The following is a 269,865-nucleotide window of genomic DNA, read 5'->3' on the forward strand; positions in this document are numbered from 1 at the left end:
CTTGTACACTGAAGCTGATTTCAGTTTGTGTCCAATGGGAGGCCATCACATTGAAGTGTGGTCAGTTTAAGAAGGCGGTACCCTGAATCTCCTGCTAGTTTTGTGGGTTTTACAATCACATATTCCTCTGTTTTACAATCACGTTCTCTCTTTCTGCCTTGTTGCTGAGTGAAAAGGCCCATACAAAGCAGGAGTTCCCCTAGGAATCAGCGAGGTTGGAAGCAGGAACTACCCAGACAAACAGTAACTAACTACCCAAGAAAGCAGTGGGACTGATTAGATATAAAGTGCTATAAAATGCATGAAGCAAATGGACTGGGGAGAGAGAGAGAGAGAGAGAGAGATTTTTCCTTTATAATTCCTCTCCATTTTTAGGGCTCCTCAGTGATACCTGTTACAGAAGTGGGTTAAGCAATGCTCAGGCAGCAGGGTGGTTCTTAAGTCAACAGCATCCCTTTAAATATCTCCTAGGATCATTAACCACCTGCTCTCATTGGTCCACACTCTGCCCTAGGCTGCAGTCCCATGTGCAGTATCCCGGGTATGTGAAGCCAGCAGATCTCCACCAGGGGCAACCCCTAGCCAAAGCATTATGCCACCTTCGACTCGCAGTCCCCATGGAGGGGCTGGGGAGCAGCTGAGGGAGAGAAGAGTTTGGCTAGAGAACACTGATCTCCAGTCATGCTATCTGCTGGATGGTCTCCTTTGCTCAAAGCCCCAGGACTGTGCCAAGCTCAGTTCAGTCACAGCCCAGAACTGGGGGAATTATTTCCCCTTGTTTCTCCCAGTGTCTAGCCCCATCTCTTAGCTTGTGCCATGCCCTCCCTCACCTGAACGTGTACTTGGCCACACTGTTGTTCAGCTCCACGGTGCGGTCCTCCAGGTCCCCGGGCTGGTGGATGGAGATGCGCACCTTGCTGATGGAGGAGTGTTGGAGCTTGTGGAGAGCCCACTGCACCGTGATGGTGCTGGCCGTCACATTGGCGATATCAAATCCCTCCACTGGGCGAGGTTCTATGGGGAGGAGGAAGCAAAGGCAGGGGGTGGTGAACAATAGCCTCGAGAGCCACTCAGAAGTCAGACATGGTGCTACCTCTCATCCCTATGGGGCCTGTGCCCATGTGTGCATCCCCATGACTGTTCTCCTGCCCCTTTGAGATCTTCCTGTCAGAGCATCGCATCTCAGCCCAGCTGCTTCACCTGGCCTCCCTGGGCCGCCTAGCGCTTGCAGTGCTTCTGACAGACAGAGCGGGAGGCCCGCTCCCACTGGGTGCCAGGGAGCACCAGTGCCACAGCCAAAGGCTGGGGCCTGACCCTTGCCAGGCCAGCACATAGCGACACTGCTGGTAGGCTCCCCACTGTTTTGGCCCTTAGTGCCCGCAAGGCAGCAGAACCCATCCCCCAAGCACCAGGCTGGGACCTGCCAGCTTGGCACTTAACGGCACCAATGAGAGGGAACCCAGAAGCTGCTGTTTCTGATGTTTCCCGAGGACTTTCAGGACCAAGTTCAGATCTCCAGGCTACAGCGAGAAAGAGCAGCTGAACCGGCAGCTCAGGGAACAGGCCTGTGTGTTTGTGGGGGGGTTCTCTGCACTCCAGCAGGGGAGCTGGGTAGAGTTTAGCTGTGGGCACATGGCTATGTTAATCAGGTAGGCATCACCGTCACTGAGTCCCAGCAGGCTGCTCTGGTTTGTGGTGCATGGGCCAGACAGTGGCTGTAGGATAGGAAAGCTTATTCCCAGTCTTTGAAATACTTGTCTTTCAAAAGGCCAGGCGTTTCCTAGAACAGGGCAATGGAGATGGTGTGGTCCAGTGGGTAGAGCACTGGACTAGAACTTGAAACACCTGGGTCTTGTTCCTGGCTGAGGGAGTACATCCCTCCCCGTGCCTCAGTTTCAAACCCGCCACACACACACCTTTTGGCCATCTCAGCTGTTTCAGTAAGCTCTTTGCTGTCTGTCTCTCACCAGGGGACCCCCACCTCAGCTGGGACCTCTAGCTGCTACTGTAAAATACATAGCAGGAGTTGAGGGAGCACAGGCCTGACCCAGGGCAAAACCGACTTTGTATTAATGGGAGACACAGCAGCTGGAAGGAGCTGTGAGTTGTGAGCCTGCCAGGGAGTGAGAACACAGCAATCAGCTGGGAGGGCCAGCTACTCTGTCCCCAGAGGAGACCCAGGCTCTACCCTGCTAATGTTCACATGCAGCTCAGGACTGTACTTGCACTGCTGTGCAATGGCCTAACACACAGCTGGGAGAGTCCTGCAGCTTGCTGCGGGACCAGACCAACTGGGAGCCTTTCCCAGCCAATGCGGACATGGTACTCAGTACATGCTGCTTTCTACTGACTTAGTGGCTGCGTGGAGGACCCAGGCCTCACCCCTGCTAAACATGTGCCAAGGGGGGCTTCCATCTGACTCTGAATGAATCAGTCTGCTGAAAGCAGGAGGGTGCTGTGCAATGTTTATTTGCCTTTTCCTATCATCCTCGGGTGCCCCTGCTCTACCAGCTGGGAGGGCTGCCCTTCCCTCTAGGGCCTGCTCAAAGCTGGCTATGCTGTTTCTCTCTCCAGACAGCATGCCAGGGAGTGAAAGCTCAAGGTGGGAGCCATTCTCTGTGCCCCAGCTCAGCTGGATGGTTGAACTCTGGGCAACACAGGAATTGCCAGACTGGATCAGCCCTGTGGTCCATTTACTCTGTCTCTGATAGTGGCCAGCACCAGCTGCTTCAGAGGAGGACAGAAAACCCCAGAATGGACAACCATGGCATCAGCTGCCCTGAGGGAAGTGTTTTCCTACCTTTGTCACTTGGTGATTGGCTTATGCCCTGATGGAGGAGGATTTTGATCCCTTCTACATTAGTCTGTTATGCTTTGTAATGTAACTCTGATCCCCTCACTCTCCATAAGAGGTCCCGGCCTGTTTCAAACCCTAGGAAAGCCTTGGTCTCAATGAGATCCTGTAGCAGGGAATCCACAGTCAGTTACGTGGTGGGTAAAAGTATTTCCTCTAGTAGGGTGACCAGATGTCTCAATTTTAAAGGGACAGTCCCGATTTTTGGGTCTTTTTCTTGTATAGGCTCCTATTACTCCCCATCCCCATTTTTCACATTTGCTGTCTGGTCACCCTATCTTCTAGTCACTTTTAAAGTTCTTGCCTTTCAGTTTCTTTGAATGTTCTCTTGTTCTAGTGCTAGGTGATAAGGTAACCAGAAGTTCCTGGAGATACCCTGTCTAGACCACTCATTATGCACCTTTACCATGCCCGCTCTGATTTGTCTCCTCCATCTTTGCACCCTTTCTTTATAGGAAATTCTTTCCAGGGCTCTAATTGTTTTCAGTGCCCAGCTTTGAACTCCCCTCTAGTCCTACAATACCCTTTTGTAGAGAGGATGACCAATCCTGGAGACAGTACCCAGGTGAGGCCGCACCACTGAGTTGTCTAAAGGCATGAAACTATTTTACAGATTCACCATCCCACTTCTTATGCACCCCAACATTTTATTGCTCTTTCAACCTCTGCTGCACACTGAGCAGAGAGGTCTTCATTGACCTGTCTACAGTGATCCGAGGTCATTTTCCTGAGTTGGTACACTAAGCTTACAACCCTGCGCAGTGTAGGAGTAACTCAAATGACTCCTTCCAATTGGCATTACATTGCCTTTATCAACACTGAATTTCCTCTGCTGGCGTGGTGCCCATTCCCCTGGCTTGCTCAGGTCTCTGGTGTTCCTCTCAGTCCTCTCTGGTCCTGGCTGACCGAAATAAACTGTGCCACCTCACTGCCCTCCTTCCCAATCATTAATAAATAATATTAACTGCAGATCCCAGCAAGGAGCCCACACCTAACCTTATGCCATATGAAAATTGACCGGTTAGTCCCCCTTTGCTTCTGGTCTCTTAGCCAGTTCCTGATCCATTTCAAGGTCACCTCTCACCCTGTGGCTACTTAGTTTCCTTAATAGACACTTTGAAAGCCCAACTAAATCATCTCAATAAGTTCTCCTTGAGACACTAGTCTATTGACACAGTCAGTGACTGAGGAGATTTTCCTTGCCAGATGCTTGCCACGGGGCCATTAGGTTGGTGGGAGGGCCTTTTTCATTAAGAGGTTGCTATGTATACATAAGGATGCTGGTTTTAGATCTAAATGGATATTTCCCAAATAAAGTTTATAGATGCAAGAAAATATCTGTATGCAAAACAATATTTTTCATACAGCTTCTGGTCCTTGGAGGCCATTCCCAGCCCTGAGCTCCCATGTTGCCTAACACACTCCAAAGTGTGTTGTGGTGCAGGATGGATTGTCCTGTGGGCTGAGGGGGCTTTTAGACCAGTGCACAACTAGCTGAAAATTTTGCTGTAGCGTTAGGTGGTCGAAAGCAAGCTGAGATAGCCGGGAAGCAGGTCCTGCCATCCGTTAGGAGGTAGCATTGGCTGGTGGGTCTCCATGAGCTGTCTGTGCAGTAGCAGCTCCCAGCTGGCATTGGAGCATTAACCTAGGTGTTGGACAGAGGCGTGCATGCTCACGTTTCTATTCCCCTTCCGACGCTACTCACTAGTGCGTGTGATGAGCATGACAGGCCTGCTGATGTCGTTCTTGTTGTTCACGTTGCGTTTGACTGAAAAGACAGAAATATTGTAGGCTCTGCCAGAGGCTAGTGCCCGCAATTGGTGGGCAGAATGACTTCGGTCCACAAAATCTGTCCTGCGGTAAGAGCCGTCGAAGGATACGTACGTCACGGCGTAGCCGTCAATCATCTGCCTGGCGACTGGGTCTTCGGGGGGGTACCAAGAAATCGACACCCCTGTGTCCTCCACCCTGACCACCTTTAATGATGTTGGTGGCAGCAGTTCTTCAGGGTATCAATCAAAGCAAAGGGAAGAAGTAACATGGTAAATCTTTAGGCACCAGACCCCTGGGACTGACCCTCCAGCACACAAACACTGGCTGACAGGACTGTGTCAAGGTAGCTGTGAGGGCAGCCCTGATATACAGCACAACAGTCATGCACAGTGCAGGGAGTGTGTGCTGCTGGGGCATGAGCCTGCATGGTGCTGAGCGCTCTCCACTCCCAGAGGGTTCACACAGGCCCCAAAGCTGGTGCCTGCTGCTCCTTATCATCCTGTTTGAGTCCTGAAGAAGGACCCTGGGGCATGAGCTGGGTAAGGGCCCCATTGTGCTAAGGCCTGCCCACCCAGTCTGAGATGAGCATTGTCCTGAAGAGCTGGCAGTTTAAAAGCAGACGAGCCAGACAGAGGTTATCAATCCCCATTTTACAGACGGAGACCTGAGGGCCAGACACAGAGTGTCTGCAGGGAGTGTGCAGCAGAGCTGGGAACTGAATCCAGGCTTCACGAGTGCCAGTCCAGTGCCATCCTTCCTCTCTCAGACTGACTTCAGCACCTCCAGGGGTTGCTCAGCACCCAGCAAGATCAAGCCCCTCTGGCACCTTCTGTCTGCAGGTATCACCACACTCTAAGACGAGGTGGTGATTTGCCCTGATGCCTGAGCCCAGCAGTGCCAGCCTGTTGCGAATGGGTCTCGCTCAGGCATAGGTTACCCCCGCCACACAGTGGGCTCACACGGCTGCGTCCTAGCAGTGCACACGGCAGCTTATGCTGTCTGTGGTGACAGACAGGACTCACTTGAATCGCCATCCAGCCCCTTTACCTTTTTCGCAGCTCTTGCCTGTGTAGCCCACCTTGCAGGTGCAGCTGTGGGATCCATTGCTAGGCAGGCAGTAGCCTCGGCTCCCACATGGGCTGTAGAAACAAGGATCGCTGGCTGGGGGAGAGGAGCAAGACCAAGGGTTATGGCTCACGCTGCCCAAGAAGCCCGAATAAAAAATGTTAATTACTGTTCAAGGCTGGCAAACAAGCCAGGTTCAGTGCATGCAGCCACATTGAATTAACCAGCCATGCTAAAGTACTGGGGGCTCTGGGGGTCATTAGCTAAATCTCTTATACCTAGCCAAGGCTTACCTGTCTCGCAGTGGTAGCCGAAGAAACCCTCTGGGCAGACACACAGGTAGGAACCACCATAGTTTTCACAGTCCCCTCCATTACGGCAGGGAGCTGATTTGCAGGCATCCACTTCTAGAGGGCACAGATACACTCAGTCAAACATCTGCCAGAGACAGCATGGACATTAGAGGAAACTCTGGATCCCTTGCGGGGACTCTTGCTGCAGATGCAGCATGTGAAGTGTATGTGCGAACCATGGGCCATGAACAGAACATGCATCTGTTTCGAGGGAAAGTGAAATTGCTGACTCACTCAAGATAGTCCAGAGGCACATACTGTGCAGTCCATGGGCTAAATGCAAGACACATATTCATCCTTTAACCCCTTACATTCAGCATATCCAAGCTCTGAAGCAGTGTCCCAAACTATTGGGTTACTGCTCCCAGAATTCATTGCCCAAAGTCCAGCAGACTGACACAGGAGGGTCATTGTCTAGTGGCTGCTAGTGATGCGTGATCTCACTGCAGAACTCACATGTTACTCCAACGTGAAAGCCCAACTCGTGTCATTGTGCTAATTTAAGGGTTTATCTATATGGGGAGTGATTCCTGATAGCTATTCCTGATTTAACTTAATGTGTGGACAGTCTTATTCCATTCACACCCTACCTTATTCCAGATTCACTTTTACATGCAGACAAGCTGTTTAGTGCATGGATTTTTCTATAACAGTCTTTTGTGGTGGCAGGGAGAAGGATATGTGTTGGAACCAACATCAAATTATCCAGCTAATTGAGCCTGTGTCCTGTAGATCACTAGTTAAATCTATTTCTTAGCTGATTGTAATTGTTGCTTTGTTTACAATCTGTGGCCCAGAGCCTCAAGTCCCTACTCAGCACAGGATCCAAAGTCCAAAGACTCTCTCCATTGACTTCAGAAGTCTCTGGCTCAAGCTCTGGATCATTTCTTGGAAAAAACCCCACTGACATTAGTGATGGTAAGGACTTGGTGATGTGAGGCTCTGAGGTTGGCACAGCACACCTGCTCTCAGCACAGCACAGCAGCGTGTTCACTGGAATCATTTTCATGAAAGTAGGGCAAAATTATCACCCAGTGCAGGCTGGTCTCCACGAACAGTCAGTGTGCAGCGAGCTGGGGTGTGAATCTACCTTACACCAACCTGCTGCACTCCGACTCTCTGCATGCAGGCTGCTGACACACGTTAACAGTTCATTAATGCACTTTGATTAGTCCCATTTCAAACCCACTCAGTCAAAGGTCACTACAGAACTGGTAATGCGCTTCAGCAGGTCACACTGAATATAGCACCTGCCTCTTTCTGCTAACCAGGATAGGCTAGTGAGCATGTACTGATGCCATCAGACCCCCTGGTTAAGTGCTCATTGATATGAATGAGAGTCCCAAGGAGGCCCCTGCCTTCCAAACAGGGGTGATAGTTAAAGTCATTGCATATGTTTGATTGCCATCAAAAAGCCAAGCAGAAGGCAGCTTAAGAGGTGTCCAGGTGTTTTTCAATACAGACATGATGCACTGATACATGGAGCTTATTATGCACAGTGACAGCCACTGAAAGGTCACGGTCAGCAACTCACGCTTATCACCACAGCTGGTAAAAAATTAATCAACACAAATCAGCAAATAGATTTTAGAAATTTTTCCTCCTCTTTTTTTTGGTCAAAATTTGAAATTTCAAAATTAACAAATAAATGCTGGCCAGCTCTAGGGTTTGTTGAAAAATAAGGGGGAGAAGAATCACAAAAATGTCACCAAATTTCCTACCTCTCCATTGGTGACAAAATGTGAAAAAAGTGTCAGGTCTGGGGACTGTCCAGCACTAGCCAAGACAGTGCCATGCCGGAGGGAGGAAGGCTTGTTCAGTGGTTAGGGCACCAGCCAAGGACATTGCAGATCTGGCTTTGAGTCAGGGAAGATGCAGGGGCATCTCTTGGGGCAGAATCAGAGTCTGCTGGTGGAGCTCAAGAGCATGGAAACCGAATCTCATGATCCAGCAGGACAGCACAGGGCTGTTGAATTCCCATCCGAGCCCTGACAAGATAGTCTTCCTACAAGCAAGCATGCCTGGGAACTCCAGGGCATACCTGTCAAGGTTCGTGAGAATGGACCAGGCTGGGCAGGCCAGTACTGCCTCCATGGCTCTCTCTCAGTCCAGGGGGATCAGACTGGAAATCCCAGCACTGCCTTTGAGGGATTTGGGTTGAGCTTTACCCTGTGAAATTTCTACCTGTTTCACACTGGATTCCCACGAAGCCACTGGGACAATGACAAGCAAAGGATCCTGGGAGATCCTTGCAAGTTCCTCCATTCTTACAGGGATCGGACTGACATTCATCAATCTCTGTGTAGAAGCAAAAGGAAACAGTCATATACAGACCAGAACTCCATCCTCAGCACAGCATGCACTGACAACACAGAGCTAGACCAGGCGGCCCTTATTCACTGCCCTGGGTGCTTACACATGCAAGTAGCCTCACTGGCTTGGGGCTACTTGTTTAAGTGCTCACCAACATGAGTAAGAACTGCACAACTAGGTCAATCCTGAAAGGCCAGGCTGCTGTGCTGGAACCCCTGGCATGTGCGTTACTCCAGTTCTGATTTCAGGCTTGAGCAGTTTGAATAACAAGAGCCTCACAGAGGGAAGGAGTGATCCGAAACACAATCAAATGCCTTGTTATTCAGGGGAGTCACTGGGAATATTGGTGCGTATTTTTGCTGGTATATGCTGTGGGTTTGACAGTGGGTTGTGTGCATCATGCTGCACCTAGAGAACACAGCCACTTTTCTTCCTTTTCATAGCTTCCCTTCAGCTGTGTGTGTAATTCATGCCAGTAAAACATACACATGCCCCGTTCAAAAGGCATTGACAAAGCTCCTGCCACACGGAAAGCATTTGCTCCCTTAGGCTGGTACCCATTAAAGAGAGCTAGTGCTGTTCATGAGTGCATTGGGCACAGGCATATGCCCGGCAGGTACAGGGAACTGAGTTGAGGGAAAGCTTTGGGTTCTTCACCCCCCCTCCCCAACACCCATGGGAAGTGTCCAATTTCAACCACATTTTTCAGACTTTTATTGAAAAACCAAAACCTTTTGGACAACTGGGCAAAAAATTATTGGTTTTACTGAACAGTTTTCTCCTGACCTGCTGAATTTTTTCAGTTTTTGGTTGCCAAAAGCCATTCTTTTAAAAGGAATCTCAAAAATATTACAATTATTAAAATGAAACATTTCTAAAAAATAAAAGTCCCAATCAGATCCAGTAAAGAGAATAAGAGGGTGCAGGGTGCACGTGGCTGTTTATATCCCCAACACATACAGACCTAAAGCTGACTAGGGGATATAGACACACAATTCCCATTTGTTTGAAAGGGGACTGTGAATCTAAATCCATGAGGCTGAATTGAAAAACTCAGCCACATTCTCCTCTATAGGTCTAGAAGACTGACCACACACATGCGCGATGGCATGGATGTTCATCCCCCCGTAAGGCACAGATCCATGATAATAAGCACCTCGGAACTCTTTCTGGCCCAGCTGCTAGCAGGGCCATATGCTGGATGAGAGCTGTAGCTTTCGCATGACTCTAAGGAGCAGCACCAGTGGTATGGATCTTGGAGCTGCCTCACTGGCCTTTGGCTGCCCTGGCTGTGATGCTTTCCAGATGGGCTGCTGGGCGAGGCCATCCCCGGGTAACACCTCCCTCCCAGGCCATTTCTGAAGCAGCTTTGAGGGCCAATCCAGGCAGAGGTATCTTCCTGCCTTGCTTACCATTGGATGGGGTCCCCATAAGTGTATTTTTCACATTCTCTTACCCAACTCACAGTGGGGGCCTGTGTATCCTGCTTCACACAGGCACAGGAACTCAGCGATACGATCCTTGCACAAGCCCCTGTTGAAACAGGGCTGAGAAAGGCACTCGTTAATTTCTGGGAAGGGAAGCATGGAGGGGGGGAGAGAAGGGATTATAGTCAGTGAAATATCCAAGCCACACAGGATCATCTCCCATGGCCATGACTGTCCGATCCCACACAGAGGTGCATTCAGTGAAGCAGGCTGCACTTCTAACCATGCCTAAAGGAGCAAGCACAGCCCTTGTTGATGGCCTCCCAGAGAGCTGCCTGGGCCTACAGTGGGGAGTGGGTGAGTGGAGTCTCCCTACCTGTGCACCATTATTATTTATTAAGTGTATTATGGTAGTGAGTAGGAGTCCCAGTCATGGCTCAAGACCTTGTTGTGCCAGGTGCTGCACATTATTTAGTAGGTGTATTACCATAGTAGCTAGGAGTCCTAGTTTTGGCCTAGACCTAAGATCCCTGTAAGCTGCATGGCCATGCAGCAGCCTATTAAGAGCCGCACAGGTGCTCAGGGAACCCACCCAGGAACTTGCTGCGGATGGGGGAGGGGTGTTCCTCCTCCGACCCCAACCTAGACTGGCCCCCAACCTGCCGCGGCCAGGGGAGGGACAGTCCAGCCCACACCTGCCATAGCTGAGGCACCCTCCCTTGGCCCCAGTTCTGCCATGGCCCAGACCTGCTGTGGCTGGGGCACCCCTTCCCCACCTCAATTCTGCCGCAGTCCAGGGCACCCCTCTCCAAGCCCCATCTCTGCCACGGCCTGGACCTGCTGCGGCTGGGGCGCCCCTCCCTTGGCCCGAACCCTGACCTGAGCTGGACCTGTTGCAGTGCCTTTCCCCCAGCCCAAACCCAGCCCCAGCCCAGACCTGTTGGGGATGGGGGAGGAGCACCTATCCTGCAGCCCCAGCCCCACCCCAGCCCTGCAGAGGCTGGGTCGCCTTTCCCCCAGCCCCAATTCTGCTGTGGCCAGAGCAGCCGGAAGCCAGCTGCGGCTGGGGTGCCCCTCCCCTGGTCCGAACCCAGCCCAGGCCTGGATCTGCGACAGCCTGGGGAGAGGCGCCTATCCTGTGGCCCCCAGCCCCGGATCTGCTGTGGTGGGGAGAGGTGCCCCAGCCACAGCAGGTCTGTGAGCCCCAGTGCACCAAGTACTGCACATTATTTATTAGATGTATTACAGTAGCATGTAGGAGCCCTAGTCATGGTCCAGGACCCATTGCACCAGGTGCTGTACATTATTTATTAGGTGTATTACGGTAGTCCCTAATCGCCCCAGTCATGGCTCAGGACCCCATTGCACCAGGTGCTCTACAAGAAGAGAACAATAAGATGGCCCCTGGTCCAAAGAGCTAGAAACTAAGACAGGACCCAGCAGATGTAGACACACAATGAAGGAGCACAAAGGAGCTATGAGTCAGTGCTGTGGGCAGCCGTGGCCTAGCCACCAGCAAGTGTTTTGTTGGCTTCACCGCAGATGAGTGTTTGAGGAGGACTCTGAAGGGGACGAAGATGGAATGCGTTGCACGTTTATAAGGCGCTTGTCCCACGCGCGAGGGCCTGGGGCAGCCTGGGAGGGAGACAGCCCCATGAGACTAGTTTAAAAACATAACCGGTGGCAGTGAAGATTGGCTTTGTGGACCCATTGATGGTGGGAGTCGACCACTTGGTAGTGAATGAGGGATGATGCACAGGCTGGTGATAGGCTGTGAAGGGCCTTGGAAATGAAGAGAAGTAGCTCATGTTTGATGCATTAGAGAAGCAGGAGCCAAGGGAGGGATGCAAAGAGTGGCATGACATGGAGAAAGGCTGGGCTAGGAGAACAATCTTTGCAGCAACAGTCTGAATAGGCAGGACTCCACTCGTGAAAGGATGTTGCAGTAACTCAGGAGTGAGTCGATGAGAGCTTTAGTTGTGTGGAGGAGTAGGAAGGGCTGTTCCTTAGGGGTTATGCAGAGAGAATCAGGAAGATTTAGACTTCTTCCTAGGTCCTCACTGTGACACTGCACACCATACTCTTTGTAGTGACATTGTTATGATATGGTTATAGTGTAATTATGATGCATTTTATGCAAGATGGGTTATGTGAGATGTCATTGGAAATGTTATGATTTGCTGAATATGATTATCCTATTTATATGCATGTATCATTTTTGTATCTGAAGTTATAAATACTCACTATGTATCTATACTTCAAATGTAGTTACACCTGGGTAACAGCCCCTAGACAAGATGCTTTCAGCCTAAATAGCTGGTTGTAAAGGATCTATTCATAGTAATGGCCCATTAGAAAAAACAACAGCCTTAGGAGAAGCTTATCTCCCACCTGGTGAGCCTTCCTGAGAACACTACAGACAGCCTGTGAGTGATGGCTGCCATGACTATGCAAGGACATGTGACCAGGCCACATGATGCTGGACTCTATCTTGAGGTGTCAGTATTTGTCCACAGCTTTGGAACAAAGGGTTCTCGCCCTATACAAAAGTTATATAAGGCAGGGAGTGACATCGTCTAAGGTTCTTTACTCCCCACACAAGAAGACTCCTGGAAACACTTGAGGAACAAAGACTGAAACCTGGGAATTCCAAGCTGCAAAGCAAGTGTAGTTTGTACCTTAAGAATCTGCAGCCTGTTTGTATAATTTCTCAAGGTGAGAATCTGCTAATTCTTATCCACTCTATTTAGTATATTAAGCTTAGTTTTCATTTGTTGTTTATTTGCTAGGTAATCTGCTTTGATCTGTTTGCTATCATTTATAATCACTTAAAATCTATTTTTTGTAGTTAAACTTGTTTTTGTTTTAATCTAAACCAGTGGGCTTTGACTGAAGTGCTCAGGGACAATCTCTGCTTGTTTACTGTGACGGTACCTCCCATAAGGCTTTATGGAAATATGCTTAGAATGTGTTTTATGCTACATACGCCATGTAACATATCTCAAAGGTTATGATCTACTGAATGTATTAATCCTATTTGTATGCATGTATCATTTTTGTATTCGAAGTTATGAATGTTGGCTGTGTACTGGTTTGATTTCTAAATAACCTTAGTAGGGCATTTGGTCAGCTCCTGGAGAAAGGAATGCTGAAATTAAGTACCTAATCAAGAAACACTTAAAGGACAATGGATCTTGGAATGCTCCAATCTACATAAGAAGTCTACTTGAGGACATTCAAGGTAGCATGTGAACAATGGATGCTACCTGTCAAAACTGAGAGTCATGCATGGACATGTGACTTGCCCAGATGACTCCTAAACTCCATTTTGTAGTTGGACTTTGCATAGGAGTAAGGAGGGGGTCTCCACCCACAAGAGAAAGTCTATTTAAACCCCTGGGAGACCCCTCCATTTTGTCTTCAGCTGGCTAAAGAAGGAGCCTCTCCACGGCCCCCCAGGATACCTGAAAGAAATTGGAACAAAGGACAGTGACTGCAAGGGGTGTGAGTGATTGCTGGACCCAAGCTAAAAGGAGATTAGTCTGTAAAAGAGAGCATTCTGGAACTGGTGAGGATCTTATTTGTATTCAGTTTGATTAGACATAGATTTGCACATTTTATTTTATTTTGCTTGGTGACTTACTTTGTTCTGTCTGTTACTACTTGGAACCACTTAAATCATACTTTCTGTATTTAATAAAATCACTTTTTATTTATTAATTAACTCAGAGTATGTATTAATACCCGAGGGAGCAAACAACTGTGCATCTCCCTCTATCAGCGTTATAGAGGGCGAACAATTTATGAGTTTACCCTGCATAAGCTTTGTACAGGGTAAAATGGATTTATTTGGGTTTAGACCCCATTGGGAGTTGGGCATCTGAGTGTTAAAGACAGGAACACTTCTGTTTGCTGCTTTCAGGTAAATCTGCAGCTTTGGGGCAAGTAATTCAGACCCCGGATCTTTGTTGGAGCAGATGGGAGTGTCTGGCTCAGCAAGACAGGATGCTGGGGTCCTGAACTGGCAGGGAAAGCAGGGCTAGAAGTAGTCTGGGCACATCAGGTGGCAGCTCCCAAGAGGGTTTCTGTGATTCAATCCATCACAGTTACCACAAGTGTGCATGGTGCTTTTCACATTGAGGGAGAAGCAGACTGGGCATTAAACCCATACACTGGCCAGATTTGACCAGGGCAGAACGGTATTGCTCTGTGGTCCTAGGCTGGGAGGCCGGCGGTCAGGAAGCCTGCGTGTAACTGCAGCTGGGTGTGTCTCTGCCTGTGTGAATGCTGGTAAAAGTGCAGGCTGGAGGCTTTGCAGCTTGTCACAGCAGCTAAGTGTGAGAGGAAGCCCAGGCAGGTGGGTCAGAGGGCTCAGTGGTACCCCAGTTCCAGGTGGCACCCCAGGGAGAACCCATCACACTCACATCCAAGCTGAGTTGAAGAGGATGCCCAGGTTACAGGCCTGAAGGACAGGCAGGATGATGGTGTTACCCACAGTGACTGAGCAAGGAGGTGATGGGGAGGACTTGGGAGGGGAAAAAATTAAGAACTCTGTCTTAGCCATGTTGAGTTTGAGCTGATGACTGGACACCCATGATGAGATGTCAGAGACACAGGCTGAGATTTTAGCTTGGACAGATGGAGACAGGCCTGAAGTAGAGTTCTAGATGGAATTGGAGAGGAGGAACTCCAGACAGCCATTGTAGTCAGCACATTCAATGAGCTTAGAGGTGGAAAAGATAAGGGAGATGGGAAGGTAACTTTGGGAGAGGCTAAAGCATGTTTGTTTTGTGAGTGGAAGAGCCAGGTGGGGAGAGGTTCCAGAACATAGTGAGAGCAGGGATAAGAGTGGGCACAGGGAGATCAGGAGATGGGATGGAGTCACTGGGCCAAGGGAAGGAGAGAAGGAGGAGAGAGTTGTGGGATGGGCAGAGGGAAGGCGCTGCCGTATTTGGTCTATTGTCTCTTGGATGAAGTACAGAAATTGGGAGGACAACTCACAAATGGAGCAGGACACTTGGCTGAGGACCTCACCAGGATCACTAAGGGATTGTAGTAACAGTAATTATGGACGTGGATGGCAGCTTGGATAGGGCCAAGTCAGAGCCAAAGCTCAGAGACCGAGCAGAGGGTAAAGCGCAGTGCTGCCTAGCACGCATGCCAGCTGCAGAGATGCCAGCTAGCCAGCCCAGGAGTAGGCCAGGGAGGTGGTTCCCAGGGGAGTGCGGCTAGTGACAGTGAACCAGCCATTGGTCTGGAGTGACATTCCATCCCCCAGTGCTGCGCTCCTGCCAGAAGGCCCGTCCTCTCCCTCCTCTGGAAGCTCTGATTGATGGCATGTCAGCACTATCCTCTGTCTCCCATGCTGCAGGCACTTGCTCTCTGGTGATCCCAATCTGCCCCCCAATGTTGCTCCTCTCTCGCTCCCTGGTACCACACAGAATAGTGGCTTGATCTCTCCTTTCCCAGTGGCTGCATGTCCTTTGCAGGTGCAGCACGTCCCAGAAGTGTGGCTACCAGGGAGAGATGTGAATTGAGCAGAGGGCTTGAGGACAGCATGAAGTCCGCATCCAGACCCTATGTCCCCCCAGAAGTTGTGTGCCTCCAAGGTCGTATGGAGCCCTGGGTATCTTAGCACAGACTGAAAAGAGTCTGGTCTACTCAGAGAGGGGTATTCCCAAGCATCCCCAGGGGCACCACACAGGCTGTGCCACTAGAGAAATGGCCACATCTTATGGCTGCTAAGGGGGCTCCAGGCCCAGCTAGGCCCCAGGAAGCAGCCACTCTGGCAGGATAGCTCAGGCTGTGTAGGCCCCTTTCCTCATTGCACCATCTTACCGTCACACTCTGGGGGGTCGCTCCAGACGCCCTGTGCGCTGCAGATGCGGGGGTTGTTCTGAGGGCGCAAGATGTAGCCTCGCTCACACTGGTATTCAGCCAGAGAGCCCATGCGGGTGGAGTTAAATAGCACCCGGGCATGCTTCACCTCGTTGGGAATGCCGCAGTCCACCTCTGGGGAAAGAAGAGAGGCGTGAATGACAAGACATGTGAACAGCAGGTGTCCCTGAGCCAGCGCTGTAACCTGGGCATCCAAGAAGCAGTTGCTCCCTGTCTCTTCGAGATGCGGCAAGCTGGGCCAAGTCCAGAGAGCATGATGGCTCTGCCATCCAGGGCTGCGCTTGTGAGCTCCAGAGAGCTCTCCAGCTCCTGCCCACAGAACCTTGGCTCTGCCTGGGGAGGCAAACCCTGCCATGTCCGAGAACTGGCCTCAGAGAGCAGCTTGAGCCTGGAGACAACCCTGCAGACCCCAAGGCTGGGGCTGCAACGCAGGGCATTTTTACAGCATCCCCTTACAGGAGTCGACTATGACGTTGCACCCCATAATGCTTTATAGAAATATGCTTACGAGTGTAAATATACATAACTGGAATATGTTTTATGCTAGATATCCCATGTAACATATCTCTGCAAAGGTTATGATCTACTGAATATATTCATCCTATTTGTATGCATGTATCATTTTTGTATTCAAAGTTATGTATATTGACTATGCACTTGTTTGATTTTAAGTAGCCTCAGTGAAGCATTTGGTCAGCTTCTTGAAAAAAGACTGTTCTCAGGAAGCACCCAATCAAGAAACACTAAAGTTGTCAATGGGCTTTGATAGACGCAAATCCACAAATGAGCTTTGCTGGGAATGTTTGGGCTAACAAGTGAACAATGACATCGGCCTGTAAGTACTGAATCATGCATAGACATGCGACTTGCCCACATGACTCCAAAAATCCATTTTGTAGCTGGATTCTACAGAGCGGGAGAGAGGGGTTTCCACCCACAAGAGAGAGACTATATATGCCCCTGGGAAAACCCCTCCATTTTGTCTTCAGCTGGCTCAAGAGAGCCTCTCCACCCCAAAGGATGCCCGAAAGAAACTGCAACAAAGGACAGTAACTACAGGGGTGTGAGTGATTGCTGGACCCAGACTAGAAGGAGGCTCATCTGTAAAAAAGTTGATTGGAACATCTTTGAGGGTGAGACTTGCCTGCATTTAGCTTCCTACTGTATTAGGCTTAGACTTGTGTGTTCTATTTTATTTTGTTTGGTAATTTACTTTGTTCTGTCTGTTATTACTTGGAACCACTTAAATCCTACTTTCTATATTTAATAAAATCACTTTTTACTTATTAATTAACCCAGACCAAGTAGTAATACCTGGGGAGGGAGAGGTGTAAACAGCTGTGCATATCTCTCTGTCAGCGTTAAAGAGGGCAACAGTGTATGAGTTTACCCTGTATAAGTGTTATACAGGGTAAAACACATTTATTTGGGGTTTGGACCCCATTGGGAGCTGGGTATCTGAGTGTTGAAGACAGGAGCACTTCTTAAGCTGTTTTCAGTTAAGACTGCAGCTTGTGGGAGACGTGGTTCAGACTTGGATCTGTGTTTGCAGCAGGCTACCATGTCTGGCTCAAATAAGGCAAGGTATGAAGTCCCAAGCTGGCAGGGAAAATGGGCTTAGAGGTAGTCCTGACAAATTAGGTGGCAGTTCCCAAGGGGGTTTCTGTGATCCAACCTGTCACATAGACATTGGCACCATGCCTATGCCCTGAAATATGCCAAGGCAAGCAGGGGCGGTGGGTAAGAGGCATGGGAAAGCCAAGCAGCAGGCATTAGGAACTCACATGCCTTCACTAGTGCTCCTAATCACCTACCGCTGTTGGTAGGGCTGTAGGGATCCAGGAACAGCGCCAGTGGCCTCGGTTCCGACCCTCTCCCAGCACCTCCGATGGGTGTCCAAGACATTACTTGCAGGGAGGAAACTATTCAGTACATGATGCCATTGCACCAGGCCATCAATAATCTGGGAGAGGGGGAGCCGTGCCACAGTGAAGGACCTATATATTGGGGATACACAGAACAGCCTTTCTAGGGCTGAAGTTACAGTGTCAACAGGGCTGAGACCAACATGAGATCTTCCTGAGATGCATCTTCGCAGAGCCTTTCGCTTCCATGATCCCTTTGTTTTAAGAACTTTTCTTCTTTAAGAAGATGGGACCTTTAGTATGAAGTCTGAGCCAAATTGCTGCTTGTTATGCAGGTATCGGTTCGGAGGAACTCCACTGCCAAGTTAAAGAACTGCCCGAGATTGCCTGGGGATTTGTGCAGAACTGCAAAGAGAAGCTGTGTCTTCGAACTTCCATTCTTTCTCCAGCAAAGCACCCCCCGCCCTGCCCTCTTCATTCAGCCAGGATGATGGAACCATGCTGGGCGGTCTAACACCAGAAGGCTGATGTTCAGGACTCTCCCCTTGTCAAGGGGCAGGCTTGGGAAGTGCTCTAAGCTGGCCTTGCTCAAGAGCAGGGTTAGTTCTCTGGGCTGCTCCTGGTGCTGAGGCTTCTTGGCTATTACCTGACTGGCAGAGCTTTCCCACGTAACCCGCAGGGCATGTACAGGTGTAGTTGCTGCCATGATCCTCACAGGTGGCTCCGTTTTCACACGGACTCAGGAAGCAAGGAGAAGGGGCTGGAAAAGAGTATCACAAATGGCCATGGACACGCTGCCTGGAGCCCTTCCTCCCTCTCTGTGCCACATCTACAGTGCTACCTGGATACACCGCCAAACCATGGGGATGTCGGGATGAGCTTCTAGGAGCATTAAATCAATAGCCCTCCAACCCCACTAACAAACGAGTACCAGCCTGCTCAGCTCTCAGAGGATTTTCTAGGGCACCCGACCAGGCCCATGGAGGAGTTGGGTTACGACTGGACGGGTGCTGGATTCACTGGGCAGTGATTACACTAGCCATCCATTGAACTCAGTCTCTGTGGATACTACAGACTGAGCACAGATCTCTGCTTGCTGTGCTCCAGTAATCAGGGATTGAACGCACGCCCTCTGATAAATGGGCAGAGACACCATTGACTGGGCAATGGCACCTAGTACCCCAAACTGCCTGACTGTGGCTTCCCCAGCTGAGGATGCTCCCCTGGTTAATGTGTAGAGCCTGTGAACGACTCCAAGTCCACTGATCGCCGGCCTAGTAGCCAAGCACTGAACGGCAGACCTTGGGTCTCTGGCCGGTGGCTCTGAACTGAGCATTGGCACCAGACCCCTAGTTTTTCCTCCTTGCCAGTCTGCTACGTTCTTACCTATCTCACAGTGCCGGCCTGTGTAGCCTGGGGAACAGTCACACTTGTACTTGCCGATGTAGTGGAAACATGTGCCCCCGTTCTGACATGGGCCAGAGGCACAGGAGTCTGGTTTACCTGTGGGCACAAAGAGAGCCATGTTAAGCAGCAGCCAATGCCTTCCCAGCTCTCCCCTCACTAGTGCTCAGCATTGTGGGTACCTATCTCGCAGTGCTTCCCGGTGAATCGGTAGGGGCAGGCACAGTGGTATTCTCCGTCTGCCTCCTTACAAGTCCCCCCATTCCGACACGGCCCGGAGCTGCACAGCCTTGGCCTGACTGAGGAAAGAGAATACAGGCAGAGGAGCCACGTGTGGAAAGCATCACCCCTTGTGCTTTCATCAACAGGAGTGGGGATGGCTTGATGGCTTCGATTCATCCCCTCTCATGGGCTGGCTGCTTCTCTCACACCCTAGCCACCTCCTCCGAGGGCTCCATTCTCCAGCTGCTCAGAAACAGCCACAATCTCCTTCCTGGGGGCTCAAGGTCAGGTTTAAAGAAATCCAGTCAGGCACCTGACTAGCCTGATTGTCAATGAGCAGTGCAGGCACAGCCCCACCAAAGCCAATGGCACTGCAGGTAGGAGCTCAGCACCGTGGAAACACAGGCCACTTAAACACAGGAGCCTAAATATAGATTTAAAAGCCTGACTTTAAGCCCCACCTAAGTTTGAAAGTGTTGGCAAATCAGCACATCCACTCTTGGCCTAAGCTGTTCCATAGCGTCACTGTGTGCCTTGACACAGCTAGTGCCCTATGCCAGAAGCAGCTGCAGCGACTCCCATGTATCTGCCCTGCACAGCAATGTTACCACCAGGGCTGCCCAGACTGGGGGGGCAAGTGGGGCAATTTGCCCCAGGCCCTGCAGGGGCCCTGCGAGCCCTGGCCGAGAATCTCTTCCCTGGCTACTCACCTGGTGGCGGACCGGGTCTTTGGCGGCACTTTGGTGGCGGGCCCTTCACTCGCTCTGGGTCTTCAGCGGCACTTCGGTGGCGGGTCCTTCAGTGTTGCCGAAGACTCGGAGCGAGTGAAGGACCCACTGCCACCGCAGACTCGGAGTGAGTGAAGGACCCGCCGCTGCCGCAGACTTGGAGCGCCACCCAGTGAGTACAAGTGCCCCCACTTTGCCCCAGGCCCCCTGAATCCTCTGGGCGGCCCTGGCTACCACCTGTCTATTGCATGAACTGGGCAAATCACCCACTGCTCCCCAGTGAGGCAAAGGCTGCTTGGCTGGATTGCATAGCACATGAGCCATGTACAGCTTCAGACATCAGAGCTGATTAACCCCATTCTGAAATGAGCTACAGAATCTGCTCAGCGCTGGGGGAGCCAGACAGTCCCAAGAGATGTCCTGAAGGGAAGAGAACTGAACAGGCTGAAGCACCATTCTGATTTCACTGCCCCAATTAGCATCTCTGTTCCTCAGGGGTTTTCTAGAGCCCAAGGCTGTTAGTTCTGCCCCGATCTCTCACCTTCCCCTGCCCCCATAGCCAGGAGTGGAATTTCCCCACTGTGAAGTGCAGGTAGATATTGCACTGGCTCTTACAGCTGAAGGATCTCTAGGCTGCTCATCTGCCTTACGGGCCTTGGATTTTGCTCCAATCTCTTGGCTGTAGCCGGAACTCTTTCCAGGTGACCATTCCTCGGCTTGACCGAGCTACCCAACATAGTGACAGGAAGGGGAACTGGAAGGCTGGATGCAGCTGTTTCCTGAACCTGTGCTGCTACTCTGCATGGGGCTGGAGTATCCTGAACACAGACTAACCAGAGTACATGGCAGGTGGGACATGCCAAGGGCACCTCCCTGCCCCGTCTCTCCAGCCCATGCCTCAGGAGTACCTTTCTCACAGTGTCTGCCGTTGAAGCTCCGGGGACATTCGCAGGTGTATGAGTCATCGTGGGCTTCGCAAGACCCCCCGTTCAGGCAGGGCTCTGAGTCGCAGGGAGATGGCACAGCTGAAAAACCACGGATGAGACCACACAGTTAAGATGGCCAATACAAGTCCTACCAGAAACAGCAGGTCTGAGTGGCAAAACCCCACAGGTGCATCTAGTCTGCTCCTTCCTAGTGGCAGGGCTGGCTGGCTCCCTGGCATTCCTCCCTGGCTGTATCGTTGTAAGGCTTGTGGTGGCCTGCACCCTGCTGTGGGCCACTAGTGTTTGCACTCTAGCCATTCACAGGGCTGCTAGGATTAGGGCGAGCTTCCAGCGTTCCTGCAGTGGCGTGACTGGGTGCCACACAGCAAATCACCCAAAGCCCATGAGACTCTCCCCATTGAGCTGTGGGTTAGGCCCTCTCTGCAGGACTCAGCACCTTGCTCTGCCCAGCTGTGCAATGGGGACAAAGAGCTGACCCAGCGTGTCCAGATAGGAATTAGGCGTTGTCACCACCACCACTTCGGGGACACCACCCGGGGGACATGAGGGAGGAAGAGGGTCTCTGACATCCCTGAACGAGTGGGGCAGGGGGATCTACTCCCTAAAGGAACTGCTAGGAGTCTGGCTCCCTGGTATCCCGTGCCGTTCTACTGGCATGGCTCATCCCCTTGAGGTGCTCCCTGCTCATGCCTTGTGCTGTAGCAGCTCATCAAGCCATGTCACATGCCTGACCTCCTCCATTGACACCTCCCCACCCCTCCCCTCCTCCGCTGCTCCTCTGTCATTGTAGGCACTGCTGACAACCCCCACCCCCCAGCACTGCAGCTCAGATCCCCTCAGCCACACTACGAGTGCCTGCCCCGCACTCTTTCCATCGACCCCAGCCCCTCCCTGTGCCCAGACCCGGCCAGACTCACAGTGGTTGGTGCCATAGTCCGTATGACACACGCACAGATAGCTCCCACCGTACTCCATGCAGTAGCCCCCGTCTGGACACTGTGTGTTCATATTGCACGGTGTAGTGGTCACTTCTGTGAGAAGAATGACAATAGCCAGTGTCCTGTGAGTGATCCCCCAGTGTGCCAGCCAGAAGCCAATGTCTGGTCAGTGACCCAGAGTGTGCCAGCCAGAAGCCAGCGTCCAGTGAGTGACCCCCCCGTGGTGTGCTAGCCACAGGTCGGCGTCCGGTGAGTGACCCCCACTCCTTGTGGTAGCCATAAGCCAGTATCCAGCCATCTGCTCAGACAGCTCAGGGCCTGGAAAGGGCATTCTACAGAGATTTTTTACTCTTTTTTCGCTAAGGAGGAGCTGGAGGGGGAAGTGACCCTGTCTGAATCCCTTCGTCCCTCCTGCCAAGGAGGGGCTATTGCAGCTTTATTTGGGTCGGTATGGAGAGCTCAGGAGCAAATGTGTATGAAACCCCAAACCTCCCTCTCCTCCAGAAGACAGCAGCCAAGTTAGTGAGGGTCCACGGGCTGCAGGGTGTGGAGCTAAGGACTGAACAAATGGAAATAGTCCATTCTCCTTTTCTCCAGAGCAGGTGACTCTCTGATGCTGAGTAGGGAGCTCTGGTGGAGAAGAGTAGGAAGAGGAGGACCTGGGCATGTAGCTTCCCTTTGGCTCTAGAGCAGAGCAGAGGCTGATTGATGGAACAGTAGATGCTGTGATAGAGAATAGTCTCTGAGGGCTAGCACTCCATCAATGGCTGTGGGACCAGCAGGACTCCTAGCTTCTCTCTCTATTTTCAATTATAAAAGAAAGGGGAAAGGAAGGAAATGTGGGAGTCTGATAAACAGGGAGATCTTTGCTCTTACCAAATTCACAGAGAAGTCCAAAATATCCAGGCGGACACTGGCAAATGGTGAAGTTTCCATCCAGACACTTTCCCCCGTTCCGACATTCGCAGTCATCAGAGAGCTCTGTGACAGACAGAGATGGCAAATGGAGGCTCTTTTGGGACAGTTGAGTCCATGCTCTAGCTAGCTAGTTAGGTGTTTATCAGGTTGCCCATCACTGTGGCAACCAAATGACTCTGACAAGGAGTAAACACGAGGCTTGCACAGATTCCTTTGTGCAAGGAGCCTAGATTCCATTCAGCTACAAGAACCTCCCAGCAGAACCTCCCCTTTCTTCATTTAGGACATCAGAACTTTAACTTAATTAACCTCTAGGAGATGGCAAATCCCCAGCCAGCTGCACCTCCCTGTTGGAGAGGAGAGCCACTGCTTATCTGATGATAGAATATCAGGGTTGGAAGGTACCTCAGGAGGTCATCTACTCCAACTCCCTGCTCAAAGCAGGCCCAAACCCCAATTAAATCATATCAGCCAGGGCTTTGTCAAGCCTGACCTTAAAAACCTCTAAGGAAGGAGATTCCACTACCAACCTAGGTAACCCATTCCAGTGCTTCACCACCCTCCTAGTGAAAAAGTTTTTCCTAATATCCAACCTAAACCTTCCCCACTGCAACCAAGGCCGGCTCCAGGCACCAGTACAGGAAGCAGGCGCTTGGGGCGGCCAATGGGAAGGGGCGGCACGTCCGGGTCTTTGGCGGCAATTTGGCCATGGGTCCCCCTGTCCTTCTCAGAGGGAAAGACTGGCCGCCGAATTGCCACTGAAGAATGGAGTGGTGCGATAGAGCTGCCGCCGAAGTGCTGCCAATTGTGACTTTTTTTTTTCTTCACCGCCTGAGGCGGCAAAAAAGCTGGAGCCAGCCCTGACTGCAACTTGAGACCATTACTCCTTGTTCTGTCATCTGGTACCACTGAGAACAGTCTAGATCCATCTTCTTTGGAACCCCCTTTCAGGTAGTTGAAAGCAGCTATCAAATCCCCCCACATCCTTCTGTTCTGCAGACTAAACAATCCCAGTTCCCTCAGCCTCTCCTCATAAGTCATGTGCTCCAGCCCCCTAATCATTTTTGTTGCCCTCTGTTGGACCTCTTTCAATTTTTTCACATCCTTCTTGTAGTGTGGGCCCAAAACTGGAGACAGTACTCCAGATGAGCTCTTCCACGCGAATGGGGGAATGATCATGTCCCTTGATCTGCTGGCAATGTTCCTACTTATACAGCCAAAATGCCATCTAGCCTTTTTGCAACAAGGGCCACACTGTCAACTCATATCCGCTTCTCGTCATGTAACCCCTAGTCTTTTTCTGCAGAACTGGTGCCTAGCCACTCGGTCTCTAGTCTGTGGCAGTGCATGGGATCTTCCATCCTAAGTGAAGGACCCGCACTTGTCCTTGTTGAACCTCATCAGATTTCTTTGGCCCAACTCTCTAATTTGTTCTAGGTCCCTCTGTATCTATCCCTACCTCCAGCGTGTTGACCATCCTCCAGTTAGTGTCATCTACAGACTTGCTCAGGGTCAGTCCATGCCATCCTCTATCGTTAATGAGACATTGAACAAACCGGCCTCCGGACCAACCCTCGGGCACGCTTGATACTGGCTGCCAACTAGATTATGAGCCATTGATCAATACCATTGAGCCAATGATCTAGCCAGTTTCTATCAACCTTACATCATTCATCAGCCCATATTTCTTATTGCTGGCAAGAATACTGTGGGAGACATATCAAAAGCGTTACTAAAGTCAAGGAATAAACGCCCACTGCTTTCACCTCATCCACGAGCCAGTTATCTCCTCATAGAAGGCGATTAGGTTAGTCAGGCATGACTTGCCCTTGGTGAATCCATGCTGACTGTTCCTGATCACTTTCCTCTCCTCTAAGTGCTTCAGAATTGATTCCTTGAGGACCTGCTCCATGATTTTTCCAGGGACTGAGGTGAGGCTGACTGGCGTGTAGTTCCCTGGATCCTCCTCCTTCCCTTTTTTAAAGATGGGCACTACATTAGCCTTTTTCCAGTCATCTGGGACCTTCCCCAATTGCCATGAGTTTTCAAAGATAATGGCAAATGGCTCTGCAATCACATCCGCCAACTCCTTTAGTACCCTCGGATGCAGTGCATCTGGCCCCATGGATTTGTGCTCGTCCAGCTTTTCCAAATAGTCCTGAACCACTTCTTTCTCCACAGAGGGCTAGTTACCTCCTCCCCATACTGTGCTGCCCAGTGCAGTAGTCTGGGAGCTGACCTTGTTTGTGAAAACAGAGGCAAAAAAAGCAGTGAGTACATTAGCTTTTTCTACATCCTCTGTCACTAGGTTGCCTCCCTCATTCAGTAAGTGGCCCACACTTTCCCTGACCACCTTCTTATTGCTAACATACACCTCTAGTCCGATATAACGCTGTCCTCGGGAGCCAAAAAATCTTACCACGTTATAGGTGAAACGGCTTTATATCGAACTTGCTTTGATCTGCCGGAGTGCTCAGCCCCGCACCCCCAAAGCACTGCTTTACTGCGTTATATCCGAATTTTTGTTATATTGGGTCACGTTATATCGTGGTAGAGGTGTACCTATAAAAACCCTTCTTGTTACTCTTAACATCCCTTGCTAGCTGCAACTTCAAGTGTGATTTGGCCTTCCTGATTTCACTCCTGATTTCATACCTGAGCAATATTTTATACTCCTCTGTGGTCATTTGTCCAGTCTTCCACTTCTTGTAAACTTCTTTTTTGTGTTTAAGATCAGCAAGGATTTCACTGTTAAGCCAAGCTGGTTGCCTGCCATATTTACTATTCTTTCTACACATTGGGATGGTTTGTTCTTTCAACCTCAATAAGGATTTTTTAAAATACAGCTAGCTGTCCTGGAATCCTTTCCCACTCAAGTTATTTTCCCAGGGGATCCTGCCCATCAGTTCCCTGAGGGAGTCAAAGTCTGCTTTTCTGAAGTCCAGGGTCTGTATTCTGATGCTCTCTTTTCTTCCTTGTGTCAGGATCCTGAACTCAACCATCTTATGGTCACTGCCTCCCAGGTTCCCATCAATTTTTGTTTCCCCTACTAATTCTTCTCTGTTTGTGAGCAGGAGGTCAAGAAGAGCTCTGCCTCTAGTTGGTTCCTCCAGCACTTGCCCCAGGAAATTGTCCCCTACAATTTCCACACTTGTCTGTGCACATCCTGAACTCTGATCAACCCTTGATCTAATTGACCTGCTCTCAAACGTAACAGTAAAACTGTCCAAGACAAACTCTATCCAGAGATCAATCTCTGGCTCAAGAAATCCCCACCTCTGCTACTTACTGTCTCTGCAGTCAGTGCCCGTATATCCCTCTGGGCATTCACAGACATAGCCTTGTTCAGTTTCCAAACAGTTCCCCCCATGCTGGCATGGACTAGAGAGACAAGCACTTGGCATTCTGGGCCCACCTGCAAAGAGTGAATATCGGTGAAAGACTGGGCAGGAAAAGTCAAGTCATTTAAGCTAAGGAGGGGCCAAAACAGCCCCCAGTATCCCTCCAGGATATTAATGGGAATAACTCCAGAGATGAATCTGGTCAGATGGCCAGCAGCCAGCTCCAATAGCCAGGCAGGTTCTGCCGGAAAACACTGGTTGCATGCCACGGATCGGATCAGCCCCCAGCTGACTTCCAACATTTTGTACTGGTGCTCCCTTTCACATAGCAAGCCTCTGAGTGTGATCCCCCCTTATAAATTAAAAACACTTGTTAATATATTTAACACCATTATAAATGCTGGAGGAAAAGCAAGGTTTGGGATGGAAGCTCACAGCTCATGACCCCCACGAAATAACCTCGTGACCCCCTGAGGGGTTTGAGAACCCCGGCTATAGTCCTTTTTCGATCACTTCCCACAAGTGTCTTGGCAGGAGCCTTGGTGAAATGGCTCATTTCAGATGAGTCCCTCTGGCCCTGCACCTTCAGCTCCTGCCACGGTTCAGGGGGAGTTCTACAGAATCTGCTGCTCGCTCCCCTGAGTGGTGGTTGGGGTAGGACTTGGGGAGGATCCCTTCTGTGCTGCCCTGAGGTCAGCTGGGGGCTGATCCAATCCATGGCATACAGCCTGCTGCCAAGAGCACCTCAAGGGCTGGGGACTGCCCGGGCAGTCTCCTTCTCCCTGGCCAGGCCTGATTTTGAGTGCTGGGAGGTGGTGTGACATAGAGCTCTGTCCTGTCTGGGGACTTCCCGCCCAGAGTAAATCCCAAGGGAGTTTCCAGCAGGAGCAGCACAAAGCTGCTCAGAGTCGAGCCCCATGTCCTTGGCTGACGGGGAAGGAACAAGGCCGAGCTCACCATACTGGCAGTTGTTGCCGTAGTAGCCCGGCGAACACGTGCAGATGTAGCGTCCTGGGCGGATGTAGTTACAGGTCTGCCGGTTCCTGCAGTTCCTCTCCTCACACAGCGAGGGGTCTGGAGTGGGAGAGAGGGAGCCTCAGCTCAGCCCCGCTGACTCAGGAGTGCTAAGAGCATGGCTGGATGGAGCCTGGGTAGGGACAACCACACATGGGCAGGTAGGAACGGCAAAGGGTCAGCCACGGACCGATCCCAGCCCTACCCAGAGACTGTTGCCGTGGGCAGATAAGAGAAGGGCACCTGTCTCACAGCGCTGTCCCACGAAGGGCTCCACACACACACACGTGTAGTTATCCACCAGGTCAATGCAGCGCCCTCCATGCAAGCAGGGGCTGGATTCACACTCATTTATTTCTGTAGGGGAAGAACAGGAAGGGGCTCAGGGCTAACCTTGGCTCCAGGACCAGCTAAAACCCAACACACACATCTATGGATGTGGTTAAGGCCCCCTGTTTGTTAGCTCTGTCTCTTACCACCGGAAATAGAGAGGCAAGCCCTCTCCTAGAGTTCTATCCCTATTCTGACTCCAACTCCAGGTGAGTGCATCTCCTTAGGGCTAGATCTCTTCTCCAGCTCCTCCTCCAGATGAATGTATCTGCTAGGTTCTAGATTACTGACTTGTCTCTGACCTCTGCACTCTCTCCTAGGGGAAACCTAGCTTTCTGCCCTCCTCCAACTCCCAGGTGCTTCCTTCATGTGTCATAGAATCATAGAATATCTGGGTTGGAAGGGACCTCAGGAGGTCATCTAGTCCAATCCCCTGCTCAAAGCAGGACCAATCCCCAGACAGATTTTTGCCCCAGATGCCTAAATGGCCCCGTTAAAGATTGAACTCAGAACCCTGGGTTTAGCGGGCCCATGCTCACACCACTGAGCTAGCCCTCCCCAATAAGTGCACTTCTAGTGCACTTCTTTATCTCTGCCCTCATAGCCACGTTTTGGTCTAGCTCAGGGATCGGCAACCTCTGGCACACAGCTCGCTGGGGTAAGCACCCTTGCGGGCTGGGCCTATTTGTTACCTGCCGCGTCCGCACGTTTGGCCGATTGCGGCTCCCGCTGGCCGTGGTTCACTCTTCCAGGCCAATGGGGGCTGCGGGAAGCGGCGTGGGCTGAGGGATGTGCTGGCCACCACTTCCTGCTGCCTCCATTGCCCTGGAGCGGTGAACCGTGGCCAGTGGGAGCTGCAATCAACTGAACCTGCAGACGCATCAGGTAAACAAACTGGCCCAGCCTGCCAGGGTGCTTACTCTGGTGAGTCACGTGCCAAAGGTTGCCGATCCCTGGTCTAGCTCACTCCACTTTCACCACTGACCCTCCCCACCCCACCCCGCCATGTGGACCTGTCTGGTATTAGGTGTGGTCTCATCTGTGACCTACACATACGTCTTTACTTCATCTAAGATCCTTGTGAATGTTTTCAGAGGAGAGTAATAATATATATGGATCCAGGTGCGCAGGGATGGAGTTGAAAATCAACTAAATGTACAACAATACAGAACCTCGCCCTCCAAAAACTGATAATTTGAGGAATTAGGGAGGTAGGAAAAGCAAACTCAAACATGCAGGGCTACCTCTGTGGGTACAAGCCAACATCTGCTAGGAGGCCCATAAAGCCACTTCAGTTCAAGTGGAACATATGAGATATCACCCTAAAACTTCACCTCTCGCTTGAGGCCATTCCAACACATGGTCATCCAATTGGCTTCTTACCTATCTCACAGGAGTCTCCTGTATATCCTGACTGACACGCACACACCGCTGTCTTGTTTGTCACTTGGCACTGCCCACCATTCTGGCACTCTTTCATTTCACAGGGCGACTCCACTGCAATGTTCAAAATAAACACATGAGAGATTGAATCTGGTGCTGGGGAATGACACGCAAAGCTCAGAACATTCTCCTCCCAACCTGGAGCCATCACACCTTCCAAGCCCATCCCCATGGTTGCTGTAAGGAAACATTTCCTAGGCACTGCCTCCCCATCAGATCCTTTGGCTGGAAAGGGAACTGGACTGCTGGTGTTTTTCCTCCCATTCAAGTCCTGCTGCTGGAGAAAGGGAGGAGGACAGCTTGTGAATCCCAGGGCCTTTATGGAATGACAGGTCCTCAAAATGCAGGGTCGTGGCTCATCTTTATAGCAGCCACTAGCCCTACCATCAAAAATCATACCATCCCAGGGAGCCAAACACCATCACACCAGCAGGGGGCAGCACTAATTAATTAGCTCCAATTCTTGCACATTAGGGTTTTTTTAAGTAAATCACATACCTTTTCATTACATTTCCCTCCCCTTTAGCACTTGCTCCCCTGAAGTCTGGTTCAACAGTGACATGCAAGGAGGAAGGAGTTATACAGAGACGTATACCATGTAGGATGCTATTGTTACACTGGGGCAAATCAGATAATATTCCCTGGCTTGGACAGTTCAGGTGGTTCATTTACCTTCCTCCTTTTGGTGCTGGTGCCATGTTTGCTCTTGGATGTGTTTTCCTTTAGTAAACATCCACTTTCTTATTTGCTCCCTAGGACAAGTTTTCTTATTGGAGGCCAAGACACTGCAGCTATTTAGGGCAAGTTGCTGAGGCCCGTGGTAGTACCATGGGCCTGTGCTCGGACTGAGGTGGCTCATCCAGAGGAGTCCATTGAGCTGGGCAGGTGCAGCTATCTGTCATTCTGAGAACAGCCTCCAGTGGAAGCTCTGGTCAGCGTCTGTTTGCAATTCCTTCTGCTCAGCATTTCTGGAAGGAAGCCCTCGTGTTTGGCTCTCTCTGACCCTAAGTGACAGCTGCCTGCCACGCGGGTGTAGCTTTTTGTCCAGCTTCTGCCTGCTGGCTCTCAGTAAGGACCTGAGCCAAAGCACACTGGAGTCAATGTAAAGACCCCTTGGATTTCAGTCAGCTCCAGATGAGGCCCCAATACCAGAATCATCATCTGCCACGGCAGCATGCTTTGTATATAACCGATCCCAATCCTACAGCTCTTGTGCACCCCAACCCCTCCAGCCTGGATTCATAGAATGACTATGGGCCCCACCACACCATTGTGCATCCTGAGCAGCACTTTACCTTGTTAGACAGCTGACCTGGGATGGGTGCTCAGTACACACTGTCAGCTGTTCAGTTGTATGGACTCTGGATCATCCTGGATGTCCTGGTCTTTTATATCCTGGATGTGGGAACCCTACTCATTTGGGGCACGGTGCCAAACATGGGCTTGACACAGCCCCTCTAGAGCCCCAGGTGGCCAAAGCTGAAGCAAGTGCTGTGGGGCTCTATGGGACAGATATGCACACCCCAGCTAGGGGGACCAGCCATCCTTATTTTAAGGGACTGTCCCTTAAATCATTGATTTGTCCCTTAGGGTGACAATCCATCTCTTATTTGAAGGGATTGTCCCTTTACCATTTGAAATATTAAATTGAAGTTTATGACAACTGCATTGTATTCTTGAGGGCAGCAGAAGTGTATACTTGAGAGACAAATGCATGCTATGCTAAGAGAAATGGTGTTTCCCTGCAATGTCCCTTAAAATAAAGTGTTGTCCCTTATTTTTCATGTGGTTCTCCCTTATTTCAAGCCAACAAATGTGGTCACCCTATCCCCATTTGCCACATTCCTCCCAGGGCCCTAGGCACCTGGCCTCTGTGAACCCTCCTCCAATTGCCCCCGAATTGCCCCTGCTGGCTGGCTCTCACTCTCCCCAGCGGGAAGGCAAGAAACATATACACCTTGCAGATTCACCCCATTGCCCTCTGCTGTCCCATCACCGCTCAGCTGATCTATCACAAGAGCCTCTCCCTTCCAAAATTAGGCCTCTGAACACCCTCATCTGCAGCCATGCAAATTTGGCAGGAAGTGGCATATTGCAATCATGATCAGAGACTGTGTCTCTGAGTACTGATGCCTTCAGCTTTCTGCAGGGAGTAATGTCCTGAATCAATGCTAAGGTGTAAGACGCCTGTGTCATCTGCCCTGAAGGGGAGAAGCATCAGCACCGCTGAAGGCTGGCATACTGAAATGCATGGATCATAGGAGCAACAAGAGGGAAATCAGTGGGGAAATCTGCTTGGTAACTTAAGATGTCTATACTCAAATGCAAGGCATATGGGGAATAAACAGGAAAAACTGGAAATGTTACTACATAAGGTAAATTGTGACTTTATTGGCATCACAGAGCCTAGGCGGGACTGACTGAAATATTGGCATAGAGAAGTATGGTTCCCTATGGAAGGAAGGACCGACAGGGTAAAAAGGGAGGTGGTGTTGCATTATACATCAAAACTATACACACTTGTTCTGATGTCCAGAAGGAGGGGAGAGGCAGACCAGTTGAGAGCCTCTGGGTAAAAATAAAAGGGGAAAAAATAGGGATGACATTGTGGCAGGGGCTGGGGAAAAGGAGGGGGATGAGGCATTTCTAGAACAAACAACAGAAATATCTAAAACACAAGGCCTGGCAGTAATGGGGGACTTTAACTACACAGAAGTTGGTTGGAAAAGTAACGGGTATGAGAACATCTTGCCGGAATTCCTTCAGCACCTTGGATCAAAGGTGACACTGTGGCTCACTAATTTCTGTATATGGGTCATTAATGAGAAGATGCTCCCATGCATTTGGCGTCAACCAAAGATTATAGCCATTCTCAAGTCGGGCAAGGACCCCTACAATATGGTGAGTTACTACCCAATATCCTTGCTGTCAGTGCATTTCAAGGTGTTTGAGCATTTGATCCTTCAACAAATTGCTCCAGATTTGGACGATGTCTTGCAGGTTGAGCAGGCAGGTTCAGAAAAGGACGTAGCATCTGTGATCAAGTTCTAGCCTTGATCACCTTTATCAAAAATGGTTTTCAACAAAATCTAAAGACAACTGCTGTTTTCCTGGATTTGATTGTTGCTTATGACACAGTCTGGCACAGCGGCCATCTGTATAAACGCTCTTGAGTTGCCCCGTATTGAGTGGTTGAAGTAGTAGAGCTCTTACTTCAAAATAGGCAGTTCAGAGTACTCATGGGTGACTGTTTCAGTTCCCGGAAGTGTCATGTTAACGGTGTTCCTCAAGGTTCAATTCTATTCTCAGTACTGTTCAGTGTACATCAAAGTTTATCTGAAGAAGTGAGGTTTTTTACCCAGGAAAGCTTAGGCCCAAATAGATCTGTTAGTCTTTAAGGTGCCATCGGACTCCTTGTTGTTTTTGTGGATACAGATTAACACGGCTACTCCCTGATACTCTTACCCAAGTTTATCTATGCTGATGACATCTGCTGCAGCTACCAAGCTCAGTGCTTCTCAAAAATTGACAAGGTTCTGAATGATGCTGTGGAGCTCATGGCAGACTACTGTAGTTGATGGCGCCTGCAGCCAAGCTTTTCCAAGATGGTTTCTCGTGTATTTCATCTGCATAATGCAAGCACAAGCCACATGCTAAATATTTTCTTAAATGGTCAATGCCTTCAGCACGACCCAGACCTGGTTTACCCCGGCGTGATATTGGATAGGTCATTGACACACCACTTGACGAAGACAGTAGCCAAAGTTAGCACTCAGAACAATTTGCTCAGAAAACTGGCTGGCTCAAGCTGGGGTGTGAGTGCCTGGATGCTGAGAACATCAGCCCTTTCTCTCTGCTGTTCAACAGCAGAGTACTGTGTTCCTGTCTGGGGTCACTCGTCTCACACGAGGCTGATCAATGTAGAGCTAACAAAGCTATATGCATTGCTACTGGGACTTTACATGCAACTCTGTTGCATGGCTGCCCATACTTAGTAACATAGCACTGCCCCATATTCACCGTGAGGGGGCTTCCATCATACTCCTGGCCAAGATCTGTGAGAACAGCAACTTGCCTCTGTACTCAGACCTGTTCAACCACCTGCTAGTTCACCCGTCTTCTAGACACCCTTTCTGGTCACTTATCTCACCACAGGGCACGGCGGTGAAATCTGCTCAGCATAACAAGTGGTCAGCAATGACAGTTATTAATCACTCTCTTGTCACTGACCCAACAATCTGCCCACCAAGTTTTGACCTGCCAAGGTACCAGTGGTCATCCCTGACCTGGATTCATATAGGACAGGGTAATCGTGTGGCCAATCTTTTCAAATGGGGTTTATCTAACAATCTGTCACGTAGATGTGGTCAATGTCAGACTGTCGCATATCCTTGACAAGTGCTTGCTGACTTACTTTGACAGCGAGCTACTGGCTCTTCACCTAGCTGATGATGAAACTATTAAATGGTGGGTGAGTGGGGGCCTTGGGGGAGGAGGTGGAGAGGAGAGGGCAGGCAGGGATGTGATGTTGCAGTCTATATGACTGTATGAAAATATGCATATATGTGTGAATATAATGTAACTGGAATAGGCTTTATGCAAAAGGTCTCTTGTAAGGTATCATTACAAATCTTCTAATCTACTGAGTGTGATCATCCTGTTTGTATCAATGTATCATTTTTGTATCTGAAACTAGAAATATGAAATATAACTCTGAGGGCCTATTGTAATTATGCAAAGTGTGGGCCATTAATGGTGGTTTGGAATCTTGATGGCTCCCATCACCCAGGACAATTGACTGTAGATGGCTCTGTTTTACTTGTAAGTCTTCCTGTATACATGTGTGCTGGCAAGTGGGTAATGAAGTCTTACAGTGACATCTTTAACCTGGTGCTTTTCCATTTAGAAGTGGGGGAGAGGAGAGAGACAAAAGATTCCCACCTTGTACCAAAGCCATATAAGTGGGTGGAACAGAAAGGGGGCTGCAATCATGAGAAACCCCTAGCTACCACCTGAGCTGGACCAAGAGCAGTACCAGGGGAAAGGATTGTACCCAGACTAGGAAGGCGTCCAGTCTGTGACAGAAGCTTATTGAAACATCTCTGAGGGTGAGATTTTATCTGTACTCAGTTTTCTTACTGGATTAGGCATAGGCTTGCTGGTTTTATTTTATTTTGCCTGGTAATTCACTTTGTTCTGTCTGTCACTACTTGGAACCACTTAAATACTACTTTCTGTATTTAATAAAATCACTTTTTACATATTAATTAACCCAAAGTATGTATTAATACTGGGGGGGCGGGAGACAGCTGTGCATATCTCTCTATCAGTGTTACAGAGGGCAAAGAATTTATGAGTTTACCCTGTATAAGCTTTATACAGGGTAAAATGGATTTATTTGAGTTTTAGACCACACTGGGAGTTGGACATCTGAGTGTTAAAGACAGGAACACTTCTTAAGCTGCTTTCAATTAAGCCTGCAGATGTTAGGGGACGTGGCTCAGAACTGGGTCTGGGTTTGCAGCAGGTCAGCGGATCTGGCTCAAACCAGGCAGGGCACTGAAGTCCCAAGCTGCCAGGGCAGGAAAGCAGTGGCAGAAGTAGTCTTGGCACATCAGTTAGCAGTTCTAAGGGGGTTTCTGTGATCCAACCTGTCACAGGGGGGACCTCGGGGAAGGAGGCAGAGAGGAGTGAGAGGCAGGCTGGGAGGGCCCTCAGGGGAGGGGGCCAAGAAACATAAGAGACGGGCGGGATGTGGCAGGTGTGAAGTGTGGACAGGGCCTAGGGGCAGAGCAGGGGTGAAGTGTGGGCGAGGTCTTGGGATGGAGCAGGGGGTGGGGCCCTCCCACCTCTTGGGAGCTTCCAGTTGTGCCCAGCCTGCCCAAATGCAGGAGTCATGCACTGCCCATGTAGTAACGACTGACATCAAGAAGGCTGAGGTGTTTAATGCCTACTTTGCTTCACTCTTTACTGAAAACATTAATGGTGACCAGATACTCACACAATTAATATTAACAACAAGAAGGAAGGAACAGAAGCCAAAATAAGGATAGAACAGTTTAAAAAATACTTAGATAAATTAGATATAGTCAAGTCATCAGGGTCTGTTGAAATTCAACCTAAGATAGTTAAAGAACTAGCTGAAGTAATCTTGGTTCTGTTATTAATTATCTTTGAGAACTCCTGGAGGACAGGTGAGGTCACAAGGACTGCAGAAGGGCGAACAGTCCCTATCGTTAAAAAGAGGACCAAAGATAACCCAGGAAATTATAGAGCAGGAGTGTGGTATGTAAGACACGGGAGGTAACTATCCTGCTCTACGCAGCACTTCTGAGGCCTCAGTGGGAGCAGAGTGTCCAGTTCTGATAAAAGGTTCTAAAAACCTGACCTAAAAAACGTAGGCATGTTTAGTCTTGAGAAAAGACAACTGAGGGAGATCTGACAATCAAATATGTTAAGGGCTGTTATAAAAAGGACTGTGATTATCTGCTCTCAATGTCTACTGAAGATAGGACAAGAAGTAAGGGGTTTAATCTGCTGCAAGGGAGACTTAGGTTACATATTAGGAAAAACTATGGGGAGGATATGCTTAGGTTTTGGGGAGACTTATGGAGCAGTACTGGCCTTGGAGTTTAGGCAGCTGGACCATGGGATCTGACCTCCTGAGAAAGGGAACTAGACATCGGGGGACTGTACCTTGGAAGGGTTCCGGAGAAGCCAGAATTAGAGACAGAGTCTGGACACTGCTCAGACTCAGGAGGCTTGGACGTACATGAGATCCAAAGGTTGGATCCAATACAGCAGCCTGGTGTCAAACTGCAAGGGAGAACTCAGCCAGGACTGTAATATCTTCTTGTCTCTCTAGAGAATGCCAACCACTTCCCGTTCCAAGGGATCAGGAAATCAGACAGGATGGCAAGGACACAGACACTGATGTGTCCAGACTTGAATAGTTCACAGCTAAGCTTCTGTTCTTTGTTTTAAGATCTCTGAGAACTAAGCAAATTGGTCTCCCCTTTAAATACAGCTCTGTAGAGGCTTACACAGGCTTATTTATAAGATGGCTGATTTTTCAGTAGGTTTGTTCACAATTTTCCTCACTGTTTATTGGCTTAGTTGTCCAGGGCACATAAGATACCTTCACCAGCATGGAGGCTGGAGTGTCTTGATGGGGTTCCATGACAAAGGATGCAGACTCAGGGCCACGCTGGGTGCTGAGCACTCTTGAAACTCTGCCTCTTATTTAGGTCTCTAAAGGGAAGCTGAGCTCTTCTGAAAACCTGGCTCCAGTTGTGGGTGCTGAGAACTTGAACATCTGCCTCTGAGCTCATGAAATATGGCTCTTGCTGCCATCCTCATGCCCAGAGGAGTCTACATGTGTCACATGACTGGGTGGATATGCTAGCTCCTGATTATATTGCTGCTTGGATTAGCATTGACTCAGTACAACAAGGGTTGTACCCAAAGCTCACTGAACTCAGGGGAAAGGTTCCCATTGACTTCAAAGGGCTCTGGACCAAACCCGAACTGGTGAAAGTCTTGCAGAGAGCAAGGCCACTTGCATTCTAATTAAACAGCACCTAGCTTGTTTCACTAAGCAGGACCTACTGACAGAGGAGGGGGCTTGAAAATGACTTGCTGACGTGCACTATGCTAACACCCAGACTGTTCAGAAATGCGCCATTGGTGTCAGATAAGAGGCACTTGCAGCCATACCAGTTTCATTTGGATTTGCAAGGTCCAAATCCAGGATGCATGTAGCTCTCTACAAGGAGCTCAGAACTGCTTCTGGACCATGCCATTGAGCTTGGTGGGTATTTCTTTAAGACAGTGAAGGGTCCCTGCTGGATAAAAACTACAGAGCACTGACAGGCCTCAAGAGCCAGATCCTGCCCCTTCGTGCAGCCGCATTTTGTTCCACAAGAAGCCCATTGATTCAGTGGGGTTATTTGCAGAGGTAGGTATTACTCAATGGACAGTGGGGCATGGGGACGATCTGATCCTAACCCTTCAGGGGAGCCAAAGGGAGTTGCCCAGCCCCAGCCTTGTCCCTCACACTCATAAGAACGGCCATACTGGGTCAGACCAATGGTCTGTCTAGCCCAGTATCCTCTCCCTGACTGTGGCTGGTGCCAGATGCTTCACAGGGAATGACCAGAACAAAGCAATTATTTAGTGACCCATCCCCAGTAATCCACTCCCAGCATTTTGCAGCCAAAGCTTAGGGACACCCATAGCATGGGGTTGCATCCCTGTCCATCTTGGTTAATAGCCATGGATGGACCTATCCTCCATGAATGCATCCAGTTCTTTTTTGAATTCAGTTATGCTTTTGGTCTTAACAACATCCCAGGGCAGTGAGTTCCACTGGCTGCCTGTCCGCTCTGTACCGTACATCCTGTTATCCCCCTCTGTTAGAGGGAGGACTGACAGTGGGAGGTTAAAGGCCCATTCCAATCACTCTTACCCATGCTGACTGGTGCCTTCCTCCAGGAGTGTTCCTATTTATGTCACAGAGAGTTAGGATGGGAGAACGTAGTGCTAGGCGATTTGTCTGAGGCCCCAGCAGGAGTCAATGTCAGAGCTGGGATCAGAACTCAGGAGTTCCTATCTCCCCATCCCATTATCCTGCCTCTAGACTAGAACTGGAAGTCGAGGTTCAGAATACAATCAACGCAGCCTTTGAAGCTTTCCTTCGTGTGTGTTTCCACTCCACCAGTTTGTATACAGAGGACTTCACTGGAACAGCATTTCCATGTTCCCACGGAAAAGGCCTGACCCAAAGCCCAGTGCAGCCAAAGGAAGTCTTTCCATTGGCCAGAATAGCTGTTGAATCCAGCTGTATGTGCAGAAAGCGAGCCAGTACCCAGAGTCCGTCCCAGGTGGGCAGACCCTGGTGGAGGTCTCTCACCCCAAGTTCCCATGTGTGAACAGAATGAAGGATCCTCTCCTAGAGTGCACTGAGTTTGCACTCTCTCAGCCAAGCTGTATTTGGTTTTTAGCCCATTTGCAATGCATTGTGGGCCACATGTCTAGCTGGACAGCTCAACGCACCTGTCTCACACATGGCTCCTTTGAACCCTGGTGGGCACTGACAGCTGAAGCTGTTGATGCCGTTGATGCAGGTGGCACTGTTCTGACATGGGTGGGAAAGACACTCATCCACATCTGAAAGAGAATAGAGGTGGAGCTGAGAGTTAGGGGCATGTGATACTCCCCTTGCGGCGAGGGGAAAAGCAGCAAAGAAACATGGAACACTAGAGCAGCCCCATGGCCAGGAGGGCTCACCGACATAGGTGGTGGGTATAACAGGCTAGAGGAGGCTAAGTCTCCCCTGGCACAGCCGCTGCCGACCCACCACTAGTCGCCTGGGCCTTGGTTGCCTTGCCTGCACTCCACCTCTTTCCCTCCCTTCTCTGCCCCTTCCTTGAGGCCTCCACCGCCTGCCACTGCCGGCTGAGTGCCTCCTCTCCTCCACTCCACGCCCACTCTCTGGAGGTCCCCACTGCTCGCTGTGTCCCTGCAGGCAGGGGTGGGGACCTCGCGGTGGAGTGGGATAGAGGAGAGGAGGGAAATGGAGAGTGCACGGGGTGGGGACCTTGGGGGAAAAGGGGATGTAGAGGAGAGGAGGAACATGGCAAGTGGCAGTTGTGGGGGCGGGCAAGTGGCAAGAGGCCATGGGCAGAAGAGGCAGGACAGGGAGCTAGTCTCCCACAGGGGAAGTCTGCCACCCATGCTCACCAACACTGGGAGAGAGTGCCCCATAGCCTGGGGCAGAACAGAGCCACAGACAGACTCTGCTTCACCCCCACAATTGTCCCCATTTTTGTCATACATCAGCCACAGACTACAGAGGCCATAAGGGTGAGCAGGGCATGGCTGGCATGTTCTCTTCTCGGTCTGTGGCTGGCTGACCAGAAAGCATAATTCCATCCCAGGCATCTCTTCCTGTTCTCAGACTCTATGGTACATATACAGCCCCCATCCTCATGATACCCAAGCACCTCCCAATCATTCATTATTTATCCTTGCAACTCTCCCCCCCCCCGCCCAAGAGGCAGTGCAGTGCCATTATCCCCATTGTACAGATCGGGAACTGAGGCACAAAGAGACTAAGTGACTTGTCCAAGATTCTACAGGCAGTCTGAGGCAGAGCACAAAAACTGAACCCAGGTCTCCTGAGTCCTAGGCTAACACCCTAGACACTAGATCATCCTTCCTATGGAACAGAAGTGCCCTTTTGTTGGATAATTGTTCCTGGGACTGGGAGAATTTTCTTCTTCCTGGAGGGAGCAAAGCAGCACAGGGTAATGGCAGCTAGTTTGAGGCAGGTCTCCAGAAGGGAAAACGCTAACATGGAGGTGCAAGCTTCAGAGGGAGGAGAAATGTTTGTACTCCATCAACTTGCCCATGCAGGATGGCACAGAGAGCACTTACCAAGATGACATCTCTTGCCCGTGAAGCCTGCGAGGCAGGAGCAGGAGTAGGAGGGATTTCCCGTGATGCAGTCCTCAATACACTTCCCCCCATTCAAACAGGGGCGTAACGTCAAACACACGGAGGCTGCAAACCAAGGTAGCACACCTTTTAATGGAAGAGAATGCACGCCACAGGACTCCTACCATATGTCTTAGCAAAAATAGCATTGGACTGAACCAACTTCCTCCTGCATTCCCAGGGACTTCCAGCCCCAGCCATGGCATACCAATGCCACTGGCTCTTAAATGTAGCTGTTTGGTTTGTTTCAGTGCATTTATTTGGGAACACATTCTGGCTATAATACTCATATGGCCCCTGTTACCATGGTGTCTGGGCACCTCACAGTCTTTAATGTAGCTATCCTCACAGCACCTCTGGGAGACATGGCAGAGCTGTTATCCCCATTGTACAGATGGGGAACTGAGGCACAGACAGGCTAGGGGCCTCTCTATATTGGACATATACCAGTATAAATCTCAGGGGGCTGTTGGCCTCTCACTGAAACTTAGTGGGGTTTTTGGTCAGCCCTCTCCCAATACCAAAAGAAAGGACAAGGGATGAAGAGAAATCAAGATCCTGAGATTGATGGTCTCCAGGGCCAATGGAGAGAGGCCAACACTCCAGGTCAGCCTGACTGACATGGCAGGCAGGTCAATTAGGGAGTCAGGAGTCCAGGGCCCATCCTATGTGTGAGCGGGAGCTGCCTGAGCCAGAGTAGGGCAGAGGTAAGGGGAGATCAGCAGCAGCCCGGACTGAGTTGAGGGCAGAGCAGCAACACTGAGCCAGAGGAGGAAGGGCTGGGGAGCTGGCGTTGAACAGACCAGCCATGCCAATGGGGAGCCAGGGCTGAGCTATAGCAGGAGCTGTGGGCCCAGAGCTGGGGAGCAGGTGCCAGCTGTGCCACAAGTAACACCAGAACTGAGTATGGCTAGCAGCTGTGGAGAGTGAGGGGAGCCTTGGGCAGAGGGCCCAGTGCAGAGAGACATCGCTGGACAAGAGGCCTTGCAGGCCCGACTCAAAGGTGGGACATGATCCCAATAGGAGGGGCGCTGCTGGGGAGAGGGGTCCCTGCCACCTAGCACCTGAGGGTTTGTGGCCACTGCCAGAGCAGGGTCTGACATGGTGTCACCGCAGAACAGCCAAGGCCTGTGGGGAGGCCTGGGACGGGTGAGGAACAGATTGTGACCTTCCCTTACATCCCAGAGAGGGCTGGTTGTGGTATCCTCATGCCCACAGGGCAGGGTCCTTGTTTGCTTTAACTTTTCCCATTTCTTTCCTTATTTTTATTACTGTTTCTGTTTGCTGACTTGTATTTGGTTTGAACTTAATGTAGTGCTCACCAGGCCAGGGACATGGCTGGTGTGAAGTGAGCCCTCCGGAGTGGGGATACCCTAGCCCCTATCCTCAGTGACCATGATAAGACTGGGGGTTCAGCCTCCCAGGAATCCTGGGCCCAGCCTTGTAGGGGTTATGAGGACTCTGCTACATGGAAGGGAGGAAGGGGAATCCTTGCAGTCAGGCAGGCCTCTGGGTAAAGGAAGTGGGAGCGAGGACTCAGATCCATTCGCTAGCTAATTCCACCGGGGTAGTGCGGAAGCTAGGAAAGTTCCCCACGATAGCAGGACCATCCCCCTGCTTACATAAGGTATGGTGCAACTCTGAAGTGCAGTAGTTATTGTGATGAATTGGGGGTTTTGTCTGTACCACTTCTGAATTAAGGATGATTTTGTGAAATTGTCTCATGAAATGACCATGTCATGTATGTACCTGAATCCCTCATGAGCTGTCCGTGTAGTGTCATAGCTCTGCCAGGTGAGAGACAATGGTGAATGATCAGCATCCATTACTCTCTATTCAAAGTACATCTTGGGAAAATGCATTTGCTCTGCCTGGGAGAAGGCAATTCCTCCTTTTGTCTCATGCGTGTGTGTGTGGGGGGGGACTGGGAGTAACAAATGTCACCAAATGGCAAAGAAAAAGAAGCAGGTGACCTCAGCAGTAGTCTATAAGGGGACTCACAGGGAGGAGGCTGAGCTGGGGGTGAGACCCATTTTGTACCACATGACACAGAGGGAGGCTGCTGCAGGGGCAGGGCAGGCAATGGGATGGAGGACTCTGCCTGCCTGAATAGAGATGATCCTCCAAGGGAAGAGTGAGCTAGTGAGGGATATTGCGTTTAGAGTGCTTTATTATTTTGGGTGCTCTGTGCTTTACCAGATTAAATATAAAGAGTATAAAGATGTTAGATTGTGGTACCAAGCGTGTGTGCGTGCACCTACTTCACAACTTCTCCGTGCTCCAGAGAGAGTGACACTCCTTTGGGGAGCAGTTCTGTGGGAGGGGTGTGTTTGAGCATGGGGCAGTCAAAGGGTCAGGGCTAGGCGCTGGACAGCAGGTTCCACCCCTCAGAAGAGGGGTGCTGGATAGAAGGTCTGCGCCCTCACTGTGTGTCTAGGGACCCCGAGACTGGGGCAATGGCTGAACTCCAATCAGGCTCCAGGAGCCTGAAACGCCCCAGGGATCCAGAGGACAGAGGCTTGGATTCCCCTCACAGCAATCCTAATTGGCGGGTGCTTGCTATGACCTGTGAGCGTTATACCCTGTCACTCCCCATGCAGATGCTCTCATTCCAGTATAAGTGGCTGAGTGGCCTTTTTACAGTTTAGCTTATGTCGCTTTTGGAGCCACACAACTATACCCATATAATTTCTCATGTAAACAAACCTTAAGTGACTTGTCCGAGGTAGCAGAATAGGGAATTGAACCTGGCTCTCCCAGGTCCTTCCTCTTATATTTCTTCCTTATTCCACCTTGCTTATTACATTTTACAGTTGTCCTGCTGGAATTCCCCATTTCCCATTAGTTTTCCCATTGTTTTCCCTTTGTTTTCCTATTTTTAAGAGACATTGAGCCCAAATTTCAATCCCAGGCACTCAAGAGAGAGACCCTCATTCCAGCACCCACAGTGGTTATGCACATCTCTGAATCTCATCAGCAAGAGACATTTATCACCTCCCCCCTTATCAAACACATTCATAATCGTGAATACTTCACTCCCGACACCACACAGTTGTCTCTTCCCCAATGCAGGGAGGGCCAATGGGGCAAATGCAGCCCGAGGAGAAGCAGGCACAACTCCATTCATTGCAACAGAGCCCTGCCTTGCTTAAGGGAGCTGAATTTGGCCAGACTTCATTAGCCCTTTTCTCATTAAAGATGTAGCCTTATTGTTCTATGGTGCACCCCTTCAAGGGCGAGAGCAGCCTTCCCATGAGCAAACACAGTGAGCCACCCAGCCATGGTACAGGAGGACAACTCCCATTGACCTCAGCAAGAGGTGTATGGCCTTGAACTTGGCTCAGCCAGTGCGTGGTACAGTAACCACCTCACTTTGGTTTGCTTGGTACTCTGGCCTTATGTCAATGCATCCAGTATTCTGTTGCCATTTATTTTACTGCAGCCATTCATTGGGCTGGTGGTTTCTAGGATTTCCTCCCACAATACGCTTAGCTCTTTTTCCTGATAAGTCCTACTGCATGGCTGCTCTCTTCCCACTTTTCATGGGCACTGTCATTACCCAGGGAAAGAAAGAGAACCCAGTGAAGGGAGTGAAGAATTGTTTGTTTAAACAAACCTAACTGCTGTCCTCTTACTTGTGTTGTTGCAGCCCCCCACTTGCACCTGGGCATCATCGATTCTGAACACCCAGCGCCCGGGGATACCCACATTTGTAGTCATCTCCACGTCGACGATGTCATCAGTGCGGGATCCGGGGATGTTGAAATAGCGCTTTCCATCACCGGCATTGAAACCTGCCTAGGAAGACAAGGGTGGAAAGTGAAAACTCTAGTGGTGGTGGGGGAGGGAAAGAGACTGGGATGCCTAGTTTCCACTATGGTCCAGCACCGTGAGAAGAAGAAATCCACAAGGAAATAAAAAAGGGAAGAAGTTGGTTTCTTTGACTGCTGTTTATTTCACTATCATCTCACTATTAGCTTATGCTCTGGGGTGCTGGCCACACGTATACAGAGCACAGAACAACAAGGCCCTGGAAGTAGTGTGGTCTAGTGGTTAAGGCAGGGCTGGCGCTATCATTTAGGCAGCCTAGGCAATTGCCTAGGGTACCAGGATTATTGAGGGGTGGCTGTACACAGAATGGTTATGAATAAAAAGCAGGAAACAGGGTCAGTCTACCGGCTTTAAAAGAAAAGGAATTCGAAGGCCTGCCCATTGAAACACTCCTCCTGCATGGCTCAGCATAGCAGCCTCAGCAAACGGAAGCATTCGTTGCCTTAGCAATCTCCTCATGTTGATGACTCACTCCTTGGAAAAAGCATGTGACGTCTATTCTATTTTCATTCTCCTCTGCACCTGGCATTGTGTGTGCAGGTTGAGCCCAGACAAATTTTGGACGGAAAGAAGTCCAGGGGAACAGCTCGGCTAGCACAGGCCAAGCAGGCTCCTTTGCCATGTGGAGTCCTGCTGTTCCTACACAGAGCCCAGTCACTGTGTCTCACTCTAAGTGTCTGCAGCTCACTCTTGCAAACTCACTAACAAACTGCCACTGGGTGAGACTTTTCTGAGACTTCCCTTCTCTTTGGCCAGTGTTAGGGTGGGGTGTTCCTGGAGCACTGTCTGCCTTCCAAGGCATGTGGTTATTGCTCTGTTTACAGACATAAAATCTGCACTTTTGAATTCTGGGATTTGAAATGTGTCCGTTTCCTTTACACCTGCGATTTCCTGCTTTCTGGAGACTCTCAAACAAGAGCAGGCAATGGGCCAAGGACAGAGCAACTGGTGGGAAATTCACACATCCGAGCGGGCACTGATTTAAAAAAAACACCACTACCCCACCACACAGGGCTGGAATAAAAATACAATGGAAAGCTATGCTTGCTGCAGCAGCTGCTCTTGAAGTCTGAGGTTAGGAAGGAAAGGAATTAAGAGGCATTGGCCAATATAAAGAACTGTGGTTTTGCTATAACAAAGCCTCCTATATGGACTTAGCATCAAGGAGGGAGAGAACACATGGATATTTAAGAACTTAAAAAAAAAAAAACAACCACCATCAACATTTCCTCATTTGCTTCATGATCCTGGCAAGAAATTAACAATATAGTAAAAGAAATAGCACCAAGAGGCTCTGAAGACTTACGGTGCCAGACATTAGAAAGGAAGCAGCGTCTGCAATGGGCAGAGCTTACCTGTGCTGCGATTCCTCCCAGGCCAGCAAAATCTCCCCCGCTACTGGCATGCATGCCTGTGGTCCAAGTGATAGACTCATAGTTGAAGATGGTAAAGGAGAGTTTACTGTCAGTGATGAGGACAATCTGGAAGGTGTTCACCTACAAGAGCAGGAGAAACATCCAGGTTAAGGGAGGAGGTGCTAGAGCAGAGGAGGGAGACTGGCAGATAAAGAAACGGCTGGGAATGGAGAGAAAATAGACTGACCCGTTTGGATCAGACTGTTTAATTTGGAAGAACTCATTGGAGAAAGACACTTTGCCTTTAGAAAGGACTAAAGCTAGTGGAATCTGTTCAGGTGGAACATTTTGCCATTAGAAAATGGGGTTTTGTTGACACTGATTTTTTTCCTTGAGAAAAGATAGATTTCCACAGAATGTTCCATCAAGAAAATCAATGAGATGTTATGTTTCATTTTGCATTGACCTTAAGCATTGAGTCTTCTTGCATTTCTGCTGCAGTGCCTTATGGGAATTGTCTTTCCGGGTCCTTTGTGCCTGCATTCTAACCTATGGACCCTGCTCCCTGGTTGGACTACATCTCCCATGATGCACTGCAGTCTCTGCCTGTGGAATGTCAAAACATTCATTTCAGTTGACAAGTTTTAACATTCCTGAAATGAAACTCTTTGGAGCTTTCAATTGTGTAAAAATCTTTGATATTTTGACTTTTTTGACCTGATTTGGGATGAAAACAAATGTTGATTTATCAACACTCTCCACGGGATGGCAATTCCATTTGTCAATCAGCTCTCAGGAATTCAGTGTAAAAAAAACTAAAGCGGTATCCTGGAATGGAGTGTTTTGCATGGAAAGGAAAATTAACGATGGGATTATTTAGTCTTGGGAGGAGACTATTAAAAGGGGACATGATCAAAGCATATGAATTAGGGCTTGAGAGGAAAGATAAGGGCACCCTTAGGTTCTCTAGGATTTGTGAGTACTCAGCCACTCTGAGAATAAAGCCACTTCCTTAGGTATTTAAATTTGGGTTTGGATGCTTAGATCTTGGAACCAAAACCTAAATATGCTGGCCAAGGGTTATTATTAAGTGATGGCTATAAGATAAGGATTACTACCAACAAAAGTATCTGAGGTCATTGGGAAGATCAGAATAAGATGGCACAGATCTAAGTTAAGATGGAAGAATTTAGGATCAGCTTTGTAAAAGCCAACATTAATCCTCTGATTAACGTGCGCAACTCCCAGTGCACGCACTCCTTGTGTCCTTGTGCAAGTCGAGGGTTTAGAAAGACAAACCTCAGTTGGCACACCCACTGGAAGCTGAGAACACTGGGATTTTAACGCCAGTTTGGGGCACACAAAAGGTAGATTTTGACAGTTTGGTATTATGTCACAGGGAGGGTATTGAATAGGTGGAACAGACTTGCAGCTGAAGTAAAGAATTATCACTGCATCTAAGGCTATGGCTACACTATGGACCTTACAGTGGCATAGCTGTGCTGCTGCAGCTGTGCCAGTGTAAGGTTTCCTGTGTAGCTTCTCTATGCCGGCAGGAGAGAGCTCTCTCGCTGGCATAATTAAACAGCCCCTACAACTGGCGTCCCACTGACATAGCGCTGTCCATGCTGGTGCTTCTATCAGTGACACTTATGTTGGTCAGGGGTGTGTTTTTTCACAGCCCTGCCCACTAAAAGTTATGCCAACAAACATACTAGTGTAGACATAGCCTAAGAGTGAAAACTGGATGACGACATCAAGTTGAGTTAAAAAAGATGGTGTTTGGAAGTAACCAATCACTCTCTGGGGGGCAGGGGCATGGAGGAATTTTTAATTGGTCAGGATTTTGCTTTTCAATTAGATGCGGAGGTTTTTCTGTAAACCTTCATTGTCACAATAAGGGTACAGTAAAATAAAAAACTAATCTAAAGAGATAGAACCCAGCTGGCTCAGTTGTTACCCTAGTGTTTCAGGGATCACAGGACTATGGCTTGGTTCTGACTCTCTACATGTCACTGTTGTTTGTGAGACAGAAACAATGAAAGAGACAGGCAGACAGGTTCAGAGATGACACTTGCTTCTTGGGCCAGTGGAGACTTAGGCTAGGTCCACACTAGGGTGGGGGTGGGGTCGACCTAAGATGCGCAACTTCAGCTATGCGAATAGCGTAGCTGAAGTCAGCATATCTTAGGTCGATTTACCTGGCTGTGAGGATGGCAGCGAGTCGACCGCTGCCGCTGCCCTGTCGACTCCGCTTCCACCTCTCGCCATGGTGGAGTTCCGGAGTCGACAGCAGAACGATCGGGGATCGATTTTATCACATCTACGCTAGACGCAGGGCCGGCGCTACCATTTAGGCAACCTAGGCAATGGCCTAGGGCGCCAGAATTTTTGGGGGGGCGCTATTTTGCGGGGGGGGGTGCAGCACGTGGCTCCGGGGGACCTACTGCAGTCATGCCGGCGGACGGTCCGCTGCTGTGGTGGCTCCGGTGGGGCTGCCACAGTCGTGCCGGCCGACAGAGCGCTGGTCTAAAGGCTCCGGCGGACCTACCGCAGTCATGCCTGCAGCAGGTCCACCAGAGCCTTTAGACCAGTGGACCGCCCACCGGCACGACTACGGCAGCTCCACCGGAGCCGCGGGGGGCGGCGAAATGGCCCTTCGCCTAGGGTGTCAGAAACTCTGGCGCCACTCCTGGCTAGACACGATAAAATTGATCCCCGATAGATCGATCGCAACCCGCCAATCCGGCGGGTAGTGTAGGCGTACCCAAGAGCATGATGGCATCATTGCAGATAGCTCTGTAGAGTGGCTGGCTAAGGAAGGGGACACACTAAGCCGCAGCAGCACTGAGAAACTATGGAGAAAGCTGAGTGCAGTCCTTCTGGCTTTGCTTGTGATTTGTTGGGGCCTGCTTTTTTCCTTGTTAGGCCTGTCCTGTAGTAGGTGGCTTCTTAAAACTACAATAGCAACCTGTGGAAGTGAGGAAACAGATTGACAGAGCGAGGCGGGGACCCAGTAGTCACCTACTACAGGACAGGCCCAACAAGGAAAATAACAGAACACCACTGGCCATTACATATAGCCCCAGGTAAAACCTCTACAGCACATCATCAATGATCTACAACCTATCCTGGAAAACGATCCCTCACTCTCACAGACCTTGGGAGGCAGGCCAGTCCTTGCTTACAGACAGTCCCCCAACCTGAAGCAAATACTCACCAGCAACTACACGCACCACAGAAACACTAACCCAGGAACAAACCCCGTTGCCTACTCTGTCCTCATCTCTACTCTAGCGACACCATCAGAGGACCCAACCACATGAGCCACACCATCAGGGGCTCATTCACCTGCACATCTACTAATGTGATATATGCCATCCTGTGCCAGCAATGCCCCTCTGCCATGTACATTGGCCAAACCAGACAGTCTCTACGTAAAAGAATAAATGGACACAAATCAGACATCAAGAATGGTAACATACAAAAGCTAGTAGGAGAACACTTCAATCTCCCTGGACATGTTTAAAACCATGGACTGAACAGAGAGACTGGATTTATGGCTCATTACAACAATCTGTAACCCATTAACAACTCCTCCCACCTGCCTTCCCTCTTTCCTTTCCCCTCTCTGAATGGTGGAGCATTAACAGGCCACTGCACCTTCAATGGCCCGTTGAAATATGTGTTAAGTACTTATGCTAAGCAATCTGTTCCACCTTGTATTTAGCTGTGACACTCTGAGGACCTTTCCCAGACCTGAAGAGCAGCTCTGTGTGAGCTCGAAAGCTTGTCTCTTTCACTAACAGAAGCTAGTCCAACAAAACATATTAACTCACTCATCTTGTCTGTCTCAAAGAGGTCTAACCATATTATGTCAACATTTTTACCTTTATCAATCAAACTTGTAATCTCATCAAAAAAAGATATCAAGCTAGTTTAACGGGCTCTGTTTTCCATACATCTATGTTGATTTGCATTAATTACATTACCCTCTTTAATTCCTTATTAATCGAGTCCCGTATCAGATGCTCCATTATTTTGCCCGGGATCGATGTCTGGCTGACAGACCTATAATTACCCTGGTCACCTTGTTTATCCTTTTTAAAAATTGACACATTGTTAGTTTTCTTCCAGAACTTCCCCAGTACTCCAAGACTTACTGAAAATCAGCATTAATGGGCCAGCAAGCTCCTCAGCCAACTTTTAAAATTTTTTTGGATGCAAGTTATCTGTATCTGCTAGTTTAAAAATGTCTAACTTTAGTAGCTTCTGTTTAATATCCTCCAGAGATACTAGAGGAATAGAAAGAGATCACCATATGCTGAGACTATATCATCTGTTTTTTCGCCACATACAGACAGAAATATTTTTGGATCACTTCTACCTTTTCTGCATTATTATCAATAATTCTACCATTTCTATCTAGTAATGGACCAATACCTTTGTCAGCATTCTTTTTGTTCCTAATATATTTTTAAAAATGGCTTCTCATTGTCCTTAACTCTGCTGGCCATACATTCTCCTTATGTCCTTTTGGTTCCCTTATACATTTTCTACAATTCCTAACTTCTGATTTATATTTGTTACTATTAACTTCTCTATTCTTCCATTTATTTTATATATATATATATATATATATATATATATATATATATATATATATAAAATTGCTGTCTTCACTTCTGCTCTAAATCAGGTTGATTTTTTAACCAATAGGTCATCTTCCTCAGTTGTGGGATTGTGACTTTTTAGGCATGTAGTAAGGTGTTCTTAAATTATTCCAAATTATCACTCACATTTTTCCGATGAAATTACTGATATAAACTCCCTCATTAATATCCGCAGTTCCTTAGTCCCTAAATGCAGCTGTGCAGGTGAGATGGGTCTGCCTTTGAGTTAGAGACTCTGGGGGGTCTTAGCTAGGTCAAATTTAATTACTTTGGGCAACTCAGAGAGCATAATCTAGGACTCCATACCTTGACCCTTTCCCATCCCATCCTCCACCCAGCATTGAATGCCAATGACTCACTGGAGAAAAGGAACTTCCTCCAAAGAAAGTCACCCGGTACCAGGTGGCCACAAAAACCCATACAGCAGAGAACTCCAGGAATTCAGGGAAATACTGTCCGATATCCTTGGTGGCTCTCTCCAAGATGGTCTGGTCCTTACTTTCCCGGTAATACACTTCGCCTGCCCGTCGGTTATCCACATCAGCCCAGAAAGCTGCTACCACACGCCGGTCTTTGGAGATTGGGAAAGCGACCGGTGTAAATTGGGAAACCTCCTTCAAGAAAGAGATGATTCCATTGTTGTTTACCTATTAGGGAAAGAAGAACAATTAGACTTGGCAGAAAGAGACAGCCAGTGTGAGAGAGGAAGCATTGCTCAGTGGGTAGGGCATTAGCCTAGGAATTGGGAGACCTGAGTGCAGTTCCCTGCTTTCCAACAGACTTCCTGTGTGATCTTGGGCAAGTCACTTAGACCAGTGGTTCTCAAACTAGGGCCGCCGACTGTTCAGGGAAAGTGCCTGGTGGGCCGGGCTGGTTTGTTTACCTACCGTGTCCACAGGTTTGGTGATTGCAGCTCCCAGTGGCAGCGGTTCGCCACTCCAGGCCAATAGAAGCGGCAGGAAGAGGTGTGGGCTGAGGGACGTACTGGCCACTGCTTCCCGCTGCCCCCATTGGCCTAGAGTGGCAGACCGCGGCCACTGGGAGCTGCGATTGACCGAACCTGCGGACACAGTAGGTAAACAAACTGGCCCAGCCCGCCAGAGGCTTTCACTGAACAAATGGCAGCCCTAGATTGAGAACCACCGACTTAGACTATCTGTGCCTCAGTTCTCTGTCTGTACAATGGGGTGATAGCACTCCCCTGCCTCCTAGGAATGTTGTAAAGATTGTGAGGTGCTCATTACTATGGTAATAGGGGTCATATACATATCTTAGATACACAGATCAGGGCCAAAGAGCCTGACATAAATCATTCCCTACAAGCCGTTAAGTGACTCTTTCATGCTTTGACCTTCTGGAGTAGACAGCTGCCTTCCCCTGCTGTGGCTGACTGAATGGTCTGATGGCTGCAGGGCATGGGCTGGATTCTTATTTTAGAGAGTTTTTTCCATAAACATTTGAGCTTTTCCTCTTCCTGCCCTTTGAAGCACAGACTGTCCCTCACTTAGGTGCTGATGGGCTGCAGATGAAAAATGGCGTGCTGAGGCCCTGCCAGGGAATGGCTGCCCCTCCCTGTCACCCCCTCTCTCTGCTGCCTGCCTTGCCCCTCGCTGGCTGTGACTGACGGGCGGGTTGCAAAGCCATAGCCTGGGGGTCTGGGAAGGAGGATAGAACAAACAGGGCTCTGTTCTCCTGCCGGAGATGGGCCAGAGGAAGGAGCAACAGCTGAGAAAACTGCAGCAGCCACAGCAGTTTAAACAAACAGTGCCCAGTTCACTTGGGTCATTTGCGCGTTGCCGGGAGGGAAGGCGTTGGTGTCAGCGGAACTGGTTTTCACTTCCTTGCTTTAAATAGGCTGGGATTTATCTTGAAGTGTGAGGGGGAGGTTTTCTTTCTCTCCCTGTTCAAGGCTGGCTGCTGGGATGGGGATCTGCCCAGCAGCCGCCTCAGCACAGCAGAGAGCTGCTCAGCCCTTGCATACTCAGATCCCCACAGATGTCTCAGTGTTGACCTGCTGCACTCGACCTCGCTCTCCAGACCCAGGCTCCCTGGCTGCACACCTGAACCTCAGACATCTCTGCCATGCCAGAGCTGGGCCTTCTGCTGCCCTGCTGATCCCTGGCAGTCCTGATCCACACCCATTAGTCTAGTACTGAGTCCCACAGAGTGCTGCATCACAGCACAGCTCTGTCAACACCCTCAATTGACAGGAGCAAAACCAATCTCATCTCACCTTTGCTGTGAGACCAATCAAATCCTGAGGCTACTAATAGGAGAGAGCAATGCATTCCCTTATATCATCAGCCCATCGCTCGACAGAGTTCTGTGCACGACCCAGTAGCAGTGCCAGCTGCTACCAGTTCCATCTAGGTTGCTCCAAGGCTACACTCAGCTTTCAGCAGTGCCTGCTAGAAAGTCGGATTTGGGTTCGCTGCCACAGGGTGGAGAGGCTGGTGCATTTGCCTCACCTCCTTTCCATCTCTGAATTTCTGGAGCAGACCCATGGCCTCCTCCAAGTCCAAACAGATTCTTCCTGGCAGCCACAGGGCAAGGAGCAGAGGTATTACAAAGGAGCCCCTCATTCTCCATCAGTGGGCATTGCTTGTACGTCTTAGCTCTTTTGGCATCTGCTTCTCCTTTAGTGACAACAGGAGTGTCTGTTACTGAGCCCTGCACCCTCCACGACCCAACAGGAACCAAAGAACACTTAACGAAGCCAAAGAGTCACAGGAGGGCAGCGTCCATGGACTCCAGTGGCAATTTCATCAGGGTGTAACCAATGGGAGAACTGGGCTGTATGTGTTCTCAGCACACAGAAGAGTTCCGTTCCTGCATGGGAAACCCTCATTATGGCCAAAAGGGAGTTTTGCCTGCACAGGATCAGACCCTGAAACGCAAACACACTGGTGTCCCAAGACATCAGTCAGGAGCCGGAACTCCTGGGGGCTCAAACAACACACAATAGTAATCAATCAAATAACCATAATCCCCCCCACTCTTAGCTAGCACTTTCCAGGAGTAGACCCCAACAGTGCCTTACAAGGTGGTCAATATTACTATCCTTGTTTTACAGGTGGGGAAACTGAGGCACACATGGTGAAGGGACTTGCCCAAGCAGGCAAGAGCTAGCAACAGAGCCCAGGGCTTATTAGTCCTAGTCAGTGTCCTAGCCACTAGGCAGAGCTACCTTCCAAAGAGGCAGTACATTTTCCCAGCGTATTCCCTCCACCTCATCAAAACCAACCAGCAACCATGACTTCCAGGATGGTCAGGCATGGCCCATGGCTTGATCTTGGCAGCCCACTGTATTCCAGGGTCACTTGCTTTTTTAAGTTGGCTTCCAAAGAATTAATTAGTGATGGCTAGAGACCAACTCCTGGCCAACATCAAGCTAGCAGAATGGAGCACAGCACTGCTTTAATGCCGCAAGAGGGGAGAACGTGGCCAATGATGCGATGCCTCAAGAGCAGAGACCCACTCCCACATCACGTTAATAGGCTTTCCTCCTTCTGGAGTTTAACCCCGGGTAGGTAGGGAGGGGCCAAGAATGGGGGTTGGGGTCTTGATCATCCCTGGCTGGGGGTGGGGGAAGTGTAGCTGCTGGGGGCTCTCTGCTGCACCCCTCCCCAAATGTCCTAGAAGAGAAGGGTGAAGCTTTTGGCTACACTGCATGTCTCCAGGCCATGGGGTGGCAGCTCCTGTTCAGGAGAGATGGTCAGGCATCCTGCCCTGCCCCTGTCTCACTGCTTTCCCCAGGGTTATCACCACTGCCCTGATGGGCAGCTGCCACAGAGCTGTCAGACGGGAGAGTGGAGTTACACGTCACTGCAAAATGGGTGCCTTCCCCTCAGCATAGGGGCAAGCAGCCATGGTGCCCTGCTGGGCCCCAAAGGACCTGAGGGTCCTGCTGGTGCCTTGGCTTAGAATCTGGCCCTGACAGATTGAAATAACAAGGCTTTGTTTAAAATATGGTCTAGTCCTCTTACATCCCAGGAGGAGATCGGTGTCACATGCCCCAAAGTGCTTTACTGTCCAGAACCCCTCCAGAACAAATCCCCGCAGAACTGGAAACACCATAAAAAACTGATCGAGGGGCAAGAATGGGTGCTAGGGTCTTGATCACTCCCAGCTGGGTGGCAGAACGGCTGCTGTGGGTGTCTTGATGCTAGCCCTGAAAACAGAATCTTCTGGCCCAAATTAGGAAAAAGAATTCCAGCCTGGGACTCAAACTCACAAGAGGATGCCGCCAAAATGCTCCTTCTCCCCCAGCTCATAATAAGCCACATGGGCCAGGTCCCTATGTTGCAAAGGGTGGGGAGCTGGGGAAAGCTCTTCCTTTGTTTTCCCATTCCAACACACACACTTTCTCAGGACTATCTGCAAGAAGGGGAGGCAGCCCCACTGGGAAAGCAGCCCACAGCAAGCCCCACTTTGCTGGAAGAGTTGATGCTGTGTTCCTGAAAACTCCACTGCCTCTCTTGATGGGAAAGCACAGTGCTCAGCTGGTGTCAGAAGAGGGGAGAGCTTGGAGGGGACTCTGTTCACAACCTGCACAGGGAGGGCCTTGGGAAAAGTCTTGTCACATGGTGCAGTCTGGGCCGCTTCAACTGGCAAGAACGGTGCTCTTCATACATTTTTTCATTAGCCCTGGGCTAAGAGTCTTGTGTGGAAGAGACCATCTCCAATATCCAACCAGGGAGAAACTCTGCCAGAGCCTGGCAAACTGCCCAAATTGTCCCTTCAGCTGGGTGGCTCCCACGAGGCCCTCCAAGAGCCTGCCTGGGTCTGAGCACCCCAGGTGGCATAGGAGGAGTCAGTAAGGCACATAGCACCCCACCCAGAGCTGCAGTGTCAACCAAACTCTTCTGGGCAGTGACCTTTCCATGGACAACCTGGTAGTGAAACTGAGCTGAATAAAAACTGAGGTGCATGTATAACCCACACACCTTCTGGGCATGGTGCTCTGTCCCATCTAGTAGCACCGAGACCACCTAGAGTTAAATGAGTCTGCTCTACAGCCTTAGCTAACACCCAGTTGGCTTTTAGCTCATGCAGTAGAAGCTCATGCACTAAGCTCCAGAGGTCCCCGGTTTATCTGCCAGTTCAAAAAGCAGCAAGTTACCATAGTCCAACCTAGATGTTACCAACATACACTTCTGGAGCTCAGCTGTGTTCCCCTCATTTCCATTCTTCTAGCCCTGGACAATGTGGCCAGGTCCCAGGTAGTAACCTAGGCTAGCCGAGCCCCTCAGCTTCTCTCTTTCACTAAATTTCCAACTCATTAAGACTCTTGTAATTGCTGAGAAGTTGCAGCACCCTGCTGGTCTCAGTTGGCTGAAGGGGCCAGCACAAACCCCTCCCCTTCATTATTTCAGCAATGACCAGATGCACAAGGATTATAAATGACCCCTGGAAGCACTTCAACAACAGTACTCTGCCACAGCAAAGCTCCGTGCTGGTGCATGGCCATTCTCTGGGAGAAAAAGTGATGAATTAGTTTCACCAATGAGAATGCCAGAGTGTGCTGAGTTCAGGGAGCGCACTGTGAGGGCTGCAGATCACACAGCCCCTGCTTTTGAGTGCAGCTTTTCTCCAAGCAGGCCTAAGTTACAAAAGGAGCCAACCCAGCACTGAATGTGCTGCCATGCCATGCGTGACAATATTTTGGCAAGACAGGTTTCACTTTCCACCCCAGAGAGAGTTTGATCAGATGTAACCATGTTGGGAAGTGCAGCCAGGGCCAGGAGAAAAGCAACCACTTGTCATCCTAGGAAGTCCCTCTTGCACTGCTAGTCCCTTGTGTGCCATGTCCACACAAAGATCACTCACGGCTCCGGAATGGTAAAAGAAGGGGAAAGAAGCTTAAGCCTTGTTTGTAGATGGAATGCCACTTTACATGCAGGTGTTACATTTGGGGGTTTGTTTAGCCCTTTTGAGCAAACTTGGGAGTCAAGTAAATTTTTGTGTGTGAGTGGTTGGCCATGTCCTAGGAATCACAAGAGCATTGTGCAGATAAGTGCATAGCGAGAGCAAAAAGAAGGCTGGGGTCAGATCCTCAGTTGGCACAAATCGACATAGCCCTGATGACTTAAATGATTTAGAATATCAGGGTTGGAACGAACCTCAGGAGGTCATCTAGTCCAACCCCCTGCTCAAAGCAGGGCCAATCCCTAGGTAAATCCCCAAATGGCCCCCCTCAAGGATTAAACTCACAACCCTGGGTTTAGCAGGCCAATGCTCAAATCACCAAGCTATCCCTCCCTGACTTAAGAACTCGCCCTGAAGTGTTTGAAATGCAAGAGGATTTGACTTTATTTCTTGACCCTTTGATTAGCACTTTGGTGATTAGTCCAGAGGCCAGTGGCGTAGCCAGGTTTTAACAGCAGGGGGAGCAAGCAAACATAAAAAAGGCGCCCACCCTTGGCTCCTCCTCCGGCCATGGCCCCCGGCTCCTCCGGCCATGCCGTGCCCCCTCCCCTCCTTGGCTGTATCCTCTGGCCGCACTGCAGCCATCCCCGCCCCATGGCTGTACAGGGAGGCTGGCAGAGGACGGAGGTATGAGAGGAGGTGAAGGAGAGGGAAAGGCAGGGGCACGGGGTACATGGGAGGGGTTCACGGGGTATGGAGCTTGGGGAGGGGTTACTGGGGATGGGAGTGGGCTGGAGTCCCCAGGGCTCTCTGTGCAGAGGGGCTAGAGCTGCCCCCAGGACCGGGAGAGCTTGGGAGGGGCTCATCGCGTGCAGCACGAGCCCAGCTCAGCGCTGGCCTTACCTCTTGGGGGGAAGAAGGCAGCGAGCCCCGCCAGGCGAGCTTCTTCCGCACCGGCCTGCTACAGCTGCCCGCCCCACAGCTCCTTCGGATGTGTTGCTGGCAGTGCTGGCCAGCAGGCACTGCCTCCGCCCCACGATCAGCTATCTCCCTCCTGCTGGGAGACACAGCTAATCGGCAGGGGCGGGGTGGAAGCTGGGCAGGCTGTTCAGAGCAATGCCTGTGAGGCGCCGCTTTTTTAAAAATGTGGGGAGAAGAAGCAGCTGCTTCTGATGCATCCCACTTGCTACGCTACTGCCAGAGGCAGAGTCTGAGAGTGATGGAAAGTTCTCTTAATTCTCCTTCCTGCCTGAGCCTCTAACACCTGCCCACATAGTAGAACTCCTTCCTGACAGTGGCTTCTATTTCTTGAGCAACTTAAAGCCTATCAAGTTCCCACTCTTGGTAAAATGGCAACAAGAGAGAGACATCAAAGAAGGGATGGCTGTCTCAGCTTGGTCCTTTGGACCAAACTGGGATCTTTAAGATTTCAAAGAGGTCAGAAAATTTTCTCTGGACTAGACTTTGACTTTTGATGGCATGAAAGTTACAGGCCTGGGATGGTCTGTGAGAGTGAAACTGTGGGGCGGCCAAAGTATCCCACTATGATGCAGAGCTGGGGTTCAATACATTCACTAGGAGGCAAGATCTAGCTGAAGGAAACTGAATTTGCCTTCAGGGCACATGGCTAGACTGTCTTTTCAGGGACTTGGGACTCATCCAGAGAGCATGTTGGGAAGGAGGAGTGGGGTCCTCAGCCAGTGCTCTTACAACACAGAGCTTGGGACAGTCTCCTAAATAGAAGAGCAGGAGTCAAGGTTTGTAGAAAGGAACATCAGCTTTGAGAACACACGGAAGCACTTTCCTGTACGTTTGCTTTGTTCTGCAACTAACCTTACTGGCAATTTAGTGACACATTTGTCTTGCATACCCTAACCCGATGACTTGCCGCGTTTAGGAGGCGGCTCTATACAAGGGCAACAAGAAACCTAACTCTGATCTGCCCAGCCTATCACACTAGGTGTAATACACGCTGTTGGGGAGTTCGCAATGTGCACCGAAAAGCCACAAAACTACCAGGTGCTAGTCTAATTGTCCTTTTAAGACCCGCCTTCTCGCATATAGGCCATGGTGTAGGAGACACATGCCCATACTTCCTGGAGCTGGCTGGTGCACGAAGCTAAAGTGCTTCAAGAAGGGTACTGAGGGAGTCAGGATAGCATGGAGCTGTGCATGGTGCTGTACAAGAAGACAGAGCTCCATGGGGCCTGATCCAGCTCCACTACGATGAATGGAAACTGGATCAAGTCATGGCCCTTGCCTTGTTTACAAGCTAATAGCCCAATCCTGGGAAGTGCTGGACACCAGTGGGGCAATGGGTATGAAGGCACTGAGCACACTGTGCCTGGGCTCGGTCAGGTGGCTATAACGCAGCGGGGAAAAGGGGAAGTGAACCTTGTGAAGTGTGTGCAGCTGGAAGGGGGAGAATTATTTCACAGGGAAAGGCAATCTTCTGGCTCCTAGCATCTTTGCACTCTGTGCTTAGGAGAGAGAGCCCATCTCCTCCCGAGATGCCCTGCTGAAGTTTAAGAAATGGATTCAATGCTATGGCCTTTCCTAGCGGATGCAGCAAGAGGGCAAAAGAGGACTACAGTGCCATGCCCCTCCTCCATGAGCACTAGATCAGTCACAAGATATTTGCCTTCCTGACAAAAGGAAGAAAGGAATGCAGCAGAATACAGACCCTGGACTTTAGAAAAGCAGGCTTTGACTCCCTCAGGGAACTGATGGGCAGGATCCTCTGGGAGGCTAGCATGAGGGAGAAAGGAGTCCAGGAGAGCTGGCTGTATTTTAAAGAAGCCTTATTGAGGATGCAGGAACAAACCATCTCAACAGGCAGAAACAATAGCAAATATGGCAGGTGACCAGCTTGGCTTAACAGAACTTAAACACAAAAAGGAAGCTTACAAGAAGTGGAAACTTGGACAGATGACTAGGGAGGTGTATAAAAAAATTGCTTAAGCATGCAGGGGTGTAATCTGGAAAGCCATAGCACGAGTGGAGTTGCAGCTAACGAGGAATGTGAAGGGTAAGAAGAAGGGTTTCTACAGGTATGTTAGCAACAAGAAGAAGGTCAGGGAAAGTGTGGGACCCTTACTGAATGGGGGAGGCAACCTAGTGACAGATGATGTGGAAAAAGCCAAAGTACTCCATGCTTTTTTTGCCTAGGTCTTCACAGACAAGGTCAACACCCAAACTGCTGTACTGGGCAGCACAGTATGGGGAGGAGGTGAGCAGCCCTCAGTGCTGAAAGAACTATTTAGAAAAGCTGGATGTGCACAAGTCCATGGGTCCAGATCTAATGCATCCAAGGGTGCCAAGGGAGTTGGCTGATGTGATTGCAGAGCCATTGGCCTTTATCTTTGAAAACTTCTGGTGATTGGGGGAGGTCCTGCACAATTGGAAAAAGGCAAATATAGTGGCCATCTTTAAAAAAAAAAAGGAGAATCTGGGGAAACTATAGACTGGTCAGCCTCATCTCAGTCCCTGGCAAAATCATGGAGCAGGTCCTCAAGGAATCCATTTTGAAGCACTTGGAGGAGAGGAAGGTGATCAGGAACAGTCAATATGTATTCACCAAGGGCAAGTCATGCCTGACTAACCTGATTGCCTTTTTTGTGAGATAACTGGCTTTGTGGACATGGGGAAAGCGGTGGATGTGCTATACCTTGACTTTAGCAAAGCTTTTGATATGGTCTTCAACAGTATTCTTGCCAGCAAGTGAAAAAAGTATGGATTGGATGAAAGGACTATAAGGTGGATGGAAAGCTGGCTAGATCGTTGGGGTCAATGGGTAGTGATCAATGGCTTGAGGTCTAGTTGGCAGCCGTTATCAAGCAGAGTGCCCCAGAGGTCTGTCCTGGGGCCGGTTTTGTTCAACATCTTCATTAATGATCTGGATGATGGGATGGATTGCATCTTTAGCAAGTTCACAGATGACACTAAGCTGGGGGGAGAGGTAGATATGCTGGAGGGCAGAGATAGGGTCCAGAGTGACCTAGACAAATTGGAGGACTGGGACAAAAGAAATCCGATGAGGTTCAGCAAGGACAAGTGCAGAGTCCTACACTTAGGATGGAAGAATCCCATGAACCGCTACAGGCTGGAGACCGACTGACTAAGTAGCAGTTCTGCAGAAAAGGACCTGGGGATTATAGAGGACGAGAAGCTGGATATATGTCAACAGTGTGCCCTTGTTGCCAAGAAGACTAACGGCATTGCCAGTATATCGAGGGAAGTGATTATTCCCCTATATTTGGCACTGTTGAGGCCACATCTGTAATACTGTGTCCAGTTTTGGGCCCCACACTACAGAAAGGATGTGGACAAATTGGAGAGAGTCCAGCAGAGGGCAACAAAAATGATTGGGGGCAGGGGCACATGACTTAACGAGGAGAGGCTGAGGGAACTGGGCTTATTTAGTCTGCAGAAGAGAAGAGTGAGGGGGGATTTGTTAGCAGACTTCAGCTACCTGAAGGTGGGTTCCAGAGAGGATGGAGCTAGGCTGTTCTCAGTAGTGGCAGATGGCAGAACAAGGAGCAATGGTCTCAAGTTGCAGTGGGAGAAGTCTAGGTTGGATATTAGGAAAAACTATTTTACTAGGAGAGTGATGAAGCCCTGCAATGGATTACCTAGGGAGGTGGTGGAATCTCCATCCTTAGAGGTTTTTAAGGCCTGGCTTTGTTATACTTAAACAAAGCACACAAGATCTTTTATAGGGGAGGAGGCAATATGCTGCATTTATTGAGAATACAGCAGTTAGCTTATGCTTTTTAGTTATACACACACATTATGCACACAGTTTTGCCAGTTGATGTTTATAATTACTAGTTTAGAGTTTGGATTAATTTAGTGGCCAGCCGGATTGGTTGCAGAGGGGAGCCGGGCTTTGCTGGTTGCGATTTGATGCTTTTAAAGTAGTGGCAAGATGAACCCAAAGTTCCATGGCAAAGCACTCTGTTCTTACAGTTTTTTGTTGTTGTTGAAGTTTATGGATTTTGCTGTGTCAGTTTACGACAGGTTACTTTTTAATTGTTTTTTTTTTTAATGTAAACATTTTAAAACATCTCTGAGAGGGTCATTTTGTCCTGGATTTGATTTAATTAATTGTTTTTAGGGGTGCCAGCCTCCACCTTAGGGTCATTAATTTGCCCTTTCTTAATCATGGATGCGTGTTAATGGTTTTTTGGTGTCAATAAATTTGTATAAGTGTCTTCGCTCCTTCTTTCTTGACCATTTGGTTAACAGTGGCCTTTACACCTTATCTTTTCCTGATGCATGCATTCCTCATTCACACAAACAGTCTTTTACAGAGCAGTATTTTATATTGAGCAAAAAGACATAAATTAAACGTTGCTAAGTTTTATAACCAAAACAACTCACATTAAGGCCCAGGCCTTCAACATTCCTGTAATCTAGTTAACATAGACACAATATACGATCCTGTCTCTTACTAACTAAACCTTAAAACAAAGAACTAAAAAGGGCCCAATTTTTAATGCATATGGGAAACAAAATCCCATAGTCCCAGAGGGTCATTCCTTTCTGCTATTCAAAAAGGGTGTCTGGCAGGATGAAATCAAATCAGACATTAATTCTTATGGGACATTATAAAATCCTGCTCCTACATATCCCCCTTTTGACCCTTTAAGAACAATTTTTGAGTAGGTTATATTTTATATAATTGTTTTATACCTATATATTGAGAGGCAATTTGAGCTTGTGGTTGCAATTTAATATTTTTTTTATTTAGTAACACATACATAACATTTTAATTAGGCAAATGCAGGATAATACCAATATAATTAGCAATGGATGAAGCATGATTGACAGCATGCTTTTAGAGGTGGGAGACCAGCCTGTGAAAACATTATACCAGTGATATGCAGTGAGTTTTCTTTTTTAGAGTTAGCAATTTTAATTATATTTTTTATTTGTATGTGTTATTTGGAGAACTTGCTTTGCATGTTAATGGTTCTTTAGCGTCAACAAGTTTCAGTAAATGTCTTTACTCCTTTCTTAACCATTTGGTTAACAATGGCCTTTACACGTTACCTTTTCCTAATGCATGCATTCCTCATTCACACAAACAGTCTTTTACAAAAACCTTTAAAAATACAAACATCAGTATTTTATATTAAGGAAAAAAATCACTGTAAATTAAACCTTGCTAAGTTTTATAACCAAAATAATTCACATTAAGGCCCAGGCCTTCAACATTCCTCTAATCTACTTAACATAGGGCTGGTCTACACTACGGGGGAAAATTGATCTTAGATACGCAACTTCAGCTACGTGAATAACGTAGCTGAAGTCGAAGTATCTAAGATCGAATTACTCACCTTCCTCACGGCGTGGGATCGATGTCCGCGGCTCCCCCTGTTGATTCCGCAACTCTGTTCAGGTTGGTGGAGTTCCGGAATCGATATAAGCGCGTTCAGGGATCGCTATATTGCGTCTAGATGAGACATGATATACCGATCCCCGAGCAATCGATTGCTACCCGCCGATACAGCGGGTAGTGAAGACGTAGCCTTAGACACAATACAAAATCCTCTCTCTTACTAACTAAATCTTAAAACCAAAAACTAAAACGGGCCCAATTTGTAATGCATATAAAAAATAAAACCCCATAATCCCAAAGGGTCATTCCTTTCTGCTATTCAAAAAGGGTGGCTAGCAAAATCAAATCAAATCATATATTAATTCTCATACTACAATTATAAAATCCTGCTCCTACTGCCTGACAAAACTGGTTGGGATGATTTAGTTGGTGTTGGTCTTGCTTTGAGCAGGGGTTTGGACTAGATTACCTCCTGACAGGGCCGGCTCCAGGTTTTCTGTTGCCTCAAGTGGAAAAAAAAGGCGTGGCAGCGTGATCGCACGGCTCCACTCTTCGGCGGCAATTCGGAGGCAGGTCCTTCGCTCCGAGAGGGATTGAGGGACCCGCTGCCGAACTGCCACAAAAGACCCTGACGTGCTGCCCCAGTACCGGACGGAGTGCCGCTCCTTGGTATTGGCCACTCCAAGCACTTGCTTCTTTAGCTGGTGCCTGGAGCCGGCCCTGCCTCCTGAGATCTCTTCCAACTCTAATCTTCTATGATTCTGTGATTCTATGAAGATATTCCAGCCATTTGCCCTGAGGGCAGATGTCCAGAGAACCAGGCAGGCCTACACTCCGTCCCAGGGAGCTACCAAGGGGCTGACAGAACTCAGAGAAAGGGCCAAGGGCCTCATCCTGGCCTGTTTCCATTCTAGGACTGAGTTGGGGGGGAGAGGTGGCTAACAGAAAGGAAGGGAATTCTTCCCTGAGTGACACAGCACTCTGGGTAAGATCAAATACGGGCAGGGAAATGTTTGCTTCCCTGAGTGAAGGGGCTACAAGTCTGGGAAAGTAGGGAAGGTAGGATGTTTCTGAACTGCTCCCCCAAAAGCAAGCTGTAAGTAGACAGAGCCATGGATTGGCTCCCACCTCTCCAGTGCCTCAGGAGGGTGGGGAGTGGGGGAGAGTACGCTCCACCCTGCAAAAGGGCTATTACTGCAAGTGACTCCCCTTGCCCTCAGAACTCTGGGCTCCTCATGGCCCCAACACAGACTGTGTCTGCTAGGTCCAACCCAGCCTCAGTCAGCAGGCTTGGTGGGGCCCCATGAGAGCAGCAGGGGAATCACAGAATCATAAAATATCAGGGTTGGAAGGGACCTTAGGAGATCATCTAGTCCACCTCCTGCTCAAAGCAGGACCAATCCCTAACTAAATCATCCCAGTCAGGGCTTCGTCAAATTTGACCTTGAAAACCTCTAAGGAAGGAGATTCCACCACCTCCGTAGGTAACCCATTCCAGGGCTTCACCACCCTCCTAGTGAAAAAGTTTTTCCTAATATCCAACCTAAATCTCCCCCACTGCAACTTGAGACCATTACTCCTTCTTCTGTCATCTGGTACCACTGAACAGTCTAGATCCATCCTCTTTGGAACCCTTCTGGGTATTGAGTCTGCTATAAAATTATCCTCTTTCTCTTCTGCAGACTAGATAATTCCCCACTCTCAGCTTCTTCATACGTCATGTGTTCCCCCCTATCATTTTTGGTGTCTTGCTGGACTTCTTCAAGTTACACATCCTTTTGTAGTGTGGGCAAAACTGGGACTCCAGATGAGCTTCACCAGGATGTAGAGTGGATGACACGTCCCAGGCTGTGCTATCTCCCTACTTATCAGCCCAACATGTTCATTGGCTTTTGGCAAAAAGGGCACACTGTTGACTCATATACGCTTCTCGTACTATCTGTAACCCTAGGTCTTTATGGAAACTGGTTGCCTACACTCGGTCCCTGTCTGTAGCAGTACAGGGGATTCTCGGTCTAGTGAGGACTCTAACTTGTCTTGCGAACTATCAAGTTCTTGCCCAATCTCTAATTTTGTCTAGGCGTCTGTATCCTATCCCTACCTCCAGCGTATCTACCTCCTCGTTTAGTGTAACTGCAAACTTGCTGAGGGTGCAGTCCATGCCATCCTCCAGATAATTAATGAAGATACTGAACAAAACTGGCCCCAGAACTGACCCTTGGGGCACTCCGCTTGATACCAGCTGCCAACAAGACATGCAGCCATTGATCACTACATGTTGAGTTTGATGATCTAGCCAGCTTTCTATCCACCTTATAGTCCATGAGATCAGGGCTGCTGCTCTTTGCCTACATGCTGCACAGAGGGGCTACAAAGAAAAGCTGAGCAGCTGGTGCATTGCCAGCACTCTGTCCAACTTGCCGGTGGAGTTCTGGGGAAAGCACAATATCTGGTTAATGCCTGGGGGCAGATCCAGGTGGGACAGCTTCCCCAAGTATGGGAGAATCCCTGGTAGTGTAGGGCTGACATACCTGCATACCACCCCTTCCAATCCTCTCTGCCCTAGGAGGTGTGGTGGAAAGGATCCCCAGCTAGCATAACAGTCGGTAGAGAGCCATTAATAGCTAGTGTGAATTAGAGCAACTCTGAGGTTGCTCTACGTTACACTAATGCAAAGGCAGGATATAGCCAGATTTGTCCTCTCAGCACCTGGGTTCTGCATGAGCACATCTCAGCCATACCCAAAGACTGGGCCTTCTCTCCTAGCATACACATGTAAGGGGGCAGAGTTAAGGTGGTCCAGGCAATTTCAATGCTGGTATTTCCTGCTACACTTTGCAAATATAGGGCTCTTTCTACACAGATTTTTAAATTGACTATTTTATATTTTTCCACACAGGGGTAACTGAGTGGGGTTTAATGGCCTGTGCAGAGGTCAGACTAAATGGTGGCTCCCTAATGTGGAGTCTTGGAAGCTACGGTTCAACATAGATCTCAGCCCCCATTTTCTAAAGCAGTTAGTGATTTGAGTGCCTAACAAGAGACACCTAGGAGCCTGATTTTAGAGGAATGCTGCTCTAAGGCATCTCTAGTTGGGCACCCAAAAATTGCTCACTGTTGTGACAAACTCTGCCATTCTATATAATGGGACTGCACGTGGCCCTTTCCAGTAGCTAGCACAGGCCAGGCAAAGAACAGAATCCCTGCCTTCTTCAGAGACATAAGGAGAAAATACAGAAACGCAGAATACCCAGAAGATAAAGACAAGGGGCGGAGGTTAAAAACAGACAAAAGGAGTTAGGAACATGAGTCCAACTGAAAAATCAATGTGATGTATGCTCCTAACTCCCTTGGGCACACCCAGAGTGCCTCATAGTGTTAGAGCTGGATCCATGGTTGTTTCCTCAGACAAGAAGTTTAAGCACTGGAAATGGTTAATTCCCTCTAGTTTGGTTTTCCAGCCTGCTCATTACAGCTCCTTGTGAAAGGGCTACAGTCAAGCAGAGCACATGGCAGTGCTGGGGGTTGGTGTGGAGAGCTCTCCAGTCAGTATGCTGGCTGAGGTAGCCCCTCCTGTGTAAACACACGGTGAATTATTGCCATAACTAAGGGGAATAAGATTACTGCTCCATAAATTCTTAGTAACCTTTCAATGTCCACAGAGCAACATTCTTCTGATTATTGTAGCAAGGTGGGAAGGTTTTTAAAGGACGGGTGGGTGCCTAATGTCAGGTCCCTACAGTGAAAATTTCAGATCAGTCTAGGGGATTGAGATGCTTCCCTGGCATTCTTTTTAAGGGAAGAGGTGTCTAAATCCCCCCAGCTTCTGTGACAAATCTCAACCCATGCTCAATATTTACAGCATCTAAGTAAATGGCTTGATTTTCAAGAGTGCTGAACATCCAGCAGTTCCCACCCCTTTAGAAAAGCAGGCCACTGATTTGAGTGGCCATGTTTGGGGTAAAAGCCTAACTTTTGGCAGTCACTTAAAAAAAAATCTTGCCCTAACCATACAGGTTGTTACATGAGGTTCCGCGATGCCTACAGTGCTCCTGGGCTAACAGGGGCACTACAGTGAAGAATTTGTCAGTATTGTCATCCTGGACTCTGACTTCTAGAGTCCGCTCCTGCCTGGGGCTGATCTTGCTTTGTCTGTGGTGTAGGCCCCAATCCCCAGGACTGCATTTGTGTGCCAAGGTAGGCAGACATATGGGCAGAACTGGGGCCTATCTGTGGCTGATGCTATAAAACTGTGACAGCTAGCCAGCCCAGGGCACAACCTCAAAGTGATGTTAATTCACTGGGTGTGGATAACAAAGAGATATTAAATAGGATAGCAAGCACAAGCCCATTCACTTGTGTTGATAAAAGTCAAGAACAGATGTTAATTTTATTTCCCGACATCCTGTTAGATGTATATCAGCAGTAACCAAATTAACCTGGAGTTGCTAAATCCTTTTCACGTCTTATAACTCTATATTACCTTTACATTATATATGCAACTATACTCAATTATTGTTAGATCAAAAGGTACCTAATTTAACATTTCAGTGTGAATTTACTTACTGAAGAAACGTTCGGCAATTGTGTTTACAAGACAAAAGCCTGAAGGCTGAAGCATTTACTCTTCAAACAGCAGAGGCTCCAGGCACCAGCGCTCCAAGCAAGTGCCTGGGGCAGAAAGCCGTGGGGGGCACCTGCCAGTTCCTGTGAGGGCAGCAGTCAGGCAGCCTTTGGCGGCTTGCCTGCAGGAGGTCCACCGGTCCCCCAGATTCGGTGGCAATTCGGCGGCAGGTATGCCAAAGCCGTGGGACCGACGGACCTCCTGCAGGCAAGCCACCAAATCTGTGGGACCAGGGCCCTCCTGCAGGTAAGCTGCCGAAGGCAGCCTGCCTGCCATGCTTAGGGTGGCAAAAAAACTAGAGCCACCTCTGTCTTCAAAGCTAGTGCCACTGGAACTTTTCACAGACTCAAGTATCTATTCTTCACCAGAGGAACAAACATGCTGTGATGGGCTTTCTGGGAGAACAGCGGTCGGCTTGCTCCCTGTACCAGACAGTGATAAATTCAGGTTCATGGGACCGATCCAACATCTCTGACCTGCTGAACTCTAACAGGGGGAGTTTGAGCCATTGGACTGAGATCCCAAAAAGCCATTTTGGGACACCCTGACAGGTTCATGGAAGGACTCTGATAGACATATGGAGAATTAGCAGACATTCCATCTCTGCTAACAACTGGACTCATATCTGATTCACTATAACGTATTTCATCCGCTTTGACCTTTTAATGACTCATTTCTTTTTCTTAGTTAATGAATCTTTAGTTAGTTTACTAAGGATTGGCTACAGTGTTATTTCTGGTGTGTGATCTGAAGAATCCATTGACCCGGTTAGTGACTAGCCCTCTGGGTCTGGAGGAATCTAATGTGTGGTGAATTTGGTTTTATCATAAAGTCCAGTTTGGCTGGGTGGAACAAAGGGGTGGGGATGCCTAAGGGGATTGCCTGTACTCCACGGTAAAACTAGTATAGTGGTCCAGGAGTGAACTTTTGTTACTGGCTTGGTGAAATCTAATGATTGAATACACCACCAGTTTGAAGTGTCTGCTCTATTTTCTGACAGCCTGTTCTGAGTTTGGCATTCTCAGCTGTGAGTCATTCCAGGCACCGGGACAAACAGTTTATGAGATCTGTGCTGTTGAGCTCCCTTAGAGCCAACCACAGCAGGCTGCTGGGCCCTCTTGCTGAGAGATATCCAGCATTCACCACTCCCACTGCAATCAGCAGGAGATGCAGGCACTTAGCATTGGAAGAGGACAATGATCCACACAGAGGCAGAATGGTTTGGTCTATGGGGCACTGGACTGGGAATCAGGAGATTTGGGTTCCAATTCTGACTCTGCCACTGAGCTGCCATGTGACCTGGGGCAAATCCCTGCATTGCTCAGTGCCCCAGTTTCCCCTCCCACTCATTGTCTTGTCTATTTTGATTGGAAGTACTCTGGGGGAGGGACTGCCTCAGGCTGTGTTTATGTACAGCACCTAGTGCAGTGGAATACTAATCTCCATAATACAAAGAATGTAGCTGTCTAGGATCAATCTGAAGTTTTAAAAAATAAAGCACTACAACCAAGACGTTAAACTCTGAAAAATGTCTGCCTGTCACTAACAGCAGCTGCTTCTCAAAAACTTTGCACCCAAATTCCTTTTTAATGCACATTCACTGTGCAGGCAGAGCAGAGTAAGAAACCCAAGGGCCACCTTTTCCCAAATACACCCTATGTGGCCATTTCTGAAAGGGTCTTCCAACCTTTTGTGGGTAAAATGTCACATTTCTAATTGCTGTCATATGTCTGAACTCCAAAGAGCCACCCGGTGATTACGTGCGGCATGGATGACGCATTCATTCAGAAACTGGTTTCATAAACTATAAAAACAAACAGAGGGAAAGGGATAAAAACAACAGACAAAACTGAAACAATGATGAAAAAAATTCCCAATGAAACCCAGGAACAATTAACCCACCTCCTTCCAAAAAACCTCCAAAACCAAAAAACAAACCACAAACAAAAAAACATCCAGGAAAAATGATCAAACAAGAACCATTCAGACAAACACACTTCAGACATCAATTGCTCAGGCAATACAAACTATCCATTCAAGCTAAGTATGCCATGGCAAGCAGTGTGATTAGGAATCAGAGGAACTCTCCCACTACAATTAGAACTAGGGCTGTCGATTAATCGCAGTTAACTCACGCAATTAACTCAAAAAATTAACTGCAATTAAAAAAATTAATTGCGATTAATCACACTGTTAAACAATAGAATATCAATTGAAATTGATTAAATATTTTTGGATTTTTTTTACATTTTCAAATATATTGATTTCTATTGGAATACAGAATACAAAGTGTATAGTACTTACTTTATATTATTTTTATACAAATATTTACACTGCAAAAATGATAAACAAAATAAATAGTATTCTTCAATTCACCTCATACAAGTACTGTAGTGCAATCTCTTTATCATGAAGGTATAACTTACAAATGCAGATTTTTTGTGTGACATAACTGCACTTAAAAACAAAACAATTAAAAACTTTAGAGCCTACAAGTTCACTCAGTCCTACTTCTTGTTCAGTCAGTTGCTAAGACAAACAAGTTTGTTTACTTTTATAGGAGATACTGCCGACTGCATATTATTTACAATGTCACCTGAAAGTGAGAACAGACATTTGCATGGCACTTTTGCAACTGGTGTTGCAAGGTGTTTACATGCCAGATATGCTAAACATTCATATGTCCCTTCATGCTTGCCACTATTCCAGAGGATATGCTTCCATGCTCATGATGCCAATTAAAAAAAAATGTGTTAATTAAATTTGTGACTGAACTCCTTGGGGGAGAATCTCCTGTTCTGTTTTACCTGCATTCTGCCATATATTTCACGTTATAGCAGTCTTGGATTATGACCCAGCACATGTTCATTTTAAGAACACTTTCACACCAGATTTGACAAAACGCAAAGAAGGTACCAATGTGAGATTTCTAAGGATGGATACAGCACTCAACCCCAGGTTTAAGAATCTGAAGTGACTTCCAAAATCTAAGAGGGATGAGGTGTGAAGAATGCTTTCAGAAATCTTAAAAGAGCAACACTCTGATGTGGAAACTACAGAACCTGAACCACCAAAAAAGAAAATCAACCTTCTGCTGGTGGCATCTGACTCAGATGATGAAAATGAATATGCGTCAGTCTGCTCTGCTTTGGCTCATTATCGAGCAGAACCCATCATCAGCATGGCCGCATGTCTTCTGGAATGGTGGTTGAAGCATGAAGGGACATATGAATCTTCAGCGCATCTGGCACGTAAATATCTTGCCAGGCCGGATACAACAATGCCATGCGAACACCTGTTCTCACTTTCAGGTGACACTGTAAACAGACACGAGCAGCATTATCTCCTGCAAATTGTAACCAAACTTGTTTGTCCAAGCGATTGGCTGAAGTAGGACTGAGGGGACTTCTAGGTTCTAAAGTTTTACATTGTTTTATTTTTGAGCACAGTTATTTTTACATAATTCTACATTTGTAAGTTCAGTTTTCATTATACAAGAGATTGCACTCCAGTACTTGTATTAGGTGACTTGAAATATACTATTTCTTTTGTTTTTTACAGTGCAAATATTTATAATAAAAAATAAAGTGAGCACTGTACACTTTGTATTCTGTGCTGTAATTGAAATTAATATATTTGAAAATGCAGAAAACAGTCAAAATATTTAAATAAATGGTGTTCTATTATTGTTTAACAATGCGATTAATTGCATGATTAATTATGATTAATTTTTTTTAATCGCTTGACAGCCCTAATTAGAACCACCATCTTTATCTGGAAAAAATCACATTGCTACAAATGCATGGGTGCCAATAAACTCCTTTACTGGTTCCAGATGATCCCTTGGAGTGTCCTGGCCAACAGCTTTAAAGCTATAAATAGGATGGTCCCAAGCTCCATCTGGGAGCGCAAACAAACAACTCAACCCAGTCTTCTGGGGGAGCATTGTAGATTATCCCCCAGCACCGGGAGCTGAGGAAAGGGGGATAAAAGGGAGTATCATTTCCAGACCCACGGAGCTACCAAGTTTCAGCAAAACCAGGGCCAGGTTTTACACGGCCTAATGGATAGAGCATTGAACTGCAACTCAGGAGACCTGTGTTTTCCCCCCACCTCTGCCACTGACCTGCGGGTGAGCATGGGCAAGTCATCTTACCTGTCTATGCCTCAGTTTTCCCATACGTAAAATGGGGCTAGTGATGCTATCCTCCTTTATACAGTGCTTTGAGAACTATGGCTGTCAGAGCTAGGTATTACTGGCATCCTACTGCCACTGTTCTTCCCACTGACTAGTAATGCCCTCCACTGAGCACAACGGGGAAGGGTGGCAGAATAGAGTCCTTCATTAGCCTTCAGTCGGCAGGGAATCCAGAGCTAAGCTGTGCATCAGGCCATCTCCTGTGAAATACAGACCCAGCCTACTGAGAGATAGGAATGCTAGTCAACTTTACTGAGAAGGGTCCATTAACAGCAATGGTACCATTTCAGATATTTCTTGGGGGTAGGGGGAGGAATTTGGTCTCTGCCCCCTGGCAGGGACTCTGTTCTGTCTCCCCCCACCCCTGCACCTCACAGGGACTTGGGTCTCCCTGAGCCAGGGAGTCTCCCCACTCTCTTACCCACACAGTGCATGAGCCAGTTCTGCCAGATATTGAGTTCTGGGCAGCCTCCCCTATACTCCACTGCACAGGAACAGACTCCCAATGCACCAGGTCACAATGCCATTTGGCCCAGCCTCACCTCTGTCTGGAAGAAGGGACAGCCAGGTCAAATCTGAGTGGCACTGCACCCACACAGCCAAAGCAATGCTCTGGACTTAGTACGGGACCACTGCTTACAAGTGGTTGGGCCATGGCCACCCCCATCTCCGTGGCCTGTGGAAGTATGAGCAAGTGAATCACCTCCCCCAGTTGGTGCCACTGATTAATGGGAACTGAGTCTCCAAATGCCTACTGAAATCTCCCCTTAATGGCACAGTCAATATCATACCAAGCAAAATGACAGCTACACATGGTCAGTACCTGTGACAAGGGACAGAGACAGGACAGGTTGGATTTGTAGTGCTAAGGCCCTGATCCGGCAGTCTGATCTCTGTGGGCAGACCTGTCATTCTAGAGGACTCCGCACAGGCCTATCAGAATGCAGGGTCCAGCCTAATTTTGGGGTGTCCACTTGAGACATCTCAGGTGAAATCCCAGCCCCAATTTGAGGGCAATGGCAAAAACCCCCATTGACTTCAGTGGAGCCCTTGTGCCTAATTTTAAGAGGGGAGGATCCACAGCTCTGACTTAAGTCAACAGGAATGTCAGGTCCTTGGCACCTCTGCCATTAAGGCAGCAGGTGTCCCAGTCTGGCACACTGCAGGTGAAAAGTTGTTGGCAGCTTGTCTACGCAAGCATTACTGCTCCTTACTGCTGGGACCAACGGCAGGCTGGGCTTTGGCCGTATGCTCTGAGAGCTGTCCTTCAGGGACTCTCACCTAAGCACCACACGAATATACAAAACAAAGTCTCTAGTGCATGAGCGAGGCTGGACTGTGCCTACATAGCTGACCAAATACTCCATGTTTGAAGGAGCACAGCTCACCAAATGCTCCTCCGTGCAGCACACAGAGACAGAATGCAATTGCACAGTTCCAGCAGATGGCTACTCGTGCCACACCCAAAGCTGGCAGGCAGAGGTCTTTATGCTAATGAAAGGCTTAGCTTTCCTTTCAAGTTACACCCAGTCAGAGGGCCCCTTCAACACACTCCTTTCTTCCTTTTAGTGTACTCTAGCTCTTTTAAGCTGTCCTGGTTTGCTTGCTGCCAAGCCAAACACCACTGAAGCGTGAATTTTTTAATGTAGGATTTAGCCCTCGATTCACGCATTAATAGAAATCAAGGACCACACCTTTGCTTACCTTGCTTGAAATTCAGACCTAGGTTCATGTACCATCAGAATATAAATTAGTACTGCACACATTATTCTCAGAAGCCCTGATTTCTATAGCAGAGTGTTGAATTCCTTATTTCCAGAATAAGAATTCTAGAAATAATATCAACTGGAGAGCTGGGCATGGGGACTGGTAGGGACAAACATCCACATGAAATAAATGGAAGTCCAGAGTTTCTCAATGTGTCACTATGTGCAAGATGCAATTTACATCTCTTCACTATTGCTTCCTCCCACCCCCTCTCTTGGCTGAATCATGCTGACAAAACAATGCCATAAGGCTCTGGTGTGCTTCTCATGTTTTGGCTAGCCAGTATGTTACCTCTATTCTTAGTAACATCACTATTTTGTCCCCTACAGAATACCACTAACAGTATGTCCCATGACATCCAGTAGTAATGGCAGCTAGGAGCAACCATCCTCAAGACAGATCCAAGGGTTTTTCACTTCAGAGTGGCAGCGTGGATAGGACACTGTGTATCAGGAGACTTTGGTTCTATTTCCAGCTCTACTGGTGATTGGCTGTGGGACTGTGGGCAAGTCACCTTCTCCCTCTACGCCTCAGTTTCCCCTCCTTAGGTTTCTACTTAGATTTCTAGATGTCTACTTAGATTTCTAGATGTCTTTTTAGAAGCTCTTTGGGGTAGGGAATGTCTATTACTAGGTACAGCACCAAGCACCTAGAGCCCTGATCTCAGTCACGGTCTCTGGTGCTATCATTATACAGAGAGTTAATCATTCATTTATATATTTGTTCAAATTTATAAGGAGTATCTACACCCCCACCACACTATCCTCTGGGCACCTCTTCTGTGCATGAAACACCCAACATACAGAGACCATTAGTAAACACCCACTACACTCCTCCGGCTGTTGAAGCTAGCTATTCTCTTTACTATGTAGTTCATTTATATATTCAGTCATACCAAACCAAAAAACCCAGACCTTTACTTCAACTCAAAGAATCCACTACCCCCCAAAACGTCTTATGTACAGATTGAAGTGGAGATTTCACACAGGTAAAGAGGGGTATTTAACATGAGTCTCAGGACTAGTCACCACTTTGTAGTGCAATTCTCTTCAACGCCCCAAGTGAATTGGTATCTGAATTTACACTGAATTGTCTGTTAGCTCCTCAGAACACTGAGCTATCATTAAAACACACATGCCTAGTAAGTAGCTTCTCCACAATCACTCCTTTTATTAAATGCAGTCACCAAATGTACAAGGTGACAGATTCTAGGCTTGCAGCACAGGAGACCATAGCCTGCCCCGGCCATCTCTCCTCCTATGTATGGATCACAACAAATGGGAATAAGTCCAGTATTACCAACTCCAAGTGCTCAAAAATTCTATATGAGGGTCCAAAGTAGTAATGAAATTGTCTTACAAATCATGAAATTTAAAAGAAAGAAAATCAATAAAATTTGCCTTTTGAGGTTCTTACTTTCACACTTTTCTCTGCTAGCATGGAGGGCAAGAGGGGTACATAGAAAAGAGCAGTACGCTGGGATTCTCACAGATTCACATGACTCTTGGAGCTGGGGCTGTAAGAAAAATGCTAAGTCCCAGGAGTTCGACAAAAGGGGGAAAGGACAAGCCTTTGCTCAGACACTTATCTCGCTCCACTCTCCTCCATTGATCTATGGGATGTGAACACTGGGGACTCCCTAGCTCTGACTCACTGCTGCCCAGCACCTTGTGTTGCGATTTACACCAGGCACAGTCTGAACACTCCACTCACTTCCCCTGGCAGGAGCATTTTACACCCACTGTGCATAGGGGTCGGGGGCTGCACATGGCAGTTGGGAAGCAGGCCCCAAGGGGCTAAACTCGCACAGATGCCAGTTCCCTAACAGAAAAGCTGACCCCTGCATTCTTTCCTGCTGCAATGCTGGGTTAGTGAACCAAATACACCTGTCCAGGATTCACATGCACACAGTGTGTTTGCATTTTTCCTCTCCTGTGCTTTGGCTCGCTGAAGCGGGATGGAAACTGCCTGACAGCCCCCTGCCCTGGGGTCCCCACACTGCCAGTGGCACAAAACAAGGGACTTTTTGGCAGGCTGACGGCCACCAGCTGCACCACTGGCAATGTAACTGGCAACTGTGCATAGAGCTTCGGCTGCTCTAACTCCACGGAGCTCCACTGACTTCAAGGGACCAGCAGCTGTGGATCTAGCCCAGTCCATGCTGAGCGCTCTCCACCATGGGAATGCTGAGCTCGCTTCACTGAGCAGGGCAGGCAGAGGCAGCTTTCTGCTAACCAACCAGGAGTCTGGGTTTGCAGCTGCACTTGAAAGGCAGCATCTCTAGGACTGGTATCAGTGCACACTTCTCAGGCAACTTGCCTTTCGCCAGAGCTCTGGAAAACAACCCATCCTTTCAGATTAGATGGGGGGGTCTCAGCTGTCACTTGCCCTCACTGCTTCTTTCAAATAGCAGAGAACGGATAATGGATTCAGCCCCCCAGCAGGAGATGCTGCTGTGCTGCAAGTGGAAATGTCGGCACCCCCTACAAGCCAGGACTGCTGCTAATTGGTGGGGGGCAATAACAGAGAGCCATGAGGGAAGCTCATCAAAGCCAAGGAGTTAGATGTGCCTAGGTAGTGGTGGAGAGCGAGATGTGCAAAACTCATACATATGCAAAAAATTGACCAGCAACTAATATATATAATCCATTCCTTACCGTGTTATAGACCTGTTTTCCTTGCTAAGCCTGAACTTCCCTCGCTCATGCTTATCGCAAGAGAATCATTGGATTATTAGAGCTGCTCAGGATTTTCCCCCCACATGACATATTGACAAAAATAACAAAATGATCAATTTTGGCAAGTTTCCTACAGAGGCTTTTGGAGGATTTGGTTTCAGTGAAAAGTTTGGCCCAACCTGCTGAAATTCCAGCTTTAGGTGGCGAAAAACCAAAAAGTTTTTTCAAAACATTTTCGGTCACCAAAAACGAAACATTTTTCAGCAATACCCGGGTGGGTTGGTATGGGTGGGTGGGCGGGTAGAATGACTTGAAAACAGCCATTTCCTGTGGAACTGTCGCTTGGGATGAAAGAGCCTTTTTTCACTGAAAAAAACATTTAAAAGAGCCCCTTCCCACCAGTACTAGTGATTACATAGCAGTGACTCATTTAGCCGGGCAAGCAGTCTGCTCCCAGGCTACCACCAATACCTTTTAGTCACCTGGGGCTACATTTTGGAAATTGCTGTAATGCCTGCCCGACTGCAGACAGTTTTTCAACCCATTAAACGTGCAATTATACCAGTGTATATTTAACTTTTCCATCCCTCAGGATGAGTGTTTGTGACTCCAAGTTTCTTTAGGGAGGGATGGGAGTGGAATATATGTTGCTGAGTCTGGTCCAGCCTCTGTGCTCCATCAGCAAAAGCACCTCTCTCTTCCCCAGCCTGCCCCATCCCTTCATTGAGGGTCAAAGTCCCTGCCCCCACCCCTAGTACACGCCTGACATCTCCATGATATGCTGGGTTCCATGCCAACTCCTCGGTTCCATGCCAGCTGCCACAGGCATCAGCTCCTGATCTTCCCTTCCAGCTCCTTCTCAGGCCAACGGAGTGCTCAGGGCCCAACAGCAAAGGAAGGCAGGTCATGAGAGAGGGCAGGCCAAGGAAAGAGGCTTCTCATCAAGATGGAGGCAGGTCAGGCCAAGGCTCACTGGTCCTAGGAGTCCCAAATTGTCCACTTCCCTGAAGACAGCATCGCTCCCTCTTCCCTAAGTCAGCGCCTCTCCAAATGCACCTGGCCGACTATTGTGATGGGGCAAGGCCAGATGGCTACCGTAAAGTACTGAGGAATCCCTAGTACCGTGGTAACCAAATGGCAGTTGCTCCAGGTTAATCAAGGCACCTGGGGCCAATTAAGATCTTTCTAGAAGGCAGTGGAGATAGCTACATTGATTAGAACACCTGCAGCCAATCAAGGCAGGCTAATCAGAGCACCTGGGTTTAAAAAGGAGCTCACTTCAGTCAGGCAAGGAGGAGCCAGAGGAGAGGAAGCGTGTGTGAGGAGCTGGGAGCAAGAGGCGCAAGGAGCTGAGGATAAAGAAGGTGTTTGGAGGAGGCCATGGGGAAGTAGCCCAGGGAGTTGTAGCTGTCATGTAGCTGTTACAGGAGGCACTATAGACAGCTGCAATCCACAGGGCCCTGGGCTGGAACTCGGAGTAGAGGGCGGGCTCGGGTCCCCCCCAAACTTCCCAACTCCTGATCAGACACAGGAGGAGTTGACCCAGACTGTGGGTTCCACCAGAGGGGAAGATCACTGAGGTGAGCAAATCGGCCAATAAGTGCAGGACCCACCAAGGTAAAGGAGGAACTTTGTCACACTATGCAACACTGTGTGTGGGCAAAAATTTCTTCCTGATCCCTGCAGCAACCAGCTTGCCCTGCAGCGGTCGATTTGATTGTCCTTATTGTAGCACGCTTAGCCATATAACATTTCCAGCAAGTAACTCTTCACAGTATGAAAGCTACTAACCGACGCTAGGGGAGCACCAAAACACTGCCTGGGCCAGCTCATCAGCAAGTATAACTCCACAGAAAGCAAGGGCCTAAACAAGAAGTTAAAAATCAGACAAATCAGGTGTGTGTCATGGATGATTAGAAGAATATGGTGCTCATGCACAACATTTAATCGGAGTTCATTCACAAGGAACAATGGCAACTGGTTCCATAGGTCTTCCCAGCCTTCTAGCTGCCAATGACTTCTAACATAGGACAGCTCTGCTAGTGGCCCATATTCACAGGGAAAGGAATCAGGGGAAGAGGATGAGGAGTCATAGCCCAGATTCTCAAAGATGTTTTGGCACTTAACTCCCATTGATTTCAACTCAGCTTCCATCTACAACACAGAGGCCTCAAGACAAGTAAATTCCTCCTTAAGCTTCCCAGGGTTAAGCACTCACACACATACAGAGCATCCAAATTCAGCAACTACCTGGTACTTCCAATTTATTTTGTTTTAAAGTTTTAAAAAGTTAAAACCATAACCACAAAACCCCTGACTGGGACAAAGCAGAGGCAGCAACCCAACTAGAGAGCCAAATACCCAGTTCTGGCTGGCTTTTTAGCATGCCTGTATAATTAACCCACTCAGGACAGCAGCAGGACCTCTTCCTGGAACCTCTAGAACTAACAGCATGAGCATCTGCTGCTTCAGCTACAGAGCTTGCTGTGGTAGATAGTAGCGGTGGCAGACTCAGAAATCTCCTACGTGCACCAGCCAGTAGACTGGGATAAAGACCCATCCACTACACCTATATTTGCAAGAACACTAATGGCACACTCAAAGTGCGCATATCACCCCCATCTTGGTCACCCAACCATATGTAAAGATGTGGCAGGGTAACCAGCAGTGTTTTCGCCAGGAATTGAAATGGGGGGAGATGTGGGAATATTTGGGAGGGGCGAGGGACGACGAAGGTTGAGACTCTCGAGGGCAAAGGTGGGCTGTATGGCACCACTGTAAATGAAAAATGTTTTGTGACCATTTTATTAGATTTAACTCATGTTTTAAAATCATCACAAAAATTAAAGGTGGCTACTCAACCCTGCTACAAAGCACGACATCTACATCTGTCTTGGTTTCTTGTAGTAACTTTGCACTCTTTAGTGTCTTCTTGTGTGTCCGTTACTTCCAGGCCTTCAAGATATGCTCAGAATCAGGCAGAAGGTGACTTCTTTCAGAACACAAAATTCTATACAATGAGGAAAAAGTATGCTAAACTGTAGATGTTGTAAGAGATGGGAGTAGCAAGAGATGAATTCCTACTTCTTTCTTCCCAGGAAACAAAGCACAAAGATTGGGTTGAACCACCAGTGATAAGAAAGAAGTTGAAGTTAAATCTTCATTTGTTCGTCATATGATATTCCACTCTGTGTTCAAAATTCTCTACTCTGTCCTGATCAAATAGCAGCCCTATTGCTGGTAGTGCCTCACTCCACTGAACTGTAGGTGTTTTATAAGACAGGCATCTGTAAAAGCTACATGAAGGTTGAGCAGAATCCAGAAATCCCTATTGTATTGTATGTAAGAATCAGGTCTGGGTACTTTTTCAGCTGGCTTAACAAGCACTTCTTGTCCTCTTTACTTAAGGAGTCAATATAAGTACCTTCATTAGTCAACTTCTGGACAGAAGTCTTTGGCTCTTCTAGTACATTTTCAGTGGATATCTCTGAGTGATCCAAGGGCAATTTCTATTGCTGGACAAAGCTCTACTACTGTTGAAGCAGATGCCTGGGATGAGGATGTTTAATGACCCAAGTGGTTTCAACAGTAGAATTACAAGAGAGAGAATTGCGATAGTCTTCTCTGAACTTCGTAACAAAAGTAATTCACCAGCCTCACTGCTTAGATCTGTCCTATCTTGGTGGATACGTTCCAAAGCCAGTAATAACAGTTGCAGTAATTTTAAGACAACAGCCAAGAAACGCTCATGAGAAAGCGCATGTTTTCCCAGGTTGGACTAATTTGAGCTTCAATCCCAGTATACCTTCTATTTGTTTCCGAGATGTTCAGTCCTTTTGGAATCTTGCTGAAAAAAAGAGTATAAAAAAGCCATTAAATTTGTGGCTTTTTAATGTCTTTTTAAGATTCTGCAGCTTGTACTAGCAGTAGCTGGAGTACATGGCCTCTGCAGTGTGTATAGGAGAGATTAGGGTTACACTTTTCTCTGCACAAAGCTTGTACTTCACTATGTCTTCCAGAGAAGTTTGTAATTCCATCAAATGCACAAGCAGCCTTCTGTTTGGGGTTCAATTTACAAGCATTTAACTCTTCTAAGATGTCACAGATACAGCTGATGTTTTGTCTAGAACCTGAACATCTAGAATGCATCTACTGGCCTACAAGGGACATCAAGAGAACATATGCAATGACTTAATACTTGATGCCTGTTTGCACTGGTGCTTCATCAGCTATGTATGCACATATTTTGAATATTGTGAGAGAGTTCTTCACTTTTTCAACTGCTGAGTCTTTTCATTGTCGCACCGCATGCTTCTAGAGCAGGGGTCAGCAATCTTTCAGAAGTGGTGTGCCGAGTCTTCATTTATTTACTCTAATTTTAGGTTTTGCGTGCCAATGATACGTTTTAATGTTTTTAGAAGGTCTCTTTCTATAAGTCTATAATATATAACTAAACTATTGTTGTATGTAAAGTAAATAAGGTTTTAAAAATGTCTAAGAAGCTTCATTTAAAGTTAAATTAAAATGCAGAGCCCCTCGGACCAGTAGCCAGGACCCAGGCAGTGTGAGTGCCACTGAAAATCAGCTCATGTGCCACCTTTGGCACCCGTGTCATAGGTTGCCTACCCCTGTTCTTGGGTGACCCAGAGAGCAAATGTGAAAAATCAGGACAGGGGGTGGGGGGTAATAGGAGCCTATATAAGAAAAGACCAAAAATCGGGACTGTCCCTATAAAATGGGGACATCTGGTCACCCTACCCTGTTCTAGACAGTCAGCTGAGTTTTTTCAGAAAGATAGCTAGCATTTGTCAGTCTTGTTTGAAACCAGTGTCCAACTTCAGGATTAACAAGAGACAATGCACTTAATATTGGCCTCCAGTTTGTAGTGTGTGGTATCTCTTACTTAAATAGAAAGGATGGTGCAACAGCCATGTTGGTTCACATAAGAATGCTGGAGACAACTCAGTTTAACAGCCTCATTAAGTTGTTATAAAATTGGCTTTGACAGTGACTGGCTTATAAGGCTTTCTGCATGTTGATGCAGTCCAGAGGCATGGTGTTTTGCAGCCTTTTCATATAGGTTGTCAGTATTGGCTTAGTGGATCAGTCTGGCAAACCAAGCTCCTCCACTTTTACTATATACATCCATGATATGCCCACATCTTGAATACTGTGTGCAGTTCTAGTCATCCCATCTCAAAAAAGATATATTGGAATTGAAAAAGGTACAGAGAAAGGCAACAAAAATGATTTTCAGCTTGGAAAAGAGACAGCTAAGACGGGATATGATAGAGGCTTATAAAATCTTGACTGGTGTGGAGAAAATGAATAAGGAAGTGTCATTTATCCCTTCACTTAACACAAGAACCAGGAGTCACCCAATGAAGTTAATAGGCAGTAAGTTTAAAACAAAAGGAAGCATTTCATCACACAACGCACAGTCACCTGCGGAACTTTTTGCCAGGGATGTTGTAAAGGCCCAAGTTATAACAGAGTTCAAAAAAGAACTACATAACTTCATAGAGGTTAGGTCCATCACTTGCTTTTTGCCAGGATGGGCAGGGTTGCAACACCATGCTCTGAGTGTCCCTAGCCTCTGTTTGCCAGAAGCTGGGAGTGGATGACAGGGGATGGATCACTCGATGATTCCCTGTTCTGTTCACTCCCTCTGAAGCACCTGGATTAGTCACTGTCGGAAGACAGGATACTGGGATAGAGGACCACTAGTCTGACCCAATGTGGCTGTTCCTACATAAAAATAATTATAATAAAAAAGTTTAGTACAGAAACTCCCCAAGATAATGACCTCTTGAGATAGCAATGATGTAAGATAATGACCCTGGCAAATAATGCATTTTAAAAATCCTGGCCTACTAGGAAACTTATTTATATATGTTTCCCAGTCACAAATCTAACATTCTGTAGTGAAGTCACTAAAGCATAGTCCAATGCTCTGGCTGCTGTTTTTTGTCCTGCCACCGTTCACGCTACCGATCTGTCCCCAATGGCCCTGCACTGTCACCTTCTTCTGCTACCTGCCACTGTAGGGTGACCAGATGTCTCCATTTTGGGGTCTTTTTCTTATATAGGCTTCTATTACTCCCCACCCCCTGTCCTGATTTTTCACACTTGCTGTCTGGTCACCCTATGCCACTGTAACCTCTGCAAGTCAGTCTCTCGCGGTACCACCCAGCTGCCTGTGATTTCAGTTCTCAGGGTGGGGGGAACCTCACTGCTAGTGCAGTCTGGGCTATCTCTTCCACAGAAACACTGTCCCACAGTAGGTCTAAGCACTTAGACCTGATTATCAGTGATTTCAGCTCTAGTGATCACTTATGAAGTCTAATCAGCTCTCGCTCTAAACAGGAGAGAGGGGCAGGTCAAATAATGCCCGTGACTCTTAGGCAGAGCCCACACCACCAAGCAAAACACCTGTGCCCCACCCTCTCTCGCTTCACTTGGGTATAGCATCCAAACCTCCTGCTTAGGGAGTGCAGTTCAGTTGGGGGTGACCAGTGCTTAATTTGTAATGAAAGAGGTGACAGGGCTCAAGCAAGTTTGTTACTTTCATAACTGAAGTGACAAACCCAGAGGTCCCAGTGCTATGAATCGCTGAGCTTAGGGATGCTGGGGCTCAGCCCTGGCACAAATTAAGCACTGAGGGAGACCCCCTTTTTCAGTCAGGCTAAGTACAGTTCTGCTGCCCTTTACTCATACAGTAAGTATGAGTTTCATAACCCCCACATTTAATACTTAAGTGATTTGTAACCAAACACCAGCCAAAACTGATCACTTGGGCAGCACAGCTCTGTCTGCTGGATACCTAGGCAGAGTAGGTGAGTTCATGTAAAGACAGTCTGGTCCTGAAGCCTTTCCACCCACCACTGGCTCATCACTAGCTGTCAGGGGAGAGCTCATTCAGACCTTGTTTATAAATAATCATTTGAAATTATTAGGTAGGCCAATATAGCCAAAACAAATGTGCTGACCTTGTCATAAATAACAGCTGTATGAAGAAGCTGGTCTTTGTTCATAACTTTTCAAACCCATTATGCTTTCTCAGGTACAAGTATTTTCTCATATACTGTATATGCTTTTAAAGTGTGTATAACTGTTTCTATTTCAATTAAAATTTCCAACCAACGATTACATTGGCAACACTGCAAATAATGGGAGGGTGTTGGGGAAATTCATGAGGCTGTACACCCCCTCTACGGGCGGTGTAGGAAAATCCCAGCATCTGATTTACATGGACAACTCCAGGAAGGGTTGTGCACACAACCCAACACGTGTTCACACGTCAGGGTGCAGTGGCATGTGAAGAAAAGTGGACCTGCACAATCTAGGCTGAAGATCTGCCCTATCTGACAAACACACCGTAGAGCTGTGCCTGATCCATAACAAAGACTTATTCAGATAGCAGTGACGCAACAGTCATTTTTAGAGAGACCAAATTCAAATCTCTCCCAATCCAAGGAAACACGGAAAGGCTGCCAGATCTGCCTATGTCAGTCTTAATCTCAGATTTCCTTGCAGTGTGTATTGGAAACTATGAGTGACAGGGCATTTTGTAACCTGCTAGCAGGGCAGCAGGCAAAGGGTTGGGGTTTCTTTTAACTCGTTCAACTGAACAAGCATTTCAGAGAACTAGGGGCCTGAGGTAGCAAATTCATCCATGCAAGAGTGGACATGGCTGGAGCCAATAACTAACAGGTTCTTGCCTGAATAAGAACTGTGAAATGGAGCCTTAGTTTTGCCAAATGAGCGTGTCTGTAAAGAGTTAAAAGGAATATGGAGAAAAACCACTGAATGTTGTAAGGTCATTACTTGGACTCAATATAGATACAAACAGTCTACTGCTGATTTTCTTTCTGGCTCGCTGATCGGAAGGAAGAGTTCGCTTTTTTTTTAACATGATGCAAATGAGGCCATAGACAGGTGGGGAAATGTGCTGTGCGTCATCAGCCAACTGAGATCCTTGTGCCAGCACGAGTCCAATGTTTCTTAGATGGTTTCAGTCCAAGACGATATTTTGCATGCACAGTGAGGGCACTAAGACTAGTTATGCAATGGGGTGCCAAGCTTCGGGAGAGAGAGAGAGAGAGAGAGTGTGTGTGTGTCAGAGCGATCTGAAGGAATAAACCCTGGGTTGGGGGGTTCTAATCTAGGTTCTACCACTTAATTTACTGAATGGCCTTGAGTAAGTCAAGTCAGATCTCTGCCGGGCTGGATCTCATGGATGTGGTGAGGGCTGAATGATGGTAAAGTGCTCTATAAATGCTAAGCACTGTTGGTATTCCTGTGTGAGCAGAGAAGAGAAAGGCTAGGCAGCTTCTTACTGACAGCACTTTTGTCCCACTACACAGAAATCCCCTGCTTCCTAGACTGAGCTCATCTCTGCCCTTTCTGTCACCCTGAGCTCCCTCAGAGGACTGCACTGCACCTAGCAGTTTTTCTCTAGTGAGGAATTTTTGTCCCTGATATGATTAGGGGTGCTGTGCACCTGCAGGAATCTCCTAATCTCCAAGCACACAGCATTCATTGTGTGTGCCCAGGGTTGGGTTCTTGCTAAATTGCCAGGCTCCCCGGGGGGAGAATCCCTCCCCACACTAATGGCATCTTGTAGCAATCTGCCAAGACAGTTCAGCTCTCCCAGGCTGCCCACATGAGTCAGGGGACAGAGTCATGCCAGCGGGGCTGGATCAACCTTTTGAGTGCCAAGGTCCTACAAATTAGCACCCCTTCCTTCCCATGTCCTGACCCTCTTATTCCTGACAGGCCTCTTTAGAATCCCTAATGCAACAGATTAATCCAGTTCCCCTTTGGGCAGGGCAATGCCAACAGGGACCAGATGCCCCTGTCACTGGCCTGAAATGGGGCAGAGCCCCGTGAACAAACAGGCCAGTACTGACAATGTGGCAATGCACATCCACTGGCCCTGCTCCCCCAGCCCCAAAAGCACCTGCACATTTCCAGAAACACATGGCTTTCCCACGTGTTTCTGCTCCAGGGGCTATTTTGTATCTCCCCTAAAAGAAAAGGGGGCAAAGGAATCTAAAAGGCAGGAATCCAGGGAAATCTCCATGCAATAATAAAATCCCCAACCTTACCCAGAGAGTTAAAGGAACCAGCTTCCATGTATTTTAAAATATTAACTAATTTCCAGGCTCTTCTGGGAGAGTGACCTTTAAACTGGATTTTTAAAATTCCCTTTCAACTTTGTATAAGGGGTTTCCTGCCCCCTCCCTGTTGATGTTTAAAAGGGACTTTTGCTAACCAGTTGACAGAGAAACCATGAAACTGGCTAGACACAAAGGACCAGATCCTTATAGGTTTTCAGGCTTCTAACTTCCAGGGATTTCAGTGGGAATTAGGAGCCTATATACCTTTGAGGATCTGGGCCAAAGGGCTGTCAAACACACCAAGTAAACAAACTCGAAAATCCAGAGACCATTTCTTTTTTCCTAACGCCTTTTAGCATCTTAGGCCCTGATCCTGCCAAAATTTACAGGCATGCGTAACACCCACCCACCCACTCACGCACACTGGCTGCAATGGGATTTGTATATATCAGTTGTATTACTGTAGCACCCAGGGGCCCTAATCACTGAGTCTATTGTGCTAGCCATTGCACAGCACAGAGCAAACTCACAGGTGAAGCATGGGCATTAGGTGTTATTTGTACATGTACTAGTAGGTAGAACAGATTGGGATTTTCAAATGGACAGTGTCCCTTCAAGGGTCTCATCGTAGCTAGCCAAAGTTTTCTGCCTTTACTCTATAAAGGCAGGGAATGTACTGATGCAAATGTGCATTGGGATGTCCCTGAAGATGGCCTGTCCATGCTGTTTGGACCAGAATGAGCCAGTTTGGGAAATATTTTTCTGGAGAAATTGGGATTAAGATGGATCCCAATTGAATCACAGCCTTACCTTCCCCTTGAAGAATTCAGGGTGGAAAGCTTACCCCTGAGAGGAGAGGCCAGCCTGTGAAAAGCATCCCCTTTCTTCTCAAGGGAGAAACCTCTCTCTGGTATGGAGAAATTAAGAAGTTTCCTTTCTGTGCTGAAGCAAGAGACCGTTTGGTGAAAACAGCCCCTGAACAAAGCACTCTTAACTGAAGGTGGATGAGAAAACCCGATGCTGCGTGGGAATGGCTGGTTTGAAGGTTTTTAATCCTTTATATTCTGCAGGGGGAGATCTGGGTAAGGAAACAAGGTCTCACACAGAACTGGGAAAATCCCTTTCTTGGGGAATGTGTATTGAAAGCATAATCCAGTGTATTCCTCAGGGGGCACAGAACATCCTCCTCCTCAGGAATGTATTTCCCCCTAAGCAGGGAGACTTTATCTTCTCTAATGCAGGTTTTCCTTTTTTGTCTTTTTGAGAGTCCTGAGAAAGCCACCAGCTTCCCTCTGAAGAACTGACACATTCTCACCATCCCCAAAGGCTGGCCTCTGCCACTGGCACACTGGGCCCCCGCACAGCTCAGACCCTCTTCGCCCTTTGCCTCTCCAAATACAAAGAGAGAAGAAAACTAGAATGGAAGTGTAGCTGAGTGGAGGTTCCTTTGCTATCCCAGCATCCTCTGTTGCCCCTGCCCAGAGCAGCAAGGGGTTCCTTATAAGGAAGCAAGAGGCATGAAGTGGACAGCAGCACGGCCCTGGTGCTGCAGTGGGAAGGGCTAAGGCAGAGACTTGGGGAGGGACAATTCAGGGTGCTGGGGAGGGGAGAATGAGATGGGTGCGAGGAGACAAAGGAAACAAAGGCAAAAGGAAGAAGAGAGAGAAAGCTACTTTCAGCCTATGTTTCCAGAGCCAATGGCACTGCAACCACTTACACTCAGATTTTGGCCCAAAGTAAGATAACAGGAAGAGAGAACAAGAGCCAGCAAGACAGGTAGGAAGAGTGAGGAGGAGCTGCTCCTTCACCAATGGCCTTTGCCTTTAGAAAGTGGTAGCGAGGGGGATATTGAGACCTCAGTAAGTGCTGTCCTAAGAGTGCCATGGCTGCAAATGGTGCTCTAAGAGTTTGGGCTGGTCTACACAGGCAAACCCAAAGTGTGTGAGAACATAGGCTAGGTGCAACTGGGCTGTGATTGGTTTTCCCATGAGGGAGGTAACTGTAAAGCCAGATCTCCAGCTGGTATAAATCAGCCTTGACTTCAGTGGAGTGACCCTGATTTACACCAGCTGAGGATCTGGCCTCACTGACTACAATGGAGTGACACCGCTTTATACCAGTGGGGACTCTGTCCCACAGTGTAAAAAGGCCATAGCGAAGCAAGTGATTTTAAGACCTCCCAATCAGTGATTAAAGTAAATTTCAGGGCAAACCAACCCCCTGGGAACAGCACCTTCACTTCTCAGCCTGAGTAATCAGCTGGAAACTGGGATCATTCCCTGTTGTGCCAACTTTGGCTAGCAATGACCTGAAAGGTAAATCCACCTGCTCTCTGCCGAAGTGCTGGCTGACTTTCATAAAGCAGGTGCCTCAGCCTTGTTCAAGCCCCTGGCATTGGGGTCTAACCCTTACAGTCACGAAAGCCTGAAATAACATTGCAGAACCTTGCCCTGGCTCTTCGGGGGAGAGGGATGCAGGTTTCAATCACAGAGACTTGTTGGCTCTTTAGAAATATTCCCTTAGTGCTGCCACCTCAGCACATCACCACAGGGATGAGCGACCTCTGGTTCCAGTAACAGAAGAATTGTTCATGGGAAGGAGGTGGTGCTCGGAAGCAGGATAGGTTTCTTCCCATTGCTAAATGACTGGTCAAATTCAGACCTGGTGTAAGCAAGTAACATGCCACTGAAGTCAGTGGCATTGTGACTGCTGGATTTGACCCAGTGAATTGAGTCTCTAAAACTCAGTTCTGACGCTGACCGATCTGCAAGCACAGAAGCCCTGGTAGGTTCTGGGTCACCAGCATACCTGAGCCATCACGGAGCTGGATTTTCATAGGCACAGACTGATGGCTGAATAATACTGAGAAGCAGGGAATGATTCAGGGTGCGTGTAAGGCATGTGCTCAAATCACTAGCCTCTAGGAGTTGTGTGGCTCTGGGACCTCCCAGGCACTTCTATGGATACTGAACTCTAAGACCCAAGAGAAGAGGAGCATTCCAACCCTGATATTCTATGACTTGAGAATGGCTACTCTCTGTCAACTCATCACCCGGCAACTTGGTCCCCAAGATTGCAAGCCTGGCCATTCCTGTGGGCCCCCTCCATTTGCCAGCACTCTCACTCTCTTCTGCTAGCCACATGCCCTGATGGCTTCAGTGTTCTACATAACCTAAGAGCTCAGTGAAAACTCTCTCACCCCCACCCCGCCTGTGGTACCTCTGGGAGCTCTTTAAAGGGGCCTGGTTTTATAAGCCCCAGCTGGCAAAGCACAGGATCAGGGCAGGTAGAAAAACCTAAGAGGGCACTGGCAGGCATGATGCGGTGCTGTGTCTGCTCATAGGCTCCTCTGCACAGAAGGGTTGTCCCTACTTATCTGGGCTGTGTCAGCATTCACTGGGGAACTGCCCAGCCTATCTCCGCCGCTGAGGCTCCCTGCCGCTTTGCAGCTGCTTTGCAATGTTTTGGCTCAGGTTTCAGTTAATCACTGGTTTTCCAAACACATTGATTTCCCCAGCTCCGCCAGAGCACCGGCTTGAAACAGTCAGAGGTTTAACCCCAGAAGTTAAAAAAGAAAGAAATCCCCTGCCTGAACTTGGTTGCTGGCTGACTCAGGCTGCCCACTGTGGGGTACAGGGCCAGTAATGCAAGGCACCCAACAAGAGCCGAAATCAAGGAAGGGAGGGAAGCAGGGAGCAGACAGCTGGAGCCCAGCTGATGAGCATGACCACTCCCAATGGGGTCAGTATCTGACACACTCTCTGCAAATCATGTCACCCACTTCCCTTTTGCGCACTTGTCTCTTTCCCTGTGCTGTTCCTCCTTGCCGAGTCCCCAGGTTTGTGCTCCTGCGATCCAGTGTAAGCCCTGATTATGTTGCTCAGTGACACAAGTTTCCTAAATCCTGTAGGCTGGGTCTGAGATGAAATGGGGAGGGGAATCTGGCTTGCCACATCATATCTGCTAATTCTGAGCAGTTCAGTGACAAGCTGTTACCTGACATGAATAACTGCCCTAGCAATTAGCAACAACCACATAGTGTGTTGTCCAACAGCAGGGTGGCTCCTTGCATCAGGGTGAGTCAGTGTTGCCTAATGCATGAGAAGCCTCAACAGTTTGGAAAGGAGAAGCCCTAGGACCCCTGCAGAGGCCAGCACAACAAGCAGGCACTGCCCATGCCACTGAACCATGACCAGCACTGACCTGGGGCCTGATCCTGTACATTAATTCAATGGATTTTAGCCCGTGGCTTTAATGGGAGCAGGATCAAGCTGAAATTCATCACACTTTTACTCAGGGCCCTCAGGGACAGAATTTTCAGACAGGTTCAGCACTCACAACTGGGGGCAATTTTCAAGAGCTTAGCACCCATCCGCCCCCACTGAGACAAATGGAGAATCCTCCATTGTGACAAACGGAGAATCCCCCACTGAGACAAACAGAGACTTCCCCTACTGAGACAAATGGCAGCCGAGCTATTGAAAAGCTGACCCCCATGCTGGATAATGAGCACCCAAAAGTCTGCCCCCACTTGTCTTCCCTCCCCACATTTCCCTCCAGTGCCCTGCCATCATCTCCATAGGCCAAGTCTTGATGTCCGGACTCCATCTGGATTTAGTCCTTAGTCAGGCAAAGTCTCACTGGACCAAATTCTGGTCCCATCACAGTCAAGGGACTTTTGTCACTGGCATCAGTGGAACCAGGGCTGGGAATGCTAATTTTCATGCTTGTTTCCTTGAGTATTAAGGACTGGATGATGCCAACATTTGTCCTTGTGTATTTTAACACCCCTGCCTAGTATCTCTCCTAAATGGCAAGGTGAAAGCAGCAGAACATACAAATCTGTACTCTGGAAGCAGTTAACTCTTCTGCTGCTTGGTTTTGAAGGGCCAGATTCTGAGACCTATACTCATGCTAGGTAGCATCTTACTCCATAGGTGCTCTCATGAGTTGAAATCAATGGCAAAACTCCCATTGACTTCAGCAGGGCCAGGATGTCACACAGGCATTATTCCACATGAGTAAGGGTAGCTGGATCCAGCCCAGAGCTATCTGAATAATTACATGTCTCCTACTGCCCTGGAAAGTCAGTGTAAAGATGGTGCTTGTGGTGCTAGTCACCGTACAAAAAGAACAATCTTTGTGGAGCGTGGCAGGACTTTGCAGGAGATTGGAGGGGTTCTACAGAGCAGTGTGGATGCTACACAGGGGTAGGAGGGAGCACTCCTACACGTAATAAAAATAACATCAGGCATTTTCATTGCTTCTTCCACTGAAGGCTCTTAAAGCACTTCAGAAACAACAGCCCAAACCCTGTTAGATAGGGCAGCCTGAGCCCCATTTTACCCCATGGGACACAAAGGTACAGAGACTGGCGGGGTGACATATCCAAAGTCCCACAACACGTTGGCGGCAGGGGGGCGCATCAAACCTTTGAAGGTCCTAATTTCCAGGCAAATGCTTTGTCCTAAGTACAAACTTCTGGCAACCCTCTCCTGGGCTTCAGCACAGCAAGGTGTGCCAGTATGTGCTTCGGGTTACACAAACAGACCTGATTTAGGAAAGCAGCTCTGCGCAGGACTGCATGTATGCACATGCACATGCTTAAGGCAAGTGCTTTCCTGAATCAGAGTCTTGTTGAATTGGTGCCTTAGACCTAAACATCAAGCCAGTGGAGCTCCACACAGGCACGAGAGTGGATCCCTCTGCTGGTTCAGGGCCTACAATTGTGCTGTACAATTTGATGGAAGAAGTAGATTGGAGGTGGCAGACTGATTTCATGGAAGGGTATCTACAGTGCTGATGGCACATGTGCACCTTGTGAGGGACCAGACATTGTCTTTGGACAGAGGCTGTAGGAGAAGTGGGTGTGACTGAGGGGTGACCCAGGCACAGGAAGGAACGGCTTGCATGTCAGTTTTCAAAACTGCCAAAGCCTTACGACATCTGCTCAAACGCTGACATTCCCACAGCTACACAGAAACACTGAGCTCTCACATGAGACTAAGCACCAGCTGGGGTTTCAAGCGATCACAGAGATACGTGCATTTAAACACCCAGGTCATCAGCCCTTTCTGTTGCTGCCACCATCTTGGATTTAGGTGAGGGGCCGGAGACAGAAGAGGAGGGACAGTTAAAGGACATGTTTTCATAAGGGCTCTGCTAACAATAGTGGAGTAGAGATAAATACAGAAAGTTGCTTCTATGTAAGGAGACTGGTCTATAAATGGAATGCTCTCCAGAAAGTGATCTGAGCATTCCCAGGCACTGTCTTACAGTTCAACCCAGAGATGTTTATTCTACATCACACCCAAGGCCCTACGGTGTCCACCCCATAGCCACATATTACAGCCAGAGTTTACAGAGCATGAGCTCTGAGCTCACATCCATGAATCATGACATCACCACCACCCAACAACGCACGTTCTCAGGTCACCTCTGGGATATGTCTAACCACTAGCCAATACCATACACTCTTGACTGGTGGAGGGGATGTAATTCCTGAGGTTACCTCCATGATGATCTTCACCAATTCAAGAAATGAGTCCTCAGGACAGCTCCACCATTCAACTGGTTTCTGTGGCCCAAGTTCTGGTGGAACTGAGCCCAGGTGAGACAGCTGAATTTCACTGGCAGAAAGTGACATGTAAGAGATGCCTCTGGTGTCTGTCTGTCCAAGGCCTGCAGGCCTCAGGAGCTCCACTACAAGTTACCTAAACTCCACCAGCCTGGACAATGCCACTCTGGAGGTCACTACTGGGACAGCTGATCTGAAGAGCAGGGGGAAGCTAAGTGAGTTGTGAGATTTGCCTGAACCCAGATCTCCAGCCCAACAGGACTTTTCACATGGCTCCTGCCTGTGTTTTCCTTAAATACCAAAGGCATTCTGATTCTCAACATCCTGTTATAGCTTTGATGCTTAAAATTCAATTAGAACTGTTCAACTGTCCCCAAGTCAATCCAGATGCATTTGGAACAATTTAAACTGAATTAAAAAGGTGGGAGAAGATGGAGAAAAATGAAGCTGGAAGGCAGCTGGGTCTTAGCCTTCCCGTTTCAATCCTGGGTGCAGGGAAGGGAGTTCCTGGTGGGTCTGGACAGCCTGTGAGTGGTGCTGCTCAGCTCCCAGGGGGTGGCAGGAAAACATGCCTCAACATGGGAAATGGCAAGAAGAACAGTCACCTTCAGCATGATGATGAGGAAATGGCTGCTGGGGATGTCAGCCTTGGTGTTTTCATTATGGAAGCCCCTGGCAGGGACTCTGTGGTTGGGCTGCCTTCTACACTGGGCGGGCCCCACAGGGGGTGAGGATGCCTGGTGTTCTCTGAAAATAGTAGATGGCCAGTGGGTGTGTGCAGAAGAGGGAGCTCTCAGGGCAGGGGCAGAGTGCAGGCTGTGGTGCGTGATGTGCCGGAGTTGTGGCAATGGAAGGCGATATTTGGTGGGAGGGGCAGAGAGGGCATGTACCATTAGGTCACTCCTTGCTTTTGTGTCAGATGTGGTGTATGCGCAGCAAGCCAAACCGGTGTTCATGATACAGCCTCTCACATGCTGGCACCTCTTCCTCTTTAACATCACTCAGCTCCTGCCCTCTCAGTGCCCCCACTGCTTACCCCCGCTTGCCTTCACTATTGTAATAGTGCCCGTTGGCCTCCCCTCTTCTCCTTCTTCAGAGCCTGCCCTTGGTAACATCCTCAAGGCTCTGAGCCACCATCATCAGCTTCCTCCTGCTGCTACCCCCACTTCACGGCACCTACTTCCCCTGCCTTCAAGGTCCTAAATCCTCTTGTTCCACCTATGCCTCTGAGCTCACTTCCTTCTCCTCAGTTGCATCCTTGATGGATAAGTCTGACAGGAAATAATAGGGAACCCACGAGGGTGCTATGGAAAGGAAGAGGGGTCTTGAGACATTACTCCCCAAACCTTCAGGTTTTCGCAGAGAACAGGCTAGTGTGGGGTGGTTTGAGCCATACAGAGACGTTACCATTCTCTGTCCAATGCCACAAAACTGTCCCCCCAACCCTCTCCTTAACCTTTGGCCACTATCAGCTTGGTTCTTTCTAGTCTGGTCACTCTACCCTGGGAGCACACACCCTCTCTTCTCCTTCCCATTCCTTCTCAATTCCCACCACTGTCAGGAGTCCTAGCTAGCCGTCGCTTCTCACCGATGCTTCCCTCCCTTTCCTGACTACCTGCACCTGCCCAGAGAGCTGAAGTAGGGATCCTTAGCCCTAGGCAGAGTCCTACGGGACACCCCAAGGTCCTTGCTCATGAAACCCTGTCCAAGAATGGGGCCTCCTCTGTGAGCCCTTCATGGCAGGGAATGTAGCTCATGCCACGGGCCCAGTTCAGCAGGCTCCCAGGCGCGTGGCTCATGCTGACATCAATGGGAGAGGAGCAGGCCCTAGCTTGTCAAGCACTGCACAGACTGATTGTAAGGAGGCAGTGTGGTGAGTGCATTGCTTTTCACACTGTGGGATGCGACAAGGCATCAGGGGGATGGAAGTTGGGACACAGGACCACAACTGGCTGGGTGCTGCACCAGGGAAGGCACGCAGGGAGTCATCAGGGTTGGCGAGAGCGTAGCCCCACCCTGCCCAGCCATGCCCTGACAGCAGCCTGCTGCTCCCCCTCCTCCCTGCCCAGATGGCTGGGCACTCCCTACACCCTCTCCCTGCTGTCCTGGCCTGACTGCAGCCTTGCGTATTTCAAACCCTCCACAGCCTGCGGGAATGAGAGGCTCTGGGCAGGGGGAGGGAATGTGAGGAGCCCCAGCCTGCCCAACACCACGCTGACATGGGCTCCTCCAGAGATGGAGCCAGCTGGGTCCTGCTGCCAGCCTGTGAGCTGCCCATTCCCCTCAGTGAGTCCTTTTCTGCTCAAGATGGGCAGGAGTTGGGGGGAGGGGAGACTGTGATGCGACTCCCACAGAGAAGGGGGGCAAAGAAAAAAGGGTTTAGGAACCTCTGGCCTAGTGCTGCAGTGGGACACAGGGGACTCGGGTTCCATTCCTGGCTCTGCCACCAACTTGTAGTCTGACCATGGGCAAGTCCCTCTGCCTCTCTGGGCCTCTGCTTCTCCTCCCACTCTTAGTCTCTTTAATAGCAAGTTCTCTGGCGCAGGGACTGTCTCTCACTGAGAGTTTGTACCTAGCACAAGGGGGCCCTGGTCTAGTGATAGTAACGACTATGGTCACAGGACTGCCTTAGCCGATGTTCCGCAGGGGCTACTCAGCCAAGATGGCCAGGGACACAACCAGGAGCTCTGGGTGTCCTGCCAGATGCTGGGACTGGAGAACAAGAGATGGATCACTTAGTGATTGCCTGTTCTGTTCATTCACTCTGAAGCACCTGGCATTAGCCACTGTCAGAAGACAGGATACAGGCTTGGATGGACCATTGGTCTGACCTAGTCTGGCCATTCTTATGCTCCAGTCCATGGTGCAAACTGCCAGAGAGACTTTGTGGGGGTTCTCTGGTGTACCTGCCCACCAATTCTGTACTGATGTAAAGGTTAAAGGTCACTTTTGGAACACAGGGATTGGGGGATATTCACCTTCTGTCTGTTTGTACAAGAAGATGGAAATGAGATGAGCGATTGAATTGCTCCTTCCACTCGCTGCACTCCTTATTGGCCCCCTCTGCCTGCCCGTCCTAAGGGAACAGATGGAGGGGAGCTGCCCCAAGTGAAACAAGCGCCTCCCTGATCAGTGATTTCCATGCCAATTGGTCACCGGGGAACCAAGTGGGCAACCCGAAGTCACTCTCAACATGTGGCGATTGGGAGCATTTGGGTGGGGCCAGGCACCTCCACCCCAGGTCAGCAGGGAATGAACAGGTTTTTTTAATGAAGACCCAGACACGAGACTTTAATGGGAAGCAGACAAACATATACAAGTGATAAGAGCTTTTCTAATGGCCCTATATCAGCAGACTGATAAAAACCCTCCCGTAGCAATACAGTGAGCAGATATGCCTGTTCCTAGATTATCCAAGGACCTGCTGAGTTACCATCCATGCATGGCATTTGGGTCAGGGCCACCTTTCAGTCCAAATGAGCACTCAGAGGCAGGTGAGATGAAGAGAGAGCACCAGGGTTTGCAGGTGCAGGTTCTACCCGCATTGCAGATTGCCACCCCATCTGCACCCCCACCCCAGCCTTTTGGTGAGAGATTGGGCTTTGCTAAGAGAGAGCCTAGCCTATAGACCCTTTGGCACCCATTTCCATCCTCTTGTCCCGCAGCTGCTCACTGAATGGGGACAAGTGAAAAATAAGGCACCAGTTCCCATCAACCTTTGTGAATTACATTTGCAAAAAATAATTCAAAAAAATGTACGTGAACATTTTTTCTTGTGAATTCAAACTTTCCAACTTGGGAACAACTCAGAACCACCAGTTCAGCGTGGAACCAGCACCCCAAAAGCTTTGTTCACAGGGCTTGTCTCTTAATACGACCCCACTTGCTCAGATCTGATACACTCCCTGCTGCACGTTTATTTATTGCCCACCTCCTCCTGAGCTGGACTTGTAATGGGCCAGATCCTGAGCTGGTGTAAATCAGTGTCACACCAATGGTTTCAGCAGAGCAAAGCCCATTTACATCTGCAGCAGAACTGGCCCACTGCATCTTATTCCTTGCCAGTGTTAATCATGCTTCATGATAGTTTTTGACTAGTAGGCGAGGACAAAGCCAGGCAGTGTCTGAGGCATGCTGGACAGGTGCCCTTCAGAAACATAGGGCCTTGGTCAGAGGTTGTGACACTGTCCATACTCTGGCAAAACCCACACTGACGCCCCTGGAATGTTGTCTGAACAGAGACGCTGGACCTGACCGCCCCCCAAATCACTACCAATCATTCATAATGCTAGACTTCCTCCCCCCGCCCCCAATGCTGTCAGACACACTAAGGCCGGGTCTACATTCAAAACATTCATTGGCGCAGCCCTGCTGATTGGATGTGATTTTGAAAGGACATTTCTATACCAGCACAAGCCCCAGTGTCCATGCAGTTACACTGGCCTAAAAGGCCTTTTGCCAGCATAGCTTGTTTCGCTTGCCAAACCAGTATAAACTATCCTGACTAAAGGCCTTTTTAGCCACTGTAAGCAGAATCCACACTAAGAGGGTTTGCTGGTATAGCTATTTAGCTCTCCTGGCAAACCCTTCCTTGTCTAGACTGGGCTTCAGCCACAGAGCCTTTGTATCGTCAGTAGCCTGTTTGGAATAAGGTGGCAGTTTCAGTCTGGTTCCCACTGGACAGGTGTCCACGTCCAGCGCCTGTGTAGGCATGCTGGAGAGATGCTAAGGGCCGAATGGCCAACTGCGGGGAAGGGTGGCACTGCAGCAGGCTGTACTGGACCCAGACTCTGCACAACTTCAGTTTCTCCCCTTGAATCTCATTCCCTCTCACAGGCACTAGGCTCTGACTTACGGAAAGAAAAAGTCAGAGTAGAGTCTGGGAAAAAAATGTAGGCTCCCCAGTGCCACCCTGCCCAGCCCCAGCCCTTCGCCTGCCTTGGGAGCCGTTTCCACGCCAAAAGCAACTTGTCACTCACTCTATGTCACTTTTTCCCTCCTGGCTCTTTCTCTCTAATCAGCTTGGGATGCAAGAGAACTAAAACTCTGCCCGGAGTCTCTCTCTCCCTCTGGGTGAGCTCCGGAGAGGACTCACCGTGGGGGCATAAGCATCCCAAAATGGGCAGTGGGCTGGCCACACTCTTGTGCCAGGAACTGGCAGCTTGCAGAGCACAATGTGATGCCCCAGCAAAGCCCCTTTGCCATGAAGCCACTCAGAGCCTTCAGCCTCCCCCAGAACCCAAGTAAAGAAACCACTACTTACATACAGTCCTGTGTGTCCCACTCCAAAGAAAGGGAATTTCACTGAGATTGGCTGAAGACCGGAGCCTCCATCATCCTGTTTCAAAGTGACAGCGTCCCCCTGCTCCAAGCCAAAGGGGTAAAAGTCAGCCAGAGGCACAACACACTCGACCCAAACCCATTTCCCCAGGGCTAGGATCACCATCCATCCAGCCAGGCCCTGCATCTCCACAACACACCGGCTGCCGCTTAGTTCAACTCAGAGTTACACCGGGTTTTTTTTTTTTTTTGGCTTTCATCAAGCAGAACTTTGCAAAACCCTGCTATCTGTCCTTGCATGGGCTGGTTGGGTTTTTAATGCTGGTATGATTTGGTTTTGTTTGGAGGGGATGGAGTGGGGAGGGGAATGCGATAAAAAAACAGGCTGAGCTGCAAACTCCCTAGCAGGAATAAAAAGGCACAGATCTCAATGGTGCAAAAGCCAGAGTCCCCCCGCTCCCCCCCTCCTAGGCAGTGTAGCGTGGGGAGAGTTAGGCACCACTGAAGAGAGCTAGAATCTCTGTATAAACAGAAAGGTCCCAGAGTCGCAGGCCAGTCGCTGTGGGTCTCTCTCCACTGATTCTTCTCTCTCAGCTACACTAATGTCTCTGTTTAGCTGGCTGTAGGATGGGGGGGGGGTCTCATTCACAGAGCAAACTCCACCCTTGCTGGCCATCCTTTAATACTCAGGACATGGCCAGCCAATCATGGATCTTAGAGGTGGGACTATGTAAACGAAAGGCTGTTCTTAAAGAGCAAGGGCCAGGGCCAGCAGCTGGGGAGGAAGGAAGGGCTGGGTTCACTTTTGGGTGCCCCCCCTGTGTGGCTTGCTCCTGCAGTGGGATGAGGGCAGGGTGCCCCAAGGAGACATGCCACCTCCTCTCCCAAGGGCCTGTAGCACGTACCAGGGGTCGGGGTGGTCATGCTTGGGGAACAGGGCATAGAGGGAGGGTGCAATGGGTAACCCTGGAGTGGGGATGAAATACTCTGGAGGCTTTGCTGACAGGGAGTGCGGGGACACAGCCTCAGGGTTTCTGGGGATCTCAAACAGGCAGGAGCCATAGGGAGCTAGCAGAAGCATGGGTCTGCTTCCCACCAGAGCCACGCCCGTCCTGACCCCCCAGGAACTCTGGTGGTGTCCCCTTCCTTTGGAGGGTGGGAGGGCAAAATTATGTGTCCTGGGGCTCAAAGCAGAGCATACTGGGGTTAGAAACTTAGCCAGCTACTCACCCACATTACTGATGAGCGCCATTCATTCTGACTGGCTGTGCCAGCAGCATCTAGAGGCCCCTGAGAATGGAGAGCGTAGAGAGCAAAAGGCTCCTGCAGCTGCTTCTCAGCAGCTGGTCCAGACTATGGAGCATATAGACACAGTCTGGGGCCAACCTTGAGGTCTGGGAAGTTCAGGAAGGGAGATCAGGGCCTACATTGTCATTGCTTCTGGTACTGCTGCTGGGGGAAGGGGCTGGCAAGGAGCCATTTGCTCCCAGTGAGAGAGTGATGCGGAGCTGGCCCAGGCTTGGCAGAGCTTGCAGCACCCCTGAAGTGGCCATTTGCTTTGATTATGCTTAAGGCCACCCCTGAGTACAGCACCTCAAAAGTGACCCTGTCTGAGTCATATCGTCCTGTTCATGAGTCAAGGTTAGGAATTTGAGCACCCCATGCTTCACAACTGTACTGGAGTCCCACGGTTTGGGGAAGTTAGAGGGGAAGGACCTCATGGGGTAGGAGCCGCAGGAGGGATGTAGTTCAAATTCCAAGGCCAGAAGTCTCATTGCTGTGCCACTGGCAGGATTATAGCTTCAGAGCTTCTAAGGCCAGAAGGGACAATTGGGATCATTGGCTTCTAGGAACAGCATCCTGCAAGGGAGAAGCCAAGATGGGGCGGGAATGTCCTGTTCAGACCAGCCCCACGGGGATAGAGACATGATGGCACAGACCATGTGGGGAGGACAGGGCCAGTGGTGCTGGAACAATTTGTATGGTGGGGGTGCTGACATCCATTGAACCAAACTGCAAACCCTGAATATGATAGAAACCAGGGGGTGCAGCAGCCCCCCCGCAGACCCCTTAGTTCCAGCACCTATGGTCAAAGCTGATGTCAGCATCCCCTTGGCAGCAGCACCTTGTAGTCACTGTGGCTAACACAGAAACACGGATGAGAAACCAGCTTGCTTTTAGTCCGATTTGGGAGTGAAGAGGTTAAATAGGCAAAATCTAATTTTAGAGGCTGAGCTGGGGACAGATTCTCACAACTTAACACAAACTCCCTGCAGGAAGCAATTTTTTTTTTTATAAAGGCTACACACTGAACCCTCCGAAGGCTTTTATATTAACTCTTTGAGGGCCAAACCTGTGAACACCCCAGAATGTAACACTGATAGTGAGCAACCAAGAGGCTGTGCAAAGCAAATGAACATTTCAAGTGGCTTTTGGAGCTTGATGTCAATATTCTCCTGCTTTTTAATGAAATTTTCCTGGTTTAATGACTGGGCATACCTAAGAAACATCCCATGCAAAACTGCTCTCTGGTAAATGTGTGTGTGTGAACATGGTGCACAGCAATATGTTTGTATGTGTGTGCTGTGTACGTGCATTTATATGGATGCCTGTGTGTGTGTGTACTTGTATGTCTGTGTGTGTTGCTTGTGTGCATTTATATGCATGCGTGTAAGTGTGCGTGTGCATGGATGTTACCCATCCTCCAACAACAAGCTTCTCATCAGAATGCCAGCCTTATAAGAGAGATGTATTCTGGTGGCTGCTGTTTTCTCTCTTTTTCCCCATTGCCTGAATTCCTGCTGTCCAGGTGTTAAACCTCACCATGTGGCAACACAGAAATGAATGAACCACAAAGGGGTTTGGTCTCTCAGGCCCCTGGCCCCATCTTACTGGCTGTGTCCAGGAGAGTCTCTCCATGATGCAAGCAGTAGGAAAGAGGCAGCCGAATGGCACAGCCCAGCATTCCCTGGGGCACTGGCGCTGGAATGGTCTCATTGAGCTTTTATCATTCTGTATTATTGCTGCTTATTGTCTGTTATGGTGTCACCCTGGTGCCCATTCAGGATTGGGCCCCCCATTGTGGGAGATGCTATACAAAGTGGTGGGCACGCGCCCTTCCCGTAACAACTTACGGTCCAAAACAAGGGGCTGTGCTTCTGGGCACACTGCCGCGCTTCTGGGCTATAGTAAGGGGATCATAAAGGAACAGATGTTGATGAGGCAGCAAATGCCCCCCGCCCCGCCTGTGTGCAGGCTGAAATGTGGAGAGATGTGCTGGGGCTGATGCCAGGCTTGCCTGGGCAGCAGCTAAGCCCAGCCAGGTCAGAACCAAGAGGAATGCAAACACACTGGGGGAATGGTGCCCCGAGTGCCATGATGACACAATGGCAGGATAGAGCTGATGCTGTGCAAAGTAAGGCAGCCCTAGGCTCCTCTGTCTAAAGCCCCGCAGCTCTACTCACCCAGGAATGCCTGTCCTGTCCTAGGGAGATAGGCCGTGAGGCATAATGCAGGAGGGATAACAGGAAGGCTGCAGCAGCAATTGCCCAGAACACCCCACTCTGGTGTTAGTGTTCGTGTGACGGGCCGGCCGCGCAGGGCAGGTGCTGCACACATACATGTGGGGCAGGCCCTGCCCCAAAGAGGGTCCCACATAAAGAGACAGGACAGACCTCAGTGGAAGGAAGGATTGTTAGCTCCATTGGACACCTGGTGGCACTAGGCCCAGAGTGGTGAAGGGCCAGAGTCTCAAAGGTGCTCTGCTCTTATTTAGATACACAAATGGTGGGGGTGGCTCTATGCAAGCACTCAGCCCCAAGCAATGTTCACCCTTCACCAGAACCACGGAGCTCTCTGCACACCCTCACTATGACCAGCCCAGAGATTGCCCCCCCAGGTCAGCCCTGCAGGTGTAGCTATGGCCTGTCTTCTAAGGCTGAACTGTACTGCCCCTCCATGCAGGGCAGCAATCAGCACTGCCCCCTTCCCATACACACTGGGTGAGGGGAGACTGGCCACCTGCAGCAGCTCTCACCCCACAGCTGCCCAGCAAGGAGCCCTGCCCCCCAGCTCAGCCCCCCCAGCCTCCCCTCTGCTGCTCCTGAGGCTCTTCACCCCCCTCTCCCAGGCCTAGGGGGCAGCTGGAGCAGGGCCCCTCCCCTTATTCCAGGCTGGATGCTTGCAGGGAAAGGGGAGGAGGCAGAGCTGCCCTGAGCTGTGGGTCTCCTTAGCTCCCCCATCCCACCTGTGAGAACAGCATGGGCTCCTGAAGGCAGGGACCAAAGCTCCACCTGCTTGCTGCAGCAGATCCAAGTGGCTGTTTACACACTAGATGGCAGATGATTGGGAACACCAACCAATCTGGGAGGGTCCCCCAGGCAGAGCTGACATGGGGCCCCTTGCTGGGTACTGAGATAGGGCTGTAGCTGTATCATTGCCAGGTCTGTCCCCTGGTGACCAGGGGCACATTAAGCCATGCAGAGCCTCAGCCACAGGCCTGGACTGCCCGCTGATTCAGCATTTGTTGTGCCGAGCACGAACAGGGGTTGCTTTGTCTGGAGTGAGTAGCCTGGCCAGCTTTGGCGGGGGTGAATCAGATTGGCCCCTCTGGCTCTCCAGCCCCCTCTCACAGGCTGAGCGGCTCAGCAGCCGCAGATCTGGGGAGCACGGTGCTGGGGCGGGGTCTCTGTTCTGTGAGCGTGAGGACCACGCTGGCTGTACAGCAATGATCTGATGTTTGGCAAGGCTCCCTTCCTCTGGCACCAGTGCTTGGACAGGTGCAGTCTGGACCCTGAGCCACTGGGGCTGCAGTGGCAGGAGAAAATGTCCACTCAGATAACATCATGGACAGGAAAACACCCAGCCGGTTCATTCAGGAGGTGGGACCTAGGCTTGAGCAGTTGGCTACTCTTCCCCTAGGATACAGCTGGGTGCCAACATAAATGGGTGTGCAATAAGATGGCCACCTGTCTAAGATGGTAACCACATACCTGGCACCCAGGTTAGCTGCCATCACAGCTGATGCCTATAGCACCAGCCCCAGCCTGAAATGCTGTTACAACAGCACCATCAGCTTGTCCTTACTGTGCTGTGTGCCTCCAGGAGCTATGCTTCCTGAGCCCCCTGGAGGCCTGGCCTTACAGGGTATTACAGCAGGGCCTAGAGGGCCTTTCCAGTATAAGGGCCCCTCTGTGCTAGGAGCAGTACACACACCTAGGGAGAGACAGTTCCGGCCCTGAAAAGCTTCCACTCTAAACAGACAAGCCAGACAGGGAAAGAGAGGGATCCGGAGGTGCCTATGGTCACAGAGTGTCAGAAGCAAAGCCAGCTCTCTCGAGTCCCAGGCCAGGGCTCTTCCTATGAGGCTACATAACCAGCCAGTCTGTTGCAACAGCAATTGACATCAGGGGGAAGCTGCACGTGTGCAACTGAAAGCAGGACCCAGGCTGTGGTGCCATCTGCCTGTTTCCAGGGGTGGCCTGATGCACATCGATCCATAAGCAGCAGTTTTCTGCACATGCCCTGCCCTCTTGCCTGCACAAGCCCCACAGAAGGTGAGAAGCACCAAGGGGTTTCTATTAGACTCCTAAGCTTGGAATTCTTGAAAATTACTCTCATTATTGGTCCAGAAGGGGAGTGACAGTTTGGGATGAAAGAGGCTGAACAGAAGCCACTTGTCAGGTCCTTTGGCTCCCCTCTGTCACTGACTCTCTGTACAATTAGAAAAGACCAGTCAGAGTTTCAAAGTTCTGGTGCGGAAAAAAATGCAACCGCCCAAGAAACTTTGCCTCAGCCCAGAGTCCCTTTCAAACACTGCCGAATTCTCCCAGGATCTTCAAGTGCCAGGAAACCAAGCAGAGGACCTTTCCCCTCCCGTGAGGTAAGGGAAGGGGGAAGCTTCTGGGTTTCATTCTGTAGGAGTGGATTTCAGTCCTGCTTGTTCCCTGGATTCTTTAGTGCCTGTGTTTTGTTGTTGCTGCTAGATCCTGGCACCCAACAGGTTAATCCCCAGACCTCACCCTGGGCATTACATTTCTTCTTCTCTTTTAAAATCCCCCACAAGCAAAGAAGGAAAAAAGCAGTGTGGGTTTTTTTTTTTTTTTTTAAAAAGGTGCTAAAAATATTATCAGGAAATTCTTTTCAGCAATGTTACGTTTTAGGTTACATTTTAGACTCAAGGGCCTCTTTGTCTCCACAGAGAAAATCCACAGTTATCATGAGCAAATCATTTTATCAAGAAAGCTCAAGTTATCCCAGCAAAGCAGCATAAAGCTCCCTGACAGAGCTAGAAAAACCCTCTGATGCTGGCAATTAAGATGCCTAAATATGCATTCAATTTAGATGGCTATTTCATGCTGAATGCCCCACTACTTGATTATTAAATATGAACTATGTAAAACAAGACAGATAATCATAACATAGGTACAGATTTACAAATCTATTACATGAGCATACACATTTAAAGGCCCCAATCCTGCAGTCACATCCACGCAGGATCAAGGATACTTAGTTAGGCGGGACAGTTTCTCTTTCTTAATAAATAATAATGTCTAGCTCTTATTAATGCAGAACAGTTACCATCCATCCCCCTGTTCCTCTAAAGTACTATGGCCCCAGTCTGGCAGAGGTGTATGCATGAGGTTAATTTTATGTGCATAGCTGCAATGAAGACTACTAACATGCACAGAGGTAAGCATATGTGTCATTCTTGGCAGAACAGGACCCTATCCTAGAGCAACATTTCTACAGAGCTCAAAGGTGTGTCTCCATTTTACTCCTTGATTGTATGTCCTTGCTCACAGCTGTCAAATATTGCCATGTACTGGTTACTTAGTATATAGTAACTCTCTCAATACATCAGCTGCTCAGGCCCACCTCAGTATTGCCAGTGACACAAGTTCCAGACTCATATACCAGGCCCGGAGAAATCCTGTGATTGGTTTAACAATCACAGGATTGGACCCAGAATTTATTATTTCTTTCATTTTATTTGCCTCTGGTTTTTGAGCTGTTCGGGTTCCTGTTTTGAAGTTTTCTCCACAACTATGAGGGCTAGAAAGTTACTTTTTTCTTTTTAAATGAAAACTGAGATTCTCATATAATCACCTGACTCCAGGAACTGGGGATTTGAGAAAAACAGCAAATACTGCAAGCTTTGGGATAAAATCAGGGGAACTGGCAACACAGGCATCTAAAGTCATTGCAAGAGTACTCCTCTTCCCTTCGTTGAGAATACATTTTGACTGGTCTCTCAGTTTAAGGTCTTCAACTCTGGCGGAAGGAAAATGGAAACTCAGAGAACTTCCTTTTCAGAGCCCAACAAAACTGCATCAACACCCCTGCAAAAACAGAAGCTGAAGAAAGATTTAGGGCATGGGGGAGAGAAGAATCAGAGTTTAAACAAACAATCCAAGGTGAAGAAGCTGAAGCTAGGGTGTACTAGGACCTAAACTCTATGTAAGACTTTATTCTATAGGTAGGTTCTGATGCAGCAAGGCACTTAAGCACATTTAACTTTAAGTATAGAATTAGTGTAAAGTTAGGCACGTGCTTAAATGCTTTGCTGAGTTTGGGGCTAGCTACCCATTCTCTACAAATGCCTTGCTGTGTAGATGAGAAGGGTGGAAGACATGGATTATAATCTAACATCTCACTGGGCAATCTGAGAGAAGGAGCAATACAGTATGGCTGGAAAAGAGGAAATGCTGCTGTCCTAAGGTAGAGGCATATTTGCTCTCTGTCAGTAAGCAATCAGGCCTAACATGGTGGGTTCTGCTATCTGTCTGCTAATATAGGACTGAGGCTCTTATTACTTGTACATATCTGTTTGCTTCCCATTCAAGTCTCATCTGAGCCTCCACTGAAAACCCCATTCCTGACTGACCTGTTCTGGAGGTGCCTGGGCCCAACCGAATGGTCACAATCTCTAGGTGTTGAGCGTGGCTTTGGTTTTCCAGCTGGCTCCCCAGTGACCAACTGGCATGGAGATTGCTGACTGGGGAGGCAAAACTTGTTCAGTGCCTATGCCATCTCCATATTAAGACCAGTCAATGGGCCAGTTCTCCAGCTGGTGTAAATCACTGTAGCTCCACTGAAGTCAGTGGGTCAGATCCACAGCTGGTATAGATCAGGATAGCTGCACTGAAGTCAATGGACTAGATCCCCAGCTGGTGTCTATCAGGGTAGCACCATTAAATCCAATGGCACTCCTCTGATTTACACCCGTTGGAGAATTACCACCCAGAATAACTCCCTCTCAAGCCCAAAGAGGAGGGGGTGGGCCATGGCAAATGCAGCCAATAATCTATTCTGATCCCTTCAGATCAGGCCTGGGCACTGCTCGTCACTTGACCAATACAGAGTAATAGCCATCAGTCCCTGCTCTGATGCATTCAGTATTTATGACAAAACTTCAAGCCCCAGCAATTTGTAAGAGGTGCCAAAAAGCATCCAGCTCTCAGTGCTTTGAAAATATAAAAATCAGAATCATGGTTCAAAATAATGTATGTTTTTATTCATAGAAATGCAATATAAATATTTCCCACTGCAATGATTGCAAGGTACATTTTAATACTGAACACAGGCCAAGGAACATGTTATGTAAGGACTGAAATGGAGCCGAAAACAACAGCAGGACTCAGTTAGAATCAACAGCAAAGGGATTATGTGAAAACCAACATGGCACATTTCCCTCAGTGAGACCCAGCTGTGCCATCAATGTGAGGGTATTCTCTGGGCTGCCCAGATCCACGCCCACACAATCTTCCCAATCCAGAGGGTCCAGTCCTGAAATGCACTGGCACTGAAATGTGGGTGTGATGATTCCCACCCTCCCAATGGAGATGGTGGTTTATTCTCGCATGGTCTTTCCTGCTGCCACATCCAACTCCATGTAAACAACCTATTGGAGAGGGGGCAGAAATGCCAGCTACAGAGTGAGATATCCGCTCACTCATCCCAGGGGCACTGCATTGGCTGCAGGGACCTACACCTGATTTACAGCAGGGTGAGAAGAGAATCAGCCCCAGTGGGCCAGAGCCTTGGCTGGTGTAAATCAGTGTAGCTCCATTGAAGTCAACTGGCCAGATCCCCACCTGGTGTAAATCAGCTTAGCTCTGTGGAGATCAACAGATCACCTCCCCCGCTGGCATAAATCAGCACAGACCCATGGGAATCAATGGGTGAGGTCTCGAGCTGGTGTAAATCAGCATAGCTCCATTGAAGTCAATGGGCCAACTCCTTGAATGCATGAACCAATCTCACTCCAGTGAAATCAATGATGCCACATTAATTTACACCGGCTGAGGATCTGGCCCAGTGTTTCTGATGGCCCAGTCCTATGAGGACCTGAGCACCTCCTGCCTGCTGTGGGGTCACCCTCAAGGGTGCTCAGAAGCTGACAGAACTGGGTCCCTGTGTAGGTCTGGTCCCACTTTCACTGACACTGGTGTAAGGCCAGAGTGACACCACAGAAGTCACTGGAGTTAGGCCAGTGTGCGAGCAGAATTGCTCTACATGCCTGTATGCTGCACTGAGCCAGGCAGCATGGGGTGCAGGTGGGCGTGGGGAAGATTTACCTGTATCATGGGAAGGAACAGAATCAGATGTCGCTTATCAAATATTGTTAAAAGATGAAATGCAGGAAGATCCATCCAAAGCCTTGAAAATGCCACTGTTGATTTCCTTAGCAAACACTCTCAGCATTTAAAATCAGTGCTTAAAAAACCACAATGTTGGGACAAATTACTCCCCCCCCCCCAGCCAGTCATGGGAAAACATGTAAAATGCTAACAGGTGAAGGCCAAAGCAGTCCCAAGATGATTGCCTCTGTTGCCATGGAAACCACAGTTTGATTCCTTCAGGGATTTGCTTAGAGCCTGTGGCTGGCAGAGTGGGTGGAACGTTGAATTTTACACTTTGACGCCTCTCAGGGCCAGTGAGTCACAAGATGACTTGGCTTTGAGCTAATCCCAGCCACCTGCCACCATTAAAAAAGGCCTGTGTTTCCTGAAAGGATGAAGGGCTTGACCAGTCTCCAGGCGTGGTGGAGATGTGCTCTCTCCCTGCATCTCGTTAACGTACACTAGGTTTTTGATTAATGTCGGTGGATACAGTCCCCTGCAGGTTCTGTGCACTCAAGGACCAGTTCCTCAAGCTGCACAGATCTGTCTGATGGCGACAGACCCTGTCTAGCATAATGAGAAGATGCTGCTGAGATTGGGAGGGTCTGTCACTCCACCAGCTAGACAGGAGGCCCCTGACAGTACTGGATGAGGCCCAAATGGCACTGCTCCTGAGGGAGAGAAGAGTGGCCCCGATTGCTGGGAGAGCAGAGCTATTTAAACAATAGGGGTGAGATAACATAGGAAGCCAGGACCCATTAGTATGGTTACAACAAACACACAAATCCCCAGCCAGACCCCTCAGCCCCTGGATGAGAAACACCCTGGTGGCCCTAATGACAGAGAAGTCCCCCATTGCCAAATGGCCTACATTAATTGGCTATGCAGCAGTGGCATGGGAATCGGCCATCACCAAGGGAACAGCTGTCCTCACCGCAGGGTTTCCTTTTGGCTGTGTAAGGTCTACAGTCCCCATTGCTCCAGCCACTGGTGTGGTGCAGGCTCTTCCCAGAAACCTCTCCCCACAGCAATGCTGGCCATGAGTCAGTCAAGTGTCCTGGCGCAGGAGGAGATGTCAGAGTCCGGCTTGCAGGCTGCAGAGTCACTGTTGAAAGCTGGTCCTGAGTGTTGTCTTTGACTAGGTCTTACCAGGCTGGAACACAAGGGCTATTTCAGGATCATTTCCCTGTCCGGAGCACCTGAGTGAGGTAGGACTGTCTCTTCTGCACCTCCTGGCCCAACTGCTCTTTCAGCGAGTTCACCTGGGGAGCATGGGGCCATTACGACTACGGAGAGGCAAGGTAATACTTCCCCATGGGGCTGTACAGGGATCTTCCTTATGAGGCCTGGGCATCTCCCCAAGGGAATACTGAGGCAGAAAATAATATCCTCCCCAGACCTGCCCTGTGAGTCTGATTCCTGTGGCCCTGCCCTCTGGCACTGCATGGCAGGGGTGAGAGGCTCTGAGATCAGAATTGTGCCACCCAAATGTACAGCTCCCCTTGGCAGTAGACACTTCACCAGCCATAGCACCCCACTCTGCCCCACCAGCCCCAGTGTTGCCTGATGAGGCCTCTGCATGAGCTCACTCAAACCTGGTGCCCAATGGTGCCTGCACCAGCAGCCAGGGCATGGCCTCCCCAGTGGCTCCTTTTAAGGATGTTGTGTGCCTATCCCCTCTACCTGATCCTCTAAGACCCTGACACGCTGCTTGTGGGATCTCTCCCGGGACTCCAGGGACCATTCAGCCTGGAGCTGGGTGCTACGCAGCCTCTCCGTCTCCAGCTCCATCAGGCGCTGGGCATGTGCCCGTTCCATCTCTGTGATCGGGGCCTATCACAGAAACATAGGGCAAAGCATCAGCCAAATCCCGCTGGAATCGTGTACTGGGCCATTGGGCAGTGCAGGACAAAGGCCTGGACCCAGACGCTCCTTGTCTTTAGCCTTCCCTCAGGTCATTTCCACAGTGCTGAGCTACCACCATCCATTTCCAACAGCCACGCGGGGCTCTGGTACCCGTGTGTGGGCTCACAAAGAGCCATTTCCCCCTTTAATGACTCTGCACCATTCACATGGTGCCGGACCCTTAGCTCCCCTGTGCTAGCTGCAGACAGGTCCCTGCCCTCTCTCGAAGGACCCCTTCCAGGGTGTGGGCCAGCATGTGGACACCTGCTCCCCAGGCTCCTTCACAGCTGCCTGGACCCTGTCGAAGAGCTGAGTGTCTAGGCTGCAGTGCACCGTGTCCTGCCTTCCTGTCCCTGGATCCCCTCACTTCTCAGAGATACTGTGTCCAAACAGCACCGTGTTCCGCCAGATCTGCTCTCTGGGGAACTCCACATGGAGGGCAGCAGGCTGGGGGGTGAGGAGAACTGGCCTTTGTCAGCGCCTCTGCCTGCACCCAGGCCACAGGACCCCATGCACGCCATCTCCTAGCCAGGGGAGCCAGGACATAGATTAGAGCCCCCTGCAGGGACAGAGAGACTTTCCCTGCCCTAACAGGAACCAGAAGATCTCCTCACTCCACTAGGCCTGGAAACGGGGAGACCCCTTTCCTGGGCACCTGGCCTTCTCCTCCCCAGGCATGGAACTGGGGAGGAAGAAGTTTCCTGGGCAGAGCCTCCTCCCAGCAGGCACCTTCCAAGACCCTGGCCACAGATGATGCCATGGGTTACGGCTTCCTTTGGCTGGGACTCCAAGCATCCTTTGGACTCTGCTGAGCTCCTGTTTGCTCTACTTACCCCCTGCCTGGCCTGCTTCCCTCTTCCTGTGCCCCCTGTGCTCCTCTCTCTCCCTTTTCCTACTCCCATGAGCCTTCATCTCATCTCCTCACCCCAGGGCAGAGTAACCCTCTAAAGGGCCACCATTTCCTGTGACAAACCACTGTTACCAGTGGACTGACCTGCAGTGGCTGATTCTGTCTCAGGGTGTCCTCCACCTCCTGGCGCAGACAGCTCAGTGACAGGTCCAGCTGCTTCTTCTCTGCACTGAACCACATGGCATTGTCTTCTTTCCTGAACATCTCCCGTTCTGCCTGCAAGGACAAGTCGCATGGCAGGGACCTTCACCTCCTTTCTGGCACGCACATTGCTCAACAGCTCCCAGTGGGCTGGGATTTTCAAAGTCTTGGGCTGATTTTCAAAACAGTTCCACTGCACCCCTGAAAACCTGGCCCTACCAGCTGGCACACATAGCTGGCACACATAGCTGGCTTTGGCTGCCTGGAGCTGGCATGCTCACTGAAGCCAGGGTACCTTCTAGAGTGTCTGCTTGCTGAGTTCATCATTACAGCAACAGCTAGCGACCCATCCCAATCTAAACAGACAACTCAGAGAAAAGGTGCAGAATAGAAACTGACGGACAGAGAGGGAAAGTGACTCATCCAAGGTTACTAGCAGATGCAGGGCTAGGACCCAGATCCCCTGCCTCCCAGTCCAGTACTCTTCCCACTGGACCATCCCAATACCTATGAGAACAGCTGCATCAAGATGTGGAACTGAGGCAGAGGACTTCTCTGTCTCCCAGGATTCTGTGCTGTGGGTGAGGGTAGTGTGGGGCAGACCTCCTTCATCAGAGGGCAGAGTGACAGCAGAGGAATCTTGGGAGGGAAACAAGGGAGTCACTGGAGGCAATGCTGAGGGAGCAGTCTGAGGGGGAGGGTGGTTCCAGAAGCAAGGGAGCAGCCATGTCAAAGGGCATATGTAGATTGAGAAGGAAAGGAGGGTAGCGAAGCACTGGAATGGGTTATCTAGGGAGGTGGTGGAATCTCCATCCTTAGAGGTTTTTAAGGCCCAGCTTGACAAAGCCCTGGCTGGGATGATTTAGTTGGGGATTGGTCCTGCTTTGAGCAGGGGGTTGGACTAGATGACCCCCAGAGGTCTCTTCCAACCCTGATATTCTATGATTCTATGACAGAGATGGAGAGGAGACCTTGAGACCTGGCTAAGAAGAAGCCGGGGATACCCTGGGGAGGGAAAAGCCAGTGGAGTAGAAAGGGCAGAGCCCAGGCCGTGGGAAGAGACAGCACATCTGAGGTGTTTGGAGGAAAAGGCAGGTGGGATCAGGAGAGAGGCAGAGTGGGGGAAAGACCCCAGGAGGCAGAGAAGGACTCAGCATGATGGGATGGGGGGAAGCAGTGGGATGAGGTGGATTGTGAGGAAGGCTGAGGGTTTGCAGCTGAAATGGGGACACCACGCAGGTCATTTTTCAGTGGAAGAAAGAGCTGTCAGGGACTGGCCTCACAGCCCAGAGCTCTAGACACAAATCAACTTCTTGGCAGTTTGTTGAGGTCTGAGGGGCCCTTGGGCAGGCGAGACCAGCAGTGGAGCAGAGCCGCATGAGCCAGGACAGTGCAGTGAATACCTCTCCTCCAGCAGCACTTTCAGTATCTGTGCACACAATGCACAAAGGTGGGCCAGGAAGGACCGCGCTGCAGCGCTGAGCTCCCGAAGGGCACAACCATCTCCAGGGCAGCATCTGGAGGCTGGGCATGGCATGGTGGTACAAGAAGGGCTGTGTCTAGAACCCCCAGCTGTGAGAAAGTCCCATAAGGCCCAGCGCTTGGGCAATGCTCTGTGTGGAGCCTGCTGGCTGGTCTGAGGCCTTTGTTACCAGCAGTCCCTGCCCTGCATGAACAGATAAAAGCCTCCAAATAACCAAAGCAGGCCTGTCTCTTTAAAAAACAATGAGCGTCTCCTGGAAGAAAATGTTAAAAGGAGAAGAGAAGAAAGCAAAATCCAAAATAAATAAACGGCCACATCCGGATTTCCCCTCCTGAGACGCTACTCAAAGCTACTCAGGGGTTTTATGAGTTCGATATGAATTACCCTCCCTGGCCATTTACAGCTGATCTTCTGGAACTCATTAGCTATCCTCTCCCGCCCCCCAGCCCAGGGGAAGAGGTTGAGCACAGGGAATAAAGGGGCACCATGTAAAAGCTATTTCATGCTTGCTGAGACTCTCATACAGCCTGTAATGTTGCTTTTCCACAACAGAAAAATATCACATTTCCCTTCATCCTAGTTTCTGCAGCTAGAAAATTCATTAAGATGCCTGATGGACAATCCCTATTCAGTGCCAAGCTCAACCAGCAAAGGCATACCTGGCTTTCCTGCCTCTCTGGCAGATCCAGAGCAGAACATTTCCTAGCCTCTCCCTCTGGGAGCACATGTTTTCAAGGATCCCAGTTCATGCATTCTCTGCTAGCTAACACTAAGACATTAGACAACAAAACATACTTTTATATAGAATTCTTTACAGAGAGCCCCACCAAACCCTCTGCAGGGGGAACTGGATAGCTCAAAGGGTGAGTAATGGCCTCTAGTGTCTTGTACTTCTAGAATGATGGTTTGAACTCAACCAGGATCAGCTGTGATCTAGAGAGAGATGAGAGAGTCCAGCCTCAACAAAGTAACTTATCTGCATAATTCTCACCCTGGAACACAAAGCTCTACTAATGTTGCAGGTCAAGATGGCCCCAAATCCAGGTGTTCTCTACCCCAACAGCTGTCTAGTGACAGTGGTCCTTCCTTCTCCAAGGGTGCAACCCAGCTGCATTGAAGAGGGCTGCTCTTGGAGTGGCTTCCACAGCAAGAAATATTATTGCTTGATTGGATTGTTTTTCCTTTCCTTGCTGATATTTCTTGGGATTTCGAATGCAAACCCCAGGGGGTTTGATCATTATAACAACTTCTTTAACACCGAAAGGGCCCAACTAGGACATGCTGGGAACAGCTACAGCAGTGAAAAGGAGCAAGCAAAGACAGCGAAGCTGACATGTTGAAGTCATGCATGCTGCCCACTAACACATCTGCACATACCTTTTCCCCTTCTCCATCCAAAGGTTGCTTGGCTCCACCTCTGGAGTGAGAACCAGGATTGACAATTCAACAGAATGCTATGCAAATGTTCAAAAGGAGCCTGCTGCTGGATTGCAACATTAGGATAGTCTTGCAGAGTTACTGGACTGTATTGATGATTCCTTCTTCCCTAGGAATCTTACTGCTTGGAATTTGATCATTCATGACAAATGAAGTTCAATTTAAAATGTCTGAAATGATCTTTGAGGAGGATTTCAGTTCTCCCATATTTTCATTTCTTGTGTAGTGTTTGTATAATCATCCTGCAACAGAGAGCAAATCTTCCTTGGAGATCAACAGGCAGCCCCAGGGAAGCACTGCACTCTGATGCAGGCACTCACTGGCATTAAACAAGAAAAGTAAAATGCACCAGCTTTCACCATCTTGCTTTTCTTCCTCGACAGCCTAATTTATGCTCCTTCTATGCGCCACTCCCAGGAGTGTGCTGTTGTCACTCAAACAGATCCTAGCCAATTCACTATGGAAGGGGCATAGCTCAGGGGGGGCAGAAGGATTTTTGTGGTTAACACACTGACTTTAGCCTCAGGAACACTGGGTTTGAATCCCAGCTCTGCTATGTGAGATCTAGAGCAAGTCACTTAATCTGTTTTGGTGCCTCAGTTCTCATGGGGATAATGTACCTTCCTTTCTCCCACTCTTTAATTTGTACACTCTTCAGTGAAGCAATTGTCCTTTACAATGGATGAGTACAGCACCCAGCACGATGGAATGCCAGTCTCCTTTGGGACAGAAGGGCACTACTGCAATAATGAGCCATGAACAGTGGACTAATAGTCTTTTAGCCAGCCTTGGAGCTTGTATTATGGAGTGTTGTGTATCTTTTTGACTTTCCTGCACCTTATCTCTGAGGTTGCATAATGGAAACTGGAATGTACTCATGACCAAGAGTGGAAGATACAGTATTCATCACATTCTCCTCTTCTCCCTCCTAGTGCTAATGCAGAACAACTTGATTAGTTCAGTATGGACCTCTGAAATAGATCTCTATCCGACAGTATCACCAGAATTGTACTGGACATTCCCTGGAGCTGGGAAATGCCTTGTGACTTTTGACTCAGAGGAGGATGTTTAAACGACTGTTCGGGAGCTTTGTTTTCACACTGTCCCTTAGAATCCCGATGATGTACCAATGCAATGCAATGTATGCCAACAGGAATTCATCAGATTCAGCAGCTCACTCCCATCCCACAATCGACAACTGATTTTGCAAAAGGAAACCAAACTGATGGCTCTATCCTCTGCAATGCAGCACACCTAAAATCACAACTGCACACACACATGCCCATTTGTGAAGAAAACCAGGACAATGGTCTGACTACCTTGTGTGAATTAAACTCCTTACTACAGTAAATGGAAAGCAGTGACATAGTTAAGGAAACAGCTGTTGGACACGGCCAGAAGTGACTTCCTTTGGGGCAAATTCTGGACCTGATGTAAAGCTCAAGGAGCTGGACTGTATGTTGGGTGTATCTATTGGGTTTCTGGGAACTGGGCGGGTAGAAGCCCGCCTATTGCTAATGGATCCCCCCTCCCCAGCCTAAGGGAGGATCTACAGGTATGTTGGGTGTATCTATTGGGTTTCTGGGAACTGGGCGGGTGGAAGCCTGCCTATTGCTAACGGATCCCCCCCCCAGCCTAAGGGAGGCTCTACAGGTATGTTGGGTGTAGCGTGGTGGTTACCTGCTCCTGCCCTGAGGGGTTTAAAAACAGCCCAGGAGAGGGCTGTGGCTGGGGCAAGAAGCCTGGGCTGATTGGGGAAAGTAGGCTCAGCTGGGGCCATGCCCCAATCAGGCCCAGCTGGCCCCTATAAGAGGCAATGAGCCAGGACAAAGTCAGTCTTTCTCTGCCTATAGAGGGAGATGGGCCTGGCTGCAGGGAGCTAGAGACAGGGTATCTGAGTGCAGCAGGGCTGGGGAGGCTAGACAATGACTGGTAGTAGCCTGATACTGAGGTGAGGTGGGGATAGTGGGTGGGGGTTCCCCTGGGAGGGGAGACCCTGAGAGAAAGGGGTTACTGTAAGAGGGCAGCACACCAGGTAAAGGGGGCAGTGGGTCCAGGGAGGGACATGGGGCCCAACAGCAAGTGATAAAGTGGATAACCGGCCTGCAGGGGGTCCTCTGGGCTGGAAATTGAGCTAATTCCCAGAAGTCAGCAGTAGGAGGCGCCGCAGGGGTGAGTCTGCATGTCTACATTGGGAAGGTCTGGCAGGAAGGAATCCTTCCCCACATCATGGAGATGAACCATGGTAGTTATCTCTGGCCTCCCCTTCTTCAGGAGGAAGAGCCTAGCAGATCTGCACCACTCTTTCCTTGGCTTCCTCCACATACACTGAGAGCTCCCATGGAGCTGTTCTCAGGGGTCCTGGGCCCCCATTCAGGCTCTCCATGTCGACCCCACCCTACACAGTCACCTGATCTGTGACATGGGAGGGGGTTGGAGAGCAGAGGGCGTGTGAATTGCTGACTCTTTCCACTTAATGCTCCTAGCAAAACCTTAATCCACACCCTATAGGACATGCTTGTGTCCAATGCATCAGGTACAGAGTTTATCTGCTAGAGCCGACCTGACCTTTCTCTTATTAGTGACTTTTTCTCTTAAGAGAACTCCAACATCTCCCTACATGTACTGGGCCAACTTGGCTCTAAGTCACACTAGCCTCAGTCAGAGGTAACTCCATGGACTTCAGTGAAGTGACACCAGAGCGCCACAAGTGCGACTGGGAATGCTGAGTATAGACCTGTTCCATCTTTATTACCAGATCTCCACTACTAAGTAACCAAACCCTTAAGCAGTTGCTTCAAACAGGTTCTTTATTGCCTGCTCTGGTCCTATATAGCTCTATAGACACCCTCAATAGAGAAAATGTTAAAAGAAACAGTTCCCCTTTTCTCACCAAGTCCCAGGCTCTGGTACACCTTGTTGGCTAATATCAAGGTATTAATAAAGGGAAATTTTCCTCATCTGTTCATCTTTTTTCTTTGAGATCGTCTAAACTAGTGGTTATTGTTCCTTCCAACCAAATGTTTGGACTGATATAGCAGATCAGAGAGAATTTCCCCCTCCTAATAAAGCCCCAGATCAGAACAGATCTGGGGCATGATTTTTACTCACATTATCCATGCAGTTGCAAGCAAAACACGTGCTCCCTTGTGTATGTAGGCTGTGTGTGCACTTAACACAACTGCATGCATTGGAGAGGTAGTAATGCCTATTTTGCACATGTAGTTACCAACTCTGCATACACTTTTTGGGGTGATGAAACATGCAAATCAAGCACAATTGAATACATTTTTATGATTCCAACTGTGCATTGAATATTGGCTCCTATGCTTCCCTTACACAGTGTTAATGCTACAGCTTGTTGATTTGTAAGGTGCTCTAAATGAGGCACTGGCTGCCACATTAAACAAAGCTATGGATGTCCCCGATGGAGAGGCTATCAGGGCAGTCACCCCTTTCAGGCGGTCACTAACATCTGAACAAGAGCGCCCACTGCTTCCTCTGGCATCTGTGGGGTCAGTTGCATCATTCTACCAGGCAGCTCTCAGCTTCTGTTAAGGTCCAGTTTATTTGAACATACCCTGGAATCACAGGGCCACAGGGCAAGGGCAGCAATGCCAAAGAAACATTCACTTCCAGAGCAGGACAATCTGTTCTGCCAGGGAGAGCAGCTTTAAGCTCTGTCTTCATGGGGACACCCACAGGGGAACCCATGGGGCCATGCTGGCTGCATTGTCCACGTAGAATGAAGCAGGAAGCAAGGCTGCCCTGGGGTTTAGTTTGGCCAATGCCCGATTTGTGAGGCCCTCATGGATTCCTTGAGGGTTCTTGATGCTGGAAAAGGGGAGACGGCTTCTCTGGAGGGACGTGGATGTTCAGCACCAGGATCCCTCAGTCCTGAGCTTCCCTACTTTGCCTCACCAACAAGAGCATGAACCTGCTCCTGGAAAATCACTGGTCGCTGAGCTGGATGGGGTGAAGTCAGACTTGTGGCCAGATTTTTGATCTGCTGAAGGGTCTTTGCAACATTAGGGGAAACATATTCTTAGGGGTCCTGGGGTGACATAGGGGCTGATGGAGCACTTTTAAGCCACCTCCTTGCATGAGGGGCACGGCTCCTGCTGATCCCTGGACAGCACAGTGCCCCCTACTGGCTGCTATTAGCCAGTGTGGTTCACAGAAGCCCAGGCTGGAATAATTTTGAACCGCCTCTGATCTCTTTTGTTTGGAGCTGTCAATATATCAGCAGCACCCAGACTCTGCCCAGTTCTGGCAAATCACAGTGAGCTCATGGGCTTCTCTGAATTTACGTCAAATAGAGCCCTTTGCAGCCACGCTCACCTTTCATACCTTGACTGTGCAGATCAAGGCAGAGTGTTGCATTCTGAGACCTGCAGTGCCAGATCCCCAGCTGATGTAAATGGGTGTAGCTCCACTGGGGTCAATGGGCCAGATTCCTAGCTGACATAAATGGGTGTAGTTCTGTTGATGATAATGAGACAGATCCAGGAGTGGCTCCAGGCACCAGCACGCCAAGCGCGTGCCTGGGGCGGCAAGCCACGAGGGGCACTCTGCCGGTTGCCACGAGAGCGGCAGGCAGATTGTCTTCGGCGGCACGCCTGCGGAGGGTCCGCTGGTCCCACGGCTTCAGCGGACCTCCCGCAGGCCTGCCGCCGAATCCGCGGGACTGGGGACCTCCCTCAGGCAAGCCACCGAAGACAGTCTGCCTGACATACATGGGGCGGCAAAATACCTAGAGCCGCCCCTGGACAGATCCCCGGTGGGTGTCAATCAGCATAGCTTCACTGAAGTCAGTGAAAATTGACACCCACTAAGGATCTGGCTGGATGTCTCTGTGGGCTGCCTTGGTGTATCTGAGAGGAGAGTAGCTGCAGGACCCAGGCTGTGTTTGCTCTGCAGCAGCTCATCTCAATCACTTGACAATGGCAGGTTTCTCCACCCCATGCCCTGCCCATCCTTCCTTCTCCTGTGAGGGAAGGTGTCTCCCTTTGCAAGGCATAGTGCCTTCCTTCTCCAAGGCTTCCAGTCAGAGGCCAGTGCTTCACACTCCCTGGCCCAGCTTCTCCTGGTGGAGCACTGCAAACAGCTGGCCTGATGGAGGATCGTCCCAGGGAGGGCATCCTCAGGGGGTGCAGAGTTGACAGAATTGCTCCTATGCCAGCCTACCTCCCTGTGGCCAGGACTGGACATGGTGCCAGGGCATCCTTGCACCCCAGTGATCCACAGCTGTTGCCTAGGCCCCTTCAGACTATTGGCAGCTGGTGCAGGTTAGAGCAGCATGGGATTTATAGTGGGGACCATCCCAAAGCACAGCCAGCCCAGGGTCAGGGGATGTGCAAAAGTGATGCAGTCGACTCAAGTTATGCCATGTGAATCTCATCCGCAGCTGAGGAACTGGGCTGTATGGATATGAATATCAATGGCATGTAGCCATTTCTGGGGTGGAGGAGATGGCCAATCAGCAGACAAGCATGCTGTGTAGCACTGGATGAAAGGGAAAATTTGGCCCTCTGGCAAACCCATTCTCTTATGGAAAGAGCCATGAGATGAAGTCTCACAGCACAGCTGATGCTCACAGCACACAGTAAGGACCTATGATTGCCTCCATCTTTCAGACAGGCAAATGGAGACACAACCCAAGGAGCTGATGTCACTCCCCCACCGTCACCTAGCAAGTCAGTGGCAGAGGAAGGGACAGCACTAAGGAGATCCTGGCTCCCAATCCTGCACTCAGTGCAGACTATGCTAAGGGGACAAACACATCCCATCATCCTCCATCCTCTCTGCAGTGGGTAGCTCAGTCTCTGAGGACATTCAGTCCCTGATATTTTACTCTGGGTCAGTTCCCATGGTATTGCTTCTGCACACAGCTCTATGTGCCATGGTCAAGTTCAGAAACCATCAAACTGGTTGGAAATGAAACAGTAAAAACTGTGAAACCATCAAAAAAGAGAGTTCTGAATAAAAGAATGTGTGTGTGTGTTTGGGGCAGCAGGGAAAAGGAATACCAGCTGATTAAAGAGACAAAAACTTTTAGACACCAATCTTTTTGGGTAGAGGGGTCAAAAGTCAATCTGAAACTACTTGTATTAAATTTAGAAGATGGCTTTAGCACATGGTTTGGATTTTGCTTCCCCCATCACTAGAGCTAATTAGGCCAATCCCAGAGTGCCCTTGCTGATACCTAACACATGCGTGACACAAATTATTCCTTCGAACTGGAATCAGTGCCTCAGAGCTGAACATTAGCCCCCTCTTTAAGCAGGAGAAGAAATCAGGTAGCCAAGAGGCAGGCACATGTATGTGTGTGCATGCGTGTATGCTTGTGCATTTGTGTTTGTGGGAGTTCTGGAGGACAGTACATTTGAACGAAGAGTTTTGAACTCATTATCTGGACTACATTCAAAGAATGTGAGAGCAATAATCATGTACATAAATGCATGTGGTGGGAAGTGACTGGATGAGGGCCAAGAAAACAAAGGTTACTGGAACACACAGCCAGCGCTCTCTCTCTCTCCCACTCACAGGATTTTGCTTGGGCTTTTGTGTTCGCATGGTTGTGTCTATTCCATGTTATGTGACTGTGGGAATGCATAGAGCTTGACTCTCCTCTCTCTCACAGAAGTCTGTCTCCACTCACTTCAACTGGCAGAGAGGGAAGGGAAAGCTCACATCTATACTACACTATGACTCTGGTTCAGGAAAGTGCTTAAGCATGTGCTTGACTTCAGTGGGATTTGAGCACATGCTTAATGTTAAGCAGTGCTTTGCTGAATTGAGATGCTTTCCAGATGCGGGGTCTATATGCATGAATATACATTGTCAGAGGCAAATGTGTGTGTATATCTGTCTAGCTAGAGGCATGACTGTGCGCACACATAGACACGACATGATCCAAGGCAAGTGTGTCTATGTACATGATCAGTGGGGTAAATTGGCACAGCTCTCTTGAGTAACAAAGCCAGACTGATTTACACCAGCTGGGGATCTGCTCCCATGTCTGTATGTTGGTGAACATGCACATCTGCACACAAATCAGAATGAAGAAGACAACCCTTTCCCCTCGCACTTCACCTTGTATTCTCACTTAGACTCTTTCTAGATCAGCAGGGTTGCATTTTGCCCTCCCTTTGCACTGGTGAACATGATGATGCAAAGGGCAGGAGAATGCAGAATCAAGCCTGCTCTCTGGATGTATATGCCAGTAAATGCACCACTGGCAGGTTCTCATCACTGGTTTTACTTACTATTTATAGTACAGTAGTGCCCAGAGGTCCTGGCCAAACTCAGGGCCCCGTGTGCTGTGTACACACACAATGAGGAATATCCCCAGGGGACAGGAGTGAATGATGCAGATGATGGGGAGAGCCAGGGTCTGGGGCTGGAGGAAGCGACTTTGCAGATGGAGAGACAGGCCCAGGAGTCCAGACTGGAGGGGAGGGAATCAACAAATGAGTCAGAAAAAGGAAGGGGGTCTGGAGCAGGCGACTGAGAGCAGAAGAGAGGTCATGGACATGGATTGAATGCAGCTCATAACAATGCTGGGCAAAGGGGTGGGTGCTGGGGGCACCAGAGCAATCAGGCAGTGGTCGAATAGAGGGGCCACGGAAGGTGCGAAGTCAGAGAAGGTGCAATACTATGGGGTGAGCAAGGTGGAGCAAGTGTCCCGTTAGCTGAGCAAGGGGTCGAGGAGGTGGGGGACTTGCGAGTGGGAGGGGACACCAGAGTGGAAGCTGGAGTCACTGAGGACAAGGTCAGGGATGGAGAAGAGAGCCAGGACTTCAGGTCTGAGAGGAAGGTACTTTGGGAGGGTCCGGTGCATGGTAGCAGCAGCGACAGATGGGGGATGAGAGACGAACTGAACAGTGTTGTATTGTGGGGGAGGAGGAAGGTGGGGAGCAGCAGCAACAGGGGGAGGGGAGGAGCTTTTGACCCACCTGCCTCCTACAGATCTTCACTGACTTTGCTGCTTGTATTTCTGTCATAAATACCCGTGAATGGGCCAGATCCCCAACTGAGGTCAATGAGCAGAGCTCCACTGACCTCTTTGGGGTCTCAATGATTTTTCTGCTGAGGATCCAACCCTGGACATTGCTAGTATTATGCAGACTGTGAACTAGTGTCTGCAGATGGAATACACAGCTCCAGGCTTGAGACAGGTTGTGCCTGTTTGCATACTTGTGCATCATTGCATGTGTTCAATTTAACATCCACTGGTGTCTTCACAACTCCCCCTACTGTACCTTGCTGAGGGTCTTCTTCAGGGCAGAATTGTCCTGCTTCAGCTCGAAGGCCGATCGCTCCAGCTCCTTGTTCTCCCCTTCTAGGTGGGCTACAGCTCGCTGCAGTGTCATCAGTCTCTCCTGAAGAATGCTGTTCTCATCCTGCACATTCTGCAGCAATGCTGCAGCCTCCTGCTCACTCTGCTGCTGATGACAGACTATCTGTGACATACCCAAGACATGGACTGTAAGGTTTTGGGGCCAGATCCCCAACTGGTGTAAATCAGTGTAGTTCCACTGCTGCACCAGGTTACACCACCAGATGTCTGGCCCATGACTGTCAGGGGGGAAGAGACTTTAAGGAATTCTTATGCCTAGGGAGTGTTCAAATCCAGGCACCAGCTGAGCAGAGCAGTTGCATTTCAGTGTTAATAACAGTGTGATGCCTTTACCTTTGTGCTCTACTCTTACAGGAAGCAACTACAAGAACCAGTCTCCTTAGAAGAGTAACATGTAGACCTGTGATTTACAGCCAACATTTTCAATGTCATGTACCTAAAGCTAGGCACCAAAATCCATAGGTAGGCACCTAAATAAATGGTACGATTGCTAAGGGAGCTAGGCCCACGGAAAATGGGCTGGGTGCCTAGGTCTGAAAAATGCTGGCCTACTCTTTCTTGGAGCAGATATTTTCTATCTGTAAAATTGTCTTTGGCACCTGCCAATACTGGAACCCAACATTCACGAGGCCAGCCTCTTGGTAAAGATAGCATCTATGCTCCAAGTGATGAGTGTTTCATCACGTCAGGCCTAGTGAATATAGGCTTATGGGGACATTCAAAATGTAATTAAGGTTAAAATAGGGTGACCAGATGTCCCAATTTTATAGGGACAGCCCCAATTTTTGGGTCTTTTTCTTATGTAGGCTCCTATTACACCCCTCCGCCCCTCGATTTTTCACATTTGCTGTCTGGTCACCCTAGGTTAAAGATACAGGGCCAGCTCCCGGCTAGTGCAGAGCAGTGTGGCTCCATTGAGTTGTGCAGCACACACAATGGTATTTCACTGTTCCATGTAGCATGGCAAAATGGCTATTGCTATGCTACAAACTGCACAGATCATGCGGCATGAGAGAACAAGATGCAGCCCAGCCTGTCACCAGGCTCATTTTGTCAACAGGTGGTCGCTGCTGGGCAGCCCAAGCCTACCAGAAGCCCATAAAGAGAAGTGGGTACGAGATGGTGTATAGGTACAATAGCTAGCACAATGGGGCCTTGTTCTCTGTCGGGGCCCCCAAGGTCACTTGTCTTCAGGGGCTAAAGCTCTTTCTGCTGGTTTTCTGCGGAGTCGTGGGTAGCAGTGGAAAAAACAATCCCTCCTTGCACAGCTGCAGTTTGGGAGGTGACACATTTTCACAAAATATTAGGCTGTGGAGGCCAACTCTGCTTTGGGATTGGTGCTGTGCAGATTGAGGCTGGTGTGAAGAGGTGCAGCCACAGGAGTTAAAAACGGATACTCACCTCTCGTAACTGTTGTTCTTCAAGATGTGTTGCTCATATCCATTCCAGTTAGGTGTGTGTGTACCGCATGCACAGTTGTCAGAAAGCTTTTCCCCCAGCAGCACCTGTTGAGTCAGCTGTTGAGCCCTCTGGAGTGGCACCTTCATGGTGCTCAATATATGATGACCCCACCAACCCGGTGCCTCCTCAGTTCCTTCTTGCTGGCTGCTCCACCAGAGGGGAAGGCCGGCGGGTTTGGAATGGACGTGAGCAACACATCCCAAAGAACAACAGTTACGAGAGGTGAGTAACTGTTTTTTCTTCTTTGAATGATTGCTCATATCGATTCCAATCAGGTGACTCCCAAGCAGGGCCAGCTCTAGCGTTTTTGCCACCCCAAGCAGCAAAAAAAAAAAAATTATGTCCGTGATGGCTCAGAATCGGGACTCTGGTAGAAGGTCCATGCCTGGATCAAGCCTAACACTGCCCCAATTAATTCTATTCTCTGGGTCAGTTCCAGGGTCAACTTCCCCAAGCTGAGGAGGAGACCCAGTCACTTGAATGTGTACCTGACCAAATGGATTTGGGACTGCACCTGTGCCCTGGTACAGCCCCTGAGCAGCCAGTCGTCGAGGTAGGGGTATACCTGCACCTGCTGGCGATGGAAGAAAGCAGCCATGACCGACATCCACTTGGTGAACAGTCGCGGGGCTGTTGAGAGGCTGAATGGTAGGACAATGAATTGATAATGTTCATGTTTAACCATGAAGTGCAGGAAGTGTTTGTGTGCTGGATGGATTGCTATGTGAAAGTATGCGTCCTTTATCCTGAGGGCAGCAAACCAGTCTCCTGGATCCAGGGAGAGGATAATAGTGCCCAGTGAGACCATGCGGAGCTTCAACTTTACCATGAATTTGTTGAGCCCACGTAAATCTAGGATGGGTCTGAGGCCCGCTTTGGCCTTGGGGATTAGGAAGTATCGGGAGTAGAAACCCTTGCCCCTTAGCTCCTGAGGAACCTCCTCCATCACTCCCATGGTGAAGAGGGCTGGCACCTCCTGGATAAGGAGTTGCTTGTTAGAGGGGTCCTTGAAGAGGGATGGGGAAGGGGGATAGGAGGGAGGGTAGGAGCAGAACTGGAGAGAGTATCCTGTTTCCACTGTGCGGAGGACCCAGTGGTCCAAGGTTATTTGGGACCAGGCACGGTAGAAGTGGGACAAACGATTCAAAAAGGGTAAGGAAGGATCTGGGAATGAGTCTGGTATGCCGTCTTCAGGCGTCTCTTTAAAAGGCCTGCTTGGAACCCAAGGAAGGTTTGGTCGGGCCCTGGCCTTGTCTGGAAGAGGGGTTTGAAGGCTTCCTTTTGCTGTTCCTGCCCCTTCATCTGTAAAAGTCCAGCCTTGGCTGAAGAGGGTAGAAACGCTGCTGCGGCTATTGGGGCTTGAAATGCTTCTCTTGGGTTGCTGGGGTGCGTATACCCAAGGATTTAATAGTAGCCCTTGAGTCTTTTAGTCTATGCAGCTGAGAGTCAGTCTTCTCCACTAACAAACCTGCCCCATCAAAAGGCAGGTCCTGCATTATCTGCTGAACCTCAGGTGGTAGGACCGAGGCTTACAACTGTGAGGTGCACTTTATGGCAATGCCTGAGGACAAGGTGCACGAAGCCAAGTCTGCAGCGTCCAGTGAGGCCTGTAAAGAGGTCCGTGCCATCGCCTTGCCCTCCTCTACTATGGCTCCAAACTCCTCCCTGGATTCAGTTGGCACAAGCTCTTGAACTTGAGCATCGAGTTCCAGAAGCTGAAGTTATATCGGCTCAGAATTGCCTGCTGGTTGGCAATTCTGAGCTGGAGTCCCCCTGTAGAGTACACTTTATGCCCAAACAAGTCCAGACACTTGGACTTGGGCACTGGGGCCTGCTGCCCCTGCCTTTCTTTCTCATTTACAGCCGCAACCACCAATGAACAGGGCTGTGGGTGTGTAAAGAGTTATTCGTACCCCTTTCAGGGTACAAAGTACTTTCTCTCGACGCCCTTGGCTGTGGGAGGGAAGGAGGCCGGAGTCTGCCAGATAGTCTTGGCATTGGCCTGTATAGTTTTGATGAGGGGCAGAGTCACCCTCGGAGGACCTTCTGGGGCCAAAATGTTGACCACCGGGTCCTCTGACTCCACCATCTCCTCGGCCTGCAGGCCCATGTTGCGTGCCACCCTGCACAGGAGGTCCTGGTGGGTGCGGCTGTCTACAGGAGGCGGTCCAGAGATGGAAGTGCCTGCGATGGCCTCATCTGGGGAAGAGAACGAAGAGGATAATGGGGGAGCAGGATCCTCCCTCCCCTCCTGCTCATCAGGAGCCTGACTACTTGCTTTGCTGGTAGCCCCAGGCTCAGGAACTGGAGTTGGAGTTGGTTCCGAGGGGGACAGGGGCAGGGTGCCTCCCCAGCATCCCTAGGGGTGGGGTCACTGGCTGAGGCCTCCAGCACCCTTAGTTCAGAGGTGGCTGATTGGGAGCCTTTAGACTGGGAGCCCTGGGCCTAGTGGTTCACCCACGGGATCTAAAATGGCCACTGCACTGGTCTCTGCCACTGCACAGGCCACGGTCTTGCCCCCACCTCAGAGTGTCCATGGCTGGACCAGTGCTGGTCCCACTCCAAGTACCTAGAGTCCACCTCCAAGTACGAGGACCAGGATTGGGACTGCAAGGGCCAGGGTTGAGCCAAGCAGATGTGAGACGGCGAGTGGTGCTGTGAGGGTGGGGAGCGGTGCCATGACCTGGAGCTACACAGGATCGTCGAGTGGCATTGGGACCGTTGCCAGGTCCAGGACCTGCTTCATGAAGGGGACCAATGTGCAGATTGGTGTCGCAATCAGGAGTGCTGACGCAATCTGGAGCAGTGCCATGAGACCAAGCGGTGTCGTGAGTCCGACTGGTGCTGCGATTGCAAGTGGCGCCGGGACTCCAAGCATTGCCAGGACTCAATCAGCGGTGCCAACAGCTGGATCATCACTGGTTTGCCTTGAGACGGTGCCGTATGATGTGGTACTGGAGGCTTGGTACGAATCGTAGGTGACCTCAGCGCTGTCAAGGTGATGAGGTCCCTCACTGCCGCAAAGGTGTCCGGAGTGGATGGCAGCTTCAAATCTTTGATGATGTGGGCCAGGGAGTCCAACGGCACCAGACGCAACGGTCCCCCTTGCAGGGCCAAAGTCAATGGTGCTGTCTCCACAGGCTTTGGCACTGGGTGCTCCTCCCAAGGATGCGCCCCATTGGCTGGCTCCAGAGGGGTGGGCCTCTGGGATGGAGAGCCACTCCTCCCTTGGTTCTAGTGCTGCTTCTGCACCAGGGAGTGGGAGCGGTGCTAGGTCGATCCTGCTGGTTTCGGGGCTGGGGAGTGGCGGTTCTCAGTTCTCAGGCTACAGTCTGTCAGTGGTGTCACTTCCACCACTGCTGCCAGGGCGCTATGCACCATAGAACTTGGTGCCGGGTCCTGCAGCACCGAAGGAGGCTGAGGTCTAAGTGCCGCCACCATAACGAGCTGCTTACAGTGAAAGTCTTGCTCCTTTTTGTTTCTGGGGTGAAACCCCTTACAAATCCTGCACTGATCGGTTTTGTGAGGGTTTCGTGAGCCTTCCCGAGACACTTCAGACAAGCATCATGGGAGTCACTCATTGGCAGGGGCTTGGAGCAGGACTTGCAGGGCTTGAACCCCTGGGACTTGGGCATGAAAGCCCTCCCAAGAAAAAGTGGTCAGGATAGACAGTAAGCCCCCCCGCAGCCCAACTGCTACAAACTACTACTAAAATAAACTAAGTAAAAAGATATAAGAAACAACAAGAAAAACAAGAGCTAGGGAAACACGGAGAACTTGCTAAGCAAGACGCCATAGTTTCAATGACTGTCACTGACAATAAGAAGGAACCGAGGAGGCACCGGGTTGGCAAAGTCATATATTGAGCGCTGTGGCGGGGCGATGACTCACCAGCATGGCACCTCCTGCTGGTCGTCCTGGGAATTAGCTCTTCCGGCCTGGAGTGCCCTCTGCAGGCTGGTGTCTCACCTGCCGCTGGCCCCCGTGTCCCTCCCGGACCCTGGTGCCCCTCTGTGGCTGCTTTCCCCAATCAGCCCAGCTCTTCCCCTACCACAGCCTTTTCCCAGGGCTGTTTTAAGCTCTTCAGGGCAGGAGCGGGGTGACCACCCCGCTACAAGTGCCATGGAAGTGCCACTCCTGGGGGCTCCACAGCTGACACGACGGGTGCTGCTAGGGGAAAAACTTTCCAAAGACTGTGCACGCAGCGTGTGCACACCTAATTGGAATGGATATGAGCAATCACTTGAAGAAGAACTGTGCTGATTTACACCACCAGAAAATGGGTCCCAACAGTTTCAGAGAGGACTGCTTTGTGGCTCCCTCAGTATTTCTATATCTGGTTTCTCTTCTTGACTTTTTCTTTCTGGGCCCAGTTCTGCTCTCAGTCCAGCAATGTAAATCTGGAATAATTCTACTAGATTTACACCACACAGCTGAAACCACAGTCCCTACCAGTCTACATTTGTGTCTCTATCTTGCTTCCTCTTGCTGTTTTTAATATTCCATCTTTTGCTGTCTTCTTTCCCATAATAAATAAATACATAATAACCAACATGTTATTAAATAATACCCTACATGTATATAGCGCCTTTCATCCCACAGGGTTTTACTAACCATTGTATAAACAGCTGTTACTTCTCTTGTGTCCTGGAAGCTGTGATGGGGCAGACAGGCCCCACACTGGCAATGACAGGGTTAAGGAGAGCCTGTGGACCCAGTTGACCTCATCCTGCTATACCTGCAACCAATGGCAGATGTGGAGAGAAGAGCCGAAAGGTGGAAGAGACTTAGCCCCGGGAAGAAGAGTAGAGATCTGCTGTTTCCTTGGGGAGGGCACCAGCTACAGATGAGAGCCTAAGGCAGCTTGTGGCATGGAGGAGCCATGTGGTAGACAGGATGACCAGGGCCAGGAAGACTGACAAAAAGGGACCAGCCTCAGGGAGACAAGCCCAGACCAGAGGGGTGGAGCCCTGGTTTTGAAGTGCACTGTTTTCTTTTTTGTTTTGGACTCTCACAACCAGAAAGGGTAAGACTTCAGTGTGCCATAGGAGGGGGTTGAAGGCACCATGACATCAATTCCAGGAGGGGCAACACCTGACCACTGGAGACCCGCGCTGGAGTGAGTTGTGTCTTGATGCGCCACAAAAGTGGGTGCTGCCTAGACAACCTGGTAAAAGGGTCAGGCACATCTGGGGCAGAACACAACAGCTGGTTAACAGCCTAGAGCTACACTACACAACAGGCTTGTGGGAAGTGTAGACTACTATATGCAGCTGAAATGGCACTAGCCAACATCTACTTCCCCCAGCTGCAATTAGGCCCCTCCACTGAAGCTGACTCCCCTCCTCTTGTAAAAGGGATGTAGGGTCATTAATGCACACAAGTACTTGGGGCCACAGTTTTGTGTCTCAGTGAGAACCCAGTCTCTTCAGTGGCACAGGGCCCTCTGCCCCATGGGAGGACATTTGCTTAACTAACTGAGAGGAAGGCATGCTATCTCCTGGGTCACCAGTCTCATTTCCCACAGTAGGGTTACTTGGAGGGCTCCCATCCAGATGCTGAGCCTACTTAGCTGGATGGGAGGGTCTGAGCTCTTTCCCCTCCTCCCATCTTCTTTCCCCTCCTTGTTGGCACTCCCCCCTTGCTATGGTTCAGCTTCTCCTTGGGAATTATGTACACTGCCCGGTGCCTTGACTGGGATCAGAGCCCCTCATAGGAGGTGCTGTACACATGCCCCATATCTAAACAGGCAAAGGAAGCAGTATTATGAGGGGGAACTGAGGCCTAGAGAGGTTAAGTGACTCACCCAAGGGCAGAGCAGGGACTTAAAATCAGATCTCCCGAGGCTGCGTCTAGGGCCTTTAGCTCAAGGCCATCCTTCCTTTCTCCCCTACTCACCTCTTGTAGGTGCTCGACCTGAGCCTCCAGTTCCCTGCACCTCAACTCCAGCTCTCCCAGCTGGTCCTGCAGCATGCGCATGGTGTCCGTCAGGCTGTGGTTCTGCCTCTTGCTGTCTGACAGCGCCTGCCGCACGGAGTCCATGCGCTCCTGAGAAAGGAAAGCATCACTCAGAGGAAGCATTCAGAACCCAGGAACTGATTGCTACCTCAGCTCTGCCAGGTCTGCCTGTTCTTAATGCTCTGCACGCGTTAGCTGGCATGTGCAACAAGATATCTGTATTATACATCCCAGTGGGAATGGGCGACAGGGGATGGATCGCTTGATGATTCGCTGTTCTGTTCATTCCTTCTGGGGTACCTGGCATTGGCCACTGTCAGAAGACAGGCTACTGGGCTAGACTGACCTTTGGTCTGACCCAGTATGGCCGTTCTTATGCTGTTATTTTTCTTGATGAGGCAGTGCCATAGGTGTGCATGGCATTGCACATATTCAGGAGAAAGCAGGTTGCTGAAGGGTCAAATGTGTAGATAACAATGGTGAGGTTCAGCCCCAAGAGGAATGACTACAGCCTTCATCAGCTGGGAATCCAGGGTCCAGAAGAGCCTGTGGAATGTACAGCTCTGTAGCTAAGTGTGGATGCACACAGACCTGCTGAATCCTCCCAGCTCACGTCCATCGTCATGGGCCTCACCCAGCTCACATCAGGGATGGAGATCACCTCTTTTAGCCATTCACCTTGCTCTGAAAAGTGTCAGCTGAAGATTTGAGTTACTGCCAGCCAAGAGCCTGTGTTCCCAGAGGGATCAGAAGGGACTGGGGGAAGGCCAGGGAATTACTCTCTTTCTAGCTAACCTCTGCATGCCAGTCACACCAGTGACCATAGGCTCTGAGCCCCTAGCGACAGCCCCGACCTCTCAGCCATCTGTCCCTATATCCTGAGCCTGAGTCTGCGCTCACGCTGCCAAAACACCACAGTAACTCCCTCCATGTCAGTTGTGTGGATGGACTCTGCAGGGATTCCAAAGCTGTGGATGGCACATTGTGGCGCTGGAGGGGAATGTACCGTCTGGAATTGATCTGGAGCCACAGCTCCCTTTTTCTTTGCAATGGATTGCTGATGGCAGCTCCAGCTTGACAACACATCACCCCACAGAAGAGGAACAGCACAGACAGCATTACCATCATACTGGGGCCTGGATTATGCCGTGCAGCAACTCAAACCTCAGGCCAAGCTGGCTGAAAGGATTACTAATGTTTGTAGCCATGGAGGAGAGCCAGGGCCCAGCCCCAAGCAGGCTAGGCTGATTACAGGGCTGCGCTGACATCACGCTAAATTCACAGGTTTGTGGATTTCCAGGCTGAAAGGGCCCATTCTGCCCATCTAGCCTGACCTCCCAACTCAGGCCTGCAAACTTCCTCCTGGGAGGTCCTACAGCCAGCTGGCTTCCCTGTGATCTCTGAACAGGGCAGCTTCCCCTTGGGCCATGCTTCACCTAAACACTAGTTTGTTCCAAAATGTTGCGATATTTACGCTGGGCAAACCCCAGTGCATTGGAACCAAAGGGAGTGTTTACAAGCCCCTGTTCAAGCTGAGTTCCACCTGGTGCTGGTCCCAGTGCTCTGCTCTCTGGTGGGACATGGTGCATCCTGCAACACGGGGTGTTTGTGAGGTGGACTGGACCCCACTGGGATGTACACTGGTGGGCTCAGCAGGTGGAACGGCCTTTCCGACTGTGTCCAAAGGGCCAGAGACTGCCCTGACCCCTTTCCCCCTGCTTAGTCCCACCCCTACATTGTCTGCTTGCTCAATGCTAAGGAGAAGGGGTGGGACCATTACCTGGAGCACCCGGCGATCTTGCTCCGCTGCTGTCAGAGCCTTCTGCAACTGGAAGATGTTCTCCTGAAGGGTGGAGGACCCCGTGGAGGCATCAGTCAGTGCCTGGGAAAGGCTCTGCACCTTGTCCTTCAGGTGGCTCTCCTTGTCCTCTGTCTGGGCCAGTGAGTGACCCAGGCGGCCCAGCTCCTGCTGCAGCATGGCTGATTTGCTCTCGCTGTCCCCCAGCTGGCAGCGCAGGGCCTGGACCTGCTCCTGCAGGGCCTGGATCTCAGTATCTCGGTCCACCAGGCTGAGCCGGACATGCTGAAGCTCCCCTTCCATGGAGCGATGGCTCAGCTCCAGCTTGGTGGCCCTGCTCTCGGCTGCCTCCAGGACTTCTTTCAGCCTCCGCTTGTCCGTCTCCAGTTTGGTATCCTTGGCTTTCAGCCTAGTGACCTTCACCTGAAAAACAAAGGTGACCTACTTCAGCAACGTGTATCATCCTTTCCACCACTGCCTGCAGCGTGCGACCCCCTCGTGTGCCGGCCCGTCACTCCACGCTTCCCCTGACATGCTGGCCAACCCCTCCTCGCTTGTGCACACACAGGCTTGCCCCTCCACACTCCCCTTGTGTGCCAGGCTGGGCTGCCCCTCCACGCTCCCGCCTCTTGTGCCGGCCTGGCCCGGCCCGATCCAGCCCTCCCCGCTTGCACGCTGGCCAGCCCCTCCACGCTCCCTCCTTGCGTGCCGGCCTGGCCTGGCCTGCCCCTCCACGCTCCCTGCTTGCGCGCCTGCTCCCCCTTCATGCACCACCCCACCCAGCCCTGCCACGCTCCTTGCTCACACACTGCCCCTCCCCACCCTCCTTGCGTGCCAGCCCAACCCTCCACACTCCTGCGCCTGCTCCCTCCTCATGGGCCCCTCCACACTCACGCCTGCTCCTCCGTCTCATGCCGGCCTGCTCCTCCACGCTCACATGCCTGCTCCCCCCTCACTTGCCAGCCCACCCCTCCACACTTCCCGCTCACGCGCCGGCCCGCCCCTCCACACTCCCCATGCCTGCTCCTCCCTCGCATGTCTTGCCACGCTCCCCATGCCTTCTCCCCCCTCATTTGCTGGCCCACCTGTCCCCGCTCCCCGCTCACATACCTGCTCCCCCCTCAAACGTCGGCCAGCCCCTCCACGCTCCTGGGCCTGCTCCCCCCTCACACACCTGTCCACACTCCCCGCACCTGCTCCCCCCTCACACGCGCCAGCCAGCCCATCCCTCCATGCTCCCTTGCACACCTCCCACCCCATACTCCCTGCTCGCAGGCCAACACATCCCTCCAAGCTCCCTGCTCGCATGCTTACTCCCCACTCACATGCCGGCCCACCCCTCCACGCTCCCTGCTCACGCGGCTGCTCCCCCCTCATGCGCCAGCCCATCATACTCCCCCCCTCGCATGCCTGCTCCCCTTCATACACGCGCCAGCCCATCACACTTCCCCCTCATGCGTCTGCTTCCGCCTCATGAACTGGCTCACCCCTCCACACTCCCTGCTCAGGGACCGACCACCTGACCTGAATGGTGATAGTGACTGTGAAATGCTCAGGGAGATTAGAGAGGCTATTAAAATAAAAAACTCAATAATAATGGGGGATTTCAACTATCCCCATATTGACTAGGGATGCAGAGATGAAGTTTTTTGACACCTTAAATAACTGCTTCTTGGAGCAGCTGGTCCTGGAACCCACCAGAGGAGAGGTAATTCCTGATTTAGTCCTAAGTGGAGCTCAGGAGCTGGTCCAATAGGTGACTATAGCTGGACTGCTTCGTAATAGTGACCATAATATAATTAAATGTAACATCCCTGTGGTGGGGAAAACACCACAGCGGCCCAAAACAATAGCGTTTAATTTCAGAAAAGAAATGTGACATTGCACTCCATATGCTTTATGAAAATATGCTTGTGAATGTGAATATGATAAATTGATAAATTAACAGTAATAAGTCACCAGGACCAGATGGTATTTACCCAAGAGTTTTGAAGGAACTCAAATGTGAAATTGTAGAACTACTAACTGTCATCTGTAAACTATCATTTAAATCAGCTTCTGTGCCAAATGACTGGAGGATAGCTAATGTGATGCCAATTTTTAAAAAGGGCTCCAGAGGTGACCCCAGTAATTACACGTTGGTAAACTTGACTTCAGTATTGTGCAAACTGGTTGAAACTACAGTAAAGAACGAAACTGTCAGACACATCAATGAACATAATTTGTTGGGGAAGAGTCAACATGTTTTTTGTAAAGGGAAATCATGTCTCACCAATCTACTAGAATTCTTTGAGAGGGTCAACAAGCATGTGGACAAGGGAGATCCAGTGGATATAGTGTATTTAGATTTTCAGAAAGCCTTTGACAAGGTCCCTCACCAAAAGCTCTTAGGCGAAGTAAGCAGTCATAGGATAAGAGAGAAGCTTCTCTCATGGATCAGTAACTGGTTAAAAGATAGGAAACAAAGGGTAGGAATAAAAGGTTAGTCTTCAGAATGGACAGAGGTAAATAGTGGTGTCCCCCAGGGGTCTGTACTGGGACCAGTCCAATTTAACATATTCATAAATGATCTGGAAAAAGGGGTAAACAGCGAGGTGGCAAAATTTGCAGATGATACAAAGCTACTCAAGATAGTTAAGCCCCAGGCAGACTGTGAAGAGCTACAAAAGGATCTCTCAAAACTGAGTGACTGGGCAACAAAATGGCAGATGAAATTCAATGTTGATAAATACAAAGTAATGCACATTGGAAAACATAATCCCAACTATACATATAAAATGATGGGATCCAAATTAGCTGTTACCACTCAAGAAAGAGATCTTGGAGTCATTGTGGATAGTTCTCTGAAAACATCCACTCAATGTGCAGCGGCAGTTAAAAAAGCAAACAGAATGTTGGGCATCATTAAGAAAGGGATGGATAATAAGACAGAAAATACCACATTGCCTCTATATAAATCCATGGTACACCCACATCTTGAATATTGCGTGCAGATTTTGTTGCCCCATCTCATAAAACATATATTGGATTTGGAAAAGGTTCAGAAAAGGGTAACAAAAATGATTAGGGGTATGGAACAGTTGTCGTATGAGGAGAGATTAATAAGACTGGGACTTTTCAGCGGAGAAAAGAGATGACTAAAGGGGGATATGATAAGAGGTCTATAATCATGACTGGTCTGGAGAAAGTGCATAAGGAAGTGTTATTTATTCTGTCACATAACACAAGAACTAGGGGCCAGCAAATGAAATGAATAGGCAGCCAATTTAAAACAAACAAAAGGAAGTATTTTTTCACAAAACACACAGTCAATCTGTGGAACTTTTTGCCAGAGGATGTTGTGAAGGCCAAGACTATAGTAGGCTTCAAAAGAACTAGATAAATTCATGGATGATAGGTCCATCAATGGCTATTAGCCAGGATGGGCAGGGCTGGTGTCCCTAGCCTCTGTTTGCTAGAAGCTGGGAATGGGCAACAGGGGATGGATCACTTGATGATTCCCTGTTCTGTTCATTCCCTCTGGGGCACCTGGCATTGGCCACTGTCCAAAGACAAGTTCCTGGGCTAGATGAACATTTGGTCTGACACAGTATGGCCGTTTTTATATTCTTATGACTCTCCCTTTCCACTGGTGACTTTTACAGAGCTCCCCCTCCCTGTTTCCTAATGGGTGGCTGCCCCATAACATGCACTTCCTACTCTTACTCCTTGCAGGCTCAGACCCACCTGTAGCTCCCTGTTCTTCTCCTCCCTGGCATGCATGCTGCACTCCAGGGTAGCGATCTGCTCTGCCAAGGCATGGCGCTCCCTCTCCACTCTCCGAATGGTCTCCTCCTGCAGCGCCAGGGCCATCTGTGCACTGCTCAGGCGCCCGTCCATGCCTCGCTTGCCTGGGTATGGGAAAGGAGAGACAGAGGTTTGAGGAACGGGCTCTGATCTGTGGGAGGGAGAAGAGCACTGCTTCCCCAGTGGATCTCTGCAATGGTTGGGGGAGCAATCCAGCCACTGGATCTAAGGGTTGCTGCATCAGTGCATGGGGATATCACCCAAAGAAGGCATGTGCCAGAAACCCAGCCCTGGACTCCATGCGGCAAGGCAGGGCTGAACACATCAGGAAGCCAAAGAGAGACTGGCCTTGCACCAAGGTCGGGAGCTTGCAATCCCTATGGATAAAGGCTGGCAGGGCAAAAAGAGGCACTGAGAGCAGAAGTGACTTGCTTATGGTCACATGACTCTTGGGCTCTGGTCACAGGAGCTGTTTTTGGCAAGCCTGTGTAGCTTTATACCTGTATCTAACTTTCTAGTCACACACACCCTCCATCCCTCGGGTTGGGATGGCTGCATCCTGGCCATGAGGTCAGGGCTTGCCTGGCATCACTGTTCAATCGCAAACTAGAACTTCTGCAGTTCTGCCTGACCAGCTAGCCCCTTCTGACACAAGAGGAGAGCTGATCCTGTGTGCTCCTGCTGTCCTAGCGACAGAGTGCTCCAGCTGCATCAGCTGGACCTTATGGAATCTAGAGGGAGAAGAGGAGAATGACTGGCCTTCCTCAGAGTCTGCCAGCAACTTCTGCAACTGCACGATACGATTGTTGGTCTGGTCCCGGTCACTCGCCATTTCATTCAGCCGACGGTTCAGGTTCATCACCTGTGTCCTTAAATCATCCTGGGAGAAGGAAAAATAGTGTCAGATTTTAAGTGGAGGCCGGAGAGAAAGAGGAATATGCCGAGACACAAGGGGCAGGTGGCGGGGAGGGTGGGGGGAGGTGGAGAAAGAGAAAGGAGAAAAGCAAGTACATGAAACACTAAGTTTAACAATGGGAACTTCCTGACGCTAATCAGAACATCCCTGGAGCCAGATCTCTAATGGGGTCCTGTAAATATTGGTGTCATGTCAGTTTGTGAGTGTGATGTCTGACACACACATACACAAACATGTCTACACGATGGTCCCAACAAAGGACCATTTTAATCTCAGTGTCCTCTTCCTCAAAGTCTTCTGAGCATTTTTAAACATCACTAAACTGCAAGCTCAGCAAATGAAAGCAACGTGTGCTAACAGATCCTTAGCTGCATAACTGACTGTGCTGTGGATCTATCCTGATTTACACCCCAGAGTCCAGTGTGGGAAATGGGAAAGGAGGACTCAGCAGCAATCCTATACCCAGCGCCTAAACCACACCAAACCTCCACCTCACACTGCATGCCAGGAAGGCGGATGAGGTTGTTCTTAAAGTACAGGGATTACGAACGGCCCCATCCTTCTTCCTGGTGTGTGGAGGGGCGACTTGCCCAGAGCAGCAAAGTAGAAGCTGACTCTCCTGTATCCTACTCTCAGGTCTGGGCAACTCACCCACCCACTCAGTGTTTCCGTTTCCTCATCTGGGTGATGGGGGTATCACCACTTGCCAGGGGCCTGTGACGAGGCTACAGACAGCACTATTTGTAAAGGCTTTATATCCTCAGATGGAAGCTGCTGCCAAAGTGCATGACATAAACCATCATTAAAACACCAACAAAACAGGATCCGGCTTCAGGTCAGCACGGCAGCAGGAGTGTAATGGGAGGCAGAGTCTGGCTGCTGGTTTGTGAATCACAATCCAGTTACCTTCAAAAGAACATTATCAAACCCAGCCTGTACTCTTGGCCACAAACAGCCCTGAATGTCTGTAGTCTCCTGGCCAAAGACAGCTCCCCATTTCCTGCTAGTTTCCATTATGTTCTTTGCCATCCATGCCGCAGGTGCCCAAACTTTGCCAAGCTAGGCTTCACGGACACCCTGCCAGGAGCCCAAAGGGGGAACCTACTTTGCACAAAATGGCACAGATTGCAGCCATCCTCTTCAGTATGGAGCTAAGCCCTGCAGAGACCCCTGGTTCCAGCATGCAATGCTACATCTTGATTGTTGGGGCCACAATGGAGTAAGGCAGGCAGGCATCTGTAGCCTTCATATTAAAGACAAGGGATAACATTTTCCACAGCATCTAAGTGACCTACATCCCAATTTCAAAAGTCACTTAGCCCTTGTCTACACTATGAGTTTAGGGTCGAATTTAGCAGCTTTAGGTTGATTTAACCCTGCACCTGTCCACATGAACAAGTCTCATTTGTTGATGTAAAGGGCTCTTAGAATCGATTTCCGTACTCCTCCCCGGCGAGGGGTTTAGCCCTAAAATCGACGTTGTGAGTTGAATTTGGGGTAGTGTGGATGCAATTCAATGGTATTGGCCTCTGGGAGCTATCCCAGAGTGCTCCATTGTCATCGCTCTGGACAGCACTCTCAACTCAGATGCACTGGCCAGGTAGACAGGAAAAGCCTCGGGAACTTTTGAATTTCATTTCCTGTTTGGCCAGTGTGGTGAGCTGATCAGCACAGGTGACCATGCAGAACTCATCAGCACAGGTGACCATGGAGTCCCAGAATCGCAAAAGAGCACCAGCATGGACCGAACGGGAGGTACCAGATCTGATCGCTGTACGGGGAGAAGAATCTGTGTAGGCAGAACTCCGTTCTAAAAGACGAAACGCCAGACTATTTGAAAAAATCTCCAAAGGCATGATGGACAGAGGCTATAACGGGGCACACAGCAGTGCTATGTGAAAGTTAAGGACCTGAGGCAAGCCTACCAAAAAACAAAGGATGCAACCGCTCGCTCCGGATCCGAGTCCCATACATGCCAATTCTATGAGCTGCATGCAGTTCTAGGTGTGGCCCCTGCCACTACCCCACCACTGTCCATGGACACCCACAAGGGGAGAGTCTCACACAACAGGGATGAGGAGTTTGAAGATGAGGAAGATAATGATGAGGAGGGGTTGAGGATAGCGCACAGCAGGCAAGCGGAGAGTCCCTTCTCCCCGGCAGCCAGAAACTGTTCATCACCCTGGAGCCAATACCCTCCCACCCTCCCAAGGCGGGCTCCTGGACCATGAAGCCGGAGAAGGCACCTCTGGTGAGTGTACCTTTGTAAATATAATACAGGGTTTAAAAGCAAACATGTTTAATGATTAATTTACCACACCAAGCCAGTAGCAAGTAGTCTGGAAACACTGCAGAACAAAACCTTGCAGCAAATGAGCCCAGACTTTGGCTGTTTGCCTTTGGCTGAAAATAAATCATTCCCGCTGTTAGCCACGTGGTGCGGGGAGGCCCGTTCATGCTGAGCTGTTCGCGTTTGGCTGACAGGGATCTTCCCTGATACTAGCCACGCGGTGGGGCGGAGGGAGAGGGAGAAGCGATCATCCCAGAGAATTGGGTGTGAGGGGGTTGGACATTTACCCTAAAACTGCATCCCCTCCTTTTAAATGGCCAACCCAACAGGCTTTGGTTGGTATGGGAAAGGAGGATGCACGCTGCTGTTTGAAACCGTTTCCACATGTTACGAAGGTTGAAGAAGCCGAAACCCTTTGTCTGCAAGCCGAATTCTGTTGACCAGCCGACGTGTGTGATGTCTCACACCAAACTGGGAGGCACTCAATATAAGAGGCAAAATGCGACCTTGTAGCAAAAGCACATGTGCTATGTAATGTGAATTGCTTGATTCAGCGTGAAATAGTCTTCCCTTAGTTCTTTAAAATGTATCATTTTAAATACTACTCTCCCTTTTTTTCCTCCCACAGCTGCAAATGTTTCTATGCTCCCCCTATTGTCTCTGTCCCAGAGGCTAGCACAGATTAGAAGACGAAAAAAACAGACTCTCGACGAGATGGTCTCAGAGCTCATGCAGTCCTCCTGCAGTGAAAGAGCTCAGCTGAATGCATGGAGGCAAACAATGGCAGAGTCCAGGACAGCGTTAAATGAATGCAATGAGAGGAGGAAGGAGCACACTGAGAGGAGGCAGGATGCAATGTTGAGGCTAATGGGGGAGTAAACTTACATGCCCAGGCATCTGATGGAGCTGCAGGAAAGGCAGCAGGAGCACAGATCACCATTGCAGCCCCTGTATAATCACCTGCCCACCTCCTCAAGTTCCATATCCTCCTCACCCAGATACCCAAGAATGCGGGGTGGGGAGAAAGAGGCTATGGGCACCCAGCCACTGCACCCTGGAGGATTGCCCAAGCAACAGAAGGCTGGCATTCAATAAGTTTTGAACTGTAGTGTGGCCTTGTCCTTCCCTTCTCCCCTCATCCACCACCCCACCCAGTCCTTTCCTCCTCACCCACCCCTCCTGGGCTACCTTGTGAGTTTTCCCCCATTTGTGTGATGAATTAATAAAGAAAGCATGATTTGGAAACAACAATGACTTTATTGCCTCTGCAAGCAGTGATCAAAGGGGGTAAGGGAGGGCGGTTGGCTTACAGGGAAGTAGAGTCAGCCAAGGGGGCAGGTTTTCATCAAGGAGAAACAAAGAAAACTGTCACACGGTAGCCTGGCCAATCATGAAACTGGTTTTCAAATCTTCTCTGATGCGCAGGGCACCCAGCTGTGCAATTCTAATTGCCCTGGTGTCTGGCTGTCTGTAACTGGCCCCCAGGCAATTTGCCTCAACCTCTCACTCCACCATAAACATCTCCTCCTTACTCTCACAGATATTGTGGAGCACACAGCAAGCAGTAATAACAATAGGAATATTGGTTTCGCTGAGGTCTAACCTAGTTAGTAAACTGTGCCAGCAAGCTTTTAAACGTCCAAATGCGTCTATCACCATTATGCACTTGCTCAGCCTACAGTTGAACTGCTCCTTACTACTGTCCAGGGTGCCTGTGTACGACTTCATGAGCCATGGCATTAAGGGGAGGCTGGGTCCCCAAGGATAACTATAGGCATTTTGACATCCACAATGGTAATTTTCTGGTCTGGGAAGTAAGTTCCTTACTGCAGCTGTTCAAACAGACCAGAGTTTCTGAAGATGCGAGCTTCATGCACCTTTCCTGGCCATCCCATGTTGATGTCAGTGAAATGTCCCTTGTGATCCACCAGTGCCCACCAGTGCTTGCAGCACCACTGAAAAGTACCCCTTGTGGTTTACGTACTGGCTGCCAAGGTGGTCCGGTCCCAAGATAGGGATATGGGTTCTGTCTATCACCCCAGCACAGTTAGGGAACGCCATTGCAGCAAAGCCATCCACTATGAACTGCACAGTTCCCAGAGTCACTACCCTTGATAGCAGCAGCTCAGTGATTGTGTTGGTTACTTGGATTACAATAGCCCCCACATTAGAATTACTGACTCCAAATTGATTCCTGTAGCTGTCTGGCATTGCAAGCTTCCAGAGGGCTATCGCCACTTGCCTGTGAACTGTGAGGGCTGCACTCATCTTGATATTCTTGTGCTTCAGGGCAGGGGAAAGCAAGTAACAAAATTCCATGAAAGTGCTCTTATGCATGGGAAAGTTTTGCAGCCACTGGGAATCATCCCAGACTTGCAACACTATGCGGTCCCACCAGTCTGTTTCCCGGGCCCAGAATCGGCGTTCCACAGCACGAACCTGCCCTATTACCACCATGATGTCCAGATTGCCAGGGCCCGTACCTTGAGAGCAGTCTGTGTCCATGTCCTCATCACGATTGTGATCACACTGTCATCACCTCCTACCCTGCTTTTGCAGGTTCTGCACACTTTGCAGGATAATGCGTGAGGTATTTACAATGCTCACAGCAGCAGTGATGATCTGAGCGGGCTCCATGCTTGCCATGGTATGGTGTCTGCAGAAGAGTAGAGTTGCAGCGGAAGTGGTGAAGGACGACGGTTAGCAGCGCACACATTTCCTGAGGAAGAACACATACACCTGGGAGCCCATGACAGACAACATGGAGAAATTTGCTATTGAGCCAATAGCAGCAGAACAGAGTTGCAGCGGAAGCGGTGTATGACGATGGTTTGCAGACCTACTGCACCGTCTGCTGCCAGCAGCACCCAGGACACAACAATGGTGGTGTTGGTGAGCTGAGCTGAGCAGGCTGCATGCTTACCATGGTATGGCGTCTGCGCAGAAAAAAGGCGCAGAACGATTGTCTGCCGTTGCTTTCATGGAGGGAGGGGAGACTGACGACATGTACCCAAAACCATGCGCGACAATGTTTTTGCCCCATCAGGCATTGGGAGCTTAAGCCAGAATTCCAATGGGCAGCGGAGACTGCGGGAACTGTGGGATGGCTACCCACAGTGCTCCGCTCTGTAAGTCGATGCTAGCCATGGTAGTGAGGACGCACTCCACCGACTTAATGTGCTTAGTGTGGATATACGCAATCGACTGTATAAAATCGATTTTTAAATATCGACTTCTATAAAATTGACCTAATTTCGTAGTGTAGACATACCCTTAGGTGCTGTGGAAAATGTTACTCCTTGTCTTTAATAGGGAGGTGGGCTGCTGCTGACCACCCGGTAGAACTTGAGGAACTTGAAGCCTACTGAAATCAATGGGAATCCTTCAATTGATGTCAGTGAGCACTGGTGCAGGCCGATAGTTTGGGCAGTCAGTGGGAGTCTTAAGGAAGGGCTGTACACAGTAATCATATGAAAATGACACACAGAATGTTAATCAAACCATCAAACCTCCTTCAGCTGTAAGGGAATACACCTTCCCTTGTGTTCACTGAAAGACACAACTGGACACAGCTGCTCACCTCGACGCCAGCAAACTCCAGCAGCCTGACGGGATGGGGAAGGCAGGAGCGCCTCAAACTTGATAGCTTAGACCCATAAAGTATTAACTGATTTCTCAATCCTAGAGAAAGCCCTTTGGCTGCGCCGTGGCTTTGATTATTATGACAGTCAATGTTTTTTACATTATGCTTGTATAAATATTTATGCATCTTTATAAGAATCATGTTTTGAGCAATAGGACACAACAGAGGAAGACCAAAGGGGAGAGGCTGAAGGAACAGAGAACGTTGCTATATAAATGCTGTTAAGGTCAACTTAGGGTCAAGCTCAGCTGGTGGAGTCGTGATGCTGAGCATGTCCTTGAGGTGGCCTGGTGGTTTGCCAGGGGTGTCTCGCTCCGCGGAGTGCTGGAGAGGGGTGTTAGGCTCCCGTTGCTATTGAGTAGCTGTCTGCCCAGGGCCTGCAGGGGCACAGACAGGCTCACTGATGGAGCAGCATGCAGCCCTGCTAAGACAGAGGGTGGGAACCACCCTGACAAGGTCAGCTCCACTGGAGTCACTGGGGTCAGGTCCCCAGCTGGTGTAAATCAGCCGTAGCTCCACTGGAGTCACTGGGGTCAGGTCCCCAGCTGGTGTAAATCAGCCCTAGCTCCACTGGAGTCACTGGGGTCAGGTCCCCAGCCGGTGTAAATCAGCCCTAGCTCCACTGGAGTCACTGGCGTCAGGTCTCCAGCTGGTGTAAATCAGCCCTAGCTCCACTGGAGTCACTGGAGTCAGGTCCCCAGCTGGTGTAAATCAGCCCTAGTTCCACTGGAGTCACTGGGGTCAGGTCCCCAGCTGGTGCAAATCAGCCCTAGCTCCACTGGAGTCAGCAGGCCAAATATTCAGCGGGTCACCAGCCTTGCTCTGCTGGAGGTGAGTCAAGTTACAGCAGCTGCAGATCAGGCCTGGACTCTGCAAGGGTGGCCGAGAGGGCAGCTGGCAATATCCTCTAAGGAAATGCAGCTCTCCATGTGCTCCTGCCCCTCCATGTCCTCTTTCCTTGACTCTCCTTGCCCAGCGACAGAGCTTGACAAATCACAGGACTGCATGGGCACTCGGCTCCCTGGCAATGGAGTGTGTGGGGAGGGCAGTGTCTGGAGGCATAGTTTAACTCTTCCATGGCCTGATGTGGCCTGGCATACCATGTCTGGCCCACTTTCCTGCTCAGGTTGTGCACACATCCCACACGGCTGCACTGAGCTAACTACAGCAGTGAGCAATGCCTGACTTGCTTTTCAAGCATGTGGCATCTCATGTGCCATTCCCTGGAAACATTCTTCTGCTCCCCCAGCAGCTAACAGGGAAGGACACACTGTGAATTGACCATATTCCTCCCTGAGTCAGCCCAAGGGTGGGAATGCAGCTTCCACACCTCCTATGGCTGTTCTGCTCCCTACGCCAGCCTGTCGTACAGGCAGAGCTGAAGAGAAAGAGCAGTGGACCAGGTGCTGTGACTCGGGAGCAGAGTCCTCTCTCTCCGGGGATAAGAACTGACAAGAGGGATAGGGAGACACTTGGGGAAGGAGTAACACAAAGGGTCGGGGAAGGAAGGCCAAGGCATGGAATACAGGGAGAGCAGAGAAGAATGAGAAATAATATCCCACCATGCCCATGCCCTACAACCAGACCACAGCATCAGAACAAGGGGGCGTTCAGCGACACTCAGCAAGCAGTGGCGGCCAAGTAAATATTTTTCCATGCAATGAGCCTGTGGAACCTATTGCCTCAAGCTATCACTGAGGCCAAGAGCTCAGCTGGATTCAGCAAAAGGTTAGACAGTTCTGTGGAGAACAAGAATCTCCAGTGTTATAACAAGGAATAAAAAAATAACCAAGTGTTTTGGAAGGATCTAAACCTTCCAGCTACAGGGCTTGAATTGGCCTGTAACTGACAGGGGGAGGGAAGGAGACTGAAGGCCTCTTACACCTTCTACCGAAACTGGTGCTGGACACTGTCAGAGCCATGACACCAGGCTGGCTGGAGCCCTGCTCTGGTCCACTGTGTCAGTCCCATGTCCCTTTGTGCAGCGCCTCATGTTCCGAGGGCTGTGTCCCACAATGTAGCACTGGGAGTGACTGTGCTGGTTAGAGGTTGGTGGACAAGGTGTAGATTGGAAGCTACATAGGGAGATTAAATGAATGAGGGTAAAGCTTGCATGCAGTCCTGGGCAGTACCAAGGCCTCATTTCTGGGCTCATTCTACCTGAAAGGGACAGGAGTTTAATGTCCTTGTACATTTGTTTCAGTTAATGCAGAAATCCGATGTGGGGGCAAATCTGTGCCAGCATTGCCAGTGACCATGACACTGAGCACGGCCTGGGCGTGAGCAGAGAGTGGGGAGTTTGTGGAGGGGCAGGGGGACACTATGGGAGCAGAAAGGCAATGCTCTTACCCTTTCTCTCTGAGTGTCTCGCAGCTCCTGCAGGAAGTCTCTCAAAGCATCTCGAACTCTCTCCGGGTCAGGCTCACTGGAACTGTGCTCCCCTTGGAAAGGGGAAACCCAACCAAAGGGGGAGCGGGAATGGCTCCTCTCTGGAGAGACAGTGCGGGAGGCCGGAGTCTGTCGCCCGTCAGTTCCTGTGGTGGCAGAGATGCTCTCAAAGCCTGAAGGCCAGGTGGGTGTGTTGGGAGAGGGACCATCAGGCAGGCCTAGAGCATCCCCATGTGATAACGGCAGGAGGCAATATGGATTAGCTGCTGCAAGGCAAGTGTATCGCTACAGTCCAAGAACTGTGTTTCTCTCCTCAGCCCAGCCTGGGGATAATCCATGCAGGGATTCAGAGCCATCCTCTCCTGAGATTGCTGCTAGGTTGGATTTCCAGGCAGACCCCTGCCCCATCCATGGCTTTCCCATTTCAGGGCAGGGATAGCTGCCTGACACTCTGCTCCTTCAAGCACCATCCTCTTCCCCTTCAAATTGACTGCTGCCATGGCAACACCTTTCCCTCTGTGCTGTATCTGCCCCCACCCTGTAAGGTTACAGGCCCGCCAGAGCAGCCCTCACCCTGGAGCACTGGGGAAATGTCACACAGCTCTTGGGACGTGCAATCAGTGCTCCAGTGCAGTCACACACACGGCACTCTGTGATCTGGCCCAGTCAGTCTGTCTCCCAAACCCAGCCGAGCCCTCTAAGGCTGCTGACCTTTGCTAGGGGAGCAGGGTCTCTGGGGCGAGGGGCTCTGCCCACTCAGCCCTAGTGTCCGGCGCAGGGCAGAATGCAGCATCCCAAGCTTCGACTCCACCTCCCTCTTGGCAGCCTCCGCCTTGGCCAGCTCTGTCTCTAGGCCTTGGAGGTGCCCCTCGGTGGTGCTGAGGCGCAGTTGGAGGCCTTCGCTGACCCCGCCAGCCTGCTGCAGCTTCAGCTCCATGTTATGGAGCTCATCCCGGAGCTTCTTCTCCTTGCTGTGACTCTCGCCCAGGCTGTTGGTCAGCCCCTTCTCTCTGGCTCTGGCTTCCCACTCCACCTCCACCAGCTTCCTCTGCAGGCTTAGTACCTGGAAGGGAGGGCACTGCAGAATAACCGCAGGACCGGCGCCAGGGTTTCTGGCGCTCTAGGCGCCAGGCCATTTCGCTGCCCCGCGCGCGGGTCTCGCGGCTCTGGTGGAGCTGCCGCAGGCATGCCTGCAGCAGGTCCACCAGAGCCGCGGGACCAGCGGACCGTCCATAGAAATGCCTGCGGCAGGTCCACCGGAGCCGCGGGACCAGTAGACCCTCCGCAGGTACGACTGCGGCAGCTACACTGGAGCCACCTGCCGCCCCCCCGGCAAAATGCCGCCCCCCCCATAATGCTGGCGCCCTAGGCGACTGCCTAAGTCGCCTAAATGAAAGCGCCGTGCCTGAGTAACCGCCAGGCCCTGTCTGCATACAGTCCACCAGAGAGCATGCAGAAGGGGCCAGGAGAAGCGCTCCACATCGACACACACACAGTGCCCAGGAGCTTCCCAGCACAGACCCAAAGAGAGCCCTCTCTGCAGGGCGGGAGCACCCACAGTTCAGTGCACAGGCTCCCAGGCTGAGCTGCAGCGTTCCACCCCACTGGCAGAGAGAGCCCTGGGTCGCTCTCTGGAGACCTCAGGGCAGTGTTTACAGGCAGGTGCCAGGGAGCGGACTGCCCTCCCCTCTGCTTCAGGGCTGCACCCTCAGGGTGATGGGAAGGAACAGGAAGGGAGGGAGACAGTCCTTGAGGTCTCCCACAGGGGCCTGGTGGACTTAGCTGGGTTAATCTACAGATGGCCTTGTACCCTTCCCTCCACACCATCCTTTCTCTCTGCCCCCCTCCCTCACTACCCACTTCTGCCTGCCAGCTCCAGTGCCTACTCAGCTCACCTCTTTGCGAACACATTCCTGGCTGCCCTCCATCTCCGCGATCCTCTGCTTCAGCTCCAGGGACTGCCTGCGGCACAGCTGCTCACGCTGCTCCTGCTGCAGAAGACGGGCCTGCAACTCGCTCACCTCTTTTCCCTTTTTGCTGTTCTCGTCCCCCAGCATCTTCACCTGCAAAGGGCGGTTCTTTGGGTTGATCCTGGGCTTGGCCTGAGGTGGACGGGCCACGCTGGCAGGCCCGTCTCAGCCACAGCAAGCCACTGCTGCTGCCCTGACTGGGGGCAGGGCTGCCTCCCCCCAGCAATGACTGCTTGAGGATGGACAAAATGATCCTTTCTTAGTTGGGTTCCTCCGCCTCTCTGGAAGAGCTGGCCAAGTGCCACAGGGTGGAAAGTACCAATGTGGGACCCACTGATTCACTCTAGGTCATTAGCAGGCTCCTCCGTCCGCCTTTCCCCAGCCTGCCAGGCCTGGGCTGGTGCTGGCACAGCCCATGGGGAGCAGGCCTGTGTAGCACGCTCCCCTCTGCAGTCAGTCACTCCTCTGGCCAATGCAATGGGGAATGAGACCAGGCCATTCTGCCTCTTGCACTGGGGGATTGAGGCTGGGGAGCTTTGAAGCCTCCAGTTTCTATCCAAGGGGATTTTCAGGACATGGTCTCCATTTGGGAGGGAGATGCCCCTCACCTCCCTAGGAGCCAGGGCTGCCTCTAGTGTTTTTCAGCCCCAAGCAGCGCGCCAAATTGCTGCCGTGGCCGGCGGGGGCAGTCCATGTGCGGTTAGAGCGGCACACGTGTTTCCACGACGGCGACAATTTAGTGGCAGCTTCTGTCTTCAGCCGGAAGACAGATGCTGCACTGCTGCGGACAGCTGAACATAGAAGCTGCTGCCGAACTGCCGCTGCCGCGGAAACGTGTGTGCCGCTTTAACGGTACACGGACTGCCCCCGCCGTCTGTGGCAGCAATTCGGCGTGCTGTTTGGGGGCAAAAACACATGGACTGCCGCCCCTTGCAGATTGTCGCTTCAAGCACCTGCTTGGAATGTTGGCGCTTGGAGCTGGCCCTGCTGAGAGCTGCACTTCTGGGCATGCCCCAGGCGGCTTTGGCTGCTACCAGCTCTTCCTCTCAGCCTGGCGCTGAAATCCAGGTTGCCACAGGGGAATGAGACCCATTCAGTGGCCCAAATGGGCAGCCTATGAGGAGGCACTGCAGTCAGGAAGTTCCCAGAAGGAGAGGTGTGGGGCAGAATGTGTCTGCGGAGGTTGATGGAGCTGGGACAGCAAAGGGACCTGGCTGGCAAGTGTCTGGGAGCCATCTGCACTCGCCTGTCTGTGCAGCTCCTGCAGCTCCCGGCGGGCCTCCATCTGAGACTTCTCCACCTTCCGCAGGTTTGCCCTCAGCTCTCCTGCCTCCTTCTGAGCTGCAGCCTTGGTTTCCTCCAGCATGGTGATTTTCTGCTCCTTCTCCTCTAGGCCTCTCTTCAAGCTGAAGCAGACATGCATGGTCACTCCTGGCTGGGGAATGCTGAAGGGTTGTGAGTGGACATCTATGTAGGGAGCACTGCCTGCCTAGTCACCCAGGTGTCGTCACAGTGTGAGTGGGAGCTCTGGGCTGTCTGGGGACAAGTCTGGAAGGGAAAGAACCCACAGGGAAGTTCTGCACTGGCTGGAAGTGGATGAGGCAGAGAAGAGGTCAGATCATGCTACTGTGCCCATTCCAATGCACCCAGATCTGGGGGTGGGAAAGAGACATGGACTGGATGGAATGGCTCTGGGTTGAGCTATGGGAGAAGCAGCTGCCTTGAGCCTGCCTGGAATGGCTGCAGAGTCCAGCCCTACTTGTACACCCCAGCCCTGAATAGTGCCCAGTTCTTAGCTGGAATGGCTTTGGGTGGACATGCTGGTAGGTCTTTGCTACTATTCTGCACCTTCTGGTTTGGATCTGGGGCCCAGCTAACAGTCCCTGGCCATGCCTGTACCTTGGCAGGCTATCACAGTGCCAAGTAATGTCTGCTTCAGGGTGCAGCCCCCCTGGCACAGCCCTGAGCCTACCTGATCCTTTTGCTCTCCATCTTCTTGATGGCATCTCGCAGCTCAGTATTGGATTTCTGCATTATTTCCTTCTCCCTGGTCTCATCTCCCAAAACCCTGCAGGTTTCCAACATCTCCTTGCGCTGGAGCTCTCGGGCTTCCTCACCCTCCTGCAACCTGTCGTGCAACTCGATCAGGTCCTTGTGCACCCCATCGCGGGCATCCTCTGCAAGCCGCAACTGCGTCCTTAACTGTTCTGCCTTTTGGAGAGAGACACAGACATGCACGCCCTGCACTATCTCACCCAGGATCTCAGCCCTACTAGAGGAGCAGAGCTGGGCTCTGCTGCTTGTCATCTAGGATGGGTGAATGCCAGTCCATCTTGACAGGAGAAGGTGGCAGCTTCTAAGCCAGCATGATGCCCTTTGCAAATGGGGCTCTGCTCTCCATTACAGTCACGGGGATACTGGGCACTCCATCCTAGCAGGAGGCACTTGGCACCTTGAGAAGCTGGCTTGTTTCACAGTCCAGTATGTGAAGGAGTAATATGAAGTCCTTGTACAGTGCAGCATGCTGCCAGCCCGGGCTGCGAGCGCTGCAGTCATAGAATCATAGAAGATTAGGGTTGGAAGAGACCTCAGGGGGTCATCTAGTCCAGTCCCCTGCTCAAAGCAGGATCAACCTCAACTAATTCATCCCAGCCAGGGCTTTGTCAAGCTGTGCCTTAAAACCCTCTAAGGATGGAGATTCCACCACCTCCCCAGGTAACCCATTCCAATGCTTCACCACTCTCCTAGTGAAATAGTTTTTTCCTAATATCCAACCTAGACCTCCTCCACTGCAACTTGAGACCATTGCTTCTTGTTCTGTCATCTGCCACCACTGAGAACAGCCTAGCTCCATCCTCTGTGGGAACCCCCCTTTAGGTAGTTGAAGGCTGCTATCAAATCCCCCCTCACTCTTCTCTTCTGCACACTAAATAAGCCCAGTTCCCTCATCCTTTCCTCATAAAAAACAGTTACTCACCTTTTCGTAACTGTTGTTCTTTGAGATGTGTTTTTCATGTCTATTCCAATCAGGTGTGTGCGTGCGCATGTTCATGGTAGCTGGAAGATTTTTCCCCTATCAGCAACCGTCGGGTCAACCTGGGTGCCCCCTGGAGTAGCGCCTTCATGGCGCTCAATATAGAGCCCTGAAGAACAACAGTTATGAGAAGGTGAGTAACCATCTTTTCTTCTTTGAGTACTTGTTCATGTCGATTCCAGTCAAGTGACTCACAAGCCCAAGTTTAGGTGGTAGGGTCGGAGTCTTTCACTGATTGGAGTGCTGCTTGTCCGAAGGCCACATTGTCTCTGGCCTGCTGGGTAATTGCATAGTGCATGGCGGAAGTATGGATGGAGGACCATGTCACTGCTCTGCAGATTTCCTGAGTGGGAACCTGAGCCAGGAACACTGTTGATGAAGCCTGCACCTGGTGGAGTGTGCAGTGACTGGAGGTGCAGGAACCCCCTCCAGGTTGTAGCAATCACGAACACAGGACGCTATCCATGACGAGACGCGTTGTGACTATACCAGCTGACTTTTCATTCTGTCTGCCACTGCCATGAATAAATAACTGGACTGATTTTCTGAATGGCTTTGTTCTCTCCATGTAGAAGGCTAGAGCCCTGCAGACATCCAGAGAGTGCAGTCTCTGTTTCCTGCTACTGGAATGAGGCTTAGGGTAGAATACTGGCAGAAAGATGTCCTGGTTAATATGAAACTGAGATACAACCTTTGGGAGGAAAGCAGGACGAGGCCTCAGCTGAACCTTGTCCTTATAGAACTAGGTGTAGGGAGGCTCTGACGTTAGGGCCCTGAGCTCAGACACCCTCCTGGCTGAGGTTATTGCTACCAGGAATGTCACCTTGTAAGAGAGGTAGAGCATGGAACATGTTGCCAATGGTTCAAATGGTGGTCCCATGAGCCTAGAGAGGACCAGGTTGAGGTCCCAGGTGGTGACAGGCTGATGGATGTGAGGATACAGTCTGCCATCCTTTTAAAAATTGGCTGACCATAGGGTTAGCAGACACCAAGCGGCCCCCCACGCCCAGATGGAAGGCCGACATAGCATCTAAGTTTAGCCTTATTGAAGACAACAAAAGCCCCTGCTGCTTTTGATGGAGGAAGTAGTCCAGAATGAGCTACACTGAGGCTAACGTCGGGGGACAAATGGCACTGCACAGACCTGATTGAAAATCTCTTCCACTTGGCAAGGCAGGTGGCTCTCATAGAGGGTTTCCTGCTACCAAGGAGGACTTGTCTAACCTAGTCTGAACAGGAAAGCTACATCAGGTTCAACCATGGAGCTTCCACGCCATGAGGTGAAGTGACTTGAGGTTCGGATGTTGAAGATGACCATGATCTTGTGTCAGAAGGTCTGGGAAGAGTAGAACGGTGACTTAGGCTTCCACGGACATGTCTAGGAGAGATGTGTACTACTGCTGATGGGGCCAGGCTAGTGCTATCAATATGACCTGAGCTCATTCCCTCCGGATCTTGAAGAGTACCTTGTGAACTAGCGGTATGGGCGTAAAGGAGATGGCCTCTCCATGGAAGGAGGAATGCGTCTGCTTTGGAGCCCAGGTTGTGATTCTGGAAGGAGCAGAACTGCTGGCATTTCCTGTTCTGATGTGTGGCGAATAGGTCTATCTGGGGAAAGGCCCACCTCTGGAAGATTGAGAACGTGATGTCCCAGTAAAGGGACGACCTGCTGAGATGATCCACCAGCTCGTTCTGTACCCTGGGGAGGTACGACGCTTGCAGGTGTATTGAATGTTTCGCAGAGAAGTCCCACAGCATGGCTTCCTGGCACAGGGGAGAGGAGCGTGCACCCCCATTTGTTGATATAGAAGATTGTTGTTGTCTTGTCCATCATAACTGATACACAATGTCCCATTAAGCATCCACGGAAGGTCTGGCATGCACCATTCTCAGCTCTCTGACGTTGATGTGGAGAGCCAGATCCACCTGAGACCAGAGACCCTGAGTCCTGCGGTCTCCCAGATGACCTCCCCAGCCCAAGTCTGATGCATCCATCACTAGCGAAAGAGACGGCTGTGGACTGGTGAAGGGGACTCTCTGAGAACACTTCCTGAGGGTCGAGCCATCAGATCAGGGAGTCGATGACCTGGCGAGGCAGGGTCACGATCCTATCCAAGCTGTTCCGGGCTGGGTGTTACATTGAAGCCACGATTGAAGAGGTCGAAGCCAGAGTCTGGCATGCTGCACCACCTAGGTACAGGCAGCCATGTGTCCGAGAAGCTTCATGCAGTTTCTTGCTGTGGTGGTAGAAAACTGTCTGATGCCTCAAATTATATCTGTTGGGGCCTGAAACCTTGCTTCTTGCAGGTATGCCCTGGCTTGGGTCGAGCCCAGTACTGCCCCTATAAACTCTATCCTCTGGACAGGGGACAGAGTTGATTTTGTTTTGTTTAGAAGGAAACCCAGGTTGTCGACGGTGGCTCTGATGAATCTGACCTGAGCTTCCATTTGGGTCCTGGAGTGGCCCTTCATCAGCCAGTCGTCAAGGTACGGAAACACCTGTACCTGGTGACTGTGCAAAAACACATCAACTGCCATGCACTTGGTGAAGAGTCGAGGTGCTCCTGACAGGCCAAATGGAAGGACTGTAAACTGGTAGTGGGCACCACTCACCACAAACCTTAGGTACTTCCTGTGGGGCGGAGTAATTGCGATATGGAAATATGCATCCCTCAAGTTGAGGGCAGCATACCAGTCTGCTGGATCCAGTGATGGGATGATTGAGGCCAAAGAGACCATGCGGAACTTGAGTTTCTTCACAAACTTGTTGAGTTTTTGCAGGTCCAGGATGGGCCTGAGGCCACCTTTGGCTTTTGGTATAAGGAAATACCGAGAGTAAAAGCCCTCACCCCTGTACTCCTGAGGAACCTCCTCTACTGCCCCTAAAGACAGCAGTGACTGCACCTCCTGGATAAGAAGCTGCTTGTGAGAAGAGTCCCTGAAGAGGGATGGGGAAGGGGGATGGAAGGGTGGGTGGGCACAGAACTGGATGGAGTATCTCCTCTCTACCGTGTGGAGCATCAAAAGGTCCGAGGTGAGACAGGACCATGCATGGTACAAAGAGGATAGTCGGGACGAGAAGGTAAGGTGGGCTGGATCAAGTTGGGGATCTGGTGCGCTGCCCTTGACTGCACCTTCAAAAGGCCTGTTTGAGCCCAGAGGGTGGCTTAGATTGGCCAGAGCCCTGGCCTGAGGATGGGTGCGGTTGCCTTCTGCCATTCCTATTCCTCCTCTGTGAGCCGTCCTGACAGTTTTGTGGCTGATAGAACTGTGGAGGAGGTTGCAGCCTAAAATGTTTATGCCGTGTAGCAGGAAGTATGGAGGTCCAACGATTTGAGAGTGGCTACTGAATCTTTCAGGCTATGCAGCCTTTTATCCATCTTTTCAGAAAATAGAGCCAAATCCTCGAAGGGGAGATTCTGAATAGTTTGTTGGACCTCATATGGCAAGCCCGAGATTTGGAGCCAGGAGCCCCTCCTCATAGCTATGCCTGTGGCCATGACACAAGTAGCCGCATCCACTGCATCCAGTGCGGCTTGTAGCGAAGCCCTAGAAATGAGCTTCCTTTCCTCCACAAGAGCCGAAAACTCGGTGCGGGAGTCCTGCGGCAACAGCTCTGCAAATTTAGCCATTGCCAATGGCCTGCTGATTTGAAATGCGGAGCTGTAAGCCTCCAGTGAAGTAGAACTTTCTCTCATAAAGGTCAAGCCTTTTCGCCTCCCAATTCTTTGGGGAGGGTCCCTGGAAGCCCTGATGCTTGTGTTGGTTGGCAGCATTGACCACGAGAGAGTCAGGTGTAGGATGTGTGTATAAATGCTCGTAACCCTTGGACGGCACAAAGTAACATCTTTTGTTGCACTTAACTGTAGGGGGCAATGAGGCTGGGGTCTGCCACAGAGTTTTTGTGGTGTCAGAGATGGTCTTTATGAGGGGCAGGACAATCTATGCAGGTCCAGAGGGGGCGAGGAGGTCCACCATTGGATCTGCATCCTCCACTACCTCCTCCGCCTGAATGCCTAGGCCCTGGGAAACCCTCCACAAAATTGCTGCAGAACCCTGTTGTCCTCCAAGGCTGGATGGATAAAAGGCCCTCCAATGCCTCCTCTGACGAGGATGAGGAAGAGACCCCCGTGAGAGGTGGCTGCTCCCTTCCTTCTGTACCCAAGGGATCCCACGGCACCTGAGTTTCTTGGGCTGATGCCAACCCATATGGTGTTGTGCCCACCAGGGTAGGGGCTGCATACACTGACGCAAGCAACGCCAGTGCCCAAAGTGCCATCGGCGCCATTGTCATCCTCGACGTCGGAATTGCTGCCAGTGCCAGAATCGTCATTGGTGCTGGAGTCCCCGCCAGTGCTGGGGCTGCCAGGACCCCTGGGCCCAGTGCTGGCTGCGCTGGAGGCATTGAGATGGTAGCGAAGGGTGGTAATGGGCCTACCCCCAATCCTGCTGGTGCTCGCAGTGCTGGTGGGGATACAAATAAGGCCGAGGCTACCAATGTCGCCCTGGAATGAGATCCTTGGCTGCAACCTTGGCTTTCCTTTGAAATGCCCAGGGAGTCCAAAATGGCCATGGTCCCAGGGGCTGCCATTGGGCAGGCCATGGTGCCGGGTACGGATGCGGTGCCAAGCTGACATGGACCGTCTGCTCCTACTCGTCCGGGAATGATAGCAGCCCGACTCCGAGGTATCTGAAAACGATGACCACAGGGGAGCAGTACTTCTTGGCACCAAGCTTTTGTGCCAAGGGCTCAAGGATTGGAGTGGCTGCTGGATGTGCTCCGGTGTCGGGGAGTGGCACGCCTGGGTCAGAGATCAGCAGGCTATCATAGTGGGCTTTCCCCTTAAAGGAGCCTGGGGAATATCCAGTGATGGCAACCCTGTCCCCTCTGGGAGGAAAGAACGGTGCCACGGGGTGAAGCAGTTCTTGGGCTGCCTCAAACGCCTCCAGTGTCGAAGGGAGGTGCAGCTCCCGGCTCGGCCTTGGTGAGCAAGGAGGGTCTGGACTCAATAGCCCTTCCACGTGGGCAGGAGTTGGTGTGACCATCACCAGTGGTGCAGCACCAGTGTGGCCTGACTCAGGTTTCACAGTGGAAGGCTCCTTAGGCCTAGCTAGGGGAGAGTGACCCCCCTCTGGCCTCTTCTTTTGCGGCACTGGCAATTGTGAATGGTGCCTGCGTGTGGCATGTGAGCCATGAGTGGAGCCGGGACGGTGCCATCAGTCGTTATCCTTACCCAGCACCAGTGCTCGCGCTGATGGTGCCAGAGCACTCTGCACCGAGGAGGAGGTATTTGGCACAGGGTCCATCGACAAAGGGTCAGACTGGGGGATAGAGTGATGCCTCCACCAACAGGACCTTCAGGAACTGCTCACTATCTTTTAAAGTCCTGGGCTGAAAAGTCTTACAAATGGCACAACGATCCTTCTGATGGCCCTCTCCTAAACACTTTAGACATGAGGTGTGAGGATTGCTTCTGGGTATACACTTGCTGCAGGCTTTTCAGCCCGGAGACCCTGTCGGGATAGGGTAGGAGGGGATTCCCCCACCCCCCAAGGAAACTTATATAACATTAATGAACTACTAACTATTAACAAACAATAGAGAACAATGTAAGAAACTGCTAAATGCACTTGTCAAGACGAGAGCACAGGGAAGTTCTAGCTAACCATCACTGGCGGTAAGAAGGACCTGAAAGGGTCATGGGTCAACAGGGCTCTATATTGAGCGCCATGAAGATGCAGCTCCAGGGGGTACCCAGACCGACCCAATAGATGTTGCTAGGGGAAAAATCTTCCGGCTACCATGCATGTGCACGCGCACACACCTGATTGGAATCAACATGAACAAGCACTCAAAGAAGAAGTCATGTGCCCTAGTCACCTAATCATTTTTTGTTGCTGTCTGCTGGACTCTCTCCAATTTGTCCACATCCTTTCTGTAGTGGGGGGCCCAAAACTGGATGGAGTACTCAAGATATGGCCTCACCAGTGCCCAGTGGGCACTCACCAGTGTGGGGGAGGGATAGCTCAGTGGTTTGAGCATTAGCCTGCTAAACCCAGGGTTGTGAGTTCGGTCTTTGAGGGGACAATTTGGGGCAAAAATCTGTCTGGAGATTGGTCTTGCTCTGAGCAGGGGGTTGGACTAGATGACCTCCTGAAGTCCCTTCCAACCCTGATATTCAATAGAGGGGAAAAATCACTTCCCTCAGTCTGCTGGCAATGCTCCTACTAATGCAGCTCAGTATGCCTTTAGCATTCTGGCACAGCGAGGTTCCTGTAGGGGATCACAGCTGGGAAATCCCTGAGAAAACAGGGCCCAGAAAAAGATTTGCTCTCAGACAGTATGAAGGCTTGCTCTGCTTCAGCTGCACCTCTCTGGTCACACCAGGATCAGCAACAGTGGGGCTGATCCCACACCCCCCTTCACATGCCAGCACAGCTACCACTGAGGCATGGAGGGCACTCAAGGGAGGAGGAGCGTACACAGGGGCTTACAGATTCAAAGCAAATGATGCCAATAAATGAATGCTATAATTTATGGCTGTTTACAACACAGTAGCCCCTGGAGGTGCCAGTGGAGATTAGATCTGGGTGCTGCACCTACACACAGGGAGACACTGGCCTTACTCCAGAGACCTGTGCAGCTAAATGGGCACAGGGCTGGAGGGGAAATGGAGGCCAGGGATGTGATGTGATTTGCCCAAGGTCAGTGTCTGAGGTGGGATGGACCCCAGTCTCCTGACTCCCAGGTCAGTGTCTTATTCACTAGCCCAGGCATGGCCTAATCACATCCCCTCTCTCATTGTCAAAAGGAGGGGAGTGAAGGTTGTGTAGCATCCCTGGGAATAAGTCAGCTGTTTCCCTCCTTAGCACAGGGTTGCTGGTGTGGGACGGGGTGGGGCCAGCTGGGAAATCTCCCAGTGCTGAGCCCTTTGATTCTGCCCCTTTAGTAAAAAGCTGTCTTGAGTTTATCCTGTTGCTCCAGTTCTGCCCTGGTGACCTTTGAGGTGGGGGCTGGGGTGTGGGGATGGAATAGAAATTTCCGCAGAAACTTAAAAGTCACCAGTTTCTTTCGTTCCTTCTTCCTCCTTCAATCTGTAAAACCCTAACACTGTCCAGATCCTCCCTGTTGGCCTGGATCACTCCGTCCCACTCCATGTTGTTATTGTTCTGTTTCTGAGGAGGATTAGGGTGAGCTCCCCCTCCCATCCCCCCACCCACATATGGGATCCACAAATGCGCCTAGCATTTTCCATTGAGCTCAGCAGAAATTCACCCAGAAGGTCAATGACCAAAGAAAGGGACGATCCATCATAAAACAAACTGTTTTCATTTCCCAGGATAAAGAGGAGGGGGCTGGGATTGAGAAAAAGAACAAAACTATGGAAAGAAAACACCCCCCAGCTCCTTCTCTGCAAAGACAACCTTCCCTATTAGAAGGAATGTGACAGCCAAAGCTCTTAATATGATTATCATAATTATTTCTTTACTAGAAATTTTTATAAACAGCCTCTTTTGAAATCCACGCTCAGAGAGCCAAATCTCCAGCTGAGTCCTGGGCGGAAGGACAAAGCAGAGGGAGGCACGGGGAAGAGAGAGAGCGAGTGTGTGCATGCGTGTGTGTGTGCGTGTGCACGCCTGCGTTGGGAAGGCATGGCTGCAGAACCGGCCTGAGACACTTTCTCAAGTTAAAAGGCTGTGAAAATGTTATGGTTCCCATGGCGATAAGTCGGCCCTAGCAGGCGTCTGCTAGGATTTCTCTGTTTCTCTGCCCTCAGCTTGTTCTATAAGCCCTTTAATTGTCTTTTTCCCACTCCCTGCCAATTTCTCCCTCTCCCTTAGCCCTCCACCATCCGTCTTTATCTCTGAGTTTTGCACCCCCTCCTTTATTGAGACTGGCTCCTGGATCCCTCCTTCTGTGCCACAGTTCCTCAGCCCTTATCGTATACCAGTGCGGTCCCCTCCTCTCTCAGCTCCCTCTGCCTCCCCAGGCTCTGAATCCCCTTCTCTTTGCTTGCCTGTGTGGTCCCTCCCAGGGTCGGACTTTGAAATCTGTTGAAAGGAGCCCATTGTTGCCAAAATAAACAGCCTGTCATGTTCAATTACTCTTTCTCCTCTTTCATGTTTTTTAATTTTCTGTCCCCCCACTCTCCAGTCCTTTTGTGGTGGGGGCCATTCTCTTGCTCTGATGCTGACTCATCAGAGCTGTTAGCCAGGGAGCAGAGCCCAGATCGCAGACAGCACTGGTTTAGGGCTCGCATCTGGCCCTTAATCCCCCAGTGTTTGAGCCAGCTTGTGCCATCTGCAGTGGCTGGTGTAGAAGTGATGGCTGTGGGAAGCTCCCCGTATAGTGTACCCAGCAGGAAGGCTCTGGGGCACTTGCACGGGACCAGAGCGCACAGCTACAATGTGTTTTGGGTCTGTTACCAATGCTGTGCTAGTGTTATGTGACAGCTGTCACGAGGGACTGACCCAGGACCCCCAGAGCTAAAAGCACAAGTTGCTACAGACTGAGCTAAAGAGCCAGAACTCCATGGCTACAGCTGCTGCTGTGAGGACTCCTCTCCTCTCTTGTGGGCATGGCATGGGGCCTGTAACACACTCCCCTGTGGGCGACAGTTGCATTGGCGGCTGGACTCAGGGCAAAACCCCAGTGCAGGTGAAGCCGAACTTGTCTCCTCTGTCAGACTGGCTTGCTCAGACTCTTGGCAAGCAGAGCGTTAACCTACAGTCCACAGATGACCCAAAACAGCCATACATACCTCCCTCACCGCAGAGTCCCTCTCTCTTGCCAGCTCCTTTATGTGCTCGTTCAAGCTCTTGACCTCTCTCTGATGGGCAGCCACTGCATCTTCAAACTTAGCTTGGAAGGTGTGCAGCTCTCCAGTGATACTGGTGACTGTGTTCTGGGGGGGGACCAGGAGGGGACAATGCTGTCAGTGATGCTCAGTCTGTGTGCCCATGTGTGCCAGGCTGGCTGCATGCTGTGCTGTTTTACCTTTTGCACTCATGCTCCAACCAGCAAACCCCCATGTGTAACACACTCACTGTTGGCTGGCCCCACGGAGCCTAGAGCATAAGGCCTGTGGGGAGGAGTGTGCTGGTTTGCAGGACAAGGCTCTTTAAGCCAGTGGGTGATGGCAAAGGGCCACTGCCCCATCCCTAAGCCGGGTCATCACTGGTGGCAGACAGTGCCCATGCTGCTTAAGGGCCCAGTGCTTTGCTTTACAGCTAGGTTGCACTGCAGAAGGCCCAGGTGATAGACACCACCTTGGCCAAAGCCTGAACCAGAGACCTCCAGAGCTAAACATGACGGCTGCTCCAGCTTGAGCTAAAGCTCCAGAACTGGGACTGTGACGGACTGGCATCCTCCGTGCATCAGACACAGGGGGCATGGAACACATGCAGGCCATCCCTGTCTTCCTCTGCCCAGCTCCTGCACTCCCACGCCGCGCAACTCCCCTCTTCACCTTCCTGACATGTTTCCATGCTCCTTGCAACACAGTCACAGCAAGGTCTGGCTCCCATCCGACCCTCAGTGCTGTGCACTGGGAGGGACTGTGTGGTGCTTCAGTGGAGTGAATGCAGTGGGAGTTCACAGTGCGGGCCATTTGCTTCCATGGGCCAATTCCCCATCCATGTAGATGTAAGTCAGAGGAGAATCAGGACCACAGGGGGATTCACCCCTGTGCCTGTACTGAGCCCAATGTGTGCCCTTGATCCTTGGACTACTGGGGCTGGTTAGCCTCCAGCCTGTCCAAGCAGCCTCACAGGCCAGCCTCTCCTGGCTATAGTGTCGCCCCAGCAGCTGGGAATGGCTGGGTTTAGCATTGTCTCAGCCATGTCCCCAGCACACCTCCTCCTGCAGGGGGGCCTGACACTTGTGCTTGCACAAAGGGGTGAATTCCCACCCCCGAATAGGACCAGACAACAGCCTGGCCTTGCGCATGCAGTTGAGCAGGGGCATGGCCTCCCCACATACCCACTGCAGGAGCAGGCAGAGGGGTAGGGACTGAGCTGAGCTCCACTGCCAACATGCCTGCAAGCACAGCAATGCTGGCACATGGGGGTATCAATCTGGTCTGGGCCAGCCCCCTTCTAGAAGCCAGGGGGAAGGGGGCTGGAATTGTTCCTCTTAACCGGGGCTCCTAGCAAAGGGATGGCAGCCCATAGCGTTTAGCCAGGAAGGGTTTAAAGGGCATTGTCAGCTGTTTCCATATGTTCTCGTTTTCCCTTTCCATTGTGCTGGATGCCCGTTTTGATTCTTTACTGTGTCCCATGATCTGCCCAGGATTTTTTCTCTCCTGCATTTCTAATGGAGCTAAAATTCATAGAATCATAAAATGCAGAGATGCAAGGCGACCTATTAGATCATCCACCCCAGTCCCCTGCCAATGCAGAACTGCTCCCTGCAGAACGTTCCTGAGCGACTTGTCTAGACCAAGTATGAGCAGCTCCAGTGAAGGGGCTTCCAGCACTTCCCTGAGAAAATTATTCCATGGTTTAATTGCCCTTATTGTTAGGAAATTTTTCCCAATGTCTAGCCTAAATTTTTATTTGCGAAGTTTGATTCCATTATTCTGTCACTCCTCCCTGAACTACTTTGTACAATCATCCCTCTCTGTCATGTTCCCATCCTTTAATACTGCACAGTTCTCCTTGCACCCCTTCAGGGTCTTGCACTGTACTATATAAAGATTTCATTCTTGTCGCCTTTTCCCAGACATAGGTCAGTCTCTCCGAACCTGCAATCACTTTTATTGCTTCTCTCTGAATTGATTCCCATTTGCCTCTATCTTCCTTGAAATGGGGCATCCAAAACTGCTACACGCAGAATTCCAAAGGTGCTTGAACTAACCCGTTACCCCTCTGGGTTGAGACATTACAGACTAGATTCCCAGCTGGTGTAAATTAATGTAGCACCACTGACGTCCATGGAGTTATGCTGATTTGCACTAGCTGAAGATATAGTCAGTGGAGATACAGCCTATGGGCCCCAGGAAGTGACTGTCAAAACTCTAATCAACTCCAGCAGGAGGAGGATCAGACTTTCACCCACCGTGGTCAGTTTCTGTCCCCAGAACATGCTGTAAGGGGATAAAAAGGCTGCTATCCACTGTCACGCCTCAGCATCTCCTCCCTGCTTTGTAGATTTATGCTTTCCCCTGACCCCCAAAAGGTCCTAGACCCTGATCCTGGAAAACTCAAGTGCTTAACTTTTTTCATATGAGCAATGCTACTGAACTGAGCAGGGTTCCTCAGCTGTGTGAGCACATGGGAGCTTGGGGCCCACTTAGATTTTTTTCCAAATTAAAGCTGGTTAATCCTTGCCCGTTTCTCTCCTCTCTCTGTGTCCATATATATTTTCTCTGCAGCCTCCTGGATGTTTGCATTGGTTTTATATTATCCAGGCTGCAGTGGGGATTCCTGGGATATCTGCATGAAAACACCTTCATTTGTGTGGTATCTCACCAGCAGCATTTATACGGTGTGACAGACCCAGACCAGTGGGGTACAGGAGTCTGGTAGAGGGCAAATATAGTGGTCACTGGATGAGTAGTTTTCTGTTCTCTGAGTGACCAGAGCAGGGGCTGCAGTAGAGTAATCAGGAACCTGCTAGAACTAATCAGCCTGTCTGCCTTAATTGGAACACCTGCAGCCAATCAAGGCAGGCTAATCAGGGCACCTGGGTTTAAAAAGGAGCTCACCCCAGTCAGGTGAGGAGGAGCTGAGAGTGTGCTGCTGGAGGCCTAAGGAGTACAAGTGTTATCAGACACCAGGAGGAAGGTCCTGTGGTGAGGATAAAGAAGGTGTTTGGAGGAGGCCATAGGGAAGTAGCCCAGGGAGTTGTAGCTGTCATGCAGCTGTTACAAGAGGCACTATAGACAGCTGCATTCCACAGGGCCCTGGGCTGGAACCTGGAGTAGAGGGCGGGCCCTGGTTCCCTCCAAACCTCCCAACTCCTGATCAGACACAGGAGGAGTTGATCCAAACTGTGGGGAAGATCACTGAGGTGAGCAAATCTGCCAATAAGCACAGGACCCACCAAGGTAGAGGAGGAACTTTGTCACAACGATTACAGCAGATTTACTCATAAAGCATACACAGAGCATCCTCTAGCATTACCTAGGGCTTCTCACAAACTAGGGCTTTCTGTTCTGGATGCAAGAAATAGCCTGTGTTGAGATACTCCAACTTAGGAGGGGGTTTAAAGGGATGTGCTCACCCTACTCATTTCTGTCTATATTACTGTATACCTAGTATTGCAACAAGCAGCCCCAAAGATGCCCAAAGCCAAGAGCATTTGACCACTCACTCACTGCACTGTTTCTCCTGTGTACTAAAGGGAGGCCCCAATTTTACCAGCTAGTCCTCCCAAATGGCCTCTTGTCCACAGGGCACCACACTGACATGAGGTCTGTGTGGAACTGTACTCTAGTCAGCATGGCTTTGGGCGGCCATGCACTTGGCAGGATCAGGGCTAGTGTCAGTGATTTCCCTGAGATCTGTGTGGTGCTTTCACACAGCAACAGGGGAGACAAAACCGCACTCTAGTCAAGGACAGCACAAACCTGTCAGGGGGTTTCATGGGTAGGGGCAACACCTGAAACTACACTGAACTCAATTTTTGGAAGCTGACTAGATTATAAACTGTCTCTTTAAAACCCAGCATGTTATTGCAATCCTCTGACATGGGGCTCGGGTGGGGGGAAGGACATACAACTCATCAGCTCTCTATAGACCTGATTCTGATTGCAGTTTTCCAGGTGTAAATCAGGAACAGTTCCAGCAAAGTCAATGGAGTTCAGTCAAGTGAGTGAGCAGAGCTAGGCCCGACATCTGCCAGTCTGGGGCATTCCACCAACAATAATGGTGACAAGTAAGCAAGGATGAAAGATCTGGGGGGCTACCAAGAAAGGGACGAATCCTCAGCTGGTGTAAATGGTACAGACCAGTGGACGTCAATGAAGCTTTGCTGATTCACACCAGCTGAGTGCCTGGCCCATTGACTTCCACAGAACTCTGCCAATTTACATCATCTGGGGCTCTGGCTCATTAACTTCATGGTGCTATGCCAATTTATACCAGCTGAGGATCTGGCCTCATGTTTTACTGAGGGACTCTTAAGTGCTCCCAATGGGCCCATTATTCCACTCCCTGCTCTGCCGTTCTACCACATGCAGCCTGGCCAGCAAAATTCTTTATAACTCTGAGAGATGGGTGGAGAAAAAGCAAACCAAAGCCTCAAGCTGCAGGCAAAGATGTAGATGGGGCACATAGCATCTGGGACTGAACAGGATTCCACTTCCCTTCTGTGTTTTGAAGGGCTTGTCTGCGAACTAGAGGGGCATAAACTGTAGGGCACTCTAACTGCCCCCTGGAGACCCTGCTAGTGTGCTCTAAGTAGTACCTAGTGTGCGTACCATAGCTCTGTTTGAAGCAGGACTGCACTGGCATAAACTAGCTGCCTTTTTTAAAACTTGTCAGCAGAGTCTACGCAGGGCAGCTGGAGCACTACACGCTAGAGGATGCTACAGTTCACACCCATCTAGTTCACACTGCGGTGCTGGGTAGATAAGTCCTTAGGACTACACTGGCCCATGAGTTGCCATCTGAGCAGAGAACTCATTTGGGCTGGAGGGGTGGGAAAGCTCCAGGAAATGAGACTCTTAGGCAAGGTCTTTTTTTCTGGTGCCAGAAGCTTTTTTTACTGGGTTGCAGGCTACATATGATTTCTCCAAGGAATGTCAATTTCAGAGCCATGCATACAGCAGGATGAAGAAATACAAGGCAGCTTCCAGCACTTCATTGCAACACAGGGGCTCCCTGGAGATGCCTCTGTGGCTTAGACTCACTCTCTGCCCTGCCCATTCTCTCTTTGGTAGAGCCCCCTCCTCACAGGACCGTGAGGCACTGTCCACAGCACACAAACAGGAGAGAACTTATATAATCAAACCATCTTTGCCTTAACCCCTTGGCTGCTGAGTCCAGCAGCAACAAGAGCACACCAATTAATGAATTACGTGTAGTACATCCTCAGCAGTGTATTCTCAGTGTAAATCCATGGCAATGCCAGGGAAGTCATTTTGGAGGGAGCCAATGACAGAGCACTGTGGGCATCAGAAGAGGACCCTGAAGGTGACCCTGAAGGACTGTTTGGTAGGTGAGCAGGGCCTTTCTAGCCAGAGGAGAGCATGATTAGCTGTGTCTAGAGGAGCACACAGCTAGGCTAAAAGGCTGTGCAGCTTGGCCAAGGAGAGGCTGTTGGTGACCTGGCTGAGGGCAGCTTGAGAAGAAGAGGGGCAGGCAGCGAAACTGCAGGAAGTGTAAATGGGGGAAGTTGAGGCACTGGGAGTATAGCATGTGCTTGGGAAGTATGGAGGAGGGCTGGCAGCTAAAGAGGAAGGTAGGGTCAAGGAAATATCTCAGAGGACAGGGAGACAGCAGATTGGTTGGAGGCAAAGTGCAGGAACCAGGTAACCGGCAATATCTGAGGACAAGGAACAGGGATGGAGTAAGGTGTATTCAAGGGAGGTCAAGAGTGCAGCAGGATTTGGGCTGAGATATGGGCTAGAGCAGTGGTTCTCAACCAGGGGTACATGTACCCCTGGGAGTACACAGAGGTCTTCCTGGGGGTACATTAACTGATCTAGATGTTTGCCTAGTTTTACAACAGGCTACATAAAAAGCATTAGCGAAGTCAGTACAAACTAAAATTTCATACAATGACTTGTTTATACTGATCTATATACTATACATTGAAATGTAAGTACAAGATTTATATTCTAGCTGATTTATTTGATAATTATATGGTAAAAATGAGGCAGTAGCAATGTTTCAGTACTTGTGTGCTGTGACACTTTTGTATGTTTATGTCTGATTTTTGTAAGCAAGTAATTTTTAAGTGAGGTGACACATGGGGAAACACAAGACAAACTGGTCTCCAGAAAGGGGACAGTAGTCTGGAAAGGTTGAGAGCCACTGGGCTAAAGGATACCACATGGGACTGGGCTCAAAAGATCTGGTTTCTGATCCTACCTCTGCCACTGACTTGCTGTGTGACCTAAGGAGTGTCACTTCCCCTCTCTGTCTAATGTGACTCTCAGAGAGGGAGAACGCTGTGGGAGAGCAGACATGATGGGGGAGCGATAATTGTCCTTAGCACATCCATGGCACTTGATGTTTTCTAACCATAATCAAAGCCAATCAAGTCATTAAAGACCTAATTAAATCCTGCTTTGTGGCCTGATCACAAATCTTCAAAATGCCTGATGTTCCTGTGGATGAAGTTCCACAGCAGGCTTTGACAGCCTTGATTTGTGCCCCAAGCCCAGTATAAATCTCTGTATTTGAGAATGTGGGGTGCTGAGGAAAGATGGCTGTACCGTGTATGGCATTACCATGGGTGTTACACACAGAGAAAGCTCTGCACATGCCTTTCCTTTCTTCCTGAGGATTTTCTCTCTTTCCCCACCTCATTTCCCTCTTTTGTGCTCTCTCAATTTTGTCCTTTGCTTCTTTTCCTTCTCTCCCTCCATGTTGCCTCCTCCCCTACCTGCTCATCCATGGTTTCATCCCCATTCCTTGCCCTCCACCTCTGGCCCCTCTCTATTCTTTCCCTTCACTGCTCTGCCTGGATTATCCTCAGTCTCCACTCTGCTTCCCTCTATGAGCCAGCAATAAAGCAAAGCTAACCAGCTCTGTCAGTTTCATCTTGTTTCTGGGCTAATCTTGAGAAGAGCTCAGGAAGGTGAAACTGACTAGATCCTGTTTTGCTACTTCTCTCACAGGTGATGGAAGGGAAGGCAGTAATGAGAGGTGTTTTGTGCCACCCTCCTTGGCATGTCAATCCCTATGCTAGAGAAATCCACTGCTGGAATCATAGAATATCAGGGTTGGAAGGGGCCTCAGGAGGTCATCTAGTCCAACCCCCTGCTCAAAGCAGGGCCAATCCTCAGACAGATTTTTGCCCCAAATGGCCCCCTCAAGGATTGAGCTCACAACTGTGGGTTTAGCAGGCTAATGCTCAAACCACTGAGCTATTCTCCTATTTCCCTGACTGGGAATCAAACCCAGCCTGATCATACCCATCTTTCTAATGTCCATGCTTTGCAGATGAGTTCTGGTTGGAGTTTTATATCCTTCTTGTACTGTTTGTTTGGTGTTAAGGGACTATTCTTTAACATGCATGTTCTCCTTTGGAATGATCTATCTGGTGGCTGAGCCCCCGCTGATGTCATGCATACATTTCTGATTGTAAAACCAAATCAAACCAAACCACCCAACATTATGCTAGCTCACTGAAACCTGACAATGGATTGCTGCAAGCAAATTGCAGGAACCAACAGCATAAGCAACAGTCAAGCACACAGCGGTGCCTATGTGCCTTAATTTTGGCCAGTAACGGGACTCTATGCAGAGCGATGTCTCTGATAACAACAAAGTAGATTTAGACTGGCCAAGTCACCTGACTTGTAAGATCAGTCACATTTTCAGTGCATGTAGGAGGCTGTGATAAATGAAGGCGGAGGGTAGCTCCCTTTTATGGACACCCAGCCAGCCAGTAGCTATAAAATCCCTCTTAGTAGCTGTTCTCTAATTGCTCTACCTGAAAAGGGTTAAAAAGTCTCACTGTGATGCATAGGTAAAAGGAATTGAGTGGGCACCTGGCCAAACAAGCCAATGGGAAGGCTGGAACTTTTTAAAATTGAACCAAGACTCCCCTTTTGTCTATCTGTCTTGTTGTTCTCCCGGGGACAGGTGGACAGGACAGCAGTTATGCTGTAAGAAGCTTGGGCCGGATATGAAAAAATTATCAGTATCATACCAAGAAACTACTAATTTTAAACCCCAAATATATAAGTAGATCAGGAAATGTCTAGGAAGACGTGATTAGGTTTATCCCTTTTATTTAATTATGGCTTGTGGATTTCTCAGTGCTAACCCCAGGTGCTTTTGTTTTGCTTGTAACCTTTAAGCTGGACCTCAAAAAAGCTACTCTTGATGCTTAATCCTTGTAGTTGCTCTTTTAAAATTTAGCATTAGCCTGAGTTCCCAAATGTATTTTCTTTATTTTTTTATTAATAAAATTTATCTTTTTTAGAACAAAATTGGATTTTTGTGTCTTAAGAGGCTTGTGCACATGTTGTTTAACTGGTGGCAACAGCTAATTTCCTTCCCCTCGCCCCCTTTCTCAGCTCTTCCCTGGGGAGAGGGGGGTGAAAGGGCTGGAGGGTACCCCACAGGAAGGAATTCCCAACTGCACCTTCCTGGGTTTTCAAAGGGGTTCTGCACTTGGATGGTGGCAGCATCTACCAATCTGAGGTCAGAGAGAAGCTGTAACCTTGGGAGTTTAATACAAGCCTGGAGTGGCCAGTATTAATTTTTAGAATTCTTGCGGGCCCCCACCTTCTGCACTCGAAGTGCTAGAGTGGGGAATTAGCCTTAACAGAGGCAGTGAAAGACTTCTCCACCCAAGAGGGTTTTTATTCTCATAGCAAGGCTCTGTCTAAATGCAGAAGTTGTGGCAGTCTAGTGTGTATCGATGTAAATGGACCAATGTAGCTGCACTGACTGTGTCCATGCTGCACATGCCTCATGTTAAAGCTACTTCCCCTTTGAAGCTTCACATCCACATTTTACAGTGCTGTACTGTTAGAAGCATGTTGCACTGCAGGTAGGTATCCCAGGCACCAACTGCTGTTTCTAGGCACTGTGCATTCTGGGTACTTTTCACAGCAGATTAGGGGATACCAGTCAGTGTGCAGAGGAACTGTCCGACTATGGATTCAACTCCTATCATCCCTCCTCCTGTATCCTAGAATTCATCTGGAGCTTGCTGGCCCAGGCCATTTTCAAACAATTGGCTAGCAACATGGAGGATAAACAGGCAATCCTGTCCATTACTGATACTCATCAGCTTCAACGGGATCACTCACATGCCTGGAATTCAACATATGCTTAAGCACCTTCCTGCTGCAGGGCTGGCCACAGCAGAACTCCAGCCTGCAGAGTCCTGCATGGCACATTCCTGTTTGGGCCACACAGTGTCTAGAGAAGGATCTGAGCTCACCTTATCCTGCTCTTGGCGGTTCAGAGCCTCCAGCTTCACCCGGTCGATCTCCATCCTGGTGTTCATAAGCTCCCGCTGGGCCTCGCTGAGCTTCTCTGACAGTAGACTCTTCTCTGTTTCCTTCAGGGACAGTGCCTGGTGGGGTGCAACAGACAGGACCCAACATTCAAGAATGGCACACGTGGAAGGACAGGTGCAGGAGCTCAGCATGTTAGGACAGAAGAACATTCTCCACAGGTGCCCTCTGCTAGGACTGCAGTGGCTGCACGCTTCCTTGCAGCTAGCTCTGTTATGCCTCTTGCTGGTCCATACTGGGCCTGTAGTAGCTGTGGGGTTACCCACATCCAGCACTCTATCACTCCCCACAGCGCCTCCCATTGGCCCAGGCTGGGCCTGAAGTAGACTCACTGACCCACAGACTTTAAGGTCAGAAGGGTCCATCATGATCATCTAGTCTGACCTCTTGCACATTGCAGGCCACAGAACCTCGCCCACCCACTCCTGTAATAGACCCCAAACCTCTGTCTGTGTTAGTGAAGTCCTCAAATCACGATTTAAAGACTTCAAGTTACAGAGAATCCACCATTTACACTAGTTTAAACCTGCAAGTCACCCTGCCCCATGCTGCACAGGAAGATGAAACCCCACCAGGGTCTCTGCCAATCTGAGCCGGGGGGAAATTCCTTCTCAATCCCAATATAGCAATAAATTAGACCCTTAGAATTTCAGCAAGACCCACCAGCCAGACACCTGGGAAAGAATTCTCTGTAGTAACTCAAAGTTCTTCCCATCTAGTATCCCATCTCTGGCTGTTGGAGCTATTTGCTGCTAGCGGTTGCAGATTGGCTACATGCCATTGTAGGCAACCTCAACATACCATCCTCACCATAAACTTATCAAGCTCAGGCTCAAAGCCAGTTAGATTTTTCACCCCCACTGCTCCCCTTGGAAGGCTCTTCCAGAACTTCACTCCTCTGACGGTTAGAAACCTTCACATATTTCAAGTCTAAACTTGTTGATGGCCAGTTTGTAGCCATTTGTTCTTGTGTCTGCATTGGCGCTTAACTTAAATAACTCCTCTCCCTCCCTAGTATTTATCCCTCTGACGTATTTATAGAGAGCAATCATATCTCCCTTCAGCCTTTATTTGGTTAGGCTAAACAAGCCAAGTTCCTTAAGTCTCCTTTTATAAGGTATGTTCTCCATGCCTCTGAGTTCCCCAGAGCCCTTCTCTGGGTTCTCCACAGCCAGCATGCTATACCGCTCCCCACATCGCCTTCCACTGGGAGAGGCTGGGACTGGACCTTTCCTGCAGCCAGTGCTCCTCCACGACCGTTGCTCTCCCTGCTTACCTTCTGCTTGTCATTCTCCAACAGGAGGAGGCTTTCATCCCGCTCCTGCTGCAAACTCAGTACTTCCTCAGCCAGCTCCTCTTTCTCAGCCTCACATTTGGACAGCAGCTCCTCCTTCTCCTGGTGCAGCCGGTGCACAGCCTCTTCCTTCTCCTCCCTCAGTGCCAGACGCAGACTCTCCTGACACCGAGCAAGAGCAGAGCAAGGTGTTAGGACAGGTCTGGATGGGGACAGACCTTCCTGAGCAGTTACATCCCTCACTCTGCTGCAGAGGCATGTGGCACTCCATACAGGGATTGCGGTCAGGAAGAGCATTAACGCTGTGATGGCCCAGCTCCTGTATATGTCATGCTTCCAGCCAGCACAGAGGAGAACACTTAGGACAAAGAATACACAATGTAGCTAGGTTCCCAGGACTGCCTGTGATCTGGAGTCATCACCATATTACTATGGTGGAGGAGAGAAAGGTGATCAGGAACAGTCAACATGGATTCACCAAGGGCAAGTCATGCCTGACCAATCTGATTGCCTTCTATCAGGGTCGGTTCCAGGCACCTGCATTCCAAGCAGGTGCTTGGGGTGGCAGTCCATGTGTTTTTGCCCCCAAGCAGCATGCTGAATTGCCACTGCAGACAGCGGGGACAGTCTGTGTGCTGTTAGGGTGGCACGCGCATTTCCGCGGTGGCGGCAATTCGGCGGCAGCTTCTATGTTCAGCTGTCCACAGCGGCGCAGCTTCTGTCTTCTGGCTGAAGACAGAAGCTGCTGCCGAATTGCTGCCACCGCAGAAACAAACATGCCGCCCTAATGGCACACTGACAGCCCTCACCGTTTGTGGTGGCAAATCGGCGTGCTGCTTGGGGTGGCAAAAACAGTAGAGCCGGCCCTGCCCACTATGATGAGATAACTGACTCTGTGGATATGGGGAAAGCAGTCTCCCATAGTATTCTTGCCAGCAAGTTAAAGAAGTATGGATTAGATGAATGGACAATCAGGGGGACAGAAAGCTGGCAAGATTGTCGGGCTCAACAGGTAGTGTTCAATGGCTCGAAGTCCAGCTGTCAGCCGATATCAAGTGGAGTGTCCTAGGGGCTGGTCCTGGTACCAGTTCTGTTCAACTTCTTTATTAATGATCTGTATGATGGGATGAATTGCACCCTCAGCAAGTTCGCAGATGACACTAAGCTGGAGGGAGAGGTAGATATGCTGGAGGGTAGGGATAGAGTCCAGAGTGACCCAGACAAATTGGAGATTTGGGCCAAAAGAAATCTGATGAGGTTCAACAAGGATGAGTGCACAGTACTACACTTAGGATGGAAGAATCCCATGCACTGCTACAGGCTGGGGACCGACTGGCAAAGCAGCAGTGCTGCAGAAAAGGACCTGGAGATTATAGTGGATGAGAAGCTGGATATGAGTCAGCAGTGTGCCCTTGTTGCCAAGAAGGCCAACAGCATATTGGGCTGTATTAGTAGGAGCATTGCTAGCAGATCGAGGGACGTGATTATTGCCCTCTATTTGACACTGGTGAGGCCACACCTGGAGTACTGTGTCCAGTTTTGGTCCCTGCACTACAGAAGGGATGTGGACAAATTGGAGAGACTCCAGCAGAGGACAACAAAAATGATTAGAGGTCTGGGGCACATGACTTACGAGGAGAGGCTGAAGAAACTGGGCTTATTTAGTTTTCAGAAGAGAAGAGTGAAAGGGGATTTGATAGCAGCCTTCAGCTACCTGAAAGAGGGTTCCAAAGAGAATGGAACTAGGCTGTTCTCAATGTGGCAAATGACAGAACAAGGAGCAATGGTCTCAAGTTGCAGTGGGGGAGGTCCAGGTTGGATATTAGGAAACACTATTTCACTAGGAGGGTGGTAAAGCCCTGGAATGGGTTACCTAGGGAGGTGGTGAAATCTCCATCCTTAGAGGTTTTTAAGGCCTGTCTTGACTAAGCCCTGGATGGAATGATTTAGTTAGCGTTGGTCCTGCTTTGAGCAGGGAGTTGAACTAGATGACCTCCTGAGGTCCCTTCCAACTCTAATATTCTATGATTCTATGTGCTACTTGCTTACTATAGTGCCACTATTAGGGGCAGGACAGTTTGGATGCATAACCAATTGTAGGGCAATCAAGATTGGATCCACAGCCCATTGAAGTCAATGGAAGACTTTGCATCAAGTTCAATGTGCGGTGGATCAGAGATCACCGTTCAATAGTGGCAGCACAAGTTCACTGCACTCATTGATGTGCTCCAGTTCACTTGCAGCAGATCTTGTTTCCACTGTAAAGTTTGTTCTCTCACACCCAGTAGTGTAAATCAGGAACTACTCCTACTGAGTCAATAGAGATACAGCAGCATAAATTGGGTGTCTGTGAGAGGAGCACAAGACCTGGTGTCCTGCTATGCCACATTCTGCTGAAAAGTCTCACACAAAAGATCTCAGGAGGATGGCAGTCAGACTGGGTCATCAGGAGCTGCAGGGTGTCCCTTCTGGCAGCTCAATACTGCTCAGCACCATCAGCACAATTCCTTTCTCACTGCCTTGTCCACAGAGTCACAGATTTGTGATGCAGGTCTGACCCTACTCAGCCCAAGCCAGAGGGCCTCCCACAGGCATTTCTGCATCAAGCCCAGACTCTATGTTGAGCTAGAGTCCCTTTCCGAATGACACCTATCCTCCCTGAAAGACTCCAAGGGCCACACAGGCCACCGTGTCCCAATAAGGTGACCCATAGCACATTACCGAGGGATCACCGTGCCCTGGATAAAGCCCCATGGTACATTACCTAAGGGTCACCATGCCCCAGGTAAGGTGCACCATGGTATGTTATACAGGGGTCGCTGTGCCCTGGGTAAGGTGACTCATGGTACATTACTGAGGGATCACCCTAACCTGCATAAGGCACCCCATGGTACGTTAACCAGGCGTTGCCGTGTTCTGGGAAAGGTGCCCCATGATACGTTATCCAGGGGTGACCATGCCACGGTAAGGTGCCCCATGGGTACTTTACAGAGGGGTCACTGTGCCCCAGGAAAGGCCCCATGGTATGTTACCCAGAGGTCACCGTACCCTGGCTAAGGTGCCCCAAGGTACATTACCCAGCGGTCACCGTACCCTGGGTAAGGTGCCCTATGATAAATGAAAAGGGAGGGGGCGAGCTCCCTTTTATGGACACCCAGCCAGGCAGTAGCTATAAAACCCTTCTAAGTAGCTGTTCTCTAATTGCTCTACCTGTAAAGGATTAAAAAATCTCACTGCTATGCATAGGTACAAGGAATTGAGTGGGCACCTGGCCAAAAGAGCCAATGGGATGGCTAGAACTTTTAAAAATTGAAACAAAGATTCCCCTTTGATCTGTCTGTCTGTTCTCCCGGGGAGACGCGAACAGGGCAACAACTATGCTGTAAGAAGCTTGGGGCCTGGTATGAAAAATCCCCGATATCATACCTAGAAACTACTCATTTGAAACCCCAGATATGTAAGTAGATCAGGAAATGTCTAGGAAGACGTGATTAGGTTTATCTCTTTTTATTTCTTTATGGCTTATGGACTCCTCTGTGCTAACCCCAGGTGCTTTTGTTTTGCTTGTAACCTTTAAGCTGGACCTCAAGAAAACTATTCTTGGTGCTTAATCTTTGTAGTTACTCTTTTGAAATCTAGCGAATGCCTGAGTTCCCAAATGTATTTTCTTTATTTTATTTTTTTAAATAAAATTTACCTTGATTTTCTGTGTCCCAAGAGGTTGTGCACATGTTTTTTAGTTAGCTGGTGAAAACAGCTGATTTTCCTCCCTACTCCACTTTCTCAGCTCTTTCCCAGAGCAGGGTGAAAAGGCTTAAGGGTACCTCACAGGAAGGAATTCCCAACTGCGCCTTCCTGGGTTCTCAAAGGGGTTCTGCACTTAGGTGGTGGCAGCATCTACCAAACGGAGGTCAGAGAGAAGCTGTAACCTTGGGAGTTTAATACAAGCCTGGAGTGGCCAGTATTAATTTTTAAGAATCCTTGCGGGCCCCCGCCTTCTGCACTCAAAGTGCCAGAGTGGAGAATTAGCCTTGACATGGTGGTAGAGCAGTGGCATCATTCTGAACCAGAAGCACAGACCTCAGGATTTTAAAAGGACACATTTTTCCTTTTGGTAGCCTGCAAAACCAGGGAGTTCCTTCCTTCCTTTTCTGCCTGAGGAGGAACAGGCACACAAAGGGTTCATCCTGCAAAGCCAGGGAGTCCAATGAGCAGTTTATTTTTTTTCTAGCTTTGTGGCAATGAAATAGCTAGGCTAGATTAGGGCAGCCTTGTGCATGAGGTTGTGGTTGGGCACTGAAAATCTAGAGCAATCAGTCTTCCCAAAGCAGGACGCCACGGAGAAGAGAGACTCGGGTCAAGCCCAGACATCCACCTCCATGACAGAAATGCAGGGAGGGAATGGGGGACAGGAAATTTCCCTGGAGGGAATGGATAGCTCTCCTCAACCCGAGATCCAGGTGCCAAGATGGAGGGATGCCCTTAACCCAGACCAAGTTCTAACTGTGGAAGACAGGAATTTCTTCCTACAGATGAAGAGCTTGGAAGTGCAAGCGGCGGAGAAGTCCGTGGGAGCAGAGGAGAAGTGCGTGGATGAGAGGAGAGAGATGTAGCACTTGGAGGCGGAAACAGAGGTGAAGCGCTTGGAGGAGGAGGAGAGGAGAGAGGCAAAGTGCTTGAAGGCAGGAGCAACGGGGAAACGCTTGGAGACGGAGGAGAGAGCAAAGCGCTTGGAGGCGGAAATGGAGCAGAAATGCTTAGAGTTGGAAAGGGCTAAGTGGGTCAGCCAGGTAGCCCTAACAGTCCTTCTCCAGTTACCACTCTCCATTCCAAGAAATTCCCCACATACAAGATAGGCGATGATACAGAGGCCTTCTTAGAAAATTTTGAAAGGGCCGGCCTTGGGTACAATGCCCCTCCAGACCAAAATATGGTGGAGCTGAGGCCACAACTCAGTGGGCCCTTATCAGAAGTGGCAGCTGAAATGCCTAAAGAACACATGAACGAGTATGAACTTTTTTAACAAAAGGCCAGAATTAGGATGGGGCTAACACCTGAGCATGCCCGCCAGCGGTTCAGAGCCCTAAGGTGAAAACCAGACGTGGCATTTTCCTGACATGCCTACCACATGGTAAAAAAATTGGGATGCCTGAATATCAGGAGCAAATGTTAAGTCTCTGGAAGATCTGTCTCTCCTAATACAAATGGAGCAGTTCTTAGAGGGGCAACCCGAGACAACACCATCAGAGTCAGCCCAAAGCCCCACCTTGCAGGGAGGACCCTCCCCACATCCAAGAAGACCTCAGATTCCCTCTCATCCCACCACCCCACTCTCCAACCACCCACCTCACTCCAGCCCACAGTCAGCTGAGCGATGCTTTAAATGTAATGAGCTAGGATATGTGAAGGCCAACTGCCCTAAGAGCACCAGTTGACTGCAACTCATCAGCCCAGGGTCCCACTGAGAGCCTTCAGACCCAGATGCCTTGCAAATACCCCCAGAGTGAAGGGAAACTGTGAGTGTGGGCAGGAGGAAGATTACTGCATGGAGAGACACTGGAGCACAGGTGTCAGCTATCCACCAATCCCTGGTGGACCCCAAATTCATCGACCAAGAGGCCCAAGTGATGGTGTAACCCTTTAAGGCCAACTCTTTTAACTTGTCTACAACCAAGGTCCCTGTCCAGTACAAGGGCTGGTCAGGAATATAGACTTTTGAAGGCTATGACAATTATCCCATTCCCATGCTGCTGGGAGAAGACTTAATCAAGCATCTGAGGCTAGCTAAAAGGCTGGGGATGGTTGCCCACAGCCAGGCTAAACAGGCCTCCACAAGTAAATCCATTCCTGAGCCTCCTACAAGGACTCAGTCTGTGTCCCCTGATACCACTGGCCTGGGGACCCAGCCAGAGGTGGTGGAACCAGACTCCAGACCAAAGTCTATGGCAGTGGTTGTAGATCCAGTGGCTGTGGCTAGGGAAAGGCTGATTGGGGAAGCAGCCTCATCTGTGGCCATGCCCCAGTCAGGACCCAGCTGGCCCTCATAAGAGGGCAGTGGGCGAGGAGCAGTCAGTCTCTCTCTAGTTTGCTGAGGGAGAAGGGCCTAGTTGCTGGGGAGCTAAGCAGAGTACCTAAAGTGGAGCAGGGCTGGAGGAGCTCCAGCTTGGAAATCCTCCAGGCTGCAGGCCTTGTTAAAGGTCAGAAAGGGTACTGGGGTTGCAGAGGGTGGCCCAAGGGTGGGCAGAGGCAGAGGCAGTAGGTCCAAATCCCACTTGTTGGTGATGAGTGGCACTTACACTGCAGTCTGCCCCAGGGAATGGGGGCTAGGTGATGACTGGCAGTGGCCATAGACTGAGGCGAGTGTGGGGGTTCCCTGGGAAGGGGAGACCCAGATCTGTGGGGGTACTGCCAGGGGGCAGCACCCTGGCCTGAAAGGGGCACCAGGATCCAGGAGGGACTTGGGCCCAGGAGCAAGCGGGACACCGGCCTGCAGAAGGTGCTCTGGAGCTGGAAATGCTAATTCCCTGGATGACCAGCAGAAGGTGCCGCAGGGGTGAGTCCTGCCCCATGACAGAAAGCTTCTGGGAAAAGGTGCATCTGACCAAAGGGTAAACATACCTAGCCCAGACAGCACAGATCACAGCCCTCTAGGGGACAGGGAAGTTCTCAGTGCTGGGAAGGGGAAACACAGGGTAACCCCAAAGGGGAGCTGGATTTTCTGCATATGTACAGTCCTGGGGTTGGGAGACCATTCCCCAAAGAGCCAGCCAATGTGCAGGATCCCTCTGAACATATATCTTGCCAGACCCTGAGGTACCAAAATTCCAGAAACATGATTAAATTAAGAGCCTACACAGAGGGGAGCACTGGAGGGAAGGAAAAGCCAGTGACTGATTACATGGAAGAGAGTCAAAGGACACAATGGGTAATGAACAAACTAACCTCAAACTACACTATCTGAACAGAGGATGTGGTATCTCAAAGATACTTGTAAACACCCATCTGAGATAAATTTTGGTATTAATGGTAAGTTTTGGGATAAGAATTTTATTATTGATGTTAAATCTTATGATTGTTACTTTTCAGTTATTGCTTGTAAAACAGGCTTAAAGCTTATCACAGCAGAGAAACCATAAAAAACCTGGTTTGCTGTGTGTGAATGTGGAAACTGAGGCACACCACCTCCTGGTCTTAATGGCTGGATGTCAAAAGAACTATAATACAAACTGCCTTCAAGATAGTTTACTGCAAGAGGGTCAGTCACTGACTAAGGGGAGAGGAGTGACACTCTGTACCTCGGGGGAACACCCAGCACTCCCATGTTCATCCTTTAATATGATTGTGTGGTATCTAATGCAAAGTTTGTCATGTTGGGTGTCTTTGGAAGGCTCATGACGAACTTAGCATTGTTGTTATGGTAATGTTATAGGATGTAATTTCATGTATATAGTTAGGAGGCTGAAAATGTGTCCTCATGGCTTAAAGAAAGCCCAGGCAAAAACTCTCCAAAAGCAGAGGGTCAGTTCACCCCTCATCAGGGTATGTATGGGACAAGCCCAGCCCAGCCTCACAAGAACAAAGGACACTGGACTAGGCAACAGCAAAGGATCTGTTGGACTCTCGAATGAGTCACCCCCCCCCTTCCTTTGGTCAGTTTGGGACTGCAATGAGGTAATGCTCACCTGACCCTGAAGTTGGGGGTGGGGGGAGAGAACATGATAAAAGGGAGAGATGTTTGCCATGCTTCCTCTCTCTTCCATCCCCATCTACAAACATCGCCACCAAGTGACTGAAGCGCTGATCAAAGGGGAGAGCCTGGTTGAAGGGCAACCAGCCATCCTGTGGTGAGAAGCATCTAAGTGTGTAAGGGCACTGAAAGTGTTAAGATCAGCATAAAATGTGTTTTGCTTTTGTTTCATTTGACCAAATCTGACTTATTATGCTCTGACTTATAATCACTTAAAATCTACCTTGGTAGTTAATAAACGTGTTTGTTTATTCTACCTGAAGCAGTGTGTTTGGTTTAAAGCATGTCAGAGACTCCCCTTGGGATAACAAGCCTGGTACACATCAATTTCTTTGTTAAATTGACAAACTCATATACGCTTACAGCGTCCAGTGGGCATAACTGGACACTGCAAGACAGAAGTTCCTAGAGTTTTGTCTGGGATCGGAGATATTGGCTGGTGTCATTCGGTTGCACAATCCAAGGAGCAGCTTACATGGCAGAGGCTGTGTGTGAACAGCCCAGGAGTGGGGGTTCTCACAGCAGAGCAGGGTAAGGTTGCCTTCCAGAGTGGAGGATTGGAGTGACCTAGTAGATCATGGTCCATATAACAGTAGAGAGGAGTGTCACAGTTACCCAGGGGTCACCGTGCCCCGGGCAAGGCGCTTGATGGTATGTTACCCAGGGGTTTCCGCGTCCTGCGTAAGGAACCCCATGGTACGTTACCTGGGGGTCACAGAGACCTGGGAAAGGCGGCCCATGGTACATTACTCAGGGGACACCATGCCCTTGGTAAGGCGCTCTACGGTACCGTACCCAGGGGTGACCATGCCCTGCATAAGGTGCGCATGGTACCTTACCCACAGGGCACTGTGCCCCAGGTAAGGTGCCACAGGGTACATTACCTATAGGTCGCCATGCCCTGGGTAAGGGGCCCTGTGCTACGTTACCCAGGGATCACCATGCTCCTTGTAAGGCACCCCATGATTCATTACCCAGCGGTCGCCGTACCCTGGGTAAGGTATCCCATGCTACATTACATGGGGCACGGCGACCCCTGGGTAATGTGCCCCATGGTATGTTACCCAGAGGTCTCGGTGCCCTGTGTAAGGCGTCCCATGGAACATTACCCAGGGGTTGCCAAGCTCTGTGTAAGGCACCCTATGGTACATTACCCAAGGGTCGGTGTGCCCTGGGTAAGGCGTCCCATGGTATCTTATCAAAGAGTTGCCATGCCTTGTTTAAGGCACCCAATGGTGTGTTACCCAAGGTCACCGTGTGGTGGGTAAGGCACCTCATTGTACATTACCCAAGTGTAACTGAGCCCTGAGTAAGGCACCCCATGGTGTGTTACCCAGGGGTCGCTGTGCCTTGAATAAGGTGCCCCATGGTACGTTACCCAGAGGTGACCATGCCCTGTGTAAGGTGTGCATAGCACATTACCGAGGAGTCATGGTGCCCCGTGTAAGGCGCCCCATGGAACGTTACCCAGGGGTTGCCGAGCTCTGCATAAGGCACTCGGTTGTACATTACCCAAGGGTCACAGTGCCCCGCATAAGGCTCCCTGTGGTACGTTACTCAGGGTTGCTGTGTCCTGGGTAAGGCACTGCATGGTACCTACATGATGGGGCACTGTGCCTCGGGTAAGGCATCCCATTGTATGTTACGCATGGATCACCGTGCTCTGAGTAAGGTGCCCCATGATAAGTTTGTGACATTGCACCCCATAATGTTTTATAGAAATATGCTTATGAGCGTAAATATGACATAACTGGAATATGGTTTATGCTAGATATGCAATGTAACATATCTGTGCAAAGGTTATGCTATTCTGCATGTATTCATCCTATTCATATGAATGTATCATTCTTGTATCTGAGACTAGAAATATGAAATATAACTCTGAGGTCCTATTGTAATTGTGCAAAGTGTGGGCCATTAATGGTGGTTTGGAATTTTGATGGCTCCCATCAACCAGGCAATTGACTGTATATGGCTCTGTTTTACTTGTAAGTCTTCCTGTATATATGTGTGCGGGCAAGTGGGCAATGAAGTCTTACAGTGACATGTGATCATGTCACCTGAACTGGAATCCATCTTTAACCTGGTGCTTTTCCATTTAGAAGGAGGGGTGGGGACCCAGAGAGACAAAAGATTCATGCCTTGTGCCAAAGCTATATAAGGAGGTGGAACAGAACAAAGGAGGCTGCAGTTAGCTAGGGGATTTCTCCTACAACCTGAGCTGGAATAAGGACTCTACCGGGAAAAGGATTGGGCCCAGACTAGAAGGAGGCTAGTCTGTCAAAGAAGCGTATTGGAACATCTCTGAGGGTTAGATTTACCTGCATTTGGTTTCCTACTGTATTAGGCTTTAGACTTGCGTATTTTATTTTATTTTGTTTGGTATTTTATGTCTGTCTGTTATTGCTTGGAACCACCTAAATCCTACTTTTTGTATGTAATAAAATCACTTTTACTTATTAATTAACCAAGAGTAAGTATTAATACCGCAGTGTGCGGGGTGGGAGTGGGGGGGGGGCAAACAACTGTGCATATCTCTCTCTGTTATAGAGGGTGAACAATTTGAGTTTACCCTGTATAAAGCTTTATACAGATAAAACGGATTTATTTGGGGTTTGGATCCCATTGGGAGCTGGGTGTCTGGGGTTGGAGACAGGAGCACTTCTTAAGTTGTTTTCAGTTAAGCTTGCAGCTTGTGGGGGGCATGGTTCAGACTTGGATCTGTGTTTGCAGCAGGCAAGCGAGTCTGGCTCAAACAAGGCAAGGTACTGGAGTCCCAAAGTGGCAGGGAAAATGGGCTCAGAGGTAGTCCCAGCACATCAGGTGGCAGTCCCACGGGGGTTTCTGTGACCTAACCTGTTATAGTGGAGCACTGAGCTGGGTCTGTGCACAGCTGATTGCTTTGAAATACTGGTAGTGATTTTAAGTGAGTTTTAAGTGTGTTGGCTGGAGAACAGACAAAGTGGTTTGTTTATTTTCTGTTTGCTTATTTCGGATAAGGGCAATAGGGACAGAAAAATAAGCAAAATAAGTAAGAGTGAAGATCAGAAGAAACTAGAACTGCACAAGTTGCAAATTGCCCAGAAAGGCTGAACACTGGGCACTGGACAAGTGTCTGTTAAGTAAGAAGCCCCTGAGCTGAGTGCATCCCAGTTTCAGTGAACTGCAGAGGGGTGTGGCCCAGCACAAGAAAGCAGGAAAATGACAACCAGTGAGGCAGCTACTAAACTAGAGCTGGCCAGACTGGAAGCAGAGGAGAAGGCAAAGGACTGGGTGTTTCAATTGAAGCTCAAAGAAGAAGAGGCAGCCAGGGAGGAAGCTACTCACAAAAGAGCTATGGAAGCAGAAGCAGCCAGGGACAAAAGAGCCCCAGAGTTAAGAGACAGAGAATACAGGCTGAGATTGAGGGCTGGTCTACACTAGGGGGGGAAATCTATCTAAGATACGCAACTTCAGCTACGTGAATAGCATAGCTGAAGTCGAAGTATCTTAGATCGAATTACCTACCGTCCTCACGGCACGGGATCGACATCCACGGCTCCCCTTGTCGACTCCGCTACCGCCATTCACCTTGGTGGAGTTCCAGAGTCGACAGGAGCTCGTTCGGGGATCGATATATCGCGTCTTGATGAGATGCGATATATCGATCCCCGAGAAATCGATTGCTATCCGCCGATATGGCTGGTAGTGAAGACGTACCCTGTGGCACAGAAGCATGAACTGGCTGTTACAGAGTGGAAGAGGCAAAACCCGCCAGCAGCTGGCCCTACTTCCCCCAAAAATCCACAAATGGGAACAACTATGTCCACGGTATGATGAGTCCAGTGACATTGCCAAATATTTCATCACCTTTGAGAGACTGTGCATCCTCCATACAATTCCTGACAAACAAAAAATGGCCACATTGGTAGCAAAATTGACTGGAAGAGCTCTGGCCATATTCAATAAGATGCCTATTGATGATGTGTCAAACTACAGTAAATTTAAGGAACTGGTTTTGATACAGTTTCAGATTAACCCTGTAAATTTCAGGTGTAAATTCAGGAGTCTTAAGAGCAGATCTGGATTGAGTAATGCGGCTTATGTAAATGAAATGAGAGATTTGTTAAATAAGTAGGTGAGGTGGAAAAGGCATTATAACCTTGGAAGAAATGTGTGATTTGGTTACTTGGGAACAAGTCCTGAATATGTGTAATGATGATGTAAAACAGTATTTGTGAGACAAAAAGGTGGATGCAGTGGGTGGATTAACTGAGTTTGCAACTCTTTTGAGCAGTCACAATCTGCAATTAAACATAAACCACTGGGAGAGGGGTACAGGGTTAGTGGAAAGCAGAATCACCGTTTTACCTCCTGGGGGGGAAAGGAGGCTGGGCGTTCACCTCCCCATTCCTCTGTTACTCGTCCCAAATCTCCTGTACAAGCAGAGGAGCCCTAGAAGTCCTATAACTGTAAATCCACTGACCACCTGAGGAATAAATCTCCCTAGCTGAATGGGAACAGGCAGCAAGTAACACATGAAGTTGCTGCTTCTCTGAGCCAGGCTGCCTCTTTCCACACAGAATTTGTAAAAGTTGCTTCTACAAAACCAAGCAGTGAGCATATGCATGCTGTTAAATTGAATGGGAAAGTATTCCTGGGATTGAGGGACACAGGTGCAGAGATTTCTGTCGTCTGGAGGGACCTGATCCATGAGAAGGATTTGTTGCCAGGGAAAATGGCAGAATTAGAACTGGTGGGAGGTTACAAAGTCCTTGCACCTTTAGCTAAGGTACACATGTGATCCAACCTGTCACATTACCAGGGGTTGCCATGCCTTGGGTAAGGGACCCCATGATACATTACCCAGGGGCACTGTGCCCCAGGTAAGGCGTCCCATGGTACATTAAGCAGAGGTTACCATTGTGACGTTGCACTCCATATATTCTATGGAAATTTGCTAATGAGTGAATATAATGTAACTGGAATATGCTTTAGGCAAAAGGTCTCTTGTAAGGTATCATTACAAAGCTTATAATCTACTGAGTATGTTCATCCTATTTGCATGAATGTATCAGTCTTGTATCTGAAACTAGGAATATGAAGTGTAACTCTGGGGTCCTACTACAATTATGCAAAGTGTAGGCCATTAATGGTGGTTTGGGATCTGGATGGCTCCCATTGACTAGGACAATTGCCTGTAAATGGCTCTGATTACTTGCAAACCTTCCTGGGTGTGTGTGGTCCAGCCCTGGAAGAATGGAGGCTGGAGTCTCATAGGACATGCGACCATGTCACCTGATACTGGAATCCATGTTAAACCTGGTGCTTTTCCATTTAGAAGGATGGATGGGAATCCAGAGAGACAAAAGATTCCCGCCTTGTGCCAAAGCTATAAAAGGGGGTGGAACAGAACAAATGAGGCTGCTAGTCATGAGAAATCCCCGAATTACCACCTGAGCTGGAACTAACAAGGCCTGTACCAGGGGAAAGGTTTGGGCCCAGACAAGGAAGAAGTCTAGCCTGTGAAAGAAGCTTATGGGGACATCTGAGGGTGAAATTTTACCTATAAACAGTTTCTTAATGTATTAGTCTTAGACTTGTGTGTTTTGTTTTATTTTGCTTGGTAATTTACTTTGTTTTTGTCTGTTACTACTTGAAACCACTTAAATCCTACTTTTTATACTTAATAAAATCACTTTTGTTTATTAATGAACCCAGAGTAAGTGATTAATACCTGTTCATATCTCTCTACCAGTGTTAGAGGGTGTACAATTTATGAGTTTACCCTGTATAAGCTTTATACAGAGTAAAACTGATTTATTTGGGGTTTGGATCCCATTGGGAGCTGAGTGCTGGAGAGAAGTGACCTGCTGAGCAGTTTTTGGTTAAAGTCTCCAGCTTTGGGTGTGTGGACCAGACCTGGGTCTGTGTTGCAGCTGGCTAGCATGTCTGGCTCAACAAGGCAGGGTTCTGGAGTCCCAAGCTGGCAGGGAAAACGGGATCAGAAGTAAATTCAGCACGTCAGGTGATAGCCCCAGAGTGGGTCTCTGTGACTGAAACCATCACAACTGTGCCCCAGGTGAGGTGCCCCATGGTACATTACCCAGAGGTCATCATGCCCTGGGTAAGGGGCGTGTAGGCATCCCTCGCTCTCCTGCTCAGAGAGAGGCCACTCAGGTTGGCTCAGTCTGGTCAGGACCAGGGTTCGCAGGTTAGCCGGGAGCCCACAATAGGGCTGGGTGACCAACCATCACTACCAGGCTTCGGCCTGGGCTGGGGTAGCTCAAGTAGTCTGCCCATCAACACAATCTATCGGGGTGGTCCCTGCCTGGGCAGGGCCCAAGCAGCTAACAACCAAACAGTCTTTAAGAGCTGGCTTTGGCCTGGGTGGAGCCCAGGCAGCCAGCAAGCAAACAGCCTTAATGGGGCTGGCTCTCGCCAGAGTAGAGCTCGAGTAGCCAGCAAACGAACAGTCTTTCCAGGTGAGTAACAAGGAGGCTCCTGTCCTGGGCTAGAGCCTCTTTGCACTGTGTAGGGGGGTCAGCCACCCAGGGTGGGGTGGCAGGGGGACGCGGGCCCACCCTACTCCACTGTGTCCCAGCCCAGGGACCTGGCAGGGGCAGGATTGGCTCCGTGGCTGCCCCTAGGCTACTTCCTGACTCCCTGGGGTTTGGTACCTGCGGCCTCCAGGTCTCTTCCAGCTCTTGGGGGTACTCCAGGCCAGAGAGCAGGTACTCCAGGCCAGTCCTTGTCCATATCTGGAAATCAGGAACAGCCAAGTGCAGGTTCCTCTTGGGAGAACAAGCCGAGCATCATCTTCCTTCACCGGCTCTCCCCCAGCTGTGTTGCAGGACCGGCCTTTTATACTTCCGGCCACGTCCTGGTACTTCCGGTGAGGGGGATGGGGAGATCTAGGCTCCACCTTCCAAGGCGCGTGTAAGTGTCCCTCTCTCTCTCCCACTCAGAGGGAGGCCACTCAGCCTCGCTGCACCTTCCCCCCCCAACCCCCAAGTCCATCTCTTGGAACCAGGAGATGGCACCCTCCTCATCCCCCAGCTGGGAGAAAGTCTGCATTGACATGGTCCTTACCTGCTCGATGTCAAAATACGAAGACATAAGGCTGCAGGGTTAGTACCAGTGCATAATCCGGGGGTTTGTCTCTCTCTTGCCATTTGTAACCACTTCAGAGGTTCATGGTCAGTCACTAGTATGAAGGGGCCGCCTACAAGATATCTTAAGGCACTTGACAGCCAGTGCTTCCTTCTTGACCACGGCATAATTTTGCTCTTGGGGGAACATCCCCGTGGATATACTGGAGCTGAATGACTCTTTGGGCAGGGGGGGAGACTCTGGTGGACAAGTGTCTGCTCACACCCCAAGTCAATGAGCTCCATTCACTATAATGGGAACAGTCAGCTTACCTCAGGGTTGCTTGTGGGCCCGGTCCCTCCTCGAACAGACTGCCCAAAAGTACAGTCCATCATCGGGCACTCCTGACGGAGGTGTCCAAAGTGGCCACAGGTGAAGCAGGGGCCAAGTCCAAGGTGTCACGGTGAGTCTGGTGCAGGGATTGCTGGGGCCAGCGCCTCTGCGGCCTCGAGTCTCCTTTTGGTGGGGGCATCTAGCAGCAGGCCCCACTCTCTCTGGGGCCTTTTTTGGGCTGGGCCAACTTCCCATCCATCTGAGGGTCTTAGGCCAGGTTGGGGCTTGCTCCTCTGGCCCTGGGTCTTCTCTTTACAAGACTGGACTGGCTTGGCGGTTGGAAGACAGGCCCTGTCCCTACAGGGGTCTCAGCCACCAGAAAGTTCTCCATCAAAGCAACAGTCTTGCTTAGCGTAGTCAGTTGCTGGCGGATAACCCAAGCCCTCCCACGTGCTGGAAGGATATGTAGAAAGTGTTCGAGCACCACTTGTTGAGCTACCTCAACCCCCGTATGCTGTTCAGGTTGTAGCCACCGCCTGCATGTCTCTCACCTGTTGGGTGACCACCCTAGGTCGGGCTACTGGCACGTGTGTTTTTTTGCGTAGTTGCCTCCGGAATGTCTCAAGAGTGATCTCCAAGGCATCGGGAATTGTGGCCTTCAGATGTGTGTGGTCATGGGCTTCGGCCACAGGGAGCGCCCTATAGGCAGCTTGGGCGGGGCCCGTTAGGTATGGTGCCAGCAAAATGGGCCAGTAGCCACTTAGTGGCAGGGGCAACTCTCTCTCAAAAGTAATTAAAAATGTCTCAGGGTCATCGTCAGGCCCCATCTTGGTCAGGTGAACAGACACCATGGGATCAGGAGGTCCGGTAGCCCCACTGGGGTTGAGAGGTCCCAGAGTTGGCCAAAGGGCTGCAAGCTGCTGCAAGCACTGATGTTGTTGCTCGCAGTTTTGGGCCCCCAACTCCCGGATCAGCTGCTGCTGCTGGCTGTCAAGTTGTTGCACCAGCTGTTGCTGCTGCTGGCTCTCGGCTAGCCACTTGATTAAATTTTACACCTCCATCCTCTATATACCTGTGGAGGTGTTCTATAAAGTTTTGCGATTGGCTCATCCCCTTATCTCAGGAGAGGGGACAATGCCCACATTCTCCACCACGTGTAAGCGTCCCTTGCTCTCCCGCTCGGAAAGAGGCCACTCAGGTTGGCCCAGTCTGGTCAGGACTAGGGTTTGCAGGTTAGCTGGGAGCCCACAATAGGGCTGGGCGACCAGTTGTCACTACCAGGTTTTGGCCTGGGCTGGTGTAGCTCAAGTAGTCCGCCCATCAACACAGCCTATCAGGAGTAGTCCTAGTTTGGGCAGGGCCCAAGCAGCCAACAACCAAACAGTCTTTAAGGGTTGGCTCTGGCCTGGGTGGAGCCCAGGCAGCCAGCGAGCAAACAGTCTTCACAGGGCTGGCTCTCGCCGGAGTAGAGCTCAGGTGGTCAGCAAACAAACAGTCCATACAGGGCTGGCTTTAGCCTGGGCGGGGCCCAGGCAGCCAGCAAACAGTCTTTCCAGGTGAGTGATAAGGGGGCTCCTGTCCTGGGCTAGAGCCTCCTTGCACCGTGTAAGGGGTCAGCCACCCGTGGTGGGGTTGCAGGGGAACATGAGCCCACCCTAATCCACCGTGTCCCAGCCCAGGGACCTGGCAGGGGCAGGACTGGCTGCCCCTGTACCTTCGGGATCCAGCCGCAACATGCCAACTGAGCCACGCCGGGCTCTGCAGTTGGCTGCTCCGTGGCTGCCTGGGGGCTACTTCCTGCCTCCCCAGGGTTTAGTACCTGTGGCCTCCAGGCCTCTTCCGGCTCTTCAGGGTAAACCAGAGCAGGTACTCCGGGCCAGTCCTTGTCTGCGTCTGAAAATCGGGAACAGCCAGGTGCAGGTTCCTCTCAGGGCCTCGGGAGAACAGGCCGAGCGTCGTTGTCCTTCGCCGGTTTTTCCCTAACTGTGCTGCAGGGTCAGCCTTTTATACTTCCAGCCACGCCCCGGTACTTCCGGTGAGGGGGATGGGTGATCTAGGCTCCGCCCTCCAAGGGGCGTGTAAGCGTCCCCATCTCAATCCACTCAGCCTCACTACAAGGCCCCATGATACATTGCCCAGGGATCACCATGCCTGGGCTTAAGTGCCCCATGGTATGTTACCCAGGGGTCGCCGTGTCCCGGGTAAGGTGCGGCATGGTACCTAAACTATGGGACACTGTGCCCCTGGTGAGGCGCTCCATGGTATGTTACCCAAGGGTCAGTGTGCCCTGCGTAAGGCATCCCATAGTACATTACCCAGGGGTTGCCGTGGCCTGGGTAATGGGCCCCATACTACCTTACTGAGGAGTCGCTGTGCACTGTCTAAGGCACTCTATGGTACATTACCTACGGGTCACCGTGCCGTGGGTAAGGTGCCCCATGGTACATTACCCATGTGTTGCTGTGCACTGAGTAAGGCGCACCATGGTACATTACCCAGGGGTTGCTGGGCTTGTTGTAAGGAGCCCCATAGTATGTTAACCAGGGGTCACCATGCCCTGGGTAGAGAGCCCCATGATACATTACCCAGGGTTCGCCGTGCCCTGGGTAAGGCGCCCACGGTACGTTATCCTCGATGCTACCTGTTTGCCTCATTTCTACTGCAAATATGTCTAGTTGCAGTTTGCAGTCCAGTAGGGCGCCTCTCTCACTGAGGCTGGAAGCTGCAGCTCTCACCTTCTCCTGTTTCAGCCATGCCAGGTCCTCCTCATGGGCCTTCTTCTGGCTCTTCAGAGACAGCTGAGTCTCTTGTTCCATCTGTGCCAGCTGCTGCTTCAGTGACTCTATATCCCGCCTCCGGGTGGTGTCCTGCAGCTCCAGCTCCTGCTGAGCCTTCTCCACCTCCACTGTGGACCAAAGAAACCCTTGTGAGGCTCCCAAGGGTCCTGCTTGCGTAAAGCACACTCAGGTGTGCAATGCGGGCATTACTCTCTGCTGCAGGCCATGGGGCCTGGGGCTCCATCATATCACAAGGCAGGGGACATGGGTATGGCTCCACTTGGGTGGGGATACTGAGCTCAGGAACTGAAGCCACAGACAGAAGGGAAAAGGGGGTTGGCGGTAACACATACACTTTACCTTGGAGCACCTGTCTTGTCTGGTCAAGGCTCTGATTCTCCCCTTCCAGCTTTTCCTTCTGGACTTCCAGCTGTGCTGCTAGCTCCTGCATCTCAAAAAGGCTGATCTCCAGTGAGTCTTTCTCAGCTCTGTGGCACAGCAGCAAAGAATCAGGGCCAGTGATGGAGGCTATCACTTCCCTCATCTCCAGTGAATTAGTTAGAGCTTTGATTGTGGGAGGAACCTTTGTCTATGCTGAGCCCTGAGGCCTTTATGGCTCAGCTATGAGCCATGCAGCACTGTCCCAGCCACAGCTTGAATGACATGTGTGCCCTGTATGAACATATGCCACACACAGGCTTCCTTGGGACCTGTCTCCTGTTCTCCATTCACCATGTGTGTTCCCAGCAGCAGGCTCTGGGGAGCTGCTCCCAGCTACTAAGTATGGGAGCAATTCCACATGAGCATGGCTGATCCTGACTGTCACACATGTGATGGCTGTGTCAGCATGTCTGGGCAGAACAAGGGCACGGGGCTGGCTCTCCTCGCCCAGAGACTATAGTCGGGGGGCAGAACTCCACTTCCTCCTGCGCAGGTGAGGCTTCATTTCCACCAGAGTGTGGCAGAGGAGAACCAGGACTGTGAAACATTAACAATCCTTTCATTCAAACTGCCTAGGGAGCTGGAGCGAGGCCTCTGCATGGTGAATGACTGCTCAAGCCAGCTAGCACAGCGTCCCCGCCAGCCCAAGGGAGTGTGGGCATCAAGTCTCCCCACCTAGGTTGGTAGTGGCTGAGAACAGCCACCCTCCCAGCTGGCCATTGGCTGTGTGGGCTTAGCTGGAAACTCTCTCCCTCGCTCTGCAGTGCTGCTGGGTACCAGTTGCCCCCCTGTGCCCTCAGCAGGAGTGGATGCAGCAGCAAGGAAGGGGAGCGTGTTGGGCAGAAGCGGGGCTCCTGGCATTCCTTGCCTTCCCCCAGTGGGAATGGCCCCTTCTGGTCCATCTCCATTACTGATCTGGGCTGTTCCCAGCCTCATACCAGCAGGTAGCCGTGGGAGCAGCAGAGCAAGAAGCTCCTGGTACAGAGAAGAGACCTTCTCTCCCCTGCCACGGCACCCCTTAACAGCCCTCTCCCCCCACCAAATAAGAGACTACCCAGCCTCCAGGTGATACCCACAGGACTCCGCCAGTCTCCCAGGATCTGAAGAGCAAGGAGGGGGTACCTGAGCATGTCTGTTTCTTCCAGAAGGCCCTTCCTCTGCCTCTCCAGTACACTGAACTCCACAGCCAGCTGTGCCTTCTCCTTAGCGAGCTCCTCCTTCTCCTGGGTGGTGCGAAGCAGGGCATCAGCCTGAATCTCCAGCTCCTGGTGACTGTGCGCCAGCTGCTCACTCAGAGTGTGCTGCTGGCTGCTCGCCTTGGAAGAGCGAGAAAGGAAGGTGAGCAAAGCTAGAGAGCAAAGGATGTGACTGGGCCCTCCATGCTCCCGGAGTCCCTTTTGCTGGCTACCCCTACTGCAGGCAGCAGAGAGGGAGGGAGGGAGATGCCCATGGGAGGGCTAGTCCCCTCGGCCCCTCCTCATCTCGCCAGCTAGGCACATCAGGGGCAGTATTCTGTGCCAGGGATACAGGTGGGATAGGTCATTTCTTGGGGGGATTTGCTCTCTGCGTCCCCATCTTTTTCCCAGTCTGTTCCTATGGCTCCCAGTTGCCCCAGAAACCAGCTTACTGACAGCAAAGCTGCCACAAGCAACGAATGGAGAAGAAAAGGCATAAGGGAGGAAGACCTTTGCCACAAACGGAAGCCTGGCTCTTGCACAGCAGTGTGCAGGGAGGGAGCGTTATCTGGGGCAGGTCCCCACCTGGGCCTGCTCTCACCTGCGTCAGGTGATCCTGCAGCTGGGCTTTTTCCCTGCGCAGCAATCTCATCTCTTCCCCCAGAGCCTCTTGCCTCTCCTCTGCCACCTGGCAGCTCTGCTCCAGCTCCTGCCTGGCTGCGCTCATCCATGCCAGCTCCTGCTCCAGGTGTACCAATTGCTCTCGCAGGCCAGCTCGCTCCTGCTCCAGCTCTCGTCTCTGCTCCAGCAGCGAGCTCTTCTCCTCCTCCAGCTTCACCACACCCAAAAGCCAAAGACAGGGCAGTGGGATAAGGGGCCGGCCCTGGGAGGAAATACCCTACAGACTTGACAAGAGTGAAGGGCAGGGGATCTAGAGTCGGAGCTAGCCTGCACTCAGGTGACATCAGAACAGCACAGCTGCCTGCTGTTAGAAGCTCAGCTGCAGAGAGGACAGTTGCTGTTGCCATGGGGGATCCGTTCTCAGCCTGGGGATGTTCCCTGGATAGGGAATATATCCCCAACCCTAACTCAGACCTAGCAGGGCCTGGGGACTGCAATTCCTTCATGCCCGTAGAACTTGGAGGCTCTGATGGTTACACTAGTGAGATGTGACTTCACAGTGGCTCCTGAGAGCTCAAGTGCCATAGGCTGAGCTGGCAATGTGCAGAACCGAGGTGAAGCCTCCTGCGTGGTGCACAAGCAGGGTCCAGGCTCATGGGCAGAGCTGGGCAGTGCTTGAAGTGCCTTGGAAGTTCTACCCGCTGTTGGCACAAGCAGTCAAGCATGAGACTGCCATGCTACCCCCCATGTCAGGCCTCACTGAAGTTACATGCCTGCAGAGATTACAAGCCCTGCTGGGACAGTGCTCATAAGGCTAAAACATTTCTGGCACAGCCCAGGGTTAAAGAGACTCGAAGCGAACATCCCATGGCTCAGAACTGAGGGGGAACCGCTAAAGAGAGCGCACTCCGGCTGCCTGCATTCCCCATACCAGCACGTGGGAGAGGGCAAACCTCACCCACCAGCCTGGGTGAGGTGGGGCAGGGCTTTTCCGGGAGATGCTGACAGACGGTGCTTAACTCCCGCTGAATCAATGGGAGTTCGGTGCCTATGTCCCTTGTGGATCCTGCCCTTCCGCTCTTTGGGCTTCCACTTTCCAGTGGTAAAAGGGACAATGACATTTACTTTCTCCCACCCTCGTTTCTTTACCCGGTAAGCTCTTCGCCGGGTCCTGATCCCAGCTAGGACCTCTAGGTGCTACAGGAATGCCCCCCAATGGTAGGAATGGGCAACAGAGAGCAGTCCTGCATGGCTCAGTGCGCTGGGGTGGGGGTGGGGGGTCTCTGCCTTTGCCCTGCAGCCTGTTCTCCCACTGAGGGGGTTCCCAGCCACTAGAACAAGAGGGATGCTTTTCACTTGGCAGAGTAAGATGTTTCTGTTTCAGAGTAATCCTGCCCTTCTCTCTGGATCCACCTGGCAGCCCCAGCAGGAAGGGGCTAGATCCAGCAGGCCCTGGCATAGAAATCTGCAGCCAGAAGTGGGAGAAGTGAGAAGAAGGCTAGGGAGAGAGGAGCTGAATGAGAGCAGGGAGGGGAGATGCTCTGGGGAGTGGGGGGTGGGCAGGGTGGAGAAGGCCCGTGGAGAAGGGAGGGGCACAGCCCACTCAAAGGGACCTAACCCTGCCCACCTGGCCAAGTTCAGGAACTGCCCCTTTCAAAGGAGTGAGAGGCACTTTCCTGGGCTGGGCTGTGGTGATGAAATTTAATAGTGAAAAGTGCAAGGTCATGCATTTAGGGATTAATAATAAGAATTTTAGTTATAAATTGGGGACACATCAGTTGGAAGCAACAGAGGAGGAGAAGGACCTTGGAGTATTGGTTGAATCAAAGGATGACTATGGCGCCAATGTATATGGGCCGTTACGAAAAACTAATGGCAGTTTAGGATGCATCAGGCGAGTATTTCCAAAGCATAAGGAGTATTAAGTATTGTTATATAAGCCTGGTGAGCCTCAATTGATATTGTGTGCAGTTCTAGTCTCCATGTTTAAGAAGATGAATTTTCAAACTGGAACAGGTTCAGAGACAGGCTACATAGATGATCCAAGGAATGGAAAACCTGTCTTATGAAAGGGATCCAATAAGAGCTGGCTTGTTTTAGCCTGGCCAAAAGAAGGTTGAGGGGGATAATGCTTGCTTCTTTATAAATATATCGAAGGTAATATGAAGGAAGGGAGAGGAATTATTAAGCTTAGTACCATGTAGACGCCAAGACAACATGCGGTATAAACTGGACCTAGGAAGTTTAATGACTTGATAATTAGACGAATCTTCTAACCATTGAGAGGAGTGAAGTTCTGGAACACCTCCAAGGGGAGTAGTGGGGGCAAAAGACATATCTGGCTTTAAGACTAAGCTTGATAAGTTTATGGAAGGGATGGTATGATGGGATAGCTTAATTTTGACAATTGATCTTTGATTATCAGCAGGTAAGTATGCCCAGTGGTCTGTGATGGGATGTTAGATGGGATGGGATCTGAGTTACTGCAGAGAATTCTTTCCTGAGTGCTGGCGGGTGAGTCTTGCCCACATGCTCAGGGTTTAGCTGATCGCCATATTTGGGGTTGGGAAGGAATTTTCCTCCGGGGCAGATTGCCAGAGGCCCTGGAGCTTTTTCGCCTTCCTCTGCAGCGTGGCACATGGGTCACTTGCTGGTGGATTCTCTGCAACCTGAGGTCTTCAAACCACAATCTGAAGACTTCAATAACTCAGACATAGGTTAGGAGTTTGTTATAGAAGTGGATGGGTAGGATTCTGTGGCCTGCTTTGTGCAGGAGGTCAGACTAGATGATCATATTGGTCCCTTCCCACCTTAAAGTCTATGAGTCTATGAGCTGGCACATCTTGGCTGGGTACCTAACAGTGCTCTGGCATGGAATAACGGAACCAGCTCCTGTGGGCCTTGACAGCTCCTTGAGTGACAGAACGCAGGTCATGGGCTGGGGTCGGCATGTGAGGGGCACAGGGCAGGAGCATGTGGGGGCACAGGCAGAGCACAGGTGGAGGTGTGAGGTGTACAGGGGCAGAGCACACGATGCTAGGGTGTTTGTGATGGGCACAGGGCCAGAGCACAAGGTAGGGGTGTGTGATGGGCACAGGGGCCGAGCACAGGGTGGGGGTGTGTGATGGGAATAGGGGCAGAGTGCAGGGCAGGGGTGTGTGAGCGGCACGGGGGCAGCACAGAGGATGTAGGTGGGTGTTTGTGATAGGCACAGGGGGTGCGTGGGCAGGGCTGTGTGATGGACACAGGTGTAGCATGGAGGGTGTAGGGTGGGGTGTTTGTGAGGGGCACAGGGGCAGCACAGAGGATGTATGTGGATGTTTGTGATGGGCACAGGGGGTACATGGGCAGGGTTGTGTGATGGACACGGGTGGCACGGAGGGTGCAGGCTGGGGTGTTTGTGAGGGGCACAGAGGCAGAGAGCATGTGAGGTGAGTGTAGGAGTTGCAGTGGAGGCCATGGGCAGGGTAAGGTCTGTTACCTGCAGGAGAAGGCGGTTGAGGTTGACCTTGTCTTGGGCAAGACCTTCAGCCAGAGCTCCCATCTTGGCCAGTGAGTCTCTCAGCTCGGACTCCTCCGATTTCAGCTTGTTTATGGCTAGTTCTAGCTTAGCACTGTTGGTCTTGGCCTGGGGAGAAGGGAGACCTCAGCACTTAAACACTGGCTGGGAGTTTTTCCAACCACAGTGAGGTTAAACCTTCCTTGTCCCCAAGATTCAGGAGCCTCTGCTCCACTCTAGTGACGAACTGAGGCACAGTGCATGGAAGTCTCTAGCCTGGGCGCTGCAATACACGCTGGGGTTGAAGCACTGATATCAGAAGGGTTTGGGATGCTCTGAGTTCATCTGGTGGGAAGCTAGTAGTTAGGCTGCTACAGCTGCAAATCCCACTATGTGGTTCATAGGGAGCAGACCCGGGCAATCTGTGAGCCAAATCCCACAGTCCATCCTCATGCAAAACTGCAATTGAACTCACCCCAATGAGTGCCCAATGCCTCCTGCAACTCATGTCCCCACAGCAGGGTACATCCCGATGGGAGCTGAACAGTGCCAGTTCAGACTGTGACGCTACAGCTTTCTAGTCTTTGCAAGGCTGTATCAAAGGCCACGTCTAGACTACGAGTCGTATCGGCGCGTTAAAATCGATTGCTCGGGGATCGATATATCGCGTCTAATCTACGGAGTTCCAGAATCGACATGGCGAGCTGCGGACATCGATCCCGCGCGGTGAGGACGGGTGAGTAAATCGATTTTAGATATTCGACTTCAGCTATGTTATTCACGTAGCTGAAATTGCATATCTAAAATCGATTTTACCCTGTAGTGTAGACCAGCCCAAATACTTACAAGATTTGTTACCAGGTTCCTACTGTCACTGTGGAGCCTCTGAAATTCTCAGCCAGGCCAACGGCTACTGATGCATTAACGAGAATTCCTCCTGGGGGCTTGCCTCCCATGCCAGCTGTGCCACACTCGAACCCTATAGCTCATTTCACCCACAGACAAGATCAGCACATGGGTGCCAGACCCCTTCGCTAGCCCGGCCACTGTTACTAAGTGCCATAAGTTAGACCTGCACATGCTTCCTGATGGACCCTTTGGGTAAGGTCCACTCTGCTGGGTCAGCAAGCAATCCAGCAGACTGCACCTACAGTGATGGGGCATGGTATTTCGGCTCCTGCAAAGGAACTGACAGCAAGCTCTATATGATATTACTAATCTGAGGTTAGGAAATTTTTAAAAAGCTCTCCCACCCATTCTACCCTCAGCTCACTGATAGTTGCTCTCTAGTATTTCCTAGAAGAGTGAACACTATTGAGTGAGACAGCAAAACCCTTCTTCCTGGGGAAAAAAAACATGTTCCCCAGTCGGGACACCCCCCACCCCACTCAAGATGAAGTGGATCTGACACAGTTGTTGCAAGGCAGTGCTAGTATTATGTGGCAAGTAATATACTAGTTTGGAAAAGTTAGTACCTCTGAAAATGCTGCCTAACAGAATTCTTGGTGCAATGATTTAGCTCTGGGCAGATTTTGCTATTGTCACAGGGATGGCTGCTGCTTAGTAGTTATTCACTGGAGCCCAGTTTAACATCCACTGACTTCAACACGCATTGGGTCATGTCTGTGGTGGGCATGTTATTTCCAAGCAAAGAAATGAACTTGTAACACATTTTCCATTTTGAACTTTCAGCTCCTAATGATGTCATGCCATGCACTGGCATCTCACCCACCACTCTCCCAGAGTCCTGTCCTCCCAGCCCCTATGGCTGTGTGAGAAACTAATGACAATGGGCAAGAACTTTGTCCCTCCTGCTTGCCATACAACTTAGCTGGTGTCACTCCCGCCTTCAGGCTGGAAGATTGGGTGGGATTCCAACATAGCCTCAGTGACTTCAGAGTAGGGCGGGGTGAATAACTGATTATTCATTTAGGTTCCAAAAAATCAGAAAAAAAATTGTTTTGAGTTGACCCAAAAATGAAATTTTTTTTACCCAAAAGAAAAGTGGGGGAAAAAATTCATTTCTGGTCAAATGAAACATTTCATTTGCATTTTGTATGTTTCACATTTTTTAATCTTTTAAAAATTAAATTGAACAAAATTTCTCAATGAAAACTCAATTCAAACAATCAAAATGTTTCGCTTCAAAAATTTTGAAACAAAATATTTCAACTTTTTCAAAAGGAAATATTTCAAGCCCAAGCAATTCAGCATCACTGACACAAATCTGCAAATCATTTTGGCGTCAGCAAATCTGCATTTGTTTTTTGCTGAAACAAATTTCAGACAAAAAACCCATCTGGTTCTACTTAGGAGCCCAAGTCTTACTGAAAGGAAATGGGACTCCTACTCCTAAATCAGGTGGGTGGTTTGAAAATCTCACTTCCATGGATTCAGGTCTCCTACTGGGATTTGGGTTCATGGTCTGTGCTGATAATGTGGTTCAGACCCAGAATGTTGCTTCGCCGTCAGAGATGCTGTCATTCATACCAGACACAATAGCATTCCATCAGTCACGTTCTAGTGGGAATCCAGGTGGGAAGTAAGGATCCACTGGCATTTTCCCACTGGAGATGGGATCACAGATTGATGACCCCAGGCCCAGGGCTGTCTGGGTGATACGTTACAGCTGTTCTGTTTGCCTGCCAGCCACTGCCTGGCAATAGGATCTAGCTCATCACTTTTAAGTGCTTTTGGAAAAGCTGAGCATGAACAGTGCTGTACAAACTGAAACTCAGTTCCCCAAAGGAGGTGAACTGACAAGAGAAGTAGCGGAGAGGTAGATGAGGAAAAATGCCTTTGGTAAGGGAACACACTGGCCTATGAAATGCATGAAACAGCTGATCGCTAGCCAAGCTCCTAGGACACCATCGCCATTCTTACTTTAGACAGAGCACAGCTTACACATTCCTTCTCATTCTCCAGCATGTCCTTCTCCAGGATGGCCTGGTTCAAGGACTCCTTTACCACCACCAGCTCCTTCTTCAAGGCTGAGGTCTTCTCTTCTAACTGCTCCAGGGACCTCTGCCTGCAGGAGCCATGCAAAAGGGAGGAAAATGATTTCTCCAGCAAAGTCTAGGGCCTTACTTCTTCGCTGGCCTGCGCCATTTGCCACGTGAGCGCCGTGTGGCTGTGAACACTGCCATTCTGATCTGGGAGGAGTTTATGCTTTCTTCACATTGTTGTAAATGACTAGCTGGGCTTACTCCCCCTTAGCAATGAAACCTACAGTCATGTACATTAAGAGCAGCTCCCCAGCCACACCTGCTTCACTGCCACCTTTCAGTTAAGGCTGCGCCCCAGTTCTGCATCACTTCAGAGTCAGGTGGGCATGGCTCCAAGTGGGTTCCCATCTCCCTCAGCACTGTCCATTACATCAATGTGGAGTGGGGAATCAGCACCCTCTCCCCCTAGCAGGACTGCCCTGCATGCCATAGTAATGTGGGCAGATGTGAGGCACCTCACCCTTGCTCCAGCTCCTTTCTCGCTCTCTCCCGCTCCTTTGCCAGCTCCTCCTTCTGCTCCTCCAGGAGGCTTTGCTGCCTCTGCAGCTCCATGGTGCGTGTCCTCAGCCTTTCCACCTCCAGATAGGAGGAGTCCACCTGCTCGCTCAGAGTTCCCACCATGGCCTCTCTGGTCTCCTTCTCCCTGAAGGGGGGAAGGGAAACTGTGAGTCACCAATCTGGCCCTGTGATAATGTCATCCACATCAATGGTGGGCCTCTCTGCCCCCCCAGTGGCTGGACCAAGTAAAAGTCCTGGATTCCCTTGCTGCTTCCAGACCAACGGTGTTAGAAGCTCAGCACAGGCTAGCCCCACGAGTAATTACTCAGAACCCTGGGCAGGCCTGTACAATGTGTGCTGCTGCAGCTTTGCACCTTTGTAACTGAGCGGCATGGGGATGTCTGCTCGACTGCTGTCACACTCCATTATTGCAGTGAAGACATCTCCTCGGATTTAGGTTCAATCCCAGCTGATAACACATCCATGGGCCCATGACAATGACATAGAATTAAATGTTGGAACAATCAGCATCCACCAGTTTCACCCTGGAAAAAAGGTTGGTGCACACGCCAGACATAAGAGAACGATGCATCTCAGCACTGCACAGAGCTGCCGTTTCTCCGAGATCCAGGATCGGTGAGGTTTCCGGGCTCCCCAGAACAAAGGAAGAACCTACAGAAACATTCTCATGTCTCAGCTCTGTTGTGCAGATCGCTCCGGGTACCCAACACAACGAAACCATGCAGGGTAACTTTGTTGAAACATCCTGGTTTCAATCTCTTTGCTCTTCCCATCAGGAATTTCAGTGGCATGACTATTTTGAACCTTCTCTCACAGGCTGGTGATCAGAGGAGGCAGATGGGAGGGTTTGCGAGGATGCAACATCTGGTGGAGTCACATCTGGAGCTCCAGTCCTTGGACTGGAAGCTCCTCAGAACCTTCTACTTGCATGGAGGACAGGACTCATTCTCTTCTTTGCCTGTTCACCAGTGCATGTCTGTATACGTGACTGGGTCTCATTACCTATGTTTCCTTAAAATGATGAACTGCTCATAAATGGATGTTGAAACGTGTTTCACAAATTAATCTGAAATTTTCCTTTTTTGTCAAAAAAAAAAAGAAAATGATTTTTTTTGTTTTGTTTTTTGAAGCAGGAAGCTGCAGTTTTGATGTTGGAGGTTTTTCCCCTTTCTCTCCCCTTTTTCCCTTTTCCTCCATATGGGGGAAGGGGGGAAAAGGAGAGAAGGGGAAAGAAAGAAATCAAAAGTCCAAAAGCTGGAACAGTTGGATTTTGTTGGTTAAAAACCCAGAAAATTAATAAAAGAAAACAAAACTTTTCTGTGAAAATGTTAATTTCCAAAGACAGCCATATTTTTGTCCAGTAAAAGTTTAGAGCAAAAAGTTTAGACCAGCTCCAGTAATATAAGCAGTCTGAATGAGCCCAAAACGCCAGAGACCTGCAATGGGCCGGTTCCTTTTTGCTTGGACTGAGATTCCAAAGGCTGAACATCAGCAGGGGTTGTTTAATCCTGAACACAGCACTATGGAGTGACACCCTTTCCAATCTGGGCCATACCAAAGGCTTGTCACGTGCATTACCCTTGGGGGCGGGAGAGTGACTCCGTCCTCAGCCAGGCCACCCCAGGGTTATGGTGGCTCCTGATAGTAATTATCGATCCCCAGTATCCTGCTCCCATGTGCACCTGCTGAGAATCTCCACTGAGGATTTACAGTGCTGCAAGTCCCGCCTGCAATCCTGCAGGGCTCTGGCCAGCTCCTCACGCTCCTGCAGCTGCTGCTCTGCCACCTGCACTTCCTGCTGGCAATCAGACAGTTGCTTCCTGACGGCCCCCAGCATGTCCTGGGCGGACTCCAGCTGCAATTGCAATTCCTAGCCACAGAATGGAAAATAAGGCACAAGGGTAAAGAGCATATTACACGCTGCTTTATATGGCACAGCGCATGCGCACACAGGGCCAGAGCCCTGCTCTCCTGGTGAGTGAGTGAAAGGCAGATCCTGAGATGCAGGTACCTAACTTACTCAAGGCTGCATCACATGGCTTAAACTCAGCCCCCTCGACCTCTGAGCTAGCAGTTGTGCCTTGCTGACCTTCTCCCCTCTAAGGAGCAGCCTGATGCCACTTTCAAACCAGACCCACATAATAAGCTGCACTGGCTGAAGGGCTGCTCCATGGCTCCTCTTTACCCCTAGTAAGTCCCCCAGACCCTCCCCTGTGCCCCAGTGTTACATCCCCTCACCCTCACGGCATGGTGGTACAACCACTACCCTTCTATCTGGGGGCTCCATCACCACCCATGGGATAGCTGAGCCCCACTCAGCACTTGCTCCCAACTCTGGGCTGGTGCTTCTCACTCCTGCTGCTCCAGGCAACAAGAGACCAAGGCTGGGGCTCACCCGCGGGTCCCTACATGGAGATGCTGAGACAGCCCTGGCTGGAGCCTTCAGGCTGAGGTCATCGGTGGCCTGCAAGGTGCTGTAATGTAGACCCTCCTTGCATGTCTATTGACACCTGCCCCTGGTGCAAAAGGGAGTGGCGGCTGATGGAGCCACACACTCAGGAGCTGGGCCCAGTCTACTGTAACTGACACCTCCGTGCCCCATCTTCTGGCTCTCCACAGCCCCTCAGAGTGGCACCCTCATGGCTCTGGCTTTTCCTTTTCCTTCTCCATCTCATGCTCTCTCCTTTGGCCTGTTCCTTTGCTCCTCCCATGTTATTTGTCCCCCTATCAGCACCTAAGCAGCATAAGGCCCCAAGCAGGTTCTCTTATCTGGAGAGATGCTCCTGAGCTCCCCCGCTTCCCTTGTGGGCAGTTCTGTGGGTGAACATAGGGAAGTTGGAGATGACAAGGAATTGCAGGTCAATATGCCTGGCCCACTACTAAGGGCTGTGGCTGGCCAGTCCAGCCAGCACAGTAACGATGCTCCAAGAAATCATGTCTACACTCATTCCCTTCATGCCTGCCCTTCCATTAGCTGTTGATCCTGCCCTCCCAGCCCTCGCCTCTGAGACTGACAGAACTGCCTCTCCTCTTTTCATTCCCCCTAGACGTTTTGGGATGCAGCATTCCACTGGATGCAATGCCATCACTTTGCTCCTCAGGGAAACCAGCCCCAGTCTGTCGGCAGAGACTTCCTGGGATGCTGACTCTGAGTGGAATGAGAGGGGCTGCCCAGAGCTTGAGGCAGTGTCCTCACCTGCTCACGCTGCTGTCGCCTCTGGAGGGCACTCTGCACGGCTTGCAGCACAGCATCCTGGTGCAATGGGGAGTGGGCGCGGGACGGCGACGCCCGCTGGTGATGTGAAGAGCTAGAGTGCAAAGAGGAGGTTTGTCTGCCAAGGTCTTCTGCACCTGTCGCCCTCACGCTGTCCAGTGAAAGGGGCCCTACACTCTCAGCATCGGCCAGAGCCACCTGGAGAGAAAAGGTGGGGGGTTAATCCCAACAAAGCCAAACTGCCGTTATCTTCTGCACTCAACCTCCCAGCTACACTAGAGCAACCCAGCCAGCGCTGCCAAGTGGGAGGCCTGAAATGAGGCCCCGAGTGCTGAGAACCTCCATTCCTGCTGACAGCTGCGGGAGCTGACAGCTGTGGGAGGCCCTTAAAGCTATTTAAACCCATATCGCTATTGTAGACATCTCCGTGCTGACCTAAGCACTAACCAGCCTAATTCGGTTCTGACATGAGCACTTGGGGCCTACAGAAGGACCTGGTCCAGGAAAGCACATAAGCATGTCCTGAACTTTAAGCACCTGAAGTCAATGACCTTAAAGTGAAGTATGTGCTGAAATGCTTTCCTGCATCAGGCCCTATGTAATTAGTGCCCAGCTCTTGGAGATCCACATTTGAAAATGTTGACCTTGTCTACACCATCAGGAAATGCACTTTAGCCCCAAAACAAACGTAAGTGGTGAAGAGAACTGTGCACCCAAACCAGGAGCAATGTTAGTGTCCAGTGCACATGGAGATAAGAGATTCTGCATGCCCAATTGCCAACCTAACCACGCTCTCAGCACCCGATTACGAGACACGCTGAGCATCTGCAACTCTCAGTGACATCTATAGTCCACAGGCCCTCAGTTAGGCACATAATTGTACGTGCATAAAGTCATCTATAGCTTTGCTAGATGGGCAGCTCAAAATAATAATGCCTAGTTCTTTTCATTCAGAGATTTCAAATCACTTTCCCAAGGAGATTAGTATCATTATCTCCATTGTATAGATGGGGAAACGGAGGCTGAGAATGGGAAAGGGACTTGCCCAAAGTCTCCCAACCAGTCAGTGGCAAAGCTAGGAATAGAAGCCAGGTCTTCTGAGTCCTAGTGCAGTGCTCTATGCACTAGGCAACAATGCCTCATAGAGCTCCTATGCTAGGGTTCCATGGACAGCTGCTGAAATTGTGACTGGTGCCTGCATAAGAGTGTCAGTACGATGGCCCCGATTCAGCAAAGTCATTAAATACCACTGCAGTCAATGGGACTTAAGCCCACGCTTAAGGGCTTTGCTGAATCAGGGCCTATTGTTACAAAAGCAAGCACCAGCTCTAGAAACGGGACTGATAATAAGAGCCTGAAGAGCCGTGGAACGACCTAGTGCATGCATCAGATTAACAATAGCATGAGCTGAGCACCAGATGGAAGCCTGATTTCAGACAATCATTGAGTCAAATTTCAGAAGAACAAAGTGTACAGTAACAGAACCTGTACTAACAACTCTGCTCTAATGCCTTCTCTTAGATACCTGACATACTCCTTTCCGACACATGGGTAAGCAAAGAACCTGTACCATCAACTAGACTGTTGTTTTTAATACACAATTAGTCATCCACTATTGAGCCATATGGTCTGAATTACCAAATTAAAACCATTCACAATACAGACATAAGGGGCCCTAACTGGATTTAGTTCTCTACTGATCTAAGGTACACATGGCTCCCATTACTGCAGTAGCTGAGGAACCTTTTGAAACAGGGCATCCGCATTTTACAGATGGGGAACTGACGCACAGAGAGGCTAAGTGACTTGTCCACGGTCACCCAGGAAGTCTATGGCACAGCAGGGACTTGAATGCAGATCTTCCAAGTCCAAGGCGAGTGCCTTAGCCACTTCCTTGCACTTTGCTGAGAGTGAAATAGCACACCTGTGTGATGCTGTTCATGATTCGCTGCAAAGATTCACTTTCATCTTTCAGGTCCTGCACCTCCAGTAGCTCTCCAGTTTTAATGATTTCCTGTGTTCAAAGATAAGTGGTTTCTTAGTGATGAACATACGGAAAGATCAGAGAGAGAGAGAGAGAGAGAGAGAGAGAGAGAGAGAGAGAGAGAGAGAGAGTGTGTGTGTGTGTGTGTGTGTGTGTGTGTGTGTGTGTGCGCGTGTGAGATTGACTAATTGAGAGAGAGGAGTTTGTGGATATGTGTACCAGTTTCTGAATGTCCAGTTTTAGAGCAGAGATGGTCTTCTCTTTCTTTGCATTCTGTTCTTTAAGTTTCTGTCCTAAAGCAGTCAGTTCTGTTATCCTGAAAGATACAAGCCGGGCACAGAGAGCAGGTTGAGCAGAGTGAAGAAAGCACCAGGGGCTCAATGGCTAAGCTGACATTTCCCCAGCACCCTTCAGTCCCTCCAGGGCTTTCAGAAACAGTTCAATGCAGAGAATAGCTGACGAGATCTACACACAGGAACTGGATGGATGGGGGTGAACACCTGACACATTTCAGAGGTAATGACCTGAACCCAAGAGACATCAAGCCAGGATTGTTGAGCGATAGGAAAGGAGGGTGGAATGAGGAGAGTTAAAACTTTACACAGCTGGGAAATTTGTCACTGATTTACCATAATTCTGCTGAACAACAGCCTCCTGGGCCACAGAATGCTATTTCCAGGGTATCTACTGTGTCATTTCCAGGAACATGAGAAGAAGTGCGTTAAATATTCCATGGTGTTTACTGAGTTATTTTTCTAGCACATTTCTCAATGTCAATATCAGAGGAACAAGAAGAAGCTGCAGCTAATATCATTCTTCACTCTCTTTCTCTAAGCTTGGGAGCCCTGGCCTGGCTGGCTGAGAATGGGAGGGGAATGTTGTCTCAAAGGCCCGAACCCCACAATTTGTTGGGCGTGAGTAGGCTTCTGTGCTAGCATAGAGCCGTCCATTGGCTTTAGCAGCGTTTCACACGAGCTTTGGGTCAGTTGGAGGATTGGAGCCAACACCTTTCAGTCTTAGGCTCAGAGCTCCACTGGTGATCCCAACCCTGACCGGGATAGAAAACCCACTCCTGACTGGACAGCTGTCCTCCTGGGGCTCTGCAGTGGGGAGGGCTGTGCAGTCATCCAGATCAGCTCTGGTTTTCAACTTCTAACCAATGGATTCGGGATGTTTATTTTCTCTAGTTTGGGGCCTTTTACTTCTTAGAAAACACTTCTGTGGGTTTAATCTGTTTGTGGCTACATCACTTTGAGTGGAAGTAGGGTTCCATTAACGCATCACAGCCTGTCTGCCTAGATATAGTGGTTATATGGCCCTCTTGGCCTTTGCAAGTTCACCTTGGGTCCCCAAAACATGCCATTAGAAGAGGGGGAGGGGATGAGATTGCATCCTGTCATTGACTTGTTTCCTAGGTCTAACCTAGTGATCAGCATCTCAGAAGAATTCTTGACAGACAAGTGGCATTATTTACATGCAGAGTGCAGCCAAGATCACTCCCACATCTGCCTGCAGCGTGAACCACTGTGCCCCTTCCCCTTTCAATCTGTGTTGGTTATTTAAAACCAGTGATGAAAACAACAGGATCAAAGGAGGGTTTGGTGTTTGATTTTAGAGTCAGTCTCAGGAAGCTCCACCATGCCCCTGAAGTGGAACCCCTCCTGCCCTGGGCAGAGCACCCTTTCCTTGGGTGAGAGGAGATTTTGCTTTCTAAACTCAGATCCTCAGTCGGTCTAAATCAGCCCAGCCCCCTGGGTCCCACTGACATCAATGATGCTAAAAGAATTGACATCAACCGATGACTGGGCATTTTAGCTTCAACAGAGCTATGCTGATTTACACCTGCTGGGGAGCTGATCCATGGGCTTCAATGGAGTTAAACCAATTTACATCAGCTCTGCAGCTGGCCCTTCCTTGGAAGCTCTTAGGAAAAGCCAGAGGCAGGGAGCTGGAACACGACCCCAGCTGGAGACCTCTCCGAGGATTACACGACCCCAGCTGGAGACCTCTCCGAGGCTCACTAGGTCCCATTACATCTTCACCTGGAGTTCAGCTCTACTTTCTCGCCATCCCAGCGGCTCTGGAGCTGAATCATCTCCCAGACCTTCTCCCGAAGCTGCTGCTCCAAGCGTGCCCCCTGCAGAGCCTGCTTCTCTAGAGAGCAGGCTGTGCCACTCTCAGACAGACGCAGGTTCGAGTCCAGGTTCAGGCAGGCAGTCTGAAGGCGGCGTGCAGTCCTTGCCATGTCTTTCTGAGCCTCAGCCAGACCTCTGGCAACAAGAGAGAAATCGTCCCATGTGAAGAATTACACAGAAATCCTTGTGGTTTTAGAGAGCATCACCTGAAAGCACAGCCAGGGCTCCTAGCACCTAGCCAGCCAACAGCTGTCTGAGCCTCCTCCCAGAAACTACCAGGGCCCCAGCAATTGAAACCGACTCAGGACAGCCTGGCATGACTCACCTCCTGGGGGCACCAGATCCAGTGCCTCTCCTTTGGAAGTTCAATCTCCTGTCTCGCTGTTGTGACATTATTAATATGAACTGTGACCATATAGATCATTGTTGCAACCAAGGTCCTATAGTGGCACCAAATCTTGTACAAAGGAGGTCACGTAAGGTGCGAATGAAAAGGTTATGGTTTGCTGGTTATGATTATGCTTTCTGTATGCATGTATCATTTTTGTATTTAAAGTTATAAGTATTGGTTCTATACTGTCTGTATGTCAAACTTGTGCTACGCTTCTGGGTGACACCCCAGACAATTTGACATCAGCACTGCCTGGCCTGCTTGATTGCCAGTTAAGGACCATCAGCTATACAACTGACCAATTGAGAGACGGCAGATACACCTTGTGACTCAGCAAGGCATGCAGGGACATACCTATGGACAGAACTCTAAGGTTTTTCCATGCCATGTGATGGACAGCTTGTCTTTGGAATAAAGGAAGCACAAGTCACATGGCAAAAGGACTATAAAAGGCAGCTGCATCATCTCAATTTTGTCTTCAGTCCTGCTTCTTACCTGTGGAGGAACTTTGCTACAAACTGAAGCTCTGAACAAAGCACAGAATGACCCACTCAAACTGTGGCTGTACTCCAGAGACTTGATTTGAGCCTGCAGTTTATTCCATCACTGCTACAGGGCTGAACCAAGAACTTTGCCATTACTGCATATAATTGATTCCATTTAACCAATTTTAACTCTCATCTATATTTCTTTCTCTTTATGAATAAGCCTTCAGATTTTAGATTCTAAAGGATTGGCAACAGTGTGATTTGTGGGTAAGGTCTAATTGGTATATTGATCTGGGCCTGGGGCTTGGTCCTTTGGGATCAAGAGAACCTTTTTTCTTTTACTGGATTATCGGTTTTCATAACCATTTGTCCCCATAAGAAGCGGTGCTGGTGGTGATACAAGGAAACTGGAATATCTGAGGGAATTGCTTGTATGACTTCTAGTTAGCCAGTGGGGTAAAACCAAAGTCCTCTCTGTTTGGCTGGTTTGGGAACTCCAGCTTTGGGCTGTTACTAACCTGCTCTAAGCAATTTGTCCTGAGCTGATACTCTCAGTAGTGTTCCACCAGAGGCCGCATCGTTACAGATGTGCAGCTATCATCCCGGGGAACTTGCTGCAGAGATCATGCCTAGTTGGCAGAGGCACTTTCTGACTTTGCTTAGGTCAGCTGAGAGATCCAAGGACCCTCTGGCTGTGGTTAGCTGGTATCGTTCCATCTTTGGCAGTCCCTGGCATCAGATTTACATACCCTCTGGAGGGGATTCAGGTTAGAGCACTGTTACTCAGAGCCGGCGCTTGAACCAGCTATCGAGATCCACACATTCGTCACCTTCCTGCTTCCACCTACAGGGCCATCAGGGATAGTGGGGAAATCTCCCAGCAGAACACCGCCCAGGCAGTACTCACCCCTCTGCTCTGGCACGCAGCTCCGCCAAGTTACTGCGCAGCGTGGCAGCTTGGCGCCATAGCAGCAGGATCCTGCTGTGCTCGTTGCTTAAGTACGCGCCAGAGCTCTGAGGAAATAAGAGCAGAACATGAGGGGCTGTGAGGGCAGAGGTCATGTCTCAGAATTCAGGAGTTCACCAAGAGAGTGCCATGGTCGAGGCCCAGGCTCCATCCTGTCCCTTCTGCAGCCTAACTCAGTGTGTGTGCACCCCCGTGGCACACTGAACTGAGGCTGCCACTGAGTTGTCAGTAGTGACGTCCAGCCCCCTTTCCCGAGTGGATACAGTTAATGGAGAACCACGCAAGGTGTACGCACAGCTCCATCTTCCCCGCAATGTACATCACTTTGTATTTATCAGCACTGCTTTTCATCCCCCATTGCGCTGCCTACTCCCCTGGCTTGTTCAGGTCTCTCTGACGTTGCTCTCTGCTCCTCACTGCCCTAAATAACTGCGTGTCATCTGCAGACTGTGCCCCTCACTGGTCTGCACCCCCCGCCCCAAGTCATTAATACATCTATTAAACTGCATTTGCTCTAGAACAGAATGTTCAGCTCTCAGCTCCAGGGAAGTCACCTTCTTTGACCCACCCTGCTGTGTTTAAGCTAGACTAGTAACAGGCTACATGGGCAGATTTAGAAATGGAGCTGGTGTAAATCGGCACAGCTCCATTGAGGTCAGGGGGCCAGGCCCCCAGCTGGTCTAAACTGGCATCACTCCCGGAAGTCAACAATAAAAAACCAAACCACAATGCCCAGCAGAAGGACTCACCTCCCTGCTGTTGCCCCACTGGGATGCTCTCTGCTCTAGCTCGCCTCTCAGCCTGTGTAGGTCTGATGTTGCCTTCTCCAGCTCCCCAGCCAGTCTCTGATTGGAGCATTTCATCTGGTCCAGCTGTTCCCGCAGCAGCATGTTCATCTGGGAAAGGCTGGTGCCCCTAGGGCAGAACAAGTCAGAGATTGGTTTCCCCTGCACTGCAGCACTGGCACTAGAAGGCAGCTCCAATCTCCAGGTACTCCCTGCACTCCAGCAATCCTGCCCCAGTAGCAGGAACACCCTCTCCTGTGTGGGACACTCCGTCTCCAGGCTCAGTCCATTGGACATTTACCCTCCTATGGAAGGAGATGAAGAGAATACAGTTTCCATGCCTTGGATTCTGATCTCCAGAGCACAGCTGTGTGGCATGTGCTGCTCCTGCAACAGACCATCCTTCAGAAGCAAAGGTGTGGAGACGCCAAATCTATTTCACTGCACTTACCATTCCAGGCCCTTTGAATGGGCCTGAGCTAATGGCCACACAGTCAGAGGACATCAGGCAATAATAATGCTTAGCACCTGTATAGAGCACTGCATTTCTCAAAGCACTGTATGAACGTTAACACATTGCTCCTCCCTTCAGCCCTGGGAAGTAGGAAATGATCATCCGAATCTCATTAGGAGAATTAATTACTTTGGGCTACAATTGAGAAACACCATCCCCTGCTCAGGGGCCTGTATACAAATATTACACTATTCGTAGAACTAAATGGAGTGGCCACAGCTCAGACAACAATCCAACTTGGGATCCCTCAGCTAGCCCGAGAGCTGCGTCCTCACAGATGTATAGACACTGGGGCCAGAAGGGAGCGTTGTGCTATCTAATCTAACTCTTGCAGAGCACAGGCCTGAGCAGCTCACATAGTGATTCCTGCAGCAAGCCCACGACTTCCAGTTGAGCTAGAGCACATTTTTAGAAAGACATCTTTATCCTCAAGTGCCTGGGGAAAGAGCCGGGCTCTGCAGTGGGCCTGAGAGACTCACAGATCCTGACTCTGCGGGGCCAAGGAGGGAGCACATTCTGGAGCTAAGGTCAGAACACCCTGCCTGCAGCACCTTTCCAACCGGACCCATCTCTGTACATCCCATAAGCAGCAGTATGACATGAGGAGAGCAGTTGCCCCAAACCGCCCAGCAGCATGGGGAGAGCAGTCACCCCAAACCTCCCATCAGCACGGGGAGAGCAGTCAGATGTCACCCCAAACCCTGCATCAGCATGGGGAGAAGAGTCAGCTTTCACCCCATACAAACATCGGCATGGGGACAGCAGTCAGCGGTCACCCCAAACCCTGCCTGGGCATGGGGACAGCAGTCATCTCAAATCTCGCATCCGCATGGGGACAGCGGTCAGTGGTCACCCCAAACTTTGGATCCTCACAGGGACACCAGTCAGGGGTTATCCTAAATCCAACATCAGCAGGGGGACTGGAGTCAGGGGCACCCTGAACCCCAGTCTGGCACGGGGAGAGAAGTCATCCTAAACCCCACATTGGCACAGAGACAACCGTCACTCCAAACCCCATATACGTTTAAATCAATGCCTTGAAGTCATTTCCAAAAGCAGCAGGGAACAGGGCAGACCTCAGGTCCCCTGTGCTATGTGTCTGCAGCATGACACACCCCATTTATGAATGGGTAACCACATCTTGTGCTGGCTCATGCTTCCCAATGCTCTCAAAGTGCCTCCTCCGTCTGCTAAACTCTCTCATCTCAGGATCCCCCAGGACCTCCCTTCTGCCACCTCCCACCATGGGGTGGCATGCCATGGGGGGCGCTCTGCCGGTTGCTGGGAGGGCGGCAGGCGGCTCCAGTGGACCCGCAGCTCCGGTGGAGCATCCGCAGGCATGCCTGCGGGAGGTTCACCGGAGCCGCGGGACCGGCGAGCGGCAGAGCGCTCCCCGCGGCGTGCCGCCATGCTTGGGGCGGCGAAATGGCTAGAGCCGGCCCTGCCCACCACAGACACAACCCCACATCCTGATGGGTCCCAACAAGAAATCACAGGTAGATCTGGGATCCTGGGTGAAAACACACTGAGAAAGGCGGCACTTGAGCATGATGCCTAGCAGGAATATGCGCAGGACTGGCCTCCACAATGCCTCCAAAACAGCCACTATTTCATCTCCTAGTTTCTGAAGATGAGCCCTTTGATAGCTGGAGATTACAGAGCAGCAGGTAGTAGAAAGGGATCCCAGTGGGTGCTGGCTGATGGATCTGGTTGGAGACTGTTGTATGTACGGGGGTATTCTGAACAGCAATCTTCCATTATTTGCGTTTGCTGGGTGACTCAGCTCCCTGGGCAAGATCACAGCAGGGCTGAGTCACAGACAACAACAACCTCCCCAGCCGCTTTGCAGTGCAGGAGGAGAGGAAAGACACATGTGAGTGTATCTGTCTGCTGCAGAGAATAGCAAAGAGCTAAGAACTGAGCAAAGAAATCAAAGCACCAAGCTGTACCACATGGCCAGGCTCTGAAATCTCAAACTGAAAACATGTTGCACACCTGCATCCAAAATTACAGCTAGGGCTGGAGAGTTCAAGGGACAGCTAATGGGATACAGAGCCTGTTGCCTCCAGGTCCCCAGTTCAAATCCAGCTCAGGCGACTGCAAGCTGTTACCATTAGATGGCAGTTGAGTAATACCCAGCTCTATGCAATGCTCTAGTGCAGCAGTTCTCAAACTTTAGCAACCCGAGGACTCCCATTTTGATTTAAAATTTTTCACAGACCCCCAAGTCGGCTTCTAATTTTCCCCGGGGGTGTTCAACCCCCACTCAGCCCCAGGCACTGCCCCCACTCCACCCGAGGTTCCATCCTGCCCCACCTCTCCCCACCCCTGCTCCACCCCTGCCCCTCCTCTTCCCGCCTCCTCCCCCGAGCACAGCCTATCCCTGCTCCTTCCCTTCCCTCCCAGTGCCTCCTGCATGCCATGGAACAGCTGTTCAGCAGCGTGCAGGAAGCACTGAGAGGGAGGGGGGAGTTGATCAGTGGGGCTGGTGGTCCCAGACATGACTTGTGGACCCCTGAAGTACCCTCACAGACCCCCGGGGCCCCACAGACCCCAGTTTGAGAACCGCTGCTCTAGTGTAACCTACTCTCTCCCTTCCTTTGTACAAGGGATAACGAGGACCCCCAGGTGCTCCCTGGACACAGATGATAGCCTCACCTCTGCTGCTCCTCCTCCAGGCAGATAAGAGTGTTTTCCAGTTCTGTGCTGTGGTCGTGCTCTGAGCGGCACAGGTGGGATTCTGTGGACTCCAGCCGAGTCTGCAGCTGGGAGAGAGGAGTGATACATCAGAAGGGCAAGGAGAGGGAGCAGAATGGCTCCCAGAGGACAAAGAACTTTATGCAGGACAGACAGAAACAAACTGATAAACAGACACAAACCAACAGACAAATGGAAAAGAACCAGTAGCTGGTACAACCAGAGACCTTCCATGAGGCAGAGAACACCAGTTCTGGTTCTTAATGCCGGGGGCTGTGCCTCCCAGCCAACTGGGCCACTTTGGATAGACTGTTACCTGCATTTACAGGGAGCCAGAGTCATTTATTTAAGGTCTTTTCTTCCCAAAGCTGAATTCAGAGTCCATTCCAGACAAATGCAAAGAGCCAGATTCTCAGCTGGTGTAAATAGGCATACCTCAACTGAAATCAGTTAAGCTAAACCGATTTACACCAGGTGAGGATCTGCCCCAGAAACCCCTTACTGGACTCTAGGCCCCAATTTCAGCCCCCATGTCACTGGGACTTAATGCTGTGATGCTGCTTGTCATTAATGATTTGGAAGATGGCATGGACTGCACTCTCAGCAAGTCTCCAGATGACACTAAACTGAGAGGAGTGGTAGATACGCTGGAGGGTAGGGATAGGATACAGAGAGACCTAGACAAATTAGAGGATTGGGCCAAAAGAAACCTGATGAGATTCAGCAAGGACAAGTGCAGAGTCCTGCACTCAGGAACGAAGAATTCCATGCACTGCCAGACAAGGGACTGAGTGGCTAGGCAGCAGTTCGGCAGAAAAGGACGTACGGGTTACAGTGGATGAGAAGTTGGATATAAGTCAACAGTGTGCCCTTGTTGCCAAGAAGGCTAATGGCATTTTGGGCTGTATAAGTAGGAGCATTGCCAGCAGTTTGAGGAACGTGATCATTCCCCTCTATTCGGCACTGGTGAGGCTTCATCTGGAGTATTGTGTCCAGTTTTGGGCCCCACGCTACAAGAAGGATGTGGAAAAATTGAAAAGAATCCAGCGGAAGGCAACAAAAATGATTAGGGGGCTGGAGCACATGACTTATGAGGAGAGGCTGAGGGAACTGGGATTGTTTAGTCTGCAGAAGAGAAGGATGAGGGGGGATTTAGGAGCATTTTGCTTGGGTTAGTCGGTTCGGTGGCGCCGGGCGCGGTGCCCCTCCCCAAGTCTCCGCCGCGTGTCTGCCTCCGCTTATTCCCCTCCTGCGCCCTCCCTCCGCCCCTTCTCTTATCGCATACTCTGGGCCCTGTCCTTCTCCTTCCCTGCTCCTTCGCCGCCCCCCTGCCCTGGGGCTCTGCCCTGACCTTTTCAACTACCTGAAAGAGGTTCCAAAGAGATGGATCGTAGACTCTTCTTAGTGTGTACCATACGACAGAACAAGGTAATGTCTCAATTGCATGGGGTAGTTTAGGTTGAGAATATTAAGAAAAACTATTTCACTAGGAGGGTGGTGAAGCACTGGAATGGTTTACCTAGAGAGGTGGTGGAATCTCCATTTTTAGAGGTTTTTAAGGTCAAGCTTGACAAAGCTCTGGCTGGGATGATTTAGCTGGGGATTGGTCCTGCTTTGAGCAGGGGATTGGACTAGATGACCTTCTGAGGTCCCTTCCCACCCTGTTATTCTATGTTTCTATGATACGCTGGGGACTGACCATATTTCCCATTTTCCAAAAGGGAGAAAGGGAACACATCCAATCCTGCAGCTTTCTTGTGTTCCCATGGGCCACCACAGGGCTGTGCTGTGATCTCTTTCCTTCCTCCAGAACCCCTGGAGAAATTTTGAGAAAGGCCCAGTCCAGCAGCACTCCTTGGGGAATGGTGAGTCCCAGAGCAGTGACTTGCTGTGTGCTGTCTCCTCTGTGGGTTGCAATCCCCTTCTCTCGCAGATCTCAAATGCACAGGGCTTTGTGGTTTTCAAACTGCAGTGAAATCCCATTATCACCCATCCCGCTCTGTACTGCCCTGTCTGAAGTGCTTGGGCTGTTTGCTCGAAAGGTGGTGATGGGATCCGGTTGTCATGTCACTACACTAGGCTGCTTGGAAAGCCCCTAGAACCTTTTCAACTATATCCACTTTTACTAAGAGACCCATACACAAAGGGGCATTTGCAACAGCTGTTTTGTTAGGCGAGGCTGGCTGCCAAAAGAACACAGAAATTAAACACAAAGGCATGATGGTATACTACTATGCAAATTTCTTGCAAAGTTCAGAGTAAAACCATTGCATGATTCGTCATACCATTTTTCTGCATTGCCAGGACAATGAAAGCTGTACTGACCATCTGTTTCTGGTGCTCGGATTCGGATGTTTTCTCTAGCAGCTGTTGCTCCAGCTCTCCACATCTTTTCTTGTACTGCAGTACCTAGGCCGAGGGGCAGAAAGGAGAATTGGGGGAAGGGAACGAAAGATTTAGAAAAAACAGAAGATGAGAGAGAGAAAAGAGGGCAAGAGAAGCCTGGATTAAGAGAATTACTTGGAGCATTACAGGCACTCAGGGTAAAATGATCACCCATGAGCCTACTACTCTGTCAATCCATGATGCTTACTGATGACAGAGGGTCAGATTCAGTGCCCACTAACGTCAATGTCACTCCACTGACTTCAGTGGACTTTGGATCATGCCTTTAACGCAATATGAAATTGTCACCTGGAAGACAGAAGAGGCATCTTAATGTGACATAGAATCCAGTCCCACATGGCCCAGCAGAGTGCCAAGCAAACTCTGTCTCAGAAATGCATATTCCCTTCCTAAAGTTGTAGCAGGGCAGGGGGTTACCCAGAGGTGCAGTGTGTGTGTGTGTTTGTGTGTGTGTGTGTGGGGGGGTTATCAAGAGGTATAGTGGGGAGGTGGGGGGGTGGTCAGCCAGAGGTGCAGCAGGAGTGAGGAAGGTTGCTCAGAGGTGCAGTTGGGGAGTGGTTGCCCAAAGGTGCAATGAGAGGGGTTATCCAGAGGTGCAACAGGGGTCGGGGAAGTTGCCCAGAGGTGCATTGGGGGGTGGAGTGGGTTACCCAGGGGTGCAGTGGAGGGGAGGTTGCCCAGAGGTGCAATGGGAGCAGGAGGGGTTATCCAGAGGTGCAGCAGGAGTGGGGAAGGTTACCCAGAGGTGCAAAGGGGGGTGGGGTGGGTTGCCCAGAGGTGCAATGGGAGTGGGAGAGATTACCCAGAAGTGCACCAGGATGGGGAAGGTTGCCCAGTGGTTCAGTGGAGGGGTTTGCCCAGAGGTGCAATGGGGGTGTTACCGAGAGGTGCAGCAAGGTGGGGGGTTTCTCAGAGGTGCAGTGGGATGGAAGTTGCCCAGAGGAAAGGCTGCCTTGTTCATAACACTAACAGAAATTAAGAGTATGATGCATATCCCTTCCTGCTCCTTTCTTGCCCAACACGTGCCTGTGTCACAGCCTGGACATTCAGCAGACTGAGCCTAGCGCCCAGGTGGTGTGAATTGGGGTGGCACCACAGCTGCCCCATTCAGACTAGATACCCAAAGCAATGGCTGGGCAAACTAGGCAGTCAGTTTTTTCTGTGCCCCATCCTAGGTACCCTGTAGCTTGCACACTGAGAGGCTGGCAGGGGTTCAGGTACTTACCTTGTTCTGGAGCCTCTGGACCAGCTGAGCCTGGTGCTGCTGCCCCTCCTGATAGGCCAGCAGCTTGCACTTGTATGCCTTCTCATCATCCTCGAACCGCTGCCTCAGCTCCATAAGGGTCAGGCTACCATCCCCTTCCCGCTGGGCTGCTTCCACCCGCAGCGCCTTCTCCAGCTGGAAAAGCAGAAACCCCCCAGAACTGAGCTCTGCTCTGCCCTTGACAGCCCCCACAGCAGAAGGAGAGGCAGCGGCACATGGGTAGACACTCTGTGTGAGCCACGCGAATAATAAACCCCTCCAGGGGGCAGCAGGGATAGGAAGGAAACAGCCAGAGTTGTGTGCACTCCCGCATGGTGCAGGCCTGGTCCCTACCACAGGTAGCCATCCTCAGTCTCGGTTTTTGATTCAAGGAGCTCCCCTGAGCATCAGACACTGCATAGTCTCCTCACCCTGGTGCAAAGCAGGTGGCTTCCTCTTGCAGTTCCCCTCTCTACCTACTGCAGAGCTCTGGGGGTAGGATTCACTGGTGCAGCTGGCTGGTCGACCTGTGTTGGCTCCTTTAATTCTCTGGCTGAACCCTCCGCAAGGGTCTAGCACACCATCCCCCCACTCCCTGCTCTTCTGCAGCAGGAGAGAAGGCCAAACTCTCCCCTCTCCCAGCCATTCCAGTACTAGCACCCCCTAAACTCCCACTCTTGCAGGGAGCTGGAGAACAGCCTCTTTACAGTTGGTCTTTGCTGAGGACCAGGGAACAGGAGCGGCGCCAGGGTTTTTGGCGCCCTAGCGGGGGTCCTTCCACGTTCCCAGTCTTTGGGGCACTTCGGCGGTGGGTCCCGGAGCGAGTGAAGGACCCACCGCAGAATTGCCGCCAAAGACCCGGAGCGCGGAAGGACCCCCCCACCGCCGAATTGCCGCCAAGGGCCGCAAAATGCCGCCCTCCCAAATCCTGGCACCCTAGGCGACCGCCTAGGTCGCCTAAATGGAAGCGCTGGCCCTGCCAGGGAACGATGGTTGCCAGGAATTCAGCCAGAGATGGGCAGGGCTGTAATTCAGAGGACTGCAATAGCCATGAAATGATACCAGAAATAACAATAATTCTTAGCCTGTCCATAGTGCATCTCTCTGTAGAGCTCCAAGATGGGTTCATGTCACTATCTCCATTCCACAGGCAGAGCCATGTGAACTTAAGGGACTTGCCTAAGGCCACTCACCAAGTCACTGGCAGAGTTGAGCTCAGAACTCAGGAAACCTCTCCAGCTCAGATCTCTCACCCTATTCCAATCTGTGTATCTGCCCACGTGAATACATGCAGCACTATTAACAACCAGGAATTTCCTGCGTGCCTAGTCTCTGGCATCAGAATGTTTCCCTTGCATGTGGCCAGAACAACATGGCTACTCCTTGCTGAGCTATTAGCAAAGTGTTTCACACTCAGACACAGCAGACTTGGGGGGGTTTAGATTTCAAGGTGCCCTGCAAGGGGTAAGGAAAGCATAAGCCATGTGCGGAACATGTGCAGCCTGACCTGTGGGAGGCAGGAACTGAGCTGGGTTCTTTTTTTTTTTACCACCACAGAGCAGGAGATTTTTAGAAAAATACATCATTATGCAAGACCCTTTGGTGCTGACCATAATGCTACTACTATAAACTTTCCAGGTAGGCACCATGGAGTAACCTGCAGTAATTTCCTGAAACATTCAGCCTCCCCTATCAGCTAGCCTCATGCAACAGCTGAGTTTGATGATGATGTGTATGTAATAGTGGTATGCTGGGGCATTTCATACAGTGATTCATGACTCTGGGGAACCTATAAAGGTAACAAAATCCATTTAGAACCACTTAAGTGCTGAAAGCCCCTTCTGCTTTGCTATGGAGGCATCAACACATTAAGGCCCTGAGCTTGCAAACACTTTCCCACGACACTTTGCACATGTGAAGAGTCCCACTAAATTCAGTGGGACCACTCATAGGCATAAAGGTACTTCATGTGCCAGAGGATGTGGCTTCACTGCAGAGTTAGCCCAGGCCATCTGCACCCATGTTACAGAGGTGAAGTGTAGGGGAATATGTGGGGTCAAATGCCCCTCCAGATTGGCCTGCTGGGGGGTGAGAGGAGGGAGATGGGCTCTGTCCTCCTGCTGCGCCTGCCCCTGACATGCTCAACCCCGTCTCAGGTGGGGAGTGGAGGTGGCGGAAGCAGCCGTTTCTCAAGCTGGCTGCTCTGAGTCGCTGCTCCATGCGTGGCTGCCTGAGAAAGCCTGGCTGGGGAGGTGGTGGGACACCCCCCACCACCTGGGCCCACCTGCTAGTGACAGGGGACTAGTGAGTGGAATCCCCTTCCCCGCTCCCCGGCATGTTTCTGGCTTTCTCAGCGGTGGTCCCTGGTAGCCGGGCCTGCTCCCCACCTGGGTCTGGCTGCCAGGGAGAGCGACCAAATGTGCTGGGGGACACAGGAGGAGAAGGATAGAGCTCCCCTTTCCCTCCCCCGCAGGTACAATGGGGTGGGGAGAGCATGGTGGCCCTGTGCTGGGTGCAGGGTGGGGGTCTCTAGGCAGAGGAGACACATGGGGCAGTCACATGTCTTCCCCTTTAGACTGCCCCTCCCCTCCAGTATAGGGAGGCACAAGTAGTCTATAGGGCAGGTGTGAGCAGCCACACTCTGGTTACTGGGTCCTCACCGGTGCTTGGCTCCCGTGGGTGTTGCTCGGACTGCTGGGGCACAGCCCATGGTTGTTACTATTGCAATAAACTGAGCGGCTCTATGATTGCTTCCCATGTCTGTCGTACTGGGCACACAGGGGGAATTCATAGACTATCAGAGTTGGAAGGCACCTGAGGAGGTCATCTAGTCCAATCCCCTGCTCAAAGCAGGACCAATCCCCAGCTAAATCACCCCAGCCAGGGCTTTCTCCAGCCGGGCCATAAAAAGCTGTAAGGATGGAGATTCCACCACCTCCCTAGGTAACCCACTCCAGTGCTTCACCACCCTCCTAGTGAAATAGTGTTTCCTAATATCCAACATAAACCTCCCTCACTACAACTTGAGATCATTACGGTTTGTTCTGTCATCTGCTACCACTGAGAACCGCCAAGCTATATCCTCTGTGGGAACCCCCCTTCAGGTAGTTGAAGCCGCCCCCACTCTTCTCTTCTGCAGATTAAACAAGCCCAGTTCCCTCAGCCTCTCCTCGTACGTCATGTGCCCCAGCCCAATGATCATTTTTGTTGCCCTCACTGGACTCTCTCCAATTTGTCCACATCCTTTCTACAGTGGGGGGTCCCAAAACTAGATGCAATACTCCAGGTGTGGCCTCAGCAATGCCTAACAGATGGGACTAATCACTTCCCTCAATCTGCTGGCAATACTCCTACTAATGCAGCTCAATATGCCATTAGCCTTCTTGGCAGCAAGGGCACACTGCTGGCTCATATCTAGCTTCTCATCCATTGTAATCCCCAGGTGCTTTTCTGCAGAACTGCTGCTTAGCCAGTCGGTCCCCAGCCTGTTTAAGCTCACTAAAGATTTCACTGTTAAGCCAAGCTGGTCGCCTGCCATATTTGCTATTCTTTCTTTATTTTGGGATGGTTTGTTCCTGCACCCTCAATAAGGCTTCTTTAAAATACAGCCAGCTCTCCTGGACTCCTTGCCCCCTCATATTAGCTCCCCCGGGTATCCTACCCATCAGTTCCCTAAGGGAGTCAAAGTCTGCTTTTTTGAAGTCCAGAGTCTGTATTTTGCTACTTTCCCTTCATCCTTTTGTCAGGATCCTGAACTCAACCATCTCATGGTCACTGCTACCTAGGTTGCTACCTTTTGTTTTAGCTTGTGAATATTTCCTGTGCTAAGAGGGAGGTTTATCCCTGTTTTTGTAACTTTAAGGTTTTGCCTAGAGGTGAGATCCTCTGTGTTTTTGAGTCTTTTGTTGTTCTGTAAAGTACTTACCATCCTGATTTTACAGAGGTAATTCTTTTACCTTTTCTTTAATTACAATTCTTCTTTTAAGAACCCGATTGTTCTTAAGATCCAAGGGTTTGGGTCTGTGTTCACCTGTACCAATTGGTGAGGATATTATTCTCAAGCCTTCCCCAGGAAAGGGGGGTGCAGGGATTGGGGGAATATTTTGGGGGGGATAGGACTCCAAGTGGTCCTTTCCCTGATTCTTTGTCTAAATCACTTGGTGGTGGCAGCGTACTGTTCAAGCAAGGTGGAATTTGTGCCTTGGGAAAGTTTTTAACCTAAGCTGGTAAAAATAAGCTTAGGGGGTTCAGAGTGGGGAAGGAACCCTGACAGGACTCTAACAAATAATTCAGCCAGGCTGGCCAGTCTGGGCTGAAAGCACCACATAATGGGTGACAGGTTTGTGCGGGTGGAAGGGAACAGAGTTAGGGGTTGCACAAACCAACCCTGTAGTGCAGACAGTGTTTGCAGAGTCTCCTATTAGTGCCTTGCACATGGTGCTGTACAGACACTGAGGAGCTGATGATTTATATGTTGTTTGTTGTTGTTATTATTATTGTAACACCCAGGGCCCCCAGTGCAAGGTGCTCTACATGCAAGGAACAAAAAGATGGACTCTGTCCCAAAAAGCTGACAAGTTAAGTATGTCTAAGGGTAAGTCTATGGTAGCACTTTTGTCAGTAAAACTTACGTAGCTCAGGGGTGTGAAAAAATACCCCCCGACTGACCTAAGTTTCATCAACAGAAGCACTGGTGTGGACAGCACTATGTTGGTGGGAGACACTCTCCTGCCCACAGAGCTACCGCCGCTTGTTGGGGGTGATTTAATTATGCCAGTGGTACAGCTGTGCCATTGTAAGGTCTCTAGTGTAGACATAGCCTAAGAAACAACACGTCGCTACAGCTAGACAAACAGATGGAGGAGCAGAAGGACACAATCCTGGTCTAGTGGAACATAGCCACACACTCATCTTTAAATTTGTTTTCATATTGCTGCAGGTCCCCTTGAATATTAGTGTAAGTGTCTTCCCCAGCTGTGCAGTACAGATCTGATCTCGTCTGCATGCAGTGTACTTTGCAGTGCTGAGTCTGACTCACAAGGCACAGTAAACCAATTATAAGGTTCTCTTGGCTTCTATATCCACTGAACTTTGTTATAAACATCCTCCCTCCTTTGATGACACTACCCTCCGCAGGCCAGGAGGATTCCTGCCTCACCCCAGGGACCAGGCTCCCATATGGATGGAGATATTTATAGTATTAGCACACAGAGATCAGGCAATGGGAATGAAGTATTTTTGCCTGCTGTGAATTTGGATTTGATCTGTTGGTGGTGGATGTTGGGAGAAGCCCCACGACTTCTTGATATTCACATAGAACACCATGAGTTAGCTGGGGTTCTGGCAGAGTTGGGATGGAGAACTGGACTCTTTATATGTGATGCTGGCAGACCAGGTGCCAGCTCATGCCAAGGCCCTCCTGTCTCAGTTGGACACTGACAAATACCGAGCTGGAATCAGTCTGGCTCACCTGAGTGTTGGTATGGTTAAAACAGGGGCTAGAATGAAAAGAATGTGTTTAGTATTTAGACTTCATGGACTGCTAGTGAATGACTGCATGCATTCATTTCACTTCTAGCATCTGTATCCTGTGTTATAAGGTAATATTTGAGTGTTTGCACTGTAAGTCTCTGTGACTGTGTAAATCACCAGACAGGAGAGAGCCACTAATGAGTGTAAAGTGCTGGTCTCCAACAGAAGGTGTTAGGTCCTGGCAGAGAACATCAGACAGACTAGAGTGGAGCATTAAAGAGGACAAAAGACTTTGTTCTTTACTCTCCCTCCAATCATGAAGATGAGTCTTGCAAGTGAATTCCTCCCACCAGCTGAGTTTGCAGCTCAAAGCAGAAGTGAGTAAGGGCACAGGCTACATGTAACTGTTGAGAGTGGGGGCCACAATTGAAAGTTTTGGGGGGAAGAGCATGTGACCACTCCACGTGTTGACTCAGGGTGCAAGAACCTTTCAGCCCCACCTCTCTGGGCCAGAGCATCCAATCCTGCTGGATCCTAGAGAGCTGGGGACTCAGGAGCAGGGAGCACATGTCTCTGGGCCAGCCCCAGACCTGGGTGGAGGGGACTCACAGCAACAAAGCTTCTCCTCGGAGCTCCGTACCCTCGGGGACATCTCAGCAGGGGGAGGGGTGTGGGCAATGCCCCGATTGAAGCTGAGCAGAGGGAACCTGCTCCCGGTGCCTTCCCCAGTGACCTCACCCCCTGCACCCAGCCCAGGGCTGCCATGCTCTACCCACCAGGGTTACCTGCCACTTTGGCTGCTGCCGCCTCCCCAGCTGGGCTCTTGCAGGCAGCTGCACAGAGGCAGCAACCCAGAGCGGCCACCCTCACCCTGCAGGAAAAGCAGCTCTGTCCCGCTCTCTCTCTCCACTCCCTGTCTGGGTGCAGCTGCCAGGGAGAGGAGCCAAGTGAGCTGGAAATGTGCCCGGAGGGGGGCAGCATGAGAAGTACACAGCCTCCCTTCCCCCCAGCAGGCTGAGCATAACAAGCCCTGCAAAGGCAGCTCAGCGCTTGTAAAAATCTAGGGGGCGGGGGGGACATGCCCCTGCATGCCTGCCGCATCACCTTTGGGTAAGGGAATAAATCCCCCTAACAAGGAAGAACTGTATCTTTATGCTGCTTGGACTCTGGGAGACAAAAATTACTCGGCATAAGCAAAAGATCCAAAGTGGATCAGCCCTAAACGACATATAGAGCTTGGTTATTATAGAAGTGTCTGTTACTTTTTGAAACTTCAGACTGGAACTCCTTTGCATGTGTGCCTCCTTTAACCTTGTAAATAACTCTATTTCCTTTTCCTAGTTAATAAATCTGTATTTAGTTTATTACAGGACTGGCTACAAGTGTTGTCTTTGGTGTGAGATCTGAAGTGCAATTGACCAGGGTAAGTGACTGGTGCTTTGGGACTGGGAGTAACCTGAATATTAGAACATAAGAATGGCCATACTGGGTCAGAGCGAAGGTCCATCTAGTCCACTAGCCTGTCTTCTGACAGTGGCCAATGCCAGGTGCCCCAGAGGGAATGAACAAAACAGGTAATCATCAATTAATCCACACCCTGTGGCTCATTCCCAGCTTTGGGCAAACAGAGGCTAGGGACACTATCCTCACCCATCCTGGCTAATAGCCATTGATGAACCTATCCTCCATGAACTTATCTAGTTCTTTTTTGAACCCAGTTATGGTCTTGGCTGTCATAACATCTGCTGGCAAGGAGTTCCACAGGTTGACTGTGCACTGTGTGAAGAAATACTTCCTTTTATTTGTTTAAACCTGCTGCCTATTAATTTCATTGGGTGACCCCTAGTTCTTGTGCTATGAGAAGTAGTAAGCAACACTTCCTCATCTACTTTCTCTACACCAGTCATAATTTTATAGACCTCAATCATATTTCCCCTTAGCTGTCTCTTTTCCAAGCTGAAAAGTCCTAGTCTTAGTCTAGTTATAGTCTTGGCCTTCACATCATCCTCTGGCAAGGAGCTCCACAGGTTGATTGTGCATTGTGTGAAGAAATACTTCCTTTTATTTGTTTTAAACCTGTTGCCAATTAATTTCATTTGGTGACCCCTAGTTTTTGTGTTATGAGGAGTAAATAACACTTCCTTACTTATTTTCTCCCACCAGACATGATCTGATAGACCTCAATCATAGACCATTGTTGTCTCTTTTCCAAGCTGAAAAGTCCCAGTCTTATTAATCTCCCCTCATATGGAAGCTGTTCCATACCCCTAATCATTTTTGTTGCCCTTTTCTGAACCTTTTCCAATTCCAATATATCTTTTTTGAGACGGGGCGACCACATCTGCACATGGTATTCAAGGTGTGGGCATACCATGGATTTAATAAGACAGAAAATATCTTATTGCGTCTATATATCTATCTCTTTCCTAATGATTCCCAACATTCTGTTCGCTTTTTGACTGCCGCTGCACACTGAGTGGATGTTTTACTTTGCATTTATCAACATTGAATTTCATCTGCCATTTTGTTGCCCAGTCACCCAGTTTTGAGAGATCCTTTTGTAGCTCTTCACAGTTTGCCTGGGACTGAACTATCTTGAGCAGTTTTGCAAATTTGCATCCTCGCTGTTTACCCCTTTTTCCAGATCATTTATGAATATGTTGAATAGGACTGGTCCCAGAACACACCCCTGGGGGAATCACTATTTACTTCTCTCCATTCTGAAAACTGACCATTTATTCCTACCCTTTGTTTCCTACATTTTAACCAGTTACCAATCAATGCGAGCACCTTCCCTCTTATCCTTATTGCTCTGATCCTGGGTATAAGGGACCTTATACCACCTGGGTGGCTAGACAGATTGGAGTGCCCAAGAGAACTGTCTGTCACTCTATGTTAAGGCTGCTATAGTGCCTGAGGAGTTTATACATGATAATTGGTTGGTGAAATTTAAGCACAGAACTCAGCACCAATTTGGGGTTCGTGCCCTGGTTCTTGAGGCTGGCACTCGTGGTCTTAAGTTGCTGCAGGACAGCTTGACACTCCTGACTCCTTGAGATTCATGGAGAACACGGTGAGTTAGTAGGGCTATTGGCAGAGCTGGGGCAGGAGAATTGGGCCTGTGATAAATCATCATTCTAAAATTCTTGCTTAAAGATTTATGTGCAGTGCTAATGAAAACAAGGGGCTGATCACACTAGCTGGAGACAGGCATAATGCAGGCAAGCACTCTGCTAGCTGCTCCCACACACTACTCTGCCAATGATTCTCCACCCAGAGGTGGAATGCCTCTCCTGATGGAGGCATAGGTCTTCACATGGGTTGGCTAATACACCTCAGTGCTAAGGAGTGACAGGGAATATGTGCTTGACTTCTGTGCTAAACTAACACAAGGGATCAGACAGTTTCATCAGCCTCACCTATAAGGGACACAGCCCTCAGGCCAGTGATGACAACCCAGAGGTACTGAATGAGTCTAACTGCCCAATGTCTCCCCTCCTGCCAGGGGGCATTCTCCTAGATCGGGCCTGCTGGGTGCTTTGCTTCAGGCATCAGGAAACTTCACACCTGGGATATGAATAGGGAGACCATATGTCCTGTTTTGGCTGGGATGGTTTAACCTCTGTCCTGGACATCACAATTTTTTGAGGGAAACTAGGCATTTGTCCCATTTGCTCTTGCAACTGATGTCTTGTGGTGGCAGCGCTGCTGCCAGCAGCAGGGCAGAAGTAAGAGTGGCAATACAGCAGTGCAGAAGTAAGAGGGGGGCATGGTATTGACACCCTTACTTCTATGTTGCTGCTGGGAGTGGCACTGCCTTTTCAGAGCTGGGCAGCTGGAGAGCGGCAGCTGCTGACCAGGAACCCAGAGGTGCCAGAGCTATGAACTGCCAAGCCTAGAGGTGCTGGGGCTCAGCCCTGGCAAGCCCCAGCAAAAATTAAGGACTGCCCACATGGTGGGGCTCGGGTGAGTGGTGACAGCAGGAGGCTCATATTCTCTCAATGCAGAGAGGTGAGGATAGGGCAGGGTAGGAGGGAAATAGGAGCAGAGTGGGTCAGAGAGAAGGACAGAGAGGAGGGGATGAGATAAAATAGGAGGGAGAAGGATGGATAGGAGGATGGATAAGAGATAAAATAGGAGGCAGAAGGATCTATATCTACTCCCAGTGTCTTATTTTCAGTTTAGGGAATTATTGTCCACTCTAGGTACAAAACAAAGAACTATTAAGCAACACTGTAACTGAGCCCGGACAGGTGTGTGTGTGTGTGTGGAGGATTTCTTAACAAGCATGTCCTTGGAGGGAGACAGACTGACACACAGATGGATCTGGGCTCTGCTAGGAGAAGGTGAGCTGGTTCTGTTCTGGTCCTGTGATTGAAGAGGGAAGCCAATTGAGCTTGGAGTGAAGCACAAGGCTAGATGAAACTAAAGGTGCATGTAGGCTCGTTGCTATTCAGTGCTTTGCTCCTGCTGCTAAATCACACACTTTGTTGTGAGAAGACTATGGTAATACAAGTGCCCAAGTCCCACTTGGTCCTGCAGTGGGATAAGCCACTGGTCCTACTCACAAGGTGGTGCAGCTGCCTCCTGGTCTCAGAGTGGGAGAATCATGAGATCACACCCTAGACAGGTAAGGGTAAGAAGCCAAACACCTGAGGTGATGCCCTCAGAGACAGCAGAAAGGGGACAGAGGTGCAGCTAGTCCCAGAACCATGACAGTACTGCTGAATTATTATTGAGTATGTGTATTATCAGTCCAGCTGAGATCCATCCCCACTGTGCGTACACATGGGAAGAGAGTCTCTGCCCTACACATCTGTCAGTCTCAACAGACAAGACAGAAAGAAGGAGTCTCATTCCCATTGTACCAGTGGGGAGCTGAGGCCCAGAGAGATAATGCGATTTGCCAAAGGTCAAACAGGGAGTCCATGGCAGAGCTGGAAATTGAACTCAAGTCTGCTGACTCCTTGTCCAGAGCCTCAAGTACAAGCTTGTCCCTTCGGGAGGCCTGGGCTTTCCCTGAGCTGTTAGTGATTGCCTATCAATTCAATAATACTGAGTTCCTGTAGGAAAGACTCTGCCCCTTATAGATTTTAGGACTGGAAAGAACCTTGAGAGGTCATCGAGTCCAGTCCCCTGCCCTCATGGCAGGATCAAATACTGTCTAGACCATCCCTTGATAGACATGTTATCTCACCTACTCTTAAATATCTCCAGAGATGGAGATTCACAGCCTCCCTAGGCAATTTATTCCAATGTTTAACTACCCTGACAGTTAGGAACTTTTCCTAAGTCCAACCTGAACCTCCCTTGCTGCAGTTTAAGCCCATTGCTTCATGTTCTATCCTTGGAGGCTAAGGTGAACAAGTTTTCTCCCTCCTCCTGATGACACCCTTTTAGATACCTGAAAACTGCTATCACGTCCCCTCCAGTCTTCTCTTTTCCAAATTAAATAAACCCAGTTCTTTCAGCCTTCCTTCATAGGTCATGTTCTCAAGACCTTTAATCATTCTTGTTGCTCTTCTTCGGACCCTCTCCAATTTCTCCACATCTTTCTTGAAATGCGGTGCCCAGAACTGACACAATACTCCAGTTGAGGCCTAACCAGTGCGGAGTGGAGCGGAAGAATGACTTCTCATGTCTTGTTTACAACACATCTGTTAATGCATCCAGAATCACGTTTGCTTGTTTTGCAACAGCATCACACTGTTGACTCATATTTAGCTTGTGGTCCACTATAATCTCTAGATCCCTTCTGCCGTACCCTTCTTAGACAGTCTCTTCCATTTTGTATGTGTGAAATTGATTTTTCCTTCTAAGTGGAGCACTTTGCATTTTTTCTTTGTTAAACTTCATCCTGTTTACCTCAGACCATTTCTCCAATTTGTCCAGATCATTTTGAATTATGACCCAGTCCTCCAAAGCAGTTGCATTCTTCCCAGTTTGGTATTATCTGCTAACTTAATAAACTACTTTCTATGCCAATATCTAAGTCATTGTTGAATTATTGAACGAGCTGTGGTCCCAAACAGACCCCCCACTTGTTATAACTTTCCAGCAGGATTGGGAACCATTAATAACTACTCTCTGAGTATGGTTATTCAGCCAGTTATGCACCCACCTTATAGTAGCCCCATCTAAATTGTATTTGCCTAGTTTATCGATAAGAATATCATGCGAGACCGTATCAAATGCCTTGCAGGACAGCTGGACCATGAATGCTCCAGGGAGGCAGACAGATACAGAGGCTAGAATAGCGGGCTTGGATGCTTCTCTCCCATAGGCTCCTCTGAAGAGCCCAATCGGAGTGTGCTGGCCACGTCCCAGTGTAAGGTAATCTGCACGTAAGACTAGTAGCTCTGCAGCAGCAGCCAAGGAGCTGTGACCCAAAGAATGAATAGAAAAAAGGTCTCCAGCACCTCCCTTCCTGACACCTTCTGTCCCTTGGCAACATCCCCACCAGCTCCATCTCCATAGAGGGCCACCAGCAGAGCCTAGCACAATGGAGAAGGTCAGGGGTCTGTCTGAGTAGCTGTTCAGAGGGGACGTCTTGAGACCAGGCCAGCAGCTCTATGTCTAACACACCAGGTTTGTGGAGGAAAGTAATAGGAATTATTTGGCGTTACAATTATTTCTGCTCTTCTTGGTGGGAACCTTTGTCTAGTGAAGAATGTCACAGCACACTGAGAGCAGGGAGCACAGCACAGAGCATCTCCTCCTGGGGAGGGGCAGGATAGCTCTGCACAGGGCCAGCTGGACCTTCAGGAACCAGAGGGTGGCCAACAGCTATTGTCCCTCCCGCTTCGGCATGCCTGAGACATCAGTGGGCCATGCTTGGAAGCAGCAATCCCCAACCTTTGCACATCACTATGTGGTTCCCGGAAGTCCCCAAAACTCTCCCCTTTGTGATGTGGGGGGGAGGGAGAGAGAGAGAGAGAGGCCTTTGCTGCTGTGGAACATGACTAGATGCTTTCCAACAAAGCTGCTCTTCCTTTCCATTTCTTACCCCCACACTCCCCTCCTTGATTTGGGAACACCAGATAGATTCATAGACTCTAGGACTGGAAGGGACCTCGAGAGGTCATCGAGTCCAGTCCCCTGCCCTCATGGTAGGACCAAATACTGTCTAGACCATCCTTGATAGACATTTATCTCACCTACTCTTAAATATCTCCAGAGATGGAGATTCCACAACCTCCCTAGGCAATTTATTCCACTGTTTAACCTACCTGAACAGTTAGGAATTTTTCCTAATGTCCTAACTAAACATCCCTTGCTGCAGTTTAAGCCCATTGCTTCTTGTTCTATCATAAGAGCTTAAGGTAAACAAGTTTTCTCCCTCCTCCTGATGACACCAATTTAGATACCTGAAAACTGCCTGATCCACGTCCCTCTCCATCTTCTCTTCCCAACTAAAATAAAACCCAGTTCTTTCACCTCCTTCATCCAGGTCCATGTTCTCGAAGACCTTAAATCATTCTTGTGCTCTTCTCTGGATCCCGTCTCCAATTTCTCACCCTCTTCTGAAAATGCAGTGCCCAGAACTGGAACACATACGCCAGTGAGGCCTAACCAGCGCAGAGTAGAGCGGAAGAAAATGACTTCTCATTCCTTTTTACAACACATCTGTTAATGCATCGGGCCCAAATCACGTTTGCTTTTTTTTTTGCAACAGCATCAACACTGTTGACTCATATTTGCTTGTGGTCCTCACTATGACGCCATAGATCTTTTCTGCCAATACTCCTTGCTAGATCAGTCCCTTCCCAGTCTGTATGGGTGAAAACTGATTGTTCCTTCCGAAAGTGGAGCAACTTTGCATTTGTCTTATTGAACGTCATCTCGGTTTAACTTCAGACCATTTCTCTTCAAATTGTCCAGAATCATTGAATTTGACCCTGTCCTCCAAAAAAGCTGTTGAATCCCTCCCAGTTTGGTACGCGGTAAACTAATAAGCATACTTCTATGCCAACATCTAAGTCATTGCATGAAGATATTGAACAGAGCCGGTCCCCAAAACAGACCCCTGTGAACGGCCCAACTTGTTATACCTTTCCAGCAGGATTGGGAAGCCATTAATAACCACTCTCTGATACGTTATCCAAGCCAGTAATGCAACCCACATTAGAGTAGCCACATCATTGTATTTGCCTAAGTTTATCTAATAAGAATATTCATGGAGACCATATCAAATGCCTACAAAGTCTAGTTACCATATCCACACGTTCTACTTATCACAAAGGCTCGTTATCCTATCAAAAGAAAGCACAGATTGGTTGAAGATTTGTTCTTTACAATCCATGCTGGCCTATTCCCTGTCACCTTACCACTTCCAAGTGTTTGCAGATGATTTCTTTAATTACTTGCTCCATTATCTTCCGCTGGCACAGAGGTTAAACTAACTGGTCTGTAGTTTCCTGGGTTGTTTTTATTTTCCTTTTTATAGATGGGCACTATATTTGCCGCTTTTCCCAGGCTTCTGGAATCTCTCCCATCGTCTAAATGACTTCCAAAGATAATAGCTAGAGGCTCAGAAATACCTCCTCCTAATTAACTCCTTGAGTATCAGGATCATTTCATCAGGCCCTGGTGAACTGCAGGCATCTAACTTTCTAAATGATTTTAACTTGGTTCTTTTTTTTATTTATCTTCTAAACCTACCCCCTTCCCATAAGCATTCACTATGTTAGACATTCCTTCAGACTTCTCAGTGAAGACTGAAACAAAGAAGTCATTAAGCATCTCTGCCATTTCCAAGTTTCCTGTTACTGTTTCTCCCTCCTCATTGAGCAGTGGGCCTACCCTGTCCTTGGTCGTCTTCTTGCTCCTAATGCATTGATAAAAAGTCTTCTTGTTTCCCTTTATTCCCATAGCTAGTTTGAGCTCAGAGATCTGGTTCAGAGACTCTCACTTGTATGGAAAATGCAGGTTTGCTGTTGCAGATCCACATGTCTCTCTCCTTCCCTGAGCCTGTGCCTGGGGGAAAATGAAAGGTGTGTAGCCCCCAGAAACAGCCTGGCCTGGTTTAGTCCCAGCACACTGAATAAACCAGTGCCTGGCAACGGGAGGAGTGTGTGGCCAGTTGAGCACATGACAGTGCACTACTCACATATTAGTGACCTGGGACTTTGGGGCAACATGGGTCCCCTGTGGACCATGGGAACCAGAGCTATGGAATCTGTGATGAATTCACTACAGGACCCTTTTCTGTGTCTGTCCCCTGCTAAAATGCCCACTCCACTCAGCTTCAGCAAAGAGAGACAGAGGCATGGAGAGCAGGTCCCAGGAACACCATGGGAATGCCCCTCTCTCCTCCCTGGGTGGTCTTGGGGAGCATTCTGCTGAGTAGGGGGCCTGCCCCTGCAGTTAACAGTGGGGAGGAGACAGCTCTGACGGTGGGGTAATTGCATAAAGGGCCTTTTGAAAAGGAGAACTCACAGAGGGTGTTTCCCTGATCTAGCTCCAAAGTTTTCAAAGCCCAGGCCCTGCTGAGGAAATGCCAGGCTGTAGGAGTTAGGAGACCAATTGCCAGAGTGAATTAAGTGGCTCACAATCCCCAAAGGGCACTGAGAGCTCCTAAACAGCAAGCATGTAATCCCATTTTTTTAGGACCCAAGATGCTACTAGTTGGAGAGCAGCTTGAGGCAGAATTACTGGGTGAAGTTCTCTGGCCTGTGCTATGCAGGAGCTAGGACGAGCTGACCACAATGGTCCCTTCTGGCCTAAAGTTCTACCATTTTGTGAATGTCAGTGCTGAGGTCTTGGATAAAAGGTTACTCCTGCTGATTGTCTTATTCTGATTGCACTTCCAGAACAGCAGTAGCCACCAAAAACCCTAAAAATCACTCCCTGATCTATCCAAGAGTTGTTCCCATCTTCACCAGTAGCTATACTTGCTGCCTCTGCAGGGAGGTGTGACTGCCTCTATGACTCTCAGGGTTACAGAACACCTTTCTGCCAGGATAAGGGAGATGATACATTTCCTTGCAGAGCTAGAAAAACTAGTATCAGGAAATCAGGCAAGTGCACAGATTTTTGGCCCAAGTTTTTCCTCCCCTGTGCTAGCTGCAGCTACAGTTACTGTGCCAAGCCAGTCTGAGAGCCGGGTGCCTACATCCATGGACATAAACTTACTGATCATCACGCACTGAAAGAACTAGGGAGAAACCATCCAGCCGGAGGCTCCACAGGAGGTGTGGCCAATGAGTAGTTTAAATGTAAGAGCTGGGTGTGACCTTTGGCTATTTTGCATCAGTGTAGCTCCACTGGCTTCTGATTCACACCAGTTCACAATCTGCCCCAATGTTATGCGCACCCACGATGAATTCCACACCTCCCTTCTATTTGTTTCTCAGTGGCTGCCCATCAGCACTCATGAAATGCCATGTAAAGATCGGGCATCCACCCCAGAAACCAGCTGGCCAGCCGCAGATTGTTCCACACCCAAAGGGATTCAGATGGATTTAAGCCCAGCACTCACCCTCTCACTGATGGCATGGTGCTTGCTTGCCAGCTCATCCTTCTCTGCCCGGGTCTGTGCCAGCAGGTCCTCAAGGCATGAGACCTCCTTCTGCAGCAAACGGTTTTCTTCTTGCATATTGAATGAAGAGGTTGTTTCCCACAGAGCTGGAAGGAACAAGAAATGTGGATTAATAGGTGAGAAGGTCCCAACCAAGCAGGCCACGTGGAGAGCTAGCTGTGGCATCAGCCTTCAAGGCAGGAAGAATGACCTTGTGGTTAAGCTACTGAACTGGGAATCAGAAGATCTGGGGTCATTCTCCAGCTCTGCCACAGAATTCATGCCCACCCTTGGGTGAGTTATTTAATCTCCCTGTGCCTCAGTTTTTCTTCTGTAAAATTGGAATAATCCTTCCTTTGTCTATTTAGATTGTAAACTCTTTGAAGTAGGAACTAGATGTACAGCACCTACAGCAGTGGGGCTCTGATCTCACCTGGGGGTCCCTACATGCAACAGTATATACATATTACAGTGGTGATTGATACCTGCTCCCTTTTTACTGTTTGCTGTCACTCTCCTGTGTACAATGTTGCTGTCAATCAGGTACAAAGTTGATCCTGTGACTCTCCCAGCCCTGCAGCAAACCACCTAAAAACACTTCCCTCATTTTTTCCACACACTCAGAATAACTGGCTGGTTACTTTAACCTGGGATAGTGAGAGCTGAATTCAGTTAAATTATTTAACGTTTAAAGCATTTCTTTGCAGGATCCAAGGGGCAGGTTTGGATCATTTAAAAATTATTTTTTTATTATTATTCCAGCTACCTGAATGGACCCCTTAACAATCTCTCCTACCTCACCAGCCCCATTGCTCACTCAATCCATTCCCTACTGCAATGCTGACTTCCCTATATGCCTTCTCAGAGCTAAGACGGATACTTCTTGGGCACCCCCAGGGCCCCTCCCCTGGCCCAGAAGAGCTCATGCCCATCCTGTACCTTGGGATGACTCTTCTGTCAGGCTCTCAGTGATGATCTGCCGAATCCTGGCTGGAACTGGGATGGGCGTGGCTCGATCCCCCTCTCCCCGCACAGTCAATGTCTTATCCTCCTTGCTGGCTTCTGGGCTCAGGACTGTGTCCTCTAGTTTCTGAAACATAGGTGGATGTTACCCTTTGGCTGGTTCCTGGTCAGGCAATCATTCACGCTGAGTAGACATTAACCAAACCAGACTGCAGGGGGCTGGCACAGCCCATCACACTGTCAATGGATGCTAGCATACCCTGGCTGAGAAACACGCATACCCCATCACACACACCCTCAGCCATCCACATAGGCAGCTCTTTAGTGGTGGCTACAATTTTGGGGTGACTCCAGCCAAGCTGCTCCCTTCCGTTGCAGGTCTGCCCATTTAAGGGGGCCTTTGCCTTACACTGCCAGGAGCAGCAGCAGCAGAGGCCATGAACCTTTGCAGTTCTGGCATGGCACAGCAACCCCCATGGCCTAGGACAACTCTGGAGAGGAGGAGACCTCCTTTAGAGGCACTCTTTCCCCTGCAGCAATGGCCATCAGAGGCCGAAGGCTTTAATGGGTGTAACACTGGCCCAGATTCCTCTCTCCCATAGATACATACCCTTCATTCCACCTGGAACTGGAGGGGTCTGTGATCACTGGTCCAGCAAAGGATTTCTAGTCGAAGCAAATTGCACGATATCAGAGCCTAAAGCTCAACTGAAGTGATTCTGCCCAGTGAAGGGGCCGAGTGCTGTGCATACAGCGGCAATGTAAAAGGGCTGGGCAGGACAGGGAAGGCAGGGGACCCCAATGCTGCACTGGCAAAAGCACTGCTGCACGACTACTTAGTCCCTCCAGCCTGTCAGCAGTAAGGCCTATGAGATTGTTTCTGCCATCCTGCTGCTGAGATCAGTGGGACGACCTGTTTACATCAAGACAGTGCATTTCAGACACCGCCCCGGGCTGGGGGAGGGTGTAGCCGCACTGCCCTAGGGAGCGCTCTGGGAGCACCCCTATATCACTGTGGTTTGGGACATCTATTACAGCATTTAATGGGGCGCCTGCCTCACACTGGGTTCTAAGGGGTTAATAGAGCCCTAGGGAGGCTGCGTAAGAGGCAGCCAAATAGAGAAGGGCTGAGAGGAGTAGTCAGTCAGGGCCTGGCAGGCCCATATAAGAGCTGCAGGGGAGAGCACCCTCATTAGCTGCCTGGAGTTTGAGAAGGAAATATCAGGCCCCTAGCAGGCAGCAGGAGTGCCAGCACTCTGGACAGAGCAGTGCTGCTAGCAGTGACCGAGGGAGCAGGGAGCTAAAGGCTGCTCCTGGTTGGCTGCAGGGACTTGCAGGCTGAGGCCGAGGCAAGAACAAAAAGGGTGCTGGGGGGCCATTGAGAGGTGGCCCAGAGAAATGATCTGAGAAGTTGGAGTGGATGTAGCAAGTGGCGGTCATCTACAGGGTCCCTGTGCCAGGACTTGGAGTAGTGGGAGGGTCCAGGTCCCCCTATCTCACCCTGCCAGGGAGGAAGTGGCCAGACAATTGGCTGCTGTTGCCACTGAGGGAAATGGCTGGGCAGCAGACTGCAGTTCCCCTGGAATGGGGGAGAACAGAGCATGACAGGGCCAGAGGGCTGTGTCACAAAGAGGATGCCATGGTCCTTGGAGCGACATGGGTGCTGCAGCAGAGGAGATGGCAGTGAGACACCACCACGAGAAGGCACACTGGCTGGCAGAGCTAATTCCCTGGACAGCCAGCAGGAGGCACTAGTGTGGTGAGTCTCACCCCATCACACAGCCCTTTTCAGGGTGAAGCTCAAGGTGAACAAGGCCAGAATCAAGCCCTGCCTGAGGAACATGTAGCTAAGGGCCATATGTTTAAAGGTGTTTAGGTGTCTAAAGTGGAAATAGGCACCTGGTGGGATATTCAAAAGTGCCTAAAGCACTCGAAGGAGACCACTAAGTGTCTGCCTCTTTAGGTGCCAAAAATGCCTTTAAAAATCTGGCCCTTATTAGCATGATAAGTGTCACACTTAACTCCACATCACCTCAGACCTGTGAGCTCCTCCCACACAACCTACTCTTGATAGTGTACATGCAGGGTGTTGGGAGCCTCAGGCCATGTCTACTCTACAGTGGTGTAGTTACGGCACTGCAGCTGTGCTGTTGTAGCAGCGTAGCGTAGATGCTTCCTGCATCGATGGAAGGGGTTTTTCTATTGATGTAGTCAATACATCTCTCCAAGAGGCAGTAGTTAAGTCAACAGAAGAAACCTTCCATTGACCTTGTTGTGTATACATTGGGGTGTTAGGCCAACCTAACTACGGTGCTCAGGGCACAAAATTTTTCACGGCTCTGAGCAAAGTAGTTGGGTCAATCTAATTTTTAAGTGTAGACCAGGCCTCAACTCTTTTCTTCACTGTTACCCTGAGGTAAAAAACACACCTTGGTTAACTAATGCATGTGAGCCATCCTGAGGGAAAAAGCCCAGTAAAGACCATGCCCTTTAGTTGTACCATGAGGTAAAATAGGCAAGATCAACCCCAGACAAAAGTATAGGTATAGGGCTCAGTGAGTTATCTCATGCTAAAACTGAAAGGCTTGGTTTTCACTGTGTTTTCCCTTAGGCTAGCTCCCACCATTAGTTACCCGGAGGTAAAAAAAATACTAGAGCTGGTTGGGAATCTTCCAACAAAAACTGATTAATGCTGATTAATCAAAACAAAACTTTTGGCAGGAAAAGGTCAGTTTCAACAAATTTTTCTGCTCTCAAAAGGGTTTGGGTTGTTTTTTTTGGGAGGCGGGGGAAGGTTTTGGAATTGTTAAACAGTTTGTGACATGTTCAAAATGGAAAATTCCAGTTTTCCTGTTCAAAATGCATGTTTGTTTCAAAATTTAAGGTAATTATAGTAAAAAAAATAGTTTTTAATTTAAAAATGTCAAAAATCGAAATGAAACATTTCTAAATTATTAAACCAAAATATTTTGACTGAGCCAAACCAACTTTTAACAGATTTTCAATTCACAACATTTTTCAAGACTTCTATTTTTTATACTGATTTGGGATGGAAAATTATTCTGATATCTTGACATTTTTGCAGGGCAGAAAAACCCTGTCTGGGGTTGAACTTGCCTGGTTTACTCCACAGTAAAACTACTATGCCTGGTCTTCACTGTGTTTTTTTTACCATAGGACAGCTCAAACACCTTAGTTACCCTGAGGTAAAATAAACCTTTTGGAGCAGTGAAGACTAGGCCTCAGAGCCGCTCAGTGCAGAGGACTATGGATTGTTCAAGACCACAATCTGCCTCTACCAGTGGTGGTGGTGCTGGACCATCATGGAAAGACTTGCAGAATTAAGGCCTATATATTAAACATGGGAAATTTGGACAGTTTTATAAACATTAAAGGGCAGTTAACGTTGTGCCTCTGCTCGGATTCCTTTTCTCAGCAAAGCCAGACAGACTGTCAGAGTCTCAGGCTCCTGAGAAGATTTGTGAGGCATTCCTGTTTCCAACTCAAGAGATGCTATAGCGTTGAAGAATTGGGAAGTCCACGCTTCTCATGACATACCATTTATTTCCAGACTCGGTGGTTCTTGAAATCTTACAAAAAGTGGAAACACAGACCAATTGCTAAGGAGGAGTACAAAGGAATAGCACAAGCATGGAGAGAAAATCAGAAAGACTTAGGCACAAAGTGAGTTACACCTCCAAGGGACATGAAAGGCAATGGGGAGAGGTTCATTAAATACATTAGGAGCAAGACAAAGATGAAGGAAAAATGTAAGTTCTCTACTTAGCGGGAAAGGAGAGCTAATAACTGATGACTTCAAGAAAGTAGAGGTGTTTAATGCCTATTCTGCTTCAGTCTTCCCAAAAAGATTAATGGCAACCAAATTCTCAGCATAATTAATATTAATGACAAGGGGGAAGGAATGTAAGCCCAAATAGGGAGAGAACAGGTTACAGAATATTTAGATTAATTAGATGTATTAAAGCCAGCAGGATCTGATGAAATTCATCCTAGGGTACTGAAGGAGCTAACTGAAACCATTTTGGAACCATTAGCAATTATCTTTGAAAACTCATGGAGGACGGGTGAGGTCACAGAGGACTGAAGAAGGGCCAACATAGTACCTATAATTTCAATACATGGAAAGATACTAGAACAAATTATTAAACAATCCATTTGGAAGCACCCAGAGGATAATAGTTATAAGGAATAGCCAGAATGGATTTGTCAAAAACAAATCATGCCAAACCAACCTCATTTCCTTCTTTGACAGTATTACTGACCAGATGGATGGATGGAAGGAGGAAACATAATATATCTTGATTTTAATAAGGCTTTTGACACAGTCCTACATGACATTCTCATAAGTAAACAAGGGAAATGTGGTCTAGATTAAATTACTATAAAGTGGGTGCACAACTGGCTGAAAGACTGTACTCAAAGAGCAGTTATCAATGGTTTGCTGTTAAATTGGGAGGACATATTCAGTGGGATCCCACAGGGGTCAGTTCTTGATCCAGTACAATTCAACATTTTCATCAATGACTTGGATAATGGAGTAGACAGTAACCTTATAAAATCTGCAGAGGATACCAAGATGGGAGGGGGTTGCAAGCACTTTGGAGGACAGAATTAGAATTCAAAACAACCTTGACAAATTGGAGAAATGGTCTGAATTTCGACAAAATGAAATAAAATAAAGATAAGTGGCAAACTACTACACTTAGTAAGGAAAAATCTAATGCACAATTACAACATGGTAAACTAATCGGCCAGGTGGTTAGTACTGCCGAGAAAGCTCTGTGTTGGTTATTGTGGATCACAAATAAAAAATGACTTAATGTGATGCAGTCACAAAAAAGGCTAATATTCTGGGGTGTGTTAACAGGAGTGTTGCATGGGAGGTAATTGTCACATTCTACTTGGCACTGGTGAGATTGCAGATGGAGTACTATGTCCAGTTGTGGGCCTCACACCTTAGCAAAGATGAGGACAAACTAGAGAGAGTCCAGAGGAGAGCATCAAAATTATAAAAGCTTCAGAAAACCTGACCTATAAGGAAAGGTTAAATCACAGATCAGCAACCTTTGGCATGCCGCTTGCCAGGGTAAGCACCCTGGTGGGCCGAGCCCATTTGTTTACCTACCGTGTCCACAGGTTTGGCCGATTGCGGCTCCCACAGGCCGCAGTTCGCTGTCCCAGGCCAATGGGGGCGGTGGGAAGCGGTGCAGGCTGAGGGATGTGCTGGCCGCTGCTTCCCGCCGCCCCCATTGGCCTGGAGTGGCAAACTGTGGCCAGTGGGAGCTGCAATCGGCTGAATCTGCGGACACGGTAGGTAAAAAAGAAACCAGCCCAGCCCACCAGGGTGCTAACTCTGGCAAGTCACATGGCAAACGTTGCCGATCCCTGGGTTAAATAAACAGGCCATGTTTAGTCTTGAGAAAAGAAGACTATGGGGGGAACTGATAACAATCTTCAAGCATATGAAGGGCTGTTACAAAGAGGATTGTGATCAACTGTTCTCTATACCCAATTAAGGCAGGACCAGAAGTAATGGGCTTAATCTGCTGCAAGTGAGATTTAGGTTAGATACCAGGAAAAACTTTCTAACTATTCAAGTGGTTATGCTCTGGAACATGCTTCCAAGGGAGGTTGTGGAATTCTCATCACTGGAGGTTTTTAAGAAATCCTGGGCTACACTAGCGGGGGGTTGGAACTAAGATATGCAACTTTAGCTACGCTAGTCACGTAGCTGAAGTCGAAATATCTTAGTTCGACTTACCTGGCTGTCCTCACAGCGGCAAGTCAACCGCTGCGGCTCCTCCATCGACTTTGCTTACTCCTCCTGCTGAGGTGGAGTATGGGCATCGATTTGGGGATTGATTTATTGTGTCTAGATGAGATGCAATAAATCAGTCCCCGATACACCGAACACTATCTGCTGATCCGGCAGGTTGTATAGACGTACCCTTGGTCTGCGTTTACGCGATCCTGCCTCAGCACAGTGGGCTGGATTTGATGACTTCTCAGGGTCCTTTCCAGCCCTACATTTCTATGATTCTATTACAGAGTGGAACATACAATGATCACTGGTCCATGGAGCAGCAGAACTATTCTGACTCAGGCCTAGGACTTAGCATAGTGAGTCACAGACCTCAGGCCAGTATAATATTTTTGCCTTATAATTCATACCATGAGAGCAGGTAGGGGAGTGGGAAGGTGATAAGAAGACAGATGAGTGAGAAGATTCCTTGGGCTGATGTCAGCAGAGCACTCTGCTTAGAGCAATGGGTGTGATTATAAAGGACAATCAATTATAGCAGAGTCACCAAAGATATTTCCCAAACTAGCTGTGTTTGATTCAATACATATTTCAGACAGAAAGCTCAGTTATTCTGGACACTTTCTGCTGATTTTCAGTGCTCCGCATGCAGAAGGAGGGCCAAATACACTGCAGGTAGACAGAGACAAGTACCACAAAGTTTGCTCCTTACAAAATACCTCTTCAAAAGTTGTAAATCTCTTCCTTCCATCACACAGGCAAGAATTGTATGTTTGTAATGGTAAACTGACAGTAACAATTCCCTGGTTTGTGCTGAGCTCAACAAACAGGTCGGCCAAGGCCACATTCTACTCTGTAACGCTGGTGTAAAACCAGAGTGACTCTGCTGGAGTCAGCTCAGGATTTACACTCGTTTCCAACAGCAGAATCTTGTGCTTTTAAGATACCTCCCTTCTGTCTTCCAATGCCTTAAAAACTGTACCAGCAGATGTGACCACAGAGGGAATTTTATAGTTACAGGGTATTATAAAACAATCAGTACTGCTCCAGTGACACTCCTGGGCCTGCACACAGCCCTGGGAGAAGTGAAGGCCTCGTATTAATGCACAAGGCTGAGCTAAAAATGGCTGTCACAACCAGAAGACTTTCAGGGCTGATGTGGCAGCAAAAGGAGGCCTCCAATGAGGCCCCCATCAAGCCCCAGAATTGCTAAGTAGACCTCTGTACTGCTAAAGGCTACTAACCCAGCAGCAATGGACAGGGGCATGCTCCTGTGTAGATGAACTATGAGATTGCCCATGCTGCCCATTAGAGTTGCCAGTTTTGGTAGGATGTATTCCTGGAGGTTCTGTCACATGACAATCTTTAATTAAAGATTAATCTTTAATTCCTGGAGACTCCAGGACAATCATGAAGCATTGGCAACCCTAGCTGCCATGCTCCTGGATGCCACCCCATAGGATCCCCCTTTCTGCACCTTCACGACAGCACAGTCATAGAATCATAGAATATCAGGGTTGGAAGAGACCTCAGGAGGCCATCTAGTCCAACCCCCTGCTCAAAGCAGGACCAACACCAACTAAATCATCCCAGCCAGGGCTTTGTCAAGCTGTGCCTTAAAAACCTCTAAGGATGGAGACTACACCACCTCCCTATGTAACCCATTCCAGTGCTTCACCACCCTCTAGTGAAACAGTGTTTCCTAACATCCAATCTAGACCTCCCCCACTGCAACTTGAGACCATTGCTCCTTGTTCTGTCATCTGCCACCACTGAGAACAGCCGAGCTCCATCCTCTTTGGAACCCCCCATTCAGGTAGTTGACAGCTGCTATCAAATCCCCCCTCACTTTTCTGCAGACTAAATAATCCCAGTTCCTTCAGCCTCTCCTTGTAAGTCAGTCCCATGGCTCTGTGGAATAAAGTTTGCCCAATGGCATTTGCTGGTATGGCCATATCTCTCATTCATACTGAGTTTAGGCCACCAGATTTATCTCACTTATACTGGTTGAAGTGAGCCCTGATCCAAAGCGATCCCTATTTCTGTCTGTGACCCAGCCCTCAGATCAGTCCTCCTGCCCCATTCAACAGCAACCTGTGACTCGAGAAGTGCTCGAGAATTGCTACAGAATGAAAGAAAACCTCCCCAAGGCGGAAATGCCAGCTAGTTCTAGATTCCAAAGCCAGGAAGGACCATTGTGATAATCTAGTCTGACCTCTTATATAACACAGACCAGAGACCTGCCCTACAATAATTCCTAGAGCAGATCTTTTAGAAAAACATCCAGTCTTGAATTAAAACTTGCCAGTGATGGAGAATCCACTATGACCCTTGGTAAGTTGTTCAATGGTGAATTACTGTCACTGTTAAAAATGTACAACTTATTTCCAGTCTGAAATTGTCTAGCTTCAGCTTCCAGTCACTGGATCTCATTATACCTTTGTTTGCTAGACTGAAGATCACATTATTAAATATTTGTTCCCGCTGTAGATACTTATAGGCTATAATCACCCCTTAATAGTCTCTTTGTTAAGCCAAATAGATAGACCTCAGGAGCTCAATCACTACAAGGCAGGTTTTCTAATCCCTTAATCATTCTTGTGGCTCTTCTCTGACCCCTCTCCAATTTATCATCGTCCTTCTTGACTTGTGGACACCAGAGCTGGACACAGTGTACCAGCAGCAGTCACTCCAGTGTCAAATATAGAGGTAAAATAACCACTCTGCTCTGGCTTGCAATTCTCCTGTTTATGCAGCCCAGGATCCTATTAGCCCATTTGGCCACAACTTTGCACTGAGACTCATGGTCAGCTGACTATCCACCCCCCACAAATATAAATCTCGGCTAAAGCAGGGTATGAAACTAGCAATTGCACCCTCTAGAGGCTGAAATGGAAGCAGGCCAAAGGCACCCAGAATAGTTCAAGATCTTCATTCATGTCTCATCACCAGCAGCTGCTTGTTCTAATAGTTAGGGACCCACACAACATGTGGGGAACCAGACAGACTAAGGCCTCAGTTCTGGAAACACTTATGCACAGGCCTAACCTTTTACTCATGAAAATAGCCCCTAGGAGTCATGGAGGCTGCTCAGATGAGTCAAGCTCTGCCCATGCTTCAGTGTTTGCAGGATCAGGGCCTGGCTGGCTGTTCGAGGGAAACAGTTAAACTGACTCTGCAATTTCTCTGACAAAGGCATGGAGCAACCAAAGTGTGATAAAGAGAGATAAATACGGGGTTCCCCCTCCAATCTCCTACAGTTCTGGGGCACCGAGGCATCATCTGTAACAACAGCAGGTAAAAAAAGTGCAGAGAGCAATGTGATTTTTAGGCTCATGGTGTCCTTTTAACAACAATCCCATCCCTCCTCATCTCACTCCTAGCTATTCTGGGGTTTCCCCTTTAACACACACATGCCACATCATAAAGAGGAAACTGCAAGACACACAAAAACTTGAGTCATTTATAACTTTCAGGCCACCTCTAAGATCCAGAACTGATGCAAACACTTTGGCACCAGCTGGTAATGGGTTCCAGCTGGAGCTTCAAGTCTGCTGCGGTACAGTGAACGGGGAGACCCAAGGAGACAGGGACTCCCATTGGTGCCAGGGATACCAACAGAGCTGGGGCAGCTGGAGAAGCAGCAGCCCTGGGTGCAGTATCCGAATGGTGCTGTTTCTGCTGACGCTGCCTTTTCCCTCTGCTAGGGTGAATCACAGAAGGAGAGAGAAGGACAAAAACTAGCAGCTTGAGAATCATAGACTCATAGAATCATAGAATATTAGGGTTGGAAGAGATCTCAGGAAGTCATCTAGTCCAATCCCCTGCTCAAAGCAGGATCTATTCCCAACTAAATCATCCCAGCCAGGGCTTTGTTAAGCCAGGCCTTAAAATCCTCTAAGGATGGAGACTACACTACCTCCCTAGGTAATCCATACCAGTGCTTCACCAGTGAAATAGTGTTTCCTAATATCCAACCCAGACCTCCCCCACTGCAACTTGAGACCATTGTTCTTTTTTCTGTCATCTGCCACCACTGAGAACAGTCAAGCTCTATCCTCTATGCAGCCCCCTGTTCAGGTAGTTGAAGGCTGCTACCAAATCCCTCCCCACTCTTCTCTTCTGCAGACTAAATAACCTCAGTTCCCTCAGCCTCTCCTTGCAAGTCATGTTCCCCAGTCCCCTAATCAATTTCATTGCCCTCCACTATACTCTCTCCAATATGTCCACATCCCTTTTGCAGTGAGGGGACCAAAACTGGATGTAATACTCCAAGTGTGGCCTCACCTGTGCAGAAAAGAGGGGAATAATCACTTTCCTCAATCAGCTGGCAATGCTCCTACTAATACAGCCCAATGTGCCTTTGGCCTTCTCGGCAACAAGGGCACTGTTGACTCATATCCAGCTTCTCATCCACTGTAATCCCCAGGTCCTTTTCTGCAGAACTGCTGCTTAGCCAGTCCATCCCCAGCCTGTAGCGGCACATGTGATTCTTCCTTCCTAAGGGCTTGGCTACACTTGCAAGTTGCAGCGCTGGTGAGGGGGTTACAGCGCTGCAACTTACTCGGTGTCCACACTTACAAAGCTCAGCCAGCGCTGCAACTCCCTGGCTGCAGCGCTGGCTGTACTCCTGGTCTGCTACGGGTGTAGCGAATCCAGCTCTGGTGATGCAGCGCTGCTCATCAGGTGTGGACACTCACCAGTGCTGTTATTGGCCTCCAGGGTATTAAGAGGTATCCCAGAATTCCTGTCTACAACAAACTGGAAGGTACTCCGCGAGCTACCAAACACAGCTGCTCTTTGCTCCAGCGAGCGAGCCGAGCCGAGGCTTTGGAATGTTCAAGCTGTTTGCTTGAGGAGACAAACAGCACGGGCGGGGGGGAGGGGAAGGGAGTCCGTCGGAGAGCTGCTTATCTGGTCTGAAGCTTTTTACATTTAAGAGTGATTGAGGATGGGTGGGGGAAATGGCCAGATTTGCAAGGCAGGGAGCTCACAGTGTCTGCTCCAAAAATCCGCTCTCTCTGTCTCCCCGACGCTCCCTGTCACACTCCACCCCACCCCCTCTTTGAACTTGCAAGGAGGGAGCTGTCACAGTGCCTGCTCCAAAAATCCGCTCTCTCTGTCTCCCTGACGCTTCCTGTCACACTCCACCACCAACCCCTCTTTTGAAAAGCACGTTGCAGGCCACTTGAACGCTGGGATAGCTGCCCACAATGCACCTCCCAACAGCGCTGCAAATGCTGCAAATGGGGCCATACTGCAGCGCTGGTAAAGTGTCAGTGTGGCCACACTGCAGCGCTGTTCCTACACACCTGTACGACCACAGCTGTAACTCCCAGCGCTGCACATTTCCAAGTCCTACACTTAGGGTACCCATACCCTAAGTGTAGGACTCTGTACTTGTCCTTGTTGAACCTCATCAGATTTCTTTTAGCCCAATCTTCCAATTTGCCTAGGTCACTCTGGACCCTATCCCTACCCTCCAGTGTATCTACCTCTCCCCACAGCTTAGTGTCATCTGCGAACTTGCTGAGGGCGCAATTCATCCTGTCATCCAGATAATTAATAAAGATGTTGAACAAAACCAGAACCAAGACCGACCCCTGCGACACTCCACTTGATACTGGCTGCCAACTAGACATAGAGCCATTGATCACTACCCATTGAGCCCGACAATCTAGCCAGCTTCCTATCCACCTTATAGTCCATTCATCCAATCCAGGGATTGGCAATCTTCGGCACGTGGCTTGCCACGGTAAGCACCTGACAGCCAGGCCCTTTGTTTACCTGCCGTGTTCGCAGGTTCAGCTGATTGCACCTCACGCTGGCTGCAGTTCGCCGCTACAAGCCAATGGGAGTGGCAGGAAGCGATGGCCAGCACATCCTGCAGCCCGCACCACTTCCCGCAGCACCCATTGGCCTGAGATGGCAAACCGCAGCCAGTGGAAGCCGCACTCGGCCAAACCTGTGGATGTGGCAGGTAAACAAATCGACCCACCTGCCAGGGTGCTTACCCTAGTGAGCTGCATGCCAAAGGTTGCCGATCCCTGATCCAATCCATACTTTTTAAACTTGCTGGCAAGAATACTGTGGGAGACCGTATCAAAAGCTTTGCTAAAGTCAAGATATATCAAGTCCACTGCTTTCCTCATATCCACAGAGCCAGTTATCTCATCATAGAAGGCAATCGGATTGGTCAGGCATTATTTGCCTTTGGTGAATCCATGCTGACTGTTCCTGATCACCTTCTTCTCCTCCAAGTGCTTCAAAATGGATTCCTTGATTCCATCTTCTTCGCACAGCCAGGAAACGAGGCCCTGATGGTGGACATGTCCTGTGCTGAGCTGATGCTGCACTTCTTTCAGCCAACAGGGCCAAGGGCAAGTGAGGTCATTTTTAAACCATCATTGCCTTTGCGCTTAAAGCAGGCTGGAATATAGGGACCCTCACTTACATGAAGGGGGTTTGCTGTGGTAGAGAAAGATGTTAGTGTCCTAAACCAGCAGTGCAGAGTAGCAAATGCTCAGCCCGATCCTGCCAGGAGCTGAGCACCTTCTGGGAGACTGATCTCACTGCTAGTTGAGGTTGCTTAGCACTTAGCAGCTTACAGGACTGGACCCTCTGCATCACAAAGCCCCAGTTATACCTACTTCCTCTCCTAGGTGGTTGTAAAGAGTTAAGTATGACCACAAACTGCCTCAGCCTGCAGGGATGATGCCTCCTCCTCTCAGTTATCCATGACCTCTTTACCTCTAGCTTGGCTACAGCAATGGGCTTAGCCTGGCTTTACCCACCAAAGCCCCCCAGAAAGTCAGCTTGGGCACAATGCAACCCTTCTCCTTTTGAATGAGGCAGGCAGCTTGACTGATTCCACTCTTTTGGCCTGGCTGCCAAGGAGACTCCCAAATGAAAGTCTAAGGGCTGGCCACCAGTTTCAAGGTCCTAAATGGCTGTGGCCCCTAAAAGACTGACTCTCCATCTCCTAGGTGCTGTCCAACCTTTGTTCATCCAGGATGCAGGATCTAAGCATCCAGGGGTCAAGGTGATGGGTTTCAGAAGCAGGGACTTCTCAGTAGTGAGCCCAAGAATTTACTCCCAGCAGGAATTTGTCTTAACTTGAACTTTGGCCACTTTTTGATAGAGTTTCGTCTCTTTATCCTGGCTTTCAAATTCAAGCCTCAGCTGACTGGCCAAGTCACTCCCTTTTCTACAGGCCAGATTCACTCCAGGGGGTGAACTGACATCCCAGAATTTACAGCCCCAGAGTCCAAAGACACCTAAATTTCCCCCACTGTTAAAAAGACCCGGCTGCTTAGAACACAAGGATCATCAGGAGTTTCAGGAACAGGGGGATGTTTTATTTAAAAAGATAATATAAAGATCAGGATTTAAGGGGAATGTTGGCTGTGGTTTAGTCTCTTGCAGTACTCTTGCATGTTGCTTTGATGATCCTAGTGAGTTTCAGTGCTCTAAAGAGGTCTGACCAGCAGCAGTGTGAATGGGGCATTGCTGTGCTATTGACAACGGGTGATAGAATCATACCACTGATAACCATGTGAAAACGACAGAGGGACAGAGCCGACACTGAGTGGGGGACAGAGCAATCTACTGAAGCGAGATGAAACTGCCTAACTTCCTACTGTATTTTCCACTGCATGCATCTGATGAAGTGGGCTGTAGCCCACGAAAGCTTATGCTGAAATAAATGTGTTAGTCTCTAAGGTGCCACAGGTACTCCTGTTCTTTTTGCGGATACAGACTAACACGCCTGCTACTTTGAAACCTGCCTAAGGACAGTGACATCTTGTACCGAGAGAGTGTTACATTCTTAGGGGTCAGCACAACCATAGTCCTGCAAATCCATCTGCTAATATCAACCCCTTGCTAGCATGGGTTCCTACTGACTTCAGTAGGACTCTAGGCAGGCATAACAGCCTGAGCCAGCACACATATTAGCAGTCAGGGCCACAGCCAGCAATACAAGAACAAGATTCTTCTGCATCTCTCAGTGCAGGTAGTGGGGCTTCTATTTCAAAGCCTCTGAGATTGGTTCCAGGATTTCAAAATCATTGCAGCTTGTCTATTAAAATGCAGAGCTCAGGCTGGCAGTGCTGATGGTCATAAGAGCCTCATACAATTGTTTCATTTTTAACCACATTTATTCAGTTTTAAATCAGTTTCTGGGAACAACCTGGCCCTTGACTGATCCGCAAAATTTTGTGATGCATCCCAGTGATCAGCTCTCCCTGGCAGGGGCAGATTAGCAGCATCCAGCCAAGGTGTGAGCCCCAAGACAAGCAGAGAAATTAGCCCAATATTCCCTTCAGTTCTGTGGCAGAATTTTAGCCCCTCCAGCACATCACTGCCCTGCTCACCCTTAGAGCCTAAAACTCAGCGGGTGCTCCCAATTCCTCCTGAATCCTGTTGCCTCCTGAGCGTCTTTTCCTTTCCTCCTCCTGAGATCTTGCTGCCCTCTAGTGGTCTTTGGATGTGATGACAGCTCTAAAACTACCCACCTCCCCAATTCTGCAGCTTTCAGTTATTTCAACGTAAGTCTCAGTGTCCATTATACTGATATTTTATTTCTTAGGCTTTGTCTATACTGGAACCTGAACAAAAACACCTCTCTAAACGTCAAAAGTTTTGTTGATGAAAAATGCTGGTATGAACTCCGCTTTGTCAACAGGAACTCTCTCCTGCCGACAAAGCTATCGCTGCTCATTGGGGGGTAGAAGTTTTTTTGTCAGTGGGAGAGCTCTCTCCTGCCGACAAACAGTGGCTACACTGCACGCCTTTTAGTGGCACAGCTTTAGTGGCACAGCTGTGTCACTAAAAGGTGTGTAGTGTAGACAGCCTCACTCTGCATGCTATAATCCAAACATTTATGCAGAAAGCATTCAAAGGATTTGCAAGGGCATGTAAGCAAAGTCTCAGTGCAGCACCAGAAACATGCACGAATTATCAGATAAGCATCTGCATTTATTTAGTTTACACCACATCCTTTTTGGCACCTGGGATGCTAGGCACCACCATCCCAGCATCTGCTCTCAAGCCAAACACACTTGCTGTAACACCAGGCCCCGTATTTGCAGCCAAAACCATCTAACATGACCCACAACCCACCTGAGCAAGTCAGCGTAGGTTGGTACTAGTAACAGCAGCTTGAATATGTGCAAGTCAGCATAGGTGGTACTAGTAACAGCAGCATCTATGCAACAGACAGCACTAAACATGACAAGGGGTTCGTCATGTAGGTCTACTGGCCACAGGCAATGGGCGGCAGGGGAAGACAGTCCTGAGCTCTTAGCTGTCTGAGGAGCTGCTGCAGCTCAGACTCTTCTCCCTACCTGTGCTCATGCAGGAGAATTTTGCCAAGTGTCTGTTGGAAGTGCCAATCCGCCAACCTACAGCAAGTGGGAGGAGGGATATTGGAAGTGCCAATCTGCCAACCTACAGCAAGACTCACCAAAACACACAGGAAATTCTCCTTTAATGGGCTCAAAATGAGCACAAAGTGAGGTTCTCCCTCTAGGTAAGTGAGAGTTGGTGAGTTTCCATCTCCTCATCTGGGGAAAGTCAAACCTTTTTTTTGGCTCCTTTTCCTGTTTAGGGCCCCAGGGCCCCACACAAGGCATTATGTGGCCCCTTAAACCGAAGTTAGGTGGAAGAGATGCCCAAACCATGCAGCAGAGCCACAGCATTATGTTGTTCCACCTCTCTCCCCCACAGCCCTCTCAGTATCAATACTTCCCACTCCAGTCCAGTGTTATTGACATTAAATTCATTTTATTTTCTGCTGTCCTGAATTGGTAAATGTTTGCTGTGTTACTCCCAGAGTGTCCTCACAGCCTGTCTCTTTTGGCAAAGGAGTGCTATGCTCTCAATAACAGCTCAGCTGAGCGCAACAGCTGGGATTGGGGGTGGGGGGAAGAGATTGTTTTAACTTTTCAGCCCATCTCCTGATCTTTGCAGTACTTTGGGATATGAGGTTGATTTAACTCTCCTCCCCAGCCCAGTCTTTGCAGTTGGGGAGAGGGGGCAGGGAATAGAAAGATTTAACTCTTTCCCCCCCTGCCTAGCTCTGATCTTTGTAGGGGGGAGGGGCGGGGGATTGTCTTGCTTTAGCCCTTTCTTCCTCCCCACGCTGGTCTCTGCAATGGGGAGAAGGGTGAGAGTAGAGGTCGGGGAGCCACACACTGACCTGGATCGCAGCCTCCAGCCTCAGTCCTGGCTTCTTGTCAGCCCACTCACTCATCGCTCAAAGTCGCAGTCTAACCCAAACGCATGCTGGGCTTTCTAACCTCTGTACAGCAGCTCCTAATGCAACACAGAGGGCATGGCTCGGAGTGGCGGATGGGAGCGGGGGGGGGGGGGATCTCAGGCCTGTGGAAATGGGGAGAAGGACGGTCCCGAGGAGATGATGGATCTCAGACCTGGGGGAGGTGGTAGAGAGGTCTCAGGCCCAGAGGACGGGGGTTCTGGGTGGATGGAGGATGTCACAGATCTGGGGTCCTGGGGGCCACGGACCTGAGAACAGGGGTCCCGGGGGATGGAGGGTGTCCCAGGCCCGGAGGATGGAGCTCCAGGTGGGGGCGGGGAAGGGAGGCTCAAGCCAGGCGCCCCCGATGGTCGCTACTCGGGATCGGCGGCTGTATCTCGCTGGAGCGGAGTGGAAGCGGCAGGCCCCGGCCGTGGTTGCTGTGGAAACCGGGACGCCGAGGGCCCGGAGTTGCCATGGAAAAAGAACGCGGGCCCGGGGTTGCCGTAGGGACCAAAGGACGCGGCGCGGCGCGGCGCGGGCTGTCTCCTGGAGACTCGGGACCGGGCCGAGCGGGGGCGGGGGAGAAGAAGTATATCAGGGGATCTCAGCGTTTGGCACGCGGCTGGCCAGGGTAAGCACCCTGGCAGGCGGGGCAGGTTTGTTTACCTGCCACTTCCGCAGGTTCGGCCAATCGCAGCTCCCACTGGCGGCCAGCACTGCCCGCAGCCCCCATTGGCCTGGAGCAGCGAACCGCGGCCAGTGGGAGCAGCGATCGGCCAAACCTGCGGACGCAGCACAAATGGGCCGGCCCGCCAAGGTGCTTAGCTTGGCGAGCCACGTGCCAAAGGTTGCCAATCCCTGCCCTACACAGCAATTAAACGGCCCCTTAACCTAAGCCCCTCAAGGCCAAACTGGCCCCGCCCAGCCTTGGGTGTCTAATTACCGCGTAGAAATACCCTAAAATAGGCCAGAGCTGCTCCTTTATCACATTCACTCTCCACATATTTGTCAGAAATCCAAGAGGATCCCTATAAACTTGAGTAGGTGGGATCCTAACTTCTGTCCCTGTGCGAGTGAGAGAGTAACTGGCTTGGTTCAGACATAGGCCCTGCTTGGTAACCTTGCCTCTCAGCAGCACACAAGTGCCAACTGCTACAGGTGCCTCCTCTTCAGTCCGCTCTTCTGCCCAGTCAGCACATTTCCAGCTCATCTGCCCACTCCGCCTTTATTGTACCTGCTGTATCTGTACCTCTTCAGTCAGTCTGGGTGCATAATAAATGTGAGATAATCATGGTATCTGGGATGTCTCTGCTGTGGAGGATTTCACTCCTCCTAGCCCACAGATATTCAGGGGCTGGCTCTGTTGCTATGGTCCCTCCTTCCACATGAGCAATGTCCACTGGAGTTTCCAAAGAGGTGAATAATTTTTTTCCCCATACACAAGTCTCACCCATTCCTGTCCATTTTGTGTTAAATAATCTGCAAATGGATATAAAATTCTTATACAAAATATACATAGTAAAGTCTGTTACTATAATTTGTCTTTAAAGATACTGCACCCTGTATCCACACGCACATTAGACTAGACAAATTAGACTAGACAAACCTAAAATTGAGCTAATGCAAAGCTATGTCTTCTCATGAGAAGAAAGTAGCTATCTTCAGCAGCTCTGCAGGAGCCATAACTACATTCCTACACCCACACTGATCAGACTTGCATAGGAACACACCTTTTCCTTTAGATCAGACTACATCCCACTGCAATGAAACCCAATGGAGTTGTTTATCTGCCAAGGACCAGCCTTGTCTATGTGGTTTTAGGGGCTGGAGACAGGTCTCAACAATACTACAATTTCTGACTAAGGTAGAATTAGTATTTACAAGATGATATCAGGCTTGTAATGAAAATAAAAGGGATTCTTTACTGAGATAGATAGTTTTCTCTGGATCTCCAGCACCCTATCTAAAGAGGATCTCCTGGATCCTAGCCTGAAATGAGAACCCATAAGGGAATGATCAGTATGCAGGATATTATTCACTCTTAGAAAAAGAATTTTTAAAAGTTGTCCTTTAAACAACACACTTGAAAGTCAGGCCATTTACTATTACATTTCCAACCCCATCCTTAAGGCTGCCACATCCTTCCTCTCCTGCCACTTACAAACCTCCCTATTCACAACACAGAACTTCAATCTGTGTTGAAGCAGAGGAGTTGGCCATGCTACAAGTACTCCAGGAAGGCTTAGTGGCCTCACTTTGGATTCAAATAGATTTAAGACAAACTGTCAGAGCAGTACTGTGGACAGTATTTGGCCAGACCAGTACTTCAAGCTGAATTCTGTGTAACCCAATGGGCAGTGTATGTTACACATTCCCCCACTGTGCTGGATTCACAAAGGATGTGATTCTGTGACAGTCCCCAACTACAGGGTACACCTGCACTACAACTGGGGGACATGGCTGCCTTTTGAAGACAGAGCAACAGCAGTGAAGCTGTGGCAGCATGGGGTAGCCCCACCCCCCTAGGATTCTGGGTACATACTTGAGTGGCTTCCACTGGTGTAATGTAACCTGAGTTAGCTTTGATCTGCCTACACATACTCCAGTCACATTTCCTGACTGCAGTAGAGCCTGAGCTACAGGGGCTCGCTCTTTAACTCAAGCCGTAGGGACTCTTTCTTTCAGTTTTGGGCATCTCCAGTTCAGTCCCTAAGATGATGGCCTTCTCAATACACTTTCATCTGTAACAGGGTTGCACTGTCTGTGAAGAAAAAGTAGGCACCTGCTGATATTTCTTTGTTCTCCTCTTTCACTTTTCTTGTTCTCTTCCTTTATCTGGTTCTGTTGCTCTCTTGGGGCCTGATCCAGTTCCCACTGAAGCCAATGAAAATTTTGCCATTAAATTCAATGGAAGCCAGAGGCCGATAACCTCAGTTATGCTATGGCTGGGAGTTGGGACCTGATCCCAGCCTTAAAAGCATGTCCAGAATCAGCGACACTGCTAAATCAAGCATGTTCTTTTGAACTCTAAAAAGCTTCCCAACCCTTTCCCCAGATTGAATATTTGCTTATTGGTGGTGCATGGGGTTGTGGGGGGAGGGATATCTGCCATTCCTTGGTGAGTTAATGGATTGCTAACTAATGGAAGAGCTGACTCAGATGGATTATTTGCTCTGGAGGGGCAGGGGAGCAGGATGTGAGGAAAGCTGGAGTGTTATTCCAGAGTAGTTAGTGGACAAAGGTGCTTCTATTTCCTGGAACAGTAACTCTGAAGCAATAGCTGGAGTCTGCATCTGGGATGGAAGGAATGCTGTGAGGCTGCATGCCTGGCTCTGCTTATCTATGCCCCAAGGTGAAAGTGGGGGACCATGACACAAAACAGAGGAAGCCTTTATTGACTTGCACTCTGTGTTTAATGTCCCCTATTTACTCTGCTAAAAGAGAATGTGGGGGGGGAAGAAGGGGCAAGAACCCTGGAGCCACATAGAATATGGAATTCAGACATACAGTACATAGCAAAGAGTGGCTGGGGCCCCATTCAGATCCCAATAAAAGCAATGGGATTTTTGCCAATGGTTTCAGCGGTAATGGGACTGGGCCCTGTGGACATAGTTTGCTGTTGCTCTGCTCCTTGTACTGTCTTTCCCACCAGAGCTGAGTGAGTGTAAAATGCTCAGATCTGGCACCATTCCACATCCACATTGCACTGATGGAAATGATTGCACAAAGGAATCAGGGCCTTCATTCTCATTTGGTGCCTTTGAATTGGTAACCCTTGGGAGGGGGGTCTCTTCCAGGGCTTGTCCACACAGAGTTACACCTGTTTAACTAAAGATGTGACTTTACATAGTTGAATGAAGAGAAGAATGAGGGAAGATTTGATGGCTGCTTTCAAATATCTGAAAGGGGGTTCCAAAGAGAATGGATCTAGATTCTTCTCAGTGGCACCAGATGACAGAAGAAGGAGTAATGGTCTCAAGTTGCAGTGGGGGAGGTTTAGGTCGGATATTAGGAAAAACTTTTTCACTAGGAGGATGGTGAAGTACTGGAATGGGTTACCTAGGGAGGTGGTGGAATCTCCTTCCTTAGATGTTTTTAAGGTCAGGCTTGACAAAGGCCTGGCTGGGATGATTTAGTTGGGGATTGGTCCTGCTTTGAGCAGGGGGTTGGACTAGATGCTGAGGTCCCTTCCCAACCTCTTGTTAATCATGAATTCTATGTAATGTGGTGCAAAGCTTGGTGTAATGCCTCTTTTTGAGTTTAAATTAGGCTTAATTTCATGTTTACTGATGTTGATATAGAGTCAGGAATTGGCAACCTTTGGCACGTGGCTCGCCAAGTGCGGGCTTCCCACTGCCCCCATTGGTCTGGAGGACCCACTGGCCTAGGTGGGAGCCATCGACGGCTGAACTTGTGGATGCAGCAGGGTAAACAAACGGGCCCAGCTCGCCAGGGTGCTTACCCTGGTGAGCCACGTGCCAAAGGTTGCCGATCCCTGCAGTAGAAGTTTCTGTGCAGACAAGGCCTGAATCTTCCTCTCATCAGCTTGTGTGACTGCAAAGAGCAGTGTGGAGTAATAACAGACAGGACTTGTGTAACCAACACACCTCCTGGGTGTGGTGTTCTGTCCCATCTAGAGGCACCGAGACCACTTAGAGAGAGAGATAAAATGAGTCTGCCCTACAGCTTTAGCTAACAGCCAGCTGGCTTGTAGCTTATGCAGTAGAGGCTCATGAACTAAACTCCAGAAATCCCGTGTTCGATCCTGCTGGGGTCTGTCAGCATTACACTTGCAGTACTATTATGTTGCTCATTGTGCTGGTTGGGATGATGAAAAGTTGCAAATCTGCTTGCACTCGAACCCTTATCTACACTTGGTCCAAACTTCTGCAAAGTTTGCCCTTTGCAAGGAAACCTTCCGTAACTGATTTGCTCCCAAAGGCAAATGTTTTGGAAAGAGTGAGTTCACTCCACTGCCATTTTTATATTACACAATAGGGGGAGGGATACTTTGTAAAGAACTGCAAAGTGGCTAGTATTCCTTCCCTTCTAACCCAGTCCCATGGTTCTTTTCCCATGAGAGGGAGAGGCATGATTTGGGCCTATAGCTTTTAGCAGGAACATAGATTTTCATCTGGAAATATACTTAAAGGAATGGATTTGCAGAAGAGCTCAGACCCAAGAGTTCCCATTTATACTCTTAAATCAGTGATCAGATTTTCAAAAGAGCTCATCATCTAAATGTAGTGGTCAACAGGAGAGAATAAAGAGAACTGTGGGGCACTGATAACTACAGTCAATTAGGCCACTACATTAGTTGGCTAAAGGGGAGCACTGTTCTTTTGAAAATCTGGCTTTAAAAGTATGTGCTGGTATCTAAAGATATTTTCTGTCATGGGTCATTGTAGTCATGATAATTAAACCATAAGGCTGGGACTTTCAAAGGAGTCTGTGGGATTTAGGCACTCAGACCCAATTGAACCTTTCAGTGGGTGTGGGTGCCTAACTCCTTCAGGGTCCTTCGGAAAGACTGCAAGTTGTTTGGGGCAGGGAGCAGCTGTTTGTGCAGTACCTAATGCAATGTTCTCCTGGACATGATGGGGGCTGCCAGGCACTGCTGGAATAATATTAATACATACTTCTGTGCTGACTGTATTAGGTCATTTGGTTTTCATATGAAAGATGGACATCCATTTTTTACAGCCTGGTTCTCATTTACACTAAGGCCTCTCTCTGGCAGTGAACTGGAAACTTAGAATGAGCGCAGCATCAGACCCTGCTAATATGCATTTGCACTCCCCTTCCCCCGTCTTTCCTTTTTCTGGTAATTTTCATCCTCTTTTCACTGCTGGAAAGGTGAACAGAAAGGGGCCTTAGTGTAAATGAGAACCAGCCTTTCAATCCGCATTGCCTTTTCTTATATGATTAGTATCTTTTTAGGGCATGTATGTAGAACATATTGGAAAACACTGCACAGCATTTTTCTAGATGGAGTGCTAGTGGGTTAATCTCTGCCTTGCTTCCAGCCTCTGCACTGACCAAGATGCAAGAACTAGAAATTGGCAGAGAGAGAGGCAGATACAATATAATAGGAACAATACCTAGCTTTGACACAGTGCTTTGCATTAGTGGATCTCAAAGTACTTTACATTTACTTGTCAGTACAAGGCCAAGTCTCAGCAGGAATTGTACTCAGGTGATAGTTCAGTGCATTTTTGGTCTAGCATATGAGGCATGGATGATTTGTGCAACAAAGATTAATTTCACTGAAAGAATGTATCAGAGTGAGCTGACAGACGACCTGAAGAGAAGAAACTCTCCCTGTTCTGAAGGGACCACCTGACTTTTTTCAAGTTTGAGGATTTCAAATGGCATCCAATGCTAATTTTTGACATGCTTGGTCTTTTAATCATCTCATTGTTATGCAATGGGTTGGCCAGAGTCCTCAATGAACATTCACCTCAAAGGCATTTCTTGCCTTGATGGGATACCAGCTGTGGGGCTGGTTGGCAGAGAGCCAGCCTGAAGTGGTTTTAAAGCAGCAAGCATCAATGGCAACTTGCCAATGGCAAATGGAAGAGTGAAGTCTGGCATGTCACACTGAGCGATGTCTGTTTCAAGGCTGCTCACTAATACAGGCCCCAGGTCTTGGATTCTGACTGTATTTCCTCCTCTCAACCACAGAGCACTCCAAGAGAGCAGACCCCAGCTCAGTGCTCACTGGGGACTTGATCCAGCGTTCACTGAAGTCAACAGGATTCTCTCCATTATTTTCAATGGACATTGGATCAGGCTCTGAACTTTACTCCAATGCAGTTCTGGACAGGAGCAAAAGCTTTTCTTTTTCATTTGCTCACAGATTTAGACTAGCAAATAGAAAATAACGCTGACTGTACTAGTGGGCAGTGTGAATAACTGCAGGGTAGCTCATACCCCCTGCCATACAGTCTGTGGCAGGAGGAAACTGAGCATGGACACTTCCCAGAGTGAAAAGTACAGGTTCCTACCCATGTGGCCCACAGTGGAGTGATGACACAGCCTCCAAACCCCTGTCAGAGGGTGGACTGGGTCCTTTCTGAGGGAATTGGTCCAGCTCACCAGTTTCTCATGATGTGGGGGAACTGCAGAGTGAGGCTGCAGGAATAGAGAATCTCCTGCTGTGGTCCCTGAGGAAGGGAGCTGTGGCAGGGTAGAAAGAAACTCCTGGCTAGAAGTTTAGTTTTACTTTGGGAAGAAGGCAAAGAAGACAAGCCAGGCCTTGTGTCTTCTCCAGCTGCTCAGAAGAGCAGGAAGAGGTAGCTCTCAGGGAACAGGGGCTGGAGTGAAAGACCTTTTTGTATTTATTTTTGACCTTTATGTTAATCAGCCAGACCCCAAGAAGGGTTGTTGCTATTGCACTCACGAAAGTCCTTTGTGTGTGGAGTTTATTGAGGAGCCTGAAGAGGGGAAACTGAGGCAGTGCACTGCAGAGCCACTCCAAGTCATAAGGGCATTCAGGAGGCAGCTGATCCTGTTATACTTCCTAAATCATAGGGAGCTATCTGCAGGCTTTTCAGTCTGGATTAAGGCATAGTCTCGGTAGGCCCATGCCTGGGGCCCCAGCTCCTGTAATTACAGGATGAGATCGGAATTCTGCTTGCATTAAAAAACACCTATGCTTTGAGCCCTCGTGGATGCAATGAAAACTTGAAAATATGTTCTGAGAATAACTGATGACTGCAGACATCCTGGAACAGGAGGTCCCAGAAGTGTGAACTGGCCCATTCATCTTAACTCTGACACCTGCTGCCATCCCAGGGAGGGGCAAAGCCATAACAAGGGGCAGGGAGGAAATAGGGGGGTCTCACATGGATTGTGGGTAGGACCTCAGATTGCCATCATCTGACACCAAGACTTCCTAAATGGTGCATGAGGAAATGGATGGGCACTGAGTCCAAGTGATCAGTGGGCCGGCTGCCTGTGGGCCATGAGGAGACACGTGACTTAGTCAAATGGACAGAAAACATCCCAAGCAAACCTCTTTGTGTACTGAACCCCTGCTCCTTCTCCCCAGTGACAGAGGGCTGTTCTGCAACTGAGCTCACAGGGAAATTCTTCATTGCCTCTTTTGTGTTTCATATAAATACTGCTAACAACGCACTGCAATGGACACTGAGTCAGCTCCCCACCTGATGTAAATCAGCATCTCTCCATTGAAGCCAGACCCCCAGCAGGGTATAAATCAGTATCTTTCCACTGAAATCAATGGAGTGATGTCTCTTTACACCAGCTGAGGATCTGGCCCGGCCATTTCCTGTTTGCTGAGCAGGATAGCTACCTGCTATGCCTCAGACTTATCACCCTGGCTTGGTCTCTTGCCAGATACATCTGATTGTTAAGTAGCCACTGTCAGGGTTCCCTCCCCACTCTGAACTCTAGGGTACAGATGTGGGGACCCGCATGAAAGACCCCCTAAGCTTATGTCTACCAGTTTAGGTTAAAAACTTCCCCAAGACACAAATTCTTCCTTGTCCTTGGAATGTTATTGCTGCCACCACCAAGTGAGTTAGACAAAGATTCAGGAAAAGGGCCACCTGTTTCCCCAAAATATCCCCCCCAAGCCCCTTCACCCCCTTTCCTGGGGAGGCTTGAGAATAATATACCAACCAAATAGGTTCGCAAGGTGGGCACGGTTCAGCCCTTGGGTTTTTAGGACACTAAAAACCAATCAGGTTCTTAAAATCAGAACTTTATTATCAAGAAAAAGTAAAAGAAGCACCTCTGTAGAATCAGGATGGAACGTAATTTTCAGGGTAATCAGATTCAAAACACAGAGGATTCCACTCTAGGCAAAACTTTAAAGTTACAAAAAAAAACCCACCCCAAAAAAACATGAATAAATCACCCCTCTTAGCCTAGGGAAAATTCACAAGCTAAAACAAAAGATAATCTAATACATTTCCTTACTATTACTTATAATTTGTAATCTTAGATGCTTAGTTCAGGTATGGCTTTAGGAGATGTATTTTCCCTGCCCTGGTTCCTCGCTGACCCAGAGAAAACACACAAATAGATCTCAAAACAAAAACCTTCCCACACAGATTTGAAAGTACCTTCTCCCCTTATTTGTCCTTTTGGTTAGCTACCAACCAGATTATTTGAGCTTCTGAACCCTTTACAGGTAAAGAAAAGATTTTATGCTACCCTTAGCTGTATGTTTATGACAGCCACCTTGGCAATCAATAGTTCAGAAGTATTTGGCACTCTTTCAGCTATGTAGGAGAAAAACACTGGGTTTATTAATGTCTTAAAATGTCTCTCCACTGTCTGCTTGTCCCACAGGGCACCTGCTCCCAGCCCTCTCTTCCTTTCCCCTCCCACCTGCATGCTTACCTGGCTGTACTGGGGAGGGTGTGGCTTGCACACCAAAGGAGCTCTGCAGACAGGAGGGTGTCTTTGCCCTGGCTTTGTAGCCATGGCTGTGAAGGTTTCTCATTGGCACAGCTATCAATGAGTGATACTGTCCCGTGAAGGTCAGAGAATGGAGCATTTCCAGAAGGCAGAGAACATCCTGCTGACTGTGCTAGAGAAAATCACTGCCATGGACCCTAGATTTATAACTGATTGTTCAAGAAACCTGGAAGCTTTTGAATTTGCCCTCTACACCTCAGAGGATGCAGTAACTGTGGGGGTTCCCTTGTGGATTGTGGCTGATACCCTCCTGCTGCAGGAGTGCTCCAGTAAACAGGGCCAGTCAGAGACAGTTACCAATGGGCACCATCAGATGTCAGGCTGCTGCCACCTAAGAGTGCCCAAAGAAGGAACTGGCTGGGAGAATTGGACCAGAGAGGATGGGTTCAGTGTGGTGGTCAGCGCTGAGTACAGGGTGCACATAGTGCCAGGCAAGATACTCAGGCTCCTGAAAGAGCTAATTGTCACTGGCATTGTCCACTGCAGGCACTAGTTCCTCATCAAGCCAGGTCTGTATGCCAACTGCATCCACGGGTGTGTGGGCCGGGGTGGCAGAGGGATCGCAGGGGGTTCTGTGATTTGACTAGAGGCCTGCTACCTCTCTGCTCCTGTCCCAGAAGGGGGAAGGGGACAGAGATGCAAATGGCAAGAGACAAAAAGGAAAATGAGGAGAGGCACAGAGAGAGGCTGAGAGGTGGGGGAAATGGGAAGAGGAGAAGGGGAGAGGAAGAAGATGGAACAAGTTGGAAAAGACACATCAGGTTATTCAGACTATATTATATGGTGATATGACAAGAAGGGTCTTTGATAGGTTTCAGATAGATAACGGGTCAATAAACTATATAGAAGTGATTGTTGTCACCCCAAAATGAACATAAACTGAAAGGCTGTATTCCAAACTTCCACCTATGCCAGGAAAGGGAGAAGCTATTCAGTCAGAACTGTAATCTATCAGTGAAGCACAAGCCAGAGCAATAACAGAGAAACTCAGTTCCCCTCTCATCCCAAGATGCACTGATTGGTCCACTGAGGATAGAGTGGCCCATTGATGGAGACATAAACAAGAGGTTGCCAACTTTGGATCCCAATGTCTGTCCAAACTTTGAATTAGTTAGTTACATACTCTGCAGAGTGGGGAAAAGAAGCAAACCAACAAAACCCCTAGGTTTCACCTAAAGAGGTAAATTTCTTCAATTTGTGCAATGCTCCTGACACAGGATATCTTCAGTGTTTCACTCTAGAGGTGATTGCATTTCAGTGATAGGTGAGAAAGCCCCATGGCATGGGTATAGTCTAGAGGGCTTTGGGATTCTTCAGGCGGAAAGAGCTAGATATGCCATTTGATTACAATTCACTACCACTTTGAAATAAAGTTGCTGGGTGAAATCTTGACACCAGTAAAGTCAATGAGAGTTTTGCCGCTGACTTGAAAGGGGCCAGGGTTTCCCCAGTGTAAGTAAGGATGTCCTAATAAAAGACTTCTCAATGATCAGATGACTGTTAAACTGTGGACACTGTCCTGGTCTCAGGTCTTGCTTTCTGAATTAAAAATATCACTGCTAGTGTTATGATAAAGTGACTGTGCTGAAGTTCGTCATAGGCTAGTGAGGTATTGCTGACTTCTCTGTTCTGTGAAATAGAACTACGAGTGGGACCAGTTCAAAGTGGGCTTACTATAAGCTCAGCTAAGCAGGACACTTGTTCCAGGCTACCCCCATCCCGGGCAGGGCTTGGCTGAAAACAGGGTGATTACATAAGTTTGTCAGATCAATATCAATTCCAGTCTTTCCTTAAACGGAGAATGACTCTCAGGGTACAGTTCACCTCTCTGTCTGATCCAGTGCTAACTTGAGCAACAAGTCCATCTTCTTGGGTATGACACATGCAATGTGAATGGCTGGTGGGAGCTAGCACCTGAGAGGTGGGAGTCAGTCTTGGCAGCATGTCAGCACATTGCTTTTTGAAATGCAAGCAGTAGAGAGGGAGAAGAAAGTGTTTACAGTGGGGTTCACCAGTGATATAAGCTTCCCGCAGTGCATTTAGTGTGCAATGGTGACATGGGCCTGGTTGGGCTGTAACAACAGCAAAGTCACCAGGACGCAAATCCCTCTTTGGTGACCTCCACTGCCTCTTCCTTATAAGGATTTATTTTTCAAAGAAAACAACTCAGTATCATATTCTCATTATATCCATCACAGGCATCATTAGTCATCCTCCGCCGACTCCAGGGCTATAGCCTCTTCAGCATGTGGTCATACCAGGGGGCTTGGTTTGAACCTCACCACATGTGCCTGGTGCTAAGCATTAACCAAGTGCATTTCCTCAGCAGCCTCTCCTTGGCAGTTGAACCTGCTCTTCCCTGGGTTGCCCATCTGCATCATTTTCTTTGATCTTATCTTTGTCATGCAAGGAAAGAACTCAGGATAGTGGTTCCAGATGCTGAATCAGACTCTCAAGATTCCTGTTACCAGGTTTTAGGTTTCAGAGTAGCAGCCGTGTTAGTCTGTATCTGCAAAAAGAACAGGAGCACTTGTGGCACCTTAGAGACTAACAAATTTATTTCAGCATAAGCTTTTGTGGGCTGCAGATCACTTCTTCGGGATGAATAGAATGGAACACACAGACAGAAGATATTTATACATACAGAGAACATGAAAAGGTGGAAGTATGCATACCAACTGGAAGAGGCCAATCAATTGAGACGAGCTGTCATCAGCAGGAGAAAAAAACCTTTGAAGTGATAATCAAGATGACCCATAGAAGGTGTGAGGAGGGAAACATAGGGAAATAGATTCAGTTAGTGAATTGGGTCATTACACTAATTTAATCTATTCCCCTATGTTCTCCTCACACCTTCTATGGGTCATCTCAATTATCACTTCAAAGGTTTTTTTTCTCCTGCTGATGATAGCTCATCTCAGTTGATTGGCCTCTTCCAGCTAGTATGGGTACTTCCACCTTTTCATGTTCTCTGTATGTATAAATAAAAATATCTCCTGTCTGTGTGTTCCGTTCTATGCATCTGAAGAAGTGAGCTGTAGCCCACGAAAGCTTATGCTGAAATAAATTTGTTAGTCTCTAAGGTGCCACAAGTGCTCCAGTTCTTTTTACCAGGTTTTAGGTAATCTTGGATGACCTGTGAAATAGTAATGCAGTTGTGTCTGTGTGCAGGGAGTTTTTAATGTCATTCTGGTGTAGAGTGATGGGATTCTTATTGCTGGAGGTGATGTTGTGCAGTAACACAGGGGAGGTAATGCAATCCTATCTCAGGGCTGGAGGTTCCTACATAGCTGTGCTGCAAGAAAACAGTTGTTCCACTGTAGTTTTGCATCTGGTTTAAATAAAGAATCCCACTTCCTCCTCATGTTGTTGAAGGAAAAACAAAATCTCTTGGGTCCTGCTAGGCCTTCGGAAAGGGAGGAGCACACAGCAGCCGGGGAGAACTAGAGGCAGGAAGCCTGGGGGCAGAATGGGCCTTGGGAGCACCTCCTGGGAAAGGCCAGGAGATTCACTTGGAAGCCACAGAGATGGAGCAAGCTCCTGTGGTGAACCTGGACAAAAGGGTAAGACCTCCTGGAGTCAGTCTGAGCAGGTCAGCTTGTGAGGAAGGAGCCAGGAACACACAGAGAATCTAAGGAGAGCTGGGCCTGCAGGGAGAAGGTACTGGGGGATCACTTGATACAAGAGCCAGAAGGAACTATGCAGGGTCTGGGAAAAGGCAAAGAGTCTGCAGAGGGTGAGCCCAGGCAGGGGCTGGAGAAAGGGCCTAGCAGCAGGCTGAGGCAGAAAGTGGTCCAGGAAAACATAGCTGCTTACCACCAGCACCCAGGAATGTACCGTAGAGAAGAGGGAGGGCCCAGGTTCCCCTATCAGCCACTAAGGAAGGGGCTATGAAAACCTACCTGATACAAGGGGTAAGGACTGTTGGAAGCCCTGGGGAAAAGAAGTGTAAGGAGAACTGGGCTCAGAGTTGGGGCCAGGGTTGCCACCTGTCCAGGTTTTCCCAGGATTGCCCCTTTGTTGAGGTAGCAGATATGGATGAAATGGTTCAGATGTCCCAGTTGATTGTACCTCAGAGGTGACAAGCCTGGCTGGGTCGGAGGACCTGGCATAATGTCACTGGACAGTTATTCATGGAACTCTGTTACCCTCGAAGGGGTGGGATTGAATGTTACCCAGTCAGAGGGCCAAGTCATATGATGAGGCAGACTGCTGCAAGGCTGAAGCTGCTGTTGGCAGGGGTGTTAGAGGAGGAGGGACTGCTATCTTGTGCCCAGCCGCAAGGGGTTGCCAGCCAGTGAGTCACTCTTCTACACACACCCAAACAACCATTTGTCTGTCCAACTTTCTGACTCACCAAACACCCACCTATCTGTCTAGCTAAGCATCCTTCTCCGTGTTTCCATCAACACACATTTCTGTCAGGTGCCAGCTCATGCCAAGATCCCCTTCACTCACTCGAACACTGACAAATACCGAGCTGGAATCAGTCTGGCTCACCTGGGAGTTAGTATGGTTAAAAAACAGGGGCTACAATGCTAAGAATGTGTTTAGTTTTTAGACTTTATGGAAAGCTGGTGAGCTGCTGTGTACATTAATCTTACTTATCACATCTGTATCCCATAGTGTGAGGTTATATTTGATCAGTTGTATCGTGAGCTTCTGTAACTGTGTAAATCACCAGACAGGAGAGCAACATTAATTAGTGTGAAGGGTTGATCCCAACAGAAGGTGTTACACCCTTCCCAAAAGGAAGGTCTATCAATACCAAATAGACCATTGTGGGATGTTGCAACTGGAATTTCCGTATGTACCGCCAACAAGAGGACAAAAGACTTTCCTTGTTATTGTGCATCCTTCCCATGAAGATGACTCTTCCCATCAGCTGAGCTTTGCAATGGAAAGTATGTGGGAAGAAGAGAATAAAACCCCTAACCAGAAGGGACTGATTATTTCTATGTTGCTTGGACTGTGAGGGGCAAGATATTTTTAGGGATAAGCAAGAGATCCCCAGCTGCTTATCCTGGGTTAGCCCTAAAGGACATATAGACCTTGCTGGTTAAAGAAGCTTCTATTACCTTTTGAAATTTAAGATTGTAACTCATTTGTGTGTCTTTTGTTTACCCGCTTTAACCTTGTAAATAATTTTCTTGTTTCCTTTTCATATTACTAAATCTTTATGTAGTTTATTATAGGCTAGGCTATAAGTATTGTCTTTGGTGTGAGATATAAGGTTCAACTGACCTGGGGTAAGTGACTGGTCCTTTAGGACTGGGAGTACTCTAAATATTGCTGTGATTCTTGGTATAAGAGACCAGGTATCACAAATGTATGCTCACTTGGGTGGCTAAACAGATCAGCATACCCAGGGGAACTGTCTGTTGCTCCATGTTAAGTATTGTAGTACCTGGGAAGCTCACAATTGATAATTGGTTGGTGAAATCTAAGCATAGAACTCACCACCAATTTGGGGTTTGTGCCCTGGTTCCTAACAGTTTGCGCAGAGGTTGGTACTCTTGCTCTTGAGTCATGCAGGCACCATGACAGCTACGTCCATCTCCCGACTGTATTCTTTATCACTCTGATTGCTCCTGCCTCTCTGACCCCATCACCAACATTACATCCTTGTTCTTATGCCCGGTCAAAGCCTGTCAAGGTTTTTTCCCCCACTTTGAACTTTAGGGTACAAATGTGGGGACCTGCATGGACACTTCTAAGCCTAATTACTAGCTTAGATCTGGTAACACTGCCACCACCCAAAATTCCGATGTCTGGGGCACTCTCTGTTCCCCCAAAACTTTCCCCTCTCTGGGCAGCCTTGACTGTCCCACATTTGGGAGACCAAGAGGCCGGGTTTGAATGCTCCCCTTTCTGAACAATGGACTGTGTTAAAAACAGATAGTTAAGGGTTAATGTCTTTTTTAGCTGTAAAGGGTTAAAAACCGCAGTAAACCTGGCTGACACCTGACCAGAGGACCAATAGAGGGACAAGATACTTTCAAATCTTGGTGGATAATTACTTACAAGTTTGAAACATGAAATACTGATTCAGAAAGATTTGGAGAGCCTGGATTGATGTCCTGTCCCTCTCAGTTCTGAGAGCAAACAACAACAACACAAAGAGCACAAACAAAAGACTTCCCTCCACCAAGATTTGAAAGTATCTTGTCCCTCTATTGGTCCTCTGGTCAGGTGTCAGCCAGGTTTACTGCGGTTTTTAACCCTTTACAGCTAAAAAAGACATTAACCCTTAACTATCTGTTTTTAACACAGTCCATTGTTCAGAAAGGGGAGCATTCAAACCCGGCCTCTTGGTCTCCCAAATGTGGGGACAGATACAGAAAGGGAGTGTCTGGAGCAAAACCACCTCAGTGCTACAAGCCCTGTCCCCTATCTCCTGCTCTGCACCAGTGATAAGTATCTAGGAAATGTTGACTTGCTTATTAGTTTTGGGTCCTTTTAACTAACAAACCAAGCAGCCGCTGTATGACGTCTGGAGGGGGAAGAATGAACTCACAGGTATCCAAGCAGAGATGCCAGGTTCTTCATTTCAAAACTTTTTTTAATTTTCATCCATTGATCTCATTCCAGCAGCAGCCATTGCCATGGTATGTTGCCCTTGCACATAGATGCTGAAACAAGGGGAATTCTCATTCTCTCCCAGATGGTCTTCCCTGGTATGCAGTGAAGACTGGATGATTGGATGTTAGGCATCCATCCAGGAAAGGGGTTTTATTTTAAAGAACAGGGTAAGAGCTACAAGTCTGAGAGTCCTGCTCAGCTGAACTGGAACTTGTCTTCAAGACAGGCAAGGCTTAAAGACAGGGGGAGAGAGATGAGGATGGGGAGATCTCTTACTATTGTTTTCTAAAAGCAACTTCTGCTCCTTGCCCAGGTGACCTCAGCGCTGACAGCCTAAAGGAAGAAGGTCTGCAATTGTCCTGCTAGTGTCCAGTGGCTGGAAAATGATCAGGTTCAACATTATCCCTGTGGTGCAGAGAAAACAGGGTGCTCTGAAACTCCACAGCAGACGCAGAGAAGGAGGTTTTCCAGAAGGCAGGCTGCAAAAAGTAACACAGTGGGCTGACTTCATCCCCAGCAGCTACGATCACTGGAGGTAAACACCAAGCTATGCTCCTGCCGTCCGCACCCATTCCTGAAACCTTACTGAGAGAGAGAGACAGAGGGTTTGTCTGCCATATAGATTCTTAGGGGGGATGCAGTCTTAAGCAATGGAGTATAGTTCTGTAGAATTTAAAAGAGCTAGTGAAAAATGGAGAAACAACAAGGAGTACTTGTGGCACCTTAGAAACTAACAAATTTATTTGGGCATAAGCTTCCGTGGGCTAAAACCCACTTCATCGGATGCATGGAGTGGAAAATACAGTAGGAAGATATATCTACACAGTACATGAAAAGATGGGAGTTGCGTTATCAAGCGCGGGAGGGAAGGGGTCAGTTCTAATGAGACAATTCAATTAAAGTGGGCTATTATCAACATGAGGAAAAATCACTTTTGTAGTGGTAATCAGGGTGGCCCATTTCAAACAGTTGACAAGAAGGTGCAAGTAACAGTAGACGGAAATTAGCATGGGGAAATTAGTTTTTACTTTTTGTAGTGATCCATCCACTCCCAGTCTTTATTCAGGCCTAATTTGATGGTGTCCGGTTTGCAAATTAATTGTGGTTCTGCAGTTTCTCTTTGGAGTCTGTTTTTGAAGTTTTTTTGTTGAAGAATTGCCACCTTTAGGTCTGTTATTGAGTGTCCAGGGAGGCTGAAGTGTTCTTCCACTGGTTTTTGAATGTTATAATTCTTGACATCTGATTTGTGTCTATTTATTCTTTTGGGTAGAGACTGTCCAGTTTGGCTAATGTACATAGTAAGGGGCATTGTTGGCACATGATGGCATATATCGAATTAGTAAAAGTGCAAGAGAATGAATCCCTTATGGTGTGGCTAATGTGGTTAGGTCCTATGATGGTGTTCCTTGAATAGATATGTGAACAGAGTTGGCAACGGGGTTTGTTGCAGGGATAGGTTCCTGGGTTAGTGTTTTTGTTGTGTGGTTTGTAGTTGTTGGTGAGTATTTGCTTCAGGCTGGGGGTCTGTCTGTCAACCTCCTTCCTACTGTATATTCCACTCCATGCATCTGATGAAGTGGGTTTTAGCCCACGAAAGCTTATCGCCAAATACATTTTTTAGTCTCCAAGGTACCACAGGTACTAGCTGTTTAAGCTGATACAGACTAACACAGCTACCACTCTGAAAAATGGAGGGAATGTCTTGATTCTGTAAATTTTGATGAATTTGTTTGCTGTTTTTCATCCAAATTTGAAGTTTCAGTGAAAATTTTCATCAAAATTTGAAAATGTTATGTTCAATATTTGATAAATTTCAATCAGCTCTAAATAAATTTCAGCCTTTCACTAGGAAGAAAAGTCATAATAAAATGAGGACTCTGCAATGGAGTTCAGTACCAGTGTAATACATTGTGAACCACAAGATCTATTGCTGAGTTCAGCTGCCATGCCATGCTGGCCACTCCTGGGTTCTTCTATGAAGTTGTCATGATCACTGCTAACTTCACCCTGGAGCACAGGGCAGATTCTGTTGCCTTAATGGGCTGGATCCACCAGCTTTTTCTGCCTGGGAAAGTTCTGTCTGGTAAGAATTCTGGAAGAGCATTGGCTGCACAGATGGTGCTCATTTAAAAACAGAACCGAGCACTATTTTTGAATCTGTGTTGCTATGTTCCTAATCTAGGGACGTACGAGGTGCGACTGTCCTGTGTGAAAGAGGAATCGAACCAGTTCTGTTCTTGGAGAGGCAGGGCTAAATCTGGTGTGTCTGTTACAGATCTATTACTAATTCCTCACTGGATAAAGGCAAGGGCCCAAGTCTCTAGCCCTGCTGAACAAAGGTGCTTTATTCCCCTAGGACCTCTTCTCACACCAGCCCGGAAGGACCTATAAGTGGTGCAGAAGAGGAGGAGGATGAAAGGTCTTCAGGCTTGCTCCATTGCCAGGGACCATAAACTGCTCTCTGCACCTCCTGGCACCCTTCACCTCCTGCATGCCATAGAGCTTGGGCAGATGTTTTGGGAGACACAACAGCCAGAAGGAGTTTGTACATTAAAAACAATAAATACATTGAATGTCTCCGGGGGGATCCTCTCCTGGTGGCCATTGTCAGCTCCCCAGCTGGGAGCACTGTTACTGAGCTGTTAGTGGGGGTCTCTGTTTGGGCTACTCATCCTGCTCTGTCTCCCCTGTTGCCAACCACAGGAACCCACTTCTCAGACAGGGATATTGGAGATCCACCACCAGCCAGTCTTAGTCCAGTGCCCTTTTGGGACATGAGGTCTCAGATGCCACAGAGGGGTAGGCAAGAAGTTTGGTGCCACAACGCCACCAGACTGCCTCCCCTCTGAGAGGGTGGATTTGACGTTGCACTCCATATGCTTTCTGTAAATATGCTTATAAATGTGAATATGTTGTAACTGGAATATGCTTTATGAAAAAGGTCTCTTGTAAGGTATCATTACAAAGCTTACAATGTACTGAGTGCATTCATTCTATTTGTTTGCATTTATTATTTCTGTGTCTGGAGTTAGGAGAATAAGATACACACTTGTATTACTAATGTAAACATATTAAGTGGAAGCTATTAAGGGTGCTTCAGAATCAGTGAACTATAAATGGCTCTGTTTACTTGCAAACCTTCCTGTGTATGTGTGGACCAGCCCAGGAAGAACGGAGGCCGGGGTTTCAGAGGACATGTGACCATGTCACATGATGCTGGAATCCATCTTAAATCTGGTATTTTTCCATTTAGAAGAAGGGGTTGGGGCCCAGAGAGACAAAAGATTCCCACCTTGTGCCAAAGCTGTAAAAGGAGGTGGAGCAGGACAAAGGGGTGGCCAGTCATAAGAAAACCCCTAGTTAACACCTAAGATGTCTGCTGGAACTAGCAAGGACAGTATCAGGGGAAAGGATTGGGCCCAGACTAGGAAGGAGTCTAGTCTGTGATAGAAGCTTATTGGACCATCCCTGAGGGTGAGATATTACCTCTAATCAGTTTCTTAATGTATTAGGCTTAGACTTGCTTGTTTTGTTTTATTTTGCTTTGTGACTTACTTTGTTCTGTCTGTTATTCCTTGAAAACACTTAAATTCCACTTTTCATACTTAATAAAATCACTTTTGTTTATTACTAAACCAGAGTAAGTGATTAGTAACTGCAGGAGCAAACAGTTGTGTTTATAGAGGGTCGACAATTTATGAATTTACCCTGCATAAGCTTTATACAGAGTAAAACGGATTTATTTGGGGTTTGGATACCATTGAGAGCAGGGTGTCTGGGTGCTGGAGGCAGGAAATCTACGAACTGTTTTCAGTTAAGTCGGCAGTTTTGGGGGCATGGACCAGACTGGATCTGTGTTGCAGCAGGCTAGCATGTCTGGCTCAACAAGGCAGGGTTCTGGAGTCCCAAGCTGGCAGGGAAAATGGGCTCAGAGGTCACTTCACCACATCAGATGACAGTCCCAAAGGGATCTCTGTGACCAAATCTGTCACAGTGGGATCATCCTCTGGCTAGAGTTTTGTCATGGCCAGAATTTAATTTGAGCTAGTTCTTGCCAGGGCTCTGCCCCGGCACCTCTTTTCATGCCAAGGTACAGCCTTGGCACCTCTTCTGTCAGTGGCCTTTAGTAAAGCATGAAATTCTATACTTGCATGCAAGGCATGACCTTGCACGTACAGTGTGTGAGAGGTCATGCTTCGCAGGAGTTGCCTTTTTATTTTGCTTGAGCTCCAGCACCTCTTTACAAATGAAGCACTGGGCAAGGCTGGGCCTCCCAGTTCTGAATGGTTCTGCAGTGTGAGAAGAAACACAAAGAACCGTGCTTTAAGCAGCAACTGGAGACCTCCCTGAACCAGTTAGAACTCATATTTATTAAGCTTCCTGTTGCAACCCATCCTGGTCCTCTTTGGTAAGTGTGGAGGACCAGGAACGCTGTAGCCCCTCCACATTTCCCTTTATGATAAAAGATTAAAACTTAACTTATAAACCAATGTGTGTACTCACACCACAACCCAAAATAAACTTAAATTCCTTAATGCTATTTACACATGTATGTCCCCTTATCCATTCCGTTTAAATAGCCCTGAACATTATTCTATAGATCACATCGTGGGGGGATTCTCATCAGCCTTCCAAACCTTGTTCTCACTTTGGCTGAGTTCCCGTGTGGCATTCCCTGTGGAAAGCGCAAGTTTTAGAGCCTCTCTTGTTATGCTGGGGAATACTGAGAGTGAACCCAATTGTTCTGGAGAAGTCCTTTTGGAGTCTCCACTTGGGAGGATCTGGGAGTTCCTGCTGAGTTTTGAACAGTTCCAAAAGCGAGGAGCTGTTATCTACACTTTGTTCCCTGGGCTCAGTTCAGGCAGTGCTTTCCTTCTGTGCTGAACATTGAAGTTTTATTTCTGCTGAATTTTTGTTTTGGCATTCAGTTTTCAAATTCCTTCAGGTCAGGCCACTTTGGTTTAAGTCTACATTGAACTTGTTCCGGCAGCAATTCCAGCATCAGCCAGCTCACTTCAGCAAATTAGAGATGAACAACTGAAGGATGAAATTTGCCAGAAATTGACTCATCTCTGCCAAAGAGGGTGGGGTCAAAGAAGACAACTTCCAATTGGCCTACTACCCTGTGGAAGTAGAGCAAGAACTGACAGGAATTTGAAGGGGATTTCAATTTTCTCCAAAACCCTTTTAGCAGGACCAAAGTGACGTTCACAGGGCTGATGGCCTGCTTCTGAAAGGACGGCACTTTTTTATGCACTTTTTTTATTTCAGAAAGATGCCCTCCAAAATCCATTTTAGGGACACCAAAGTATAAACAAGTGCATGGTTGAGCACAACAATTCACATAGTGACCTGATCTGAGGAGGAACCTTAACAGAGGGTGCCATGGTGCTGTAGACTTCCTTGGTCTCCATAGCTCCCTGGCATCTTCCCCTTGCTTGGAAGGGTCCAGGAGAAAGGGCAACCTGCTCATATTAATGTCGATTCAATCCATACCAGCTCTAGAAAAGCCTTGAAAAGGCAATGAGCGGTTCAGCTGCAGCCTATACATTTCTCTTGCCAGCTACTCCACCAATCGCCCTGTCATGAAGCTACTTCATACTGTGGGCATGCTGAAGGGCCACCACTTGGACAGCCTTCACCTACTGGACCAGGTCAACAGTGAGGACTAGAAAGAAGCGGGCAGGAAAGGAGGGATCACATTTAATCACTTGAAGGTATGTTTTCCTGAGAGACCAACTAGGGACACTGTACTTGTGATTGTGAATAGCTCATATTCTAGTATATGTTACCGTATTCCGACCTGAGTCACTTTGACTCTATGAGAACTGTGCACCTTACACATCTTTACTGAAAGAAACATTCTATTAACCTTGGCATATGAACCTAACAGGATGGGAATAACATAGTAAGATGTGTATTTGTACCATTGTCTTATGCTGAACAGAATGCCAGGGCTGGTTAGGTGTATCAGAATACATCACTCTCTTGTGCTCATGAGCCAGGTACATAAGCCTTAATACTACTAAAGCTAATAGTGATTCTTGTTCCACTCATGTGACAGGGTCCTGTGTTTCTAGCCCTGAAGATCTTGTGTTCTATTCCCTGTGTTCCATCTGTGATGGCTAGGGCTGCACATTTGTCATGGCTGGGAAACTGTCACAGAGAGTGTGATTTTCCTGTTCATCTGTGACTTTTCTCCATGTCTATGACACACCCCATAACAGCTGTTCCTGCAGCCGCTCCTGGTGTTGCAACATGGTGCATCTGGTTGCAGTGCTGCTCAGCTTTGGCCTACCTGACCCTCCATAATGATTGGGAGGGGGCCCAAACCTGAGCAGCACTGTGACCAGCCACATGGAACACAGGAATCGCAGGAGCTGCCACTGCTGGGGGAGTGTAAGGTGGGTTCAGTGCTGGAGGAGTGCAGGACAGGCTCACTCTCCAGCCTCCATCCCCCCAAGGACTCTCCTCTATAGTGGGCCAAGATTAGAGTTGCAGTACCAGGCCAGAGGGTGCTGCAGTGGTGGTCAGGGCCCTGTTGGTGGGGCAGTAAGGAGAGTTTGCTCTTTAAAAAAGTCAAGGAGCAGGCACTGGAAGTATAGCAACCCATGCCTTTTACTACAGTTACTGTAACTGCTCTGGGATTTTTGATAAAAAATACTGTGACAAATGTTCAGCCCTAGTGATGCTTGATACAATGAGGAATGGAACCAGGGACCTCCAGAACAAAGAGCACGAGATGAGCTAAACAGCCAAGGCTCTATAGATGGGGGTTACACATGTTGGGCTCAGACAGCAACTGCAGTGTCAATTCTTTGTGGCTACTGATTTGGTACAAGAGAATCCTACTACAGCTTGAGATGTTGCTTTTTCTATCAAGTCCCAACATGCCATTAGGAGGGTCATGCATCATGCTTTGGACAAACTTCATCTTTCAACACCTTAGGAAAGGGAAGATTGAGCTGCTGAATTTGTTTTTCACAGCCTGAGCATGCAGCAGCTGCTAACATTGCAGCCTGATGCTGAGGATGTTGTGCTAGTGACAGTACCATCTTTAATCATTTGGACATGCTCCATCTCACAGGACCGTAGCTAAGGTATTACAAGGCACCATGCTCTTGGATGTGCTTCCTTTCATGGTTGGGATACGTTCTGTCCTCCAGAACTGCGGACGGTGTTGAGGAATTTGTCCTTCAGATTTGAAGCCAGTTAATACACCACTCCACAGCAGTTTGGGGTGCCCACTTTGGGCAGTGCTAACCTTTATGACTTGTGTATGCTTCATGTTATAGCATGGTATTGGAAGGTACTAGCCATTGTGACCAGTGCTCCATTTCTCAGTATTCCAGCATGGTGATAGGGCTATGCTATGCTAATTATAGAGGCAAGAGTGTTAGTAGAGGAGTATAAACCTGCCAGTGATGGCTGGTATGGAATTGTGCCCTGGCCTTGCTGATAGTTTCAATGTGATGATGCCTCCATGTAAATTGCCACAGTAGTGCTGATTATTTTCAAGTTGCTGAATAATTTGAATCAAGCTTTCATTAGACAAAAATTAAGATACTTATTAATCTGAAGAAAGTCTTCAGAATATGAACCGAGTGTTCCTGATGTGCTGATGTCTGCTGGAGTCTGCAGCTCTGAGAGACACAACTGCACCTGTCAAGTCAATGGGATGAAAACTAAAGTCTGTCCACGTTTAAATGTCCTCATTAAGCATTTAGCTATCACAGTTACAAACATAAATAATGGGTGGAAGTTTCAACATTGCCGAGGGATTTGGATGCCCAATTCCCATTAACATTAGTGGTGCCTAAATCCCTTTGGCAGCTTTGAACATCCCAGCCATAGCTGTATAACCCCTGATAATTTGCATATTCTGTATTCTCCCTCTCTGAATAAATCCTTTCGATTTCCTCTAGATGGTGCTGCTGTGGGCCACTGAGCTGTTCCCTTCCCCTGAGGATTGGGAGGACCTGGAAGGATCAGTCTATCAGCTCTTGGTGATCCTGCTTTGTTGTTTAGCAACCAAAAATCTCCCCCACTTCCTGTATCCAGAAGAAAATCTTTTCCAAGGTGTGGCATTATGAATGTAATATAATATCTCACTGAAAGGTGAAAGGGCCAGAAAGAGTTAATTAACTCACAGACTGACCTGACACATGGCCAAACTTCAGTTACTGATTAGGAAGATATGTATATGAATAGAGTTTTGAAAAGGAGGCCTGTATTGTCAGAGGTAGAAGGGTAAATGTTTGCTCAGGTCTTGTGATATAAGCAAGCCAGTCTTGTCTATTGCTATGGCTCTGATTCAAAGATCAAAAAAGGAGTACTAATATTTAGGAAGATACTTGAGCGAAATAGTATTATTGTCTATATGTCTCTTTGAAGGTTGTGGTAATCTGTATCTGAACTGTTTAAAGGATAAATTACCCCATGCTAATTGCCATGATGTTTAGGAGAAGGAAAGTTAAGCTATTGTTTTCTCAGGCCGAAAGGCTGCAGGAAATGTATAAAAACCCTGGGACACGGTCCTTCTTCATCTCAGATCTGCTTTGGGTTTCAAGAGGGGGAAACCTTAAGCCATAAGGATTGAGATCCCCAGTCACCCTGGGGCGTCCCCTGAATATGGACATTGGATTATAACCTATGGACTATATCTAAAAGGACTTTTGGCAACTACAAGCTCATCTCTGCTGTGTATCTGAACCTCAAGAATTGAATTCAAGTCTGTATGTATATTGATCTTTCAACCAACACTCTCTCCCTTTTCTTTTTTAATAAATTTTAGCTTAGTTAATAAGAATTGGCTATTAGCATGTATTTTGGGTAAGATCTAAGTTATCATTTGACTTGGGTCTGGGGCTTGGTCCTTTGGGATCAGGAGAACCTTTTCTTTTATATGATAAGATTTTCAGTAATCATCATCATATCTGACGTGTGTCTGGATGGAGGCCTGAGGCTGGGTACTTTAAGGGAACTGCATTGTTTGGACTGCTGCGTAATCAGTGAGATAATATAGAAGCTGTTTTGTGCTGGCTTGGTAAATGTAAGTATTGGAATATCCACCAGCTTTTGGGGTTTGTCTGTCCCATTCTGTTTGCAATTCACCCTAACTGAGTGACCTCAGCTGGCACCCATGGGCAGCATCATCACACAAGGAGAGGATCTAGACCCGAGTGCTTTGTACCACAGAGTAGAGGGGTTTGCCAGCTCACCAGAGCATTTCCTCAAGTGCCATTTCACCCAAGCAGGGCAGAACAATCACCAGTGGGTAGACAATGGCATCAAGACCTGGCTGCAGCTCCCAGCTCAGGCTGGAGCCTACTGGGACACAGCCTACTTTGATGACCTGCTTAGCAAGGTAAGTCAGAATCACGCTCAACGATTCCATCAGAGTGCCGAAACAGCTGGAGGCGTGGATTCTCAGCTGTCTGTAGTATAAGCTGGACTCAGTGGGCGGGGGAAAGCTGCCAAGGAGAGAAGAAAGCTGGTTACAGCTCCCTGATTCTCTGCCAGCGAACAGAGCTGCTAACAGGGGAGTTTCAGAGGGAGTTCTGTTGGAGGAGCAGGTTTTTGTAGTTTGTGGATTGTATTGTGTAGTTAGTGAGTGTGCGTGTGTGTGGAGGCCGCTAGGGGCCGTGTGCTGGGAGAGCAGCTGAGCCCTGAGTAGGAGGAGGGGCTTCCCTGATTAGGGATCCTATATAAGTAGCCAGCCAGTCAGAGAGCGGCACAGACAGCTTCAGCGGCACAGCAGCCAGCGAACAGAGCTGCTAACAGGGGAGTTTCAGAGGGAGTTCTGTTGGAGGAGGTTGCAGGGGAGACTAAGGCAAAGGAACCAACAAGCCAGAGAAGAGTGTGGACAGTGGGGTCCCAGGACCTCGGTGCCTGCAGGGGGTCCGTGTTGTGTTGTGTGTCCTGGACCACCAGGCACGAGGCAGGGAGGACATGACTGATACAGAGGTAGCAGCAAAAGACACAATGAGGATGACTGGATGTGGAAGCTGCGGCATGTACATGATCCTGGAAGGGTTACCTGAAAAGGGTTACATCTGCATGAAGTGCCGCCTTATAGAGCTGATGGAAGAAAAGATCCAAGGCTTGGAGATGCAGGTGGAAACCTTGGTGGAGTTTAGAAGGGGGTTCGAGGAAATGATGGAACACAGACATGAAGGGGCGGAAGGGATAAGCTCAGATGTGCAGATGGAAGCAGGACCAAAGAATTCTGAGGAGGAGCTGCTAGGTGAGGAAAGCGGACGGTGGAAGCATGTGACTAAGAGAACCAGGCAGAGGAAAAGAAGAGCCAGTGAAGGAGAAATAGAACTCAGGAACACATGTGCAAAGTTGGAAAATGAAGAAGGGGCACAGCAGATGGTCGCTGAAGGAGATAGGGCAAGGAAAAAGAGAAGACCAGCTAGTCCTGCAGAAGGAAGGGAGGAGTCAATGGAGGCAACACCACATATGAGCCCCAGGAGGATTGCAAGGGTCAATAGGAATCGAGGGGACTTGCAGCCAGTGGGAGCAGGCGATGGATCAGAGAATCACAGTGTCACCAGAAAAAGGCAGGTCTACGTGATTGGAGACTCCTTACTGAGAAGAATAGACAGGCCTGTAACTAGAGCTGATC

General features: G+C 49.5%; 3 protein-coding genes across 4 annotated transcripts in view; 1 reads left to right on the forward strand and 2 right to left on the reverse strand.

Annotated features, from left to right (window-relative positions):
• SNED1 (sushi, nidogen and EGF like domains 1) overlaps positions 1-96,259 on the reverse strand; it is a 126,414-nt gene extending 30,155 nt beyond the window's left edge. The window contains exons 1-23 of one of the 2 annotated variants that reach the window (XM_075068650.1): positions 95,630-96,258; positions 49,549-49,836; positions 44,517-44,657; positions 42,966-43,128; positions 39,271-39,396; positions 37,888-38,001; positions 28,774-28,887; positions 27,304-27,417; positions 27,004-27,120; positions 25,995-26,120; positions 22,664-22,768; positions 21,767-21,880; positions 20,811-20,927; positions 19,135-19,251; positions 18,935-19,051; positions 18,195-18,308; positions 15,624-15,797; positions 9,815-9,928; positions 8,230-8,343; positions 5,986-6,099; positions 5,675-5,788; positions 4,560-4,856; positions 831-1,014 (exon numbers count right to left, since the gene is read on the reverse strand). In XM_075068650.1, coding sequence (XP_074924751.1) covers positions 831-1,014; positions 4,560-4,856; positions 5,675-5,788; positions 5,986-6,099; positions 8,230-8,343; positions 9,815-9,928; positions 15,624-15,797; positions 18,195-18,308; positions 18,935-19,051; positions 19,135-19,251; positions 20,811-20,927; positions 21,767-21,880; positions 22,664-22,768; positions 25,995-26,120; positions 27,004-27,120; positions 27,304-27,417; positions 28,774-28,887; positions 37,888-38,001; positions 39,271-39,396; positions 42,966-43,128; positions 44,517-44,657; positions 49,549-49,836; positions 95,630-95,833 — 3,302 coding nt within the window. In that variant the 5' untranslated portion in view covers positions 95,834-96,258. Of the gene's footprint in view, positions 1-830; positions 1,015-4,559; positions 4,857-5,674; positions 5,789-5,985; positions 6,100-8,229; positions 8,344-9,814; positions 9,929-15,623; positions 15,798-18,194; positions 18,309-18,934; positions 19,052-19,134; positions 19,252-20,810; positions 20,928-21,766; positions 21,881-22,663; positions 22,769-25,994; positions 26,121-27,003; positions 27,121-27,303; positions 27,418-28,773; positions 28,888-37,887; positions 38,002-39,270; positions 39,397-42,965; positions 43,129-44,516; positions 44,658-49,548; positions 49,837-95,629 lie in introns of both variants that reach the window. The other variant, XM_075068651.1, reaches the window with a different exon arrangement.
• A 7,689-nt stretch (positions 96,260-103,948) lies between these two features.
• CROCC2 (ciliary rootlet coiled-coil, rootletin family member 2) lies at positions 103,949-243,579 on the reverse strand. The gene is made up of 36 exons (XM_075068652.1): positions 243,144-243,579; positions 227,137-227,287; positions 226,159-226,304; positions 210,189-210,362; positions 208,883-208,966; positions 206,519-206,625; positions 203,311-203,476; positions 202,502-202,608; positions 200,623-200,850; positions 198,800-198,896; positions 198,521-198,610; positions 196,579-196,794; positions 195,065-195,252; positions 193,324-193,506; positions 192,742-192,886; positions 189,841-189,987; positions 186,340-186,570; positions 185,686-185,879; positions 184,483-184,610; positions 184,081-184,250; positions 166,177-166,356; positions 164,825-164,959; positions 155,514-155,657; positions 145,690-145,928; positions 144,964-145,123; positions 143,643-143,810; positions 142,459-142,810; positions 141,709-141,893; positions 133,270-133,390; positions 132,451-132,614; positions 128,707-129,147; positions 126,867-127,016; positions 119,410-119,610; positions 108,169-108,300; positions 106,953-107,102; positions 103,949-106,531 (listed from the first exon to the last, which is right to left on the reverse strand). The coding sequence occupies exons 1-36, from the start codon at positions 243,195-243,197 to the stop codon at positions 106,448-106,450; spliced, it is 6,012 nt and encodes a 2,003-aa protein (XP_074924753.1). The 5' UTR covers positions 243,198-243,579; the 3' UTR covers positions 103,949-106,447.
• Positions 243,580-252,657: 9,078 nt separating this feature from the next.
• The window catches only part of MAB21L4 (mab-21 like 4), a 23,838-nt gene continuing 6,630 nt past the window's right edge, over positions 252,658-269,865 (forward strand). The window contains 6 exon segments of the mRNA XM_075068990.1: positions 252,658-253,162; positions 259,549-259,590; positions 259,593-259,770; positions 264,799-264,952; positions 267,161-267,314; positions 268,400-268,602. Of these exon segments, the coding sequence (XP_074925091.1) occupies positions 252,658-253,162; positions 259,549-259,590; positions 259,593-259,770; positions 264,799-264,952; positions 267,161-267,314; positions 268,400-268,602 (1,236 nt within the window).

This window comes from Chelonoidis abingdonii, chromosome 8, assembly GCF_003597395.2.
Source record: "Chelonoidis abingdonii isolate Lonesome George chromosome 8, CheloAbing_2.0, whole genome shotgun sequence".
Lineage (NCBI taxonomy): Eukaryota > Metazoa > Chordata > Testudines > Testudinidae > Chelonoidis > Chelonoidis abingdonii.

Coding starts and splice junctions, on each gene's coding strand:
- CROCC2 (XM_075068652.1), bottom strand. CDS start 243,197: ATGAGTGAGTGGGCTGACAAGAAGCCAGGACTGAGGCTGGAGGCTGCG. Junction 198,897..200,622: donor AAAGTAGAGCTGAACTCCAG/GTGAAGATGTAA, acceptor TGTATCTTTCAG/GATAACAGAACTGACTGCTT. Junction 132,615..133,269: donor GCTGGCAGACTCTGAGGAAG/GCCAGTCATTCT, acceptor TCCCATACCCAG/GCAAGCGAGGCATGGACGGG.